This window comes from Rousettus aegyptiacus, unplaced genomic scaffold, assembly GCF_014176215.1.
Source record: "Rousettus aegyptiacus isolate mRouAeg1 unplaced genomic scaffold, mRouAeg1.p scaffold_m13_p_12, whole genome shotgun sequence".
NCBI classification, from domain to species: Eukaryota; Metazoa; Chordata; class Mammalia; order Chiroptera; family Pteropodidae; genus Rousettus; species Rousettus aegyptiacus.
In genome coordinates this window covers 1,876,225-2,156,809 of record NW_023416287.1, presented here as the reverse complement: position 1 = coordinate 2,156,809, position 280,585 = coordinate 1,876,225, and the positions used below count along the sequence as shown (strand labels likewise).

The 280,585-nt window shown below is 55.8% G+C and overlaps 4 protein-coding genes and 1 pseudogene across 9 annotated transcripts; 3 read left to right on the top strand and 2 right to left on the bottom strand.

The window, feature by feature from the left end:
* The first annotated feature begins 50,168 nt into the window (after nt 1-50,168).
* PHACTR3 (phosphatase and actin regulator 3) lies at nt 50,169-162,990 on the top strand. The gene is made up of 19 exons (XM_036229221.1): nt 50,169-50,656; nt 104,833-104,994; nt 106,187-106,264; nt 111,947-112,129; nt 118,184-118,396; nt 120,032-120,191; nt 120,858-121,069; nt 128,661-128,814; nt 136,587-136,642; nt 140,266-140,327; nt 141,172-141,312; nt 142,694-142,770; nt 144,660-145,899; nt 146,501-147,826; nt 148,174-148,345; nt 148,807-148,874; nt 161,578-161,753; nt 162,425-162,603; nt 162,698-162,990. The coding sequence occupies exons 1-13, from the start codon at nt 50,539-50,541 to the stop codon at nt 144,673-144,675; spliced, it is 1,632 nt and encodes a 543-aa protein (XP_036085114.1). The 5' UTR covers nt 50,169-50,538; the 3' UTR covers nt 144,676-145,899; nt 146,501-147,826; nt 148,174-148,345; nt 148,807-148,874; nt 161,578-161,753; nt 162,425-162,603; nt 162,698-162,990.
* On the bottom strand, nt 150,958-203,576 carry SYCP2 (synaptonemal complex protein 2). 3 transcript variants are annotated; one of them, XM_016131687.2, is made up of 43 exons: nt 203,476-203,576; nt 198,964-199,021; nt 197,069-197,212; nt 196,195-196,323; nt 195,330-195,434; nt 195,036-195,060; nt 192,997-193,082; nt 192,310-192,395; nt 192,013-192,047; nt 191,043-191,185; nt 190,910-190,962; nt 190,093-190,138; nt 189,487-189,582; nt 186,104-186,164; nt 182,624-182,772; nt 181,429-181,503; nt 180,839-180,982; nt 178,190-178,289; nt 177,186-177,340; nt 175,059-175,128; nt 174,681-174,735; nt 174,071-174,204; nt 173,192-173,625; nt 168,829-168,956; nt 168,020-168,056; nt 165,783-165,853; nt 165,633-165,690; nt 165,038-165,093; nt 164,251-164,308; nt 163,594-163,762; nt 161,849-161,886; nt 160,872-161,042; nt 158,914-159,115; nt 157,845-158,050; nt 155,102-155,192; nt 154,680-154,835; nt 154,044-154,168; nt 153,014-153,108; nt 152,830-152,929; nt 152,520-152,578; nt 152,325-152,403; nt 152,175-152,231; nt 150,958-151,582 (listed from the first exon to the last, which is right to left on the bottom strand). In XM_016131687.2, the coding sequence occupies exons 2-43, from the start codon at nt 198,985-198,987 to the stop codon at nt 151,505-151,507; spliced, it is 4,383 nt and encodes a 1,460-aa protein (XP_015987173.2). In that variant the 5' UTR covers nt 198,988-199,021; nt 203,476-203,576; the 3' UTR covers nt 150,958-151,504. The 3 variants fall into 3 exon arrangements, with proteins under 3 accessions (XP_015987173.2, XP_036085112.1, XP_036085113.1); XM_036229219.1 differs by lacking the exon at nt 203,476-203,576 and adding an exon at nt 200,505-201,117 and having other exon boundaries at nt 157,845-158,059; XM_036229220.1 differs by lacking the exons at nt 195,330-195,434; nt 197,069-197,212; nt 198,964-199,021; nt 203,476-203,576 and having other exon boundaries at nt 157,845-158,059; nt 195,491-196,303.
* Nucleotides 203,577-204,708: 1,132 nt separating this feature from the next.
* PPP1R3D (protein phosphatase 1 regulatory subunit 3D) lies at nt 204,709-208,066 on the bottom strand. The gene has a single exon (XM_016131693.2). It carries the CDS (start codon nt 207,756-207,758, stop codon nt 206,859-206,861), a length of 900 nt encoding a protein of 299 aa, XP_015987179.2. The 5' UTR covers nt 207,759-208,066; the 3' UTR covers nt 204,709-206,858.
* Nucleotides 208,067-208,216: 150 nt separating this feature from the next.
* On the top strand, nt 208,217-215,950 carry FAM217B (family with sequence similarity 217 member B). 4 transcript variants are annotated; one of them, XM_036229224.1, is made up of 4 exons: nt 208,217-208,352; nt 210,248-210,359; nt 210,466-210,547; nt 211,905-215,950. In XM_036229224.1, exon 4 carries the CDS (start codon nt 211,909-211,911, stop codon nt 213,031-213,033), a length of 1,125 nt encoding a protein of 374 aa, XP_036085117.1. In that variant the 5' UTR covers nt 208,217-208,352; nt 210,248-210,359; nt 210,466-210,547; nt 211,905-211,908; the 3' UTR covers nt 213,034-215,950. The 4 variants fall into 4 exon arrangements, with proteins under 4 accessions (XP_036085117.1, XP_036085116.1, XP_015987177.2 ...); XM_036229223.1 differs by having other exon boundaries at nt 208,223-208,352; nt 210,462-210,547; XM_016131691.2 differs by lacking the exon at nt 208,217-208,352 and adding an exon at nt 208,949-209,112 and having other exon boundaries at nt 210,462-210,547.
* A 44,297-nt stretch (nt 215,951-260,247) lies between these two features.
* LOC118610523 lies at nt 260,248-260,366 on the top strand (annotated as a pseudogene).
* The last annotated feature ends 20,219 nt before the right edge of the window (nt 260,367-280,585 follow it).

The following is a 280,585-nucleotide window of genomic DNA, read 5'->3' as shown; positions in this document are numbered from 1 at the left end:
CCCTGGGATACATGTGTGCTGCGTGCAGAGCCTTTCAGATGTCTTTTTTCTTATTAAAACAATAATAGCTGTACTGCAAAGCTATTAATCTGGCAGTAAATTCTCGCAGGAAATTTATTGCTTTGGTCGTGTTTCAGGAATTGACTACCATCCCAGAAGGAGCTGCAATTAAACATTTAGGAGTAAAAGTCACACAGGATTTAGATGGAGCCTCTTGTCTGAAGGTTTCAAAGGCTGCCTATCTTTTTTACTTTTTTATTTATTTAGTTTTTATCGAATGCTCCACAGATGGTTGTCAAGGCTGAGAAATGGCAGAGCGAAGGCCAAGGTCAGCCACGAACTCATCTGCTGAACCAGCTCTTCTCGCTGCCCCCGGCGACTCCTGCGGCTCTCGGCCTTGTTTTCTTGGAAGGGGCTTGTCCCACTGGGTGGCCCTGAGCCCCGCTGCACCGGGACTCCTAACGGTGCTCCGACCTTGACCTGTGGCTTCCATGAGGGTCAAGAAAGAAGCTCCGGGTTCGCTTTTCTCCCTCCGCCCGCCCAGCACTTATGTGTGTGGTGCGGTCTTCGTGGGGTAGAGCCCCCCGTCTCGCTGTCCCTGCACGGCAGCAGCTCTTACGTGTCACCCAGCAGCAATGTCCAGTCTCATTTACTGTCCCTCATTGGGCCAGTGGCTGCCGCAGCCACCGCACGAGGTGGATGCTGTTGGCATTCCTGTTTACAGAGCTGCAGCGAGTAACTTGCCCACAGCCAGCCAGCGTCACAGGGAGGAGCCAAACCCAGTTGCCCCGCAGACCGGCACCCCCTCGCCCCCCACCGGAGTGTTCTCGGCTCTGAGGTCTGTGCCCGAGCCCTCCCCTTCGCCCCACGAGCAGCCAGGAAGTCCACGGGAAAACAGCCCCTCTGTCTGCCCTAGCCCTGGGTTTCTAAAGAAGATGTTTTTTGCTTTGCTTTCTTTGAATGTAACGGAAAGCATGTGAAATGGTGCTCGGCAGAGCCCGGGCCGCACAGCTGGCCGGGCCCCTAAGGAATCCAAAACGGAGGAGAAACGATGGGAAATTATTACAAAAATATTTTCTCCAAATTGAGGAGGGGGGATAGGGAGAAAAAGGCATTTACTGGCGGCTGGGGAAAGGGCAGAACTCGCTCTAATAACTTCTTGCTGGAAAGCTAACGACGTGTCTTGGACCCATCGCAGAGCCTCATGCGTTCCCAGGACCCCACCCACGGAATCAGCGGAGGAATCCGGATCCTCTCAGCATATGGCCTGGCAGGAGCCAGCAAGCCCACACCCGAAAGCAGAGCGGATGGGGCTCTGAGGGGGAAAGAGCTGCTTCTTACCTTACGTTTCAGAGGTTTTGTAGGGTAATGATAACAACATCTTCCCTTCCGCTTTTCCCAATGCGCCCCGTCTTTGTAAATAGGTCAGCACCACGTGGATCCTCAGCCCCCACTTCCTGGACGGGAAACTCCCCGAGGCTGAGGCACTGGCCCTGGGGGCCAGAGGTGGGTCGAGGGCAGAGCCAGGGGCGTCTGAGTTCCCGACAGCCAGGCCGTCCTGTGCCTTTCATGCAGCAATTCCTTGTCCCTATTCTCTGGAGATTAGAAACTGGGGCCATATCCGTTCCATGGCACGCCAGGTGTCAGAGCCGGCTAACCTGTTTGATTATGTGGAGGGTCTTTAAAAAAACAAAACAAAACATTAATGGAAATCTAAGCGCCTATCACTAGAAGACCGGCTACATCAAAGATAGTGCATATGATGGGATTCTAATCAGTAGTTAAAATGAATGCACTACAGCTCAGTTGAGATATATTTAAACACACGCACACCATAATACTATATAACAGGACTTGGCAAAGAACCACCCACCACCTGTTTTTGTAAATAAAGTTTTATTGGCACACACCTACACCCATTTGTTGGCATGGTGCCTGTACCCCCTTCTGCACCGAAATGGCCAGGCTGGGGAGCTGCGAAGGAGGCCGGGTGGCCCCTCCAGCCGGGTGTGTGTAGCAGCAGGCCGTTAACAGGGAGAGTTTGCTCTCCCCGGCTCTCCATTATTTGGGGAGAGAGAGAAATATAAATACATATCTCAGCTAGTTCATGTATAGATACTTGGTTGGTACTTAGCAAGTCCATGGCAGGGTTTTTCTGAGTATAAGTCCAAAGATAAGGAATGGGCAGCCTAAAATTTTCCCGATCCCCAAATTCCATTTCTTTAGTTAAAAAAATATATATATATTTGGAGCAATATGAAAAAATATCAACAGCTGTCGAGTGTCAGTTGAGAGCCCACAGGTGTTCGTCTTATCAGTCTTTGAGTTTATCTGTATTTAAAGTGCTTTAATTAAAAATTATCTCATAAAAGAACAAAATAGTTTTAAAAATGGAATAATTACACCTACATTCTAAAACTCTTAAGAGTGACATTATAATTATATGTTTAAAACAATCAATCTATCATGGCTCTCTTCTTAAATAATCAATGTATTAGCCTCAGCTTCAGGCTAAATTATTTGGGAAGAAAGGATTTCGGTTTTGGGTTTTCTTAAACTTGTGTATTTTACGAGTTCCTTTCTTTGTCTCTAGAAACCATTTCTAGGCCCAAAATCCACTCAGTTCAGGCACCAATTTTCCCCTCGGGGTCCTGTCTCATTTTCCCTCAACACAGGAGCGATGTATAGACGCATCCAAGAGTAACTGCCCAATTATGCAGTCAGCCCCTTCCAACATGTAAATAACCCGAGGAGGAATCCGGGGGGAGTCGCCAGGCCGGGGCCTCGTCCCACTTACTCAAATCACACGGACGATTTACGTCTGTGAGTTGGAATTTCGATTTGATCTCAGGGTTTACATGTCGGGGCCAAGGCACATTATAGGGGGGAGAGGGAGGGGGGCTGGTGGCGTTGAGAAGAACTGGAATTAAAGTCATGGAAAACAGATGCGGGGCTCTGGTGGAGGCTGAGCGCAGAGTGCTGGCTCTGGGCAGGTGTGGGGGGAGGCGCGGCGTGGGTCCGGCTCCTGGGGAGCCCGTGGGCAAGTCGAGGGGCAAGGCATGGGCAGCGGGACTGGGGTGCTCCGTTTCTAGCTCTTTCCCACTCAAGTCGTGGAGCACGGGGTCTGGGAATCTCGGCAGAATCCGCCCTCTCCCGTACCTGAATGAGGGATTATTCACAAATGATGGGCAGCCAAGTGGGCGTCTTTTGAAAATAGACTGCTGGAATTTCCCAGACTCCTTGCAAATAATCCGCAGCACTTTGTCAGGGTGGAAAAACCTGAATTTCTTCCTCCTCCGTCTGGAATATGTACAGTCAAGTCTTTGTGACTTGGCAGGGCGTGCCTGGCCGGGGGGACCTCAACTCTTGGCTGGGCTGTGCAGAGTGAACTCGGTGACCCTGAGGATATCAGGCGCCTCCGGGGCCCCCGCCTGCTGGGCCATGGGGCCAGGGGCTGGCGGAGGGCCGGTGGGGCCCAGGCTTTGTCCTTAGATTTCCCGAAAGTCAGATGACCTTGGCCGTGGTGTGTGACGCTGATTGCTGCAGATGTGGCAGGTGGGCCGGGTGGGCTGCCAGCCGCGGCCGAGCCTGGACGGAGAGCAAGGGGCTCGAGGCGGGGCGGGAAGGGGCCCTCCCTCAGGGGAGCGTGGCCTCCAGTCCGTGGGCCTCCAGGACAGCCTCTGCCAAGACCGCAGCGCACAGAGCCAGGGTCTCATGGCCATCTGGCCTGGCTGCAAAGGGGGTGCTGTCGGACCCACTCTCCTCACAGCCCAGCGTGTCCATGCCCAGCTCCAACCTGTCTGCGGGCTCCCAGAACCCCGCTTCCCACACTTGCTGGCTCAGCAACCTCGAAAGGGACTCAACCTCTGTGAGGCCTGGGCTCCTCGTGTGGAAAACGGGGGTGATCGCCCTGCCGCCCCACCCTCCGGGCTGCAGTCCCCGTTTCCCCAAGGGCCCCTGCCGCGGCGAGGCCCTGTCCTGCAGGGTGGCGTCAGCTCACCGCAGGGTCCTGGGCTGGGAACCTGCTCAGACATGTCCTCACAGTGGGTCCCCATGCCCTGCACAGACTCTCCCCACCAGCACGGGGAGGGCCCTCTCCACACCAGGCACCATCCTCACCCTGCGGACATGGCCTTGACCAAGGAGATAAGAACTTCATGGAGTGATGTGTCGGGGGGCTGGGGTGGGGGTGGAGGGGGATGGGGAGAAGGGGGAGACGATGGGAGAACTTAAAAGAAAGCAAGAGCAGTGACCAGGGCCTCCACCGACCCGCGCAGGACACTGTGAGGGGGTGCTGTCTGCCGGGAGGAGGTGGCTTTGCCACGGAGACCTGGCTGACCAGAGCGCGGTGAGCAGCCGGGAGAGCAGGAGCCGCGATTGGGGCGGGAACAGCCGGTGCGAAGGCCCCGGGGCCGGAGGCAGCGTGGCCACCTGAGCCGGCCTGAGCGGCCGCTGGTCGGAAGCGGAGAAAGGAGGCTCAGGAGCCGGGAGGCGGCCGGGGTCAAACCCACGCACGCCGCGCTCCCTTCGGGCAAGCTCGGCCGCCGGCGGGCGGCGCGCGGACCGTGGGGGCCGCGGGAGACGCCATGAGTCCTTCTTCCACCTCTGCTGCCCCTTGCTGGGGAGAACTTGCTAATTTAAGCTCCAGCTGAATGAAACTAATTTAGCTTCACGGAACCTAAGAATTAATGGACGGCCCGATGAGCCCAGCGCGGCTGACATGGGAGGGAGTCACGGCCCTCTGCGTAGAGGGGAGAACGGAAAAGGCCGGGGGCTTCCGACCCGCTCGGCCACAGCTGGGTTTTAATAAAATCAACACATGTGGGAACTCCGTTGTCCTTCTCTTTCGCAAAACACCCGCCGAAGAAATGGGGCGTACCACCCCGGTGCCCATGGCAGAGCGCGCCTTCTCCCGGGGCCGTTCTCAAGACCCGATCCGCATTATCGGGGTTTCTCATGAATTCGTCCCCAAGCAAAGCCACAGCTCTTGATGGGAGGTTGACCTTAATTCGATTATTGAGAGTTACTTGAAGATTCATATTTTCCCTCGTATTACTGAAAAGCAATCATCGCAGTAATGAAGACCGCCTGTGTTCTGGGTCTAATTATCAAATCATCATACTGTTTTATAATTCCTATTAGCTGCTTCGGCTAAAGGGTCGCGTAAAAAAAAAATGGCGGAAGCTCTGTTTGGCTTTGATATTTTAGTTTTCCATCCATACGGTTTGCTCCAGTCTGGGGACGGGAAGAGCGGGGACCGAGCTGGTTTGACTGGAGACCTGGGGGCCTTCGCGGGCTGCTGGGGTCCTGGAGGACATAGACAGGCTGGGTCCCCAGAAACGCAGGTGACCAGGGTCTGGGCACCTCGTCTAACTGGTCCTTTCTGCTTCCGGGTCTCAGGATCCGATCCACCTCTGAGACCCCTTGGACCTTCCCCGCAGGCCCGCCTGCCTTCCCCAAAGTCCCCAGACGGCAAAAACAGCCCGGAAGTGGGCGCCACCTGCTCGCTCAGGTACCCGAAGGCCAAACCGCTTGAATGGGGCAGCCTAAGGCACTTTCCTTGTAAGGAAGTTTGAGTCATCAGAATAAAACGGGCAACACTGAGGCTTTAAAATGCAGAATAAAACGTCTCCGGAAACAGGAAGGGCGAATGAAGGTTATTTGTGACGTTTCTGTGAGTAAGACTCCAAATAATTGGAAAAGCCAGATTATCAGAAGTTTTCTGAAAATGCGTGTTGTAGAAGCCTCGTGGGAGGCAGTGGCTTTTTCTGGGTGGCGGGGGGTGGGGGGGTGGGGGAGCCCCCTGCAGCCGGCCCGGAGCCCTGGGCTCACAACCGTCGCTCTGGGACCCTTCGCCAGATGGACCCTGGCAGAGTCTGAGTGTTTCCTCAGACCCAGCATGTCGTCGGCTCAGACAGAGGGACCGTCGCTCGGTGGCGGCCCCCTTAGCACTGATGAAGGCCGCCGCGGAGCCCACTAGCTGTGGCGGGGTCCGTTCCGGAAAGGAGCAGGGGAGGCCCCCCGCGTGGTGCCAAGGGACACTGCCACCCGGCCCCCCGTTTTTTGTAATTACAAGGTGACCCCGGGTCCATTTCTCAGGAATCCTTTGAATGGCGAAAGCGTGAGCCGTGACGAAATGCCGAAGAAACTTAACATCGTTGGCCACCTCTGTTCTACCCCTCTGGCAAGCCCCTCCCGGCGGGGTCCTCCAGCCCCCGTCCTCCCTCCGCGGGGACCCTGGCCCAGGCCACGGTGGGGAGGGCCCCTCCCGGTCAGAGTGGAAACGCCTGAGCCCGGGCGCCGGCCGGCCCGCGCCTCCCTTCGCGCGCTCAGGTATTGACGGAGCAACGACCCATGTCCTTTACAGTGGCGGGAGCTGGCTGGACGTGGACCCGGCTGCCTGGCGGGGGTCGTCACGGAGGCGAGGCCCCCGCAGGAGTGCTGGCAGGACCGGCCGCTCCGGGCATGGCGGGAGGACGTCTCCCCGCAGAAGGAGGCGGTTCCCGAGGCGAGGGGCCCCGCAGACCTGCCCCTCTGCAAAGGCCAAGAAGAAGGTCCACAGTCGCTCCCAGGAAGATTCTGGAGACACTTAGGGGACAGCTGGAAGCTGGGTCCCCGTTTCTCAGAGCCAGAAGCACCTGCGGGCCGCGGCCGACGCGCCGGAAGCCAGGCCCGGGTCCGGGGCAGGAGGCGACTCCCCGCGGCCTGCCCGCCCCCGCCTCAGCAGGGACAGGAACCCGCAGGTCCTCGCAAGCCAGGAACGGCTCGGTAAGTAGGTTAATTTACATTTAATAGGGGCACAAATTGCATCAATGACTAACCATGGCAACAAGTAATTATATTAGGGTGAAATTAAAAATGGAAGGGAAGGAGGAGCACCTGAGGAAGCCAGCAGCCCCTCGTCGGCCGTGAGGGCGGGTCGCGGCAGGGTCGGCACTCAGGGGAGCCCACGCTTGCTTCAATGCTGGGCTGTCGCCATCTTGAAATTCCTGACACCTGTGCACAAGGAGGTTTTCATTGCACTGGGCCTCACGAATGGTGCTGCCGGACCCGATTACAGAATCGGGGTGCCATTCCTGGCCCGTCCCTCCACGTCTCCTTTTAAATAATCTTCTCTCCCTCAGACACAATATATCCCACTCCTGTTTCTCAGGCAGCTAGGTGATTTTGTGGCTGAATTTCCTCTTTTTCTCTTAATTCTTATTTATCTGGCTTTTTAAATTAAGGTATAATATTTGAACAGCAAAGCTCAGAAACCTTAAGCCATGATTTCTCTTTTTTAATGTATGGATGAATCTTTGTGAGGTAGTCAACATTTCCAACCGCCTAGAACATTCTCGGGTGCAGCTGCCTCGTCAGTCACCACCCAGGCGTCCACCCCCCGATTCTTGGCACTACGGGCATGTTTCTAGCAGTATTTTATCTCAGAAAAATGTTATTTACTTTCCCAACTTTTCTTGGACATTATTCAGGTCTTTGAGAATCTAGAAAATGTTAAAAGAAGAAATAACAGAGAGAACTATTTTAAAGAACTGTGGCTATGGTAAAAACACCCCAAATTGAAAGAATATCAGCCCTTCGAATAATGGAACACCTGATTCTGGCCAGACGGTTCATTTCTGCAAAGGGATCCTTGGGTCTTTTGCAAGATGATTTTAGGGATCCAGGATCATGTATTTTTGAAATGACATATTATCTTACATTATCTTAATTGTTTCATTAGTGTGAACTTGATATAAAGTAGCCTCTCGAAGCGCAGACGGAAGGTAAGAGATTCATGACCTAATCAAGCATTGGAAACAAGTGACGTGCCCCGCGAAAAGGGCACTCTGAAATTGTCATTTAAAAATGTAATTATATTGATTAGAAAGACATATTCCTTTTGTTTCAGGGAACAGATCCTATCGCCGGAGAGCATTTAGCTGAATTGATGGGAATATATTTAAAATGCGATCTTCTTAATTGTGTAAAATGCAATTTCCAGGCTTTTGCCGCAGGGAGAGTTGGGTTTCTGGAGCCTTCGGTTGTTCTAATGTTGACTTAGGCGTGACGGGCGGTTTCCCGGGGTCGGGACAGCAAAGCGAAAGAGGTCGCAGGGGGCCGGAGCCGCCTTCTCCCGACGCCATCTTTCCTGTTGAGAACAGTTGTTAAAATCTTCTTCGTAGTGTCGTATTTACGTTTTTTTATTTATTTTGGTTTTTTGTTTGTTTATTTTTTGTGTGGGAGAGCTGAATTTTTTGAAACAAGTCAATAGAGCTAAGACAACTTAGTAATAAGCTAGGCTGATGGTGCTCTGAGATAAAATTCTGGACATTGGCATAAGACCCCAAAGTTCCGAGGCTGACTTTGTCGTGTGTGTGCGTGTGTGTGTCCGAGCCCTCCTTCTCCTGGTGATTTATCCAAAGGAAAGAATACCTAAGCAGGAAAAAAGTCTGCGTGTGTGAAGTTTGAGCTCACTGAGAGTCATAGCTGAGTGAATAAGCGAGCGAATCGGAGGCATCCGGAATGCCTCTGACCGGGTCGGTAAGAGCTTCCGTGGCCGGGCCGCCCCGCGTGGGCGCCACACATACTTGTCTGAGCGTACAGAAGCATCTAGGAGGCCACGCGTGGAAAACCCACGACCCTGAAATTGTAAGCGCCGCTCTAGTTGGCAAAAGGGAAGAAAAAGGAAACTGTGGTGTCAGGTTTGTGGGCTGCTGAGGGAAGGGCTCCGCCTCTTGTTTTGTCTTAAAACTGCGTCTTCATGAGAAATAAAAGCGTGAAGAACAAGGAAGAGGCGCGAACGGAGCCCAGGCGGGCCCCGCCGCCGCACGGGCCCGCGGGAGAACGGCAGGCGTGCGCCGCCCCGGGCTGTGCGGGCATGTCCCGCGGTGGCCGCGACCGGGCCGAATCCGGAGCGCCCCCGCCCACCGCCCGGCCCGCGGGTTGCGACGAGCCTTCCAGGGGGGTTTATGATGAACGCGAGAACCTCCGCCATGTGCGTTTTGAGCGATTAAGCCGACAAACCGTTAGAGAGGAATATCCTTGCTCACGCACACGACCAGTCCAGACGCACCTGGGTATGGTTCCTTTCTGTCTGAAAACTCGGCGTGAACCCGTTTTCCTAAGAACTGCGCTGTTCGCATAAATGCAAGGCGCACGCTCTGCTCTGTCCCCTTTCTCTCCCGGCACCTGTGAGACCCGTGCGTAAACACCGCTTCCGAGCCGGGCGGTGATCTGTTTCGTGGGTCACGCCTCTGTCAGATGCCAGTAGCGGCAGATGATAAACTGTCTTCTGCGATGCCACACCTTCCTCGCCGACAGGCCATTGAGCTGTCCGGAACAGAGTCCTCGCCGATTAAACAGGAAATGCCAGCCGCCGAGTCCGGTAGCCGTCCACGGGCCGAGAACGGAGCCCAGACGAAGGAGAATGAAAAGCCTTTCACTGGCTCGAACTGTTCCGTGGCTCAAGCTCTCACGTGGACGAGTGTTCAACAGGGAGTCATACCGGGCCGGAGAGAGCGGATAGGAGTGCGGCCTCCACGTGGGGTGGTGGAGGGATTTGCCCGGGTATGTGCCGTCTGCCGAGCGGGGTCCCCCCTCTCCGCACCCAGTACCCTTCTCCCCCCAAACCAGAACTTGGACGGATTTGCTCAGGTACGAGAAATTTCCGTGAGCCGTCTTCTCCTTCCTATGGTCGTCGAACAGCCGCTGGTGAGCGAAGGGGGGGCCCGGCCCCCCGACCCCTGGCCCCCCTGGTCCCCCGGACCCCCGACCCCCCGGACCCCTGGCCCCCGGCCTGGCTGGGTGCCCCAAGGCTCCTGTCTACCCCAGGCTGTCAGTGTTTCGTTGCTACCTTGGTGTTGCCAATGAGTCTCATGGAGCCAGAAGGTCTTCATTAAACAGATAATTGGTCCTGAGAGCAGCAATGTAAACAGAGGCACAACAGACGAGCTTTGCTGTGTGCGGCCTCTGTCAGCTCCAAGGGACTACCCGAACGGAATGGGAGGTTTATTTCCTTGGCGTTTCAGCCGTCTTTAGTGCAGGGCTTCTCCACTGGGGCAATTTTGCCCTCGCGCTCAGCCCCGGGACCTTGGCGACGTCTGGAGATGCTCTTGGTTGTCACCGCCAGGGGGAGGGGTGCCGCCGGTCCGGTGGGCTGGGGCCGGAGGTCCTGCTGAGTGGCGGCCGGGGCCGGCCCCTCCACAAAGTGTTGCCCTGTGGCTTTAAGCCGGCCTCGATTTTCCACCCGGCCGTACCTCGTAAGTCATAACAAATGGAGTAATGGGCTAGGAACAGCGGCGGAGGGAGGCCCAGCACCCCAGGCTGGGTGTGGACTTGCTGGTCCCGAAGCCGCGTCGAGGCCGCCGCAGCCCCCCTTCGCCAGAGGGTGGGGACTCCTGCTGGGGTTCATTGGTTCGTGGCTTCCAGCTCAGCTTTGGGGCTACCAAACAACCAATTTATTTTTTTTACTGGAAGTTTAAACCCTAACCTTGGGCAATCGGTATTGAAACACGGATCGGGGGTGAGCAGGCCCCAGCCCGTCCCTCTCTGGACTCCGCTGGCCGCCGGGCAAGGGGCGCCGGCCTTCCCCGCGCAGATAGTTCCGTTCCCGTCGACGGTTCTTACCGAGCGAAGGCACCGTGAGCTGCCGCGGGGCCACCGGTGGCCCGGGGACTGTCGGGGCAGAGGCTCAGGCAAAGTGCGACGTGGGGGTCAGGAGGAGACAGGGAGTCGGAGTGGGCGGGGCTCAAGGGTCAGGGCCAGGAGGGAGGAAGCAGGGCGAGCCTGGCTCGGGAAATTCTCCATGGAGCCAGAAACCCCGCGGACGCCGGGCTTCTCCGCGGTGTGTGGTTGGCCCGATGCCCCAGAGAGTTCTCCGCGGGCCCGTGGGTTCCGCACAGCAGCGGAACTCAGACACGTGTGTGTTTGGTTCCCCTCCCGCGACCCCTTCCTCCTCCCACCGGCTGCCAGGAACGCTGGCCCCAAAACGAAAACTAAACGCTAGGTGCCCGCGCGCCCTAGAGCTCGGGTTTCCAGCTTCCGAATCGGAGAACCAGCAGCAGCCGCGCCGCCTCCCGCCTCCTGCGTAGACGCGCCCACGCCAGCGGGCCGTCGGCAGATGCGGCAGCAGTGGAATCAGCGGTGGGCCCCGAGACCCGCCTCACTGGCCCCAGCCCCCGAGGAGGACGGCGTAGGGTGGCTCTCGCGGAGTTCGTCGTGCGAGCTTGGCGCCAGACGGAGGAGGAAGATGGGGTTCCGCAGGGAGAGGGACCGGAACACACCCGGTCGCCGCCGCCGCGGCCTGTCCCGGGGACTTCGCTCCCGGCGGTGGAGGCCTTGGTTTAAGAGCCAGGACCACACTGAGGACTGGAGGTTCATCTGAACAGTGGGCCTTGTCAAGTGCACGCGGAGGGGCCGAGCTGTCCCTCTGCGGGCAGGTTTTCCAGCGACGGTGACTGTCGGGTGCACCCCAGCAGCCAGCCTGGAGCTGGGGGGCCCGGGACGGGAAGGCGACCGGCGTCTCAGGCCTCCGCCACCGGGGCCCCGAGCTGACGCAGGGCCCAGCCTTCCTCCCCTGTTCCGGTCCCCTTCCGAGGTCGGCCTCCTGCGCCCGTCACGCTGGGAGAGAAGCGTCTGAACGGGCCGGCGTGGGGCTCTCACGGTGTCTTGCCTCCGAGAGAGGAGAAGTCTGTACCCACTGACACCGTCTCTCCCGCGACGCCCCAGTGACCCCGTTCTCAGCGACACCCCCACCCCGGTTTCCACCCCCGCCTCCAGTCCCCGGTGGCCCCGCCCGATGCCTCGGTCCTGATCCTAGCTGGCCAGCCGGGTCCTTTTCGCGTCCAGGCCTGGAAAGTGTCTCTGTCTCCAGTTTTCCAAGCCCCGAGCACAGTAATCAATCACTTTGCTCCAAACTCGCTGGCGAGGTTTCCAGCCACCAGTGTGTGTGCTGCCCAGAGCCAGGAGGCGGCTATCGGAGAGGGGCTGCGGCGGGGGCCTCCTGGCCCGGCCCGGCCGCCGAGAACGGGGTGTGCGCACTCTCCCCCGGCCGAGGCGCCCGCTTCGCGACAGGCCACTTGCTTGGTCAGTGTCCCCTGCACGTGGCAATGGTCCTGGGCGCGGTGGAAAACACGGGGGGTCCCGTCTCGCGAACGTTCGCGGAGATGCCCGCAAACCACACGCGCGTCGTCGTGGCGGGGTGCGCCCTGGTCACCAGCGGGGTCCCAGCCGAACGCATCCCCACGTCAGGCCCTTCTTCAGTGTGGCGAGAGCCCCCTCAGTGGAGTGAGGGGGAGACGCACCCCAGAAGTGGGCGTGGGTCCCCAGGCCAGCCCGGGCCGTTCCCTCCCAGCCCCGTGGGGCGGAGGGCAGAGCACGGGCGGGGGGTGCGTTCCCGCTTCCACCCCAGGGCGACAAACCTCACGCGGCCTCATCCGGGTGCCCCCCGGACCCTGTCGTCCCCGCCGGAAGCTGGCCGTGCCTCGAGGAACTGGGTGCAAGGAGTCCACGGGGGAGGCGACCCCAGGAGCCGCGGGCTGGCGGGCCGGGTCCTGCCGGGCGCACCTGGCGTCTGCCCCCGAGCGACCGGGAGACGGCGTGGAGCACCCGCCCGGGCCTCAGCCCCGAGAGGGAAGGCGCCAGCCGGGGCACCCGCCCGCGGAGGCTCTGCCGGCGCCGGCGGCGCCTGGCCCGGGGCGGCGGCCTCCGTGTGGCGGGAGCGGCGGTCGCTCCGGCCTGCGTGCGGGCGCCTGACCCCGTCGGTGTGCAGGGCGGCCCACAGGGCCCGCACAGAGGTGTCCTCCTGCGCCGCTCGCCCTCGACGGTCAACAGGGCGGCTTCGAAGGGCCACCGCGCCCCTCGGTCCCCCGCCCGTTCGCCCCGCCGTGGCCCGGGTCCCCCGCAGCCCCCTGAGCGTCGTGGCTTCACACGCAGCTCAGTTTGGGGCGAAGCGCCGGGAGGTGGGGTGAGGGTCGTGGAGCTGACAGAGTGCGGCTTCCCGCCAACGTCTAAAATGCACATTTTATTTTAAACAAAGCATCACCGAACACTGTTTTTTTGTCTTACACCTGGAAAACGCCGATGTCCAGGTGTGTCTGCATGCGTGTGCATGTGTGTGAGTGTGTGTGAGCCTGTGTGTGGTGACACTTTCCAGTCCCGGGGACCCCCGTACATCACAGGGTAAGGAGTGATTTTCTGCTGCTTTCGGGACGCGCACGTGGCCATCCATCCATCTTTCCTCCCACTGGAAGGACCGTGCTGTGGAAGCCGGGGGACCCTTCCTTAACCTTCCAGCCAGATTTACAGGCCAACGAGAGTTAGGAATGAATTAGCCGCCTCACGAAATGCAAGCCGGCGCAGGAGCCGTGACCGGGACGGGAGCAAAGGTCACGGAAAGGCGCCCCGAGTCACACGCCCTTCCGTCTCGCTCCGAGGCCTTGCAAGGCGCGGGCGCCCCTCGGCCCCGTGTTTCCTGAGAGCACCCCCTCCGCCGGCCTCTCCTCGCCCACACACACACGTGTACCCCTGCGACACAAGCCCACTTCACCGTCGGCAAGGGCCCATCCGCGGGGGACCCCCTCTGTGGGGCCTCGCCACTGCCTCCCTGATGCAGGCGGGACGACTTTGCTGTTAGCTCCAGCATCTGAGAAGGTAAATACATCTGCGCCTTGTGAAGGCGGCTATGCGTTTTGTCTCCAAGGTCCCTCCGTTTGGCTTGGCAGTAACTTCACAAGTGCCATCAGAACCGTCCCTGGAAACTACTCAGGGAAATTTAAAAACAAAACAAAACAAGAATTTGACAACAACCTGCTTTTCACGGTCAGTCTCCCTGTGAACTGACCCGGCTTAGGGTGCCTTGATTTCGGGGAGGAAAAAGAGAAAAAAGGAAGAGACCCCTCAACTCTCACTTTTCCAGCATCTGACTTGAAAGGTACGTGATAGGAAAAAGTTAAAAAATATATATATAAAAAAAACATTTCCAAGACACACACAGAGGAAAATTGGTCCTCAGGCGTTCCCACGTTAAACCGTGTTTTTCCAGGCGAACGAATGCCAGAGAAGGACGCTGGGGCCCGCGGCGAGGTCAGGGCAGCGCTGCGGGCTTCGCCCCTTTGCCGGGAAAGTTCGAGCTGAGCCGTGACGACCACGACAGAGAATTCCTGGAGCCACAACTTATCTCACATATTGAATCCAGATTTCGCAAACCACAAAAATGTCCTCCCGAAGAGCATATGCAGAAACGTGTTTTCTTCAGAACTTCTGAAGTGGAGTCAAATATACGATGAGGGCAATCAGACGAAATTTGGAAGAAGCCGAACCCAGGAGGCCTGGGGCGGCTTCGGGCTGGGGCCAGTTCTGGGAGGGGACCTGGGAGGCGATCCGAGGCGGGGGCGTTGGGGCGGGTGTGGGGGGTGCGGGCGAGGGGCGCGCGCTGCCCAGGGGAGCGGCCGGACTCGGGCTGTCATCTGCGGGGTTTTGGCTGTCATCTGCGGGGCTGCAAGGCTGCTTGTGGTTCCCTTTTCTCTCTGACCTTGATAAACCCACACGGGAGGGCGCGGCCTCTGCCCCGGGCTTCGCCGCCAGGCAGAGCTCTGTCCTGAGGAAAGCTTGCGGCCACAGGAAGCGGGAGGGGGGTCTTTCGGAGCTTGGCCGGGCCCGGGGGAGCCGTGGCCAGCGGTCGGCGGTCTGGCTGGGGGGGCCTCGCTCGCTCCTCTGCTCGCTGTGATTTGGGGGGGCCTTGCTCGCTCCTCTGCTCGCTGTGGTTTTGGGGGGCCTCGCTCGCCCTCTGCTCGCTGCAGCTGCATTGTCTCCTGGCTTCGACCTGCTTTTGCCGACGGCCGGAGGCGATGCCGGCCTCTCAGCAGAGAAGCCCCGCGACGTATGTTAGGAAACGGGTTTCCTCAGCCATGACCGAGGGTTCCAACAGTCTGTCGCCATCATGCTCCAGAAGCTGCTCGAACTGTCACAAGGCAGGGCCCCTGTCACCTTGAAGTCGCGGATGGAAGAGCCAAGCCACACAGCAGTTTGAAGGCCACGTCTCTGGGAGGAGATTCGCGCCCACGCGGTCTGGCCCCCGAGTCCCTGGGACGACCCTGCCCTGTTGTTGACCCCTGTTCTGCCCCTGTGGTGGCCACCAGCCGGGGTGACCACTCAAACACAAATTAACTAAAACTCGGTCAGACCTGCCACATCTCAAGCCCTCGACAGCCACACGTGGGCACCACATCGGCGGCCCACGCAGAGAATTCCACCGGAAGGCACCGACGAGTCCTCCCATCTCTGTCTCGACTCAGGGGCCGACGGCTTGTAAAACACAGCGTAACTTGGCGATGTTTATTCGCACGTGAAAAAAACAACTGTGGGCTCCCCAAATGATCCCGTTAACGGGGGGACTGAGGTGCCTGTTCACCCATCGTTAAGGCCCTGACAGGTGAGGCCCTGTGGGGAGGACTGGGGCTTAGGGACCGTCCCCAGGGTGGGAGGTGCCTTCTCCCGAGCAGCGAGGAGCGAGCCAGATCAAGGCTTCGAGTGGGGGCCACCAGGGCGGCAGGTCCCGAAGCCCCCACTAAAACTTGGTCAGAGGGGGCTGCTGGTAACCTGGCCTCCAAGCCTCCACGATGACGTGGCCGTGACGGCCCCACCTGAGGACAGTGCTGCGTGGCCTGTGACAGAGCCCGGACAGCGCCGCCGATGGCGGTGACAGTGCTGGAAGTCCTGAAGTGAGGGCGCTTCGTCCCGGGGGCCGTGTCTTTCACATGTATCTTCCGGAACCTTCTCGTCACAGGGGCGTTGCTCCTTCGGCTTCTGGCCTTACCCTGGGGGCAGAGCCCTCTGCAAAGCCGTAGGTGGGAAGACCCCACTTGGGAACTGGGCTTGTTGCATCCCCTACCTTGGGAAAGTTTTGGGGTGACTTGGGGGCCGACCCAGCTTTCTTCATGGAAACGCAGCCCACGCCCCGGAGCTGGGCAGCCGAGGGCAACATGGACACCCGGAGGGCTGGCGTGGCCTTTTCCGGAAGGCCGGGAGGCTAAGCACATAGGCGCAGGTCAGTCGGTGACCCCGGACCTCAGAATTCTTGGACTCTGATCCTCCTGCTGATAAGATGTAAACGGTCGTTTAAAAAAAAAGAAAGAAAGAAAGAAAAGAAAAAGGAAAAACATGTTCCTGGAAATGAGAGTTGGAGAGGGTTCCCACGCCGAGCGCTCTCCCCCAGATGCAGGACTTGGAAGGCGCGACAGCCTTGACTCTTCCCTTCCCCTAGTTGAGCGTCTTCCATCGTTGGACCGGTTTCTACCGCGCTTCTCCGCGCACACATGTCCGTCTGGGTTTAATCAGCCTGCGAAGCCCGTGACTCGCTGCGTTCTTGGCAAACGAAGGCAGAAGGAGCCACGTCCGCCCCGGCGCCCGGGGCTCCCAGCTCGCCGTGTCCCGGGGCGCCGAGGCCCGTGGGGGCTGGCCTTAAAAGAGCACAGTGGACGGGGTAGGGGGCCAGCGGGAAGAGGGGGGCCCCTCTTACAAGAGCGTCGGCATGGCGACTCTGGTCAATCACAGTTTACTGCACACCTGGGACGTGCCAAGAGAGTGGATCCGAAGGGTTTGCACCACGAAACACGAAACACGTAAAACAGAAAAGGAAATGGGCCAGGCGGTGGGCAGGGCAGGTCGCCGCGCCCCCCAGGGCCCCCGCACTCGCCTGCGGACGGCCTCTCAGCAGAGCGGGGGGGAGAGATAAGAGCTTCCGCCCCCACTCCGGGAGGCACGGCCCGCGCTTCCGTCCCGCCAGGCCGTGTAATTCTCTTGCGAGAAGGAACAGGCCATTGAGAGCGCGTCCAGACACCTGTCTGATGGCCCAAGCGACTGCCTTCAGCCACGCGCGTCCTCGGCTCGGCCGTCTTGCCGAAATGCGGCATAATGAGCATTCGTCTCCTAGCGTGAGTGAAATATTTCAAGGCTGCTCTAATTTGGAGAACGCAATTGATGACCAGCTTTTCGACTTAGCCAGGCGTGGGATGCTGGTGTGACTAAGCAGAGGTCGGCAGGCCACAGCGCCATGGAGAGCTGACCCAGAGTCTGGTCTGACGGAGAGGAGGTGCCATTAGCGTTTCTAAATATAGGAAGATAACACTGGGAAGACAGGCTTGTTTAAATCACCATTTTCCCAACCAGATCTTTCTCTCCTCTTGGAGTTAGAAAGTTTTTAGGGGACTCTGAAGTTAATCAAGGCGTAATGTTAGAGTAATACGGTTTACGGGAAAGGGGCCCTCTTGGAGCGTGGGGGGAAGGTCACCTTGGAGCTTGTTTGTTCTCATGCCCTTCTCCGGAGCGGACCTAACAGGTTTCACACCCCTCCTGTGAGTAGATGGCCCTGTGCATCTGAGTGAGGCCGTGGTCGCGTCTGGCCTTGGGATTCTGGGGTGTGTCTACTGGGGCACCGCCCTCCCAGGGGGGACGGCTCATGGCGAAGCCATTCTGGGACTCAGAGTGAAAGCTGTTTAGAGGCGCGATGCTTCCAGCATGAAAGAGTTCCCAGACAGCAAGGTGCGACCCAGGTATCAAGCTGGCCCTTGTCCGACAAGCTCCCGTAGCGTTCGGAAAGGGCAAAGCCGTAGGGACCAGGGCGCCGTTTTGAACGTATCTGAATCAGAAGAAGAGCCGGCCTGACCGAGATAAGAGTCCTTTTGTCCCTTTGACACCAGACAAACTGTGGCTAGGTCCGCGGGATGGGTTTCTCCTCCTCCTTCCCCCTCCCTCCTTACTTCCTTCACTTTTTCTCTCTTTCCTTCATCCTTGGCTGGAACATTCCAGCTCGGTTGTTTCCATAGCTGAACCCGGCGGGCTAATTACCAGTTCTCCCCGTCGGCTTTGTCATGCCCAGTGTCTCCCGTGAGCGAAATGCTTACTCACGCAGATAACAAGGAAGACAGAGAGCCACAGGAGCACTGGGAAGGCCCACAGGTCACGAAACCGCCTGTCCGACTCACATCCCAAACCGCTTCCGGGAAGTTCTGCGTCCTCCACGCACCCGGCCGCCGCCCACCTCCTGAAATTTCTAGCACGACGTGCGAAATGTGGGTGTTCGCAAGGTCAGGTCCCTACGGCTCGAGTACTTTCCTCCTCCAAAGGGAAGAGGGTGGAGAAAGGCCCCGAGATTTTTCTGTGGACATTTTAGTTAGGCACCAAAAGGCAAATGCACCTCTCAGGTTTTCCGAAAGCCAGGATGGAGTTGCTCACCCAGAACACCCGCCGCTAAGAAAGCGCGCCCGGGTGAGCGCGCGGGCCTTGCACGCGAATGCGGAGAGACGTGCTTGGCACTAGCCTGCGGCCGTGGCATGCCATCGCGCACGGGCCGAAAACACCTTCGGAAGGTCTCTGTAGCCCAACGGGAAGGAAAGTGTGTTATTTTCACGTCGTGTTAATGTGTTTCCCACCCCCTGCCCCCCACCACTAATTATGCTATTTCGAGAAAATAATTGGAATCGGCTCGGAGAAATCAAGAATAGAAACTTGCAAATCATGTAACCTAATGAGGTCGAGTCTTGGCGATGGACGTAGTCGCCACGGCGCCCGCGTCGCCGGAGCCCGCGCCGAACGGCGGGCCTCTCCCCGCTCCTCCGATTCTTGATAATTCATAATTAAGTCTGGCCCAGAAGCGATAGTCTCCATGGCGATATTGATTTATTTGCGTTTTCGTGTCTCTGCCAAACGTCGGGGACGACAGAATTCCGAGTCACGGAAAGCGAGTGCCACCGACAAGGATAACGGCGAGCAGTAGCCTAAGCCCCGTCTTAACTTCTAAGAAGGACGAGATGGGAAATGGACCGTGTGGCTGCGGACGCACCCACCAGGCGTCGGCGTGAGGCAGAGGGCCGGGTTCTGGTCTTGATCCTGGGAAAACGGGGGCCCGTTATCATGGGCCCGCGACAGCGGAGCAACGGCCTCCGGCAGCTGCGGAAGACGCCGGCCCTGGGTCACCCCATCGCCCGCTGACTTCCTGCCTGAAAGACCATCAAGGTCTGGACGTATGGAGAAAACGAGTCAAACGGGGACAAATTCAAAAAAATGCCCTGTTTGGTCGTCGGCACCTCCTCCCGGGTCCCTTTAATTAAAGACACTGTAGACTCGAGAATGTGCGCTACTAACATGGGCTCGGAAAACCCCCAGTTGTGATCACCCGGTTTGCCTGCTCCTCATAAAGACGTCGTTCCACCTCTGCTGGGACCCGTTGCCTGAACCCTGAGCTCAGACGCTGAGGGCGATGACGTCGCCGAGAACGCACAGGTCACAGCGCAGAGCACGGAGCAGCGGGCCCGGTGGCACTTAGAATAACAGCCACAGGCCCGGCTCGAGTCTGCCCTGGCGATGTGAGCAGGCGTCGGACCGCAGATAAGCATCGCGTTTTAAAAGTCCCGTTGAGAGTCCGCCTCAGAAGAAAGGGGGGTCGGAAATAGAAACTCAGGGCAGTGTCCCCGCATGGCGAAATGCTGCGTCCCCAAATCAGGCATTTTCATTAACTTTGAGGATGTCGTGTTTGCGATTCGCTGTGCTTTTGCCTTTAATCATTTCCAGCCAGTTGGGCGACAAGGTTTTACCGAATCGGGAGTCCAATGCGTGTTGAGTCGCGTACCGGAGGCTTTCCAGATGGCTTCGAATCGTCCGGGACCAGCACCGTTTTCCAGCCGACGTGGCCGAAGCTCCGCGCGTGCAGAAGGCGGTCACGTCAGAGCCGCTCGCACCCGCGAACGCACCGCATCCTGCGGCGGGACTGCGGCGAAGGGGCCGACGGCCGCGGGCTGAGTCCAGCTCTGCCGCTCGCCAGCAGCCTGACGCCGGCCTCCGGTCTTCGGCTGTCAGGCGCGGTGGCCCTCGCTGCTCTGCCCGCCTTCTGGGGGGCGGAGGAATTTGAAGGGTGCCAAGGGCGAGGCGAGAAGGGTTGCAGGGGAAAACTCCCGCCCTCCCCGGGCCGCCGGGTGACCGGCAGCGAGTGGCTGGACCTCTCTGAGCCTCCGGCGCCTCGTTCATCAGATGCAGATCACAGTAATGCCGGCCTCGTAGGACTGCGAGTGTTAAGTGCATGATATAAAACGCTTCTCATTACTGCCGTTAGTGCTTTGTTGAAAAGGAAGGTGGAAAACAGCTCGCCCTGTCCTTCCCGAGAGGGACTTACGTCTTTAACGTCGTAGGACATTTGCAGCACTTCCGGGGCACCCCTGAAATAGGTCCTGATGGGCAATGAGGCCGTTGAAAACTGGGCCCAAGGTGTAATTTCCAGAACAACCTGGAATCCCCGTGAAAATAGAAACAAACGAGATTTTACTCTCCGATGAACGATGGCCCTTGCACGGGTCTGTCTGCGCAGGTTCTCACGGTGAAGACACAAGCAGAAAACGCTCGTTCGTTCGCCTGGACGTCAGCGCGTGCTGGGCTCCTCGCTAAACGCCGGGCGGGGACGCCTGTGAGAGCTCAGAGCTCGCGCCTTATCGGGGAGGGGGAGTGGCGGCGGAGGGGGGTGCTGCATGTGTCAGGAGAGGGGCGGGAAGGGCCGGGAGCCCAGAGGAGCGGGCGACGGGCTTCCTGGGCGCAGGGGAGCGGGGGACGGAGAGGCTCCGAGCTGGAGGGGTGTCTTGACATGGTGGGGTCAGTGTGTTCTGAGCAGAGCACTGGGGGTGAGTGACTGGCTCCTGTGAGCAGAGAGACCGGCGGGTCCAGGCAAACTCACGAGAGCCTGGGTGACCAGGCCAAGGACGCTGGGGGTCCCCCCGAGGCAGGGGACAGTCGGCGGAGGCTCAGAACTGAGCAGGCGGCCGGCTCATCTCCACTGTCGCGTGCTCCCTTGGGTGGTGTGAAGTTTGGACCAGGATGGGGAGAGACTGAGCGGGCGTGAGGGGCTTTGGCAGGAGAACACTGGGGCGGCTGCCCTTGACCCAGATGCAACTCCCGCATCCCCGTCCTCGCGTGGGAGAATGCTGGGGGCATCGGGAGGGGGGTCTCCCCCGGGTCAGCGCTCCCGGACCGTGTGCTGGGCAGCCCACAGCCAAGGCCGGAGGTGGAGGTGTGCAGGACCAGGCTTATTTGGGTGGGAGGCACGCACAACCCCGAGGGTCTGGAGCGCCTCCCTCCCCGCCTCGGGGCTCGACTTTCTGGACGTGAGGAGCGGGTGGAGCAGCCTTGGGGTGACTCCCCCGGGATTTTCACCTCTTGCGGGACTGGCCTTGATGGTCCTAGGAAAACCGTCTCCATCCCCTAGAAAGTGTGTCTGCCCGGAACGAACGTGCTGCTCGGTCCATGCGGAATACGTGAGTCGGCAGCCGAGCACGCGGAGGCGCGTGCAAAGTCCCCGTCCCGACATGCCACTGAGAATCAGGGGCCGATGAGGGGGAGGACCGTGGCGCCCCCGGGCTGGTCGCCAGCCGCAGACCGCCCGCAGGTAGCCTCAGCGAGTGCCGCCGCCTCCTCCTCCTCCTCCTTTTTCTGCTTTAATGCGCAAACCTGCTGAAAGCCGGCTCGAAGACCCGTGTTTCTGTTCAAACGGCTTTCTCCAAGTTCGGAAAAGAGGAAAACATTGCCCTGGGTGTAGAGAACACACGTTTCCAGAGTGGGTCACCGGCAGAGGGAGGTTAAGAAGCTGGCTGTTGGCAACGCGGTGGCCGGGCACACGAGTTTGGCTATCGACATTCTTACAACCCAGCACCAGGCAAGCGTTTCTTCCGCCAGTGCTCCGGGGGCCTCTTCGCTGGGTCTGCGATGCACTCACGGCCCTCACGGCTGCCTCAGGCCTGCTCGGCTCAAGCTCCGATTTTGTTCTCCTCTCTCTGACTCTCTGTCTCTCTCTCTGTCTGTCTCTCTTTCTCTCTTTCTGTCTCTCTCTCTCTGTCTCTCTCTCTGTCTCTCTGTCTCTGTCTCTCTCTCTCTCTGTCTCTCTGTCTCTCCGTCTCTCTCTCTGTCTGTCTCTCTTTCTCTCTTTCTGTCTCTCTCTCTCTCTGTCTCTCTCTCTGTCTCTCTCTCTCTGTCTTTGTCTGTCTCTCTGTCTCTCTCTCTCTGTCTCTCTCTCTCTGTCTCTCTCCCTCTCTCCCTCCTTCTCCTTCTCTCTCTTCTTCTTGCTGAACAAGCGAAGTTTAAACACGTGGTTGTCATTTGTCCCCGGAAACAGCTAAGAAGCAACGTGTCCACAATGGCTGGAGTACAGCAAAGCCCGCGGCATCCGAGGGACCCACCCCGCCGCGGCCGCCCAGCTCAGCGCGCCCCTCCGGCCTGCCTGCGTGGGATGCTGACACATTCCATCACGGCCGGGGGCCCCGAGGAGGGCGCTTGGCTGCGCAGTGGTCCCCAGGGCCAGAGGAGGGACTGATATGTAGACGTGGAGCGTTGTTCAGCGTCCATGAGAAATGATGATCGCTCCTGGCGGGGAGACACTTGGATCCGCTTTCTCTCCCGAGGACAGAGCTCTGCTCGCACGGAGTTAGCACGAACAGCCAGCTGGCGAGGCATGGGATGGGTTTATGACTTTACCTCACACGAGATGCGATACGTTTGCACACAGGCAGTTAGCGCTGGACGCCTCAAGTGGGTGTGGAGACTCAGCCTCTGGCTGTCAGAGAACTTTCCAGAGGCGGCTGGATGTGGAGCCAGAAGCCTCGGGGGGAAGGGCTGCACATCTGCTGGCGTTATTGTTCAGGGGGCCTCGGTTTCCCCACTTGTAACGTGGGTGAACAGTGCTTGCATGGGGTGTCAGGACCCTGTGGGAGTGGTGGGGGCAAAGACCTGCCTGTCCCCAGCCCCTCCTTCATCCGCCCACCCACCCATCCATCATCCACCCACCCATCCATCCGTCCACCCACCCACCCATCCCACGTCCAGCTTTGCAAATGGTCTCCATCGGTTTTATTTGCAGAAACCCAGCGTGGCCCCGAGCAGTAGACTAGGTCGGTTTCCGTGGGCGCCGAGCCTGCTCCTGCTTCTCCACACCTGGGCGTGGGCGGGGCCGGCTTCCATCTCTCTCTCTCTCTCTCTAAATGCACAGATGTGAAAAGACAATACGCATTTCTTTACCTTCCCTGGCCTGACTTGTGGGCTTGGACCCTGCTGCTCGCTGGCCCAGCGGACACCGGACGCCGGGGGCCCGGGCCTTGGCTGGCTTTTGAGCTTTGCAATGGGAACCAGGTGGCCTGAGCAAGATTTTCTCACTCACGTCCTTCCTTTCCCCCAAAATGGGGAAAGGGTCCCTCGTAGGTCATAAAAAAACGTGGCTGAGAAACAGAACATCTGGCCGGGGCCGGAGCTGACTGTGGGATGGAAATTTCTCCATGCGGCCCCGGGAGGATGGGGCCCAGCGGCCGGGCGGGGGCGGCGGGGCTCGCCTGGACCCGGCTCCCCGAGCCGGCCCGTGCCGCCCCCGCAGTTGGACCCGTGCGGGTGGTGGGGACCGCCACCGGCCCCGGCGGGCACAGCGGCCGGCTCAGAGCATCGGTGCCGGAGCCATGCACACCCAGGGCCCGATCCCGGCCCCGTCGCCCACCAGATGCCCGTGGCCCTTGGCAAGTGACAGGCCACGCCGGTCACTGCGAGCAGCGCGGGGACGAGCAGCTGCACCCCGCTGGGGCGGCCGTGCGGGTTCGGGGGACGCTTGTGAGGCGTTCAGCACAGGCGGAGCCTGACACGTCATGGCGCTCAGGGACACTGGGCCGCTCCGGGGCCCCGTGGCGCCCCCCTCCCAGCATCCCCCTCCCCTGCCCCAGGGGCCTCCCGGGGAGAGTGGGCACCAGCCGGAGAAAGGCCAGGGACACGGGAGGACCCCGCTCCTGAGCTGTCTGCACCTGGGAACTGCTCCAGGTCTCAGCCCTGCAAAAGTTTTTGAATTTTTTTTTTTTGTCAGCAGCTCATTTGTGAGGCAACAGCACCCTCTTGTGTCGGAAAACAGTATTTCCGCTAGGGCTTGTTCTGGGGTTTCAGAGGTCTGGACCCAGGGTAAGAGGGCAGGATTCGCCCAGGGGAATCAAGGCGGCCTCGGTGTCCCCCTCCTGTTTGTGGGGTCTTCCAGCTCGGGCACCGCGCATTCCTTCTGAACGTCTGGTGTTGGGGACCCCGGGGACGGAAGTGTTCCCCCACCTGGAGGCGCCCACCTTCCGCCCCACAGGCCCCCCCTCAGCCCCAGCCCCGTCCCCTGGGGCCAGCGCTCGGCTGCCTCGATCTGCTGTGTCCAGGGGCTGACTGCACCCCGGGGCACGGGAGCCTCCCCAGCACAGTCCCCGGCCGTGGGCATCCGTGTGCTGCTTGGTCTGGAACATCCCGTGAGCCGCGTTCTCCCGAGTGTCTGTTCACTTGTCAAGGACTCGCTGGGCAGTGGCTAAAGAAACCGAAGGCTGAGTTCTCCCCGTTGGAGCCCCCCCAGGCCCCCACCACCCCCGGAGCCCGAGGACAGTGGTCAGTGTCCTGGATGGTCACCAAAGGGGGCAGCAGGGTGGGGTCACGTGGTCTCCATTCGAATCCGGCCCTGCGATCTCAGGCAGGCCGCGTCACCCCTGGGCCCTGTCCCATGCCCATGGGGCTTGGGGGTGCGAGGCGGTGAGGACAGCCTCATGTGTCTGCCTTCTTCCACCCTGCAGAACTATTTTTTGGGGATCCGTTCTCGTTTTCAGCACATCTGCTGTTGGCTCTGCCGTCGCGGAGCAGGGTTCTTCCTGTTGCGATCAGGACCGCGCGTCCACCTGTGGAGGACAGTGGGCAGTTTCCGGCGGGGCCGTGATGGAGAAAGTTGCCGCGTCTTCTTGTTGACTTACGCTTTCGTTTTTCTTAGGCGAACCCTTAAATTAGACCTCATCAGTGCTAAAAAGGATTGTTTTTTAATTCTTGGTATGGACCTATCAGAGCCATGTTTTTCCTATCAGATCAAAGATCTCTGCTAAGTGGCAAAGATTGTGTCCTTTGTTTCTTTCGGGCGCTTGGTGATGCTGGTTTTTATACTGAGACTGGGATCAGGTTGGAGTTACCTTTTGTGGGGATCGTGCCGTAAGGGTCGAGGGTTTGCCCTGGTCCTCAGCCCTATGGATATTTGGTTTATCCAGCTCCAAGTTTTGAAAAGACTATCCCTGTGGAATTCCCTTCGCACCTATGGAAAATCGCGTGAACGTCCACGCGGGCCCGTTCCTAACCTGGCTCTTCTATTCTGTCTTAATGCAGGGCTCGCTGTCTCGATCATTGCTCATAAAAAGTCACAGTCAGGCAGTATAAGTTCGCCAACTTTGTTTTTCTGTTTCAAAGTCATTAGGGCTATTCTAAGTCTTTGCTTTTCCATATAAATATTAGAATCAGCTTGTTACATTTACCAAAAAAAAAAAAAAAAAAAGCCTGATGAGATTATGATCGAGGTTGCTTTGAATCTATAAATAAATACACACCAAGTCTTCGAATCTATAACCATGTTGCGTGTATTTACTGAGGTTCTTTTAAGCTTCTCTTCGCAAGGCTTGTAGTTTTCAGCATGTAGATCTTGAATCCATAGCATTAAATTCATCACTCAGTATATCCTGTTATTTTATGCTTTTTTAAAATGTGTTTTTCTCATCGTTCGCTGGTGTGTAGAAATACGATTGGTTTTGTGTATTGATGCAGAGCAATCTCGGTCCAAATTTTAACAGACTTTAAAAGTTAGCAAATATGATAAGCCCCCTTGTTAGTTTCTACAGTGAATATGGCATGCAACAGCTCGGGATAACCGCGGTGGCTCGTTCCGCGGTTTTGTTGACCGTCTCGAAAACGAGGGGGAAATGTTAACAGGGCAGATTAGCCTCAGACACGCGTCGCGTTAGCTGCTGTCCCGTTGTGAACAGCACGGACGCTTTGGGGAAGTCGGCCCTCAGCATCTGAAGGCTGCCGTCTGCTCCGGCAGGGAGGGTCCCCGCGTGGCCAACCCCGACGGAAACTCGGACACGAGTCTTGGTTCCCGCACTGTCGTGCGGCTGGTTAACATCAGTGAAAACATCGAGCAGAGTCTGGGTCGAAACTGTGATCGTTCGTCAGCGCTGGAGCCAACTGCCGAACCGGACCTCGGCCTCGCGCTCATTCGCAGCCCGCTAAGGAGACTCTGGTCGGTGGCAGGGTTTTAGAGGCTGACAACGGATGTTGCAAGAAATACGGGTTACTCCGGAGTTCCCGCCGCAGAGAATTTGCAGAGCGCGGCCGCTGGTTACGCGTGGGCTGCGTGCCGCCCGCCCTGTGCCGGTGGAGCTTACCGCACACGCCGCGTCGCCGGTGCGCGCGGGCACAGGGTTGGGCCCTGGCCAGCACCTTCCTGCCGCTGCCCGTCCCCAGCTCGTGGGCGGCGTCCGCCTCCGGTGGCTCAGAGACACGCGGGAGAAAACAGGGCACAGCACGGCCTGAGACGCCCGGCCGCCCCCTCCCCCCGTGCCTCCCGATCCTGAGCACCTGGCACCCCGAGGAGGGCAGTTCCCAAGGGCGGCCCGAGCCGTCTGGGGGCCGCAGAGCGACTCCCGAGTCGGAAGCTTGGGCCGCAGCGTGTTTCCGGAGCCAGAGGTTTGTGACGCTCTTAGGAAGACCCGCCGTTCCATTCCTTGGGGCTCACTGTTCCCGCCAGAACACCCACCTGCCCCCCAGGTGCCGGGATGGGCCCCGAAGCAGGAGCCCCGCGGTCCCCGCGGCAGGTGGCACCGCCCTCAGCCTGGTCGTCTCTGCCGCTGTTTCTGCACCTGCCTGTGGCGCCCACGAGCCCCGGGGAGGACGGCGGCTGCTTCCGACGCAGGTGCGAGGAGCCGAAGGTCGCTGGGCCGAGGGCGACCGGCTTCTCCCGGCGTGCCCGGGCTTTCCCGGTGTTAGCTGAACGTGCCACGGCCCGTGAGACAGTACCCCGCCGCCGCCGTCACAGTGACGAGCTTCGTGACTTAACACAACACACGCGGGGCCCCTGCCGTTTCGGGGTCGGGATTCTCCCTGGGCGAGAATCAGAGTGTTGGTTCCAGAGCTCCGTCTTGTGGCCTTTCCCCCCCAGTTCAGACCCCCTGCCCCCCGCTTAGGGAGCTGTTGCGATCCCCCTGGGCCTTCCTGAGTAACCCAGGGTAGTCCCCGCCTCTCAAGATCGTCACCTCGATCGTATCTGCAAAGGTGACGGATTCACAGGTTCTGGAGATGAGGGTGCAGACCTCTTGGGGACCCCTATTCACACCCAGGAAGCCCCCCCAGTCGTGGACACCTCGGCATAGTCAGACACTAGTCTCTTTTCGCTGCGCCTCCTCTACACCTGAGCCATGGGGGCCTGTGTCGAGCAGCATCCGGGACCTGGGGCGGGAAAGGCGAGTGGACGGGAACCGGTCTGCGTGGCGGGGGAGGGGCCCTGGCTCTGGCCGGCGTGTGCTCTGCCCGCCTGGCCACTGCTCTCTCGGCTCCCACGCTGTGGCCCAGAGCCCGGCCCCGCCCAGGGCACCCCGGGGGACCGCGCGAAGTCACGGGGTGACAGGACATAACACCGGGACGTGTTTACCGCGGCCGCACGCGGCCCCAGGTCTCACGCTGTGCCCTCTGCTGCCTTCCCCCAGCCCGCCTTCAGGACAAGCCTGTGTGCGGGGTTTTACAGGTGCGGGTAAGGAGGGGCCCCGAGCACCCCAGATGCAGAGGGGTTAACCGGGCAGGGCTGCGCGTCCCGCCCGTTTACTGAAGCACACGGAAAACATACTTTCAACGTTAAAGTAAATGCAGTTTATCGTTTGATGGGCCGTGAATGTTAAGGCATTTTTATGAAAAATTGTGAATGCCCCCTTGAGAGAAAGCAAGAAACCCAGGAAAGCTAAGCCCTGGAGGGTCCCCCACTTCCCTCGGGGGGCTCTGCAGTCTCCTAACCTGTAGTAAAACCTCAGGGGACGTGTCTGAGAGGCTCGAAGTAATTCTAACTTTGAACCTTAAATATTTACACTATAAAGTAGTCTTCGATTTGTGGATTTTCGCTGCAGTGGAGGAAAAATATGTTTTGAGAAACTTCCGGCCTTGCCCTTGTCAGCGGTCGCTAAGGAGGGGTCCCCCGCCCCGCGGGCTGGCTCCCCGCCTCCGAGCGTCGCTCTAAGCCACCCAGTCACCTTTCAGACTTGCGGGGGCCCCTGTCTGCACTCGCGCCTCGTCTGGCCCGACCAGAAGTCACGGCGCAAACGCGTGGGCGTGCGCTTTCTGTCTGCTCAGCGCCCTTTCTGGCCTCCGTGGCCGCTGCCAGGCCCTGTCGGGGACAGCGCCACTCTGCCAGCCGGCGGCTGCACCCCCTGGTGGCCTGAGCCGCGCTTTCCCGCGGCCGTGTCCCCATTATTTTGTTTCGAGGCTGTGACTGCACACGCGGACGTAGTTACATGTCCCTTTTGCATGCCTCTTTTGACATCTGTGTTTCTTGGCAGAAGGTTCTAGAAGTGTGAGCTATAGGTCCGAGGGTAAACGCACTTGGATCCCTGCTACCTCTGCCACCTCCCCATTCCTGGGGCCTCACGTGGCCATCGGCCGCGTGGGAGTGTCTGTTTCCTCACAGCGGTAGCAACGGGCCGTGCCCAAACCTCTTCCGCTTTGCCGAGGGACGACATCTCAGTGCAATTTCTGTTCGTATTTCTCATAAACGAGGCTGAGTATCTTTTCGTATGAGTACGGACTGCTGGCATTTTCTCCCTGCGAATTTTCTGTGTACATCTTTACGTGGTTTCTTAAACTTCAGGTTTTGCTTGAATTCTCTTAGATTTTAGGACTGCTCTATGCATTAGAGACAGGAGCTTTTCGAGGTTCGTTCGCGTTCGTGCACGAACTGGTATTTTGTTCATTTTTATGGCCGAGTTCGCCTGGATGTGCCACGATTTGTGCATCCATTCCCCAGCTGCTAGAGATTCGGGTGTCTGTCCATTCGGGGCTATTGTGAATCATCCCGAACGTGAGCGATACGCCTGCTCTTTTTGGTGTGTACGGATGTTTTCGCTTTTCTTGGATAAACCTAGGAGCGGAATAGCCGAGTCTGTGACCAATGTGCTTCTAACCCCATGAGGTGCTGACCCCGTTTTCCCAAGTGGCCACACCATTTCCATTCTCCCTAGTCGTCTGTTGGTCTATTAGCTTTCCTTTAAAAATTAATGCTCAAATATTTTTAAACCATAAATTTGTATGTTAAATACCGTACATCCCTCTCTCTCAGTCTACTCTGTTGGAGCCAAAGCTCTTTGGGGCCCTCGGTACTTTTTAAGAATACACAGGGCTCCCGCGGCCAACACGTTTGAGAGCTGTGCCGTAGGGGAAAATCGAGCGAAGGCCATGTGTGTTTTCCAGCGGCCCCCAGGGGGCGCCCTCATCTCTAACGTCCGTGTTTCTCCACCTTGAGCCACGTTGAGGTTAAAAGAGACAAACTCTCCAAGTCCCCGAGACCGTGCCTGAGAACAGGAGGTTGAAAAGCATCGCTCTGAGAACACAGAACCAGCACCCCGAAAACCTCTTTCCACGGCGCACTAGAACTGCGGCGGCGGGTCGCGTCGTGAGGCTGATAAAAACGCCTTTGTTCTTACTGTCGTTGTCTTATGTTTTTTGTCGCAAAAGATACCCTGCAATCTGTGACTTTCTTGAGAAGTTCCCTGCGCCCTCGGCCCCCTATCTCCACCGGGTCTGCACATGTGAATTTGAGGAAGACGGAACTCTGTCGTTCACAACCATGGGACAGGCAGCCCAAGCGACCAGGCCGTGAGGACGAAGGTGTCCCCCTTCCCTCTACCTTCGAGGCTCCTTGCAACAATGGCGGATCATACCTCTCCTCCCCCGGGGACTCGGAAGCGGGTCACCGAGCCGCAGGCCGCGCCCCCGCAAGCCCCAAGCAGACACGCAAGGACGATCCCAGGTAACCTGAAGGTCTGCTGGTCCCCTCACCCCCAGGTGGGTGGGCCCCGGGGCAGACCGCAAGCTGTGTGGCCAGGTGACCTCCCCGTGCACCTGTGCCCTCTCAGAAGTGGGGAGCGAGGCCCCATTGGGGGCGGCGGTGACATTGGTGACAATCGGAGGTGGGTGTGGTGCACAGCCCGCAGGGTCCTGAGTGCACGTGAGGCCGGCAGGAAACGGAACGGGACCGACGGGCCCCCACACGCCCGCTGCCGGGCGCCTTCCTTCTGCGAGGTTCTGACTCGGGGTCCCAGAAACCCGCTGCAGTCTTTCCCGCGGCCTCGGATCCCCAGCAGGAGGGGCCAGCAGGACGAACGTCGCTGTTTATTCTGAGCTGGATCAGCGTCAGGCAGCGCAGCAGACATGACCGATTTTCTCTCGACGAACAAGAATTACGTGCTAAGGGGACCGGCCGGTGTCTGCTAAAACCACAGTGCGGCGCGGCTCAACAGGCGGCCTGCTGCCCCCTGGCCACCTTCACAGACGACCCCCGAGCTCTTCCCCGGGCGAGGTCCCCTGTGCTCTGAGAGCCCATGCGAAGTTGGCAGAGGAGGCTCAGCTCTGTTTTCGTGTTTAGGGGACGTGCAGCCCCAGTGCTATGTGCGCAGTGACGGCAGCGAGACGTCAGTGACGGAGGCGGTGTGTCCGTCCGTCCGTCCGTTGCCTGCCCTTCCCCCAGTCCCCGCCTTGTCTGCCGCTGCCACAGCCCACGACCTCCACGGGAGCGAGACGGAGTCGATGTTGGAAACAAAACAAAAACATTACGACCTCGTCCCAGACCGCAGTGCTGCCGGCTCCTGAGTCCCCCTGGGGAGTCTCTGCCCCTCCGTGGTCACGCTCCAGGGCCAGGAAGAGAGAGGAGGCCCCAGGAAAGAGATCCGTTCTCAGAGACTTTAAAAACAGATGGGCGCGCCAGTCTGCCGGGCTGCAGGAAGGTCACGCGCGAGACCACGACGGGCTCGGTAACGCCGCGGAGAAGTCCGGGCCTTTCCATCCGGTCTCGGTCGCTGCATGTCGTCATCTCCAATCGCTGCTGAAAGTCACCGCGACGTTGGTGGCTTCCGACGACACACGCCTGTCCTCATCCGGTCCCGCAGCCTGCGAGTCCGACCCGGGTCTCCCGGGCCACGGTCGAGGCCCCTCTGGAGCTCTGTCCCCTGAGACCCAGGCTCTGTGAGCAAGCTGCCCCTGAGGGGCGCAGGGCGCCCCGGACCAGCTTCGCCCCAGGCCGGGGCAGATGACGGTCACGGGATCCGAGATGCTTAATCTCCACGCTCATCCCATGCGACACTTGGGACAGTCTCACCCTGAAAAATTACTTGTTTCACGTTTCTCTGAGCGCACTGAGCGACCCTGCACGATGAAGACCTCTCCGCTCGCTGGAGAAGGGGCGTGAGTCAGCGCCAAGAGTGTGCCCCCGAAAGACCCTGGTGCCACATGGGTCACAAGGACCGTCTCATCCAAACGAAACAACAAAACCCCACAGTGTTCTATATAGGAGCAAGCATGGTTCTATGCTGGATTAATATGTGGAATTAACACTTATGTGATAAAGCAAGTTTTTAGAAACACACTTATTGCACCCCTGAGTTTTATGTCCCAGGATCTGCAGGTCACAAAATTTCCTCTTTGGAAAAAAAAAATAAAAAAAATTGCCACTCTGCTGCAATGCCGCCCATGGCCACCAGAGGGCAACCTGACACGGTTCTCAGCTTCTCCACCATAAGAAGACCCTCTGGGGCAAAGCACGGGTGACAGATGCTGTTGTTTTCTGTTGTTTCTCCGGTTTCTAGGAATGTTATTGGGTCTCGCCTCCTCCAGCGTCTCCAGGGGTTCAAGCCCCCCGCTTCTCACCCGCTGCCCAGGCCGCCCTGCAGACCACGGGGAGTCAAGGCCGCCGGGCGAACCTGAGCGCCGGGAGGCAGGGGCGCTAAGCCCTTTCCCTCTCCTCCCCCAGAGGGCCCTCGGAGGGCGCCGTGGATGCAGCGAGGCCCCGCGGCCCAGTGTGCCCCGGCGGGCCCCAGGCTCCCCCGTCACCTCGGTGTCCTTAGGCGGCGACCCTGAGGCTCTCGCAGGTGTCCAGTCTGTGGGAGAAACGATCTGCTCGCTGTCCTTGGCCTGTAGGGGTGTGACGGTCACAGCCGTGCCTCCCTCCTCCTTCTCCCCTTCCCTCCGCTCTGCTTCCGGGGGTGGGGGGGACAGCTGGAGCCCTCGGGGGAGCCAGGGAGGGGAGCACCCCCCACGTCTGAGCCCTGGACACCCACAGCGCAGTAGCACAGAGGCCCGGCTGCTGGGGCTGTCTCGGGAGGGGACGTCTAGGGGACGAGGAGGAACGAGTCGTGGGTGTTTTTGGGGGCACTCCGGGCAGCGGGGAGTATGGGGGACATCGCTGAATTCCGAGTTTAAGAGAAAGCCTGCAAAGGCTGCTCCCCATTCCTGCTGCTCACCCGAACGCCAGGCTGGGGTGTCCCCCTGTTGGTGGAGAAGCAACTCTGAGAGGAGGCGGCCCAGGTAAGCCGGGGGCGGGGACGCCCGGAGGCCAGGGAGACGCCTTCCACCTGGGGCACGTGGCCTGGAGAGGGGCCCCTGACCGCGTGGGCCGCAGGGAAGAGGGGTGCGGCTGGGGGGCTGGAGAAAGCTGGGGAGACCAGAGGAGAGCGTCGGAGACCGCCCTTCCCGCTGTGGGGACGGCCCCGCGCCCCGCGTGGCTCTCGGTGGCCGCGGCCTCCGCCTGGGCCGCGTTCCCCTTGCGGTCAGTGCCCGCCGCTCGGCCGGGCTGCGTTTCGCTCGTCCGCTCGTCCGGGGATGCGTCTGCGCTGTTTCCACTTTTTGGCTAGGTGGCTGGCGCTGCCGTAAGCGGCCACCGCTCGCCTCTCTGGGGATGCAGACCCCGCTCCTGCGCGTGCGCCTGAGGCCCCCTGAGGTTGCAGAAGGCCCGGGCTCACGCCCACGGCGGAGGACGGAGGGAAGTGGGGCGCTGGCTGCGGACGCACAGAAATTCGGACCTGCCAGCGGGGCGACTCTTAGAGGACCTTGAGGGATCCGGCGCCTGCCTGCCAGCCCCGCGGTCAACCTGAGGTGCGCGTCGAGGGGCGCCTTCAGGAACTGGGGAACCCGGCACACCCCGGCTGCCCTCTTCCTCCTAGTGGCCAACAGAGGGCGCGCGGGCCACTCGCTGGTCTCAGATCCCGGAGATGCGGTTTCTGAGTTTTTCAGAATGATTCCAGCAGAGCTGATCCGCAGTGCTCACCCCAAAACGCCCCAAGGGGACCACGGCAGGCACAGACTCTTCTCCCAAATCAGCACATGGGTGAGAGAGAGAGCAGTGGAGAATCCGTCATCTGGAGGCAAAGCTCACCCCAGAGCCCTTGGTGACCTTGAATCTGCGTTTGCCTCTATAAGATGCCGAGAAGTGGGGGCATGAGGGGTACACGAGGGAGGGCATAGGGCCAGCACACAGTAGGCGCCCCGGAAACGGCCGCCATCACTGTCTGTGTTTGCGGTTTGACTCAGAGAGGGTTTGGGGCCATGCGGAGTGGTTCACAGAACCCGGCAGCAGCAGGCGCGAGTCCGGGCGCGCGCTCGAGTCGACTGGCGAGCCGAGGCCGGCGCAAAGAGCAGGAACACGAGAGTGTGGGCGCCCGCGACGGGCGGGAGGGCGGGAGGCTCAGGGTGCTCTCGGGGGAGTCGCCTCCAGGTGGGTGCAGCCCAGGGACTGCGGGGGGCTGAGTGCCAGCCCTCGGGCACCGGCTTCACCGGCAGACTCGGAAGGGGAAGTTATGTGTGCGCAGAGTGCAGAAGTCTCCGGGATTCTTCATAAACAAAAAAAAGACGCATCGCTTCGGCCCCGGGCGCTGCGGGCTCCTTCCGCCTTCTCCTGACCTGGGCGTGGGCACTGGAGGCCGGTCCTAACTCCCTAGAGGGAAAAAGGGTTTCCTGCGCGATTTCTATTCACACACTCACACCCAGACACACTCACACACTCACACTCAGACACACTCAGACACACATTCAGACACACATTCAGACACACATACAGAGACATACACACAGACACACGCATAGACACGCACTCAGACACACACAGACACAATCACACACATTCAGACACACTCGCACAGATACACTCACACACACTTGCACACACTCACACGAAGACATACACAGACACACATACACATTCACACACATATTCATACAACACACACACACTCAACAGATACACTCACACACTCACACTGACGCACATTCACATACTCACAGATATACACACAGACACACACACTCACACCTACTCACACACTCACTCACACAGACACAGTCACACACAATTGTTCAGTGTGACTTCTTCAGATTTCATTTTGTTAATCATCCCAGCCCATCTGAGGAACTTTTTTAAAAGAGAGAGATTGCTTTTCGTTTTTTGAAAAAGTTCCTCGAGGTGAAATTTACATCATATAAAATGAGACATTTTTAAAGTGAACAATTCAGTAGCATTTCTACCTAGTTTCAAAACATGGTCACTGCTCCAAAGTTAAACTCCTTATCCGTGTGGTAACTTGTTAAGCTCTGTTTATCGATTATTTATTGACTGCCTACAAGGAGCCCAAATCTGTACAGTACTGAAGATATTTAACAGCCTCCATGGACCGGCCTTCCCAAACCAGTCACGAGGACGTTGGTGTGGACAGTGCTGACCCATCAGACTGAGCCCCCCCTCCCCCCGCCGGGGCGAGGGCTTGGCTCCTCCAGCATTGGGGGCAGCAGACAGGAAGTGGAACTTTGGTTGCCAGCAAGTAGGCACAGAGGCTGCAAACAGATGTCCGGTGATCGCGAGTGGCCTGGGAAGGCAGTGACCAGGGCCGAGGCCTGTCCCCTGCATCCTGGCCCTGTGCGGCAGGGGCAGGCGGGCACAGGACCGCGCTGGGACGTGGTGCTCGCAGGGCAGGAGGTGTGTGCAGTGCTGGGGGCTTGGACAGGGAGAAGCAACATGGGCAGGAGAAGCAGGGAGGCGGAAGGAAAGGCTTCAGGACGGAGGTGACCTTGAGCGGGGTCGTGGGGTCCCCCAAGATATGGCCCATGGGCCGATCGGAGACCTCACAGTGACTGGGGTTTGAATCCTGCCCTTCCCTCCCTAACTTCCTCCAGCAGGTGACCTCATCAGTTTCCTCCTCTATAAAGTGGGGGATGGTCGTAATGACCCCCCCACGACAGTGACAGATGAGGAAATAGGATGAAGCTGAGATGACGCGGTGCGCGTGACAGTCCCCGCTCTCCCGCGGGGCGTGTTCCTCATCTGCGAAGTGGGTGAGGGCGCCCCCCTCGCGCCAGAAGGGTCGAGTGACTGCCTGCTCAGCACAGCGCCACCTCCGGTGGCTGTTGGCAACTGTCGCTACTGTTGGTACAAAGTTCTGGAGATGGGGAGCTAGAGGTCTGCGAGGCGCCGGTCGCGGGCGCGGTGCACCCCAGGGAGGATGTAGGCGGTAGGGGGCCCGGCCACATCCAAGGGCCAGCTCTGCACTCAGCTGCCACGTGGCGGGGGACAACGCCTTCCTCTTTGCCACCTCTGCTTCTTCAGCTGTCAACGGGCAATGACAGATGAGTTGCTGGGGCCTGAACGGGAGGACCACGCGCTGGAGCAGAGCTGCCCCTGGAAAGAGCATGAGGCTGGCGGGAGGGCGCCGCCCCCGGGGGCGCTGGGGGCCAGGGTCCGTTACACGGAGCCGGTCGGGCTGACGGTTGCCTGGACCTCTCTCTCTCCAGGCGACCCTGGTGCAGGCCGGAGACCCTGCCTCGAAGTCACCAGAGGCCGCGGAGCCCTCTGCGAACGGAAGACACCCTCCCGGTTGTCCCCGCAGGCGCTCGTGGGTGGATTGGGGGGAGCGCCCCCCGGACTCGGGGCGCGGGCACACAGACCTAGTTCTGGAGCCGGTCGGTGGCCGCAGGGCTCCCACGCACGGTGCTCGTCAGCTGAACGTTTCCGTTTTGTTTCCTTTTAAAGAAGGTAGGAGCGTCGCCGCCGGCCGACGGGCACGGGGAGGCAGCGCGCGCGGACGGCGGGTCCCCGCGCGGTCCCGGGCTCCGTCATCCCGTTCCCGCCCCCCCCCCCGCCCATTTCACACCCGGGGACACGCGGGCTCGCAGAGGTCAAGCGGCTCGCCGAGGGTCCCGCAGCGGCTCCAACTCGGCAGCCTCTGTACAACGTGACTAGGCGGCGCGTCCCCTCCCGCCCCGCTGTCCCTTTAACATTTCAGGGCGTCCTTGGCACTGAGGTCCCGCGTTCGCGGTCGCGGCGCGCGGGCCCGGGCCCGGGGAGACCAAGGTCACGGCGGCGCCCCCCGGCGCCCCCGCGCGGCGCAGGGGCGGGCCTCGCGCGGGGCCCCGCCCCCGGCCCCCGCCGGCCCCGCCCCCGGCCGCGCCTCCCGCGGCCCCCGGCTCTGCGCGGCGCAGGCGGCGGCCGGACGCGGCCCCCAGCGGCCCTGCGGCGCCATGCGCGGCCGCGGCGGGGGGCGCGCCCTCTGGCCCGCGCTGCTGCGCGCCTTCGGGGCCCGGGGCGCCGCGGCCGCCGATCGGGGCGCTGCTCAAGGTAAGCGGCGCCGCAGGGACGCGGCGCGGGGCTGGGGGCGGGCCCGCCGGGAGCCGCGTCCTGCCCTTGGCCGCGTCGAGCGCGGCCGGACGCGCGCCGGGCCCCCAGCACCGAGGTCCCCTGGGGGGGCTGGCCCCGAAGCCAGGCGGGCGACTCTGGCCCCCCGGCCGGGGCAGCGCGCGCAGTGGTCCGCAGTGACGCGCGCAGGGCGCTTGGCCTCGCCGAGCCTGGGTTTCCGCGTCTGTAAGTGGGGGCGGTATCCTCCTTGGGTCGTGGGGCAGCAGTTGGGGTCACGTCAGCCGCGCTCGCCACCCGGCGACAGTGCCACGTGTGTCCCGTCGAGCGTCGAACGGGTCTCCACCTGTGCAAGGCAGGAGCGGCCAGGGCCCCTGCAGGCAGACACCTGGCCCTGGAGCTGGTCCAGCTGCAGTTAAAGGGGCAGGATCTCGGGAGAGGGCGGAGGAAACTGGAAAGCGGTGAGGACCGTACCTGGCCCTGGGAGGGGGACCTGCGAGGGGAGGGGTCTTAGGTCTGGTGAGGAAGCCAGAGCGTCGGCCTTGAGCAGCAGCGTTGGTACCGTTGGTGACCAGCAGGCTGACCCCTGGTGGGGCGGTGCGGGAGTTAGGCAGAATCTCTAGGGGGCACTTACTCTATCAGCTTTGGGGGGGAGCCAACCGGACCCCTCCTCAATCTCCTGCATCTGCGTTTTAACCAGTGCCCCAGGTAATTCTGGGGTCAGGCTGGAACCTGGTCGAGATGGTGGTTCTAACCTGTGGCTCTCAACTGGGGTGATTCTGCTCCCCATTTTTGGTTGTTACCACACCCCATTTATGACTGGCATCCCGTGGGGGGAGCCAGGGATACTGCTTCCCCCTGAACACTGGGGCTCAGAGAGGCCATATCCCAGGACAGCCCACCGCCCCCCGAAAAAGAAAAAGAAAGGATGGCGGTATCTGGGAGTGAGGCGCAGGGCCTGGGAGGCTGAGACGCGGGGGCCGCGGGGCAGAGTGGGGAAGGACGCTGGGTGTCTGGGGACCCGCAGGTGCCAGGCCCTGGGCGGCTCCCAGAGGGCGGAATCTGGTGGTGAAGCTTTGGGGCACTTATCAGTGGACATGGGGGCACCCGAGGCCCCGGCACAGAGGACGGGCGGCCCTTCGTTGCCCCCAAAATGCGTGAGACCTTGTGCTGAGCTCCGGGGTACAGTGGTGACCCAGAGGGAGCTGCACCGTCCCCCGGGCCCGCCCCCAGTGGGTGTGCAGGAGGGTGGCTTCCTGCTCTCAGCCACACGTGGGTACCACGTCGACAGCCAGGTGTACTGGGCTGGATTTTGAGAGAGGGCGTGTCACACGCTGACCTTGGGCAGCTGGGCAGTGCGTTCAGAGCCGCCTCAGGTGTGATCTGCCCGTGGACACCATACTCAATGCTCTCATTTCATTGTTGGGCGTTTTAAAAATAGTTCTGTGGCTTCTGTCTCGGCCATGAAGGGTGGAGGGCTCAGCTGCGGCTAATCTACCTTTGCCCGGGGGAAAGCCGACCGCGTGGGCTCTGGGTCAGCAGGTGTTCGCCATTCACTGGAAGTGGTGCGGGCGTGGACCTCGATGCCGGGTGCTGCTGGGAAACGGGCGCAGCTGTTGGCCCTCAGGGGGCTTTTATTCTAGTGAGAGGAGAGGGCCGCAGATGCAGAAGGCAATCATCAGGCGGAACAGCAAGATCACTGCAGAGGCGTGCTGGGAAGGTCAGGACGGAGGGGCAGGGACCGAGCCGGGGTGGCGGGCGGGCCCTGCGAAGAGGGACCTTTGGCTGCAGACCTGGGTGGGGAGAAGCGGGGCGCTGTGTGAGGATGGGGGGAGAGGGTTCCCGGCACGAGGAAGAGCAGGGCGGCGGCCCCTAGGTGGGAACTGGGGAGCAGACGAGGGTCGTGAGGCCGGAGACGGGTGAGCAAGGGAAGATGCGGGCCCCTGGTGGCTGTCCCATGGCAGCAGGTTCTAAGGGGGCAGGGGAGACACCTGCTGCCCGGAGGGCAGAGACGGGACAGTGGGCAGCGCGGGGACGTGGAGGCGGCCGAGCTGACAGCACCTTGGGGGCCGGAAGCTGGGGTCTGCAGAGGTCTGTGTCCCCGTACCCGGCGGTGCCATTGCGGAGGGCGTGGAGGGGGCGTCCGTGCCCATCTGGGGAGCCCTCCCGACGTCCTGTGGGTGGCCGTCGCACAGCGGAGTCTGGGGCTCGGGACAGTGGTCAGCCTCGAGCCCCCGGTCTGGGCTTCGTCAGGATGGGGCTGAGTGTCCGGGTGAGCCGTGTTTCAATGTGGCGTCAGACAGCAAATTTCAGATTTCGGTTTGGGGCAAGGGTCCAGGTACCCAGCCAGGGCGGCGTGGGCTGTGTGCCCGCCGCTCTGGACGTCCAGCCACTGGCCCTTGGGGAGCCTCCCCGACCTCTCCGTCTGTGCCCGGGAGGGTTTGTCCAGCTCCCACCTGAGGCTCAGCTGCCTTGATTGAGGCCACTTCCTGGAGCGCGACTGGGCAGGTCCCGGTCTCCGGCCTGTGCAGGGCGCGTCGCGTCTCTGCGGCCAGAGCCGCTTTAATTTAGAAACAAATGAGCCGGCCGTTCTTCCAGACTCTTCCACGTCCAATTCGGAAGCGCTGACTCGTACGAGCATATTTCTGCTCCAGATGAGTTCTTCTTCACACAGAAATTTTTCGGAGGGAGAGGCGTGATCGATGACATCGTGACAGCGGGTGCTCGTTAAGAATTGAGGCTTTCGGGGCTGCGGGCGGCAGTCGGGGGGTGACGTGTGTGTCTCCGGGTCAGCTCGGGACCAGGCTGGGCTCCTGAGGGCAGTGGTTCTGAAGACGAACATTGGGTCTCGGCTGCCCGGTTCTTCCAGAATCGCAATGACCGCCCGCTGGACTTGGCAGGCTTTTCCAGTAGCAAGTGACTGGACCTTCAGAAGCAGACGGAGCATTCGTCAGCCCAGAGAACTGGACGTCCAAAGCCGGGTGGGCTGGGTAGCTCCAGCCAGTGTCCCCTGTCTGTCCCAGGCTTGGCTGGGCCCTTGAACCCATGACCATGGCCTCGGAATGGGGAGAGCTGGACACCCAAGGCCCAGGTTATGGGCCACGTCACAGGCCTCCCAGGCCAGGGCTGGAGCCCGTGTCCCGCAGCAGCCAGGCCTGAGGCCCCCAGAAGAAAACCGGGGTGGGGTGCCAGCTGAGCAAAGCGTGGATGCGGACACCAGCCCTGCCTGCTGCGTCCCCGCACTGCGGGGACCCACGATCGTGCTCGCCTGTGGGTTTGGGGTCATCTTGGCCTCAGTCTCGTCCCCTGACGGGTATGTGCTCGGAGGCAGAGGGCGCGGCGGGGGACATCCAGGCGGCAGTAGAAGGTCCCCGAGGGGCATTCGAAAGACCTCGTCCCCCTCCTCCACCTGTCCAGATGCCGGGGCATTTCTCCCCCCACCTGTCCCTCACCCACGTGTCTCTGCCGCCCCATGACCTTAAGGACGGCCGTCTGCTGCTGAGCTTGGCTGATGGCTAAGTTGACAGGGCCATCTCTGTTTTAAGGGAGGTGAGTGTTCCGCCGGCTCGGACCAGGACTGACCGGCAGTCGGCTCTGTGTACACGCTGGTCGGGCGAGAGCGTGATGTGTCTGCCGCTCAGGCAACAGGTGTCTTTGGGGCTGTGGGGGGCGGAACTGCGCTGTTCCCTCCATCCCTTCTCCGAGTGAGAGGCGAAAACGTGACCGACGAGGCTAAAGCCTTCTCGGAACCCCGCTCCCTTCTTCCTCCCCCGGGATGACCGGGTACTGCTCCGTCCTCCAGACCATCCGCCCGGACGCCCGTGCGCGTGGCTCTCGGCGGGAAGTGTGCGTGGGGCCGACTCCTGGAAGGATTGTAAAGAAACGGCACGTCTTGTTCTGAAACTTGTTTTCATTCAGCAGCGCGTCTTGGAGATTTATCCGGGTTAATAGATTCTTTCTCATCGCTATAGGACATGCCACCGTCGTTTCAGCCTCTCAGTGGCTGGTGGCCGAGCAGGTCATTCTCAGACCTGCCTCCCGAGGGCGGCGAGGAGCCGGCAGCTGTGTGCGCCTCTCGGGGGTCGTGGGCATGCGGCGCTCAGTGAGCACGGTCTGAGAGGTGGGCTTCCCGGGCCCGCGAGCTGGCGACCACCTTGACGGTTTTACCCGCTGTTGCCGAGTCGTCTGCCACGCCCGACAGCCGCGTCCGAGGTGTCCGTGTCTCCAGCTGCCTGGGCATGTCCATGTTCTTGCATTTTGCGGGTCCTGCAGAGGGAGGGTGGAACTCGCGTGGACTCATTTGCCTGCCCTCGACGGCTCGGAGGGAGGGTTTTCCCTAGCTGCCTGGCCGGGTGGATTTCACACTCTCGTTTCCGCCACCTTTGCGTCCCGTGGTTAGTCTTTCTCCGATCGGGCCCTAAGAGCTGTTTGTGGGCTCTGGTCTCACTCTCTGTTTTCGCTCTCTGCGGCTCGTCTTCTAGCTTGGTGTATAGGATCTTCGGTTGAGTGGAAGTCGTTTCTTTCCCGTAGAACTGATGTGGAGCGTTATGTGGGTTTCAGGGGTGCAGCGTGATGGCCTGATGATGTCTGTATATGTCGCAGAAGGTCACCACAGTGAGTGGCGAGCATCCCTCACCTCAGATTGTTACGGGTTGTTTCTCGTGTGATGAGAACTCTCTCAGCAACTCTCAGATATACAGGACGGTCCGGTCGCCATGCTGTTTGTTACATCCCTAAGTTTTTAGTTTTGATGGGGTAAAACTTATCAAACTTTCTCTTTACATATTTGTTTTTAGTGTCTTTTTAAAGAAACCTTTTCCGACCTCGAGTTCAGAGTGAACACCTTGCCCCAGTGCCCTGAGATGGTCCGGCTTTAGCCCTGGGCGCCTTTCCCGGGGACCCCTGTGTCCCCGCGGGGCAGGCGGCTGGCGCCGAGCCTCCCTGGTGTCCCCCCTCAGTGCGCGCGCAGCTCTTCCCACGTCCGCTCTGATCCGCTGCAGCTTACCCTCGCGGACACCGAGTAGGGTTTTAATGGGGTCCTGGCCCGTGAGGTACGCTGACACCTCTCCTCCTGGGGTCTGGTATCGGGGCGCGCGCCGGGCGGAGGGTGCCCAAGGGAGCAGCTCCCCGTGCAGACCCTGGGCGCCGCGTCTCGAGCAAGCTTGCCCGGGAGGTGACGTTTCACGTGTCGTCACGACTGGCTGCTGGAGGGGTCAAGTGGGTCCTGCGCGCCTCCCCCGGGAGAGGATTCCGGAAGCTCAGGCCTGGCTTATTCCAGACTCTGCCCCGTGCACCTTCGTTGAATGCCAGTGATGCTCTGTGTCCATCACTGTCCTAAGTCATAGCTGTGAGTGCGACTGTGTCCAAGTCCTCGGAGTCCTCCCAGTGAGTCCCCAAACCCCGGGGCGGCCTCGGGGCCACTGCACTATAGTCCTTTGTTTACTCCCGCCCGTGATCTGCCCTCCCCACCAGATCCCCAGGGCCGTGGCGACTGGCTCAGTTTTTGTGTGCACAGCATGTCGCCCAGTGCCTGGCACATAGTAGGTGCTTTGTAAATCCTGCGGCCTTACTGAGAGCATGAGCAAGAGGGTGGTGGGGGGCGTGCCCCTCCCCCTGGGGGGGACCCCCGAGGCTCGTAGGCGTCTCTTCCTTGGGCTGTGTCTTCTAACATGGGGCCTCTGGCTTCTCCCCAAAGGAGAGCCTTTCACCGGAAGGCCCCCCAAATCCGGCAGCACGTCCTCTCGCGAGCCGCAGGGGAGGACTTGTGGCCTCTTCTCTGGGTCTCGCAGAAAGCGTCCACGTTATCCTGAAAGCACATCCCACTTCTGGACTGTCTTGAGTTACTTGCACACCGTTTCTGCAAGTGCACCTTGAAGTGGGTGTGTATGGCGGGGGTGGGGGGAGCCCACCCGGCCCCCATACGACCCCGTGCGCTTCGTCCCCGGTAGGCGCCCTGGGCAGTCACCGTCATCTTAAAGCATCTCACCTTCTCCCCCATCCTTGGTCTCGTCCTCCACCGTCGGGGCCTCCCAGGAGGCGGCAGGTGCCCTGCTGCCGTGGTAATGGGTGTTACAGTGTGGGCGGTAGGCTGCCCGGGGAGGAAGTGAAGAGACTGCACTGGGCGAGGTTCCCAACACGCAGGGACCGCGCCCTGTACGGGCCGAGCGTTGTCCGTCCATGCCCAGCGCTCGTCAGCACCGCCACCCACGTGCGCTCGGGCAAGGCCGCCCGCACCCGCGAAGCTCGCTGCGCATTCCAACTGCGATCTTTGTTTGCACGGCTTTGCCGTCTCTGCTTTTTCCCGTAATCCGCGAAAATTCGTGATAAATTAACTTTGTTGTGTGTGTGTGTTTTTCTTTTTTTACCTCTTGGTAAAACATCAGGATAATAAAAAAATAAGAGAAGGTAATCCTCTTGTTTATAGATTAGAGTGGTTGCCAATTTGGAGACTTAAGTCGCAGGTGAAACAATTGTCCTCACAGTGTGGGACCGGAGAAGGACCGCCTGAGGTTCCTCCGCGAGGACTGGCAGTCACGCCAGCCAGTGCTGGACACGGGGGAGCCCTGTCCCGGGGCCTGCTTGTGCCCTGCACACGGCATGCTTGGTGCATGCCCAGCGGGCGCATCAGGAGAGCCCAGGCTTGGCGGGTGGGAGGGACTTGCCCAAGGCCACCCAGCCTCGGGGGCCGGGTTTGAACCTGAGCCGTCTGCTCTGGTGGACTCTGCAATCTCAGCCGTCCGGCTCGCCTGCCTGTCGTAAACCGTAATCGCATTCTCTACCTTTAGTTCTGGGAGGAAGCGCTGGTTCTTTGTGCCTGATTCGGGGACCCTAATGAATGCCTTTAACTCGGGGACACTTGGAGGTGCCTGCTTGGGGAACAGGGAGGTGGACGCCGTGCACCCCGCGGGTGGCACGCCGTGGCCGTCCTCCCCACCTGTCCTCCTCCTCCGTGGTTGGTTCCGCTCATTTGAGTCTTGGGCTGGCCCTGGTCATGAGCATAACCCTCTCCCGCGTGTCCTCTGTGCAGGGCGTGGGGTGGGGGCAGTGGGGGGCCGTGCAGAGGCAGGCGAACCCTCGGAGTCGGGCCGATGGCCGAGTCCTGGCCCCCTCCCTGGGGCGCCGAGCTGGTGGAGGGTGCACCAGACCCACGTCCTCGGCCACGTTGAGAATCAAGGGGCGGTCATGTGCACCCATTTCTGATGGCCCCGAAACGGACGGCCACAGACGTGGCCACCGAGAGCGGTACCGTCGACTCCCACACACCTCTGAGCCCAGAGGCCCGGTGGGCTCAGCGGGTCCCCCAGGCCAGAGCGAGGTGCCTGCAGGTCCGCCCTCCTTGCCAGAGCCCTGGGAGAGCAGCGTCTCGGTACCCGCGGGTGATGCCACTCTGCTGAGCCCCTGGCAGCAGCCGCGTGTGTTTGCGAAAAGCTGTGTGTGCGTGCGTGTGTGTGTATGTGCACACGCGTGCATGTGTGGGGGGCAGGGTGTGTGCGTGTGTGTGAATGTATGCACGTGTGAATGTGGGGGGTAGGGTGTGCACGCGCGCGTGTGAATGTGAGTGACATCTGTGTCCCGCATCCGGGAATCCTGATGTTAAAACAGAAACCTGCCTCTAACTTGCGGAGCGCGTAACCCGTCGGCGACTGTCTGAATTTTAACCGTGACCGAGCGCCGGGGGCTCCCCTTGGGACAGTCCGGCTGCCGGGCCCCTGAGAGGAAGGACGTGCCGAGGGCGGTGACAGTGTGTCTGGGTTCCGCCCGCTGCCCTGTGTCCGCACCACCCACCCCGGGCCAGGGCGCTCCATGTCTCCAGCCAGTCTGCTCCCAGAACCTTCCAAGGGAGAATGTGAATCTGCTCTCCCCACCCCCCCGGGCTGGAGCCCCTCTGGGGTCTTCCCTTCCTCACAGGATAAAGCCTGTGCTCATCCCCCCAGCTCAGGAGGCCCTTTGGGCTCTGGGGCCTGCCCCCCGCCCTCGCAAATACCGCCCCGCCCCTGCGGCGCTGCGGCCGGGGCGCCCTCCCCTGCCGCACAGCACCCGGCGCACATGCTGCACCCAGCAAACGCTCGGCGAGTGACCGGGCGCACGAATCCGTGAGTGAGCGAACCCGGCAATCGGACCCCAGACGGGGCCTTCTGCTCTCTGGGACGTTTCCCGTGGGTCAAGCCCGCGGGGTTGGCGTGGCCTTGGGGCCTGTGGCTTTTCCATCCTGCGTGTCGGGGTCCCTGTGGAGCCGGAAGCAACCCCACTCCAGATTCTGCGCCTCCTCGCCCTGCCGACAGCCCCCGCGGGGCCTCCTACCTCACAGCGTGGTGGACACGTGGGTCCCCAAGCAGCCCATGAAGACAGCCAGGAGGAAGGGAGGTCCCAGACAGCAGCATGACGGGCCAGGAGCGATCCCTGCTGCACCCCAAGTTGCTGGACTGAAGCGGCCTCTGCTAAACACAGATGTGAAGGCTGCTCCCCCTGCCCCCCACCCTGTAGGCAACAGAAACCCCTGGCTCCATTACGATGTACAGAACGGAGCCTGGAGAAGGCACCAGAATCAGTTGCCTGAATCATCGCTGCCCCGCAAACATGAGACCCCGGTGCACGGCCCGGTGTCACATGCACAGCGGTTTTAATGAATGCTGGACCCCGAAAGAGATCACAGCCTCCGTGAATCTACGCCGTTACTTATGGGTTTGTATAAGTGGACTCTTGGAATTATTGCTCTGGCTCTGGGGCTTATGATGTATTTTTAAAGCACTACCTCTAAACCGAGCGTTATAGATTTTCTGTAATTTATAGGCCAGGCGCGGTGCTGTGTTTGAACGGTTACACTGTAAAGCACGGAGTCTGCCGTTCCTGCAGCGGGCTCGGCGACATAAATCCAGGCTCCGCTCAGTCAATAAGCCCAGCTCCGTGGTCTCCCAAGGGAAAAGAAACGCTTCTCTAGAATATAAATCTAATAAACATATTAAAACGTACGCGTCGGGTTGGAGAAAGTGTTTGGGTGACAAAGACCGTATTCAAACATGAATTATCATCCTTTAAAAGTAAGAGAGGAAAATGGCTTGGCACTTTGGGCCACAAGCATAATTACAGGAGAGGATTAAGGGTTCGCCCTTTTATTTAGTTTTAGTGTTCGAATCACGTTAAGTGTTTCATGGCCTCCTCCTCCTGGCAAAAAGGGCGGCGTTGCTGGTGGGAGCTTGGGGGGCCCTTGTCGCCCACCTCCAGCCCTTCTCCTGGAGGCCACCACCCCGTCAGCCGAGGACAGAGCTGCCTGGAGGCCACCTGTCCGCTCCGCAGCCTGGCAGGTGCGCGGTCCGGCCCGCGGGTGTGTCTGCACGAGGGACGTGGGACTCGCTGAGTTACGCTCGCCAGGAAGCGCTGGGATCCCAGCGACGTTCGAACGCGGAGTCACGGAAACGGCCACGTGTGACGCTCCCGTGTGTGGGACGCGGGGGGTTCCCCTTTATCCGCACCTCCCCATGCCCTGGGCTTCTGCAGACCTGAGGCCGACGGACGCCTGTGCTGGGTCCCCGAGCGAGGCCTTCCCTGTCCCAGCGGAGGCAGCCAGCTGTCCCAGCCCTGCATTTGCTGGCCCCCGCAGCACACAGGACAGGCCCAGGGGGCAGCCGGGGCTCAGGAGGCATTTATTCACGCTTCCCCGTAAGCTGGAGTTGCGGGTAGAGACTCCGGCTGGCCAGGGAGGCCTCACGCAGGGGCCGGCAGCCACGGGAGAAAGCGCGTAGACGTCCTCTCCTGTCCCGTTGCGGTCACTTGTTCCATGCGGAAGCCTCCGCGAGCCACGTGCCTTCTCAGAGGCTCGGCTTCATTCTTCGCGAAGAGAAGACAATTATCCCCACTTCGCAGGACCGTTGTTCAACGCAAGGTCCCCGCTAAGCCGCACGGCTGCCGTCGTTACCACTGCCACCTCCCCCATCGTAACCATCAAGCCGGCGACTGTGAGGGGACCCAGGAGACGTGAGGCCCCTGGCATGCCACGTGGGGCGCATGTGCTGCGGTCACAGCCCGGGCTCTGGGGCGGAGGGCGGGGCTCCGGCCCTGCCTGCGCCCCCCCGGGGCGGGGACGGGAGTGCCTCACATGTCCTCGGCAGGCGGGGACATGGCCCGCCTCGTTGGTTCTGTTTAGCATGGGCTGCGTCGGTTATTGTGGAGCCATGTGTCACGGCGGAGCACACCCCGCCAGGGGCTTCCGCCACGGGCTGTTGGCTCCCTTTGCAGGAGATCTGGAGGGAGGCAGGTCCAACGTCACCACCCTCAGTTGTTGGCATTCCGTCCTTGTGAGTGTCACCGCAAGGTCATGGGGTGGCTGCTGCAGCTCCAGACCCCACGGGACATCCGGGGAGCGCCCAGGCGGGGACTGCACAGGGCGCAGTTTCTCCTGTGACCAGCAGAGGGCAGGGTTCCCCGCCGCACCTCCATGGGCCCTGTGGGGTGTGGCTCTGCTCCGTCCTCCGGTCAGACCTGCTTCCCAGCCTGGGGTTTTGCCCTCCTGCCCCTCTCAGCTGCTTCCCTAAGAGCTCGGGCAGAGACGGGGGCCTGAGCAGTTCTTTTGAAGTGACTGTGTTCGCTGGTTTAATTCTGTTCCTGTTGTTGGATGAGGAGAAAAAACAGGGACTGTGGGCCGGGGCGGGGGTGGGCCGGAGGCGGGTGAGGGGGACCTCGTCTGTCTCTCTGCCTGCTTTGAGGCAACCGCGTCGGGGTTTCCAGCAATGCCTACAGTCAGGGGACGGCTTGGGGCTTTTGGTTGGGGACCAGAAGGGTGACCCCAGGGAGCCCCCCGCAAGGACAGGGCACAGAGGGTTTAAGCATCATCCTTCTCAGCAGAGGCGAGAGGGGGCCACCCCGCACATGGAGCCTCTGTGCGCCTTGTTGTTGAGAAACCACTTCACTGCAATGACCGGCCCTACAGCTCCCCTGCTGACAGTGTGAAGTCCAGGTGTGTTTAGTGTAGTCATGCAGCTGAGAAGCCACCACTATGATCTAATTTTAGAACAGTTTACATTTCTGTCACTCCCCAAAACAAACCCGGTACTCATCAGCAGCCACTCCCCGACCCCTCCCTTATTCCCCAGCCGCTCCCCCCCCCAGCCCCAAGCAACCCCAGATCCGCCCTCGTCTCCACGGAGGTTCGTGTAAGGGGTGTCCTGCGCCGTGTGGTCTTCGCGACAGGCTCCTTTCTCCCGATGCGATGGTTTGAGGCCCATCCGTGTCACAGTCACCGCGATTTTGTTCCTTTTATGGCTGACCGGTGTCGCCCTGGGCGGGTTATTCCTCTATTTATTGGGGGATGGGCGTTTCGGCTGTTTCTGTTTGGGGGGGCCCTGCGAAGCCATGTAGGCTCCTGTAGGGCTTCCAGGCCGATCCCACCTTTGCCATGCCCTTGTTCAGGAGCGACAGCTGGTGACGTCACTCCTTGAGAGTCCGCGAGGCGGGGACCTTTCTGCAGATGGCTGCGGTCAGCACGTGCTGTGGGCCAGGTCTCCCCAGGCCTACGACGGTCCCACTCTGGGGGTGAAAACTTGCAAGGTCCAATTTACCAGGAGACTTGATTTTCTCCGGAGTCACTATTTTCTTTTAAAAGTTAAGGCTTTCTATTACAGAACGCTTCAAAGCTAGAGAAGATCATGAGCAGCCCCTGTGCGCTCAGAGCTAACCAATCACGGCACTTTGCTAAATTACACGTTTTAAGAAGTCAGCTTGGTGGCCGCTCCGGCTCCAGCCTCCTCTGTCCCCGTGGGCTCCAGCAGCCAATGCTACCTCATGCCCTTGCCTGCACATTTCGGGGAGTGGGGACTGCCCGGTACACATCGGAAGCGGCCAGCAGTTATTTTCGGTGGTGCAGGGACAACCAGGTAGGGACAGGGGCCCGCAGAAAAGCCCCCGTGTCTTCGTCCCCCCATCAGCGGGCATCTCTTCAGCGCCTGCGTGCCTGAGCTCCTCGCTGACCCTTGCTCTTCCCAAAGCAGGAGCCCACAGTGGGCCCAGCGGCTGGGACCCGGTCAGCTCCTGCTCCTTCCCTTCGGTGACAGGAAGGCCGCATTTCTGTCCTCGTCGTGGAGGTTTCCTTCAAAATGTTTTTAAGGGCAAAGAGTTGACTTAGAGGAAAATCTCCATTCCGTAGCAGCGGCCAGGCTGAGGGTGGAGGCCGAGGGGCAGACAGCTGGGAGCCACTGGTGTGACCTTTCTTTCCTCTCCTCCTGCAGATGCCCCTGAGCTACCATTCCCCCCCTCCCCGTCCACGGTGCCCCCCCCCACACCCCAGCCTCTGGTTCATCTCTGGACCTGCCGCTGCTGGGTCAGCCAGAGGTGCTCTCCCCTAGATGCGGGAGGGGCTGGCCGCGTGGTCGGGGGGTGTATTCCGAAACCTGCCCCAGGACCCCCTCGGAGCCACCGAGGGCCCCGACCCTCAGCCACATCCCAGCCCCCCCATGTCCTGGCTTGTGCCCTGGGCAAGTGCGCTCACCTCACTGGGTTGCCCTCCCCTCCAAGGCGAAGATGGAAGTACTTGCATCAGACAGGGCCCTGCACCCACTCGGCTCTGCACACGTCTTTAGTGCATGAATGAATGCTTTGTTTGGGGGCGGCTGCAGCAGGGAGCCCAGAGCTCCTGCGAGGACTGGCCCCCGGGGTTTCCCCACTTTCTGGTCCTGCGCTTGGCCCTTCACTGGGGCTTCATTCCACATTGCCAGGGTGCCCCCTGCTGCACCCCAGCCCTGCCTTACCTACCACCCCAGGGAGCTCCCAAGCCCTGCTCCGTGGTCACCATTGGGGAACCCTAGCAGGCCCCTCTGAGCCTCAGTTTTGTCATCTGCCCGGGGACTCAGAGGGGCGTCCGTCCCCCAGGGTGTTTAAGGGATTGAAACAGGGTCCAGCCCATCCGAGCTCCAGCACCTCTGCACCCAGCTGTAGCCTGCGCCCCGCCCTCCTCCTCCCCCCTCCCCAACCCGGAGCTGGAGGTGTGGGCTTCGCCCGCACCTTCCCACGCGATCTAGAAGTGTGAGAAGGGCTCATCAGCACCTTCGAGGACACCTCTCGTGCCTGGCGCCATCAGCTTCTTCAAGGGCGCTGGGGAAGCCTCCAGGGAAGACACCAGGTGCCCCTGTGCCTCTCCCCTCCAGGCCTGGGGCTGAGGGTCTGGAGGGAGGAGGCTCGGGCAGTGGGGAGGGGTCGAGGTGGGCGGGGATAAAGCCTGGGAGTGCTCTGGCATGCTGGAGCCTGGGGAGGCGGACCCACTGGCCTCCACGTTCCCAGGAGAGGACCTTGCAGGAATCCAGCTGCCTGAGCCGCCCAGGGATTGGTCCTGCCCACAAGGGAGGCGCCCTTAGAGTCGTCTCCCTTCCCAATGGGGAGGGGGAGGGAGAGGGACGCGGAAGCATTCCGGGTTCTAGACGCTACTGGGGTGGGGGCGGGGGCGGGCGGTTCGTAACCCAGGACGCAGCCCCCGCCTCCAGGGCTGCGGCGTGTAGTCCAGGTATTTGAGACCCCTCCCCATCCCCGCGCTCATTCTCACTCCCCTCCCGTGACGTCATGCTCCTCGCGCGCGGCATGATGGGAGAATCCTAATGTTTTCCAACAGATGCTCCAGGAACAGCTTTCAGATTAAAGCAATTGCAAGGGCTGAAATTCTTCTTTTTTCCTTTTTTTTCCCCGGGGGGGTGGGGGGTGGGGTGGGGGGAGGGAGCGCCCCTAGAAATTCCTGGACATCACCCCTGCCCCAAGCACGCAATAAACACTGACAAGAAAAAGTTTTTATTTCCTAGTTCAACTTTTTTTTTTTTTTTCCCCTGGAATATAGACTGAAGAATGGGAATAGATACGAGTAAATAGCAGCGCGAGGCCGCGCGCGCCGGGATGCGCCTCGCCGCCGCCGGGCTATTGTCTCCCCGCCCCGAAGCGGCCCCGGCGTCGTCCTCCGGCTCCGCGCATTTCCTTGGCCTTTTTGATTTTCCTTTTTAAAAAGACGCCCCCTCCAGCCCCCTCGCCAGTGACCTTGGCCGTCTCGGATGCTGTGAGTCCGCGCGGCTCCCTCGGCTCGCCCCGCGCCGGCTGGGCCCATGGCCGCGTCCGAGGACCGGAGCGGCTGCCTTGTGTCGCGGGGCCGCTCGCAGAGTGACCCCAGCGTCCTCACCGAGTCCTCCGCCGCCGCCTCCGCGGAAGCCAGGGAGAACCCAGGTAACGAGGCCGGGCGGGGGCGGCCGGGCGGGGGCAGGCGGCGCGGGGCACACTCCCAGGCGCTGCTCCGCGCCCCCGCCTGCGTTTGGGGAGCCCCTTCCGGGCCGGGCGCTCGGGCTCCGCCGTTCACGTCCCCAGAAACGCGGCCGCGGCGCCGTGGAGCCCTTTGTCCGGAGAGGAACCGGTTTCCCCGGGTAGAGCCAGGCGCTGGGCATCAGCCGGGCTGGTGGGCAGCGCTGTCCCCTCCGAGGGACCGCCCTTCCTTGGGTGCTGACCAGCCCGGGGAAGAGTGTCAGACCTGCGGTGGCCTGGAGCTCTGCCTCCCTCCCCTGGGCCCCCAGCTCAGGTGGCCCGGTGTCCCCGCCCTGGCGGGGCAGCGCCCCTGGGGCCACCGCCCGGAGTGGCTTTCTCTGGGCGCCCACCTCAGGCGCAGCCCGACGCACCTGGGCGCGCCGCCCACCTGCCGGGACAGGTGAGGTGTGTTCGCAGCCCAGCCGCCAGCAGGGAGGCGGAGGGAGAGCACCAGGACCCAGCCCGGTGTCCTCCACTCCCCCACCTCAGGGCAGCCTCGATCGCTTAGGTGATAAATCCGGTCACAAAGGCGGCTATGTGTCTTGATTGATTACTTTCCAGAGAGGAAGAAAGGCCTAATAAAGCAGGAGGGGGGTGGGCTGTGCGCGCCCTGTCGCCATGGAGACGCAGGAAGCAAAGTGATCATTAAAACCTCTCTCCACCAGAAGGCAATTTTCACTTCACAGGGAGAAGTCTGAGCTTCTGAAATGCAGGGATCAAAAAACGAATCAAAGCTGGTGTTTTGGTATCAAGCCACGGGACTCGGTGCCCGGTCTTAGGGAGGCACCGGCCCTTCACCGGTTCTGTTTGGACAATAGTCGCCGTCACCTTCCTTTGAAGACGCCTTCTCTCTAAATGCATGGCACGGACCCCAAATGGGGACCCGGCCACAATACGTGGTGGGCATCAAAGTCCAGATGGTCCCGGGCGAACGTGGCTTTGTGAGAGGCGATTTCTCCACTCGCTGGCACAGTGGGTCTTTCCTGCCTTAGCTGCAAAGAAAGACCCGTTAAAGGCAGCTCTGTGGGCACCGGGGCCCTATTTGAAATTTTAAACAATAAACCCATGCAAGGCTCGCGAGCTTTCTTTGTTAGGGCTGTTGACACTGTATCATTCAGTCAAACTAAGGTACCAGTCCAAGGAATCCTGGCTTTTTCGCTGTCGGGGAGGGCGAGTTCGTTTTCTGGAGTTTTGAGCAGAGGCTTCCCTGAGCAGACCCCTAAGGCTTTCATTCATCTTTCTATTAGGAATCGGGGATTACGCCCTCGGCGCTCCATGTTGGAGCGGTTTTCCCTGTGCTCGAGACGTACTTCCATGATGTTCCAATTATGGAAGTTGAGTGCCTCGTCACGAGAGAATCCTTCCCAGCTCCTTTTGTCTCCCTGGCAGTAAAAGGAAGCAAACTTGAAACGGAAATGATGGAGAATTTAGCTTTTTGGCTGTCTGCGAGTTGATGGCTTTGTGGGTGGGAGCAGCGGGCTCAGCAGGTGGCCAATGCCGGTGCAGCAGGGAGGGGGGCGGGGGGGCTCGGATGCCCGGGATTAAGTGATGCCAGGGAGGACAAGCACCGGAGTTAGTCTCTGGTTCGAGGGGTCGAAGTGGGGCCCAGCGAGCAGATGGTGGAGGTGGAAAGTCTAGTGTGTACGGGTCTGTGCGTGGTGGAGCCTTACTTAGTGAAGAGCCTTGGGTGCCGGAGCGTTTGTGGGCGGTGTCGAGTGGACACATTCTGGCAGAAAGAGTGTCAGAATCTCCAGGTTGGCAGTGACCTGGGAGCTTGAAGCAGGAAGGAGTGGACAGGGGGCGGCGGGGGAGCATTTCCACAGCTGCTATTCCCGGTTGGCTTGGCCCGTTCTTGCATACCTTTTCTGACGGGGGACTCACTTCCTCTGATGCTTCTCTTTGCGTGGAACTATTGGACATTTGCTTTCGAATGGCTTATACGACTGCTCCCCGACAGTCCTGACGGCATCGTCTCGGGCACTCTCAGAGAGGCTGGCGTGCCAGGTCACTTAGCCCACCAACCTGAGTCATTTTTCACTCGGCTGAAAAGTCCCAGTCCCCTCTGGCTGTCCCTTTGAGATGTCTTTACCTGTCCACCTGCTGCTGAAAACCGAAGCCCGTGCATCAGCCGTCAAGTGACTCGGCACGGAGTCCAGGGGAAGGGCGGCCCGCTTCCTCTCAGGGTCTCTACTCTTATAAAACAGCCCAAGGCGGCATTGACCCTTGACCCCTCAGTCCGTTTTTAACGCGTCCATATTGTCTCGGTAAAAGCTGAGAGCGTGTTCGGAGGGTCCTCGGCGACGCCCCTGTCTCCTGCTCTCCAGCGGTCGTCTCTGCCTCCTCTGCCCCTTTGCCCGCCTGTTTATACTGACACGTTCTCGAGAAAAGGCGTTTGGGAAGACACGCGAGCCAGTGCGCCTCGCGGAAGCGTCGGGGATCGGTGTCGGAGGGCCCGCCACAGGGCCCGCCACTGCCCCCCCCCCCCTCGCTGGATGCAGCCGTGCGAGGGATACATTTTCACCGTTTAGCTGTCAGATGCTTGTGATGTTTCCAGTGCTAGCCACGGTGGCGATTGCTCGGGCGGAGCCTCCTCGGGCTCACCTGCGAAGGTCCTCCAGGGCGTGGCCCGGCGCGCAGGCTGTCTGGGTCCCAGGGAGCACATTTTTCATTCCCACGATACCCTCCTGGAAAAATGTACCAGCTGACGCTCCTTCCGAGAGTGCCCTTTCTCGAAGCCTTGCCGGCACCTGAGCTCGTCGGTCAGGTTTTCTGTGGCGTGGGGTGTGACAGATGGTGTCTCGTTGTGTTAATTGGTGGCTCCTTGGTGGCTGGCGAGCAGGAGCGTCTTCTCGTGGCCTCATCAGTGCATTGAACCTCTCAGTGGCCACGGCGGTGACCGTGGGCCGTGTGGCGGGGATGAAGGGTTTTCCCCCGGGGCCCGCCCATCCGTGCATCACGGCCGCACTGACGATTCCGTCTGCGTTCGGACAAGGTTTTTCCCTGTAAGTCCTCACTCTGTTCCCACAGGCAGGAGACCCCCAGTTCAGGTCTTCTCTCCACATTAACGTTTTGAACGGTAAGGCGGCACCCCGCTGGCCTTGCCTCTTTTCGAAGAAGTCAAACTCACCGGGAGTTTTGTGTCCCGGACCCTGTTTGTTCCCGGGCTGCGGGAGGGCGTCTGTCCCTCCAGGCCCCCGGGGCCTGCCCTGGCCTTGATCCCCCATGGAGAGGGCGCTCTGTGACCTCCTCCTGCCAGCCCCGCGCCAGCGCCTCGGCCTCCTCAGGCTTGTCCCCTCCCTGGCCCGGCCCCCGGCTCCGGTGCCCTGCTCTGCGGCCGTGCTTCTCCCCGCTCCCCCGTCCACACCCCGGGGTTCCCGCAGTGCTGTCTTCGCTGCCGGCTCGCTCTCCGGGGCGTCTCCCTGGTTCCCAGAGGCCAGGAGCAGAGGCTGGGCCCAGGGTCCCCTGAGATGTCTTTTAAAAAAGTTCCTCTGTGGCCTTGTGGTTTGCCTTTGTAAAGATTCTGCTCAGGAGAGTGCGATGCCCAAGCAGGCGTGGGACCTTGATCCAGCGCGGGCCGCGTCCTTCCCTGCCGTGGGGCCGTCCTGAGCAGCATCCTTGGCATCTGTCCACGAGATGACGGTTGCACCCCAGCCCCTAGTGGTGACAACCAAAAATGTCATCAGGCTTTGCCAAGTGCCCCCCCGAGGGCACATCCCCCTGGAGTGCTGCTCATCTAGGTTGTCCAGCCCCAAACCCGGGTGTGCGTGGGTATCCCCTGCCCGCTTGTTATCCCCACCCCCAGGGTCGCCGACTCAGCATATCCGTGGGGGGCCCCGATAAGGTGTGTTTCCAGCAGCTACCAGGCGATGCTGATGGCGCTGGCCAGGTGACCACACCTGGGGAACCACTGTGCCCAGCCCTTGGCCATGGTCCTGGTCCCTGTGTCTCTGTGTCCATGTGGGCTCTGCGGTGACCCACCTGGTCTCTGAGCTCCAGGCCTCTGTGTCCTGCTGGCCCTTTCCCTCAGGTTTCCAGAAGGCCAGTGTCGCCTCAGAAGGTGCTCCCTTTCGTCCTCTCTATTCAGTTAACGTGGCCGCCCCGCCCCAGCCAGCCCCAGTACCCCCACCCCCGTCCTGACTGGCTCTCGGTGCTCAGCTCTGCCTGGGGTTGGGTCCCTTGCACTGTCCCCTCTGGCCCTGGACCCTGGCACAGACCACGTGCAGGAGGCTTCGGTGGGCCTTTGGGGAGCCAGTGGGTGCGAGCCCCAGACACCATGTCCAGCTGACGAGGTGGGGGCTGGCCAGGCAGCTGGGTCCTCCTGCCCGCGGGTCGGGGCCTCTGTGGACAAGCATCTCCGTTACAGCCAGAGAGGGTGGCTGGGTGGCGAGCGTGGACAAGCCGCTGTCACACGACCCACCTCGGCCTTGCTGCCTGAGAGGGAGGCGCCTTTCGCAGTGTCCACTCCCCACTGACCCGCAGGTGGGCACACGGACACGCCACACCCCAAACCGCAGGTGGGCATGTTGGTCCAGCCAGCACGAGGTCTTCACGCCGCCCTGGCCGCGTCCCCTGGCCGAGGGGGTCCACCCACCCCTCCCTCCCTCCGGACGGTCTCGGCCCCAGTCACAGGGGACTTTTCTTCCTCCTGCCCCTCCCCCCGCAGCCCAGGAAGTTTCCCGAAGTGTTAATCCTGGCCAGCCCCTCCTTGGCCTCCGCCCGCGGCTGGTGCCCCTGCCCGGTGGGTGAGGCGGAGGCCTCGCGCCTTTTGCAGTCCTGTGTGCTGGGGGTCTCCGCTGGCCCCGTGCACGGCTAAATTAGCAATAGGACTATGCAGCAATGACCTTGTCAGCTTCTTCGGGGTTATTAAAAATAAAAGCTGGTTGCTTTGAAACAACATGGAGCCAAGAAACCTAGAGCTCGTTCTGAAGACGGAAGCACCGCGCATGCATTATAGAAAGTGATTAGGTGCTTTGGGGATTTCCGTTCCCATCCTGACAGGACACAGGCGGCGTTGTCGAGGGTCGGCTTTGTCCCTGGGACCCTCTCAAGTGCCAGGCGTGGCTCTCTAGCAGGAGGCGGGCGGCCAGCGCGGAGCCCCAGGGCCGCCGCCTCCCCACGGCCCTCTCGGCCATGTCGGCCAGTTTCCTCTCCTCGCTCGTCACTCTGAAGCGACTTCACCCGTTATTTGACTGACTAGCTTAGTATCTCTCTGCCGGAGGCACTGTCCAGTCCAGTCGCCATTAGCTGCCTGTGGCAGTTTAAATCCACGTTAAATAAACTAAAACGTCCTCTCCTCGGTCGCACGGGCCACGTTTCGAAGGCTCAGGAGCCACGTGGGGCAGGCGGCTGCCATATTGGACGGGTCGGCACGAGGACGTTCCGTCCCGGCAGGCGGCTGCCCGGCAGCCCTGCTCCGGCCGGGAGCCCCGGGCAGGGCCTCGTGCCATCCTGGGCGGCGCTGCGCTTGGCCGTTCCCCGCCGAGTGGTGTGGCGCGGGCGGGTGAGCCGGGTGCGATGGGTGGGCGCCGAGCGCGGGCCCAGGCTGGGGAGACCCTCGGCCGCCCCCGGGCTGACCGCCCCATGCGCTTGCGGGGGACGCGGGGACAGAGACCACCGCTCGTCCACACAGGATTAATTCGTTTCAATTCCGGGAGCTGCCCCAGGGATCCTGACTCACGCCCTTCCTGGCCCGGCGGGCGGGTCCCCCTGCTTAAGACACAGGGACACCCAAAGAGACCCCGTGCCCGGGGCTGGGCGGGCGGGTCGCAGGCCTCGCTCTGCCGCGCGCTGCGTGACGACGGGCAGGTCACCTCCGTTTCCGTGTGTAACATGGCGGTAAGTCGCTGTCCCTAAAACCCACAGATGAGGACTATGGAGTTTTTGTCTGTAACGGAGTAAATCTGGGACGCGGTTGTTGGTCGGCAGCTCGGAGGAGGCAGGCGTCTCCTCAGACACCTTGTCATCACCTTGAGATGCGTCCATCTTCCGTTAACTACGTCGGGAGGCAGCGGACGCTGTGATGGACAGGGTGGGTGGCCGCAGAGGGACGGTCCCACCCCTGCCCCCGACGCCCGTGCGTCAGGGCTGAGCCGGGGCCCCTCTGCGTGTCATTTCCTCAGGGCAGGTATTGGGGGACCCCGCTGCTCAGCATCTCAAAGGCCGCCAGCCTCAGGGTCTGCACCCCCGGGAACGGCGATGAGAGGGACAGGGAGGAGGCTTCCGGCCCGGCTCGGATTCCGGCCGCCAGGTACAGCAGCCTCTGGCGCCCGACTTCAGAACCGCCATCTTCCTAGGGCTGCTCCATCCCCTGCCTCGGAGGCTGCTCCCCGGCACCCTCCCCGGCCCCCTCTCCAGGCTGCAGTCCCCCGGGGCACCCCACCTTCTCCAAACTCAATAGGGTTCGAACTGGCTCGAGCTGGCTTGGGGCGCTCTTTTGGGGACGGGCGCCGTCGCGAAGGGCGCAGGCGGGCTGCTGCGGCGCCGGCCTGAGGGGGGCAGCGCCAGCGGCCCCGGCCCGGCGTGGGGGGCCGAGGCACAAGGTCATAGAAACAGGCCAAGGAAGAGCGCAGACAGAACTGCCGTGCAGCAGGGCCCGGGGCTCGCGGCCCGGAGTCTGAGAGCCGGATCGACTGCGTGCACCAGACACGGGGTCCCCGCCCCGTGTCCACGGGGCCCGCGCGCTCGCAGCGGGTGGGCCAGGGAACGTCCCTGCTTGCATCGGGACTGTGGGCCCAGGTGGCCAGAGGATCCTATTTTCAGAGAGATGCTGGGAATTTTTATGTGAAATGGTATTTTTAAATGTTGGCCAGTTTGTCAGTCAGGGATCGGTTTGGCTTCCGGTGACGGAAAGCCTCAATGACAGTGGCGAGAGCGCGACAGACGTCTTCCTCTCCCCGGAAGCGCAGACGGCACACCGGCGTCCGGGCCGCGGGGTCAGGCTCCGAGCTTCCTCCTCGCTCCTGGTTAGGAGATGGCGGCTGCACCTTTGGAGGCAAGCGCGCTTTCTGGGCAGGAAGAGGGGGTGCCGACAGGTCGGGGGGTGTCCTCCCACCCAGTCAGGACCACGCTTTCCTGGGAGCCCACCCAGCGACATGCACCTTTGGCCAGAGGGTGACAAGTGGCCACTCCCAGCTGTAGGGGGCTAGGAAATAGAGGGTTCTGTTTGTTTGTTTTGGGGTTCAGATGCCTGCGTGCTGGCCCCTAACAAGGGCAGGCACAAAAGAAGGGGGGAGAGAGAGAGTGACTGCTGGGTAGTCAGCTGCAGCCTCCGTCTCTTCACAAACAAGCTGAGCACGGGACCCCAGCCAACACACCCGGGCCGCGTGTGGCCTGCAGGCCGCTGGTCGGAATCGAGAATCTCGGGGAGGCGAAAGCACTTTTTGTTTCACAAAATTTGTCACGAAGAAATTGAAGGTCGGACTAAGACATGTGGTCCAGGCCCAAACGCGGCGTCTCTCTCAGTTTTATGTAATAATGTGTGTCAGGGAAATAGGACCCCGACGAGGGCACCGGTCCACACGGAGCCGGCGGCCTGGTGGAAATGTGCGTGTCGGTGCTGGGGCCGTGATGCTTCTTTCCATCCGATCTTCCTCTAAGCCCTTGAGGCGGCGTCGGAGTGTCGGGGGGCCAGGGCGTCTGGGTAACCCGGCCGCGGGTTACTCCCCGCATGTACGAAGAGGTGGCTTGAAGAGCAATTCGAGTCTAGGGGAGTTTGACGCCCCGCCGGCCCTGCCCGCCCCACTCACTCTCCCAGCATGCACCCTGTCTCCCCGTGGCTCTCCGTCCCACCCACCCACCTGCGGTCTCAGGCATCTTACAGGAAGGCCGCCTGGTCTTCGGATGGAGCAGGTTCGTGCCTTTCACCCCATTCCTGGGTCAAGCAACCCATCCCCTAGACACACACTTGTCTGTGGTCCCATAAACGCACAGACACAGATGCACACGGCCATTCCCCAGTTCATTTAACTAGAATGGCCACTAGAACAAGATTTATTTACTGAGAGCCAGGCAAGGTGACGGCAGAGACTCAGCCATCAGCGGAGTCCTTCAAGGTCCCGCCTTTAGCAGTCTGGGGCCGCTGTCCCTGTTTGCTAAAGCGAGTCCCTTGGATGGGTAGCTTGGCAGCGCCCCTTACCGAATGAGCCCAGCAACAAATGTGGACGGGCCGTAGATTCGTCGGCAGATGCCGCGAGAAGCATCTGCCAAGAAAGGAGCAGAGGGTGGGAGCCGTGGCTGCGATGTAAAGATACATTTAGCACACATTGTTACGCAGCTGTCGCCAGTGCAACAAAGTCGCAGCTGGGCTCGGGGCCTCACTGCGGCTGCTGCTGCGTTGTTATTACTTTAGCTTTGGGTTCCTGCTTCTTGCAAGTTTGGACCCACGTGCGGGCACACTTTTTGCCTTGTCTTAGTCATTAGCTCGGGGGATTTAAATAAAGTTGGGAAGACGTGCCAGAAATTGTCTTCCCACTCTCCTTTGGCAGGAAAGCCCTGTCTCAGGCAGCGTCCTTTCTGGGCTGACTGTCATTTCTGCAGTCACATGAGTCAAGTCGTTGCTGACCTTGGCACATCCGTCAGCCGGGGCCTCTGTGCAAAGCTCTGGAGCGCGCGCCAGCCCCGGGACGGACCGTCTGGCACGTGGGTGCTGCCCTGCGGGGGTCCGCCCGGCGCCTTCTTCATCGTCCCGTCATCCTCGCGTGCGGCAGGGACGCAGGTCCCGCACAGAGCGTGGCCGTGTGGGGACGATTTACATACAGAAGAAGGCGGCCTTAAAACATTCACGCCGTGCCGGCGGCAGCGCGCGGAGCACCGAGGTGGCCGGGGTGTCGGGGGGCGGGGGGGCGCGCCGCCGCCTTCGGTCGCACTGGCCTCGCGAGCCTGCGGCGACGATCCGTTTCTGCCGGCACCCGGTGCAGGCAGCGCGGTGTGGGCCGATGTAGGATCGCTGCCCGCCCCGAAGCTCACGGTCTGGCGAGGGCCGTGAAACGACGGGGGCCACATGCAGCACGTCGCCCGTGCCCTCAGGCTTGTCCCCGTCTCTGTGGTATCCAGTTCGTTCCCTCCCAGGTGTCTCAGGCGGCTGCAGAGGCGACCTCCGGACCTCAGGTCTGCAGCAGCAGCGAGCGCCCGCGCCTCGGTGGCTGCAGGCTGGCGCGGTCGGTGATGCGGGCGGAGCCGGGCTTGTCCCCACGTGCACCTCATCCTCCTGGGGCCAGTGCTGGACACGCACGGAGCCTCTGAGGGCCCAGGGCCTTCACTTCTGCCGAATTCCATTAACGTGCACGTGGGCCGGTTCAAGGTCAAGGCGAGAAATACACGCCTCCCCTTGGTGGGAGGAAGGCCGGTCACCCGCAGGTAGCGGAGGGGTGGAGAGCCGGGGCCGTGGTGCGGGCCAAAGCAGGCGCATTGCCCCTGGCAGACCGGAAGTCCCCAGGGACGGGGCTCGGTCAGGCTCTGGCGTGCCGGGGCCTCGTGAGACGTCGGAGGCCAGCAGGCAAGGTCTGGAGGGGACGCTCCGACGTCAGACCGTGTGACCCGCGCTGACCCACCGGGCGTCTCGGAGCCTCGGGCGCCCCACCTGCAAGATGAGGGGTACTCGCAGCAGTGCCTGCCTAGGGCGTTGGTGAGGATCGGATGAGATGGGCCGATTCTCGTAAAGCCTTGAGCACGGCGCCTGGAATGCAGAGCGAGCCCAGGAACCTCCAGCTGGAGTCAGGGCCTCCCACCATTACGGAGAAGCCGGCACCCGAGGCCGGCGGAGGCCCCTGGAAGCAGCTCCGAGGCTGCCCGATGCCCACGTCTCCTGCCCTCACGATGCTGGCCAGAGGTCACCACCGCTGGGCGGAATAGGGCCTTCCCACCCCTCCTGCAGCCCGGCCCGGAGCTGGTTCACGGGGTCACTGCTGTGCCGCGGGGTCTCCTCTCCAGCCTCTCTGCCCGTCTTCCTCGTTGGGAAGCTTGGCTAGGGGACCAGAATGCGGGGCTGCGTAACAGGCACAGGTCAAAGGTCAAGGCTGAAGGCCGAGTCGGCCCCAGCTGGGACACAGGCTGAGGCTGTGTCGAGCTGCCCGCACAGGTCCCGGGGCCCCTTGAGGGCAGCTCGGGACCCGGGGGTGCGTGTGCGGGTGGCCGACGGCCTCCTGTCCTGCCGTGTTCTTTCTCTGCGCCCCCCCGCCCCGCCCCCCGGCCACTGGCCCTTGCAAGTAGCTGGTTCTGCTTTAATGCAAAATGCCTGAAGACTTAGGGACACTGTATTATTTCGTGTGTTGGAAGGGCGGGTGACAGGGGACGTTTGGCAGCGAGGCACGTCGCCCCGAGCTCCCGCAGGCCTGGGTGGCCCCCGAGTGGGGCTGGGGACGCCCCGCTCGCCTCCCCGGACCCGAATGACGTCCGTCCCTGCCTTAGGGCCGGTGCTGCAAATGCCGCCGACGTTTCGGGGCGATCGCTTCTCCTCGATGTGTCTCCGACTCTTCCCCACCCTCTGGGGGACGGGTGTGTGCCTTTGTGTGTAAGGGTCTGCGTCGCCTGCCGTCCTCGGCTCGGGACGGGGCCTGGGCCGTGGGAGGTGCTCGGTGGGCGACACTTTTCTCTCGAGCACCCGGCGGTAACGCCCAGCAGCCCCTTCTCGTTCCTAGTCCCACCCGCTCATACGGAAAAGTGAAACTGAGCGAAAAGTTCCCCCGGACAACGGCAGCAAAGCACGGTGACGTCGGGTGGTGACGTCGGGTGGTGACTTCGGGCGGTGGCTTCAGGCGGACGGGCCGTCCCCTGCTGGACACTCGCTGGACCCTCCTGAACGGCCGTGAGAAGGGCCGGAGCTCCGAGCACGGCGTACCAGCAACCCCGCAGATGAGCGGACAGATTTGTTCGCAGTCGGCCCCTGAGCGGCTCTTAAGTGAGCTGAGAACGGCTCGTTCCGGGAGGACGTCAGCGTGGGCCGCTGTCCTCTCACGGGACAAGCTCCGTCCCGCCGCCTTGTATCTTTCTGTTTCCTGTTTGTGACCCAGGATGGAGCCGACGCTCGCCTCTGGCTCCGGCCAGGAGGCCGTGAGGCCGTTTCTCCCGTTAGCGCCCGGGGGTGCGGGCGGCGACGTTCCAGGAGCCAGTGCTAGTGGGGGAGGGGATGCAGAGTGGGGAGGAGCAAAGGAGTCACACCAGGGGTGACATGCATGTCGCTCGTTGCAAGTGCGGTTCCTCCTCCCCCCTCCCCGCCCCCTCCACCTAGCAAACCGAGTGTCCTCTGCTGGGCCCCGAGCGAAGCCAGGCAGGGGCACAGCACGGAGAGCAGAGGAACGGCCCCGTCCCCACGGAGCAGTCTGGGGACGGGCTCGGGTCATTTTATCCTGCAGGCGATGCCCGGTCGCACCAGGCGAGGGCTTCCTGCCGGCCGCGAAGGGGTCGTGGCGGGGCTCAGGGAAGGTGTCCAGTGGCAGTATCACCTGAGTGGAGAGCTGAAAGGTGGCTGGGGTGAACCAGCCTGAGAGGGAAGGGAACGGCGGGCCGGGCAGGGGGGCCGGGCCGGGCAGAGGCCGGTGTCAGGAGGGGCCGTGCCGGGGTCCCCTTCCCAGACGTGGGTTCACCTCCGGCGCCCCCTCTTTCCCCCTCCTCCTCAGTGCTCCTCCCCCCCTCCTTCCCCCGCAGAGGCGGCGGCTCATGGGGCAGGCACAGCCTCCAGGACTCGCCGGCAGCTCTCGTGAGGTCAGCTTCGCCGTCTGTCTCTCGGGCGGTGACCTTCATCGCAGCTCTCTGTGCTTATTTTTGTCACAAGTCCTCATCGAGCACACGCGCGCATGCATGCGTGTGCGTGCACGTGCATGTGCCCTGCTGTAACTCCCGCCTTTTATAAGAGCCACATCCGTCCCGCACACGGGGGGTCCCCGGGGGCTGGCGCTGCCTCGTGCGCCTGGCTGACTCCCGAGCCCCTTTGTCAGATGGGGCCTTGGGCCTTCTCCGTAGAGTGGGGGCAGTGATGGGTCCGAAGCCTGGGGTGGTTGTCACAGTCGGGCGAGGCCGTGGCCTTGGCCCAGCGCCTACGGCTCGATGCACGCCGGCCGGGACCAGCCTCCGGGTGCAGGGCCCGTGCATGTCGGCATGCGGAGCAGAAATCATGGCCCCTGGGACAGCGCCCTTCTCCCGCTTGGCACCGGGCGCGGAGGCACCCCAACTTGGAGGGCAACCCCAAAGGTCGCACACAGAAAGGCCCGGCGTGTTTCCCGCCTCTCCGGCTCCAGGACGAGCAGGGGTCAGGCATGTCTCGTGAGCTGCGCCGGGCGCTGGTCCCGTGAGGAAGGGGGTTGCCCACACAACCGCAGCCATCCCTGGCCGGGCGTCCAGCTGAGCGCGGCTGCGGGGGTGAGCCCAGCCCTCGCCGCGTGGAGCGGATGAGCCTTGCCCCAGGTTCTGGCCACGGCAAGCGACCGGAGACGTGGCTGTTACATGACGGGGCTGCTTGTCACGCAGCGGTCGGGAACCGATGCATTCTCTCACCAGTCCCTTTGAGCAGCCTGGGGCTGTTTCCCATCCCGAGTGACACTGCGGTCCTTTGCTCGGGGCTGCTGGGCAGGTACTGGCTTTGAAGTAAGGTTTTTCCATTTGTTCCTGGCAGTGGGGTGGGGTGGACATCCCAGCCTCCCGGCGACTCTTAGAGCTCCCGTACACCCGCCCTGCCCCCACTGCCTGCAGCGGTGACCTTGAGAGGGTGCCCGAGCCGTTGTTCCTGCCTCTCTCCTGCCAAATAATCTGCCTGAGCTGGTAGGAGAAATCTAAGACCGGGGAGGGGCCAGGAGAGGTGAGAAGCGGCCACCGTCTGTGTATCGTGAAGGCGGGGGTTTGCCGAAGGATCGGGGGTGTGTGTGTGTGTGTGTGTGTGCGCGTGCGCGCGTGTGTGTGAGGGCGCATGACGGTCCCTTCAGTTGTGACAGGTTCTGATCTGGAGGCCCATCCCATACCGAGAGGAGACGGTGTGTGGGGTTAGGGGCAGGTGTATGTTGGTATCTGGGGTGAGCAGCGTGGCCAGTCACGGGCTCCGCCTGGCGTCTGCAGTGCAGCTGCACCTCCTGTTCGGGAAGCGCCGTTTCCTCCCTCCGTTCCTCCCTCCCTCCCTGCCTGCCTCTTTCCTTCCTCTCCATGTTTTATTTATCTAATCTGTCATTTATTTACATCTACCTGGCGTAACTTCCATGGTGTCGTATTGGCATTGGCACGTGCCGTTGTACCCTGCAGTACCGTAAACAATCTTAGACACGTATCGACTGTCGATACACACGTCAGTCCCCTAACCACTTTTTATGTTTTAAAATTTTGAAATTCAAGTGTGCCCGCCATAGCATAAAATAGACTAGATTCTAAAAAAAAAAGAAAAAATCTGTCATCTATCTACTGTCTATCAATCCTGTCTGTCTCTACCATTCTATCGTCCATTCTTTCTGTCCTTTCTATTTTTTCTTTCATCTACCTACCTACCAACCTGCCTATCGTCCATCTGTCTGTCTGTCATGCCGCATCTATCCATCCGCCACGTGCTTCCTTCTCGCCTTCTCAGCATTCCTCCCAGTGAGTCTCGCCCCTGTTCAAATGCCTCCCGTGACAGGGAAGTCCCTTCCTCTTAAGGATTCTGCTTGGAAGTTTTCAGTTCACGTGACCACTCTGGCCGCCGTTGTCTGGGAACTGTGCCTCTCTCTCGTTTCCTCCCCCAGCATCTGTTTACGCTCCCCACTTGCCAGGGGAGACGCACTTGGGAGCTCGGGGGGCTGTGTTCCCTGGCAGGGCCACCCGGCCGCGTGCAGGGGAAGAATGGGGCCAGTCACGGCGGGAGACGCCCCTCCCAGCTGCAGCCTCCCTCCGGCAAAGGCAGCTTTGTGCTCCCCAAGGACAAGGCCGGCCATTGAGGCAGGCCCGGGACACCGGGCGAGCGAACGGCGGCTGGAAACGGAAGGGCGGCATCCCGGAGAGCCAGCCGGGCGCGCGGGCCCCGTGTGCGCGTGAGCAGCAGAGGTGCCCCGGCCAGTGTCCGGCGAGGCGCTCTCGCCGCGGGGGGCAGCGGCGAGCCCTGGTCTCTCCGCCGGGAACGAAACCACAGAACCGAAGTGGCCAGAGGGGTGGTTCCCTGTCCCCCGGCTCCTCCCGGGCCTCCGCACCTGCCTGTGGTGAGCGTGTGTTCTGGAAGGTTCCCCAGCACGGAGCGCATGCGGCCACGGGGAGGCTGGCCGTGCAGGAGACAGGAGGGCGAGTTAACCAGACGGAGCCACCGGCAGGTGAGCAGAGGACGCGAGGCCTCGGTTTTCACGCGTTTGCACATTTTCTAAACTTTTTATTTTTAAATAATCTTAAATTATTTAAAATTATTAAATATTGTTAAATAATTTTAAACTCACGTGGAGGTTGCAAAAAACAAAATTGTTCTGAGAGCTCCCCCAGCTCCCCTCAGTGAGAGTCCCTGACCCCAGCTGGTACGTGGACGCCCACGAGGGACCTGGCCGCCCCGCAGCTGAGCTGGCAGCAGGAGCAATGTCACCAGTTGTGTGTGTGTGTGCTGTGCATTGTAGATCCACGTGGATTATAGATCCACGGCCTGGCCTCGCGGGTGGGCGGATGGGTGATGGATGGATGGATGGACGAGTGTGTTGGCGGGTGGGAGGTCGGCCAGGGCGCCCTCAAAGCTGGGTACCAGTCACAGGGAAGCTTCTCCCAGACGTGCGGAAGTCCAGACGGGAGCGGCACAGCTCGGGCCTCCGTCCGACTCGACCGTCTCAGCGCGAGGCCCGTCCCCTTACCCCAGCCCCCCTCCTGTCCTGGGCCTCTCTCGGGACAGTCGATGGCAGCGAGGACGTGAACGCCGGCTTCGAAAGGTCTTTGGAGGTAGCCACGAAGTATCGGCGTTAGACTCGGGTTCGAGCCCGGCTCCAGCACTCCCTCGGCGTGGGGCTCGGGGCAGGCGCTTTACTTCTCTGCACCTCGCTCCCCACGGCTCTGTCAAGGGAAGGGGCGTGCCGTGCGCGCGGAGAGAAGCCAGCGCGGAGCGCCCCGCGCCCCGAGGTCCCGTCTCACCTTCCGCCGCCCTCCCTCTGTCTCTCGTGTCTCGGGCGCTAAGACTCCTGATGGAGGTGCGCTGCGCTGGGGTTCCATGTCTCCTTCCTCTTCCACAGTCTCCCCGAGCACGCAAAAGAGAAAAAAACCGCCTTGGCAAGGCACAGGCCAGCCGCGAGGCCTGCCGGGCTGCCGGAGGCTTCTTGGGCTCCAGCTCTGGCTCCGTGGGAGGGAGCCCTGTGGGGGTGGGGGCATCCGTGATCCTGCACCGGTGGGCTCGAGCCTGTGGGGTCTGCAGCGGGGGGGGGGGGCACAGAGGACAGGATGGCGGAGCAGGTCAGCCACTCGCCAGGCGGGAGAGGCGTTAGCCTCGGTGGGCGGCCAGCCATGGAGAGCGGGCAGGAGTGTGTGCAGTAAGTGCGGGACAGGCTCGGCGCCTCATAAGGACTCAGCACAGGCCTGCCCCGGAGAGCCTGGGGTGGACGCGCAGAGGAGACGCCCCGGGGCCAGGCAGGCAGCGGCCGGCTGCGGAGAGGCACAGCCGCCAGCCCGGCTTCGGGGCGTACGCTGGGGCCCTGCCCTGCCCCACGGGACGCCGCCATGGCGCCTCCCGGTTGTGACCATGGGGGAACGTGGGCTCCTGGCTGCCAGCTCTTCGGTTTTTACAAGAACGCGAAAGTCTAGATTTTCACGTAAAATTTCTTGACTCTGTAGAAACGTTCGCTTCGGACTTGTGTTTCTAAAACACGTGACGCACGCCACAGGGCGCATTTCTTGACCTAGTGGTGTAGGAGGGGGAGGTGGGCAGAGATGGCAAGTCAGGCGGCGGAGGGGGCGGGGGCGGTGGGGGGGGGGCGTGAGTGGCCGCAGCCGCGAGAGCGTCCAGCGCGGGGAGGCGAGGTCGTCGGGGACGCGCGGGAGCGGCAGACTTACCGTGCGTCTCGCAGAGGTGCCGTGTGTGTTTGGCCGGGGGAGGCCGCAGTGCGACACACCGCAGGGTGAGAGCCGTCACGCACACCTGCCGTTGCCGAAGGCTCCCAGACGCGCCTGTGGATTAAGCGGTAGATAGATGGACGGACAGGCGTGCGTGCCTAGGTGCGTATGTAGTGTCTACAGATACGTGTGTACGTATGTGTAAAATACGTGATTACTGTGTCACGAGGGCTCACGGCCTGGCCTCCAGGGAGCGAGTCCCTGGCCGGGCGGTTTGCAGTTTCTCTTCATGTGCAAATAAATGATGCGGCCCTAGTCCTGTTTCCTAATTACTCCTCGATGAGTCCGTTTAAAGTCAATTAAACGTCACGGAGCCCCAGTTTCTCTCAAGAAAGTCAGGCCGCTGTCACTCAGGACATCTGAGCAGGTGACCGATGGCTATTGCGCTTGTCGGGGAGACTGTAGACAGTGGCCCTTGTGACAGAGTCGCTGGGTCGCTGGGCAGTTTTGCTGGCAGTGGGTGTGGGCCTGCCGGCGGCTGGACCTAGCAAGGCTGCGCTCAGCAGATTAGACTCTGGAAAGAAGTCAGAATAGAGGCGGTAGGGCTCAGCCTCGGGCAGGCCGGCCACCCCGCGTCCTCCTCCCTCGGGCTTCCTGGATTTGGGGGCTTCCAGTTATCTTGATAATTATTTGCTTGTCTCCTTTCCATTCTTGACTTTTTCTGAGTAGAAAGAAAATGAATATTCATTATTGAAAATTCAGAAAACACAGAAATACTGGGAAAGAAAGGAAAATCGTGCACCAGCTCCCCACCCTCACCCGGAGATGGCGCCTGAGGCCCTTTCCTGTTTCCCGCCGGCCGTTTCGCGGTGTAAATTGTTTCACCGTCTCGGAATCATCCCGTCCGTCCTCCGTTTAGTGCACCGTCCTGTGCATTTCTTCCGTCTCTCGGGCCGCGTGAAACCGTGGTGTGTGATGCTTTGATAACGTCCTGGAATGTGAATGCCGTTTCATCGGAAACTTAGTCTGGCTCCAGGCTTTTGTTTGTTTGTTTTTGTTTTTGTTTTGTTTTTTTGCTGTCATAAAACATTTGTGGCGGACTTGGGCTATACACCGTTCGGGGTGCATCTCTGATTATGTCCGTAGGCTGAGCCCCTGGAGGCGGGAGCCCCGAGTCCAAGGGAATGACTACTGGATGCGTTCCAGTGTGCCGAGCCGCCTGTCCTCCTGCCGAGGGGCGGGGGGGCGTGGCCATGGGGAGAGAGCTCTCTGGTGAACCAAGTAGCCTCAAGCCACTTACTTCTACCTCTGAAAGCTGGGGGTCTGAGTGCGGCCAGAGAGTATCTAGCACAGCACCCCGAAACTTAGTGTATTTCTTTTCTTCATTTGTGGCCATTTTTCTCATCTGCGAGAACTGAGTTTGCACCTGATTTTTTCGTTTCTTTAAATTGGCTTCAACCGCAAAGCCTTGCGGGAAAAGTAACCTGTACACACAGAGCGATCCGTTCTTCTTGTTATTTTAAGCCTCTTGACTTTTTAATGTGATCCCCCATTTTGCTAAGTTTTGTCCGTGTTTGGACTCGTTCTGCACGAAACTGCGTCCTCGCTCCGGGAGGAGAGCAGGCGTTTGCCTCGCTCTTCGCGGGGTAATTAGACTCTAAAATTAGAAGGCAGTAGTGCGTGTTACGATGCATCTAAATACAGCCCCGGCGGGGACTGTCTTTCCTGGTGGTGCAGGCGGACTTGAACTTGGGCGCAGGCTCGGGGAGCAGCGCGAAGCCGGGGGGCGATGGGGCTGGGCGCTCGGAGCAGATGCCGCCAACACCGCCTCTTCCCCGGGTCCAAGAGTTCTCGGCTCTGAGTGGGGTGGCGGAGGGCGGGAAGCACCTGGTTCTGTCTTGGGGGGTCACAGTCTGCGGGTGGGGGAGGGCGGCCCTCAGGAGGACCCCGCCCCGACGTGATCCCGGTCTGGGAGCCGGGCGGAAGGGGGAGGCCGACCGGACGGTTCCGGGCCCGAGCGGCCGTCCTGCACGCACTCGGCTGTGTGGGCCGCCGGGAGCGGCCACCTCCGCCCGCCCGGCCGCCCCGCAGGTGGCATGCACCGTGCCGAAGGTCACGGACGCGGTGCGGACACGCAGTCCGGGGGTGCGGAGGCTGCTCGAGGGAGTCGGAGCTCAGGGGGCGTCTCCCGGTGCAGGGAGTGTATGGGGCAGGGGGGCCCGATGCCCGCCTCACGGAGCGGGCCATCGACGGGGAAGGCGGCGCTGACCGGTCCCCCACCCCGAGTCTGCGGGCAGGAAGGGAGCCAGGCGGCCTGCGTGCCTGGAGAAGTGGCTCGCGTTGCGTTTGGAGGTGAAAACAGCTTCAAGTTCACTCCCGTCCGTGTGACAGAAAACGGAACGGTTAACGCAGAATGATGACTGTGACCTCGCCGTCCAGTTCCCACGCCGTCTTCTCGTCTCTCGGTCTCTGCCGCACCCCACCTCGCACACGTTAAACTAGAAACCCGAAACGGGGGCTTCATCCTCTCTGTCCCCAGCCGGGTCCCCAGTGTCCCGCCCAGGCTGGCGCTCGGGGGCTGCCGGGTGCGCTGGGTGGGCGGGCGCCTGGCTCAGCTTGACCCGGGCTCCAGCGTGGCCCCAGCATCTGGGGCTGCGGCCGTAGGGCAGAGGTGAGGTTGTCCCAGGGTCCCCGGAGCCGATCGCAGGCCAGGCCACCGCCCCATGGCTCCGGGGGACTCTCTGTGCTCTCCCAGCCGGGCCGTCCCCCGCCCTGCCTCCCGCCTGCACCTCCCATCACGCACGCCCTGCCCCCCCCCTGCCGCTCGTCGCCGGTCGGTCTCCTTCCCAGGGCCGAGCTACCGTCTGCATGCCAGGTAACAGGTAACAGGTGCTCAGCGTTCTCAGATCCAACGTCAGCCCTGTCGTAGACTCGGGGGGAGGGGGGAGGGGGGAGGAGGGGGAGGAGGAGGGGGGCGGGGAGACCTCCGCAGCTCCTTCCCTCAGACCCCTCGGCACTCACGGCTCGCCTCCAGGGCCCTCCCCGGGCACCATCTGTCCCCTGCCACGCCTCCCCTGCCTTTCCAGACCCCGCCTTATGCCCGTCCCAGCACACTTAGCGCCGCCCAGAACCACGCCCTTCATGCACAATTGGAAACTGCTTATGTTAATTATATATGGAAAACAAATATCTGTATAATGATATGCATGCGTGTGTGCACATGCGTGTGTGCGCATGTGTGTGTGCATATGCACGTGTGTGCCCGTCTGCACCACCAGAACACACTTCAAACGCAGAGCCCCCCTGAGCACCCAGCCCCGGGCCTGGCACACAGCGAAGGCTTAACTATTTCTCGAGTTAACGAGTGAGTTTCTCCCCCCCCCCCACTTTCCTGTCTTTCCCATGAGGCCGTGGGGCGTAGGACCCCAGCCCACTGGCAACCACCAGTAACGCTCGGGGCCACCCAGCAGGACCCACGGTCTGGAGCGAGGGCTGGCGAGGGTGGAAGGCTCTTCAGACTCCTGCAGGCGATTCCGGGGTCCCGGCACCCCTGATTTCCCGAGACCGCCCCTGGGCGTGGCCCCAGCGGACGCCCTGAGCCGGCGTCGGGCCCCGGTCGGCGCCTTCGTCTTTTCGTTCCTTCCTTCCCGCCCCACCGGCTCCCCGTGTCCCGTGGCAGCCGAGCTCCACGTTCCCGGCGCGTGGGAATAAGGTTCAGGGACCCGAGTCCAGGCCCCGGGGCCACCGCTGTTGCGCGCGTGACCCTCGGTGGCCTGTCTCGGCTCCGTTTCCTCGTCTGCGGAATCTGGGGTTTCGATCCTTTCCTTTCTCCGGGTCCTTCCGGCTTTGACACGTGCTGTGATTCGGGATCGCGTAGACCTTTGGCAGGTGACGCGCCCTTCTGGCTAGTTTCTGGGTTGTGTGGCCTGGGGGCCCTGCCTTCAGGAGCTTCTCCGTCGCATCAGGCAAGATGCGTCGAGTCGCATGCGACTCCAGGCGCGTGGCGCCCGGAGGACCCTGTTCCGCCACCTGCATTCGCTCCCCTCCGCCTCGGCCCGGTCGTCTTAGGCCAGCGCTTCCTTCTCCCGGGGCCTCGTAGGCTGGACCTGCTGAGCCTCCTAAGAGGCCAGAACGGCTTTTCCTAGTAGTTCAAAAACAAAACAAAACAAAACCAAACAAAGCTCTAGGACTGAGCGGGCCACGCCTGGACCACGCGCCGAGGAAGCCCGGGAGCTGCAAACGGAGAAGATCGAATGGCTGCCGAGTCGGGGGGAAGCCCATCTCGGGTCTTCAGGACGGTCGTCAGCATTTCCTCGGGACTCCTCACCCAGCAGGAGGACGCCTTGGGCCCACTCCTCCTGGACGGGGCGGGGGGCGGGGAGCTGGGAGACTTGACCTCCTGGGGCAGACGACACCATTCGTTCTCGCCCTCGGTAACAGGCTTACGTTAACCTCGGTGCTGGACGCGGGGTCCGTCCTTCCTCGGCTCAGCAGCGCCCGTCACTGGGACTAAGCCACGTCCTCCAGACACTGATTAAACAGGACACCTTTGGATGAGCACAGTGACTCAACGTGCGGGTGGAGAGAGAGGGAGGCTCGCTCTCGGAGAAGCGGCAGACGCCTGCCTCCCCGCGCAGGGGCTCGGGGCGACGCGGTCCCCACCTCTGCCCGGACACTCGCCGACGGCAGGGAGACCCCATCTTCCTCCGGAAGCACCTGTGTGGAAGCCACGCCACCCGAAGTGGGGACGTTGAAACTTCAGTTTCCCAGCTCGACATCGTCGACTTACGAGCATGATAGAGCATCAAACGATTTGTTTTCCCTCGAGTTGATCTGCTGGGTAATTGTTTACTTAGTCGAGTTAATTTCTGAGTTTTATTTCTATGACTTGTCCTCTCATTTTTAAAAAGGCTAATGAGACTGGGATTTTTTTATGGTAAGCGCGTCGAGAAGCAAATAGCAAATAACCCATCTATGAAATTGTTAAAAGAAAAGTTATTATGGTAATGGTGAGAACAAAACAACTCTATTTAATGCTTGGTGGTTATAGAGATTCCAGCCAAGATATAGAAATGCGTTTTTCTCAAAAGGTTTTTTCGGGGCGCGTGTTTTAACGTGTTCCCTACCATGCAGGGTCACATGAATTCATGAAGTAAATTCAACCACGGGTTGGCCACGTGCAGTCGTCACATGCCTTCTTTCTCTAACTACAGTGCAGCAGGTCCTCGGATGACGTCATTTTGTTTAACGTCATTTGGTTGATGAGGAAAGAAAAAGGCAATGGCCGGCCGGGAGTGTGCGTTTCTCCCCGTGTCTGGGACGTGCATGCGAGGCGGCTGGGCGTGTCCGAGTGTCCCGGTCTGAGCGAGTGTGGGCGCGTGCCCTGATATGGGAGGGTGTCCTGGCAGGGTGGGTCCCACCTTGCGCCCCGAGCTGATGTGACGGGCTCCGGCCACTGGCGACCCTCACCGGGATTCAGAGGGCTGGAGAATAAGGGTCTGACTTGTCTTTATGAATCTTTCTTAAGCGGATGCATAGCTCACGTCAACGTCAGTGTTTACTATTAGGAGTGTCTGGGGTCTTTATTTAGAAGTTCGGAGATGTTTTTGTGCGCATAAATTTGCGTAGGAACTCGACTCCTCTCGCCCCTATCAATTAGCCTCCGGCAAAATCGGTTTTGTTCACGTCGTTTAGCTTAAAGATGCGGTTTCCAAGAACCTATCGAGGATGTTAAGTGGGAACTTGCTTTTTATACTCCATGTTGTAAATTAGGGGCTAAAATATGCATGATGGAGTTTGTGGTAATATAACGGACAGTCGGGGGTTTGTTGAGTTTCTGTTTCTTTCTATTTGGGTTTAAAGAACTTTCCTGCACCTCAACCCGTTAAAAAGCACGGTCCTGTTAGAATCACCCTTAGACATGCCTGTTCCTGTCAAGAGCGCAGAGGCAGTGCGCGCCGATTAGTCCGAAGGCTTTTTACCAGTTCACGACTCGGGAACATGCAGCGGCGTGGTGTTCCCTGCAGGGCGCACGGCAGAGCAGTTACCGCGCCTTTGTGTGAGACGCAAACCGTCCCACGAGCACCTCATCAGTGTTTACCTTCACGTGTTAAAAATCAGAAACAAAAACCTCGTGATGTGGTTTTCTAAACTATCTTTGTTTGCAGCGAGACTGTGCTTCTAAAAATTAGCTTTTATTTGATTTACTTGAGTTATTTGAGAGGCTTTTTTTTTATTGCATGCTTGCTAACTGGTAGGTTTCCAACATTTCCAGTGTTGAAAGTCAAGTGGTATTTTCTTGTATACTGTTTTTTCCCTGAAGGTCAAAAGGGAAATTTGGCATATCTGTCAAAATATAGATGAATAATTTGTAGATGTGCACATATTTTATTTTTATGGGTATAGAAATAGATAAAAAGGGACCCAGGAAGCATTTCTGTTTGGCAAATGAGCATACAAAAATCAGACTATAAAGAATGACATACTAGGCTCTGAGTACAGAATAATATTTATAATACAAATCGTAGGGAGATTTTTGGGGTCATATTTTCTAAGATAGTGTTCTTAAAATCTGTCTGCCGTGAAACACAGGAAACAAAGAAACACTTAACCAACAAGAGAACCATTAATTCACAAACAAACCAGGGGGAATTGCAAACGGATCTGCATTGTGCTTGCATTCTTTTCTAAAATTAATAAGGTGTTTGTCTTATGTATTAGCGCGTGTCTAAGATTTACATTAAGGGTTGCAGAAATAAAGATGCTAAATTCTTAGGGCTGAGAATAAATATATAAAGCTGTTCTCTGTTTTTTGCATTATGTCGATTGTTCCCTTGGGGTACAAATTAATTTTTAAAAAGCCAATTGAAAGCAAATTTTCCCATTAAAGAAAGATACTGTTTTAAAATGGTATCTCATTCCATGCAAATTAAAACTAGATGCAATTTCCCCCTATCGGAGTGGTAAAAGTAAAAACATAACAGTGGCTAGGGCTGGCGAAAATTGGACAAACAACTTTCATGCACTGCTGATGTTAGCGCATATGGATGTGACCACTTCGGAGAGCCTGTGGCATAGCAACTTGAGTTCAAAACACCCAGCAAGGCCTGTCCAGAACGTTGCCCTGGAGAAAATTACATTCAGGAGTCATTAGCAGGAGAGAAATCCGGGGATGTTTATCACAGCAGTACTTTGATAGCACGTGGGTGCCCACCCACACACGCACGCACGCACGCACGCACACACAAAAAAAGATGGGAAGGGCCATACCAAGATGGGAAATTGCAGGCAGGGTTTCCACACTTCCGTCACTGTGGGGCGGCGGGGCTCCTGGCATTACCGGAGGGGCATAAACTCCACCTGTGACATTCGTGTCTTCTAATAAAAAGAGCGGCCCTCTTAAGCTACGATGTCTAGATGTCAGTGTCTGCTACTGGACACATGCGTGTTTATTTTTGTGCAAATGTATTTTTCGAAAGATAATGGCTTATTCAGGTTGCATTTTTTAAAAAAGTAGTGGATTTTCTTAACATCATAAACTGGAATAAATCAGGCCGCTGAAGTATGTAGTAAATTATAAATTATCGCCTCAAGGGTTGGTTGCTGAAATATGCTGACAGTATGTATTAATAAAACACATAAAAATAGGAATTTAAAAAATTAAAACACTTTGTTATATTGTCATCACAGACTAGCCATATAACCCTTACGGAAGGAAATTTGGTTTTATTTAGTAAAATTACATATGCAGTTACCCTTTGAACCAGTAATCCCACTTCCAGGAAATTACCCCAAAATGTCTTGGCAAAATCTAAAATAGCACATATGCGAGGCTATTCATTTTGTCATTAGGTGGGAGACAACCCATACATTCACGGATAGTAGACCAGTTGGATAAATGATGGTATACGCACACAAAGGAGTATAGAGAGAAATGGGGTGCTCCCTGTAGTGCTGGGGAGTGACCCCCCAGAACGTGTCACTGAGTGAGGTCAAGACTTTGCACAGTGTTTATAGTACACTACCTTTTTGTGTAAGAAGGAGGGAGGAGAGGTGTGTTTTTGTGTGTGTGTGTGTGTGTGTGTGTGTGTGTGTGTGTGAGTGAGATACTTAGATTGTCCAGAAGAAATGCTGGAAGCATAAAACAAAACTAAGAAAAACGGGTGTGTGCAGGGGAGGGAACCCACGGGGTGGAGGACAGACATATTAGAGCTCTACGAGGACACTTTGGTATATGGTTTTGAGTTTTGAAATGTGTATATATTTTACATATTTAAAAAGTTGAATTAAAAAAGGAAAAAAATGGAAACATATAACAATTGAACCTAACTATAAACAAGTTGGTATAACCTCAGAGAAAGTAATTCCTCCAAGTGACTAAATCTCAGTACTTTTATTGTGGGATGGACAATTAAATACGTAAATACAGTAGTGCATGGCTTAAATACAGGGAAATCACAAACTATATTCATCAGTGGTACTAGCTTTGTCGTGGTTGCTGTTTGCGTAACATACGCTTTTCCATCCTTTTACGTTCGACCTGTTTGTGCCTTCGAATCTAGAGCGCGTCTCTGACAGACAGTGTATAGTTGGGCCGGAGTTCTTACTCGGTCCGACAACCTCTGCCTTCTGTTAGATTGGATGATACGTTCACGATGGACGTTATCGAAATGGTTGGCTTCGCATCTGTCATTGTAATCACTCGAGCGAGCGTTCTTTGTGTAGATTTGAATTACCGCCTGCTGTTACTTGCTTTCAGCCTGAAAAACTTCCCTAGCGTTTCTTAGACGGCAGGTCTGCTAGCAGTGAATTCTCTGGACGTGTCTTTAATTTATCTGGGAATGTCTTTAGTTCAGCTTCGCTTTGGGAGATCCTTCTGCTGGGTGTGAGATTCTCGGTTGACGGCCTTTTCTCTCATCAGTTCGAATGTGTCACCTTCCTCCCTTCTCGCCTCGATTGTCCCTCAGGCGAAGCCAGCTGTCAGACTTCTTGGGTCTCCCTCGCATGTGGCTGTCACATCCTCTCACTAGGTTCAAGATTTTCTCCCTGTCCTTGTCCCTCAACATTTGTGTCCGGGTCGACGTCACTTTAGGAGATGTAGCCTCGGGAGTCCTCGCAGTCACTCTGGGACGGCTGTGGTGTTAGCTGATCTCTCCTTGACAGTCTCTCTTCCTAATTTCTCTGTTAATCTGTTTCCCTCCCTTGGTATCACGCCACGCTGTTAGGTGCCACTGGGCTCTCAGCAATGCCCAGAGGCTTAGATTCCTGTACAGCCTAATTCAATTAAATTTGGGCTCCTTTGCGGAGTCATTTTTCGAGGCCCATCTTTGACCAAGAGGAGTATCCTTAGCTGCCGCCTCCTCCGATAAAGCAGCAAACCCGCTGTCCGGCTCGTTGCTGTCACGGGCCTACCGGCCTGCGGCACGTCCCTGCAAGGTCACCGGTCGTTCCCATGCCCTGCCCACTCTGCCGTGAAGCCCGCCCGACGCAGCCCCCGTCTCTGAGGTGGCGCTCTTCCCTGCAGTGTGTCCGCTTGGAGCGTTGTCGTGTTGTCTGTGTGTTTCGGTCCCCGTCGCTTCGGACACGTTGTCCACCTTTCACGCACGATTCTTCAGAATTTTTATTATAGTTACTTGAAAGTCCCTACCCGCTCACTTTAGTAGTGAGGCTATTTCGGGGTTTTCTCATCCTCTCTTGATCATAGATCAAATTTTCTTGCCTTTTCGCACATCTGTTTTTTTTTACTACATATCAGAATTTTGCATCAAATAACAGTATTTCCTCTTCTTTCAGGTTATCGGAGTTGGAGCACTGAGTCGATCTCGTCTGTCATTGAGCTGAGTCTAGGCTTTTTTTTTTTTTTTTTTTTTGCTCTCACAGTTTTACAGGTTTGCTTTGATTCCGTTCACTATCGACTCCAAGTGCTTCGAAGGGAGGGGCAGGATCCTCCCTCCGCGTGGCTGGGGCTCTGAGCACCAAGGGGCCCCCTCATGTCTGCGTGGTAGGTGCCCGCTTTCCGAACCTCGAGAGCTCCTCCTCCGTGCTCTAGCCCAGCTCACCGATGTAGGGGGCACAGACAGTCCCGCCGGAGGGCCCCCCCTCCACCCTGCTGCTCCGCTCCCAGGCTTTGGAGGGCAGCTTTCTCCTGCCCGGTGAGGGGCGAGGCTTGCGGGCTCAGGGGGGCTTCATCCAGCTCTCCCCTGAGCCCCCCAGACTTCCGTAGCTGAAACCCTGGAGTCTCCAGGATGGATTCGTCTCGCGTTTCCCCCTCGGCCCCCCGCTTTCAGAGGGCTGCTCCTCCCACTCGGGCACTGTGTGTCTCAAGGGGCCTTTTAGTTTTGTCACTTGGCCTGTGGGAAAGAGGAGCCAGTGGGTGGCAGACGACTCTCTCTGTGGCTGGGGCTGCTGCTCATTCTTGTCTGTCACCCGGCCATCAGAAATTAGTGAAAACTCCAGCGTCTTTTCCATGCCTGTCCTCTCCCCGCTCTGTCAGGGGCGAGAGCAGTCAGCTGGCAAACTCCTTAAATAACATTTTCTATCGCTCCATTTCCACACGCTGGATTCGTGCAACCGTTAGTCATGGGTAAACACTGCCTATCCCCGGTGAGGACATCGTTCTCTTGGAGAGCCAGAAAGTGAGTTGTTTTATGAAACATCTATAATTAAGTCAATTTAAAAAAAAAAAAAAGCAGGGAAGCTCTACAACAGCAGTCGCGTTCGCCTATGAAAGGTGCAGAGAAGGGGGGTCCTCAGATCGCTGCCTCGCCCCCGGAAACGCGTCCCGTTTGCCTTTTCTTATGCCTTTTCCTTTTCCAGAAGTTCGACGGACAGTTTTGAGTGGCTTGAGTGTCTGTCTGAACGGGTCTTTTTACGCCGTGGCTCTCATTCCCCTGACGGCGCAGGGGACCCTGGACTCAGCTGAGAGTGTCGGCGGCAGAAGGTGCCGCGGCTTTGCTCCGAGCTAAGGAAGTGCGAGCCAGAGAACGCGGTCATTTCCAGCTGGACTTTTCTTCCATCGGTGTGGCTAGGTGTGCGGCTCCAAAGTTATTCCCTGTGTCAGGACCAGGCCAAGTGGTCATTTCTGTCAGAATCCTCCCTGGGCAGGTCCCAGGTTTCCTATTTTAGGGCTTCGTTCTTTGGCCCCCGTGGCTGCAAAGCGGTCAGCAAATGTGTCTGTCCAGATCTTCTTAGCCACGTTGGAAACCTGTCCAGCTTGGCCTTCCATGGGGCGCTCTCACCGTGGCCAGAGAAGCCACTACGTGCTGTTTCCTACACACTCGTGGCCTCGGCTCCCTCTGGCTTCGGGCTGACCGTGGAGTGGCAGACCTGCCTCTCACTGGGGGTTTTCGGGATGTCTAATCAGATGGAAACCTAACGTGTGTGCACGGCCGGCTTTGGCACTTAGACGGTGCCCAGAACCCAGTCTGCCCTGGCTCCCCACGCCCACTAAATGACCACCGGCCACGGTCCTGCTCGCTTGGGGCCTGTCGTCCCCTGGCTGGACCGCTCTGAGTCAAATCGGTTTCCCTTGACCCCCGCCAAGGGGAGCCGTGGCCGTGTATTGTGCTCAGGGCCACAAGGACGCCATTCAGAGGCATCGACCTTGCGCCTCAGGGGCTCTCTGGGTCTGTCCACAGGACACTCATTCATTCATTCTCTCACCTGTTCTGTCGTGCACCTACTGTGTGCCAGGTGTCGGGCACGCGCTGGGGTTTCGGGGGTAACAGGCGACAGTCCCTCCTGCGGAGACCTGCAGCGCGGAGTGAGAGGCAGACAGTGGGCGAGAAGCGCCTCGGGAGACTCGGCCGGCTCGGCGGCGGCAGGTGGCCGGGGGGGCCTGGCGGGCCGGGCTCCGAGCGCTGGCCTGCTCTCCCGGCTGCCCGCCGTGTGGCCCTAGGTGGCCTCGGAGCGTCTCGGAGTTGAGGGGGCCTCCTTCGTGCCGTGGTGGTGTAAACGGTTAGGCGCGGGGCCTGGAAAGAAGCACATCGCGTCTGTTTTTGTCCGTTCGGTTTGGGTCGTTCGCTTCGAGTGGAGGGACCGGAAGCCCGGCGGCCCCGCGGCGGCCCCGCACGGCCGTGCCCCGCGCCCTCGCGTCACCGAGATGCGCGGCCTCCACGAGGAAACGCGGCAGCAGCTCCCGCGCGCCCTGGCCCTGGCCCTCCCCCCGTCTGGTGGCCTTGCCTGGCACAGCGTCCTCCCCGACCTGGCCCGGGTCCCAGGTCGCCGCGTGGCCTCGCCCTGCAGCCCCGGTCCCAGCCCCCGCCGGCCCCGCCGCCCCGCCCCTTTCCCCAGCCGGGCTCACCCGTCCGTCCGTCATCCTGTAGGAGGAGGAGCTGAGAGCCCGTCAAGGCCTTGGTCCGAGGGTCACCTCCGTCACTCGCCGGAGGCCGCACTCACCCGCCAAGCAGCCGGCCGCCGCCATCTCCCCCTGGCCAGCTCCCGAGGGCGCCCTCCCCCGGAGGCCCCCGCCCGCCCGCCCTCGTCGAGCGTCCCGCGGCTGCTGCAGCCAGCGCGGTGTCCCGGCCGCCCCCGCGCCCTCGGCCCGGCTCGCTCTCGCCGCCTACCCCGAGAGGGTAGCACACTCACTCTGCACCTGGCTCGCTTGGCCTTATGTCATAATCAGATAAAATGATTTACTTCAAGTAGCATAAATTGAAGCTCTGTTTCCAAAATCGCAGGCGTGAGCAGAACACCCGCTTCAGCAGAATTCGCCTCGCCGGCCCCCCGTCTGTCGGATATCTTCAAGGCCCCGGAGTTTTCGGTGCAATGACTGATGAAGCCGCATGGCGTGTGTGGCGTTCCCTGCGTTCAGGATTCTTTCTTCACCGCGGAGCCTGAGGCAGGAATACAGGAAGTGTCGTGTCCCCCGCCTCTTGAAAAACGGTGCAGAATGGCCGTTCCGAAGGGTCGCGCTGATTGACGGTGCTCCCGGCCACACCCCCCTCCCCCCCACGAGGACTAGAAAATAGGGCCGAGATTCAGTCGGGGGTGGGGAGGGGCCCGGGGCGAGCTCGCCCCCGCTGCGGTCAGGTGACATGGGTCCCCCACGGAGCACGGCGCTGCTCCGGCCACGTGAGAGCCGCCCGCGTGGGGGCGGGAAGCGGCCGAGTGGCCGGGGCAAGGAGGTGGAGGCGGGTGGGCGTCCGGGGCGCGACTCAGTCCGGCGCCGGATGGGCACGCGGACGTGGGGACCCAGGCCGAGCTGGAACACGACAGCTGGGGGGAGCCGAGAGCCCGCGGGGACGGGCGCGTGGCGGACATGAGACTGAGGCCTCTGGTTTTCGATCGGGCGCCGCTGGCCGCTCACCCGTCTGAGCCTCAGTTTCCCGTCTCACACGGGATGATGATCGCGGCCGCCTCTCGCAGGCGTGGCCGCGCACGGAGCCGTGCTCAGCCGTGGGGAGCGCGGTGCTCGCTCTCGGGCCCGCTGGCTGTGGGCCAGGACGTCGGCTCTGCACGGCCACGCTCTGCCACGTCGCTGGCCCTCGCCGAGCCTCAGTGTCCTCGCCTGGACGTCGGGGAGGAGGACAGCGTGTCCTTCCGGGATGTGAGGAGCAGCCGGGACGTTGGCCAGACCCGGCACGTGGCACGTGGAGGCGCGTGGGGGCAGGTCCCGGGAGCCGCGCCACCCTGCCCGCCCTCCCTGGGGGCCCGGCTCTGCTCCCCACACCTGTGCGCCCCTCCTCCCAGCCTGCCCCCCCCACCTGCTCCGGGAGGCCCTGGGGAGCGCGCCGTGTCTCGTCTGTGGCGGAGGCACCAGATCGGTCCCGTTCGTGGGTGTAGATGAACACGGAGCCCTCAGTGTCTCTCCGGGGCGGACCTGACTCACCTGTCCTCGTCTCGCGAGCTGCGTGTCGGCCTGGCAGGAGCACCGTGGACCTGGGTCCAGGTCTCCGAGCTGGGGCAGAGACTCAAGGCTCCCCGATGTTTGTGCCTCTGGCCCCGTGGGGTCAGACGCGGGCGGTGGCCGGCCCGCCCCCACCTGGCATCGGCCGCGGGGCCTCGGGCGGCTCTCTGTGGCTGTCTCTGCACCGGACAGAGCGAGTGTAGAAGTGACAGCACTGAGTGGGGACGAGGCAGGCGAAGCCCCCGGCCTCTGCGTGGCTCCAGCTGGCAGCCTCGCGGCACCGCCGCATCGGGGCGGGGAGGGAAGGTGAGCTGCGGATCGCCATCCTCTGCCCCCTGCGGAGGTCCCGGTCCTTCCTCTCCTTACCCCGAAAGGGGCAGAAATCGGCCATCAGCACGGGTGGCCCCTGGGGAGGGCTGTCCCCACCCCTCGCCCGGGCCAGAGCACAGGGGTGTCCTCAGGGTGCGAGGCCGCTTTTCTAAAAGGCAGAAGCAACCCGTCAGTGCCTGCTGGAACTCGAGGTTTCCAGAGAGACCACGAGTGTGGAATGAGTCCCCCCAAATGTGCAGAATGGCGCGCTTACCCCAGGATTGTCCTGAGCTGGCCCGCCCTCCTCCGAGGCCCGTCCTTGGGATCCCCTGCCCCGCCCTTGCCACCCCCTCCTCATCTCCCCCTCCTCCCCGCCCTCCTGGTTACTGAGCATTCGCTGTGGGGCGAGCACTTTGCACACTCATCTTGGCTCAGTTCACATGGGCCGGGAGAGGGTGCCCTGTCATGCAGCCTGGTGGACGGAGCGCAGGGCGGCCACACCCCCGAGTTCCTCACCGTGGCAGAAGGGTCGGGCGCCGCTGGGTGCACAGCGAGACGGACTCGTCGTAGCGAGAGCTTCGTGCACCAGTCCCCGGCCCTGGGCTGAGCTCTTTGCGGCCATGTCCCCCCTTTGCAGACGAGGACACTGAGCCTCAGACAGGCCGAGCCCCCTGCCCGGGTTTGCATGGTCAGGACGTGGCGGGGGCGTAGCTCAGACCCAGGTGGCCTTTCTCCAGAGCGGAGCGTCTCAGCCCGGGGCCGTTCTGCCCCCAGGGGACAGCTGCGCAGTCTGGAGACACCGGCTGTCCCGGCTGTGGGGGGGCCTCTGGCCCTCGTGGGGAGAGGCGAGGGATGCCGCCCGCCGTGTGGCAGTGCGCAGGACAGGCCCGTGACGGAGAAGGACGCGGCCGGGACGTCATGGCGCGGAGGCCGAGAACCCTGCCCTGGCGCCCCCTCCGCGAGCGGTCACCAGGTGACCGCGTCCTCCCGCCCTGCAGCCAGCAGCAGAGGCACCTGCCGTTGGTGTGTCTTGGATAGACGGTGGGGCTCCAGGTGAGCCCGTGGGCCTGACCCCGGGTCCGTCTCTGCCGGGCCCGGGCCTGGGATAAACGAGGCAGCGAGGGGACCTCAGCGTCCTTTGTCCCAACGTGGGGCCAGAAGCCCGTTCTGCGGCTGTGGCCCCTGGGGCTTGCCGCAGGCCACCTCCCGCGTCTACGCCTGCAGCCGCCGCCTCCCGACTGTGTACAGCCAAGGTGCCCTGTCCCCAAGGTCAGAGGCGGCCAGCGGTCGAGCAGGGAGAGCACCCCATAGTTGACGGACCTCGCCTAAGGCCCCGAGAGGCTGCTGGCCCAGCGGCTGTTGTATGTGGGCTTTGGGGCTTTGATCCTGGCGATTTCGGCCAGGCCCCGGCCAGCCGCGGGCCTGGCCAGTGTCCTAACGGCCCGACGAGCCCCGGGCACCGAGCAGAGTGTGCGGCTGGGTCCCCTGGGCGGCTCTCCTCGCCCCGGCCCCCACCTCCACTCCGCTCGCCTGCAACGTCTATATTTAAAAATGTTTACAGATAATAACGGTGTTTAGCCCCGAAAGGCAGACAGGAGCTTCCTGACAATTGCAGTGCTGTGTTGGGTTGGAGGCTTTCCGGGAGCTCGGCGAGTCCCGGGCGCTGGGGCTCTCTGCCAGGCGTCTGGCAGGGCGCTGTGGGGTGACCGCGGCCGGGAGCCCCAGGACACACTCTCCTGGGAGGATGAGCACCTTCGTGCAGAGCCCTTGCTTGACCACGAGGTAAGCGGGGTCCCCCAGACACCTCCAGGAGGCAGGGGGTGGTGGGCATCTTTTTGGGGAGCGTCTTAAAGGCAAAGGCTTTGCAAATGTTAGAAGTAGTCGGGCCAGCAGTAGGGGAATGGCTTCCTGCCTCCCCCAAATCGTGTGGCCACGTGCTGGAGTCCGGGGTGAGGGCCAGGGGCCCTCTCCCCACCGAGGGGTCATTTTTCTGCATCGGGGACTCGGGCCCTGATGTCACAGCTGCCCTGCACCGCAGCCGGGGGCCCAGAAAGTCTTTGGTTTCCACATGAATGTTATTTTAACCTATTGCTTCTGGGCTAAAAATAAAAATTCCACCTGGATGCCTTTTCATCCGCAGCTTGTAAGATAATTTCCAGGAAATAATAGATTGTCGTCGTGGTGCATTTTCACTGCACGGGGTCCTGTCCTACAGCCCGGCTCTATAAAAATTCGAAGCGGAGAGGTTTCCGACGGCCTGAAGCTCTGCTGAGCGTCTGGAAGGGCTGTTTCCGGCAGGAGCCCTGATCCCCTGGGAATCTCCACCAGGGACTCTCGGCTTGGGGGGTGGGGGTGGGGAGGAGCCTGCGTCCCGCCTTTCTGTGACTTTCCGCATTCAGGCTCCTTTGTGGATTTTGGTTCCGAGAAGTGGTTGGCAGGTGAGGTCGGGTGTCTGGGGTCGGAGCTGGGGAGGGAGACGGGGAAGCTACTTCCTCGCGTTAGTACAAGGTCCTTTGAGCTCCTCGAAAGGGAGACTGGCTTTGAGAAGGACAGTGCCCGGCCGCGTTTCCGAGCTGCAAGTTTTTGGGCCCAGAAGTGAATGGCGATTCTGGATCGTGGGGAATTGGGGAGGGGGCAGTTGTCGCGATGCCAGACCCCTTCCCCCGGAATGCTTGCTTGCTTCTTAGTGGGGGGAGAAAGATGGTGACTTCGCAGTCCTCCTGCGGCGTGTCCCTGGCATGCTGATTTGCCAGGTCGAATGACGGCATGATGCACGCACACCATGATGATAACCGCTCGCAACATCTATGCATAACAAATCATTAAAAAAAAAAAACCCACCAAGCTCGACGTCCATTCGGAAACCATCAAGGGCACAGCGTTTCCTTAGGGAGAGACGCACAGAGCGTTGTCCGGAAGCCGTGACTCCAGCAGAAACAAACAGTCCCAGGAAGACAGTCTGCAAATGCACCGCTGCCGAACTTCACAGCTTTTGCCGGGCAAGCGGAAGTGAGAGGCTCGCGTGGAAACGCGCCGTCTCTGCCCCGCGAACGCTGCTGCTCCGCCAGCCGCACCCGCCGCGAGCGGGCAGCGCCGGTGCCCCGTCTGCGGGGACGAGATGGAGATCCTTCTGGCTGTATTGTAAAAAATCGTTGTTGTTAACTCCTCGGTTGCCAGCCAGCTGAGCCCTGAGTCAATCTCATCAACCCGCAGCCTGTGACTTGGGGGACTTTTAATGCCACCATCGTTACGTAATGCAATAGCTTAGCCCGTGGGGTGACTGTTCATATCATGCGTGCTCGGAACATTCTATTTTTAACCTATAAAATGTCATTGTCAGGAGCGACCTTGCTCCCGCCTTCCCCGGAGCGCCATGCCGTACACGCGTGAGGCTGTGGCTGTGAGGGCTCGCGACATCCGGACGGGCCAGAGCCTCCCGCCCGGGCCTCCGGGGAGCGGGGTGCGGCCACGGGCAGTTTCCCTCTCGTCCTGGAGCTGGCGGGTCCCAGCCCTGGGCGCTCAGCTGTGCGCGGCCGTTCTTAGCTCCCCGTCCGTCTGCGTCGGTCGCATCCCGACATAACGTGACACGTCGCGGCTGCGTCCCGTCTACTCGCAGAGGCCGCGGCGTTTTGCAGTGTCCCTCGCAGGGCAGAAGCAGCCCTTGCGGGGCACGTCAGGTCCCCGCGCAGGCGGAAGCCAGGACGTTCCCAGCTCACTCCGGAGGGCGCGTGCGGGGCGAAACCTCCCCCTTTCTTTCATTTCCACGTTCGTTTCCACGCGGGTTTCCCCGGCCGACTGCACCTGGAAGGGAGGGACAGTCCCCCGGCCGTGGGCCCGGAGGGCGGGCAGCTGCGCTTCTCAGGGTGAGAGCCGCCTCGGGGCCTCCTGACACCCGAGCTCGCGGGCCGCACCCCGAGTGCCTGCCCTGCAGCCCCGGGTGGGCGTGAGAACGTGCACCCCCATGCGCCCCCCCAGGGGCTGGTCCCCACCACTTTCAGAATCACTGACAGCGCGCGGCGGAGGGGGGGACGTCGGGGGACGGAAGACGAGCGGGCGGTTTTCTGGGGGTCGCGTGGCTCGTCCACGTGGCTGGTGATGACCTTGATTAGAAAAGGAAGTTTAAACACAAACTCTAATAACGGGGCCTGGGCGTCGGGTGTCGAGGGAGCTGTTCTTGGTGGTGTCGGCTGCGCTCGGGCTGTTTTGGGGGGCCGGAGGCTGAGGCGCGTTTAGAGGGGAAGCGTCTGGACGACGTGCTTGGAGACGGCCCGGGGCGGCCGCGGTGCCTCGAGGGGTCCGCGGGTGCGAACGCCTGAAGCGCGGACAGCAGAAGGCGCCGGTCGCCCAGCGGGGCGCCCGCCGCACGACGCGTCACCCTGTTCTGCCGGCTCAGAGGTGACGCCCGCGTGCCGCACGCAGGGACCGGGCCGGGGCCAGCGGTGGGGACGCCGAGGCTCCGTGTGTTCGGAGCGGGCCGCCCTGGGCCATCGCGCTCACAGATGTCCGTCCCCCGAGAATGCCCCGCGTGTCGTCTGGCCGCGTGCGTCAAGGACGAAGTTTTAGTTTGTGGCTGGTGTGTCTTTGACCCCAGACGCTGGCCGACCTGCCTGGGCTGGCGAGCGGAGAACAGCCTCCGGCGGGCGCCGTCCGAGACACTACGTCTCCCGGAGGAAAGTGACCCTGGCCCGTCCCCACCGCGTCGGCTTCGTGGCCACTTCGGCATCGCTGGGGACGTAAAGCGGGGCCATAAGCATTTTTAATAGATGAATTTACTCAGGTGCAAAACGTCAGTTAACTTAAAATGTGAGTTATCGTGCAGCTGACCGTGCATATGGGACCAAAGTCATGACAGTGGTACAGAGATTCGTGACAGACGTGCGCGGGACTCTGGCGTGAGGGAGGGTGAGGGAGGTGTGGGGGTGGGTGCCATGGAGGCGTGGGGTCCTTCGGGGCCGTGTGAGCGCCTCCCTCTGCTCCCGGGTGGGCCAGCTTTAAGGACGTGCTTCTCTCCACCCCAAACCTCTGCTTCGTGAGAAGCCGCAGGAAGATGCTCTTCTTCGTCCCGGAGAAGCCTGGTTCGCGCTCTCCTTTGGATTCTGAGAGTGTCATGACTGATTGTGTTTCCCTTTTCGCCGGGGCTGCTAGGAAGCCCAGTACCCAGCTTCCGTTCATACTTCCAGTCTGCACAGACCCCGTAGGGCGCGTCGGGCACGTTTAAGCTGTGGAATTGCGTGTTTCTTTCCTTCGCTTATTTTCTCTCTGGCCGTCCCTTGGTTTTAGCCTTTTATTTTTCTAAGTGTCGCAGGCCTTTATTTTTGTACGCTACCTTACCGTACCCTTTTGGGAACATGGCGGGGGTCGTGAACAAATGCCGAATAAATAAATAAATAATGGCGCGTAAGTCATCGTCCTCACACTGCGAGATCGGGGGCAGCTTCGTTTCCGGGATCTTTGTGGTCGGGGACCAGGAGACAAGCAGAGCGCCCTGTGGGACGCGGGCCTTTGTTCTCGGAGCCTCGGGCTGGGTGATGTCACGGCCGTTCTGAGCGCTAATTTCTGTTATTTGGTGGCGTTCGTATCACAGGCCTTTATTTAAGGTACAACAAGGCAGAGATTTGCATTCCGTGTGGGCTGAGGTGCCTGGCTTCATCCTCTCTGTATACACCCACACCATCCCGGGGGTATTTTTAAACGCACGTCTGAAGAGCCAGCTTTTTTTTTTTTTTGCAGGCTGCAGCCGGGAGCGTCGCCATGCGGGTTGAGGAGGCTGAGGGTGAAGGTGTCGGCACCCCACGGGCCCTGCTCTCATGGCAGCCGTGGCAGCGGTGCCGCGGGCCAGTCCCCCAGGACCCGGGCCCCGTGGCTGTCGCCTTGCTGGGCTGGCGAGGAGGCCAGATGGCCTGGGGGGCAGGCGCGAGGCCAGGCGGGGAGGGTGGTTCGGCCGGGAGCAAGACGGGGACCGCAGAGGTCGGCGGAACTGCGGAGTCTGCTGTTTTTGTCCCCACACTTGTCTGGGGATCTTTCAGGGTTTCGTGGGGGGCCCCAGAGGCCCGCCCGGCGTCCAGGGCCCTGCCAGGCTCTCCGGGCCGCCTGTCCCGTCCCCCACGCCCTCCCGTCTGGTCCGTCTGGGCACCAGGACGCTGTGCGGCTCGGTTTGGAGTCCAGACGTGGCAGACAAGGTGGAAGACGAGGCAGCAGTCCGTCCCCACCCCCCACCCCCAGTCGACCGCAGGGGACACTGAGGCTGAGAAGGGCATTGAGCGCGCTCCCTCGGCCTCTTGCGGGTTCCCGGGTGATGGCCCCACTTCGCACCTGGGTGCCGGAGCCAGGAGCCGGGAGTCAGCCCGCAGCCATGTCCCCCTCGTCCTGCAGCCCGCGCCCTCAGGGCCTCCCCATCCGGCGCCTCTCGCCACCTGCGCCGCCTCCGCTGGGGCCCAGGCCTCCTGCTCCGGTCCCTCGGGGAGGACGCGGCCACATCCTGCCCCACCCCGGCTTCCTCTGCCAGGAGCATCTAACTGGGTTTCTGTTGGATAATGGGACTGATCTTTTTAAACCTCAAATCTCGTTACGGCAGGACCCTCTGTCCAGTGCCTCCCATGTTCCCATCTTGCTTAAAATTCCGAAGGGGCTGCCCATGACTCGTGAGATTAAAAATGGCCCAGCCCCACGTCGGGTCTGCCTGCCCTGGCCCCGCCCCGGCCCGCTGGCCTCGTGGCCGCACAGCCGTCTCCCCAGCCTCAGGACCTTGTCACGTCCTGTAACCATCGCTCGGCTCTACTATGTGAACTCGGCCCCTCCCACCACCCGCCGCCTGCACCGTGTGAACGCAGGTGCCCGCCCGCCGGCTCCGCCCGCCCTCCCATCCTAGCCCGGTACCACATCCTCGCCAGGCCCCGGCAGGTCGGCCTGGTCCCTTGGGCCCTCCAGAGCTGACTCTCTCCTCCTTGGGGTTCCGTCTGTCTCGCGCCCAGGGCGCCGTCTGCTCCGTGAAAGCCAGGCTTGCCCGTCCTGTGCCCCTGTGTCGTCCGGGTGGGCGCATGGGGCCGTAGGTGCTGTGGGAAGACCGTGTGCCGCACACAGCGCTGGCCTCGTGTTTTGAGGTCAAGGCAGGAAATGGCTTTTCCCCCTCACTGTCCCGCTGGGAAACCCTTTTTCCTCGTTGGTCACTGAAGCGTCACACTGTGGAGGTGGCTTCAGATTTGGGGTCCCCGAGAAAGAGAACCAACTATAGCTCACCATCCCCAGGGTCTCTTGCCTTTTGTATCCTAAAAGGGATCTCTCCTAAATGCTTTAAATCGGTATTTAACTAGGTATTTGCTACCCGCCGTACAGGCAAAGTCCAGCCATCAAAGGCCACCAGCGACACTCCCGCAGCCAGATAGAATCCAGCTGAGCGAGCGAGATGCCGCCCAGGAGGGCAGAGGACCCGGGGCCTGGGCAGCGGCCCCACAAGGATGGCCGGGAGGGGCTCCTTACGGGTTCAGGGCACGAAATGGATGATTCTAGAAGGAACTAAAGAAGCGAGGGCCAGGGATGCGTTGGATAGGGTCAGGAAGGGGACCTCCCCCTCCGAGGCGGCTCCGCGGGCTGTTCGGGAGGGGTCAGGATGTCACCGGTAAGCAGCGGGTTCGCTCCCATGCACGGTCATGCGTAGCTTCACGTGGCCACGTGTGTGTCCCGCCGGAACCCGCCTCCGCGCGTCTCCAGGGCTGATCGTCACTTCGCTCACTTTTCTGTCGTTTTTTTTTCTCTTCTACTCCTGCACACTCACGTCTGAGGGGTTCCAGCTCCTTCCCCGAGACGGGAGTTGCGAATGATTTTTCTGGGTTTCATGCTGGTCTTTTCAGCTTTGCTTACATAGTGATGTTTATCACACAGAAGTTTTCATTTAAATGTAGGTGAATTTATCAAGAGTTTTCTTTTTACGGCTTCTGGGTTTCATATCGTGGCTAGGAGGAACTTCGCCGCTCCAAGATTATTTTTTAAATGTCTTTTCTTACTTTTTTTTTTTTATGGCTTCATCTCTTCTAGATCCAAAGCTCTGATAATCTGGACTTTATTTTGTTGGAAGCTGCAAGGGACAGACACGATCTGCTTTCGTCCCCTTTGCCACCGATTGTCCTAACTCCATTTACGGAGCGATCCTGCTTTCCTCTGATTCCCATTGCCTTCCTTATAAAAACATTCACTTTCGCATGATTTGAGGTCTATGTTTGGATTTTTCACTGTGTCCTATTGAAATCTGTCTCTTCTTGCAAGGAGCCCACGTGTTTAAAGACTGATCACTGTTCTCTGTGTTTTAATGGCAAAGAGGTCGGTTCCCCTCATCTCTTATTCCTCTTCCATTGTTTTTCTGGTTCTTTATTATTATTATTATTATTATTATTAATTATTATCATCATTTAAATGAGTGGATTTACATCTGGAAGGGCATGTGGCGAGCCTCCTGTCCAACTCTCTCATTTTCTAGTGAGCGTAGAGATTTTATCAGCTACCCTGTGAGTTCCCGGTGCCGGTAAACCGGGAACTCCCCACATTCCTGCTTCTCCCGCCGAATCCCTACTCTCTGAAGCTGGTCTTCACCCTGCCACCGAGGCACTTAATCAAGTCAACACATGACCTCGGGCATGCCCTATGATTTAACTTCAATCTTTTGAGTCAAAACACCTTCTTCCGCAGTGCTGACTTTAGAGGAAAGGACGGAGCAGAGGAATTCAACCTGGATTTGCATTTCGCTGTTGGCTCTCTGAGTACAGCCACGACGTCGCCAACACTGCTTCTTTGTTTCGATGTTGGAAGAAAGTTCTATCAGAAGGGCTGGCTCCATTGAATCCGCGGGCAAAATCTCACAAGTACCCAGGGCACGGTGCTCGGCAAGGAAGCCAGCACTGCGAACTGCAGCCAGGGGAACAGAGGCCTCACTAGCGTTTCCGCTGCGGGGCCACGGGACTGGAATTGTGATAAACAGACCCGGGTGAGGATCCAGCAGGTCACACGTGGTTCGGCTCCAGAGGCGTCCTGCTCGCGCTCGCTCTGAGTTCGCATCGGCTGCTCATGGCATCTGGCCGGCTGCCCAGTGATGATCCTGGCCGCGCCTTGCCGGAGGCCTGGCCCCGGTGGCTCGCCCGTCTGTCCTGGGCCTCCGTGACCTCCAGGAGGAGGAAGGCGCGTCACGATGGGTGCTGCTGATGTTGGCAGCTCACGTTTTTGGAAAACGAGCCCGATGCCATTCTCCGCGCGCTCTGTGGATTAACCCCTCGGTCTCCCAACGACCCTTTCCAGTAGGCGCTATTTTCCTCTCCATTTTGCAGATGAGGAAACTGAGCTCCAGGGAGGGGATGGTGGAGCCCCCGGTTGCCCATGGCTCCCCTCCCGGATGCAGGGGCGTGAGCCCGGCGTCTGGAGACAGCGCCGCCGGCCGCCTGGTCAAACCCGGCGCGGTCTTTTCTCCCGTGCGTGTGCGTGAATGTTGATTCTGTGGGCAGAGTCGGGGCCGGGCCGTTTACGCCACATCCTGTGTTTTTAACCTGATGCTCTTTTATGAAAATCTTACTGACTGTGCATTTTTGGTCTGGCATTTTGAACTCTTTTTTTTTTTTAACCTAGAAAATGGGAGTGATACCCACACCCGCCTCCCAGAGGGTGTGTGCTTTGCTTTGCTTTGAGGAGGGTTAAATGAGCTAATGGGCCGAGCCCCGCCCTGCAGCCAGCACCCCTGAACTCTCTGAGTGAGCCTATCTGGGAAGAGGGTGCAGCGCGCGAGGTTATCTGCAAGGTCGTATGTAGAGAGAGATGCTTCCGACGCTTCGATGCCAGCACAAAACACAATTAAAGGGCGGTCGAAGCAGGGAGGATCACGGAGCCCTGAGGCGCTCAGACCACAGCCACCGGCCGCGAGTTACGGAATGGCCCAGTGGTGCGTGCAGTGGACGGCCACCGCAAGGGGCCCGAGCGCGCGACGGCCGTGCGTCCTTCCCCGGCGGCCCCAGGCGGCGGTCCGAAGCGATGCACTGAATTCCTAAGACGGAAAGGCAAATCGCAAGACGACATGTCCAGTGCGATGTCACGTTCGTAAACCTAAACCCCCTGTAAGTTACCATCCTGCGGCTCGAGTAAGTGCGGCGTGAGGGAGAGTGTGTGTGCGCACGCTCACGAGGGACAGGGCGCGAGCGCTTTGCGCATCGGACTGAAGAGGCCGCGCACCAACCCACGCGCCCTGCGCCTCCCGGGCGAGCCGGGCGGAGCGGCAGGATTCCGCCGGGATCGGCAACGCTTCGCCGCGTGTGTCTTATACGTCGTCGGATACACAGGTGCACGCCAAGCCACGGCTTAACAGCTGCCGCTTCCGTGTGCTTAGTGTGTTATTCCCTGTGCTTTCAATTTAAAAAGGTGTTCAGAGACATTAGAGGAACGCTTCTAAGAGGGAGGGCATTGTTGGAGGAGAAGCAGAGAGGCGAGGGGAAGGGTTGGCTAGCTGGAGATTCGGACTGTCAGTGCGAGGTGCGATCCACCTCGCCTCCTAGAGAACGTGCTAGTAATTACCCGGCTCGTGCAGGGTCCACGGAGCTGTCTCTGGTGCTGGTTCCTTAACCCCTAGGCACACGACTAAATCCTCTAATCAAGCTAGTTCGTCTTGGGTGATTTTCCCCCCTTCTCCATTTAGAAGTCACATTGTCACACTCTGGCCCATCAGACCCCCGGGATGTTGAGAGCAGGTCTGCAGTGCCTGGGGAGTGGGGTGGGGGGCTTCAGAAACCCCACTCTGCCCGCACACTGCGGTTTCTGCTTCTCCCGCATTCCTGAGGCCAAAATAATTCAAACCGTCTCTTCTGAGCTACAGAAACGTCATCGAATGACTGGAGTGTTGACCACAGAGTGACGCCCCTTCTTATTTTTTGTGGGCCCAGAGGTCGATACGAGCAGAGGAGCCTCTCAGACCAGGTGAGGCAGAGCAGCCGAGCCCGGCCCACCGGCTGCCGCGGCTGCCTGCTTCCCCGCCCTGGGGTTCGGGGTGGGCTTGGCAGGGAGGAGCAGAGCTTCCGTAGCCTTTCAAGTCTCGGGCCAGGGCCAGTGCGGCGTCCTGTAGATTCTCTGCAGGAAACACGGCCCGGACCAGCAACTTCAAATCCAGAAGTCACTGATTCTCAAGAATCACGCCGGTCCCTCAGTCGCCCTTGGCGACCTATAAACACCTGGCGTCCGTTCTCGTGGGACTTAAAGAAAGGCGCCCGGTTCTGCTGGCTCCGGTGTCCTGCCCTGCGGCTCCTTTCATAGCCCCGTGGCGCCGGCTGTTAAAGTCTCTCTTTTTCCCGCCCCTTTCCTCCTCACACGCACTTAAACATATATTTTAACAGATAAAACGTGTGTGTGGCACACAAAGCTAAGCGGCGTGGAAGAGTGCCCATTGCTGCTGTTGCTGTCATCGGCGCCTTGATGAGTCGGAGAAAAGAGCCCCCCCATTCTTGTCCTCCGGCCGCCCACGTCTCTGCCCCCCGGGCGACTTCGTCGCGAGCTGCTTCTCTGGGGCTCTTCGCGGAGAGGTTCAGTCCCTCCGTCGTCCGTCTGGGGAGGCGCGTCTGTAGGTCGTTGCTTTTTCACACTGACGATGGCGCGTCAGGCATGTTGCTGGCACCTTTTCTGTCTTGCCAAGATCCCATTCCAGGGCAGAACCTGTCAGCCTTCCTCGGAATGTCGCTCTGCAGAGACCTCTCGGTGGAGACAGGTCTGCAAACGTGTGGAGGGAATCGCCTCTACCACGGACAAGCTCTTCCTGGTGTGGCCGTCGTTATTCTCAAGTTCAGGTGTATTTGAAACACATGATTCTAAACGCTTCGTCAAATAACGAGTGCATTTTAAGTTCGAATAGATGCGAAAAATCGACGTGGAAATATGTTGTGTCAGTTTATTATCACACAGAAATTCGTGCGGACACCGTTTCTTGACTCCTCACCAGTCCGGGTCATTGGGAAGTCTCAAAGATGTGGGAACAAGAGCAGCGCTGAAAAAACAGGAGTCGTTTCTGTCTTAAGCCGCGCTTGAAACCAGAGCGGTGCGATGCCCCGCATTCGCCTCAGACGGCTGCAGCGGGGTGCGGGGAAGCTCAGTGCGTGCGAAAAGGCCTCGGCCGTGCTCCGGGGTCACAGAGGCTGAGCGACGGGCCCACAGCCCTTCAGGTTTTCATGCTCTGGTCTTTTTCAAGTGTTGCATTTCTCCACCCTTTTTAGAACAGACATTTCCAGGTCAGACGTGAAACGGTTTCACCACCTGGCACGGGCGGTAGGAATCGGGACGATAGATTACAACCTGTTTTCATTTCTCCGCCCGCATGTAGTCGAAGCGCTCCGTGCGGCGGGCAGGCAGGGGCTGAGCGTGACCACCTCACTCCTTGAAGATGCCCTATGAGGTTGAGGGGTGATGATTTTATTTCTGTTTTACAGATGGAAAAAACAGAGGTTCCGAAAGGTTGAGTAGGTAGTGGGCCAGGGGCCCCTGGTGTCCTGCTGAGCAGGGCTGGCCAACCCTTCGTCTGGCGGCCGCGCACCGAATGCCACCTGTCTGCCAGGCTCTGGCCGCCCGGAGGGTCTAGGTGGTACACGGGATCCAGTGGCATGAGAAAGACCAGGACAGACACAAAAGGCTCCTAAAGGTGAAATCCGTTTTATTTTAGAGCGGTTTTTGGTTTACAGACAGATCATACGGAAAGCAGTGTCCCCGTGGTTAGGTCTTCCATGTAAATATTGCTGCACTCAGAACATCGCCCAGCTGCGCCCCTGGCCCGAGGCCCGAACGGCCTGGCCTCTGCTGCCCTCACGCCCCTGTGCGGCTTCAGCTCCACGTCCCCTGCCTCCCCCTCGGGGCCGCTCCGGGTCCCCCATTCAGCACCTTCGCGGTCATCCCCTCCGTCCAGAGAGCGCTAGCCCGAGTCGTCCCACTGCCCGGGTCTCCGCTCAGATGACACCTCCTCCGAGAAGCCCCCCCTGACCCCTTGCCGACAGGATCCGCGCCGCCCCATAATCTTCCTCTGTGAACTCCTGTTTCGACTTCCTCGACTGCGTTTTTCACTTCGCGAAATCGTCCCGTCTGCTCGCTGTCCGTCTCCCCACAGAGGGACAGGCCGCAGCTGGCTCACCCCGGCCACATCCTGCAGCCCTACAGCAGCGCCCGGCGCACGGCGCCGAGCCTGGCAGGACTCCCGTGGGAGGAAGGGACGGATGACGTGGCAGTCACGCCGAGCACTCTGGCGTGCCTCGCCTCTGCTCCGGTCACCTCCGGCCCGTAGGAGGGAGACGCGAGCCGTGTCTCGGGCAGCCCGGAGGGGCCACGACCGGTCCCCTCTGCTAGCGGTCGGTCCCCGTCCGCCTCCCTCGGCCCAGAGGGGGCTGAGCCCTCCGCGCAGCGTGTGCCAAACAGACGTAGCGCAGGATCAGCTTCAGACGGACCCTCCGTGGACGTCCCCGCCCCCCGCCCTCCCCGTGAGGTTCAGGCTCCGACAGGCGCCAGCGTCGCTCCCGCCGGCTGTGTCCCCGGGGTGCAGGCGAGCACCGTGAACACGCGCGCTCCGAACAGGTCTTGCAATCTGCTGACATGGCCACCGTTTTCTTGTCAGCACTTACAAGGGCCCCGTTTTGTTTCTTTCTTTCTTCTGTGGCGAGTTATCTTCTGCAGTCGGAGCTGGTTCGTTCGGAGGTATTTTTATGATGATGTTTAGTCATTGGGGATCACTCGTTTCTGAGTCATGCGTTTATTTTAAGTCCAAATCTTTGGAAAGGTCATTTAGATTTTTCAAATATAGTAGGTGGATCATTGTCTCATAGTCTTTCTTCTCGCTTGCTCTTGCTTTTAGCCAAAAAAAAAAAAAAAAAAAAAAAAATTCAGGGAAAGAGGGTTTAGATGCTGTACACTAGCTAGGGAGGATGTAGAGTCTCACACACACACACACACACACACACACACCCCGCCAGGTGCCGCTTTCCACGGGGAGGGGCCGTGCCCCAGGTAGGAAGCGGTGAGAGATGTCGCCCCAGTCACACCTCCAGTTATGAAATCAGGACATGTGTACGATGGGGACATTGTCAGACAAGTGTAAGAAGGAGGCGACCCCGCACCCACAGCGCCTTAAATTTCGTTAGCTTTTCGGTGTATTTCCTTTGTGTGTGTGTGTGCGCACGCGTGTGTGTGTGAGTGTTCATGAGTGTGTGAGAGGGTGTGAGTGTGAGTGTGCGTGAGTGTGCATGAATAGGTGAGTATGAGAGTGTGTGGGTGTGTGAGTGCGTATGAGTGTGGTGAGTGAGTGTGAGTGTGCATGAGTGTGTAAGGTGAATGGGCATAAGTGAGTGAGTGTGCATAAGTGTGTGTGAGTGTGCGTGTGTGAGTGTGTGTAAGTACATGAATGTTTGCGAGTGTGCATGTGAGTGTGAGTGGATATGAGTGTGCAAGTGCATAACTGCGTGTGTGTGTGCATAAGTGCATGAGTGCATGTGTGAGAGCGTGTGTGAATGTGCGTGGGTGCGCATGAGTGTGTGTGTGAGTGTGTGTTAGTGCGTGCGTGTGAGTGTGTGAGTGCATGTGCATGAGTGTGCACGTGTGTGTGAGTGAATGTGTGTTAGTGCATGTGTGTGAGTGCATAACTGTGTGTGAGTGCGTGTGTGTGCGTGCGTGTGAGTGTGTGTGTGAGTGTGAGTGAATGTGAAGGTGTGTGCGTGAGTGCGTTGCGTGAGTGTGCGCATGTGTGTGTGAGTGCTTGTGAGTGTGTGGGGACCCCATGGGCCCGCAGGCTCCGAGCGGGCCGCCCCCTCGTCTCTCCCGTCCGGTCCCTAGAGCGTTTTCCCCGGGGAAGGCGCCCAGAGCCGCTTCACCGCACGGATGAAAGTTGTGTCCCTACGTGTCACATCGTTCAGAACGAAATGTAGATCGTTCTCTGTATTGAGTTTTGCATCCGGCTTTTTTTTCTTCATTTAAATTCCTGCTTTTTCCACTAAAGCGTTTCTTCGAAAACATCATTTTAACAGCAGAATGCCGTTTCGTCACCCGCGGAGCCGCCCCGGGAGCCCCGCGCCCCGGGACCCGCGAGGCCGTCTCCCTCCGTTTCCTCCTCATCGGTCTCTCGAAGTGGGATCCGTGAGTAGACGCCTGAATGTGTTTAAGGTTTCACACATTTTTGCTAAACATTTCCCAGAGAGAAGGTGCCACGCTGCACTCTCGTCGGGAAAGAATGAAGTGGCCCGTGTGCCCATGTCCCCCAAAGGGCAGCAGCGGGGAGGCTGCGCTGGTGCCCGCCGGTCGTGTGTGTAAACATGTTCCCTCTACGGAGCAGCATTCCGTTTCGTGTTCCTTTAAATGGCGTGTCTTCGTGTTCAGATGTTTTAAAAATCGTCTTCTCCGAGGCTTTGTTAATTGCGCGTATTCTTAGAAGGTTGTCCCCGTCACCGAGTCAGATAAATAGCTGCTCATTATCTCCTGCTGCTGCTTTTCCCGGTTCCCTTTCTTCGCGTTTGTCCCTCGGCTCACGGGAGATGCATTCGACTGTGAGCCGAGGTGTCCTGACCTTCCGAGTTGTGTCAGAGACTCGGTTGCATTCCTCGGATGGTGCGTTTTGACGCTAATGTGAAATGCATGCTTCGTAACATACCCACTTTTCTTCTTTGTGTTAAGTTTTCCTTCTGGACTTTCAACTTTCTTTTATTTACCTTGATCTATTCTTTTAATAACTGCAGTTCTATTATATATTTTAACATCCAGCCTTCTCATTACACATTTATGTATTAATTATAATTCTATATTAATGAAAAATACATTCAGCGTACATTTTATGATAAAGCCTACCTCATTATATTTTTTTCAGATTTTTTTGGCCATTCTATCGAAAGGATTCTACGAGGAGAATATTATGATTTATACCACGTTAGGCGATAATACATGGTTAGAACGGCATGAGGGTAAGAAAACCATTTAGAAGAATCAATGTCTTTACCAAAGTGCGTCCGTCCATCCAGGAACCTGGTACATTGCTTCATGATTTGAGATTTTTTTAAAAAATCGGTGTAATTCTCAGTTTAAATTTCAGCATTTCCTCCCAGGGAGGAAACGTATGAATTCTACTTCCGTGTGCTTGATGCTTTGCATTTGTTATTGAAATTGTCTGCGTTATGGTTGCTAACGTATTAGGGGGGGAAAATGCCGTTTTGGGTTCTCTCGTCTCGTGGCGAGTTACCTTAGAAACTCTCCTAGCCTTCAAAGCGTTTTCCCGGTTGGTTGTCTTGAGTTCGTTGAGTGTGGTTTGGCCGACCAGCCCCTCCTGTCAGAGTGACAGCTCCATCGAATGTCCGCGTAGTGCCCAACCCAGCCAAGGTGGCCCTCGTTTCGGAGGGTCCCGCTCCAGGGCTCCCGCCGCCTCCTGGGTGCTGTCATCTGTGGAGAAGGACCCGCTGACCAGCTCTAAACTTTCTCTAGGCAGTAAGCCCAGAATAGGTAAACGAAGGTACACAGCTCACCTGTGGTGAGCAGTTGCTTAGCAAGTAGCCACGCGGGGCTGGAACCCAGCCTCCCGATGGCCAGGCCCGTCCCACTGCCCCGTCCCCAGCCCAGCTCCCCGGGGCCCAGGCGCCTGGCCCTGCCAGAGTCAGCCCGGGAGGCGCCGGGCCTGGGCTTGCGAGCCCCTCGGCCGCTCCTGGTCGTTGTGGGCCTTTCCCTCGCTGCTTCTCTCGAAGCGCCGTGCCGTCCCCGAAGACCGCGGAGTCGGTGCGCGTTTAGTGACAGGTGCAGGGGAAGGAGAGTGTGACTCGGAGTGGCGTCAGTGAAAAGGGCGTCGACGGGCTCGCAGAACCGAAGCATCCAGGGTGCCGCTCGGGCAGCTGCGTCCGGGGCTGCAGGCCGTCCGGCTCGGCAGGGGCCGCCCCGTGGGTCCGTCCCACGTCCATCTGGTGTGGCTCCGGCTCCCGGCTGACTCTCCCATGAGGTAGCAAATGGCTATTTAGAGCCGCAGGTTCGTTTTCTCCAAGTTTAACAATCCTTACATGAGAGAAATGCTAATCCCAGCCGTTCCTAACAAGTCCTGGAAGAGACTATCGCGGCCCAGCCCAGTCGCCCGTCCACCCCTGAGCCAGGCACTGTGTCTGGTGAGCGGCGACTCTGGCTCTGTGCGGCCTGGGTCCTGTGTCTGCACAGGGAGTGAGGTCGCGAGCTGTGGGTGGGCAGGAGAGTTGGCTGAGGCGGTGGGGGGGACACTGGTCGGGATCAGCCAGACTCACGCTGCCGTGACAACCCGAACATTTGAGGGGCTCGCCACCCCGACGTTCGTCCTTCTCTGAGTCCACGAGTCGGTCACGGGACAGCAGAGGGACTCTGCTTATAGTCCCCGGGTGTCCAGCTTGACCGAAGCTCCACCTCAGTGTGCGGCTCTGTGGCCACAGAGGCAGGTGATGGACGTGGAGAGCTGTGCCGTGGCTCGTGAGGTGTCCGCGCAGAGAGGCACGTGTCCCTGTGACTCATTCATTTGGTCGAAGCAAGTCGCACGGGCGGGCCTGAGTGCAGCGAGGGGCGGGTGTGCGCCTCCGCCCCGGGAGAGGCCCTGAACACCCGCGAACGACAGTCGGCGACAGTCGGGCCCCCCGATACTCAGATCCTGCCCCTCCCTAAGGGAGACGAGGCCAGAGCCAGGCGGTCCGTCCCCGAGCACCGCGTCCAGGACCTCTGTGTGGCCACGATGCATCTCCACATCGGGCTCGGACGGGGCTCTCGTGGTTCAGAGACATGACAGCCCGTGAGAGCCTTGAGTTTCCGGAGTCCCATCCATTGCTGCGGGACGGGGCCGCCGCGGGGGGTCTCCCGCGAGCGCTGGCCAGGACGGGGCAAGGAGACCCGTGTGCTGCCGTCATCCGGGCCCCGGGATCAAGATGCTGCCCGCTGCCCGCCGCCCGGCACGTCGCCCGGTCCCGTCGGGGAGGAGGGATGTGTCCGGCTGAGCTCCGGCCGGCCCCGCCTGCCCGGCCGTGTGCCGGCCCCTCCCCGCGCGCGTGAGTCCCGTGGAGAGCAATGGACGGGGTGTGCCGCTCAGACGTGAGGGCGCGGGGAGATCGCGCCCCCGGACCCTGACCACACCCCTGCCTGTCTCTATTCTGCGCCCGAAGAAGATCGCGGTTTTCTAACTCGCACCGGGTCGGTCGCATGCAGCTGCCGTTTCTGTACGTCGGCCACAGCTGAGCATTGGCAGCTTCGAACCGTTCGAGCTAATACTACGCGCCGAGTGAACCCTTCAGGACCGCGTGAGGTGACGCTCTGCGCGGCTCTGTGTTTGCAGAAAGGCCGTCGACGTGTGTCAGCCGTGTTCCGTCATGTGTTGTGAGCGGCTGTCCGAGGTTAAGTCAGTGTGGCTGGCCCACGTGTGGCCTGTCGTCACCGGAAATCCTTGTCCCCTCCAAGGCAGGGACCTCATAGCGAGCCCGTCCACCATTTGCGCAGGAACCCATCGGAGCTCATGAAAGTTTAATGCGTCGACGTGCGCAGGGTGTTTTATTTTAGATAAATCGGTTTTTAGCCCTCGGTAATGCCAGGTGAATAAATTAATAACGGGCCTGTCCCAGGGGCTGTCTGGCTGACAGGTGGCCTGCCGGGGCGAAATGCTGTTCCTTCTTATTTGTAGCTTATTCTCGAAGGGAATTTGCTGCCTCCGGGTTGTCTTCCTGCGGTGGCTTCTTGTTTGCCAGATTCCGTGGGGTTTCGGCGGGACTCCGTGCACTTGGCCTGACGCATGCAGATATACGTGTCCTCAGCCTGCCGCGCCCTGGGGAGAGGTCGAGGCCAGCGCGTGGCCCCCAGCCAGCCTCGGCCTGGTAAGCAGGCTCTGGGCATGTGACTTGGTGGCCGGTTCCTCGGCCCGTGTCGTGGGAGTGGCTGATGGTGACAGTAGCGTTGTCACAGGTCATGCGGTGAAGGACCCCTGAGCGACCGGGAGAGGCCTGCGACCTGCCTGTGGTCACGGGGCCAGTGCGAAGTGGGGTCCGTGGTGTGGGACCCCAGGCCCCTCCAAGTCGTGGGTGGGACTGGAGGCCCCGGGGCGCGGGGCCCCGTGCGTGCGGCGTGTCTCGGAGTGCCCGCGGCCCTCGGCTGTCCTGGAGGTGCGTGCCCTGAGGGCTGGGGCGGGCGTCTTGCCGCGTCACCTACAGAGGGCGCCGTGTGAGGTCGGCACCGTTTCTCTCAGGAGGCCGACACTTGCGGCCTGAAAGGTCACCATTTCCTCGCGTGGCCCACGCCGCTCATAGCGGCCTGCTGGCCCCGGGAGGCCCATGGCGTTGTCACACGCAGGCATCTGCAAACGTTAAAAGCACCCACGCGCGGCCGCGGGCTCCCGCGAGACCGAGACGGACGGAGGCTGCGGCCTCTCGTGTCTCCCAGTTCCTGTGCCCTTGGCTGGCTGGGGGACCCCCGTCGAGGGTGGCCCGGGGGCGCTGTCTCTTGCCGGACCCACCAAGGCTGCGCAGCTGATGGTGCCCGCCGAGCGCGCCCCGTGCGTGAGCCCCTTCTCTGCCTGCATGTCGGGTTCTCCCCCGGCTCGGCCCCCGCCCCCCGCGGCAGGAGTGTCCGCCGCACACAGCGCCCGCGGCTGCTGTGCCCTGGGGACCCGGCTCCTCCCCAAGTCTCGCTGGGTTTTGCTTTCCAGGTCTTTGGAAACTCTCGTGTTTCTTCCAAATACCTTAATGTTCCGGCCGTAGTGGGCAGTTCCGAAAGCGTCCGACCTGGTCCTCGCCGATTGCAGGAGGAACCTGGATTCTTTTTTCTTCATTTGTCTTTGGTGGTTTGGTTCTAAAAGGGAATGTCCACTCTGCTGCACATCAAAGACCCGCGGGGGCTGTTTGCTCTGTGTGTGTGTGTGTGTGTGTGTGATTCCCTTGAGAGCCACACGGTTTTCCCCAGGATCTCTATAGTGTCTTCGCTCATTCAGCAAATACTGCGTGGCCTACTGTGCGCCAGAGGCTGAAAGGCCAGCCACGGAGCCGGGAAGAACCAATGACGAAGGTGACGACGGTGGCCACCGTTTGCTTAGTACACGGCGCTGTGTGCCAGACGCCACGCCCAGCCTTCCTAGTGCATGGAAGCGTTTGATACTCATGAGAGTCGTTTGCAGTAAGTACGAGAGTCGACCGACCCATTTCTCAGGCGCCAGGAGCCCGAAGCTCAGAGAGGGCACGGCACTCGTCCCCGTCGTAACGGTCGGCAGAGGCTCGCGCGCACACCCAAGCCTGGCAGTGAACACCGGCGGCCACCGCTCTCTCGAGAGGCCCTCCCTGGGGCCAGCTCGGTTTGCGATTCTTCCCCGATCGGTGCGGCAGGCGAGACGCACCTTCTCACTACCTCGATGGAGACGTTCCAGCGAGAGCTCCCGTGCTACAATAATCCGGTCCTCCGGGTGAGGCCACACCCGCCCAGCGGCCGTGTGTGGACGGTTCCCGTTTTCCGCACTTGTGACTGACACACTTTGTCACACGCACATTGATGTACACAGCAGATGCCCCGTGAGCATGCCCTCCACCCCCCCCCCCGTGGGTGCTGTGAGGACGGGGTGCCTCCGGGGACGGCTCGCTCCCACACCCCACCGGGAACCAGGGAGGAGGCGCAGAGTTGGGAGGGGGTGACGCTGGCCTAGACCCCTGCGTAGAAGTGAGGCTCAGGGTGAGGGAGCAGGGTCGGGGCCGGTCCTGCTCCCTCTCTGTCCCCTTGGAGCCTCCACCAGGACCTGCACCCTGAAGACTTTTTCGAAGCGAAGCACTCAGAGTGGGAGGTGGCAGACTGCGGGCCGCGGACCAAACCCACCTGCCACCACTTTTTGTAAATAAAGTCGCGCCGAAATGCAGCCCTGCTCGGCAAGTGGCATGTCACCACAGTCACCTGCATGCTCTAGCGACAGAGCCGTCACGATGGAGACTGTGGGGCCCACGACGTCCAAGGCTTTACTGTCTGGCCCTTTCTGGAAAATGTTTGTCTATTTCTGACCTAAGCAAAGCGAGTGTGGGATGCATTTTCAAAATACAAATCTGGTGGCTCAGAATCTTCCCGCTTTTAAAATGTGTTTAATTTCTCTGGGGGAAAAAAAATGCTCAAGTATGCATAGTTTTTAAATTAACATTTGTCTGTCCTTAATCTTCGAGTGACGTTATGTAAACCTTACACTTCAGCTTTATAAAGCCCAGAACGGGCTCCGAAGAAGATGGGCCGTATTATTTGTCTAAGTTTGTGCTACCATGATGCAATCTCCTGATGCGTTATTCTCCCGTTTTTTCCTCTCTGAAACACTCATTTAAACCCTCTCTGTCAAGTAGGATCTTTAGGAGAATGTCTCTAAAAGCAGCTCTTAGTCTTTGCAACGTCTTCGGGCTTCTTGCAAACGCGTCGGCACGAGAGTCCGCCCATGCGCACACACGGAGCGTTCTGCTAAGCCCAGGAGCAAGGAAGGACGGGACAACGGCGGAGACGAGGCCGGGTGCCCAGACCGCACCTTCCTCCTTCCCCGGCCCCCCGCCTCCCCCACCCCTGTCTGTGTGGTGACTCCTGGCTTCACTCTCCCTGCAGCATTTTCAGACCCACTCGATGTACAGATCGGAGCTGATTTTCGCTCGGAGAACTGGCCATGTGTCTGGCAGCCACCGGCGGCCGTGGGCAGAGTCGTGGGGCTGATGCTGAGCAGATGGGCCTTCCCGTTCGATGTGCTGATTTCTCCACCCTGCACACGAGGGGAAGGAAACTGCTTGAATCACGCCTCGAATTTTCCGCTGGTGCCGGAGGCAGGAAGGACGCCCGTGTGTCTCGTCCCGACCTCTGCGCCCTTGCGTGTAGCTGGAAGAGGCTTAGAGACTTGGGACGTTTTGCGGTCCAGCCTCTGTGAGGACCTTAGAGAATCCTGTTATCTTCGAAATGCAGATATTGGGGAAGAGACTTCTATATTCCAAAAATGCGTGGCCGCCGACAGTGCTGAGCAGGAGCGCGCTCGCGCGGCCCGAGCTCAGGTTTATTTTCCACCTCCATCGGGCAGCTTTGGCGCCGCTGCTGCGGTCGGAAAACCAACATGTAAACAGGGTCACCTGGTCCATCGGGCTGGGAACAGCTGGCCGAACAGCCGGCCAGGACTGCTCACGGCAGGACTTCTCAGAGCCTTTACTGGGGTCCTGCGTAGGGGACGCTCCCAGGGGGCTTTAGCGTAGACGGTGTTTTCTGGGCTGTCTTCACCCACAAGGCCAGGGTTCCACGGAACACACTTTGGGAAACCCCGGCGCCAGGCCCAGACAGTGAGCTGTGGATCCGAGAGCCTGGGCGCCAGGGCCAGACTCGCCGCTTACTGGCCGTGTGACCCTGAACCCGGGCTCCGCGCCCTCACCCCCTCCTTCCTGCACCTGAGGGTGTGGCCCCTGCCGCCTCGGGCCGTGTGCCTGCAGTGGACACGCTGAAGGACCGGCGGCCGCGGCCGGGACGGGCCCCGCGTCTAGGCGGGGTGGGATGCGCAGTGCTCCGGGGCCCGCCGTTCCTTCCGCCGCCGCCGCCAGGCTCCCGAGCGCCCTTCTCGGTGTTCCTTAGCACCTCACTAATGAGCAGGGGCGGGGAGGGGGGTGCCATCTGCGCCGAGGGCTGCCGGGGGGGCAGCCGGGGGGGCGCGAGCCCTGGCGGTCGCGCGCTCAGGCACTGCGGTGACCCCGCCGGCACGGGGCACAGAGGCCGCCCCGAGCCCGTGCCAGCAGCCGGGGACCTGCGTTCCGACTCCGCGTCGGGGTTCGGACCCCCAGGCTCAGTCTTCCACGCGTTCGCGGATTCGCTCTCGCTCCTCCGCTGCAGTGCCAGGCGCCGCGCGGGGTGCCAGCAAAGGGGGGGGCGGCCAGCTGTCGAGGGCCTGATTCCTCGGGCTCGGGAAAGCAGCCGTTTTCCCGTGACGGGGGGCTGTAATCGATCGCGCCTTGACGGGTGCCTCGTGGGGCTGCAGGGAAAAGCCTGCTGGGGTTCCGGGCTCGGGGCCCAGGGCCTCAGCTCTCCCCCACCCCCCTTTCAAAGACGCCCTGTGCACCCTGGGGTGACGTGCATGCCGTCCTCCCTCCGGCCCCCCCACAGCCGTGCTCCCCCGTCCTGGGGGCCCCACGTGCTTTCTCCGCGTTCGCCAGCAGGTGCGTGGTCCCCCCTCTCGCCCGCCGCTGGCCCGCGCTGCGCGTTTTGGGTGCTGGATGTTCTGACCTCGCGATGTCAGGCCGGCCGTCTGCACCCCACCTGCCGCGCTCCTTCCCGCCTGTCGGGACGCGGTCGCCGAGGGGAAAGATGGCGACCGAGCCCGGGCCCTGCCGGTCTCTCGCGTGACACACAGCGGGGCCGTGCGTGTCCTCGGACCTCATATATTTGCGCCCCACACGAAATGGCCTCGTCCTCCGAACGGGGAAGGGACCCGGCGCTGCTTTGCTCTGTCCGTCCAAGGCTCAGTCGTCCTGCGGCTGTTCACGGCAGAGCCCACGCCGTGCCAGGGGCCATGGCCGCTCCTCGGCGTGCAGGCCAGGGGCTTCAGGAGCAGAGGCCCCGGGGCAGCGGGGAGAGACTTCCTGGGGAGGGGGCCGGAGTTAGCCGAGCAGCTGACGCGTGCGGGGTGGAGACGGCGCTGACCAGGGGAGCAGCTCCGGAGGCCGCACGGGGCAAGCACAGGTCCTGGGGTAGGGGGCGGGGGGCGGGGGGCCTTCGCCGGGAAGCCGATGGTTCTGCAAGTCGCCGTGGCCGCAGGCAGAGTCGAGCTAGGGCTCCCCGCGGGCTGGGAGAGGGGGACCAGGGAAGAGAAATGGGGCACATGCTCAGGAGCTGGCACGAGCCACCGTGCGTCACCGGTGGGAACGGGCCCCAGGGGCGCCCCCGCTCTGAGGGCCCCGCCCAGCCCCGGCACTGGAGGGTCACTGCCGGCTCCCGGGGCGGGGCGTCACCCCGCGTCCCCGGAGTCGCGTGGGGTGGGCAGTCACCGGAGCCCTCCGGTTTCGTCTTGCAGATGAGATGGACCCCGCCCCCCCAGCGCGCTCTGAATATCTGGTCTCAGGGACTCGAACCCCCCCGGTGAGGAGGAACAGCAAGCTGGCCACCCTGGGCCGGATCTTCAAACCCTGGAAATGGAGGAAAAAGAAAAACGAGAAGCTGAAGCAGACGACGTCCGGTGAGCACCGGGCCGGGCCCTGCGTCGCCGTCACCGAGCTCCCCGGCCGCACGCGACGCGCTCGGGGGCCACTCGGCCTCGCCCGGGCCGCGCCCCTCCCCTGGCCTCCGGGCCTCAGCCTGCCGGAGCAGGGCGGCACCAGGCAGGGCCGCGCCTGTCTCGCGCCTCTGTGCCCGCACACAGTAGGCGCTTTAATGGCTTCTCGCAGCCTGCTCCCCCACTAGAGCCCACGTTCCCCGAAGGGGGGCCGAGTTGGTTCTGCTCCCCAGCGACCACCACCAGCACATACTCAGCACTTAGCACATAGTAGGTGCTCAGTAAATAACTCTGAACAAATTAAGTAACTTTATTGTCACTGCCTGCTGGTCGTCTGCCACGACTTTAAGCTCCGACAGGCGGGCCGGCTGCTTTGTCCCCACTACAGCCCGCACGGGCAGAGTGCAGGCACCCACAGGTGACGCATGGGCCCTCGTGGGCCAGGCTTAGCAGCCGACACTCTGTCCACGTCTCAGAGGAAGGGTCTGAGGGTTACGTAGGTTTGTATTTGGAAAGTGGGCTCCGCTGTAGGCACAGCGTTTTCTGGGCGGTTCAAGGAGATTGTCACAGAGCAAGCGCCCCCACCCCCAGGGGAGGAGGGGGGAGGGGGCGTGAGAGGCGGGGAGAACGTGGGTGGGTTGCGGCGTGTTTTGCTCTGGGGTGGGGAGGCTGGAAGGGCATGTCGGGGTCGGCGGAAGGGGATGGGGGCCCGGCTTCCTGTGTCCCCGTCCGCCTTCTCTGAGAGCCTTAACCTGGGGCCGGTAGATGGGACAGCCTCGTGGCCACCGGGCTACGAACAGACGTAAGGAATGGTCAGGATGTTCGGCAAACGGTAACGGGAACCGCAGGAAAACGCCCTTGGGACTCAGGAGCACACGGCGGGGGTACAGATGGCGGCGGGAGCCGGCCCAGAGGGGGTGTCATGCGAGGCGCTGCCTTTCACAGGAATCACGGGAACGGTCGTTTTAAAAGTGAGCTCAGCGAGCTTCCGGCGGCCACGCCAGGTGTGCGGCCCGGGGCGGGCGGCTCCGTGGGAAAGCCGGGGGCCCCCTCCCCGTGGGCCGGGGGCCCCTAGCCCTGCCGCACCTGCTGCCTCGCTGTGTCCTCTGCCAGCGGGCCCCCTGCCTGCCTGACGCCCCTGTCTGTGTGTGTGCAGCTCTGGAGAAGAAGATGGCCAGCCGGCAGGGTCGTGAGGAGCTCATCAAGAAGGGTCTGCTGGAGATGATGGAGCAGGGTGAGTGCGAGGGCCGCCCCGGGGGGGCGGGGTGCCGGGCCCGGGGACGCAGAGCCGGGCGTCTCGTGGACCCAGGGGCCTCGCCAGGACGGAATGGAAGTCGGGAGGCTGGCATCCCTCGGAGGCCGGGCCCGCGGGGGGCCTCCACGGCTGGGGAAGTCCCCGAGTCCTGACCTATGGGCTGGGCCCCGGGGCCTCAGAGCCCAGCGGTGAGCGCAAGGCCACCCCCGCCCCATGGGGCGCAGAGCTGAGCCTCACTTCCCTGGGGAGTCTCTAATTGCCTCCCGCTGAGCTGGTGGTTAGTCCCGGTTGCTCTGAAGTGGTGGCTTTTAGTTAATTCCCTCTTCGCATTTTAATTCTCGATTTGGCCACTTTATTTTCACTGCCATCGTTCCCTAACCATCGATGGCAGTCTGGGCGCCGTGCTGGTTGGTACCCGCCTTAGCCCCTCCGTCCCCCCTGCATCCTCGGCCCGGGGCGCAGCCTTCCCCCCGGTTTGCAGGCAGGGAGTGTGGGGTCCGGCAGGCAGCTGCCCTGGCCACAGCGGGGAAGCCGAGACCCTGTCCAGCTCTGGCCTGAGGTCTTCTCGGTGGCATCTGAGTGGCCACCTTTGCCGGCGCCTTTGAGAAACACCGGTTACTGCCTCCGTCAGGGACAGCGTGAGGCCTGAGGCCAGCACGTGGGTCCCCCGTGCTTCCCGGTTCGCTGACACGCCTCGGCTTGGTGAGGGGCTTCGGGAAACCTCACTGCAGCTGACGGGTCTCTGGACCACGCTGTCCCTCGTGCTGGGAGGAGCCTGGCCTCGGGGGGCCCTGACGAGAGAGCGGAAAACTCCGAGTCCCCACCCGCTTCCAGCCTTAAACCGCGGGCAGCGGCTCTGTAACCCCCCCCCCCCCCCCGCCACGTGTCAGGACTGGGAGGGCACGCGGGGCGAGTCCCGCTCCGGAAAGCGCCCTGATGCGGGACGGCCGTCTGGGCGCTCACAGGCCAACGCACCGGGCGGCCTCCGTCGCCGTCCCGCGGATTCAGGGCGCGAGGTGTTCTGAGGTCGCCATGTTCAGGGGACACCCACGAAGAGGGGGGCCCGGTTCTCACAGTCACACTCCGCAGGGCAGAGAAAGGCGTGGTGCTGAGGCCCGCAGTGCCCGACGCCGGCCGCTCTCGGCCAACGCTCCCGATTAGGGGGCGTCGTTGCTGAGACGGCGGTCTGGGCTGTTTTGACCCAGATGGGACCAAAAAGTTCCACACTCAGGCATTCTGACTCTGTCGCCCACGGACCTCGCTTTGGATCTTGGGGAAGGGGAAATAATGCCAGGGTTGAGTCCCGTTTCTATAAAAAACGTGGCTGCCGGTGGACGGAGGGTGGAGATGTGGATCCCGTTCCTGTCCGGGATAAGGGGGAGGGGGCGGGCGGAGCCGAGGGGAGGACCCCGTGAGCGGGGAGGGCAGTTTGCAGCCCCGTGGTGCTGGGTCTTGGTCAGAGGGTTTCGTCCCAGGGACTCAGACCTGGGACGGCCGTGCGGCAGCAGCCGCGCCGTCAGGGTGACCTCGGGGCCGTGCTGCCGCGGGGCCTGCTGCCCCGGCCTCCACGCGTGTGACGGAGCCGTCCCACAGCAGCCAGGCGCTTGGGAGCCTCTGCCGGAAAGGGTCAGGGGTAGGCGTTTGAGCTTCAGGGGCCCCGTCCTGCCATTGAGAGGCCAGAGCCGGCAATGCGTGGCCAGGTGGGGGGGTCCGCGCCTCCGGAAAATTTCATCTGTACATTGAAATTTGGATTGCGTAAATTTTCGTGGGTGGTGAGTTATGTTGATTTTTTTCAACCATCTAGAGGTGAGGACTCCAGTAGCTCGGGGGATAGGCCACTGGAGGTGGGCTGGGTCTGGCCCGGGGCAGGGCGGGCGGCGGGGACCCCTGCAGGACGCTCTTTCTTGCTGAGTGACCGTGGACCAGGAACTAGACGGGCCTGAGACTCAGTCTCTTGCCTCGAGTTGAAAGCGCACTTTTTAATTGGCGCATTTCGTTGACCACCTGCTGCGGGCAGGGCCTGCTTTAGCCACTGAGGCCTGGTCAGGGGGTCGGCCATGACGTTGGCAGAGGCTCTGAAGGCTGGATCTCGGTTTGCCACATGCAGGGGTCACCTGGGCAGCAATTAACGCACGCGCTCGGGGTGGGGCCTGGGCGGGTTGGCTTCGTAAACCTCCTGGCTTCTTCCGGCTTCGCTGCAGCCCAGGTTGAGGAGCCAAAAGGCCCCGGGCAGCAGGGGGCGTCTTCGGCCTGGAGAAGCCGCCTTGGCAGGGCCCTGTGGTGAAAGGAAGCGGGGTGCCCCCTGAGGAACCCGAGGAAGTGGGTGGGAGCAGGGAGGTTAGAAAGGGGGGAGGGAGGGGAGCCCGGTACCGACGGTGCCTGTGTCTCCCCTGACCCTTCTCTCCAACATGGAGTCAAGGCAGGGTCCTCAGGAAGCGGCCAGGTGACAGAGGCACCCCCCAGGGGCCATGGGAGCCGAGGGCAGCCGAGGGCAGGCAAGCGGGTGGCCTGCGAGGAGCCTGCCCAGGGCGACGCTGGAGGGGCCTGTCAGCAGCGGTCCTGGGGTCCCCGGGGGAGGGGCCCGGGGCTGGGGGCAGGAGGGGAGGCCGTGCGCCCACCGTTGGCTCGTGCTGCGTGGTTGAGTTCTCCACTGTGTCACCTCCCACGAGCCAGGACCACGCCGTGACACGGGACGTGTAGAGCGGCTGGTGGCTCCGGGGTGGACTCTTCCTCGCACGGCTGTCTCCGGGGCGCCCTTGCTCGGAAAACGTCTTTCCCTGGGGGCGAGCGGAGCTCTGGGGCAGGCCCTGTGTGCCCTGGTTTGCCCTCGTGTTGGGGTCACGGGTCCTGCCTGGTCGATGGGGCCCCCCAGCATGGCCCGGGGCCCAGGAGGGGCGGGAGCGAGCATGGAGGCTCCCTCCGGGGGACTGCCACACCTGCTCGCTCCGCGGGTGCAGCTGCCCGGGAGGCCTCCCGGGGGCAGGGGACGAAGGGGCAGCTGCGGCTTCCTGGGCGTGGGCTAAGGACGCTTCCTCGGCCGCCGGCACCTGCTCCCGCCCCGGGGCTCCCTGCAGCCAAGAGCACCCCCTGTGGCCGGCTGCCCCCACGCTGGGCCCGTGGCTGCCCAGTCACCAGGACTCCACAGGGCCGGTGCCTGGGAGGCTGAGGGGGTGACAGGGAGGGGCCGGGAGGCCCCCACGGGCTCGGGCCACAGATGCCCCCGGAGCTGCCCGAGTGCTTGGTGGCCCCAAGAACTTGCAGGCGAGGGCCCCTGGCCAGGCAGACCCTGGGCGGGGCTCCTTCCTGTGCACTCACGGGGCACACCCGCGTCCGTGCCCGGGCGTGCACCGTGAATGCCGGGGGCCGCATGCGCACGTGCGTGTGTGCTTGTGTATGTCTGTGTGTGTGAGCGCACATACGTGTGCATCCACGAGCGTCTGCGTGTGTCTGCGTATGTGTGTCCACATGCGTGTGCATCCCCGTGTGTCTGCGTACATGTGTATGTGTGTGCATGCATGTGTCTGCATGTGTGTCCACATGTGCGCATCCATGTGTGTCTGTGCATGTCTGTGTGTGCATGCATCCGCTTGCATGAGCCCACATGTGTGTGTTTGCACGTGTGTGTCTGTGTACATGTGTCTGTATGTGTGCGTGCATGTATGTGTCCACATGCGTGTGCATCCCCGTGTGTCTAGTGCGTGTGCATCCGCACACGTGTGCGCTGCCGGCGTGTGTGCACGCACTCTTTCCGTGTGTGCACAGCCGCGTGTGTGCATGCATCGCTGAAGCTGCTCCGCGTGTGACGCGGGCTTGGCTGCGTGCCCCGCTGGCCTGAGGGGAAGGGCATCGGTGGGAAACGGGCAGGACCAGCGCCCACGGCTCCCCGCCCCAACCCGCGTTTCCTAGCAACGGCCCTGCCACCGGGGCTATTTTGGGAACTGTAACTTTTCATTGAACAAGATTACGAGCTGGTGCGCCGGGCAGAGCCCGGAGAAGTCCAGGCGCGGGGGCCGCTGGCCTGCAGAAGCGGGGTGGGGTGGGGCCTGGGGCCAGCGCTAGGGGCCGAGACCTCTTCGCGGTCAGTGTTCCCACCAGCTCGTCTTCGTTGTGACGACGATGGGCGGGCCATGGGTGTCAGCGGTGACGTCACAGCCACGGCCAGCACCGTCTAAGGGCACCCAGAGGGGGCAGAAGCAGCCTCCCCCAAACGCCCCGAAGTCCGGCCGGGGCGGGCCGGGCCACCCGTGCCGCACGCGCGCCCTCCGCCGGCTGCCATCGCCGCTCTCTGCCACCGCGGGCCTAGCAAGCCGGCGCAGAGACCGTCACGGCCGCGTGTCAAGGACGAGCAAATCAGCTATGAGAGGGTCCGGGAACACCGTCGGCTTGAACTCGGCGGCATCTAGTTTTGTCCCCTGGGCGAGTCCTCTGGGCTTGCGTCTGCGTCCTTTCCTGGGTCAGGGGTCAATTGGCAAACTGTAGCTCTGGAACCCGAGCCAGGCCGGCGTCCTCACACGCTGCCCCCTGGCCTTGTGAGCGTGTGAGGTCACGCCCCCTCTCTGTGCTGTGCCGGCCTCCAGGGACCAGCCGTGGACCAGCTGTGGGGCCTCGGGGGCCGGGCCGGGGCCGGTGACCTGCGTCTCAGGAGGGGGCCTTTCTACCGGCTGCCGAGCCTCCTAGCCCGGACCCGCCGCCGCCTTGTGGCTGTGTGGCCTGGGTCAGTCGTGAGCTCCCGAGCACTGGGCCCTCATTAGTAAGATGGGACCCCGGGGGTGACATCAGGCAAGGTCCAGACCCTTAAAGGCTCCGGCAGCTGCAGAGGGAAAGCAGGTCATTCTCTCGGCCCTGCTGGGAGCCCGGTGCCACCCTTCCGGGGTGGCCGCCTGTCTACATGCCAGTCCTCGGGGGTGTCCTGGGCTCCTGAGCCTCCCTGTGGACCTCTGTGGGCAAGGGCGGTGTGTCATTGTGCCCAGCCTTCCCAGGCTCGTGTCGTGCCGGGCGCATGGTGGGTAATCAAGACACCTGTGCGTGACGGGGACCCAGGGTGGGCGTGGGGTGGGCGCGGGGCGGGCGCGGGGTGGGGGCAGGAGATGGGTGCGGGGTGGGCGCGGGGTGGGCGCAGGAGATGGGTGCGGGGTGGGCGCGGGGCGGGCGCAGCCACCTGTAGCCACGGCGATGTCGCGCAGCAGCGCAGCCCGTCTGGGTCCCCTGCTGTCCCCGGCCCGGTCGACCTCGGCTCCGCTGCGTGCACCTCGTCCCCGAGGCCTGTGGCGGGGCGTGTCTCCGGGGCGCGGCCCAGGGTACCCAGGAGGGACAGGCGGGGCTGTGGGAACACTTCCGGAGCTGCCGCTGCTGCATCCAACCTGCCGACGTCCCGCTGGCCGAAGCCGGCCGCAGGGCGGCGTCCAGGGTTAGGGCGGGGCCATCGTCTGGCGTCCGCAGGTGTGGAGTGCAGGCTCATGGGCGGGCCGTGGCGGGGGTGGGGGGGCCGGGCGGAGGCCCAGGGCCACCTCGGGCTGGTGCTGCTGCGGGAGGATGTGCGGAGAGGGACTCCGGGGTGGGGGAGGGGTGCAGGGCGCCACGCCCGGGCCGGCCCAGCGCTTGGTGCGGATGAAAGCATGTCGGAGGGGACGGGCTCGGCCGACAGCTGGGGTTCTTTTGCAGATTCTGAAAGCAAAGTCTGCAACCCTGACGGAGGCCCCCGAGCCACACGCAGCGACCCGTCCACCCCCGAGCAGGAGGCGCTGACCCTGGAGGAGGCCCGGCCGGGAAGCCCCCTGGCCACTGGGACGGACCAGGATCCCCCGGAGAGGCCACTGTCCTCGGATGCCCATCCGGACGATGCAGGTATTGGCTGGAGACTCTGTGGGGTCAAGCTGCTCCCAGGATGGCCATCAGCCTGGTGGGCAACTGGGGTCCCCGGCCAGGGCCCGGGCAGTAGCTCCAGCAGAAGACTGTCCTCGGAGGCCTGGCCAGACCCCAGGCATGCGCTGTGCCGCCCCTGGCCGCGTGGTGGGGCCTAAGCACATGCCGGAGCGTTTTCCTCCTCCATCCCAGCCGGTGACTGTCACGGCCGGTGAACGCAGGTGCTTAGAGACAGACGCTCACAGGTGGCCCGGTGAACGCAGGTGCACAGAGATGCTCACAGGTGGCCTGGTGGATGCAGGTGCACAGAGGCGTTCACAGGTGGCCTGGTGGATGCAGGTGCACAGAGATGCTCACAGGTGGCCTCGTATCCCTTCTTCCCTGATTCCTTTGCTTGTTCACTGGGAGCTTCTGAGCAGAAAACTCTCTCTCAAGGAGCCAGTGTCCCCAGGGAGCGTCTAAGCGGCCCCAAGGCCGTGGGTCAGGTGGAGGCGGAGGGACCTCTGAGGGCCTGAGCCCCAGCCGCGGCCTGGCCTCCCCCCGGGCCGCACGCGCCGGGCGTGGTGGGCCCCGCGCCTGTGTGACGAGCGGCTACGTGCTTCGCGTGCTGCTCCGAGCCTCACTCGTCCCCTGCGTTAACCGGGACCGGCAGCGGGGCCCGCGTCAGGTCGTTTGCGGGGCGGGAGGACTTGGCACAGCGTCTGCCACACGGATCGCTGGCGTCGGGCGGCGGGCCCTGGCGGTGGCCGCTACCCTAACTGCACAGGGCGGGACCGTTGCCGGCCGAGGGGGGGTGGAGGGGAAAGGCGGGCGGAGGGGAAGCCAAGTGTGAATCCCGCCAAGGAGCCTGGGCGGGGCCACCGCGCGCTCCGACCTCCCAGCAGCGCTCTGGGAGACCTCCCGGGGGACCGCGCCGTCGGGCTGAAAGCCTGTCCCCTAGCGACACTGTGGCTGTGAGGGGGCCAGGCACGGCGGGGCGGGAACCATGTCCCCTCCGGCGTGGGGGGTCGGAAGTCCAGGCCGCGAGGTCAGGGCCACTGTGGCCACCGTAGCCAGCAGGACGGTCTGCGTCACGGCCGGAGGGTGTGCGTCTGTCCTCTGCTGCCCCTCCGGCCACACAGGGCCCACCCGTGCTTCTCACAGGCCGCCCCGTCCACGCGCCCTCCAGCCACCGGAGGCTCCTGCCGAGGGGGCGTGGCTGTGCTTCTCCGGTTTCCCCCTGACTTGGGGACACAATAGGAGTTTGGGCTCTGAGGAGCTGTGGCCCCTGGGACAGTCCCGTCCCCTCCCGCAGAGGCCCCTGGGCCCGCCCGTGGCCCGCCATCCCCAGGCATCGGACTTGTCAGGGCGTGATTCTCGTGGCCTCGCGAAGCGTGGCCTTCCACATGTGGTCCTCATGGCCCAGCGCTGCCCTCGGCTGCTGAGCCGGCCGCTCTGCCAGGCGGGGGCGCCCCGCCTCCCGCTGGCACTGGGCGCTTCTCCTCGGTGGCTCCCCTCTGCTTGCTCAGCTCTGCGGAGCCAGCCGGCTCTCGCCAGCACCCAGGCGGGCTCTATCCAGACGGTCGGGGCTGCATTCGCCAGCACAGGTCTGTGGGAAGGGCCGTCCTGTGGGTGGGGTGTGCTGCCGGGTCTGGGGGCCGCAGTGGAGACTCTGGTCCTGTCCCTCCCCCCCCACCCCGGAGGGATGGGAGCCCGGCCCGGGAACTTCTGTCCTCCGCCGCACCAGGCCCTGCGGTTGGTCGCCTGACCGGAGCCTCTGTGGAGCCGTCAGTGGGTGAGAAGCGACCTCTGCTGGCGAGGACAGGGGACAGCCCCGAGGCCTGGATCCCGACGGCCTGGAGCTCGCAAAGCCGAGTCTCCTCTGCTCTTTCTTCTCTGAGGCAACTCCTGAGGCTGTAACAGACGTTAACCCGTCGGTTTCTACGAGATCCCAAACCGACGTCTGCACCCTCTCGTGAGATGCAGAGGGAGATGCAGGCTTACGGAGATGTTGCAAGCCAGCGAGCATCCCAGCCCGCAGACCCCTCAGGCGGGTCGGGGACTCGAGGGGGTCACGGTGTGACGAGCACAGGCGAGCTTTGCGGAGTCACTTTGGAGGGTTTTGGTGACGTGCTGGTGCGTCGAGTCCCGGGGCCTTGCGCGGGGCGCCCCCAATCCGGCTCGGGCTGGTGGTCTGGGGGCATCACCATGGGCACCAGACGCTTGCCCGGTGATCGCTCCGGGGGAGGGGCTCAGGCTGTGACCACTGGCTCGCCCCAGAAATCCAGAGCTGGCTGGTCCGCCCAGGAGGCGCGGGCCGCATGGCGATTTAAATGAGTTAAAACAAAGTCAGGTGCACGTTCGGCTCCCCGGTCACACTGGCTGGCGGCTACTCTGAGGGACAGGGAAGGGTTCCATCCTCTTACCTCAGGCCTCCGGGCAGCACTACGGGGCACAGGCGTCTGACGTCCACTTTGCCTTGCACGAGGGAAGGTTTCGCCCATGGGGTTGGCCGGCGGCGATTTCGGTGCCTGCAGAGAGCCTGTGACCCGCTGAGCCGAGGCCCTGTGCAGGAAGCGTCTGCCCACCTCTGGTTTGGAGAATGGATTTAGGGCGGGGCGGGCGGTAAGGGGTGGAGCCCGGAGGCCGTCCGGAGGTGGAGGCCAAGGCTGCGGACGCTGGGAGGACATGTGGACATTTCTGAGAAAGGCTGAGGAAGCAGGTGCATGGCGTCCATGCATGAACTGGACCTAAGGGTCGGAGGGCAAGGCGGAGGGGCCGAGAGGGGCCGAGGGTTGGGTCCGGTCTGGCTGGGCAGCGGCGGCAGGCGGGCCGTGCGGTAAGCCTGGGGATGGAGGGGCTCTGTCCTGGTCAGCGCCATGCCCACGGCGACTAGGAGGGTGCCGGCTCCGTGACTGTTCTCGGACACTTTCGACGTGGATGGATAGACGGGTGAGGGAAGCAGACGTGGCTGCTCGCGGGAGGGCAAGGGGTGGGTAGGGACGCCTTGCCTCCCTGACCTCCAGGTGGGGATGCAATGTGGCCGGTTGTGAGTGGCACCGGAGCTTTGAGGACAGGTCGAGGGTCAACAGAGATGGGATTGACGCTGAAGCCAGAGGCCTGGCAGGGGCCGCCCAGGGAGAGCGAGGCGGAGGAGAGGACCGCGAGCAGGTCCCGGGTCCCGGCGGCCCAGGCGGGGCCCGCGAGAGGCTCTGCAGGTGTGGCCGGAGGGGCCTGGGCAGAACCAGGAGAGCATGTGTCTGGAGACAGACCGAAGGACTGCGGGACAGAGCTACGGGCACGTGCCCTGGCCGGCCCCGGGGTGGGTCTGTGGCCCTGGCTGGTGTGTCCCTGCTAGCCCTTCCCTCGGCGACACTCCCCTGGGGACCGTGGGACCCCGCTGGAACACCGCCCGCCTCGCCCAGAGCCCGGGGTCCCTGGGAGGAGGCGAGGCCCAGAGAGGGGAGTCACAGCCGTGGGTCTCGCCCTGAGCCTTGTCCCCAAGGAGACATCAGGGTGTCCCTCCAGAAGTCTAGTCTGTGCCTCAAGCAGCAGTTCTCAGCCATGGGCACGCTGCCCGCTAGGGGACATCGGGCAGAGTTGGAGACATCTTTGGCTGTCGCAGCTGGCAACGGCGACTGGCGGCTTGCGGAGAGAGGCCAGGGACCCTGGCGAACACTGCACAGCGTGGCCCCTGGCGAGGGAAAGCTGAGGCCCCAGCGTCAGCGGTGCCGAGTCGAGAGCCCCTGACCTAGAATGAGAGGGGACCCCGTGTTCCGAGACAACACTTGCCTCTGGCGGGGCGGCCCCCAGGTGTCCGCAGTCGGACGGACCCGCAGTGCCCCAACGGACGCTTCCTTCCGACCCGCGGGAGCTGGCTCGGGTCTGCGCCCAGGTGTTCGTACAGAGGGGGCAGCTGAGGCTCAGGCGGAGACCGAGGCCCCGGGTCTGGAACGAGTCACGCACGGCGGGGGAAGGGGGAGGCTGGTCATGGGACGGAGCCAGGCGAGCCGCTCCCGTGCCGTCCGCCTCTCCCACGGCCACGGCCTCGCAGACACGCCGGGTGCCCAGGGCACAGACGCCGAGCCTGGGCGGGGAACGCGGGCTCACGCCAGCCAGCCCTGCGCCAGCTGCATCCGGCTGCAGGCGTGGCCGCCGAGGGCCTGGGCTCTGGACCAGGGCGTCCCAGAGACCAGTGTCCACCGTCCTGCGTTGTTCCCATGAGACAGGAAGCCCGAGTCGGGGCCAGTGCCCGCGTGGAGGAGGACGTTTCCGTGCTCGCCCGGAACCACACCAGTTCCCACCTGCAAGGCACAAGACGTTTATTGTAATGTCGTTGTCGGTACGAAACTTAGGACAATCAGAATCGCAGTCTCCTCGAAGTTACAAGTTACAGTTGATAGGATGAAACGCTAGTCTCGAAGTCCGGGAGCCTCGTGGAAACTGTTAACAAAGGACGCGCTGGAGGACGGTTTCGTAAGAAGTGGTAAATGATCATGACTTAGAACAGCCGTGCCACGGGGCCCCCATGCAGGACGGGACGAGCAGCGCCGTGGGGGGGCCCGCGGGTGGCCCCCCGTTCAGACGCCGCCGTGCAGAGCCGAGTCTGCCTTCCGCAGCGCGTGGGGGAGGGGCGATTGCTGTCTCATTGGGCGGGAGTTGGGGGAGCCCGCCCTCCCAAGACAGAGCACGAGTCCACGAACTTCACGGGCGAAAGCTCCTGGCTGAGGGGTGTTCAGCTCCCATAACGGGGTGGGATGCAGTGTTCGCAGCCCGGGAAGGAAGGGCACCCGCGGCCGGTCAGCACCGCGGACAGCGCCCCGCCCACGGCCTTCCAGGCCGGTTTCTGCAGGATGCAGGAGCCCCACGCGGCCGCTTAGGCCGGTCCAGTCCCCTGGGGATGTCCTCCTCCTCGAGTGGTCAGGAAGACCAGTGAACGGGGGCCTCACAGGCATGGTGCCCCGGGGTGCGCACTGAGGGGCAGGGGTACTGGGGCTCCGAGCGGGGGCGGGGAGGCTGCCCCTCGTGTCAGGGAAGTAGATTTGGGTTTGAGTCACAAGTCGGAGGTGAGCGCCTGGCCAGAGCCTCCCCGACAGGTGAGAACTGACAGGTGAGAACCGGATGATGAGCCAGGGAGGTTTGGGGCGTGACTGCGGGGCGGAGGTGGAGGCGGAGCCGGGGGCCCCAGAGGCTGGAGTCAGAGGGCCCGGGGCTTCTCTGACACCCTTTTTCTTCAGCCCTCGGCAGAGGCGGGAGCGGGTGGCTGGAGGCCTCACCTAGGGGTGGGCTTCGGAGAGGGTTAGCTGGAAAGGTGGTGAGGCAGAGGGCGGGAATCGAGCTGGATGAAGGAGTGGGGGAGGAGCGGCCGACGGCTGGGGGGGCAGCGGGGAGCCGGACGGTCTGGGGGCGCCTGGGCGCCCTAGGGGCCGGGGGCACGGGGCGGGCCGCGATTCCTCACAGCCGGCCTCCCCGTTCGGCCGGCGCGCCAGGGCGCGGGGCTGCTGGACGTCGGAGTCGCCAGCCCCGGGCTGGAGGGCCTGCGAGGTGGACGTCGGAGTCGCCAGCCCCGGGCTGGAGGGCCTGCGAGGCGGGTCTCCGCGTCACCTGTCTAGACCCCACACCCGTCCCCTGAGGGACTCACGTTATTAGCCCGTCACGCGTGGTGGGTACACGGAGACAGAGAGGCTTCTTAGCCGAGGTCACAGCAGGTGCAGGGGCCGTCCGGGGCCCGGGGTGTCTGACTCCAAAGCCCGCGATCGTGACCGCCACCCCAGCCCCACAGCCCGCCCGCCCCAGGCCCCGGGGCGCTGTGGTGCCACCTGAGAGAGGAAAGGACCAACCACTCGGGCTCTTGATCGTTTCCCTCCCGCCCGGCACCCCTGGCATCCGCCCGTCCCTTGCTGGTTGAAGTCGCGGGAAGTCGCCTGTGTGTGAAGTGACCCGTCTGCGTTCTGCGTGGCGCCTCCCAGGGCCACCCAGCCAAAGCCCCCCTCTCCCCCCACTGGCACCCAAGCAGGGGCCGTGGTTTGCGAACACTCTGTTTTGCCTTTGCACCAGCCAAGATGCCGTCGGCCCCCAGAGGTGAAGACGCAGACGCCCCCGGCAGCCTTCTGCCCGCCGCGGACAAGTCCCCGCAAGCCTTAGCTGGGTCTGATGCCCCGGACGGTCCTCCCGGGACTCTGGAGAGAGCCGCGGGCCAGCTCCCCAGCCCCCCGCTGCTGCCCACCCCACTGCCCAAGGCCGTCCCCAAAGCCACGAAGAATGTCACAGGTGGGTCTGCGAGCGTCCCCCCGCCTCCCTCCCCCCCAGTCATCCGGTCTGACTGGGCTTCCGCTCTGGCCTGGTCCTCGCCCTTTGCTTCCGCGATTGTGGCTCTGGACAGGCCCAGGGGACCAGGAGGTGGTAGGGCTGTTCTTAGCGAGGACCTCGGTCATCCGGAGCAGACCACTCCGGTCCCTCAAGCACATGGGGCCGTCTCAGCCAGCCACGCTCTGCGTCACCGTCAGAGCCCCGTGCCGGGCGGTCAGCGGGCGTGGGTGACCGCGATCGCGGGCCTCCGGCCTCTCTGCACCTCTGGGAATGAGTCCGAGTCTGAGTGACTCAGACACAGATTAGGCATCTTGAGGCACAGCGACACTGTCCGGCAGCTTGTGGGTGTCCTGGTGTGGCCCCCTTGGCCGTCCGCCGAGACCCGGGACGGCCGGGTCTCCGCGTGGTCAGGCACGGCGAGCCGTGCCACGTTCGGGCTGGCGTGTGACTCGTTGCGGGGCCTCGGTGGCTCGATGGCCCAGGGGCGTCTGCCTCCGAGGGCTCGGGGAGGCCACGCCCCAGCCTGGAGATTCACCTCGGGGTTCCCACACCCCAGTCCTGAGTCCCTGGGGGCCCCCCATCGGCTCCTCTGATTTCCACCTGCCCCTCGGGGGGCGGAGCTTCGGAGTGCTGCTCAGACGCCTCACCCACTCACCTGGATCAGGCGCACGGGGGGCGGGCGTGCGGCCGGCGCCCCTTGGGCTTCGGCTCAGCTGAGGCGGCGCCTGGGCATTCGCTTCCTCCCTGACCCTCTTTCCTCTTCGCAAAGTGAAGGCCGGTGGCAGCAGAGGCGGATACAGCCCCTTCCGCTGGGCTCGCCTGGGCCGCAAGGGGTTAGCGCACACGCCGAGTCCCCACTGGGGGCTGTGCGGCCCCAGCCACGGGCTCCCTCACCCCGCCTTTGAGCCACCTGCCGCCCCCCCCCCCACACACACACACAGACCGGCTTTGCTGGGTCTGCATGGGGCTAATATTCTTTCAAAATGGGTTGCCAACATGGCAAACACGTTAAAGTATGTTCAAGTTGGAGCTACTAAATATGTAAAAACACAGGAAAACATTGCCCTTCAGTCCAGATTTCTGGGTTTTCTCAAAAAGTCTCTGCATCCGGCAGCCCCCCGAGTTACCATGTCGGCTGGGATGGGGCGCTGTGGCCCCGTGTGCCATAGTCCCCGCCCTCCTCCCCTCCGCGGCAGGGGCCCCAGACGCCCCGGCTCCCCGCGCTCCGCCCGCCTGGACCCTGGAGAGGTGCGAGTCACCCTGCCCGGCCCAGCGGGGCGACAGCTTTCTGAGTGGGGGTCCCGCGTCCTCCGCCCTCCGCACCTGGATGCAGCCCCTGCCCCCGTCGCCTCCTGGAGTTGGCTTCTGAACCTCAGTCCCCTCATCTCAGAGAAGGGGGTGGTGATGCGTGGTGGGCTGGTCGGCAGCATGCTCAGTGGAGTGGGCTCTCCGCTGTGCGTGCGGCCGACAGCGGCAGGCAGGCCCGGGGGCCGAGCGGGCGCCGGCGGGCGGTGGGGGCCAGAGGCCACACCCTCCGCTCCCGCATCCGGGCAGCCCCTGCAGGCTGATGCTGGCGCGGTCCCTCCCTCCCCCCAGGCCAGGCCGCAGCCGGGAAGAGCCCAGACCCGCCCCTGCGAGGACAGCTGGCCACGCCCACGGGGTCCCCCCACCTCACCACCGTCCACCGGCCGCTGCCCCCCAGCCGCGTCATCGAGGAGCTGCACAGGGCGCTGGCCACCAAGCACCGCCAGGACAGGTGAGGCGCCTGCGGGAGGCCTGGTGCCCGAGCCCCCGGCGGGCCGGCCCCGGGGGTGCGCGGCGCGGCCAGCGGCCGGGCTCAACGCCGTGAGCCGCCGGCCTGAACGCCGAACCACCGCGGAGCGAGGAGCCCAGGCGAGCGTGCATCTCACGTCGGGCTCGGCAGCCGGGCTGCAGCTGAGCTTGGTGGCCGCGTCCTGCGAGGGGTCGGGCGGGTGGCATGGGACCCCCATGCTCCCCCAGAGGGGCCCGGTGCAGGGCGGGCACATCACGGGAGAGGCGGCCTCGGGTTTCCGTCGGCCTGGGCCACCGGCTCGCTCCGGCCCCCTGACCTCCCGGGCGTCGTGGAGCGAGGGGGAAGCCGGGTGCGGGCGGCGGAGCGGGCGGAAGGTCGCGGGCCGGACCCCGTCCTCACACCTCGCGCCGAGCGCGGTTTGGCCGGTCCTGCCACACGCGTCTCCGCCGTTCCCAGTGGCGCGGTCTCAGCGGCCACGGGCCTCGGACTCGAGGCCGCGCGGGCCTTAGGCGCTTCTCGTCCCAGAGTTCGCCCTCCGTGTCCCGTCCCGGGGGCATCTCCACCACACCCGCCCCCTGCGGCTCTGCCGGGTGTCCAGGGGTGTCCAGGAGACGGGAACGGGGCGTAACCCGCCACCTTCCCGCTCAGCTTCCCAGGCAGGGACAGCAAAGGGTCCCCGAGGAAGCGGGGGGACGTCCGCCTGTCGAGGACGTCCAGCGTGGAGCGGGCCTGGACCTTCGACGGGGCCGCGGCGAAGGAGTCGGAGGAGAACAAGGAGAACCTGCGTGTGAGCTCCGACCCGGACGGCGACCTGCTCCTGTGCCAGGACGAGGAGGCGCTGAACGACTCCGTCATCTCCGGTGAGCGCGGCCCGGGGCGGGCGGGGCGGGGGGCCTGCACCCGGGGCTGGCCGGCCGGGGTCGTGCGGCAGGCGCAGGGCGCGCAGCAGGAGACACCGAGCGGGCGTGTTTTGTCGTTTTCACGTGCGTTTGGAAGTCACGCGGCTCAGCGAGGATCTCGGCGGTGCCGCTGCTCAGCGTGACGTGGCGAGAAGCAGGGCGGGGGCCCTCGGGGGTCCCGTCCGTGTTTGGAAGCGTGGCAGGACCGCGTGGTGAGGCGGAAGCGTGACGGAGCATGCTGTCCCATGGGACGGTGTGGGGCCAGGCGTCCACAAACGCTGGGAGGCCCAGCTCCCTGTCGGTCCTCACGGCATGTTCCCAGGCACGGCATCTTGGCACGCCCTGGAGGGGGGAAGTGGGGCGCAGGCCAGGGCCGGGGGACGCAGACGGGGTTCGCTGGGCCCCACAGGCCGCTCGGCAGGGCCCCGGCGGACGAGGCTGGAGGCCTTCCGGGCAGGGCCCCTCTAACTGAGTGTGGGGTTCTTCTTCCTGGAAGCATCTCATGTGACCGTCGCCGCCAGGGGCCGGGCGCGGGGCCCTCTGCAGCGGGTCCTGCCGTAGGACGGGGCCGTGGGCGGGCCCCGTGTCTCTCCGCCTCCCTCGCCGATCGGATCACACACACCCATCCTCGTGGCTTAGACACGGTTGCCATTTCCACGAATTATTGTCATTATCTGACCATCGTCTGCCTCCCCGCTAACCCATCCGCTGTCCAGCTGTCTAATTCATGCATTTGGCTGTTGTCTGCACCAGGGACAGCGCCATGGTCCCCTTCGGCCACCTGGGCCGGGTTCTAAGTTCATTCAGGAAGCAGCCGCTGGCCGGCCGGCTGTGGGCGCTGCCTGCCAGGCTGCAGCCCCGTCCACTCCTCCGCCCGCGACCCCCGAGTGCCAGGAGTCCCTCCGTTGACTGGGCACCTGAGGCCTCATGGGTGTGGCTGACCAGGGGTCTTCAGGTGCGAGCTCTGCGCCTCCAGCCCCGGACTGTGCCCCGTTCCTGTAACCGGTGCCTCTGACCACCCCGCAGCCCGGAGACTCCCCGGCGCCCCGACTTCGCCGTCAGGCACAGGGGTGTTCCAGGCCGCGGGGCCTGCAGGCCGCGGGAGGCGCCGGCCCAGGGCGTCCTGTCTTAGCCCGGCCGTCCCCAGGCAGATTTAAGTGTGTCTTGCCCTCTGTGGATTCTCCCGGGGTCCGGGTCAAACCTGTCACGTGACTCTTGAAACTGGGTGTCCTAAGCTGGCCGTGGAGTTTGACTTGGTGACGCAAAAGCAAGAGTTGACCTCACTCGAGGAACCGAGCCGCCACTAACAGTAACCGCATTCCGACCAAATACTTAACTTAAATCCAAACATTTAGTTAAAATTTAACAGTTTAAGTAAGTGTTGCTTATATTTCGTTGAGCATTTTCTCATCCATGTTCATGAGAGAGAGATTTCTGTAGTTTTCTTGGAATATCTTTGTCTGGTTTGGGCATTAGGGTCCTGTTGGCCTCAGAGAATGAGTTCGCATTCTCTCCTCTGTGAGAGATTATAGGGAACTGGTATAATTTTTTCCTTAAAAGTTTGGTAGAATTTACCAGTGACTTTCTCTCGGCCTGGTGCTTTCTGTTTGGAAAGTTAATAATTATTGATTAAATTTTCAAATAAATATAATTCTGTTTAGGTCATCTGTTTCTTCTTGAGTGATCTTTGAAAGATTGTCTTTCACGGAATTTCATCTAAATCATCCAATTCGTGGGTAGAGAGCTGTTTATGGTATTTATTATTCTTTTAATGTCCGCAGGACTGATAGGAATGCCCCCTCTTTCATTTTTGCTATTAGTAGTAGTTTGCGTCCTCTTTTTTCTTAGCCTGGCGAATCGGCTTCTCTATCTTATTGATCTTTGCAAAGAGCCAGCTTTTGGTTTCATCATTTTTTCTGTTAGTTTCCTGAATCGAATATCGCTGCATTTCTGCTTTTTTTTTTCCTTCTGTTTCCTTTGGCGTGAATTTGCTCTTCTTCTAGTTTTCTGAATTGGCGCCTTAAGCGATCGATTTTAGATCTTCCATTCTGATAAACGCATCGATGCCGTGAACGTCCCTGAAACCCTCCCTTCGCTGCGCCCCACACATTCTGATAAGTCGTGTTTCCACTTTGATTTAGTTCAGAATACTTTTAAATTTCCCTCGAGATTTCTTCTTTGACCCATATGAGGCGCGGGTCTGAATCTCCGTACGCACTGGGACTTTTCACCCAAAGGACATGCTTTCTATTCTTTTAGGCGTGTGAGCACGTGTTCGATGCTCCAGAATGTGGTTTCAGGGCTGTCCTAGGAGAGCGTGAGGAGAACGCGCCTTCTGCTCTCGTGGACGAAGTCGTCCGTCAATGTCAGCGGTCTCCGGACGACCGGGGGTGGCTCCGAGTTCAGCTGTGTCCCGGCCGCCCTGCCTGCGGCTCCGTGCGGTTCCGACGGAGGGTATGGGAGCCTCCGCCTCTGCTAGGGGCTTCCTCCCTCCCTCACTGCAGTTCTAGCCATTGTTGTCACACGGTTTGACACTCTGCTGTTCGGTGCGCACTTGTCCAGAATCGGGTCTTCTTGAAGAACTGAGCCCTTTACTGTCATGCAATGCCCTTCGTTGTCCTTGAAAAGTTTTCTCGCTTTGAAGTCCGCTTCGTCTGAAACTAGTTTAGCGGCTCCTGCTTCCTTTTGATTAGTGTTAACGTGCTGTATTTTTCTCCACAGTAACCTATATGTGTCTTTATACTTGAGGTAGGTTTCTTGATCTACTGAGAGATCTGATCTACTCTGAGAATTTCTGCCTTTTAGTTAGTGTATTTAGACCATTGATATTCGAAGTGACTATTAACGTGGTCGGATTGGTGGCTACCACATTAACTAGCTTTTTTTAAATTTATAGCTCTTATTCTTCCACTCTTTTTCTTCCTTCGTGGTTTTAATTGCGCATTTTACATGATTCTATTTTCTTTTCTTAGCATAGCTGTTACGCTTTTTTTAAGTGCCTGCTGTAGAGTTTATATGTTTACATCCAAGTCCAGTTTCAAATAACGCTGTACCACTTCACAGGTAGTGTGAGCACCTAATAATGACAAAATAATCCTCATTCCTTTCTTACCTGTCCTGGTCATGGGATGCAGCTACTTGCTGCCTGTGCTTGACGCTGGGGCTCTGGGGTTGAAATTACCTGGAAACCCAGCCATTTCCCCCGACGGACACTAGGTGGCGCTGTCGACAGCCGCTGGGATGCAGGACGGTCCGAGGCGCGCAGCCCCTGTGGGACAACCTGGCGGGCTGTTCCTGGTGGAGCCTGTGGGAGTTTGGGTGTTTCCCGCCGCGCACCGAGCATCAGCGCTGCGGGGTGGGACCCGCGGGCCGGGGAATCTGCCACAACAGAGCTGCTCTTTTGAGCCACCATTGCGTGCCAGGCACCTCGCTGGGTGCTTCTCGTGGATTCTATCACCCTGTGCCCAAGAGAGCAGGACGAGGCAGCTGAGGAAACCAAGGCAGAGAGAGGGGAAGGAACGTGGCCGCCTTGAACCCGGGTCTCTTAGCTCTGCAGCCAGGGGCGCGACCCCGTCATGCGTCCAGGCTCTCGGGCGCCTCTCAGGTGCCGTGAACACAGCGGTGCCAGCCTGGTCGCCGCTGGCAATCGGCCTGCAGCAGGTGGGGGCGCCCTCGCACAGGGGCGCAGAAACACAGAATGAGGGCGTTCTCCGCGGCTTCGGGTAAAAGAACACAGACGAGCAGCACACACGTCCGTTCGGCGTGGGCTGGGACAACGGGACGGGGCGGTGTGTGGTCCGTGCTGGGGAAAGGTCACCGTGTGGAAGGGCGGAGCTGGGCCGGTTCGACCTGGTTTGGACCCACAGCCAGCCACGTGAGCGAGACCGTGCTGTGTGCGGGGGAGCGGGGGCACCCGCGCGTGTGTGTGAGACGTGGCAAAGTGGGGGCCGCGGCGTCGTTTGTGCGGCCCTGGGGCCTGGAGCAGGTGCGCAGGGTGTTAGTGGCAGAGGGGAGATGGGGGGCAGGGGGGCCGTCCCCTCCTAACTCTGCCATCAGGCTGAAGTCTGGAGTCGTTCGCAGTCTTCGTCGCTGGCCGAGACCGCCTCTGAGCTCGCCGCCGGCTCTCCACTGTGACCGGGCAGCTCGTGCCTCCGTGAGCTCCACGGTCACTGTCATCCGCTCATCCATGATGGGGGCCTGGCGGGCCCCTTCCCACTCTGTCAGGGCCAGGACCCCGGAGGTGGAAAGGTGGGCCATCGAGGCGGTCATACGGTTTTTCTCCTTCTAAGTTTGTTAATTGGGTGAATCACGCTGATTGCTTTTCCGAATGAGGAACCACCTTGCACGCCAGTTGGTCACGGTATATTGTCACTTTTATTAATTGTCAAATTCGATTTGCTAGAATTCCACATCGGCCTTCATGAGGCCTGTGAGTCTTGAGTTCCCTTTAAATGTCTTCGGTTTTCGATGGCACAGGAAGCGCTGGCCTCGTGGCAGGAGTGTCGAGGTGTTCCCTTTCCGCCCATTTTCGGTGATAGTTTGTACAGAGGCGGCGTTTGCCGTGTGTTCCATAGAACTCATGAGTGCGTCCATCTGGGCCTGCAGAGGCTTTCTGTGTGTGGAAGGAGGTTTTTAACTGGGAGTTATATTTTCTTGATGGGTAGCCGCCTGGGCCGGTTGTGCGTTTCTTCCCGAGCGAGCCCCGGCGGTCTGTAGAGGATCAGGCGGACGTAGCGCCTCCCTGATTCCCGGTCGGTCGCGGTGATTCACTCTCTTCCTCTCGTGCCCTGTCCCCCGATTGGTCTGGCTAGAGTTTTATCAACTTTATTGCTCTTAAAAACCAGCTTTCTGTTTCCATTGTTTTCTTTATTGTTTTTCCATTTTTTATTTTATTGGTCTCCGCTCTAATGTTTGTTTTTTCTACTTCTTTGGTCCTAATTTGCTCCTCTTTTTCCAGTTTAAGGTAGAAGCTGAGGGCGACGCTTTGAGACCTCTTTTCTAATAGAGGCGTTTAGTGCTGTAAGCCCCCCGCCCCCTATGCCCTTCGGATAGCTTATGTTTTTATTTACTTCGAAATGCTTTCTACTCTCCCTTTCAATTTCTTCTTGGAACTATGAGTTTTCAGAAGTTTTCAGTTTAGTTTTCAGAAGTTTCCAAAGGCCCGAGTCGTTTCGGAAAGCTCTTTTCGTGACTGACTTCCAGCGTCATGCCGCGTGGATCAGCGAGCACGCTCCGTGCGAGCCGAGCACTTATAAACGTACTGGTGGCCGCCACATGGGGTCCCCTGGTAGACGACGCACGTGGCCTGGGAAGGAGCGTGTGCCGCGGGGTCGTGGGCCAGGAGCGTTTTCATAAATGGGGATCAAACCGGATTTCCTCGGAATGGGGCTCACCTCCGTCTCCTCCGTACACGCTTCCGTCTGCTGATTCCATCCGTTACTTGGAGCTTTTGAAATCGCTGGCAGTGGCCAGAAGTACCTCTTGGGCTCTCAGCCCCGTCAGCTTGGGCTTTATGCATTTGAACCTGTCAGGAGGTTCGTAAACACTGAGGATCGTTCTGTCCTGAGGAAGCCGTCCCCTTGTCACTGTGAAGGAATGCTGTTTGTTCCTGACGAGGCTGGCTGCCCTGAGGTCCACCACGTCTGATTTCAATGGGCCCCTTCAGCCTCCGTGTGAATGGTACATCTTCTTCCCTGTGCTCTTTTGAGCTGTTTGTGTCTTTGAGGTGTGTGCTCCGTAGGCGGCGTGTAGCCTGGCCTTGCTTTTCCACTCGTTCTGAGAGTGTTGCCTTTAGTCGGGGTTCCCAGGCAGGCTACGCTCCGCGTGGCCACGTTTCGAGGTGCAGACCTACCTCCCGCCCCTGCACGCAGGGCTCCCCTGCACAGCCGCCCCCTCTCCAGCCCCTGCGCCTCAGACGCTGGCCGCCTCCGACCCCCGGGCCTCTCGGCTTCGGCTTCATCTTGTCCCAGGTCTCTCCCTGGCCCTCGGCCCAGAAACTTCTCAGAGGCCGTAAGCTGGGCCACCGTGGGGCTCACGTGGTTTGACTCTCATCTCTCAGAGATCACGGCCCTTTTCAGTGCCTCGAGACCCGTTGTTTCATCCATTTTGACTGCTTTTGTTTTTGGGTGGGAAGGAAAATTCAGTCCGTGTCTCTCCAACTTGGTCAGAGGCAGAAGTTCATGTCCCCTTGTCACTGTGCAGCCCTGGGCGAGGGCTCACGCCCGTCCCTCTGCGCCGCGGGGCTGGGCTGTGACGGGGTGGACTGAGGGCAGGGAGCCCGCCTCATGGGGGCAGCTCAGAGGCCGCTTCCCGCAAGGGCCCCCCTCGACCTTGACCCCACGCTCCCCGGCCGGCAGAACAAATTCGGGCCCTTGCCTGAATGGTTCGTGGTCATTATTTTTCTCTTTTCTCTATAAAACCCACAAGGAACAAGTTGGCATTCGCGGTTCACGCCTCAGTTCAGCCAGTGTTGAGTGTCCGACTGTATCCTGAACTCTGGTCAGCTAGCATGTCGACAGACTTATTTCTTGCTTTGTACTTCCTTCTCCTGCCCTGGGGGTTCACTCTGTTTTGTGGAGCCATTTTTCTTGATCTGTGGCTATGACAACTGATGGTTCGGGCCCCGGGATTTAAATCTATGTCCTTGAGAAACTGCAGGGCCGCACCCTGCACACCCGCAGTCCGCACCCCGCCTGCAGCTGCTTGCCAGTCGTCAGCATCTGCCAGGGGCAGGTGGGGCCCGGCTCGCTGAGGCGGCTCGGTTAACCGGGACACCCGCATTTCCTAGCACCCCAGTGCATGACCCTCTGCCTGTGGATGCAGCCAGACCCCGTTTCTGCTCCCCACGTCCTCAGCCTCGTGGACCCTGATCAGCCCCCACACTACCACCTCCCCTCCCCCCCCCAACACGGCATTCGCTGATAACCTGCTCGGTCAGGACCCTGGAGAGCAGACAGTCAGAATGGACGAGAAGGAGACTGGATAAGGGGGGGTCACAGGGTGGAGAGATGGTGGTCGGAGGCCCTTTGGGGTCTCTTGGCGGGGATGGTTCAGGGCCAGCCCGGCCGGTCCAGGCAGAGCTGGCCGGTAAGGGGGGGACAGCCTGGGGCACAGACCAAGGCGGGATGTTCTAGGGCCTGAAGGGCAGGCCACGTGGCCGGGGTAGCGAGCTGTGGGGACCGTGGGCCGCGTGGCGGGGGTGGGGGTTGCCGTGGATAAAGAAACTAAGTCGTGAGCCAAACGTGGGGACCTTTGAAAAGACGTGGCGCTCTTGCGAATCACGCTGGGGCAGCAGGTGTCCCCCAGGACTGCGCCCGGAGACCCAGGAGGAATGACCGCCCTGCCCGTGGCCTGTGTGCGTGTGTGGGGCCCACGCGTGGGGTTCAGGGAAGGAAGACGGCGTGGTCCGCGTCTCCCCGCGCGGCCCAGTGCGCCCCCCGGCGGGCACCCCGCGCAGGGCGCCCTCCCGTAGAGTCCCCGGCCCTCCTCCCTCCGGCAGGTGGGGGGCCTCGCGGTGCCAGCCGGCTGACCCCCGTCGCCTCCCCGCTCTCAGGAACGCTGCCGCGGAAATGCAAGAAGGAGCTGCTGGCGGTGAAGCTGAGGAACCGGCCGAGCAAGCAGGAGCTGGAGGAGCGCAACATCTTCCCCAGGAGGACGGACGCCGAGCGGCAGGAGATCCGGCTGCAGATCGAGATGAAGCTGTCCAAGTGAGCGGCCGCTGGGGGGCGGGGGGTCGTGCGTGCCCCCCCCCCAGGCTGCGCCACCCCGGGCCCCCCATGGGCGCCCGCGGCAGGGGTCCCCTGTCACCACTATCCGCACTGGGGACCAGAGGGTTTGGGGGCGCCCCGCGCTCCGTTCGATGCTTACTTGGGAGCGTCCTGAATCTCTACATGGTACAGCCCCAGCGACGACCCGAATCGTCTGGGACATTGTCCCATGGAGAGTCCCTGGGTGTAGGGGGGGGACAAAGATGGTGGGTGCGCCTCGGGGGCAGGCGGGGGCGGGCGGGGGAGGCCGCTTCCCGCGCGCGCTGTCCTGGTTTGCGTTTCTGCCGGCGCATCCCGACGGCTCCGGCTCCGGCTCTGGCTCTGGGCACCCGGCCCTCGGGCGCCCTGCGGCCGCGTGAGGTTCCCCTGCCGCCTTCTCCTCTTTCTGGGGAGACGGGACTTTTTCTCAGTGTTTTTTGGCGTTTAGGATTCTTGCCGCGTACCTCACGTGCAGTTCTCTGTACCTCAGCGGTTTCAGGCGTTTCCGTTGAAATCCTGGCTTGTGATCTTCTCTCAGTTTTGCGGGTTGCTGGGCCCTTCTCCCTGCGTAGAGCTCGTGTTTTCATTCGGTTCCCCGTTTCTTCGAGGTGCAGCTGTTTTTCGTGGTGTAAGTCGTCACAGCCAGTCACAGGCAACAGGCTCCCTGCAAAGGGCCGGCTCGTGAACGCTGTCAGCCCGTACACCCACGCCCCGGGCAACTGCACGGCTCTGCTGTAGCCCAAACCCAGCCGCAGCCAGTGCGACATGAATGGGAGGCGGCCAATTCACAAATAAAACTTTATCTATTAACTCGATGGCAGCCCCGGGGCAAGGCGGGGTGCCAGGGAGCCACGCCCCAGGCCTCCACCGCCTGCTGGCTCAGTGGCCGATTTTAGCCCCTGGACGGGAATGGAGTGGTGAGCAGGTCCTTGGACGTTCATCACTGGGCTGAAAAGCGGAAAGGCGAACCCGGCAGGAGTCGCAGGGCCCCGGCGGGGAGGTCGCGTCCCGCAGGCCGGAGCCGTGTTCCTGGCCGGCGCACCCCGTTTCCCCTGCAGGGACCTGAGTGGGACCCCTTCGTCTTCGTTTTGCCTCCCCTCGGAGATCCTTCTGCCATCACGTGCTGAATGGGTCAGGCTCTGGTTGCCATGGCAACGTGCCAGCCGCGTTATCCCGAAGGCAGTTGGGGTTTTTGTCGTGAGATTTCCAGACTCTTAAAATTCAGTCTTTCAGGTACTCCCGGGGTTTTTTCTGGATGGAGCTGTCCCTGACGCTTCCTTCCTCCCATAACACACCCAGTGTGCTGGTGGAGGGCGGGGGGCGGAGCGGAGGCGGGGCCTGCTTCAGCCCTGATGATGAGTCCCACCCCCTTCCTGTCCCAGAGCCCAGCTTACCTGAGCACAGGTGTCAGGAAAGTGCAGCGTTAAGGAGCCGTGCCCCGCGCAGCTGCCAGGGGCTACAAGCCCCCCGCCGTGAGGGGAGCTGGCCTCCACTGACCCCGTGAGTGTGAGGTCAGCCTCGCTCACTTTCCCGTGTTGAATCTCATCCTTTCGAGAGCCTGCTACACCATCTCCATTCTACAGATGAGAAAAACGAGGCCTCGGGGAGGGACTTGCCCAGCGCCCCACAGCAGGGGGAGGCAGGGCACGAGCCGGGGGTCCCCCAGTCACCGTGCGCGGCCCCAGGTGTCCCGTTCCAGAAGGGTCCGCGCGGCCCAGCCCCGTGCGTTTATCTCAGCCCCAGCGTTGCCTTTCCTCCCACCGGCTCGGCCTCCGCCAACACGCTGGGCCTCCGCGCGCAAAGTGCTTCATCATGTTAGGGCGGGGGGTGGCGGGAGGCGACGGGAACGTCCCCCGACATGGGACGGTGGGGAGCAGGCGGACTGTCCAGGGAGAGGCACGGCCGAGCTCGGGCTCCGGGGCCCGCGGACAGGCGGGGTCTGTCCCGCGCCCCTGCCGCCGCCATGTGGGTTTGGGGCGACACCTCCACCTCCGAACGCCGTCCTGGTTTGTCACATGTGGTCACTCCCCTGGGCCCGTCGTTGCCTGTGTGGGGGAGGAGGCCCCCGGGAGGCCTCGGCGAGTTTGACGTGAGCTCTGCCGTGTTCGAACAGCTCCTGGGGTGCCAGGAAGCCGGCAGGCTGGAGGTCGCATCCTGTGGTGGCTCTCGGTGCGAGGGTCACGTGATTTGCCTGCAGGCGGGGCCGGGCAGGCCCTGTCTGCGAGGCCAGAGCCTGCAGGTCGCCCCTCCCCAGGGGGCTCATGGGCTCCGGGACCGGCCGCGGGGCGGGGGGCTGATTGGTGCTCAGTGGCGTCCCTCAGGAGTGGGCACTTAGCATGGCGAAGCGGGCGTTAAATGCTCCTCGGGCTCGGCCCCTGGTACATCTTGTTCTGCTGCACCCCGCACAGGCTGCACCCCAGGGCCCCACGAACACACGTTCCCTGGGGGAAAAAGTGTCGTGTGCCGCCTGCCGTCCCCCCTCCCCCTCCACGGGCCTTGAAATCCGCAGCGTTTTGAGGAGGAGGCTTGCGGCATCTCAGGGCGGGCGTGAGCTCGGCTCGGTTTCATCGCAGGACGGCCAGACCCGCAAGCGCGAGCCTTGGCCTCTTCTTTCTGCTGAAGCTTAGAGGACAGCCAGGGCACAGAGCAGGCTCTCAGTTCAGTGGACAGCCTCGAAAATCAGAAATCTTTCTTTTCTGGACTTACAAAAAAAGTAGCTTTTAATCGGCAGAAACAAAGCCGTGGCCTTGGGACGTGGCAACGCCTCATTGCCAGGGTCGGGGGACTGGATGCGAACAGTGGCCATTGATGAACATTCGCCAGTTTCCCTCTCCCGACCCGTGCTGGGTCCGTGTGTGCAGGAGTCAGACACCCCGGCTGGCCAGGCCCGCGGTGTGCTGGGCCCCTGCGGCTGCTAGGTCAGGTCACTGACCCCAGCAATCCCGAGAGGGGGCGAGCTCATCGCCCTTTTGTGGGAGGGAAAACTAAGGGTCAGCGCGAGTGAGCGCGGGCCCGGGCACGGAGCCCCAGGGCGGCAAGTCCAGGAAGGACGGCCTTGCGTGATTTGGGACAAGACGTGGGCTCCCTCCCTCTGTGACACCCGCTGGGCACCAAAGCCCTGCTCCAGGCAAGGAGGAGTCGGCCTGGAGCCCTCAGGAGCCTGAGTCTGCAAAAGGAGGCAGGAATGCTCGCACAGGTGGACAGTGTCACCTGGCAGAGGAACAGGCAGTGGCCCGTGGCCCTCCCGACACCTGAGGGGCTGCCCCCCCCCCACCACTATGTAAACCCTACTGGGCAGGTAAGGAAGGTGAGGGTCTGAGGGGCCAAGGGGCTTGTCTGGAGTCACACAGTGAGAGACACGGGGTGGTCCTGGCAGAGGGGGGCGGGCCCCCCTACCGGCACAGGGCCCTGGGGGCAGAGCCGACGTCATGGCCAGCCCCCCTACCCCGCCCCAGCGGTGCAGCCTGCGGGCTGGGCGCAGTGACAGCCCCCAGATCTCAGCGGCTTCTCCCAGGGCAGAGGCCGCCGTGTGTCTGGTGGCTCTCCAGGTGGCTGTCCTCCTGCCTCGGCTGGGCCTGGCTGCCGCCTTTCGAGGCTCTGCCATGTTGCACAAGGACCCCAGTTGCCACGGAGGGGACAGGAGCACATAAGAGTCCCACCTGCTTTCCTCGGGCTCAGCCCAGAAGCGACATCTCTGCTCCCAGCCATCAGTCAGAGCCAGCGGCGGCGCAGCCCTGCCCAGCTGCGAGGGGCGGGGCGGGGCCCGCGCGCCTGGCGAGCAGTGGGCGTTTCCGGGCACCGCGACCCTGCGGAGCAGGGGGACTCGGAAGCCCCCTGGGGTCAGTGGCTGGTTTCCGTGGCCCTGGTGAGCCCCGCCCACAGGTGCCACGCCCCCACCTGGCCCTCTCCCAGGTGTGCTGCATCTTTTCCTCCCGTCCAGGTCCCTAGGGCCTGCGCGCACTTCGCTGGTGCCGCGGCCTCCGCCTCCCCACCGCTCCTGCGTGCACAGGCGGGGACCAGACGCGCAGACGGGCGGGCGCGTCTCCATCCGGGCATTTCTCTCCGCGTCACTCCCACCCCGCAAGGCGCAGTGATGAGCCGCCGCTCAGGCTCCCCCAGTGAGGCGGGTCGGAGATAGACCGGCTTCCCCAGGCGCAGTGGCACCTGCACGTCACCCGCCACCCGCCACCCACGGCTGAGCTGTTTTCTGACTCAGGAGTTGGGGTGGCGGCGGAGCCCGGAATCCCCGGAGAGCTGGGCCCCGCGCCCCTTGCTGGAGGCCGCAGCTCCCGCAGCCCGGCCACTGGGCTGTGTGTCTGCAGGTCCTGGAGCCCTGGGGTGGGGCCGTGGGGGCCACAGCGGCGAGGACGCCCAGGCGGCACCCCCTCCCGGCCACGTGCCTCACAGTGGGGAGAGGGGTGGAGCCCACAGGCTCCCATCTGCTGCCGCCTTCCCGCCCGCGCCTGCCCGTGCCGGGCTCTGGGGTCTGAGGGCAGTGGTCACACCACCTCTGAGCTTGGGGGGCCTCGTCTGCAGCCACGTCGTCTGCAGGACGTGATATGAGGGCTGCTGTCACTCTTGCTTTTGGAAGAGCTCCCCACCCCCCACCCCCACCCCCCATCACCCCTGCCCACCCAGCCCCAGGCCTGGAGAGTTGAGCTGAGTTTCAGGCAGCAAATGGATTAAATATGCATTTGATGTATATTTAATCTAACATATTAATTTGGGGTTTGCAGTATTCTTAGGTTAGAAGTAGTAACGCCCCTCAATATTTCAGGGGGCCCTTGACCTCTCTCTTTCCTTTCTGATGGGGGTCCTGGCCCTGGGGCAGGTCCGAGTCTCCTGGGGGCAGGTCCGCCCTGTCTTTCCCTGGGCAGCAATCCAGGGAGTCCTGAGAACCTCCCAACCGCTCACCCAGTGCTGATGCTGACACACTCCCAGCCCCGTCCGCTGCTGACCGCGCCCTGCTCCGCGCCCACCTCGCCCCGTCTGCCCAGCCCTCCCGCTCCCTGCTCTGCACCCTCCTCCTTTCGGTCCAGGTGGCCCGTGCAGGCTTCCTCTGCCCACGCTCTCCCCACTGTCTACGGAGCTCCTCCCTCCCATCCTGGGGTCATGGTCCCCACTTTCCCTTTAGGTCTCGACTCAAGCGTCACCCCCAGGTCCTTCCACCTGCCCAGGCTGCTGCGGTGCGGCTGGGTTCTTCCTCCCAGCACGGTCGCCCCCCTGACGCAGCGGTTTGTGTGACAGCAGAGTGAATGTCTGTCCCCCACTAAAAGCAGGGCTGGCTCTGACATTTTGCCGCCCCGTCCCCAGGCCCAGACATGCCAACGGTGCTCACTAGATGTCTGATGAAGGTCAGGCTCACTCAAGACAGATGCTCACGGCATCACGTGGTGGGGGCCCGGCCAGGTGGGCTTCCGGCCTCGGGGTATCGAGAGAGGAGCTTAGTGCGGACCCCCAACCCCCACCCCGGGGACCCAGGGTCCTCGCTGCTGGAAGGGGCCACACAGGGAGAGCTCTGGGGCCTCTCGCTTGGCTCCAGGCTCCCTCTTGGCATCGGGCAGGTTAGTGACCGCCCAGCAGGCTGCCCTTGGCTCTGATCACTGCCGTGGGCCTACCTGGCTGCCCCTCCTAGCTCATTTAGCGGTGCCCTGGGCTCTCAGCCTGGCCATGTCCAGGAGGGGCCCGGCCCGCCTCCCCCTCGGGCCAGTGGCCTAGGTCTCAGTGGCCAGACGTCCGCACTTCTCCGAAGTGTTTGATCGGGATGCAGTGCCCCTCCAGGCTCCTGGTCTGTGAATGCCGGCACCTCGTAGGCTCGGTTTTCTCGAGCCTGAGAAGTGAGCGAACCCCAGACGGTGTCACTGCGTGTGTGTGCGTGTGTGCGCGCGTGTGCGTGCGTGTGTGCGGCTCTCACCCCTCTGGGAAGAGCTATCGTTGGTCCCCGTTTGGGGAGAGAAGACGAGTCTCCAGCAAGAAAAAGCCTCTTTAGGGGCCATGTCAGTGGAGGTTTGGGGTGCTCTCCAGCTTTGAGGAACCACAAGGCCTCCCTCCTCGGGTGTCCCTGCGGACACCCCACCTGCTCAGCTGGCCTCTAGACAGCAGGCTCTGCCGCTTATGGATTCTCTACACCTCTGGCAAAGCCACCGCCTCCATGAAGCCTTCTCTGGTCGCCCCCGCCCCATGTCCTCAAGCCCAGCAGGTGAGCAGTTGGGACACTGTCTGAGAGGCATGTTCTTCCTGCCGCCTCCTCCCTCCGCGGGGTCCCAGCGGGGCCACATGGCCCCTGAGCATCCCTGCCCCTGCCATCCCCGACCCCCGTTTACCCCCTCCACCGCTGGCGGGATTGGTCTTGTTCCTTTGTCTGCTGCTTGGCCGCCTTCTTCTTCGGACCATGAGCTTCCCACGGCGAGCCGAACTTCTCTTGGTCACTACTGTGTCCTGGACTTGGCTCAGTGCCTGGCCCAGGGTCCTTTACCGCGTGAGCGAGTCAGTGGCATTTGGGCCTTTGGGCCAGGCGGAGCAGCCCCGCCCGGAGCTGGGTTCTGTGTGCCTTGCTGGGGACAGATCGGCAGCCTCTGAGTTCCAGCCTGGAGTTCCCCTGGGGGGCAGGTTCTCATCCCTGGCCCCATCCAGACAGGATGTTGAAGAAGCCACCCACGGAGCCACAGACAACAGCCCGTGGGGGCCCAGGGAGCAGACTGTCCTGCGCCAGCCCCGGGGACGCCCTGCACTTTGTGCTGGGACCCGGGCTATAAATAGGAGACACATTTCTGGCCGCCTCTTTGGGGCGAAGCGCCACGCCCCCACCCCGCCGGGACCGCGCACCCTGCCCTACAGAGCGGTGGCTGAAAGGCCGGCCCGGGGAAGGCCCGGCGCTAATTACGGCTAATCATGCCGCTCTCCTGACAAGCCCGTTTGTTTACGCGTCTGGGGGGCCGCATCCGGCAGCGCCCTCAGCGAGGAGCCTGCGAGAGGAAATAATAATTCGTCTGGGCTGGCAGCAGGGACGGGACGGGGTCTGGGCTGGCCGGGGAGGGGCTTCGGGGCCGCGACCTCGCCCCCTCGCTCCGCCTCCCTCCTCTGTCCCTCCCCCCTCCCCATCCCCCCGACTCCCTCCCTCCCTCCCCCCTCCGCCCACCTCACCCCTTCCTCCCCCTCCCCTCCCTCCGCCCCTCCCCTTCTCCATCCCTCCTCCCCCCTCTCTGCCCCTCCCCCATCTCTCCCCCTCCCTCCCCCCTCGGTCCCCCCGGGCTGCGGCTCGCGGAGGAGGCGGGGCGCCCCAGTCACGCCAGCGAGCGGCTGGCTGGGTGTCAGGAGTAGCAGCGCGGGGCAGGTGCAGGTGTCCGTGACCGTGACCGAGGCGGGTCCGGCAGCCCCTGGCGCACGAGCCCAGGCCGGGCGCCCCTCCTCCGCGGGCGGCGTGTCCAGCGCCGACCTCCGCGCTGCCGGGGCGCGCGCCCCGAGGACCCCCCCAGGACCCTCCTGCTGGGCGCCGACCTGGCCATGAGGAGCCGCCGGTGGAGACGGGGCACGCTTGCTGCCCCCGCAGCCCCGTGACAGCAGGGACCCCCTCGCGCGGGCAGGGGGTCTGACTCGACCTGCCAGCAAGAGGCGCCCGGCAGAGGTCCCCTCCGCTTCGGGGGGAGCAATCCGGAGGGTGCTCCCGCCACCCCGACCTCGCAGCCCCCGGCGGCCACCATGGTGCACAATGTGATTCTCGTGTTCTTCCGCAGACGGCTAAGCCAGAGACCCGCGGTGGAGGAGCTGGAGAGAAGGAACATCCTGAAACGTGAGTAGCCGTCCCCGGGGAGCCCCGCACGTGTGCGGGGTGTGCCTGGCTGTGGCCGGGCGCGCCCCAGTGAGCCGGGCAGCCCCGCACGCGAGCCCGCGAGGAAAGCTGCTGCTCCCAGAAAGTCCTCTCTAAAAATATGGGGGGCCGGGGGGGGGGGGGGGGGGGAGGGGGCGGTGCTCCCCTCCTGGTGCAGTGAGAGGTGTTCCTGTGCCCACTCTTCAGTCAGCCGGGTGGCCCCGAGGGCCAGGGGTCAATGGGCTTCTCCCCGCAGGGCTCCGAGCAGGTGTCCCTGGCCGTCTGGGTTCCGACAGTATCATAAATCCTGCCACACAGGATCATGAGTCTCCGTTGTCACACCCGGGGGGAGTAAGGCCGGGAGCTCAAGGGGACAGGGAGACGTGGATTCAGCCCCCTCACGCCCCGTGTCCTGCGAGGCGTGTGCGGCTAGGTGTGCTCTGGACCCTGGTGCCCGCGGTGGGGCGGCCTCCGCAGCAGAGAGCAGGGTCCCGCCCGAGGAAGTCCTCGCGGATGCGGGCGGTGCGGCCCTCTGGCGAGCGTTTCTCCGCCGGTCTCAGGCAAACTGGTCCATGGACGACAGTTTTCAGAACAGTTTCTGCAAAGCGTGTCTTCCGAGGGCCTGGGCGTTTCAAGTGCTCTCGGTTCTTTTCCTCTGTACGTGAGGAACGCGCTGTCGACATTCTCTGACTTTGTTTTTTTCTGCCCCGTGAACGTCTTTTTACAAAGCTGCGGAGCTGGCTGCCTGCCAGCGGGCAGAGGCGGGGCCCCTCGCCCTGGGTCCCTGGGTGCCGTCCTGATCCCCCCCCCCATGGCCTCAGTGGCGTCCTCAGCTCCCGCCTCCATGGGCTGCTGGGAACTTTTCACCCTGAGATGGAGACGTCTTCGTTGTGCTTCTGAAACTTAAGAACAATTCCGCCGCGGCGTGCCGACGGGCGTGCCTGAGGACTCACAGGAACGCTCTCCGCGGATGCCACGCCGTCGAGTGGGCGGATGGACAAGGCCGGGCTATGTCACCGCGTGTTAGAATTTTAGAGAGCAGAGTCGCTAGTGTATAAAGATTCGAAGTTGCAGGTGTCCTCAAAAAACTAGTCCAAGGCTTGAATGGGGAAAGTTCTAGAACCCGGACAGTGCCTCCCTCGGAGAGGTCTGTCCTCCGACGGCGGGCAGGGGCCTTTCTCCCGGGAACTGTGCCAGGCGGGTCCTCCCACCAGCGACGGCTTCCGATCGTGTTGGGCTTTGCAAATAAACGCGGAAGCCGTAAAAATAGACCCGCGCTTAGTGAGTCGAGATGGCAGGGGTAACTAGTGACCGCACACTGCCTCAGCGCACAGCAGGGACACGTGGGCTTCCTCCGCGTGGCCGTGGCAACCCCTCCGTCACCACGGAAGCAGCCGACGTGCTCCCTGCTCGGAAGCCTCCTGGGCGCCCCGAGTGGGAGAGCCTGCGAATTTCAGGGCTGGCGCGTGGTGGGCCCGCGCCTCCTTCAGTGGGGGCGAGAGCTGGGGGCCGTTCATAGACCAGAATAGACGCCGGGTCACAGGCCCTGGCGCCGGCTCCCAACGCTCCTGCGTCCCTGCCCATAACCAGCCCCGAGGAGCCCCGCACCTCGCGTGGGGAGCTCGTGGCTTGCTGCAGTCAGGGCTGAGGCCCCGGCCCGTGCAGCCTTGGGCATGAGAGCGAGCGTGAGACACTGTGGCCCGTTTTATGGGACGGCTCTGCACCAGGCACTGTCCTCAGCTCGCTGATGACCCCTTGCCTCATCCCTGTGGAGTCACGAGCTGTGCTCTGCTGCCCTTGTTTCTAGAGACAGGAACCAGGACTCGGCCAGGTCCCAGGCTTTTCGAGGTGAATCTTGGCGAGGGAACGGCCGAAGTTCACGCCCAGGTCGCCCGGCCCATCACGCATGTCCTGGCCAGTGCGTTAGGAGCAGTAACACGTCCCCGCTGACTCACGTGTGACTGGCCAAGCACCTGGCACCCTTTCCAGGACTCGTGGGACCACAGGCTCTGGCCAGAGCTCCTGGGCGTGAAACGGCACAGGGTTTCCTGGGTCCGGAATAAGAAGTCCGCAAACCCACGGCTAAGTGGAGGTCGAGGACAGGCCCGTGGCGGAGGCCCCGAGGAAGGGCTCGGTGCCCAGGAGAGCGCCCGGGGCCTGGCCCTGGCCGCGCTGTCAGGCCCGCTGACCTGCTGCGCTCCCGCGACCTCGCGATGACGCGGGTGCTGTTGCCGTTTGGAAAAACGTCGGCTTTTCAGTGTTTTTACGTGGAGGCCGCGCCCGCTCCCTGGCCCGTTTCTCAGAAATCCGAGAAGGTAGCTTTGTGTCATTTACACCCCTCGCATTGGCCTTACGGGGTACATTCACGTTTTTTTTTTTTAGTTGTGTGATCAGCTCTCTGATTGGAGCCACTGACTGGTTTCTTCTAGTGTATCACTTGGATTGCAAACCGAGAACACATAATAGGATTTTGTTTCCTTTTCTGAGACATCCAATTGCGAGCTGAATCTGCCTGTTTTTGTTTTTTTTTTTTAAAGAAAAAATTACTGAAAGAGCAATGGCGGATGTATTAAACACCCCGTACGCCCAGGCCCCAAACGCACGGATGCTGGAGTCGTTTTAAATCGAGGCAGATGATGTGAGATCACGTTACACACACAGACCGCGGGATTCCCCTCCCAGAGGCCTGGCAGCGCTTCCCGGCGTGCGGGCGGAGGGGGGGGGGCTCTTTCCCAGGGGTGCATGTCTGTTTAGGCCGAGGAGCTCGGGCTTTATTTAGCACCAGAGAGAGCCAGAAATAGGACGTCATTATCTCGCACCCCAGGGCCGGGCACGGATTTTACTCCACATTGCGGCTTTCTGTGCTATTTTTAGCTCCCGGGTGTAGGTGTGAGCCCAGCCCGAGTGCTCGTAGTCACAGCTCGGCAGGCAGAGCCCATCCGGGCGAGAGCCTCGGGCTCCGGGGAGAGGCGAGTCGCGCGAGGTCCTGCTTCTGCCGTAGGGAGCCGGCCGGCTCCCGGCGGTGCTGGCACCGGAAGCGCACCCTGAGATCCTCGGTTCCAGGCGAGCGTGTGTCGCCCACCATCTGAAGAGGGTGTTTTAATCGTATGCGTGGGTCGGTCAGACGTCCGCGGGCCATCAAGCAGGGGAGCGCGAGCGAGCAGGGACGGTCCCAGTCCTCGTTCACGCGCAGATCCGGGAACATGCGTGTGCGCGCGCGTAACTGATCCTACCGCGGCTGCTTGTTTGTCTGTGTCCCGCATCACACGCGCATAGCGAGATGAGGTATTTGGCGACAGGGAGAGTCGGCTCCCTGACTCTCCTGCAAGTGACTGCGCAGCAGCAAGAAGCGGGGTCATTTCGGGCCCGCAGCAGGGCCCGGGAGCCGGGATGGTGGCCGGGCGTCCCACACAGGGGTTCTGGGTACCCCGCGGCCACACTCTCCCGAGCGGCGACTGGCAAAGGGGGGGGGAGGTGTCACCCGCCAGGTGGCCTGGATCCTTCACAGTCAGCCCCAGGAAACATGGACGCGGCGAGGACGCTGCCCGCTCGGGCGAGGAGGGGCTCACCTGCTGTTCCTTTTCCCTCTGCTTTTCCCCTCACAGAAAGGAACGACCAGACCGAGCAGGAGGAGAGGAGAGAAATCAAGCAGAGACTCACGAGGAAGGTGCTGTGTGGTCCGAGCGCCTCGTTTCCTGACTCCTAAGGGGGCGGAGGCGGCAGAGAGAAAAGCCGGCCGTGTAGCAGGGGTCGGGGCGTGCAGGGGTCGCTCCGTGACCCTCTCGACAGCTTCCTGGGCGACGCCGAGTTCACGCCCCGAACACTCAAGAGCCGGGGCCACTCGCCACGACGGGGGCCGCTTGGCGCGGCAGGGGCATGCGGATGGCATTTTATTTCCGGGAGGCCGGGTGTTGACAGGGCGTTTTCTCTGTGAATTGGGGGTCTTCACGTGACATCCGAGAAAGCCACCTGGAAGCCAGTCTTATGGTCCCCGCCAGACTCTCTGGTCCCCTTCCTTTTGGGTAGGAAGCTCCTGATGGCAGAAAACCGTCCTCGCCTGAGGGTTTGTGTGGGGGGCTAAAGTTCGCTGTGGCCCCTCGGGGGGCGGCTGGAAGCTCCAGCCTGCTGACGCCCGACCGGATGCACCGGCTCAGGTTTCCCGGTCGCTGCGCGTCCCCTGAATAAGCCTCCGTGCGTAGTCAGCATTTTACGTTCATCGGTCACTCTTCAAAGAAGCTTCCTAGTGATGCTGGGGAAGGAGCAGCCGCTGCCCTGGGCTTTAGCCCAAGTTAATTTCTGGAACTTTCCTCGGGCCTGCGCGGCGTGTCCGGGGCGAGGGCCGTGACCCGAGCATGTCACCCAGGCACCTTCGCGTCAGAGACCAGTTGCCTTGGGGTCGTATTTCGCAGTTTCGGAGTTTCCTATTTACGGTTCGAAATGCACTGTTTATAGGGGACCGTAAGGAAGCTGGTTCGGCATGTGACAGCTAACGAGGCGACCTTGTATTTCAGCTGAATCAGAGACCCACGGTCGACGAGCTCAGAGACAGGAAGATTCTGATACGGTTCAGCGACTACGTGGAAGTGGCGAAGGCGCAGGACTACGACCGCCGCGCGGACAAGCCCTGGACGCGGCTGTCGGCCGCAGACAAGGTACGGCCGGGCCGGGGCCGCAGGCGAGGCGGACAGCAGGCCACGTCGCCACAGCGAGTTTGTCACGCTGGGCGCCGTCGGCTGTTGGGTCTGAGCCTAGGCCTCGACCGGGGCTTGGTTCCACAAAAAAATAATCCAGGGTCAGGGTCGTTTTCAACTGGGGGACAGTTCTGCCCCCGAGGGACGGTGGGCAGTGTCTGGGGGCAGTTTTGGTTGTCACAAGTCGGGGGCACTACCAGTGTAGGTGGGAGGAGGCCTGGGGGGCCGCCAGACACTTCGCAGTGCGCGGGGCGGCCCCCCGCAGGGGACGATCCAGCCCAGCGTGTCGGGAACGTGGACGTCGCGACATGCAGCCTGGAGACGAGTCACAGGCAGGGCAGAGGCCGGGGGACGCGGGTTTAAACCGAACGAGCTCCCGCGGGCACAGGGGGCGGAGGACGTGTGGGGAGCACAGGAAGGGCCCCCACGGCAGCTCTGCAGGCCGACCCCATGCCCGCCCCGCGAGGCATCTCCGGGAACCTCACAGGTGGTCCAGACGGGATGGCCGGGGCCAAGAGCATGGAGCAGCGGGCCCCGGAGGCCAAGGGCGAGCAGGGGCCCTGGGGTTCCCCGAGCCCCACTCCGCCCGTCAGCCCCCTGCTCCTTATCCCATTTAACCCTCGCGGTGATCCCTGTGGGGGAGGTTCTGACCCCGGTGGACAGCGGATGCCTGGGAAGGCCTCAGAGGGGGTCGTCCTCGCCCGTGGTCAGACACGGTGTGGCGGGACTCGGACCGGTGTCTGCAGCCCGTCCGTCAGGCCCTGCGGCCCCTTCTGATTCTCAGGACTCGTAGTCTTCGGGAAGAGGCCCAGACACGTCCAGCCAGTGAGTTTGCTGGCGCTGCCGACTAGCTCGCCCTGTCCGTGCGGAGCGTGGGTCTGAGGGGCTCCACGGGCATGCACGTGGGCATCGCGTCGGCCGGAGAGACGGGGACGCGTGACCCTGGTCGCCCGTGGGTGGGGGTGACGAGGACCACGGTCGTAAAGGGGGAGGAGCGAGTGTCTCCGGCAGCAGGCCACGCAGCTCCCGAAACCCTCCGCTCTGAGCCGGTCCCCGTCCCAGAGGTGGCGTCCGGCGTTTTCGTCCTCGCTGAGCACACGTCCCTGACCTGGCCACACACAGCGTGGTGGCTGCGAAGCCACCTGAGGGTCTCGATGCCGGACAAAGAGGCGTTTCTCCTTTTTTCATTGTTTTTGTTTTTTGCTTGTTTTTGTTTTTGGAAATACGTCGCAACTGTAGCAGAGGGCAGCAGGTGTCCGGAACGGGCGCCAGCCTTCCCGTGGCACTGACCTCCCGAGGCCCCTGCCGACGCCCCATGAGACAATGCGCTTTCTCCTTTCAGGCAGCGATTCGCAAAGAACTGAACGAGTACAAAAGTAACGAGATGGAGGTGCACGCGTCCAGCAAGCATCTGACAAGGTCAGGTTTCTGCACGTGTGGAGTTTAGGGGACTCGTAACGCGGCGTTTGTTAGAGAGAGAGGTATGGACGACGCGCGTGTCCAGGTGAACACACGCAGCGTTCCCGTGGAGGACCGAGCCGAGTGAGCGGGAAATGCTGCCCGACTGACTCCCACGGCGTCTCGGGGGGCTCGGTGACAGGCGGCCGTGCCGGACGGCATCGCACAGGCTGTGAGCTTTTTGAAGTAGTTAGTGTACGTTGAAGAAAGTTAGTCTCAAAGCAATGAAAGTAACCGAGGCGTTTGCCTGTATACTGAACGCCCACTACAATTCACCCCTCCCCCAGGGCGGAGGACTCCGGGGTCCCCCCCGGGGGGCGTGCCGGGTGCTCGCTCCCCACGCCCTGTCGACGTTTCCTGTCTTGTTCATAGTCACACCTTTCACACTCGTGAGAGCGCTCGAGGAGCGTTCGTTCCCCCCGCAAACATCCGAGGACCTACTACGTGCCGGGCGCCGTCCGCGGTGCCGAGGGAGCATCCGCGGAGTGAGGCGAAGGCGGGCCCCGCTGTCGGGGCGTGCGGCCCGGCGGCAGTGTGTCGGCCGGTCCTTCTAGAACCAGGACTTTCCTCCTCAAGGCGGGTCTGCCCTCCGCCCACATGGGGGTCCCAGTGACGCTGACAGTGGCCGGGCGGGCTGGGCTCTCTGCGTGCCCCCCCCCCCCCGGCCCGTGGCCGTGGCCAGTAATACCCATCTGAAGTTCCCGTGCGCCTTCCCCCGCGGGGACGGCCTGGGCGCGACACACGCCTACGGTACCGGCCGCTTTGTCTAAAGACGCTCAAGCCCGAATTCAAAGAGGAAGGAGGTCCCGCCTTCGAGCGAAAGGTCGGGTTCCTCTCCCTTTCCGTTCCTCGCGATGTGGCCACAGCCGCTGCTGGTTAAAAGATTTACTCTGAGCTCGAGGTAGCTGCGGGCCAGGGACCAGGGAGGCGACGTCCGTCCTACGGCGGGGCGAGGGCGAACTCGTGAGCGTGAGCGGGGAAGAGGCGGCGGGAAGCGCGGGAGGAAGTGGCGCCAGCTCGCTGGGCTCCGCGCGTAACACCCGCCCCCCCCCCCCGGCCCAACGCCCCCCCACCCCCGCCCCGCGACGGGCGTCCCTTCGGGAAGGAGTGGGTCATCTAATGTTCGATTGCTCAGGACCACTCCAAAACGTTGGGGAAATACACGTCCGGTAAACGTTCAGAGACGTCTTTAACGTTCACTCTGTGCTAAAGGCGGAATCGCTGCGCAGTCTGCGTGTGCCAGGGTCAAAATATTTACCGCGCTGTCCCCTTATACGGTCAGGGGATGTTCACTGAAGCTATGAATTTTCTCTAAGTCTCGATAGCTCTCTTAGGCGACAGAATTTTAAGAGCGAGCCCCAAACTTGGGCACCGGCAAGCAATTGTACGATTTTTATACCACCCCATTTTAGCACGTACTGTCAAATTTTTACAAGTCAGAACAATATTTTTAGTCATGTGCGGTTGTCTTAAGTGTGTTAAATGTTACCACACATTACCAACTCGACAAAAACAAACGAAACGGTGACGTTGCTGTAATTTCCAGCAGTTCGTTTTATCGGTCCATTACGTCTGCTGGTTAAGCGAGGCCCCGGCCTTCCTGGGTGCTTCAAGGGCTCAGCTAGCGGCTTCCAAACAAGGTTTTCGGTGTCTTTAGGCATTCGGGTTATCCTTCCTTCTCGGGCACCTTGGGAACTCCCCGAGGCTCTGCACTCCAGCTAAGTGGGTTCTACGTGGCGGACCTCTGAGAGGCTTTCAGAAGCAACAGCTTTATTTGTAAAAGGTTTGGTCATTTTAATTTAGAAATGTATAACCTTAAATTATTTATCTCTCTTAAAAATAATTTCTAGATTCCACAGGCCATAGAGATTTTCTTCTGAGAAGAATTTGCGTTTAATTTTTGATACCAACACTGAACATTCACCAGGGAACTTTCCTGAAGTTTTCAGCTCGAGACTCCCCGCTGCGTGTGTGTGAGGAGAGGGTCACGTACACAGGCGGACCCCTGGCCACACTTAGCCGTCAGAGGGGAGACCAGAGGACACGCCTCACTCTTGGGTGTCTGAGGAGTGAACTGTTGGGGTCAGTTAAGACCCAAGGAACTCAACCGGAAGAAAACTGTCGTTTGCCTTTCACGCTTGTTGTATGGTTCTGCAGTGTGACGGAGGCGCTCACCACGCCGAGGCCCCCGACTGGAGGGTCGTGGGACGCAGTGTCAGTCAGTGTTACGTTGAAAAGACACTTTTATTCCGATCATGATTACTTTGAGGACTCTTTAAGTTCATGCTCTACAAAATGATTTACTGTATTATACGTTCCTTTTTTTTATATAATGTCTAACAAAAATACAGCTGCAACATTTTGATTCCTGTTAATTTTGTTCTTTAATTAAATGACTACTTATTGCAGGAAATTAACCTGGGCTTTATATTTTCTTGGGGATGGGATAAGAGATTTGTTAGAAGAGGGTTCTAGGAAACAAGTCAAATTTCATTACTTTTGAGCATCAGAATCCAAACGTGAGAGAATTCAAATTTTTTGTGTGTTTTGTAAATTTTGTTAGTGTGTATGGTTTGTGCCTTGAAAAATCAAACAATCTTTTTCAGGTTAATTTAGATTTATGTATCATTGAGTAATGAACCCAGAAATAAGTACTAGCTTGTTGAAAATTCTACCAAGGTGAAAATTATACATTCTTTAAAAGTATTTTTAGGTTCCCATTTACAAACATTATTAGCAACCATTATAAGAGACAAAGGTTTTAGATGGCGTGAAGATCAGAGGAAATTTACTTGGCACAAAGGTTAAAAAGTCACCTTGGCACAAAGGAGGAAAATAAGTGAAATAAAAATACCTGGTCCCCGAAAGGTCTTTTTATGTGGACTTTGAATAACGGCCTCCCACAGCGACCCCGCGCCACCCCCACACCCCCACAGCGTGGTGGGGACGCCGCGGCTCAGAGCTGGCCTTCCGGAGCTGTGCGGCGGCCTCAGACCCCAGACCGGCCTGTTCAGTGAGGTGTCTCCTCTCTCCGTGGGAAGATGCCCCCGTCGGTCGACACCGCCGCGGTTTCTAAAGGGGACGAAGGAGGTGAGGCCGCGCCGCGCCCCGGGTGTCCCCCGTAAACGTCAGCGCTGGGAGGGGCGCGGCCTCGCGGGGCCTGGAGCCACTAACTGGGCGTCCTCTGCGGCTTCCTCCCCCGCGTGTGCCCTCCCGGCCTTCCCCGTGTCCCTTTCTCAAGACCCCAGTGGGTCAGGTGCCCACGGCAACGGTTCAGCCTTATAGGGGCTTCGATGCCTCATGGCTGCTGGAATTAGAGGCTTTAATAAGAAATCCCTGTGATGGGGGGAAGCCCCAGCTCGCTCTCTCGCTGTGTAACCTACTGTGAATCATGTGACTTCTCTGAGCTTCAGTTTCTTCATCTGTGAAATGACATGTCCAAACCCTATCTAACTGGAAGGCAGTTTTTTAATTTTATAAACATCTGTGCACGTATATATAGTATATATTTAATATGTATCTATATGTGTAGGCTCTTTTATTTATAACCCATTATTTGTGGTCAACCTCTAAAAAACTTTTTTTTCTATTTTAAGCTACGTGTTAGCAGCTCTCTATTTCATGTTACTCGGTTTAAAATATTAATCGGAGCCCACATTATGTAACACTAAGATTTCCATCTCCCTCGCAGAGAGAGATCCACGTACTGACGAAGGAGGAGGAGAAGGGCGCTCTGCGCTGGCCCCCGTCCTGGCCCCCAACGCAAAGACCGGTACCGCCTCGACAGGAACCGAACCGTGCTTGTGCTTGGAGGGGACCCGGCAGAACGTCTGCGTTAAGGTCTTTTGTCCAGTGAAGTCCCATGATTAATGGACAAGTGAAATTAAGATCAAGTCCAGGATAAAGACCCAAAGGAGGGTTTGGCTTGGTCCAGACTCGAGGGATCTGAGATACCACAGCACCAGAGGCTGCTGTCACGGTCATCGAGTTCTTAGCAGTAGGATCCAGCTCCTCCCACCGCACTCGTCAGTCATAAATGATCACTCTAAATTGTTTGCATATTTCGTGTGCTTATCAAGTATCACCGAGGCTGAGGGAGAAACTCAAACCGTTAGGTGATTGCGCTCAGCACACAACCCTGAGCTACGCCAGCGCACAATGGGCATCTCAATCTCTCGTCCTAGTTGGAGAAACAAAATTCACAAACAATTCATAAGTCACACGTACCTGTGAGATTCATGCATAGTATGCAAATTTACTTGTATAAATCTGAAGAAGAAGTTTTGCATTAAGAGTCTGAAGACTTAGGAAAAACAATTCCTGCCGCTGCATCCGGCGACAACCCGGCGCAGTGTCTGAATTACAAGCATCCTTCAGGGCCAGTAGTGGTCCTTAGTGAGGTGTTTGGGCATTGACTTGACAACTCATTCATTCTTATTTTCACAAAATAAAGTTAACTATTAAAAGAATGATGAATATTAAGCCATTAAAGAAATCCTGTTTTTAAGGAATTTAAAAATTTAAGAAAACTTAATGGGTAATTTTATGAAACCAGTCTTTTCTAGAGGCATTCATTAAGTTGTAAGCCAATCTGACAGAGGAAAGAGTAGATCATATGACTTTATAAAAAGTACATTTAAAAAAGTTAAAGGTACTTTGAAACGTGTGAGCAATTTTTGGACAATTAAAATGGGTTAAAAAAACCCCTAATATCAAGAGGTCCACCTTGTGGAAATACATAGTAATTACAAGTCTAAATTTATTCCATCGTATGTGGAGGTGAACAAGTTTTTAGCTAGGCCGCCACAGTTCTTCAACAGCAAATTCGAGTCCAGAAAGAGAACATTCCAGTCGTTCTGCTCAACTCGTCGGCCCCATGTGCTTCGCTACCCCTGCCCCCTTCACCCAGGTCTTTCCTAAGGATTTTTTTTTTTTCAGTTTTCCATGCGAGATGCTTCTGGAGGTGCTCAAGCAACTGACCGCACCGTCAACCTGAACTACGGAAATATTTTAAACAGTAAATATAAGTTGTTTTACTGCAAATTTATTGATAATGATGATATTAGGAATATACCACCAGTTCATATTTAGACAATGTCTTGCTAGAACGACAGTGGAAAAGGTCTCATAGCTTCATGAAACAGAATATTTTATATTTAGAGTAATAAAAAATAACTTTTAAGTCTTTAACATCAACTATAAATATCTTTAATGTAAACAGGGAAATTCTTAAAAATCGCATTTTCTTGACAAGCGACAGTAGAGGAATATGGATATGGCACACATGCTAATAAGCTTTGCAGTTGAAAACGTGCTCTTCGGTGCCACCTGAGCATCATTTTCTAGATTGTTCTCCCTTTTCAGACGTAGATGTACTGAAAATGTCACTACAACACTCCGAGCCTGCCGCACGCCTCCCAGTCCGCTCCCTGCCTTCTACCCAGTGTGGTGGCCCCCGGTGTGGCACAAAGCACAGTGTCAGGACCCACAGAACATCTCACCCCGACTTCGACATTTCAAGTTAGATTTGTCGCCGGTACGTTATTTTGCTCCGTTAGTTGTTTATTCGTAGCATTTACGATTCCTTCCATTCTTACTTCAGCTTTTAACTTGGTAGGTTAAGGGACATAGAAATAAGTACGGATTCATGTCCAGTAACTACTGTGACTAGTTAGCTGCTCAGAGGTGGTGGTGACAGTGGCTACGAGAGACACCTCGAGCAGCTGTGCAGCTTCCCACTGGGCCCCGAGCTCAGAGTTGGCAGAGTTCATCGCCGTAGACTGTCAGCCACAGTCTCCAGCCAATCAGAGGGCCCCTGGGCATTCTCGGTGCCGGGACTTGGTGGCGTGTAGGTCTCTGCGGTAATGCCTGAGAGGCTGGTATTGAAGTTTCTGCCTGGCTGTACTAATAATGCAAAATTTTTTCTCTTCCACTGCCTGGCTGTACTAATAATGCAAACTTTTTTCTCTTCCATGTCCTTGTGTTCTTCTGGAAAAGTTTACAACTCGATTTGGTTGAGGAAATGCGGTAAACCTGCAGCCACGTGGTGTTAAATTGTGATCCAGGTAAGAAATAGAAATTGTTAGCTACAGGATCATTATTTTTAATATGTTTGACATAGAAAAAACTTTTAGCTATATTAGTTGATTAATAATCTTTAGCCCCTGCTAAGGCAAAATTGATTTAGATCACTATTTGTGTTAAATAGTAAGATAAATTGAGGGATTCAGTTGTCTTGCAAACTACAGCTCAGACCAAATCTGATCCACCTTTTTTTTAATGGCCTGCAAGCTGGGAATGGTCTTGCATTTTTAAATGGCCATATTTGCCATGTTTATACAAGTACTCGCATGATACCTTTTGACACAAAAGCCTTAAGCGTTTACTGTATGGCCACTTTGCCCACTTCTGCTCTAAAATTTTTTAAGTTTAAATGTATAATAGAAAATGTTAAAAATGAATCACACAGAACTCACAGCTAAATTTTGCCTATAAATAAGCTTTAAAAAATTTAAATCAGATCTGCTCTGAATTTCAACACTTAAAAAAAATCTGCGGCTGTGAATTCGCCCTGAGCACTGCTTTCGCTGGATCGCCGGTTTCCGTGTGTCGCGTTTCCGTTCGTCCCGAAGCATTTCCCAGTTTCCCTAGCATTTCCCAGCTCTCCGAGCTAGTGGGTAAAGCCGGAGAGAGGAGGTTTCTTCTTTGACCCATTGGTTGTTTAGGAGTTATCACTGGAGAGTTTTGAGTAAGGGCGTGGCACGGTACGATTTGTGATCTGGCAAGAACAGACTGGCTAAGCTGTGGAAAGGCGCGTGTGATGCTGGAGGCCGCTGCAGCATCATGAGAAATGCTGCTGACCCTGCCAGCGGCGGTGACGGTGGGAGGGATGGAAAGGTACAGGTGGGACGTGTTTTGGTAGTAAAATCTGCAGGGCTTGTTGATCAAGTACCTGGCCAAAGGAAAGAGAAATTAGGAATTGCTTCCGGGTTTTGGCCTGAGAGATTGGGTGAGTTAATTGGCATTTCCTGAGAAGGAAGGACAGGTTCAGTATTTCTTTGGCGATGAGAAAGGATGCTGAGGGAGGGCAATGGAGGTCATTCTGGGAGGCGAGCGGCTCATCAGCGCCATCAGTGGAACAGTGACGTCCAAGGCCAGAGCTTTGCTGTTTGGAGTCGCCAACGTAAAGACGGTGATGCTGTAAAACCAAACAATCACGCGAGGAGAAGGTGACCGACTCGGGGCGAGCCCTGTATCGAGGTGGGAGGGAAGCCAGGAAAGAGACGCAGCCCGGCGAGGTCGGAGGGCGCCGAGAAGCCGCGTAAGGAGAGGGAGGTGAGTTTAGGTGACGTTGGCGAAAGCGGTCTTGGGGAACTCGCAGAGACAGATGCGGGACTGCGGGGGGCGGGCGGCGGCCGCAGAGGTTCAGTGTGGAGGAGCGTGGGCCGAGCGCGCCGGGGCAGAGGGGTCAGACACAGGAGGGCCCAGGGCACTCGGAGGCCGACTGTCCTGAGACAGAGGCGCCCCTGCCAGGGGGACGCGTGAGAAATCACAATGCGGGATCGATGCGGGTGGCGTGTTGGATTTCAGGGAGAAGAGACGAGGCAGGGAGGAGGCGACGCCATCGGCTGACGGGTATCGCCATCCAGGGCTCTGGAACTGGCGCCGCTGAGCCAGGCCGAGCGGCTGTTTGGAAGGTCAAGCTTGACGACATTTCTCCGGTGGCGTTCGGGGCGCGGAATGAGGCGTCCGAGCTAGGGGGTAAAGCTGGAGAGAGGATCTTATTCTGGACTGAGTATTGGAGAGGGGCCGGGCGGCGTGCTGGGGGAGGCCGCTCGAGACCGCGCCAGGAAGCCCGCTGGCCAGGGGGGGCGGGGCGACCAGAACGCTGGCGACGGAGGTTCAGAGCGGATGACGACGCCGTGGGAGGAAGGTCTGGGAGAGCGGGGAGCGTTCCAGAAGTCTCGCAGGGCAACACGGAGTTGCGACTTCTGAGAGGTAGCTGAGATCAGCGCTGTCACTGGAGAAACAGAACTTGTAGTGACGAGGCCACGGGCAGGGCTCAGAGCGCTGTCGCCGTCGGGCAGGCGAGCTGCCTCCCGGTCCACTTCGGATGGCTGATGAACCCCAGGTTCAAAAACAGGAAGATGACGTAGACAATTTTCTATTTATTCAAGTGACAGCATTTATGTTAGCTTCAATATAACACAAATATATTTTTATCAATTAATCTAGCAAATTATTACAACACATAGGAGCTTAATACTCAGTAACTCAAAACCGCCTGCTACGAGTTGAGACCTACTACCTCAGGCCACATGTGCCCTCTGATACTGGAGCCATAATTGAATAAATATACTCTCCAATTAATAACTCAGGTAAACATTTTAAAGCAGACTTCTAAGTGAGGCTAAACTTTTCTGGTAGATATTCTAAACTAGTACACAATTTTTAATACTTCTTTAAACTATATTCATTTAAAACTTTTTATATGATAAAGTTTAGTTTGATAAACTACTTTTGTAAGTATAGTTAACACAGTAATATTTGTCGCAAATATCGCTACAAAACTTGGATCCCGAAACAATCTCAAAAACGAGTGGCGTGGCGCAGACAGCGTGTTTGGGCGTCACGTCCCCAGGGCAAAGAGACTTTCCCAGCTGCAGAGGGGTCGGATGAAACTCGGTAACTCGAGTCACATGCTAACGTTCGTTTCGTGAGCCATGAAGAGTGACAGCAGCCCTCTGCGCACGGTAAGCAGCTCTTCTTCTTGCTATGGCCAAGAAAAGTGTTAAATTATTGTAAAAGCATCAAATGAAATAGAAAAAAGTTAATAGGGATTCACTTTAAAACCGCCCTCCCCCAAAGACATGGTGTATCGGCACGCATGCTAAGCCCATGGGGTGGTCTAGACAGAAGACCCTCAGTCTTTTAAACCCGGAATCAATGAAATTTTGATTTAAAGGAAGAAAGTGAACTGCAGTCTAGAAGAGTCTCAGCAAGGCTCGGCCTCGCGTGCTCGTCTGCCGCTCACCCCGCATACTCCGCTGCTTCAGCACACGGGGGCGCTGAGCCCACAGCGGTACAAGGACACGCCCCACCGCCAACCGGAAAGCACCCCCAACCGGAAAGTCCAACTTGATCTCCAAGTCCCTGACTCCCTTTCTGGAGAAGGTGCAGCGCAGGGCGACCATTCTGCTAGCTCCTTTTTAAATTTGCAAATTGATTTTTTTCTCTAGGAGGGACTCATTTAAACCACTATTTTACTATCAATTGAAATAAATGAAAGTCACTGGGTGAAAACTGCCCCTTCTCAGTCCAAGGAGAAGAAAACCCTGGGAAGGGGTTTCCCGTGCCGGACTCACCATCTCCTTGAGCAGCCTGGCTTGCAGCATGTTCATCTTTTCCTTCATGAAACACATCTGTAAGAAAATTTCCCCCGTGACCTTCACTATCAGAGATAGCTTAGACTAACCAATGTTGAGAAATTCAATTGAAAAATATGAAATTCATACCTCAGATGTACAAATACTTTCTTCATGATCAGGGTTAAAGAAGACATTTTTGTCCAATGAAGCTTTCAAGACGCGAAGCCTAACAAAATTAAGTTACCTTTGTGTTTATCAGGAATTCAAATTAAATGGCTAAAATATATATGAAAAAATTTTAACATCTTAATCTATAGATCCTAGTTATTATGTTATACTAACCTTTCCCGTTCATTCTTTTGATAAACAATGAACTTCTGAAATAGCTTCTCCCAAAAGTCCTAAATTTTAAAATACAAAAACTAGTCATACTGTAAAAATTCAAACAACAGAATTTACATTTTTATTATTTCTAAATAAATAACTTGGCTATGTACTAAAAATATTCCAGATGTCACATACTCTTTCAGGTAAAAATATTGGAAATAGAACCTCTCAAAGGTATTCATCAGTAAGTCTAATTTGTTTACATGACACTGACTAAAAATCTTTGAGGTTTTAAAATTATTTTTAAATTCTTAAAAACACAAACCGCAAATTCCTTCTCCAATTCTTTTAAAGACTGTGAATCTTTTTCCAATTTCTCCAGCTCCTCTATGATGCTGTCGTGGAATTTATCGAGTTTTTTGAGCCTATTAAAGAAACAATATAGTTGTTGCTGTTGTTTTAATACAGCATGTAGAACAGAGCGCGCAGAAGAGATTTTTGTTACACACCTGTATTCGTGAATCTTATGGTTCATTGCTTTCAGGTGGTGTTGAGCCGTCTTCCAGGAGTGATTATTAAAATACTCAATCAATTTTTGGCGGAGCTGAAAAAAATTTATTATTTACAAAATAATAATCTACCCAAGACTATATTAGAAACAAAGCCTTTTCCATGAAATGCAAATGACTAAGAACAGAGAAGTAAAGAGTTAAGACTCGGTGCAGCGTGAAGAGTCAGAGCAGTGGCCCCGACGAGGGGCTGAGCCGGTAACTGGTTTCGGCAGGACGCCACACGCTGCAGTGTTTTTTAAAGATGCCAGTGATTGTAATTCTCTCTGGGAACACAGCCTAAGTGATACTCAGAATTCTTTATCATCATTTTTCACAAAACATACATTCGCATAACCAAATGAGGGCTTCTCTGTTTAGCCTAGGTCAACCGTGGATAAAACATGCAGAATCGTAAACACTCTCAGATATTACCTCTGAACAGAAGAAGGAGGCAGGGAAGAGACAGGGCTGGTAACCGGTGCAGAAAAATGTTTAACAGGCGGGCAAAAAGAACCAGTGTAAAGCCAGGCACGCGAGGGGAGGGACGGGTGGAGAAAACTTTCAGGAAGTGCTCTCGCGAACGGAACCCGAACAGAACCACGTCGGAGCCGCAATGACGAAGGGCATGTCAGTGCGGAGCCGGTCCGGAAACGGCCTTCGCTGGGGCCCTCGTGAGCAGTCGGCTCCAGGAGATGGAAAAAGAGGCATGAAAAGAAAATGGTTCACACATAAAAAAAAATTAGAAAAATTAATAAGGAAAATAGGACGAAGAGCCCGTAGAAAAATAGAGATAATGCACAGAGTTGAGTAGAAAACCTTGCTCATGAGTGAGGCCTCACCCAGTGATCATTCCAGGTTTTCACCGGCACATGAGGAAAGTCAGGTACATGGCCGGGGGTTTTGTTGCCAAAGGATTAAAGAAGCTGACAGTTTGGTAGAAAGTGTGGCGTATTATCAGGTATGAGTCATAATTTAAAGAAAAACTCACATTGACTTTCCTTTTAAATTCCGTATTGAACTGCTCGTACACATCTACACCCGAAATGCCAGTTTCCTGGTTCTTTCCAGGAATAAAGTCGTCATTTGTTGATAATGGCGAGGTACTTTCAGACACTAAAAAAATGAAGACAAAGTTAAAATATGCATTATTACAGATTTAGCCTTGTCATGAGGCTGAAAACAAAGTCCTATTTTCATATTCTTTGTATAATCTAAGGACTATGGAATCAAAGACAGACCTCATCGTTTTTAATTTAAAAGTATTTTGATTTATGAAAAGCCCTGTGGCCTGGGTATTAAGGCAGTAGTAGTAACATTAAAGTGAAACATTTCTGGGTTAATTTTTACTGGGTTTTAGCTACCTCCACGTTATTAACCCAGGTATTAAGCTCATACTCCTGCAAAACTCATACAAGGCCATCAGCAATAGGATGAGGGACGTCTGTGGTGAAGGAGACTGCACCGCGGTAATGCACATGGCGCACTTTGCAACGAGGCATCATCCTTTGTGCACTTAACCAAAGCTGTCATTACAAAGGCGCTTGTTTTGAGTATGGAGTCATTCGAGACCTAAGAAACTGCCTTCCAAAATAACTGCACTTGGACACACGCAGGATGTCCCCACCTTTGTCCGTGTGGTCGTTTGCACCTTCGATTTTAGACTGCTTTCTGGCGAGCAAGGTCGCTCTCTTTTTCGCTTCCTTTTCCAATTCTGCTTCGTAGGCATCACTGACGTCATCGTCCATGTACATCCGTTTGCGATTCAGATGGAGCGTAGGGCCTGAGGGACAGATGAAAAACAGGGCTGTGGTCTGGATTTAAATTACCTCATATGCCCTTGCTTTTATGAACAAAGCCCTTGTTTCAGCTGTTTACATCGTTTTAGGCAACCATGCATTAATTCTATCTAGTTCCATATTTTCGTGAGGACATTAGGCAAATGGACTACTGGGATGACTTAAAATACCCGAATCGCCTTTAGGTGAAATTTAACAGCAGTATTTCAGCAATTAATTTCTGTTTTGAAGCAAGGTTCTGACCACACACCTGATATGTGAGCGGAGTCCCGGGGTGCGCCGTGCCACACTCTCTCTCTTCCTTCACTGGACATGGACAGTGGGGATGCTGAACGACTTTCCTAAATTGCACATCAGAAATCGGAAAAGAACACCTAAGCACTCTTAGATTCACTGTATCATCTTTCTCTAACCCTCAGGCCAGTAAACTGCAAATGCTGTCCATGCTTTTTTCAGATTTTTCTATCCCTTCCTTTTCACCTCTGACACTACTGTGCATTAATCTAAATTCTTAGGTTAACATCAATCTTAAATTGTAGCGATACTTTTGAGCTGGACTTTGAATACTCCTGCTCTTTAATTCTTCCTTATTAAGATTCTGATTTGAGTCAGAAAATGGGAAATAAAACCGTAGTAAATAAAAGTCTAATCTCTTCTTTCAAGCTATATCTTTAAGACATTTTTTCCAACTTTTTTTTTTTTTTTTTTTACTGTTTTGAAACACAGGTTTCTTTCTTCCCTTTTCATGAAAATGCATGTCCACTTCCAGCTCCCGGAGATCCCTGTCCTTTCCCCACTTAGTCTGTGCGCGCCCACCCTCCCACTTAGGTCAAGGTCGAATCCCCACCCGCTCCAAGGTGTAAAGTTTTGTCTTGACTTTCTGTACTTTAAGGATTAAAATATTTTTGTGGATGGACTTTTATAGTGGTAAAAAGCTCAACCGAATTCCTAGATAACCATGAAACCAGAAAGGTCTAGTTATAAACATACGAGTCAGGAGTTTAGCAGCTAAAGCCTCATCATTTAAGATGTTAATATTTCTGATTTTAAAATTTAAACTTTTTCTATGATCAAATCATCCCACACATTTCAAACAGCAGATGTGCTGGTAATAACAGTTGAAAAATATTAAAGTATTATAATCATTATTAAAGGCCAGTAATCAATTATCGACCATATTTAAGGAAAGTCTGAAGGCTTTACTATCATATAACTAACTCCCTTTGTTATGATTTTCATTAATATTTGAGGTTCAGTTTCCATAAACTGCTTTTCAGAACTGTAACTGCATACATTTGAATAAGCTGTTGCAATTTCGTGTTTGTGTAAGTACCCCAGAATTTACATTTTTTTCCATTCATAATAGCATTCTTAATTGGAATATGCCTGAACAAGACATAAAGAAACCCAAAGAAAGTAAAAAGTTATTTAAAAGCAAAAAATTAAACCAAGAAAACAAATTTTTTCCAACACAGCACAAAGGAAATCCATCAAACACTTGGGAATTGATCTAATGAACATAAGTTTCTCTGTGGAAGATCTGGCACAACTTTGTTGGAAATAAGACTAAAAAGTAGAGAAAAACGAAGTATGTGGATGAGAAAGCTCAGTATCGATGTTGGGAAACCATAATTCTTCCCTCGCACGAACTAGTTCTAAAACTAATATGGACAATCAAGGCCAAGAGGACGCCACAAAGAGACAGGGTCCAGGGGACTAAGGGTGCGGGAGCAACTCTGACGGAGGGCCGTGGGCTCACAGTCCAGCGGGAAACCGCCCTGCACACTGCAGTCTGCGGAGACGGAGGGGCCTGCGAAGGTGCCTCGGGGACTCGCGGGGAGAGGCTGGGCAGGCGACGGTTTAGGTCGCCTCGCTGCTTTAAACAGCCTGGTTCCACTTTATCTGTTTCGCACATTGGAGATTTCGCCTAAGAATTTGTTTGAAAAATGTGGTCTGTGAAGACTACTGGTCAAACAGAATAAAAGGACCTTAGAGCCCAGAAGCGACAAGTGCGAAGCGGCAGGCTGGAGGGCTGGTTTTACCAGAGGTTTCTGGATCCTGGAGACAGGGGCTCTGCGCCGTCATTAAGTCCATCTGTGTGCAGGGGTAGCACACATCAAGAGATAATATGTTTGAGCATTTACTATGTATCAGATAGCATGCTTTACATATCAGCCTAATTTTTCACAGCCCCATTTTACAGATGAGAAAACTGAGGTGCAGAGAGTCATTAACTTGTGAAATGTTCCATAGCAAACAGTGCGGCCAAGATTTAAATGCAGTTCTGCCTGACTCGGAACGTGGAACTATACCTAGTTATTGGGAACTACGTTATCTTGGCAATCTGTTCTGTAACTTTATTACTATTTCGAAATTCTCCATCAGTACAACCCAACCTGGAAAAAACGGCGGGGGCGGGGGGGGGGGGTTGTTAAACTGGTACCAAAGTATCCACAGCTTAAAAAAATATATATAAAACTACTCCTTGTAGACATTACAGGTATCTCTCTCACTTTGCTCCATAATCTAGTTCTATCTCTAATGTCTTTTTTTAAAGATTTTTGAGCGTATCTACATATTTTATTAATACTAGATAGAATTCATAAAAGAGGAATTTTTAAATATATCAAACTTGTTAATACACTATTTACTGGTTTTAGAGTTCCTCACAGAACTCTAAAGCAAATGCTATCGTCATACTTTTGGTAACTCCATTTTTGTCAGTTTGCTTTGTCAGCTTGTGATTTAGTAGCTAAAAGCTTTGAGTTATGGTAAAATCGGAAGGTGCCTGAGCCGCAGGAAGAAGCCTGTCCACGTGCAGACACGTGCGCAGGGCCGCCTCCACGGGCTCTTTTACCTGTCGGGTTCCTCTTGTCCTCAGGACCAAAGACAAAACCTTAAGCTAAGCAGACCATGTAGACTTGATTAAGATTTGATGCAAATGATTTAGCCTCTTCGACTATATCTGATTAAGGAAAAATATGTAAGCTTACCAAAACGAATGACTGTGGAATTGGCGAGAAACTTTCTCTTGCACGTAGTAAATTTCTCTCGCTGTTTTTGGTTGACTCTCGTGGACCTCCGACTTCATAGTCACTGTTCAAGGATTCAGGCGATGAAGTGTTTGGGTAAGGCGATACAGATTTTGTCACGCAGTCATAATCCTGAGTAAAATCCCCTTCTGTTATTTTCTCTATACCTATATTGCCTCATGAGACAAAAAGGAGACGGCAGGTGTTATTGCTGACGTCTGCTTTAGCAGTGGTATGATTAATTTCAATTCTAAGAATCTAATAATTTATCAAACCTGCAAATCTTAGCTATATTTAAAAAGAATAAACTTTTGATAAACCAAGACCAAATTGTTTTCAATATTTTATAAGACTGAAAAATATTAACGGCTCAATTTAAAATGCAATCGCAACCGCGCGAACTTTCAAAGCAATTTCAAATGGAGCCGCCTAGCGTGCGAGCCGCGCGGGAGCGACCAGCCTGTCGTGGCTTGGACCAGCAGCGCCGTGTTGCCCAGCAGGCAGGGCCGGAAAGGGCCTGGAAAGCCGTTCGCCCTGAACCTTCTTCACGTGTAACTGAGGACATCCACGGCTGATCTCAGTTTTAGTATAAACGAATTCTTAAGAGTTTTTAGATCAATTCAGGGCATGAGCATCTGTCTCCTGAGCACGTGGTTATGAGATGACAGTGGTCCCAAGCATTATGAAAATACTCTAGACAAGAACGAAATAGCTGCTTGAGACTATATATGTTAACCAATTTAAGTCTCGAATTTTAACTGAATTATAGACACTCAGAAAGGCTTTAAAATAGCCTTAAAAAGAACTGAAAGACATAAAACGCGCAAACACGAAAAACTAGCGTCACAGTAACACTGCTCCCAAGTCCGCTCAGCAAAGATTAAGTTCAGAGCATCAACGAGTTTAAAAGAAACTCTGGCTCCCCATACCCTTAATCGCTCCCCTAAAATTTAGTCTTTAAATTACATTTTCACATGATTAGTTATAATAGGACACTATTAAATATTCAACTAGAGAAAAAGATACTGACATCTCATGACTTCTATGGATGAGGAACTCCCAGCCAAAGACACGGGAGAGAAGTCCAGGCTGTCACCTCGTCTGGTGTCTTTCGGGAGGGGCGAGAGGGTCCATTCTTTGGACGCAGCCTCTTTCTGCAGGTTGGCGGAGACGGCGTTCGGCTCTTTCCTCGACAGCTTCCTGGTTTTGCTTCTGGGTTGGATATTCTCCTCCTAAACATATTGATAACTTACACAGTACACCAGAATACAAGGAACTCACGCTTGGGCATGTGAAGCAATTTAAATTACATTGAAATATTTATGAAATGTCACATTACTACGTACAAGCATAGCGGGAGCCACAGAACAGTGGAAGGCTTTCCAACGTACTAACAGATGTGACAGATCCCTAGGGGGACATCAAACGTGCATGAGACATGACTGAGACACTCCGAGGGTTCAAAGGAGATGCTGCTCGGCGCGGGGAGGCCGGAGGCCTCCTGGGTTTCACGGCTCAGGGCTGCGAAGGCGGCATGAGGAGGCGTGCCGAGTGCGTGCAGGACTGCTGACGCGGACACGGGTCCCGTCCGGGAGCACAGGTTATTCTGTGACAGCTCTGGGGACATTCTGGGGAGAGGGGAAACAAGCTCGGAATGCGTCCTGAGGCCTCGAGTGTCCAAGTAAATGGAGACAGTCAGGGCGGTGAGGGGGACGGCCTGGGGAGGCTCGGCTGCCTGCACAGAGCAGGTTCAAGGAGGGTGCGGGACACGGACGTAAGCGACGAAGGCCCCGCCATCCTCCCAGAAGAGGTGCAGGGTCCAAACGGGAGGTGGAGCGTGATGGCGTCGAAGCAGCAGTAACAGGCGGAGACCTACCTTCGGGGCCAGACTTTTGGGGCCAGACTTTCAGGGCTGACACCTTTGCTTTACCATTTCCTGGCTCTGTGACTTGGGCAAGTTCCTTCATCTCTCTGAGCCTCAATTTTCTCATTTAGAAAATGAGGTGTCAATGGTAGTAACAGTCAGCTATAGCACTTATGAGATTTTAAGAAGTTAAATCTTTCAAGTATAGATGCTCCTCGCTTTACAGTGGGGTTATATCCCGATAAACACATTGTAAACTGAAATATTGTTAAGTCTGAGATGCATTTGTTACATCTAACCTATCAAACATCATAGCTCAGTCTGACTGCCTTAAATGTGCTTAGAGCTCAATATCCAAAAACAAACAAACAAACAAACCAAACGGCAGCGCGGTACACTGCAGGGTACTGACTGCTGGCCCTGGTGACCGCGTGAGAATGGGGAGCAGTGGCCACGGGCCTGCATCGCGAGCACAGCCCATCGCGTACTGCTAACCTGGGAAGAGATCAAAACTCGAAATTTGAAGTACACTTTTTACTGAATGTGTACTGGTTTTGCACCATCATAAAGGAAAAAAATTCTAAGTTGAACCCACCGTAAATCAAGGACTGTCTGCACCAAGAAGAGCACCTGGCGCGTTATAAACGCGATGTATTTTTTAACTTTGCTGAAAAAGCTTTCAAGTGCGGGTGGGTAGGGACGTGTGCGTAACATTACAGGACTGAAGGAAGAAGCTGGGGACGGACCGAGATGGAGCAGTGCATGGGAAGACCCCAGACCCTCTATTTCGGCTTTCAATCGAGAGAGATCCAGTTTCCCAGCAGTCTGTATTTCCTGAAGCATAATTTTGGAAAGATCAAGTACTTCTCTAATTCCACGATATTATCTTAAAGTTATAATTTTACTAGAATCAAACATCTGTTTTGTAACATTACTGCCAACTTATTACATATTTTAACATTATATTGCCTAAGGATTAATTTTTAGAATTATATGTTTTCTCATGCAGAAGGGTAAGTCTTTGTAAAAAGTGGCAAAATAAATGACATTTTTACAAAAATATTTTCCATACTTAGTATTTAAGAGGCTTTTAGAAATTAGTACTCTGAATTATTTCTATTTACCTTTTCTAGCAATTTCTCTTTCAATGAATATGAAACTTCTTGTTCACTTTCTGATTCCGAATTTGAGAGATCTTTGTAATTTTTTTTGGTGTTTGCCGCTCTTCGTGGAAGTCTGGTCCTCCCGTCTGGGACTGTCTCATCTGCTTTTTTGGTAGTGTTTTTACCGGGTGTCTTTAGAAGAAGAAAAATTCCTGAATATTATTAAGTCAGTATGTCATACCAGAAATGCAAGCTATTTGCTCTAAAATGTGAACTGTGATAAGACCTAGATAAAATAATTGTAGAACCAAAAAGATTCCTAATATTTAAAAATGACTGGAGAGAGAGGAAAAAAAGACTGAAATATAATGGAATATTACTTAACCATAAAAAGAATGCACTCTTGACATTTGTGACAACATGGTTGGACCTAGAGAGTATTATCTTAGGTGAAATAAGTTTGACAGAGAAAGACAAAAACCATGTGATTTGGATTATATGTGGAACCTCAAAAACAAAACTAAAGAACAAACAAAATGAAACAAACAAACTCAGATACAGAAAACGAACTGCTGGCTGCCAGAGGGGAGGTAGGTGAGGACCAGGGCAGAAAAGAAGATGGAGATTAAGAAGCATGAGAGTCTAGTTATATATTTTTAAAAAGACTAGATTTTATCTTTTCATTCCAAATATCTTTTCTATCACCTTTTAATCCCTATCTTTAAAGCTCTGAGAGGCCTGCTGTATATTACCTAACTTCAGTCAAAGAGAGAAAGAGGACAAGAGATATCAAAAATATGTCAACACAGAACAAAATGGACCTAAAAGAGGCTAACACATTCTAAAAGGCAGAAGGGAGGAGTAAGTGTGCAAAACTGGAACAATTACAGGAACGAGTAACTGGTAAGGATAAAATTATGAGATGACAATTTTTTTTTTCATGACAAGGAGAAAAGTAATTTTAAAGGGATGTTTGAACATAAATCCTCTGGTTTTACCATTTTAGACCTTGGTTGTCCCCTTTCCAAAGGTGGTCCTGCAATTCAAGAAAATAAGGTTAAAATTTTCAAATAGATAAGAAATGGCATTAAAATTTATTTAAATGTTTCTGCATGTAAGTTAAAATTATTAAAATTGTATCTTTAAAGTCACGGATAATTTAAAATTCAAGACGACTTGAGGCTAAATTGACATAACTTTTACAGCATAGTGTTTGTATGTTCTCGATTACTAATTCCCCTTCTCATGTTATATTACAAAAATTTTTAAACATACAAGAGAACATGTAACATAAGGTATGAAGTTAACACTGAGTCTCTACCACCACATTAAGAACTAGATTGTGTATAATGTCGAATCTACTTATATGTACTCTAATGTCTCCTGCTGAAAGGTAATCACCGTCCTGAAATCTGTTTCTCATTCACTTGATGTTAAAAAACTTTATAAAATACAATCATGTCATATGTAATATCCTATGATTTGCATTTTCACCCATAGTTCGTTATGTTTCTAAGATTTACCCATATTACTGAGAGTAGCTTTAATCCTTATTCCCTTTTTTGCCTTTCAAGCACAAATCCAAATTCCTAAATATTCTCTGAGGTCTAAGAAGTGGGATGATCCAAACGAAGGAAGCAATGATACTCTGGAGGGCCGGTCTCTCAGTCCTGGCAATCAGGTGGCTAAGACATATTGATTTGTTGTCATTCAGCCATTTAAACAAAACAATTCACTCAGTTCAATTTTCAAGGTATTTATTGATTATAGTGTTTGTTCTAACTTCTCGTGCCCTCCCGAGATCTCTTATCTTCTACTTTAAGTTATGAATGTCTTTATTTGTACAGCTCCCTAGCAGACTATAAGCCTCCTGAGAGCATGTGAATCTCGTTTCAACTTCGCTTCTAAAGCATGGCCTCGAAGGCCGCCACGACTAGATGCAGCTGCATCTTCCAGCACTTCCCGCGGTCCGATCTACGTGCTGACCCCAGCGAGGCCGCACTCCACAGGGCACTACTAGTTATTTTTATCCTGAAATAAAAGTTGGTTCTCTTAAATATAAATCTAACAGCTCAGGATTACATTAGGTCTTCTTTTAAAAATTAAATGTATAGAATCTTCGCATTTTAGTAAACATGAAATTGAGGTTAAGCGATGAAAGGGGCCACTCCGTCTCGCCAGACACTCGTACTTCGAAGTAACATCCAACGACTTCGAGAGATTCGCTAAAGAGAAACCATGTGCTGGGGAAACGTAAGATTTAGGCAAAAGTATTTCTGCAAGAAAACTGTTTTCGATATATTTTTATTTCATCTATATGAATTCCTAAAAAGTGTATCTGTTGGGTGTGGCAGAGAATGGGATGTCGTCTAAGCTTTGATTCTGTTTTGAGTGTGGAGCTCATGAGTACTTATTCACAATAAATGCCTAGTAACTAAATGATAGCCATGAATCGCCAAATGAGAGCAGATCACGAACCAAAGATTATGATAAATCATATTGTGTCCTAAGATCCTGTTTTAAGAAACCAATCGAAATATAACCCTGTTACCAAAAATAAAGCAAAAAGCCAAACCACCATAGTGTTTTTGTGTACTTGCTTTTTTACTCTTTTCTGTTCCTAAGGGTATATAATGAAAATTACTATCTAGATACAAAAATATACTTATTAACCGACAAAGCATTTTATGTAATTAAAATGGTAAAATCATTTGCAACATTTCTCTGCATAGTGATTTCTTACTTGATTTCCCACGTCTCTGTTTCTTCGCAGTTTTATTTCTGCTGTAGTCTAGTAGCTGTGGTTTTGATTTTGGTTCTCTTAGCCAGCTAATATCGGTCTTGCTGTCATCAAATCTGTATTCTGTGTCAGTATCACTAAAGAGATTTTTCTTTCTATGATCTGTAACAGTCTATTAAAAAAAGAATCCTTGTAATAGATGAAGAAATGTAACTTATGCAAGGTAAGTTAAGCCAAAAAAAAATTAAAAACCCTACCCCTCAAAAACCAGAAAAAAACAGAAAAACGAAGTTCTTCTTTCTTTAGCACACTACTCTACCTGGCATTAAGGACTTATCCAAGAAGGTCACCTGGAAATCCCGATCAGAGATCAAGATTTGTTGTCAGTATTGTTCATTTAAAAAGTGAAATCAAAACAGCTTACTTCCTTAGAGACATAACCTAATTCCATCAAAGAACGTGACTAAAGTTGTCACATCTATTACTGAATGATTACAAATAGCTCAGAGACCATAAGAAAAGTCATAACGGGAACCTGGATAATCTGAGGGGAAAAATGATCCAGTCATTTTTGTCTTCCAGTTGTGATAACCTTTGGCATTAAAAAATTATTAAAAGAAATACTGGTTTTAATAGGCACATCAGGATATTATAACTTACTCTTTTATCTTTTGTTTTGAGAGGAGTTTCAAGTTCATCCTGAGTCTTTAAACCTACCCTTAAACAAAAATATGCATTAATTGTAATTAATTTTAAGTCCTTGTTTTCTTAAGGGCTTAGTGGCAGCATGGACTGAACAGCCAGACCCAGGTTTTCAGCCTTTTACTCTTGTGCTCATTCACTGTGTAATTCTGGCCAAATGACTTATCGTCCGACCTCAGTTAATTATGAAATAACAAGGTTAGATGAAAGTGCTGCTAAGGCCTTTCGGCTTTATCATCTTAGATGCGCAACCAATAATAGCAGCGCACAGAATATGCATTTTGGTTTTAGAAGGACAGTTGACCTTTGAACAGTATGAGTTAGAACTGCACAGGTCCACCTATACGTGGATTAATTTTGATAAATATTGTCAATGTATTTTCTCTTATGATTTTCTTAAAGTAAGCTAGAGGGAAAAAATGTTATTAAGTATATATAATATATGTGACATATAAAATATGTTAATCAACTGTTATCAGTAAGACTTCCAGGTAAACAGTAGGCCACTGGTAATTAAGTTTGGGGGAATCAAAAGTTATATACAAATTTTCAACTCCACAGGTGGTCAGCGCCCCTAACCTCCACAATGTTCAAAAGTCAACTACGAAGGCTGAAATAGTAAAATCATAATGGAAATAATCATGACAGTAGCATTTTTAGTCATTCTTCCCATATGTTAAAAACTCTCAAACTGGGAGGAAATATTTAAGAAAAAGATCCCTCTAATTATAATAAAAACACCTACAGTTTTATTGAATTACCCACGGAGGCTTCTCTAGCTGTAGCTTGAAATTCTTGGATCTATATTGTAAAGAAACATTAGAAATGTTTTTTCTTAGTGCCATAATGGTAAACAGAAACAAGAAATAAACAAAACCAAATTTCTACCACCTCACGTAGTCATAAGAAAACTAGCACTGTAAAATATACTAAAATAAGTGTTTAAAATGTTTAAAGCAATTTTTAAAAATTTTTAATTGTTGCATCAATAAGGAAAGTGATTTTTCTTTACTTCAGTCCAAAGTATCTGAAAGGAAACTAAATATACTTAGGTATATTTAGTACCAAATAAACTTTAAAATATTTAAAAATATATGGAAGGAGTCTAGACTTTGGGCGGTGAGCACACAAGGGAGAATAAAGATGCATTACAAAGCTGTACGCCTGAAATTTATGTTAACCAATGTTACCTCACTAAATGTAATAAAAGATAGTATATTTTAAAATACTTTAAAGCATACCTAGAAGCAGATAGAAATTTAAAAAACTCTACTAACTACAGGGTAAATACGAAATAAAAACTAAATAACTAAATACAGAATAACTGATTTCTAGCTTACCCCAAGTTTTATAATAGGTTCATCAGCGCCATTCAAATTAAAATTGTAGACATCATTCCTATAAAAAAAAAGAGAAATATTAACTCCGATTATACAATCAATTTTCTTCAAATATGAAGACAATTATAAGATTCATGAAAAAGCACTTACAATGGGCATTCAGAAGTAACATTAACAAAAGTGGTCTTCAGTTGTCTATAACTTTTTTTCTGAACTTTTTCCTAAATACAAAAGAAGTTTACAGAAAACTATTCAAACTTGTACATATTACTATTTTGGCAAACGAATAACATGCAATTAAATTTTCCTGTATTTTCTAGTTGTTTCCACTAATACAAATTTTATATTTAGGTTTCCTTAACGTACGCTGAATAAAAATATTAAACATCCATGCTTTTAAAAATATTGAACACTTAAGTATTAACTAAAAACAATAGAAAATATTAAAAATCAAATATAAAATATAAGATCCTATCCTTAATATTTACTAACATTGTACACAGGTAAGTGGCCTTCTCACGGGTATTCTACAAGCTGACCTTTAATGATTCTAGAATCGCGCACACACACACACACACCAAAAATAGCATTTTTTCAGAACTCATTTGCTTTAAATTCTTAAAACAAAACAAAACGTTGGCTAATAAGGTTTATGTAAAATCTCACCTGAAAGACTCAAAATTGTTATCAACTAGGACTGTTAGAGAAAGCTATGTGTAAGATGATTCCTATAGCCTGCTGCTCAAAATATATTTGACTGGATCAAAAGGTGAGGAAGGAGTTGCTAAATAAAATTTTAATAAATGTTTTATTAAAATAATTTAACTATAATTAAGTACACGAATAGTGTCGCTACACAATTACTAATTAGAAATAACCAAGAGTCTAGTTTAAAATCCGGTAAGTTAGAAATATTAAAACTATTTTTAGTTGTGATTCATCTTTAATTTTATTATTTCTTTGGAGTACTTTTTTATAGAATTATTTCCATTACTCCAGAAAACTTATCCCTCAGTATTATTCCCCCGATGTCTTTTCTGACTTATCCTTTCCAATGATTTTTACCAGTGTTCAGAGACAACTGTTCAATTCATCTTTTGCACACCAGTTTGTGCTAGCCATTTCAGAAGATATAAAAAAGAGGATACAAAAGTGAGCAAAGATGTTCAGGGTACAAAGATGCTTCTAAAGCAGGAGGTGGGAGGCTGGCAAGCGAGCAAAGCTTCCTCTGTATTTGCAGCTGCTCCCCGGCGCCAGCATCACCGCCTCAGCTCCGCCTCACATCATTAGGCATAAGATTCTCATAGGATCACTGGTCTCTGGTGCCACAAAGTTTGGAGCCTGCTGCTCTAAAGAGATATACTCTAGCCAAAGACAGAAGTGAGAAAAAACTGGAATAGTGAAAAAATATTTTGAAAGAATACAAAGAAATCAATGTGCAGATTCAGAAATCTTGCCCAACTGGATCTGAGTCAGGGCACCTGAGAAAAGTTTTCATAAAGAAGGTGGACTCTGCAGTAAGTTTTATAGGGAGGAAGAAAGTGTTGGCCATCGGAAAAGGTGAGAGCCTGCTGAGTCAGTTCGAAGTTCTTTCCAAACATGGAAAAAAAAAAGGATGAACACTTCGGGAAATCTCAGGTTATGATGTTTCAGCTAAACAAGACATGCCTAAGAAACTAATATTAAGAAACAAGACTGACTAGGGAGCCAGACCAAGTCTCCACTTAATAAACGACAGGGATCAAAGAAAGGTTTGAACAAGAGAATGGCGGGACTGAAGCTGTGCGCTTTAGAAAGGAAACGGCTGGTATTGGATGCAATAAATGGATTGACACAGAGAAATGCTAGCTGCAGAAAGACTTACATTAAGGCTATTGCAATAATCCAGGGTTTAGAAATTAAACTAGAAAAACAGGAGTTGGCATAGGCAGGAGACAGAAGAGTCAAGAGGAATTTACAGAAGGTGAACCTCAAAACCTGAAATTAAATAGATAGAAAGTAATTGTGAGGAATAAATAAAGATAAGTGATATGTTAAGCCTAGATGAATAGTACTCTTTTTTTAAAAAAACAAAAAATGGGACTTAAGAAGGATCTTATTATCAGGAGAGATGAGATTGGCTAGGGAAAAAATGGAGATAAAGATACGCTGAACCATGAACCAAAAGGTAAAACTATCACAGTCATATGTAAAAGAAGCATTTTCTTTGAAAAGCAGATTCAGGGCTTCTTTGAGGACTTGCCACTATACTTGTCAGTTGTTTTATCCACTTGTCAGTATGCCGAAAACATGATATCTAATTCCGTCCACCCGCTATTTTAGTGTTTACAGTAAAATATCATAGTTTGACTATATATGTTTGGCGTAGTTAAATAAATGAAACCTACCTTACTGAGCTGTAGATCAGATTTGTTTGAAAAACCACTATAAAAAAAGGTTTTGTTAAAATTTAAAAAACAAATATCAGCGGAATGAGTTTCATAAAAACCACTTTATGTAAGGTAAAACATATTGGGGTCACTAAGTCTACATTTGATATGTTATAAATAGCTAAAATGTGACAGCACTGGTCTGATTTTTGCAACTTCACACATAGTAAACAGCAACAATATTTAATTCTAAGCTGAATCGTTCATGCGGCAGGAGGTGCCAAGCAAATTAAAATGAATGGTTCTGTCTTGAGAATAATTTTCATGCCATATGATAAGACCAGAATTAACTTAAATGTGAATTAACCAACTGGTAGCCTCTAAAGAGACATTTTGTAATCAGAAATAACCTTCAGAAAGACTAGAAACCAGGAATACATATTTACTATATAAAAGCAACTCGCTTCAGCTCATTTAAATTTCACATTTCATTGAGCAATATATTTAAATATATTTCACTTTACTTATCGCTAGGGTCAATAAATAAAATCTTAAAATGTCTATATCCTAAAGGTTTATTTCTAAAATGGTAAGCTGTATCAATATGGTATTTCTGAGACTCTATAAAATGTAATCAAATAGTAGAATGTCGAATAGTAGGATGTCTAATTTCAAATTTGGTTCCCTTCCTGTGTAATTTAAACAGCTAACATTTATACTTGAAAGTTACATTATTTGAACATGTTTAAAACTAAACTTTAAACAGTATAAAATAATTTAATTGTATCTGTCAGAAAAATATTCAAGTCTAGAATTTAAGAACATACCCGTCAATCGCAGATTCCTTTACTTTTCTTGTAGACTTTACATTGTCCTTTGGTTTATATCTCTTATTAATCTGATTTATCAAGGATTCCGCTGCATCGGTAAATCCTTTCCCTTTTGACTTTTCTCTCTGAAACAATTTATAAGTTACTTAAAAACTCTACCGGTTAACATTTAAAGGTAAATAAAGGCTGAAAAAAATTTTAAGAAAAATCTGGTTCTATATATTATCACAAAGAGAAATAAAGGGGGTCAGAAATTATTTAATTAATAAGTGTGGACCTCATTAGGCGTTAAAACAAGTCAGGATAAGTCTTTTAATATATAAAACTATTCAGAGTGCTCCATTAATATTTACTTTTTAAAGTTTCTACCCATGCAAAACCAAAAAAGTCAAATAAAATCCTAAAGGAAACTAAACGCTGATTCTTGAAAAGATCAATAAAATTGATCAGCCTCTAGCCAGGTTTACTAAGAAAAAAAGGAAAAAGACAGAAATTACCAATATCAAAAATGAAAGAGAGGCTATTACTACTGATCACATGGACATGAAAAGGATGATAAATGAACATTATGAGCAATCTATGCCCACAAATTTGATAACCTAGAGTAAATAGAACAATTCCTTGAAATTCTACCAAAATTCACAGAGGTATCATCTAAATAGGCTACGTCTATTAAAGAAATTGAATCAATAGTTAATACATTCCAAATCATCAGGCCCAAATTGGTTTAGTGGTGATTTCTATCAAGCATAAGATAGAAGCATAGGCAATACTTTCAAATTCGTTCTGTAAAGTCAATAGCACCTAATAACAAAGTCGAAGACATCACGAGAAAGGAAAACTATAGACCAATACCTCCCATGAATACAGATGCAAAACTCCTCAACAAAACATTAGCAAATCAAGTCCAATAATGTATAAGAATGATGTACCACAACCAAGTAGAATTTATTCCAGGTAAGCAAAGCTGATTCAACATTTGAAGATAAATTAATGTAATCTATCAAATTAATAGGCTAAATAAGAAAAATCATATAATCATATCAATTGATGCACAGAAACCATTTGACAAAATCCAATATCCATTCATGACAACTCTCGGAAAACTAGAAATAGAGGGCAATGTCTTCTACTTGATAATGACCATCTACAAAGAGAAATTATAGCAAACATCATCCTTGATGAAGAGAAACTAGATGTTTTCCCACTAAGATCAGAAACAAGCTAGGTGAGCTTGGGTTTGGCAATGCCTTAGGTACAACATCGAAAACACGGCCCATCAAAGAAAACAACTGATAAGAAGGACTTCATTAAAACTACAGGCCTCTGCTCTGCAAAAGACATTGTTTAGAGAATGAAAAACCACAGTGTGGGGAAAAATAACTGTAAAATACATATCTAATAAAGAACTTGTATCTAAATTATACAAAGAACAGTTAAAACTCAACTATAAGAAAACAAAGAACCCAACTAAAAAGTGGGCAAAAGATCTGAATAGACAACTCACCAAAGAAGATATATAGACGGCAAATAAAAATATGAAAAGATGCTCATTATGTGTCACGAGAGAACTGTCAATGAAAACGAGATACCTAAGCACCCGTAACGGTGGCTAAGATCCAGGACCCCGAGAACACCTGCCGCCAGCGAGGGTGCAGATCAGCGGGGAGGGCCCCTCACCCAGCGCTGCTGGAGTGCACGATGCGACAGCGACTTTTTCCACTTTGCGAAGCTAGACGGTTTCTTGCCAAACTGAACATGCTATTACTACGTTGTCCAGCAACTGTGGTCCTTGCTATTTTCTCAAATGAGTTGAAAGCTTCTGCCCACACAGAACCTGCTTTGCTCATAACTGTCGAAACATGGAAGCGAACGAGATGACCAACGTGTGAATGGATAGACAAACCTTGGTGTATATACACAATGGAACATTACTCAGCAGTTAAAAAGAAAGGTCGACCCACGAAAAGACATGGAGGAGCTTTCAATGTATATTGCTAAGTGAAAGAAGTCGTATACTGTATGATTCCAATTATATAGCATTCTGGAAAAGGCAAAACTATGGAGACAGTAAAAAAATTAATGGCCGCAGGAATTTGGAGGGAAGAAAAGGAAGGAGGGGTGGAAAACCAGGGCATATGAAATGGGCGGTGAAGCTGCCAGGGCTTCCCCTGGCCTCTCCCCCTCCTCCTCCCCCTCCCTGACCTCCACCAGCCTTTGATTCTTGCAGTGGGGCCGGAGGAGGGGCCCTGCCCACCCGCTGTCCCCATGCTCTGCCCGCCCTTCTGGTTGCTCTCGTGTGATCACAGTTCCGCTGGAGTCCCCGTGGGCCTCCATGTATGATACCAGCGGTGGGCACATGTTGCTGTAGTGAAAAGACACATAACAATACAAAGTGAGCTCTAACGTAAGCTATGGACTTTGGTTAAGGATGTAGTGATGCTGGCTCATCACTTTGACAAATGTACCACGTTCGTGTAAGATATTAATGAGAGGAGAAACGGCTTGGGGTGAATGGGTGTACGGGAACTCCCTGTATACCAGTACACCTCCAATTTCTGTAAGAAACTGTATTATTTTTTTTTAAATGGAAGAACTACAAAGAATCATTATCTGCATAATTTTAAATAATTTGGTTAACAGAAAATTCTAGTAATACTCTTAAAGATATATTCTCCTGATTTTATTTTCACTTTTTTCTGGAGATCAGGCATATGGATTTTTTAAATTATAATAAAATATAACAAATATAAAATTTACTATTTTAACTATTTTTAAGTTCACAGGTTTTTCTATGTAGTAGATAATAAGTTATCTTACGATTACCATAATGAAGACAAGGTTTGCCTGGCCAGATAAAAATGCAGCAAACACGGGCCTCCCCTACAGGACTGAAGAGCTTCTGGTATACCCGGAGCCAGCTTAGGAAATCTGTACCCTTGAACTAGGGAGGTCCTGTTGCTCTGGCTTTATCCAACAAACAGAAAGACAGGATCAGACAGCCGGTTACCTTAGAGTAGAGTGATCCGCGCGTGGCAGGAAATCCTGCATGACAGGGGAAAGGCACCACGAGGGACTGACAAGACCTGAACACAGGGCGCTGACTTTCAAAAAGCATAACTGAGAAGAGATGGCCAAGGTCCTGAGCTCCCAGGGAAAAGGCACGACTAGCTCGGGGAAATTCTGTGGAATGATTCTAAATTCCAAAGAAAACCATTTAAAGTTAAAATTGAAGAACCGATCAGCATTCAGAGAAAACAAAACCAACGCCTTCCTTTCCGCTGGGTCTGAAAGAAACTAAACTGCAGCTGAGACTGGAAAGAGGAAAGGACAGCACACTAAGAACCAAGGGAAAGCCACCCAAAAGCCTCTAGTGAAAGAAGGAAGTAGCCAAATTAGGCACAGAAAGTGAGCTGCAGGTTGAGAGTCTGGTCAAGACAAGTGAAATAATGTCTAATTACTTGCAATAACTGCAGATTCTCTCTTAAATATTTCATCTGCACACTGAGATGCTTCAAAATGTGAACATTTTAGAAATTTAGAAATTAGAAATCAGGCTACCAGGTATTAATACTACTCTGGAAGATAACTGAAAATGAAGGCCTAAGTAACCTGGATGCTCTAAGGAATACGAAAAGCGAGTTGCATCGTTGGCGGTAGAAATGTATTATGATTTAAAAGTTTTCTTAACCTGCATGTGACTCGCCACCCTCGCCCACCATCCCCCAAGAGAGATTCTGCTACAGAAAGTAAACTGTGGTCTCCAAGCATGGAGCAGAAGAGCTGACGCTGTCCTCAGATGGTCTACGGATGAGTGATCTAAGGGAACGAAGCTCCAGAGGCGACGGGCAACAGTGACAGAAGACGGAGTCCTCCGCCCGCTTCCATCCGTCCCCGAAGAAACACTTTAGATGCTACACTGTGCAAAGCTGTGCCGGGCCACGCAGGAAAACGAGTGAACAGAACAGTCTTTACACTCAGTTAAAAATGGAAAACGCACACGAAAATAAGCACTTATTAAAAAGAAAGGCAAGCGCCATTCGAGAGGCACTGGACTCTACACGCATGCTCCACAGAATCTGAGGGACAGAGAGGGAGAGGCCCAAGGCGAGGGGAGGGGCGGGGAGGCGCATCCATGCCTGCCCTGCCTGCGCACCCTGCCCTGCCGGGTCGCGGCAGAGTCAGCGTCGGGAGCGGTAGGAAAGTGGTCCGAGAGGCGCGTGCCCTGGAGTGAGCACGAAGTAAAGAACAAAGTATTACAAGTGCTAAATCTGCAGCGATCGACCCAGCTTCTTCCCCTTTCTTCTGCTATCAAGTGGGCATTTTACGGTGTGCGAAACAAAACACACTAACGCCTCACCATTTTTTTTGGTTTCAAATCCGAGGAATTCAGTTCAGACGTTAATCTCTTCCCTGATTTTCTACGGCTCTTGGCACCTTTTCTAGGAGAAGGGCTTTTATCGCGAACGGCAGAGGTCACGTCTTTTGACAGTATGTATTTCTTTCTATAGATCAGAGACTCTTCCACTCTCTTATTCAGGAGGACCGATTTAAAAGTGGTTTCGGATTCAATGCGCCAGTCGCTCTGCTTGGTGTTGTCGATGTTTTCCTGCTCCGGGTGTTGGTAATCCGGTGGCTGGTTGTTTCTTTTGCAGACTGCTACTTCTGCTCTGCCCGTTTTGTGACGCTGCATTACTTCTTTCTTGTATTCCACCTTTCCTGCTTCTTCAGAATCATCATCAGATATTGAAGAGGATGATTTTTGTTTAGTAAGTTTTTTGTTGGTAACAATATCTAGCGGGAAAATGAGAAATGAGACCTTATTAAATAAACTGATAATATATCAAATTTGTAAAACCCAAAGATATTTGTTAGACATTTCGAGAAATGGATATTTTCTGGAACTACTATTATATATGGAAGACTACAGTTGACCTTTGAACCACGTAGAGGTTGGGGGTGTCAACCCTCCCAGAGTCAGAAATCCATGTGTAACTTTTGACTCCCCGAAATTGAACTATTAGCCTACCGCTGAGAGGATGCCTTACCCATGACAGAAATAGCTAACACATATTTGGTATGTCATATGTGGTATATACTGCATCCCTATGACGAAGCTAAATGATGTGAAGACAATCATAAGAAAATACATTTACAGTACTTGTTGAAAAAAATCTGCGTAAGCGGACCCATGCAGCTCAAACTTGTGCTGTTGAAAGGTCGGCCGTATATGTGACACCTTGATTAGATGTGTCCCCTGACGAAGCGCTTGCTCTTTGGTTATCACACAGCTTGATATTCGTGACAGGCATCCAACACGCCCACTTAGACTGCATTTTGTTTCCACTGGTGTTGTCTACGACGCTGGGCAACCTGGAAAACAAATTCATTTGCTTAACATATTTTAAAACATTAGCTAAGACTCTGACAGAAGACCTTGAGTTTTTAAACAATGTTTATTGATAGCAATTTGTTAACAGGCAAGTATAAAAATATTTTCATGAGTCATGATGAAAGTTAAAAGGTACTATACAAATGATCAGAGATTATTAAAAAGTTCCATTTTTGCTACTCTTTTGATATCTACTTAAATATATTTCACATCTTACATATTCTGCTGTGTATTTAAACTAGGTTAAATTTCCTTACATTCATGCTTTATTATTTAAAAAATCTCATTCGTTTTAAGTCCATTTGAAAGGAGTTATGTTGGTTGACATGGAAAAAACATACTATAATTGATACTACATTCTAAGACTATAAAAACCTTTTCCTTTAAATTTGTTACATTCATTTAAAAGTAATAATATGCGCTAAAAATGATTTGATGGGTTTTTCTCCATACTTACGCAGGTTTATCAATTTTTCCCACTGCCTGCAAATCAGGAATATCTTGGAGCTCATCTAAAATAAAACAAAAATTGTGTTATTTTCATTTTGCATGCAGTTGCCAGGGTAAACTGGGACTTGGTATGAATTTGATCAAGGCTTGCATACTGAGATGGCGAGATTGACTGATCTTGTCTTCCCCCATTCAAACCCAAACTTCTTGAGAACAGAAACTATATTTCCTTGTAACCTCTAAATTCCTTGCATAAAGCTGAATACACTTATTATAAATCTTTCTTTTTCAAAGCAATGAAAGCCAGTGGAACTGAAGAGAAATATAGAGAGAAGTATATACATTTTTTGAAAGAGCAACTGAAATGAAACCAAAAAGTACTTACTAAAAGTTTGGTTTGGGAAGTCGGTGCCCTTATTTTCTGTCTTTTCTGCAACTTTGGCCATTTTGGTATACTGTAAACACAGACACATACTAAAGTAAATTTGATTAAGGCAGTATAAGAAAACAACTTTTAAGAGTATTAAAGATTAAAACCTAAAATAAATTTGCCTTGTTATTACAAGTTGGATAGTATTCCTATTTACAGTTGACCCTAGGACAACTTGGGAGTTAGGGGGGACTGACCCCCTCCCACCTTTCAAAAATTTGCATATAACCTTTGACTCCCGCAAAACTTTGTTAGCAGCCTATTACTGACCAGAGCCTTACCAATAAAAGTTGATTAACACAAATTCTGAAAGTTATATGTATCATATACTATATTCTTAAAATAAAGCTTAAGAAAGTGTTAAAAAAAAAAACCATGAGAGAAAATACATTCACAGTATTTATTAAAAAGTATCCCCATATAAATGGACCCACGACGTTCAGAGTTGTGTTGTTCAAATGTTAACTGCATTTCATAAAGGTTATGCCCAGTCTAGAATGGTACCTATCCTTAAAACGCAAGAAAACCACTTGTGGTGCAGACACAGGCAGGTGACCCTGCCAGCGCCCCGCCCTCACCCACGGCTAGCGCAGTTGAGTTTTCCTCTGTGACTGAGTTTCCAGAGCCCCCGTGGCGCGCCTCCTGTTGCCGTTGATCTCTTAACCTGCATCTAGTCTGTCTTTTCACTTACGTAAAGGAGTTGGAAATTACGAAACGTACCATGAGGGTGTACAGTTCTGGCCATTGTTCAGATAACTCCTTACCTACAGCAAGCTTCCCCCTTTCCATAGCCAGAGACACTCACCCAGGTCAAATAAAAACCTGACACCACCGTCAGACGAGTACACCCCCAGGCTACTTCTCCCGACTTCCTCGGGTCCTCTCCAATGGGAGAGGAGCAGTGTGAGCGCGTGCAGGTGTGGGCGTCACCATGACAGATGGGTCCTCCTGACAATAAGAGCAGGCCTAGGATGCTTATTGCCCGACGACACTCGGGACCGTGCCACAAAACTGAGCGGCGGCGTTCCGATGAAGAACCCCTAGCTAGACGACTGGAGCCGTCAGTCTGACTGCTTTTCTAATCTCTGCGACTCTTGCACCTTTTATCTCTCTGCCACATAACCATTAAGTTTATTCTGAAGTCCACCATCTATTCTTTCCTACGACACCAAGGCTACTAAGCTTTATTTGAAAGAACATCACACCTGTTTCTGAACCAGTGCCATGATAAGATTCAGTCTTACACTTACACTGGCCTTCCACAGGGCCGAGCACTGCTCATCAGCCCTTCTCGTTACCTCTCGGTAGCTTTCCAAACCTTGACATGTCCCTGAGCCCCGTGTCAGCACATCCCCAAGGGAGATGCGCCATCTTCACACTTCAGAGAAAACAAAAGCTGGTAGGTGTTCCTCATCTACAAACTTACCTGTATCTCTCATTACCTCCTAGTTCTCCAGAAACAGCTTTATCCATTCCCCGCCGCATCCCTTCAGCTCCCTGCAGTGAATGGCCTTCTCCTCAATGTCCGTTTGAATAACCTTTATTGGTCCTTCAAAAATCAACTCACTCTCCCTCTCTTTAAAGAGCGTATCCTGATCTCGACCTCCCCGCCAGCTCAGGGCTTAGGCACCAGCCCCTTCGCTAGCTTCCCACTGCCTCCTACATGCACATCTGAGAACAGTTACACTATTACAACAAACTTATTCATTTGTCCAGTTCCTATGCTAGACTTTGAGATACTTAAGGACAGAGTCCACTTGTATCTTATGTTTCTGTAGCAGAAACTTCCTCATAGGAGATGCTAATTTGTATAATAGAATAATTGTGAGCCCATTCTCCTACCAAATGCATAATCAGAGTTATGATGAATGAACATTCATATAAATATTATTGTCAGCACAGTCATAGATGAGAATGAGTTGTATGTGAGAATGACCTTATTTATGTTCAAGGACAATAAATGATACCTAAAAAAAAAAGGCAATGTCTTAAAGTGAGACACTCACTGCTTGCAAAAGAACTTAGCTCAATATGTATTTCTACGATAACTTGCTAAAATTTTTAAAATGCTTTCAAAGTTACTTTGTCTGTATCATCTCCTCGATTTCTTCCTTTAGACGGTCTAGGTTTAAGTGATGCAGCATTATCCACTTCATTTTCCGACGTTTTAGAAACCCCAGGTTTTTCTGCAGAACTCATCATTTGCAGTGGTGATTTAATTCTTCTTCGTGGTGTTACTAAAAAGGAAGACAAAAGACTAGTTTATTTGTGGGGTTTTAAAAATTCCTTATTGTTTCATTGAGATACTTTTTAGATGAGGAAGGTAAAAGAGAGAGGTTCTAGGACGGGCCCCAGCCTTCTGGTTTAGATGGATAAGTGGATATGGATGCCATTTGCCAAGGTAAGGAGTGGGGAACAAATTGGTAGGAGAGTGGGGTGGGAGAGGGTGGAAAGATGAATTCATTTCGGATCTGTTAAATTTGGGGAGCCTGTTGGACATTAGCCAACTGACCAGCAGGGAACTGGATTTTAGGAAGAGGTCATTAAATTGTCAAAAGTAGTAAATAAGATTGTGTTTGTAGCAACTAGGATATAGTATCAGATGATTAATTTTTATTTAGCTCTTAGTATGTGCCGGTTGCTGTCTAAATGTTTCCCAATACTCCCTGCCATTTGAAGGAATGATTCTTACTTAATCCTCTAAATAACTCATGAGATGGACACACTTTAGTCCCATTTCACAGAAGGGAAACTGGTTCTAAACGTAGCTAGAGGATAATCTGTACAAAGCACAGCCCTGACAGTGGAAAACAAGCCCAAGTGCCTGATTCTTCTAGCCACCATGTTATGCTGCTCCTGCTTAAATTACAATACATTACGAATGCTGGGTATTACTGTTTTGAATAATGTTTATATGTCTACACCCATTAAACCTTTCTGAAACATCTGTGGTTCTTGGCTTTCAATTTTTATATCCCCAACTTATCCTATAGGTAAACTATACCCAGAATATCTCTGAATTAAAAAATGCCTGCTTTAAAGCATAAGAACCCTTCTTGGAAATCTTTTGAGACTATAAAACTTACATGTGTTGGTCAGAAGGATTGGACTTCTCACGGTGTACCTGTCTGCGCCAGGAACGATCATTGATGCTTCAGACATTTTCCTTTTGCTGGGAGTGATTACCTTCGACCGTGAGAAACAGCCACAGTAAACACACATTACCTTTTGAAATTAGGTATCCTACAGTTTTATTCATAACATATTACCTTGATGTCACACAAAGATATGTGGCATTTTATAGACATGATATCCAGAAATCTCTTTGTTTTAGGTTGACTTTTCACCAAACAAGGGTTTACTCCTAATGTTTGGCACTGAACGGGTAGCTGAAACAGGTAAGGAGTACTGTTCTGAAGAATGTTTATAGACTATCTAGACACGCGAGACAAAGTGCCTCTGTAGACCAGCTGAGACGTTTTTTGCTGCCACTGGTTCGCCTAGTTAACCAGCGGCTCAGTGTCCTGTCCTGCGTCACGTAGATGGTGTCTGGATACATGTTCACGTGAACTCGTTTGTGAACGCTTCCGTGATGTTGAGCATCATCTGAAACTTTCTCACATTTAAAAAGTTATATTAATGTTCTGTGAAGACGAAACTCTCTTTGGAGTAAAAAGTAGCTACAGGAAATCGGAGACTGATACACAAGCTAGTAGCTCCAATAAAGACTTGCATTTTAAACTTCATCCTTGAGCAACTGTAAGGGCAAGCGAAGCAGAGGCAGGGGCTACGGGGGACAGGAGTGCCATAGGGTCCCACACAGGGCAGGTGAGGGCAGACTGTGAAGAGGCGGAGGAGAGCCTCCTTAAACAGGCACCTACCTACCCTGAGACAGAGGGGAAAAACATTGGAGTTTTGGGTAGATGTGTATATGAGACCCGGATGAAAGGTGAGGAGGACAGCAGAAAAGGAAATTCTACGATTAAACAGAAAACAAGCCAGAACCAGCAGATTCTTCTTTTAAAAAGGCAGCGCCTAGTGGGATAGCGAACGGGACCTGCACAGCTAATCCTTGATGGAAACACAGTGGCTATTTAACGATGGTACAGTGGTTCCAAACTTGGGTGTCCATTAAGGTCTTTCCCAGAGTTTATAATTCAGTAGGTAGAGGTGGGGGGGAGGGAGGGTCTAAGAATCTGCATTTTTAATAAGTACTCAAATTATGATTCTGATTGCAGACAAAATAGCTTTCATGATCTAATCATCTAAGCAAATATTAAGACGACCTTTTAAATTTAACGAAGGACATAAGACTAAATGGAAAAAGTTGTAAGAAACATACCAAACATACGGAAAGCCTGTGAAAGCTGTAGTTGCCTAAAGGTGAGAAATTAGTAAAAACTCAAATAATCAGAAAAAGCTCCATGAAGAAAGTGAAAATGAACCAAGACTAGCAAAGTAAGTTCACTTCAGATGAGCGAAGGTGGAAAGGAAGAGACGCCGTGCAGGACGCTGCGGAGGCGAGGACCGGCGCGGCGCGACCGTCAAGTGACCGGCCTCGCTGAGGCGAAAGGTATTCTGAAAGAGTAAAATTGTAGTCTCAGAACAGAGTCGAAATTCAGACTGAGCGCAATAAACACAGATCGCAAAGCTTTCTGAGCGGGAAAGTGCTACAAAAATACTAACGTGAAGAAAAGCCAGTGGGATACCACATAGGATAGCTCACGGGATGAAGCGAGCTGTCGAAGACCCATTAAGGGGTGACTCTGTTGACCCAGGCATGCTGCAGTGAGTCCTGGTAAAGGGAATGAGGAGCGGCGGGTGCGAGAGACATTATGATAAAACGATCACTAGCACCTTGGTACGGGGGGCGGGGGAGGCCGGAATGGAGCGTTAGCAGAACAATCGACAGCAGCACTGTTGGAGTATGAGGCAGATACAAATGTGAGGCAAAACATAATTTGCGGTTAGACTTTAAAAAAGGGCTTGGAGAGACAGAAGGAAATATCAGAAGAGGACATGGAGAAGCAGCTGTCGAACTTTGCAGAGAAGGCTGGTGCATTTCAAGAGCTTAAATCATGCATGTGAAGGAAGCTCGCAAGGGGAGAAGGCGCACGCGTGTCCAGAAGGCGGGGGATCCGGCTCCCAGAGCAGAGCTGCTTCCAGGGGCTGGGGAGAGAGCGTTTCTGGCCCAGCAACAGAAGTAAGGAGAGAATTAAAATGCTAACATGAGTCTAAGAGGAGGAGGACCTCAAAGAAGAGAGGGCTGATAGTGATGTCAAGTGTCACAGCAAGGCACAAAGAAGGCCGAGACGTTCTACTGGATGTGGCCTGGGGAGACTCGGTGGAAGGAGCGGCGGCGGCAGAAGAACCACCTAATACTTGGCTTTCTTTCCCCATGCGAATAAACACATTGATACAAACATTATAAAGTTGTACTCTACATCTAAATGTATAATTAGAACAACGGTTATATTAAAAAGTGATCATTACTTTCCTATGTACCACTAATTTGGAATTTACAAGTGTATAGTATACCTTGTCCTAACCCTCTCTTATACATAAACACAATTTGCTAAGACACTATCTTTTGTTTATAGTTGCAAGAGACAGGGAAAATACTTTGAAATGTTACTGAGAGGCAATTAACAAATTTCTAGATGCTTTTTTTCTGTGATTATATATAGCAATGATTTTATGTTTGTTATGAGCAACAATTTTGACAACATATTTACCTCCAGCTGACTACTTTTTCTGTTCCCTTGAGTACTGTTTTTGATATGTTTTGGAGGTTTAGCAAATTCCTTTTGAGAGTTAGGTTTTTCTTTCAAATTAATGGGTTCTTCTAGAGGTGAGGCTTGACTTTCTGGCACTAGAATCTGTTGGGGAATGTGGGAAAAGATTTAAAACTACAAACCGCAGGACGTTCCTACAAAACAGTGGATGTCTGAAGAAAGCACCCGCTCATCTGACACTTACACAGGTCAATTCTTTCATCTTCTACGTACCACTATAATTTTTAGTCTTACAACTAAAAGCATCCACTTTTTCAAATATTAATAGACCTATGACAAGCTTTCGCACTAGCGGAAGGACATATACTTCTCATTTTAAAGTTACCTGAACTGATATTGATTAGTAACTATCTACCTTCTGTACTAAAATAAATTATAACTGACAACATGTTTAAAAGTCATATGTCTCTTATTAGGGCACTATGTTGAGACAATTTATTTTTAAGATATTCAACATGAACTTTACTACTGTGCTGTTATTTGGGTTAAACTGCGCCCGAGGGTTAAAATCGAGTAAGTCAGACACATACCTGTGATCCACTTGCATCGAAAAGCACATGCACAGATGTTTTGGCAACTGAAATGCTCTGTTTTCTGGCAAATTCCTAAAATTCAAAGTGATATCATTTTCTTCCAGTTCATCCCATTTTAATGTAATTATTTCCTACCTCTTTCCTTCCAAAATTGCCAAATGATCTCATCGGCATTTTGTACACATAAACGCCCTCTCGGAGTATGTCAGTGACTGCCCATGAGTCTTCTCGGCTTGCCGTTTGGGTCAGGGTTCCTCACAAACATTCTCTGCTACTCTTCGTCACAAACGTTTTGCACTGCTATAGATTAACAGTGTCCCCTCCGAAATTCATGTTGAAATACAATCTCAAGGTGATGGGACTAGGAGGTGGGGCCATTGGGAAGTGATCAGGTCGTGAAGGTAAAGCCCTCATGAATGGGATTAGTGTCCTCATAAGAGGCTCCAGGAGCTCCCTCACCCCTTCCGCCAGGTGAGGGCACAGAGAGAGGACGGCCACTGTGAAGCAGGAAGCATGCCCACACCAGACACCAGATCTGCTGGTACCTTGACCTTGGACTTCCGGCCTCCAGAACGGAGTTATGACTGTCTGTTGTTTAAGCCATCTAATCTGTTGCAGTTTTGTTACAGCAGCATGAACAGATTAAGACACACACTATCCAAACCTGTCAACAGAGTATCTCCCCCAAACATAAAGGGAATTGTCACTTTAGATTCCAAGTTAAACAACATCCAACTCTATCCAATTACCAATGTCTTCCAGCCCTGGAAAGATGTTATCTAAATCTCACCCAACTCCGGAGGCCATTTCAAGGCCATCTCCATAGCCTTTCTTCCGAATGTGAGTCTTAACGAGCACTCTCTCTCCTCGACTTCTGTACCTCATTTTCCCTATGAACCATGTTTAATGTCTTGAAAATAGGGCTTTGTCTCATTTCACTTTTTACCTACCTGGCAGGAATTCATAAAATGTTTTCATAAACTACTGCTTATTTTGTTATCTGAGATTCTTTCCAATAGATAGAGGGTATGGCTAACAATGCTAATGGCTAGTCCCCAATATAAATTTAAAGAACTAAAAAATCTATATAACATTTTAAGAGTTAAAAAAAAAAAATCAATGAAACTTAGCTCCGAGTAACTATAAATTTCTGGAGTATGAAAATAATATTAAAAACAGTTTAAACACTTACCCTATATTTATTTGTGCCAAAAATTTTTTGTGTCACATTAGTGATTTCTAATGATGCATCAAAATACAAAAGCAATTCTTTCCCTTCTCTTTTACTAAATTTTACTGTATTTTTCATAATTACTGTCAGTAGTTTCTTTGATTCTCTCACTGCACACAAAGAAATCACGCTGATTAGTTTATATTCACTTCTATGATACCACTCTATAGGTAGACTATAAATAACAAAAGCATGCAAAATAGTAAAATGAATTGAAATAAAATTAAGATATAACAGTATTTAAATTGATTCTGGTATTATGTATGTAACAAATTAAGTTGATTTATTTACAAAAATCTTTAAGTCAATTTTTCAGAAATCTGTTTCTTGACCTATAAGTTACAGAGTAATATAATAATAAGCTAAAGCCCTGAATACATTCTGGACACTAACAGCTTCTTAATAAATATTCCTTAAAAACATGTGAGAAAACGACTTTCTTAAAAGAGACAAAGAAAATAATTAATTCCATAAACAACTACATTTCTATGCATAAGCATCTTTTCAAACATTTCTATTAAATCCACAAATAAAATGTGTTGACAGGCAGAGATACTGACTGATCTCCAGGGTCTGCCCTCTATCTTCCATGAGTGCCATTCACATAAAACTCGGATCCTGCCTGCTCCACACAGGCAGACTGGACCACCGCTTTATTACAAAGGACGTTAAAGGATACGAACCAACGGCCAGCTGAAGAGATACACAGAGCAACGTCAGGAACGGTCCTGAGCACAGGAGCGCCTGTCCCTGGGACCTGGCGTGTGCCACCCTCCTGGCACATAGTTGCATTCTTGTTCACCAATCCGAAAGCTCCTCAAACTTTTAATCCATACATAAAGAACTTAATTTTTTATAAAAGCATCCTCATAAAATTAGGATGAGTCATGTATTAGAAAGTAGATCTTAAAAATCAACTTTAGGTGATGCCATTAAAACAAGAAAATCACTTTTTGCCCAATAACATGCAACTACATTTGGCAAGGTGCCAAATAAGTAGGCCGTGATGGCAGTGACTGACGTGAGAAGTGATGGGGGATGAAGGGGGGAGGACAAAGTCAAGAGACAGACAGACCCTGGAAAATGACTGAGGAGGGGGAACGATCAGGAACGGCGTCCGCATCTGGGAGACCTGGAAGATCATCGTGCCCTTTGTCAAGACAGGACGTAAAAGAGGTAGTATTGGGTACAAGTTTAGTTGCGGACACGTGTTTTCGATAATAGATATTTGTGAAAATATCCAAATGGAATAGTTTATCACTTATATCTACATGTAGACCTCAGTTAAGAAATTAGGAAAAAAGATTCAAAACTGAAAGTGTGGTTAACAGTGTCAAGTGTGGGGGAAGGAAGTGTGCATACTAATATTAATAGTGAATTATTTTGACAACTGGAATTTCAGTGAAAACTTCACTGGAGTCAGATATAAAACAGAATGTGGTAGGGTCAGGCGTGAATAGCAGGAGGAAAGATCTAGTACAAACGATTCGTTAAAAATTGGCTATGAATGGAAAAAGAATGAGACCGCTGGAGGAATACACAAGACCCAAGCAGGTGTTTTGTTTTAAAAAGCAGTGACAAATGTACCACAAAAATAAGATGTAAAAAATATGCGAGGACATTATGCTAAGTGAAATCAGCCAGACGCACACTGTGTGGTTCCACTTAGTCACATTCGCACAAATAGCAGAATGGTGCTTGCTAGGGCTGGCGGAGGGGTGGTGACAGGGAAGTAGTGTCACGGGTGTAGAGTTTCAATTTTACAAGATAAAAAGTTCCGAAGATTTCTTTAACAAGGTGAATATACTCAACACTACTGAACTAGCACTTAAAAATGGTTAAGATGGTAAGTTTTATGTCATGCACTTTTTTCTTCACCACACACATAAAAGAAAAACTGGGTGAGGAAACTTTCTATACTAATTTGTCAAATTTTCTGTATTCTAAAACTACTCTAAAATTAAAAGAATCTTTTAAAAAGATCCAAATCCAACTTCCAGAGATGAATCATATAATGCCTGAGATAAACATGACTAGGACAGGATGAGAAGCAGATTAGACACTGAAGAAAATATTAACGAGCATGATATATAAAACTCTTCAAAAGAAAAAAGAGAAGGGGAAAAAGTCTAAGGTGGAACCAGAGAGCCCGGAGAAGCACTGAGCTTTGGGAACCTTTGAGTTTGGTATTTGTGTAATCAGAGTCTCCAGAGTGAAGCAGAAAAAGGGAGCAGAAAATTGAAGAAAAATTAATGAAAAGTTTAAATTTTATTTTAAAAAACTATGGACCTGCTCACAGAAGCAAGATGCTCAATGAATCCTATGAACAAACAACATCAAGAACATTACGCCAAAGCACTACCGTCAGATTGTTTAAGAGTAGTGATGAAGAGAGAATCTTAAAAGCAGCTGGGGAAAAACACTTCAAATAAAATGAAACGAAGATGAGAATGATGGCGGGTCTCTCATCAGAAACGACACAAGCCTGGAGACGTAGAGGAACATTTTAAAAGCAAACCGAAAGAAAAAGAGGCAATGTAGACCTGCGTCTGCATCGAAATACCTCTGAAATAAAAGTAAATATTTTTGGTCTATAAAAGCTGAAAGAGCTTATCACCAGCACATCTGCACTCAAGAAATATTAGAGAAGTCACTCAGACGGAGGAAATAACCAGATGGAAACCCGAGTCTATACAAAGGAAACTGAACACTGTAAACAGAACATGTGTTGGGAAGTACAAAACACTTTTAATCCACTTTTTAAATCTCTTTCAAAGATAATTAGCTTCCTAAAGCAAAAAAATCATAACACCATATTATGAGGTTTCTGACCATGTAAAGCAATTGACACAAAGGCCAGGAAAACAAAAATAAAAGTATATTGTTATTATACAAGGTGATTATACTACACATAAACGGGTGCATTATTACTTAAACGTACACACTATTAAGTTAAAGATATATAAGGTAAACTTGCCCCAATAAACCACTAAAACAAGAATAAAGCTAACAAAAAAAATGGACAAAATCAGCTGAACGTGTTGAGGTTCCAGACTGCCAAGCCACGAGCATCCGGCAGTGCTACACAGTGCTGGTTACACACGGGGACAAATTAAATGTTTAGATCTAATCGTACCAACAGGATGGAAGGACAAAAAGCTTGAACCTGTCAATGAGAAGGTGACTGTTCATGGGTTTTAGTCCAGACAGCAAAGGAGTAAGTACAGGCGGGAGCTGGGAGGTTGTGTGTGTGTGGTGGGGGGGCGGGGGGGGGTGCAGGGTTAGAGAATTTGCTGATATTGAACTAGCAAATTTATAAATGTGAACATAGGAAATGTTGGTTTTGCTTTCATTAGTCTGTTTTGTTTTTCCAGCGAGCATGCGACTTCAATTCCATTAGATAAAAATCAAGAAGAGAATTATGGAAAATGAGATTCATACCTTCAATGCTGTATATTTGTACTTTTTCCTCAGGCACAGTGACCGCTTCCCACTGATGATCCTTAAAATTTAAAACGGATTTTGACCATAAATGATTCCTGCTTTAAAGCTTCTTTAAAAAGAATCTTTAAGTTGTACTACCAATGAAGGCTATTTAACACCAAGTACCACTGAGTAACCAGCTGATATAATACATTTCTTGCTCCATCAATTGACTGCATAATACATTCTACATGTCACATTTAATCTATTTGTTTGCTTTTAAAAGGAAATAATGGTATTAATTTTATGGTTTCCCATTCTTGACCAAAAAAAGGAATGACTATCCATGAATAGACATTTTTTAAAAAAATGTAACCAAATTCTGTCATTTCTTCCTTTGAAATGTTTTGTGAAATCACACACATTCCTCAATTCACACATATTGATTGTCCTTCGATTCAAACATTGAATGCATGTTAACAACCTAAAATGTTTTCTCCTTCAAGGATTTTAATTGAAAATTTGTATAACTGAATAAATACGGAGTTCACTGAAAAGGCCATAGTAAACAGTGGATACCGTTGCTAAAAGATGGGGCCCTAACGCCTTCCAGGAGTCTCCCGAGGAAGCCGGTTCCAGTTCTCGAGGACAATTCACTCTACGGACACTCCCCAGACCCTCGGTCTCCTCACCACCCCTCCGCTCCCTGCTGCAACTGAAGCCAGCCCGCACGCTCCCGGCACCACGACCGGCAGGGCCCTCTTCAGGGAAGGCGCGGACTCGCCCAGACCTCCGCAGCTCAGGCAGGAGGAAAGGGCTGGCACCGCGTCTCCCCAGCGGGCTGAGCAGCTTCATACCTCTCTGCGGGAAACTTGCCCCTTCGAGGATGTCACCACTGACTAACTCCGAAATGACTCTTCCTCAGATGCGGAGGCGCTGCCTTCCTTTAAAATTTATTTTCTATCGTTCTGTCATCCATGCAGCCATTAAATCCCATGATTTTATTTATCATTAATACAGATAGCTTCTAAATCTGTTATGGCTCAGTGCTCTGACCTGAACTTCAGACCAATATACATATCCAACTGCCTACCAGATATCTCCAGCAGAATATCCCGGAAGTATCTCCAAATCAAAACCCTCAAAGCTGAACTCATCGTCTTTCCCGTACGAAACTTACCCTCTGTGACAGCATCCCCAACCATCCAGTTACCCAAGTTTTATTAATCCTCTTTTTACTACAAACAAATCGGCACCAAGTCTACTCAGTTATACTTCCTCCTCAAATTTTTCTGGGATCCATCCATTCCCATCCACCCCTGCTGTAATTTTCCACAACCATGCCATGAGTTCTCACCTGGATTACTGCAAAAGTCTCCAAACAGCCTCTGGTCTCCTCCCTTTTTAACCCATTCTCCCTGCCAGAAGGACCTTTTACATGAATGCGGTCCTCAGTGCCTAGCATAGATCTGGCACGTAGTAAGTTCCTAATACTCACTGAACTGATGCTACCTCCCACTTATAATCCTCCTTTGGCTCTGCACTGTCTTATTTCTTTCCAATTTTCTTTGCATTAACCACACTATTTATGTACCTTTCAGTTCTTTGAACAGTCTATTCATTCATTCTTGTAATAAATATGGATAGCTACAAATGAGAAAGACAGGTCCCTGATTTTATGACTCTCCCCTTGTGGGGGAGGAGCAGACAACATAGGACAAGTAAGAATGATTTTACTATAATTTGCGATAGTAATTCCTTTAATTTCTATAAAGGAACTAAAGCAGGACAGTGTGTTATCGTGCGGCTGGGAGGCTACTTTAGCTTGAGTCATCAAAGACCTCCTCCGCAGGGACGTGGTGTTTGTGCTAAAATCTCAATGGGAGGGAACGAAGTTACAAAGATCTGGAGGCGGTTTCTAGGCAGAAGCAGCAGCAAGTGGAAAGATCAGAAATGGGCCTGACCTGCATCAGGGGAACAGAAAAAACAACAATGTGGCTGGAACGTAGTGAGCATGAAGAACGGTCTGAGATGTCAGAGAAAGAGCCAGGGGCCAGATCGTGAAGACTCTCCTGGGCCATCGCTAAGAGACAAAAGAAGGGTTTTAAGCAGCCACTCTATGCAGAAGGGCTTCCAGGAGAGCAAGAGTACAGGGCTAATACATTGCTGCTGTAGAAATCCAGAGGAGAGTGGATTCTAAATATGTTTTTGGGAAGAAGAACCTCCCAGCATGTCTAGATCACTGTCTGCAACATAACAGGCATTAAAGCCTTAATGCATTTTATCCTATCCCTATCACGCGTAATACTATACAGCTTAGTTTCTGGTCTGAATCATCCACTAGACCAGGCTGAATGGAGGCAGGAGCTACACATCAATCTAGTCTACTCTCTCCTCTCAAAATGGAAGGCCAGCTTCTGAAGAAAACCCACTGAAAAATACTCCTACAGACGCCGCAGGAATAACCACACTAATGCAAAAGTGTCAGTGCCCCTGAGAAGCCGTGCTAGTGTTTGGAACTTAACAGTCTAAAGAGGTTCTCTAAAATACAAAGAAACAAAGGGGTGTGGGAAGCCCAAGAGACGTCTGGTTAACGTTCATCTATAAAGAGCCTAGAGTCTACCTGGAACAAAAAGCAGGACTTCATAAGAGGCAGACCAAAGAGACTCACGCTCCACTAGAATCCCGGCAGCCACACCGCACTGGGACGTGCAGATCGACTCCCGCTCAGATTGTGGCCAACGCGATAGACCGGTGGCGCCAGGAGCACCCCACGCACCAGACGGTTAAGTGGCAGCAATTTGGAAACGGAATTTCCTCAGGTTAAAAAGCGTAGTGTCTGGTCTGAATCGTCCACTAGACAAGGCTGAATGGAGGCAGGAACTACAGTAGAAAACAAAACACCTGGCTGGAGGCTTTAAACGCAGGACGCAGCACAGACGGTAAAAACTAAAATTCACCTTCGAATCCTACCTGAGAATCAATTCCTCACTATTTTCAAACAGATTATATGACTAAGACCACTTGTCATTATCTGTTAATGTTATTTTTAACTGAGTGCCTTTGTATTTGAGTCACTTTTTTTCTAGATTCAATTCACTTTATTCATGTGAATGAAGTTTTATTTGACATTAACATGTAACTTATTTCTGAAAAGCTTATCTTAAAAAAACTAGCATTAAAATTTAGCATCATTTTTTTTGCAATAAACATCAAACAGTTTTCATTTCTAATTGGCTTGATAGGTTATCATGCTAATCAAAATTTCTGAGATAACACTGAAATATGTTAAAAAAGCTAGAATAAATATACAAAGAAAAAGATATTCTTAAATTGAATTAAGACATTCTAAGTGCACATATAACACACATATAAAATGGTATAGAGGGAATAAGACTCACATCGCTATCTCCAGCAATGTAGAATGAGAGAGTCTGGCTCCCAAGATTAAAGTCTATCCAAAATTCCTCCAGTTTTTCATCTGATGGTATTTGCAGCTAATAAAATAAACATATTAAACTAATATATCCTATGCTTTTAAAAGTGACAGCAGAGAATTGCAGTCATGTAATCTCATGGTTGCACTTTTATTTTTTTTGATAAGAGTATAGCTAGAAGGTGAGAGGAAAGGAGATAGTACACCATTTAAATCAATTTAGAAACAATCTGCTTAGTGTTATACGCAGAAATCAGCCCGCTCCAAGAAATTACAAATGCAAATAAAGGTTAAAATATTCATTTGTATATATTCATGAATAATAAATCAATAATGGGCTTGATTAGGAAAAGAAAATTTGAAGTAAAGCCTTTATATTTCATTTATCCTTAGTTACAAATACACCAGGTCATAAAATGTCTTAGATATAAAATACAAGACCAGCTCTATTTGAGATCTAATTATGACAAGAACATTTTAAATGTTCTTTTCAATTGGTAACCTGTAATTCACTTGTCCCTTAGCATCAAAATTCATCAAATAACTGAAACATGATAAATCTAAAACTTACCTCATATTTATCAAAAAATGCTGATAAACAAGGAAATGTAAAGACCCTGAAATAAAAAGCAGCTTGAGTTAAACAAAAAATTTATTAATTTTTCACAGAATAAGCTTCACTGGCCACAGAAAGCATGTCTAGGGCCAAAAGAAAATCAGGCAGTGGTCATAACAACTTATGCAAAATCCTATCTCCTCCTTTATTAGTTTTTAGAGTAAAAGCTTAATGTAAATTTATTCCTGCAGAGAAAGCCTCTTACTCAGGATCCTAAACCTGCCACTTTGACATGATGGTACCATCCCATGTTCCGTGCTTTGACCATGAGCAGAGCCTCATTTTAGCTCATACTGTTAATACAATGGGAGTTCTCATAGGACTCAGATGGAAAAGAAGAGTAAAAGCGAATAATACTCCTAAGAAAAATGGCTGAATTCATTGACTACTTCCTTGGTCAGATAGAAGTACTTAGCATATAATTATCTCATTTAATCTTCATAACAAATATGTGAAGTAGGTATTAGTATTCTTATTTCACAGCTAAGGAAACTGAGGCAAGCACGGTTAAATAACTTGCCCAATGTTAAAATAGGGAGACAGAAACCTATGATTCGAATCCAAGGTATGACTCCTTGCACTTGACCTCGTCCTCTTTCACTCCCTAAGTAAAGTAAACATGAACTCAATCGTCCAATGTGTCCCGCATACCTACAAGGTACCAGGCGCAGCGCCGTGAATACTGTTCTGCCATTACCAAAAGTGTTAAAGATTTATGTTACCTATCCTTCCACGCCCATTTCTGAGATTAAATAACCTGCATTAAGTTTACCTTCTCTTGTCTCCAAGCATGCCATTTACAAGGTTGAGAAAAATCCTGCAATCCTAATAAATAAAAAAAGACTTTGAAAATGGGCAGTAATTTTTAAAAACTATTGTTAATTTGTTATTTTTGTACGACTTACTGTTTCAAATTCAGAGTCTTTAATTCCTTTAAATGCATTAGCAATGAAATCCATGGAAAACCAATGACACGCGAGTTCGCGTCTTTGTTTTTCTGTAGTCATCCTGCATAAAGCTTCTACGATACCTACTTGTAAGTCGTAATCTTTTAAAAAAAAATTACTGTATTATTTGACGTTATGAAAATTAAGAGTTTATAAAAGTCAATATATTTTATAAGGTATCAGAACAAGAGACATACAGAAAATATTAGGGTAATTTACTCATCTTTTGTCATTTTCTTCACATGAATTAGAACTAGCTCATCATTACAGGAACGCATAGAGCCCAAATAACAAGTTCCCTAACAGAAGGGTGAATTTTTTTTTTTAAAGAATATTTTCAAAAGACACTCCTATATATTCAAAGACTATGAAATATTGCATTATTAGAGCTGTGAATTGTAAAATAAGTCATACAATGGTCTATAAAAATCATAGAACCTCTGTGTCCCTTTTGTGTAATGAGATTTACAGTTATTCTGAAGTACTTTAAAGCAGTGGTTTCTTCTATATGTAAATCACTAAGTCAAAATTTTCTCATTTGAAACTTAGGAAAGAAAGTTTGAGTTTTAACACATTGTTAAACACATTGTTTAACAAGAAATCTATCAATCCTAAGAATAAACTTTCTAACTTCATAAAATACCATTTAAGGAATTTCTTAGCAAAAGTAATTCAAACCTATTGAAAAATTAAGTTATAATCCAGAAATCTGTTAGGTACAAATTACATTTAACAAGTCCTACTGTAATGCTTAATTATTATTTCAGTTCCACAAATATTTATCTTTTAATTACTTATTACAGTAATTAATAATTACTTGATTAGTTAATAATTCCCTCATAGTTCACTACATTAATATAGTTTGACTGAAAAACATTTTCTAGGAAATTTGAAATATTTCCAAATATAAACCTTTTGAAAAACTTACCTCCGGCATCTAAAATCCTCTCTCCCATATTACTCCTGTGAATCAAAACAACAGATTATGTACTAAACTAGTATCAATTAAACAGAAAGTCAATATATTTGGGGGGAAATATTTCACTAAAATTTATAATTGGCTGGTATCATAGACTGTTGCAGAAAGTATATCCATAAAATATATTAGAAACCTACAACAGTTTATCAATTTCAATTAATGAAATGCATGGTTGTCTTATTGCCTTATAAACATCCTTTAAATTCCTGACTTGAACTACTAAAGAAATATAATACAAATTATTACATGAGAATTAACATTTCTTGGTTAGACAGTATTTTCCTGGCATCTGGAGGCATTTTGTCGAGCATAGCATTCATTTTTTTTATAGTCTAGAAAAGAAAAAAAGAGATAATCCATTAATTTTTATATTCAGTGAAATATTTAAGTATTTAGGAAAACATTCCAGGTAAACTTAGAAGTCTATTTTTTTTTCTTAATTATAAGATTTTATGCAGGGAATGGAGAATACAGGAAAGAATGTAAATATAAAATAGTGAACACAAAAACATAAAACTTAGAATATCAAAAATAGAATATACCATGATTTCTATATACTTAAAGCAGTTACTATTTTTGCAATGACACGTTATCACTTTATTATAAGAACTAGGAAAGTAAAAAAATGTTACATTAATATTTGTTCTTATGGTTATACACATGTACAGACATCTATACACTATTATGAGTTATTTCTAGCATTTAAATACTTAAGAATTGCTAAGATCTAGATGGTATATTTGTGTATGAGCAATAGGCCTACATAAACACATATGGTTAACGTAAATGCATGTTAGGCAATGAATTAACAACAAAAATATACTACATGATCATTTAATGCCAACCCTAAATATTCAATTTGATAATTGCTACCAAATTTTCTTCATATTCTCATTTTTAGGTTTGAAAAGAAAAGCTAACAAATGACTTTACCTCCTGATGAATACAAATATTCACCCTTGAGTCAATAATTAGGGCACAAATTCGAGGGACGAAACTTTCCACTACTTGCCTTTTACCTGAAAGTATTAAATTATTGATAAGTGTTAATTTAAATACTTTTAAACGACAGACTTGACTTATATGAGTTAATGGAAAGAAAGTACCAATTCAGTTCACAAGGCCCACTTGACTGGCCTGGGCGTCAGGAAGCATGAGATTCAGGGCTGGTTCTGCCACTAACTAGCTATGTGGCTTTGGGGAAAAAAAATACATTCAACGGATGGGACGGATCTTACTTCTGGCAGAGAGATCCAAATTCAGCTTCTCCTTTTGTGCACACAAGGCAGCAATACTTTTTTGGATGAAATGAATATAAAAGTAGAAACTTCCATCTTGAGGTTTTGAGAAAACTGGCCTCATTATAGTCATACCTCAAAAACATCATAATAGTCATCACCTCTCAACAACATGAAGATCTTAATATCTTGAGCTATTTCTAAATGTTAATCCTATTCTCAAAAGACAAGTCTTTATCAATATTAAATATATTCAAAGGAATTTTCCACATGCTATTTTATAATGTAAATTTTAAAAATAATTTTATGGTGATACCACAACAAAAATATCCAACCTTCCAAAGTGACTACATTGAAAGAAAAAAAAATCAATTAGGTAAAAAGGTGTAATTTAAAAAACCTGTTGGATCACCGTATCACTGGTAGTTTAGGCCTATTCTCCCCTGAAAATGTAGGAATTTAGACCTGACACCGCCAATGATCTTTTAAAATGTTCTGGCATTAAAGGTAGCAAATAGTGACTATTCCTTTATTTATAAATAATTCACCAGCCTCAGAAACCTCAGGCAACACAGATAAACTGGGACTGACTGCTCACCGACTAGCCACAAGGGAAAAAAGACAAAACTCATTCTCAGTGTACTATTGAAAATTTTGTTCCATTAGCTCGAGGGTTAGCAGACTACAGCCTATGAACCAAATCCACCCCACCGACCATTTCTGTATTATTCACCAGCAGGTACTCTGTGCAAATATTTGAATCTATCATGTTTAATTGAACCAGTGGTGTCCAGGTGAATTTCAGGCACTTTCATGAACTTGGCCATCATCACATATCATTGAATGATTTCGGTAAATAGCTCTGGCTCTACCCCAAATTACAATGTGAAATCATGGGATATGAGAACTTACACGTCAGTAAAATCGTTTCAATGAAACTAAGGTTATCTGGTTCACAATTAATGCCAAGGTGCTTTCTATATTTCCTGGGCTGTCAAAAGTTAAACCAAAAGTGATATCCATTCCCATGCAAATTTATAGGGGACATATATTTTTTCAAGTTTCCACACTGATATAAGTGCAGAGGGAAATTCCGTATGTGCGAATTCATTTAATTACGCAACCGAGGAGCTTCCATCTACTCTTTGACTGAAAGTCGTTAATCTGCAATGCAATGCCATTCTAAAATGCAAATACTAAGAATCTAAATTCTATAAACGCTTTCCAAGTGATGAATATGCTCAATTAAAATCATGCTCATTAATATTAGTATTTGTCATTATCTGCATGACATTTTCTAATGCAGTATACATTAAATCTCATTACAGATAAGCATAAGCAAATGATCATTTGCAATCAGTTTCAACAATAGCAAAAACTAACTTTGAACCTTAAGTGAAATGTCATCCCTTCAAGAAATAGTGCTATTCTCCTTATTAGTTTACCTGTATCACAAAAATATTGTACTCAATTATTATATTTTGAATTGCATCAATAAAACGTGTGGAAATTTGTTTCTTCCTTGTTGTATGAATACCTACATAATATCCTCGTTTTTTCTTGAACCACAAAGCCTAAAATATTTACTATCTGACCCTTTACAGAAAAGGTTTGTTGATTGATCCCAGAATCAGATAATGAATTCCTAATATTAGGGCAATAGTATGAGAATTGCAAAATTATACCAAAACTCTAACTGCAAATTGTTCCATAGAAATAAAATTTTTATTATACCTTCATCATTGATGTCATATATGACCTGAAAAGAAAGTGAATAATATTTAATTTATAACTATCTTATAAACTATTACAGATAGTATTAAAACAGGTTACATCCAAATTCACCACATGATTATTTAACATTTATGTATTAACTATTTAATCAGGATAAATGTTTAATACCATCTGAATAGACTAACCCAACTGCATCACAAACCAATCTATTAGTGACTTTTAGGCAGAGGGTATATAGAACACAAATTGTTTTTAATTAAACACATGCTTTATACCATCAAAGTGATTTTTTACCATCAAAAGATCAAATAAGTCTTCTATCATGTTTATAACACCTTCATCTTTTGAATTTCCTCGACTCAGAATAATCTCCTTGGATTTTTCAAACCAGACAACCATGTAAAAAAAGAAATATATATTAGTTACTTTAAATTCAACTTTGAGAATGTACATACCTTTATATAAATAGTAAACCTAGGAATAAAGAAACATTAGAACTCAAATACCAATATCATATCAAAACAAGCTTATGCTTTTAAAATCTTCGTTGTTTGGGGGTTTTGGTAACTCATTATATTTTCCATTGTTTGGGTGGGAATGGCTGAAGTTAACCCGAATTCCAGGTAGAAGACCTTAATTTTTTCCTTCACATTCCTAATTTGGGTACATTCATATAATTGATAAGAATAAATTATCACCAGTTAGATTTGGGCATTGTTGCTGTTTGAAAAGTTTTGATTTCACTTTTAATTCAGATATGAGTATAGACTACATCCCAAGTTCTGTTCTTGGCACTGGGTAGATAGCAGTGAACAAGAGAGACAAAAATCAATATCCTACATTCTAGCATGGCAGATGTACAGTAAATATTAAAAAAATAAAGTTAGACTGTGATTAATTTGAGCTAAAAAGAAAATAAAGCGAGGAAAGGTCTTAGGGGTCTTGTGACCTTAAATTCGCATGATTTGAGGTGCCTGTGTATAGTTTCCTTGTGATCTTTATCTTTGCAACAAATACCACAGGTTATAAAAATATTTGTTTTATCTCTAAGTTTTATATAAAGTCTCCATACTTATTTTTCAACAGTTTGAACCATTTATTGGAAAGCATACCTTTAATCATCTTTCCCTCACATGAATGTTACATATTCTATACTTATCTTTTGGACCAGTCCTTGTTTCATTAAAGTTTGAAGTCCGGCTTGCCCCAATATACTGATATTTTTGCCACATCTTCCAAAAGAAATCAAAATGGTTGAAACAGTTTGAATATCCTTTGTATTAAGTTCCTGAAATGAGAAGTATGCATTTAAACATCTATTGACACAAAATAGTGTGAAACTGGCATTTTGCTTTATAATAGGAGCTTTATAATCCTCACAAATCCTGGAAGTTAGCCATTATCACAATCTCCAAGGACAAAAGACAGAAGTGTGGTTTAAAAAAAGCAACCTGCCTAGAGCCATTGAACGACAAACTTAGTACGAAAATGCAGAGCTGTATAAATCCAAGAAACTTTAGACTGATACAAAGAATCAGTTACCTTCTATTCTAAAAAGCTCCTGAGTATCTAAGGGATACAAGAATTGTTTACTCAATCTTTGAGTCAAAGCAAGTCTCAGATACTGGATGAGACTGCCAATAATCACAATTTTACATATAAAACTGCCTTACACATGATAAATCAAGTCAAAGGTTTTGGATCATTTTTATTTTTGCAACCACCAGGCATTGTCCTTATAACATGAAGAATATGCTGACAGGTTTTTTAAAAAATAGATCGTTGTTTAAACCCCAAACAGGTTTAGGTAACTCTGTAAGCACAGTTTTTTGTATATTTTATTTAGAAAATAGGCCAATATGTCATTTGGAACTCTTCAAAAAAGTAAGCAAGTGGTGAAATAAACATTTATTTATATCATTATAAACAAGCTTTCCAAAACCTTTTTATTCATTTCTTCTAATAGAGTGCTTCTTCCTGGAAAGGAGATAGCGAACTGATGATTCTAACGATCATTCAACAGGAATATTTACCCTGCATATAAGGTCATCCAACTTGTGCAAGAACTGTTTGCTGCATTTAATCTTCACATCGTCACAAATGTCAATTTGTAAAAGTGTTTTCAAAGGTTTGAAATCATTTTTTCTTAAAGCATCATCGATGCATTTTTCCAACTGCTAGAGAAACATAGTTAATGGCACATATTGAATCAATGTCAAAATTAAGTCACGTTATGCAATCTAGCAATTTGATCATTGTTTTCACATCAAAATTCTCAGAAGAGCTTATACAATATCAACTCATTTAAAAAAACACATTCACTATTAAATTTGGAGTAACAGAGATTAACTTTTTTGGATAAGAGTCTACATAGGAAAAATATACTTTACTAATTTTCCACTTCCTATCTTAAATTGTAAAGTCATTGTTATGTTGAACTCAAAAAATTAATGAAAGAAAATAAACTTTATAGTAATATGTAATACCATGGATAAAACCTTCTCTCTCTCATTAACTTCTTAATGAGGTTTAAATAGTAAAAAAAAAAAGCACACAGGCAAAAGCACTATTTAGAAATTATGTCGACCAATATGATAAGCATTACACACATATTTATGATATTACACATTTACGGTCATGCTGCATAACAATGTTGTGGTCGACGACAGACCTCAAATAGGATGGTGGCTCCATAGGATTATAATGGAGCTGGAAACTTCCTATTGCCTCGTGACATCATAGCCACGGCAACCTATCACCGCACTCACGTGTTTGTGGCGAAGCTTGTGTAGACAAAACTACTCTGCTGCAGGTCGTATGAAGGTATAGCACATACAATTATGTACGGCACAGAAGCTAATGATAATAACAAATGACTGTTACTGGTTCACGCATTTACTTTGCTAAACTTTCTACTGTTATTTTAGAGCGCACTCTTTCTACTTAAAAGACAGACGTGCTGTAAGACAGTAGGCTGTCTTAGGTCGCCGGTAGCCTCCTATTTCATGCGTACTGCATCTCAATTGCATCATTTCCTCTTGTGTTCGATTTACTCTCGTGTTGGTTTATGAATTCAATGTGGCCTAAGTGTCCGGTGTTTACAAAGTCGACAGTAGTACAGTGGTGACCCAGGCTTTCACAGTCACCACCACTCAGTCATTCGCCCAGAGCAACAATTCCTGCAAGCTCCATTCGTAGTAAGTGCTGTACCATTTTCATCTTTTATACCATATTTGTCCTTACCTTTCCTATGTTTAGATACATACACGCCGCTGCTATAAGTGCCCACAGTGCTCAGTACAGGAACACGCTACACAAGCCTCGGAGCGCCAGGCCACGCCACACAGCATCGGTGTGTAGCAGGCCGCACCGCCCAGGCTAGTGTAAGCGTACCGTGATGTCCACACAACACAACTGCCCAACGGCGCATTTCACGGAAAGCACCCCCGTCATTTAAGCAGGGTGTGACTGTGTAAACTATAAAATCTGCCATCCCTGGTTTTAATGTAAATATCATTAATAAGGAAATTTCATACTACAATCTGATCACCAGACTTGGTGGTGAATTGCATACGAGTTAAATGTATTAAAACTTACTCTTTACCTAAATGGAACTACCTTATGAGCTTAAACCTTGTTATAAAATACCAGAAGTTATACATGAATCAGTGAACAATTCTTTTAAAAGATATATATACATACATATATATAATTAGCATCTACAATACTTTATTCTTAATACGGCATTAAAAACAAATCTATTGGAAAAAACAAATGGATAACATTTTAATTTATTCTACTCTCAACCATTTCATGAAAACAAGTAAGCTTTGTCTTTCCTAAAAATATAGCACTTAATACCTGTAAACAAACAAAGTGATTTTAGGAACTAAAATAAAACACTTGCTTTTGTTCTAGGACTACTTACCTGGAGATCTGGTCTTATTGGCATTTTGACTTAATTTTAAAATCACCAGACAAGACACCTGTAAAAAAACAAAAACACATACTGTCAGCATCTGTTCTATATATTTACAGTTTAAAAATCTTAACACACTCAAATAAGCATTGCTGTTTATAACAAAGGCAATACATACTATTTCTTTGAGTTCCTCACTGTTTAAGAAATTACTCATTTGAATCTGGCCAAAGAAGTTTTTAGAAAAAGCCTGAAAATCATTTATTCGCGCTTTCTCTTTTTATAAATTACTTAAACATCAAGAGCCCTGCTAGAATGTCACAAAACTAGTGAAAGACGATAACCTGGATCTCCTTCATCTGAGATTCCTGTTACATATATTCAGAAAAAAGATCTCAAACAACCTGACTTTACACCTCGAGGAACTAGAAAAATGAGAAAAAGAACTAAGCCCAATGTTAGCAGAAGGAAGGAAATAACAAAGATCAGAGTAGAAATAAATCACATACAAACTAAAAAGACAAAAGGTCCATGAAACTAAGAGCTGAGTTTTTGAGAAGATAAAACAAAAAAATAAACATTTAGTCACCAAGGGGGGGAGGGGAAGGACTGAAATAAATTTACAAATGAAAGAGGAAACATTACAACTTACATCACAGAAATACCTAGGACCAGAAGAGACTACATGAACAATTATAGGCCAATAAATTGGATCACCTGGAAGAAATGGCAGCTATAAGAAACATCCAAAGTATCAAGACTAACTCAGAAAATCTGAATAGATCAATTCCTAGTAAAGAGATTGAATCAGTAATAAAGAAAACTCTCAACAAAGAAAAGTCCAGGACTAGATGGCTTCATTGATAAATTCTACCAAACATTTAAAGACCACCAGTCCTTCTCAAACTCTTCAAAAAACAAAACACACACACACACACACACACACACACACGCACAAAAACAGAAAAAGAAGAAACATTTCTAAATTCATTTTAAGAACCAGTATTGCCCCAATACCAAAGCCAGACAAAGATGCTATAAGAAATTACAAAGTGCTGAAAGAAAAACTGAAAAACTAGAATTCCATAGGTAGCAAAAATGCTATTCCAAAATAAAAAGAATCATCCTATTTATATTAAAACATATCACAACGTCACAATTACTAAAAGACAATATTAACAGGAAATAGACAAATGGATCAATAAAACAAAACAGAATCCAAATCCTAACACCCAAGCATATACTGGAAGTTCACATGAGTAAGGTGGTTTTGCAAATCAGATGGAGAAAGGACAACTTGTCAAATTGTATGAAGAAATTAATTCACTATATAGAAAAATAAAATTGGTCTTCTATCTCCTGCCACTCACAAAAATAAGCTCTAGGTGAATTAACCACTTAACGTAAAATGTAAATGTCTAAAAACTATCACAAGGAAATATAGGATAGTTCTCGGTCTTTGCACTACGTGGAGATTTAAGACAGAAAAATCACAAAGCATGAAAAGTGACAGATATCATGTTTTTGTACATCATTGTCTTCTTACTCACACACACATTTCTCTTACGAAGCACACAGGAATCTCTCTTCACTCAGAAGCCAGTACTCAGTACTGGCCCAGCAAGTCCTATAACCACAAACGGCTCCACGCTAACTCCCACTCTTCAGGCCCCAAAAAACACCTCCCTCGCCCATGCCTGTGAAAAAAGGGGACTACGGTTAATTACGCTGTTGTTTATTTTGTGTATGTTAGAAATCTTCCCTAATAACAAGTTTAAAGGATTCTGGGGTGGAGAGGAGAGGCCCAAACAATGCAGAGAAGGTTGTAGGCAGTGCTGATCCTTGCATTTCATTTTACTTCAGAGTTTAAGTAGAATTTGAGCAACCTAAGTGCTCAGGTCAGAGAAAAGACATTAATTATCAAATCCTTCCTCTGATGGAGTTTACAGTTGATCCTAGATTAATGAAGAGCTGCTTCTTAATAAAGCCAAATGTCCATTGTCTTGCTTCTCTTTTTATTCCAACTTGTAGCTCTGGACAGTGTTTGCAACAGTTGCACAGTGACTAAGGAAACTTTAGTAGCTCTAAGAATTCACAGTATTCTTTAATTTGTATATACGTAAATCTAGACATAACTGCATGAACATGATGTGAACTTTTTATAATGGCAGTTAGATGGCAAGCAAACACTAGAATAGTGACTAAGTTTATTTTTATAAAAATATTAAGATTTACCTATTCAAAAATAATTTATTAAAACAATTTTCAGATTAATATTCATTAATAATTTGTTTACCTTATTTTTAAGAATTACTATTTCAGAAAGTTTTAAAGAATATTTTGTTGTTTTCGTGTTTTGATGAAAATACACGCAAATTGGTATATTTTGAATAATTATGTTTATGCAGTTATCTTTGATATTTTCCCAACACTCAGTTATAAAACTAGCTTTACACGTTTTTCTATTTTGTTGCAATGATGGTATTTTGGTAAAATTGAAAACTAGAACATTTTATTTCACAATTTGAAAACTTGATTGAAAAGTTTAAATACTTGAAATATATGGTGGGGGCCTCCGTTTGTACCTTTTTCTTCGGCCAGCTACTGTTGGGGCAGGCCCTCATGGCTGGAACAATTGAATTTAAATGTAATTTTCGAAGTACTGAGAAAAAAATTATGGAACAGAAAAATTACTTATGGCCAACAGGCACATAAAGCCAAAAAGTCCGATTCATTTCTAGTCTACTTTTGTGCAAAAAGTCAGTCGAGGAAAGGAAAATTACTCAGTATCTACGCAGATTTTTTTAAAAGGAAACCATCCAGTGGCTCCTCCCTCCCGAGGCTGAATCCAATAGAGCCGAAAATTTAGTGCTGCCCATTAAACAAATCGATGATTAGCAACTGAAAGTGAAGGCTAATTCTAGAAAGAAACAAAAGTGATACATTTATCTTCCCACCATTATGAGTAAAGTTTAGAATAGCTTCGTGAAATACTATGTAACAGAACAAGGAATAACAGAAAGACACAGGAAACCAGCCTAGAATAATTTTTACAGGTTTTTTTTTGTTTGTTTTTGGTCAACCAAGCAGGCTTTGAGCCCTGGTCTACTTACAGGCAAAATAGAGGCCCAGTGACCAGATGACTGTATTCACAGGCAGAAAAGAGATTACAGTTAAAAAAAAACAAACAAAAAGACCCCAAGACGGATAGGGGAGGCACCTATTTTTTCCCTAATGCTGATCGCATGCAAGCAACAATAGATCAATGCGACGTCCTCTCTACCATCTTATAGACATGCGACCTTCTCAAAAGTGAAAGAGACCAACCAAAGGGGGGGGGACTCTGTCTCCGCTCATCGTGACTAAAATGCTAACGAAGTTCTTTAATAACATTTCCAACAGCACCGCCCGCCCCGCAGCCCAGCACACAGACCCCCGGGTACGGCGGACACCCAGGACAGAGCGGGACGCGGCGCCGCAGCAGGTGCGGGCACTTAGCTCTCCCGCCGCCGCCCGAGCGCGCGGCGCCGAGGCGCACCTGCGGCAGGTGCACTGTTGCGGGGCGCTCCCCCCACCCCGACTCCCGGGGCGGGTCCCCCCGACCCAACGCGGGGCCCCGCCCTGGAACGGCGCGGGCCGCAGCGGCGCAGGCTGCCCCGCGTTCCGACCCGCGCGAACCGGGCCAGGCCGGACACGGTCCTGGGGAGGGCTCGCGTCCCGGGTGCCGCCCCGAACCCCGCACTTCCCGGCCCGCGCGCGTCCCCGTGGCCCCCGCCCCGGACGCCGGCCAGGGCGAGCGCGGCGCGGGCGGCCCGAGGCCCCGCGGCCCTCCCGACGCCCGCCCGGGGTCCCCGCGCCGGCCGTTTCCACAGCGGGCGCGCCTCAACCGTCGGGGCCGGCCGGCCCGCAGCCCGCCCGCGCCCCCGCGCGCCCCGCCGTCGGGGAAGGCCGCCGAGGCGCGGGGCTCACCGCCGAGTCGGAGCCCGCCGCGCGGAGCCGCGAGGGCCGAGACCGTTGCCGCCGCCCGCCGTCGCGTCTCCGCGCCTCAGCGTGCGCCGCGCTATTTACAGGCGGCCGACGGGAGGCGGGAACGGCCCGTCCAATCGGCGCCGCGAGCGGTCGGCGCCGCGTCCAATCAGCGCCGCCGCCCGGCCAGGCCCCGCCCCTCGCGCCCGTTGCCGGCGCCCGTTGCCTGCGCGCGAGCCGCTCCGGGCCGGAGCCGGGCTTGGCTTCTGGCCTCGAGGGAGCGGGCTGCAGCGTCCCCGTCCCCGACCCCGTCCCCGTCCCCGACCCCGCAGCGGCCCCGCCGCGAAAGCCGCACCCCGCGGACGCGCCGCGCGCGGAGGCGCCAGCGCCCCCTCCCTTCTCCGCTCCGCTCCCGTGGTGCGGACGCGCCCGAGCACCCCGGCCTGCCAGCCAGAGGGGCCGGAGGGAGACGGCAGGCCCCAGGAGACCCCAGGGATCCCCACAACCGCCCGAGAGGGCTGGACAGGACGGCGGAGACCGGGGCACCTGCCGAACCTGCGAGGACGCGAGGGTCCCCCTCCCTTACAGAGTCCCACACCGCGGGCCGGCAGAGGGCAGCAGAGCCAAGCCCGGGCATGTCCCCTCCAACCACCGAGCCCGACCGCCCCGCCCCCTGCCACGACACGCCCACGTCACGCTCCCTCCCTGCCGACCGCGCCCGACTGTCACGTCTCGGTGGCTTCGCCCCGCCTGGCTGCCACACCCCTCGGCTGTCCCGGCCCGTGGGTCTCAGGCCTGGGTTTCCTCATTAGCTAGAACCCCAGACCGCTGGGTCCCATTAGTCTGAGGTCATCCAGGTGTGGTACTGAGCATAATCGTCAACAATATATTCCAGGCTTTTTAGAATGTTTCCATTTAAAGTATCAGTTTAAATGATAAAAGCAATGATGCCTACAGTGTAAAATATACAAGCAATTCAGAAATGGATACAGCAGACACGTACTCCAAAAATTAAAAGTAGTGGTTTCTTGCCACATTTTAGTAGAGAAAAATGAGCCCTTTTTATTGTTTCATGTGTTCAAAAAACATGGACATTGTAAACAGTTAACAACCATAAAGAAGGAAGAAGTCCTATCACTTTAATCTTGTTTGTTTTTAAATAGGTTTTTAGATTATAGTGCTATAGAAAATTGCATCATCAAAATTGGGCTTTCAATTAAACAAGCACTTATTGGGAACATCACCTGGCAGAACACGTGGATTCTGGTGTTGGTTTGAATGCCAACTTTGATGTTTAACATCTGTGGGACTTTAGGTGAATTACTTGGACCTCTGTGAGCTTCTCTCTCTTCAGCAGAGGAAATGGGAATATTATCTACTAGGTAGTGTAATTTTTCAGAATTAAATGATATCAACTATAGCACCTAGCAATAAAGTTAGTTTCCTTCTTGCGTGTGCAAGGCTTTGTACTGGGGGGAGGGTCACAATCCAAGGGAGGCAGATACACACACGGGACTCAACAAGCAGTGTGAGAGTACAATAACTAGCTCATCCCTTATATTCCTCTAGAGCTTTCTTCATGTGTGACCTGGCTAAGAGATTGCATTTCAGTTATTCAAAGACATAGACAACCGTACTACTGAAGCTGAGTTATCAGCATACGATTTTTTTTTTTTTTGGCAAGGCACTAAATTTGACCTTTTTTGGAAGACATGTGAAATGATTTAAACAATCATGAAGTTTCTAAAACCGTGTTTCTATTAGATCACAAGAAAAACACATTCCAGCTAACAGCTTGTGCACATATACTTTAATATTTAGATGGGTGACATCATCTTAAATGACAGACATTAAAATATGTGTGAGGCGACAACCCAACAATTGCACAATCCACAGATTTTTAACATCTAAACAATATATTCATGTTTTAGGGTCTGAAAGTTCTCCTTAAGCTGAACTTTATCAACCAGGCAAGTATATTTAAGTTTTTAAATTTAAAAAATGTTGGTATTTCTTAAAAGGCACGTTGAGGTTCTCTTAACATCAAAGACGTAACATTTGGTTTATATTCCATGATAGAACCTTTACACACCACCACCTTTGGCCATTCTGACCCTTAAATATGAGAACTCTAGACAATTGTCTTGCACTCTGGCCCAGGGCCAAGGGCATAGCAGCCAAGGCCCTCACAGCCTTGCCGACCTAATTGGACAGTTAAACAACAGGAAATGCAACCAGGCGTCTCTCCCCCTGGCATGTCAATGTCCTATGCAGCGCTAATCACCAAAAGTTGTTCAATTTAATCACAATATTTTAAATCAAAATTCAGTGTCATTAGAAGGTACTCCCTCTAGATCAGAAAGCCTCCCTCCCTCTTCTTGGAATTTTAGAAACATAAAAGTTGCCATTGGAAAAAACCAATGAGTTAAAAGGCAAAAATTCATCTTTTATGTGTTGATTTGACACGTCAACAAGTATTCAAAAATTTAGAGTGAATTCACTGGTGACAGCTGTCACAAAATTAACCACAACTTGTTTCAACTGTATCATAATTAAATTTCGCATACTGGAGGCCTCATCCACCTCAGCTGGGTTTCCACACCTCACCACTGACACCCGCTGTCAGAGTGACTACCACTGGGCACCAAAAGAAATCACCAGCCCCTCACTGGGAGTTTTAAGTCATTGTGGCACTCTGCAAGGGACGAGGGCCTGGACTTCTTGGGTGGAGAGTAAATAAAAAGAAAAGCATTTAACATTCTACAGCGGAAAAGCAGGGCCAGACAATGTTAGAAAGCCTATCTGAAGGCACAGGTCACTGGCAGGTAACTAATAAAACCAGGCGTCCAGAAGTACAATTTAGAACAATTAAAAAGCATAAATATTTGTGAATTATTTTTCCTCCAGTGCTCTGGCTATGACTGAAAAAAAAAAACGCTGGCATTTTCTGATGCTTAAGAAGACAGAGTCATCTCAATGACCAAAAAGGTAATTGAAAAGGTCATTGTCGCCTGAAATTCTATAGAGTTGCCTGAAAATTGAAATAACTTAAGGCAGGATTTCTTAAAATGTTTAGGCAGTTTCGAACCTAAACAACGTCGTGATAACATGCAGATAGATATACATAATGACCAAACGTGTCCGAGTGAAGTGTGTGAAGTGGGAAGAGAAACTGCAGAGGGCTGTTTTGCTGTTTTAAAAGCTTAAAGCTGTCCCTCTTTCTCAGCTGTGACGTAGGAGACACAGGGCCTAACCAGGGCAGCCTGAACTCCCGGGATGGCTGTGTGATGACTGAAGAGGCATAAATTTCTTGCCTATTAATAGTTTCCCGTGAGAAGCCCAGAGGCTGGCAAGCAGACGTGGTCTCAGGTTTTCCTCGAGAATGCCTCAAGGGAGCGCCAGGGGGTCACATCGTATATCCTGTTCACAGTGGGCACAAATACACAACACTGAATTTGTATTTTTAGCGTATTAGATCCAGAATGTTCCTGAGAAGGCATTCGCTAAGGGTAAACGATCCCAGCATCACAATGATAATAAATTACACCTATGTTTACAGAGACCCAATCAAGACACATGCAGAAGTCACTCGCTTTCTTAGCAAGAGAACGCAGGTCTTCCCCGCGAAAGACCCCGCCTGGGCTCGGTCCAGAGGGCCCCGCCCTCCGTGCGTCTACCCACCCGGCACCCTCCCCCAGCACGTGACACACTCAGCCTTCTGGCCACCTGAGGCTACTTTTTCACCAAGTGACACACGCATTCAAGTATATGTCCGGATGGCCTCTGCCAGGGGACCTTGCCGTGGGACATGAGATCAGACCACTTAGGTTTGGGGGTGCGGTGCGGGGAAGAGCAGCTACCTATGCTGCGAGAGCCCTGCAAGGAAGCGACGGCGGGCGCGGCTCGGTGCACGGGCGCCAGGTCCCTGGGCCTGCGGCTCAGATGAAGTGGATCCAGCTCCCCTCGCACTCTCCGCGGGGCATGTGCAGCGCGTGCTTGCGGCACGTGAGGCTGTAGTCGCGGCCGCCGTTGTTGTCCCAGTACTCGGAGCCGGCCACCCGGTAGCGCAGCGCGAAGTGCACGCGGGAGCCGAGTGCCAGCAGGAAGGGCGGCACCGGGAAGCCAAAGGCGAAGACGTCTTCGGAGCCCCCGGAACCTGCCGGTCCCCGCCACCTCGCCACTGCCTCGTGGGCGCTGCGCCACTCGGAGAGAGTGTAGCGCACAGCCACCTGCTTCTCGAAGGCCACGTTGCGCACGCGCACCGTGCCGCTGACGCCCAGGTCGGAGCAGGTGACGCGCTCCAGGCACACGAGCTGCCGCCCCAGGCGCTCGCCGAAGTCGGCGGCCTGGATGGGCGGCGGGAAGTCGGGCACCAGGCACTGCAGGGTGAATTCCAGGTCCGGGCTGCTGCAGCAGAGGTCCGAGTTGATGGCCAGGCGCGACAGCACGTGCAGGGGCACCGACGGGTCGTCGCCCGCGTTGAACACTTTGACCTGCGCCAGCTCCAGGCCCAGCGCGTCGGCGAAGCGCACGCGGTGCTGCCGGCGGCAACCCGGCCGGCACGCGGCGCCCGGCGCCCCGGCGGCCTCCTGGCGTCGCTCGGGCGAGCTGGGCAGCGAGCGCGCGCGCCGCAGGATGATGGGCCTCAGGTGGGGGTCGCAGCCTGCCGGCGCGGGCGGCGGCGGCGGCGCGCGGCCCGGGCTCCTGGGGGGCCGGTAGGGCCGAGGCTCCGGGGCCGAGCCGCGGTCCAGGTCCGAGAGGCAACTGAGGCTCCGTGGGGCCGGCTTCCGGGACCCTGGGGCGGGGTGCAGGGTCGCGGAGCCCGAGACGCCGGACATGGCACAGCCGGCCGTCGGGCGATGGGGACGGCGGGACCTAGCGGCAGCCCTGCGACCCCGCGTCTGCTACCCCGGCGTCCCCGGCGGCGATCGGAAGCCCCGGGTGTCCGCTGCAACTGCGGCCTGCGGGGAACCCTGGGGACCCGCTGCGCCCTCCGCTCGTCGGTCACCTCTCCCCTGGAGTCCTCACCCGGGTCTTCCGCTTCCTGCAGCGAAAGAAGAGCTGGTTTCCCGAGAGATGAGCGCTGCCTCCAGGGCAAGCTTCCCGGGCCCACCCGGGGACGCACGGCGCCGCCTCCTTTTGCTTCCTCGGAGCTTCTTGCGGGGCAGGCTGCGTTCGCGGAGCGGCCCCTCCCACCTCCCCGGGGCGCCGCGTTACTTACATGGCTGCAACTTGTCGGTGCAACTTCCCGGCGAGCCTCCGCCCCGCCCCTCGTGACGCGGCCCGCGCGAGGGCTCCCGCCGGCCGGAGCGCAGCCCCGGAGCTCCCCTCCCGCGCCCCGGCCGCAGCGCGCCGCAGTCCGGCCTCCCAGCCCCGGCGCGGGTCAGGAAGGCCGGCGGCCTCGTCACGTGTCCTCCGCGATCGCGAACCAGGTCTGATCAATTTCTGTCTGCGTCTGCCAGGCCCCTGCGCCTATCGATCGTAGATCTGCGTCTGCACAAATGGAGGACCGGGAAAATGCATGCTGCCGGTCCTTGGATTTCTGGGCTACGGCGGGCAGCTGGGGAGGTGGCGGGGGCAAAAACTGGCCTTTGCAACAGTTGATCCCCAGGCTCATTTTAAGCCTCTAGGTTGGCCGGCTCTCTGGACCTATGCATTGCAACTTGGACCCTCGGCCGGACCCGGGGAGCTGCGCTGCGTCTGGAGGAGAAGCGGCTGGTCCACATTTCCCACAGTGCTTTGCGGCCCGGGACCGCCAGCCAATTCCCGGGGGTTGGGGAGCGGCGGTGCTGCATCTGTCAGTCCCTCGGCGCCACGCCAGAGAGGGAGATGTGGGAACGCGAGTTGATACCCAGTGATGAATTATGCATATGCAGCTGCCCTCAATCCGCCTCTGGCGCTTGGGAAGCATTTTTGTAGCTCGAATCTCAGACTTTCAGCCCTGCCGCGGTGCACGCCTGGACCATCAGGGAACGCGCGCTTGTTTTCTGCATCCTCAGGGCCCTGCTGGCTGCTTGCCTCATTTCACTCAGTAGCTGTGCTCAGGAAATGCCAGAGCCTACGGTGAAATGAAGTGAAAAGAGGGAACTTCACTTTCTAGGGGGCAGTTGGGGGCCAAGCATTCTAGAGGGTTCCTTTTTACTGTCCAGACGGACAGAGCAGAAAGAAAAACAAACGAATGAAAGAGGCTTGGTAAAGAACATTCTCTGTATCTAAAATGAGTCAAGCCGGCGGATTGTGGTGTGATTCATTAACTGTGAGAGCCCATATGGGATTCTTATTACCGTCACATGTAAACCGACCAGAAAGGCATGCATGCTTACTGTGAAAAGTAATACGGCTATGCTTCAGGAAGAAAATAAGAATCCGTAATCCCTCCCCTCTCATTTTGTAGAGGGAGGGGTTATCACCAAGAAAGAAGCGCTCACTCTGGAATCTGGCACTTTCAGTGGGCCACTCAGGGCAAGAGGGCGTAGCAGCAGAGTCAACACAATGTCACAAAGAGAGGAGATGACATATGTGTTAATACCCGGAGAATCTTTGAGTGGATTGATGTGCTAACGAAGTCAGGAGAATTGAAAGCTTGCCTAATGGAGCACCTGACCTTAATTAGCCTCACACATTTCTTCACCGTGTTGTTTCCAAGGAGATTGCGAGGGGAGGGGCATATGAATCCATTTGGAGCGTGCATTCTAGTGTATCTTGCATCTAATATCCACTATGAAAAACAAGCAAGCAAAAAAATTTTTTTTAAGTAAACATAAGGCAGTATCTCCCATCCTACCAATATTTTAATACTATGCGAATATTTAAAAACAAACAAGGGGAAACCAGCCCACGGCTGGATGTAGCAGTCAATGCTCACTGACAGTGCTGGTGCTGGCACCACATACACTGAAATTGGACCCATACAGAGAAGATTAGCATGGTCCTGGGCACGAATCACAGGCAAATCTGCAAATGTGCGGAGCAATCCGTATTTTTAGAAACAAACTCATAGATACAGAAAACAAACCGATGGTTGCCAGATGGGAGGGAGGTGGGGGAATGGGTAAAAGAGGTGAAAGAGATTAAGAAGTACAAGTTGCCAGTTATAAAATTAGTCACAGGGATGTAAAGTGCAGCATAGGGAATTCGGTCAACAATACTGTAATGACCGTGTGAGGTGACAGATGGCTGCTAGACTTATCACGGTGATCGCTTCGGAAGGTTCATGAAAGTCCAATCGCTATGTCGTACACCTGAAGCTAATATAATATTGTATGTCAGCTATACTTAAAAAGCGAATCAAAAAAAAAATACTTACTGACAGGCCTGTTGCTTCTAGTTCCGGTGGTGAGAAGTCCTTTCCAAATATAAGAGGAATAAAGAAGCCACTTCCCCAGCTGTCATCATCCCCCGACAGATTGAGCAAGAATATTTCAAGCACTACAGAAAAGGTGATGTGAACTTGGACGGGGAATCTTAGTTGCATGTGCTGTTTCGTTAGTTTGTTTCTCGTGTGTGTTCACGGTATTTATTACTGCATGTCTGTTTTTTAGACAGTCCATCATACCATAGATGATGATCAGCCATGTGAGTTTTTCAAGAAGGGGAATAGGGTGAATGAATCTCATCATAAAAGCAGGTAGTTTTCATATAATTTCTTTGTCTTGTAAAATTATGTTTTCTCAGTCTTCCACAGTGAATCTGTGTGGTTGGAAAAATATAATATCTGTGAATAACAAATTCGTACTATTTTTTTTATCTAGCAGAAATGAGTGGGCAAGTGGTTTTAAACATTTCTAGTTGGTAAAAGTTCCAGAGGTCATAATTCTGACACTATTAGCAGAATCTATAATTTTGGGTCAGCTCCTTACTCACCTTTTTATTAGTTTCCTTTTATATAAAAAGGATACTGATAATAATTTCTATGGATGCACACTAGAAGTGAACAAAAGTTATACATTCTAAATAAAGACAATTTCTTCATCCATTTCTTCATTTATTAGATATTTATTGATCACGTTATGCTATTGGCAATGATTTAATATCCTCCATATTTATGAATTAAGAGGTAACAAATTTTCAAGTAATTGCTTAGTGTGGCAGAAACCTCCGGACCAATGAACCTCGGAGGTTTCTAAAAAGCGTGTTTACCACCCATTTCTTCTACCCCATCTGATTTACATTACTGAGAAGTATTATAATCTTAGTAACATGCTGTGTCCTTGACAAATAAACCAAAAAGAAAATATCTTCAACTCAGGTATGAGATCCTGCCTCAGAATAAATCAGGTGCTAGATGCGCATGGTTTTTGGTATTTCTGGTTACCTGCCACTCTCGAGATGAACCGTTTCTTCTCTCCCACTGTCATAAGACCCCGTATGGGTCTCTCCTTTGGAACACAGCGTCCTGAGAGTGTTTCCTATCTGAACACACTTTAACGAGCTTCTGGTTTAAGGCAGAGGTTGTACACACTACACCTTTTCATATTGAGATGTTAGTTGGTTCACACCACGAGTTAGTGATTAAGTTCCATAAAACTTGCATTTTACATCTTGTTTACATCTGATTTAAAACAGGCATCCCAAAGAAAGCACCAGGTTTTACTCCCCGGTGCCGTCCAACACGGCTCTGGGCAGCAGAGCAGATGGAGGGTTCTCTGGCCGTTTCTTTCCCAACTAACGGTTATCAAAGTACACACAGTAGGCCTAATGTGATAGCGTAGGCACTTTAAGAAAAGTCGATGTTTTTATTAAGTGCTGATATTTGATATAAAGTAGAATCCATGCATTACAAAATGTTTCTTAGAGCATTGCGCGGAAGATGGTTCTGGAAGCTGTCCTTAGATCCGCTTGCGCTGTGAGGAGTTTGGAGGCCTTAGATATCTAAGGCCTAGGAGTAGATGAAACGTGCCCGGTTGTTTTTGTCCTTTTGTTTAATCGCAAACGGACCCGTTTTTTGTCGTTGGTACTAAGACTCGCAGTTTTATTTCTCACAGCGGCATGATTGCGGGTCCGTCTTGGAATAAAGCGCAACGTTTGAAGAATTCTTCGGGAAAAAGACAGAGCAAACCCCAAGAACGGCACGTTTCTTCCCAGCCGACAGGCAGCCCCGCAGGTGTGCCCCAGGCGGCGGGGGGCGAGCGTGAAGGACGCATGGCCCCGGAAGGACCGGCCGAGAGGAGTCCCCTGGGTCCCGCGTGTCAGGGGGCCTCGGGGAACGAGCTGTTCCTCGCCTTTCAGTCCCTGAGGATTATTAAAGAGGACGCCGACGAGGACAGCGCCAGCGACCTCTCTGACTCCGAACGCGTCCCCATGTCGCCTTCCCCGCTCAGCCCTCCGGACCTCCGGCTCCGAGCGGAAGAAATCGACCCGGTTCACTTCGACGCGCCGCCGGGCCGGGGCCACGCGCGGCCCGAGGCGTCCTACCCCGACTTCCTCCCCGCGCCGTTCAGCTCCTGGGACCTGCGCGACATGGCGCTGCTGCTGCACGCGGAGCAGCGGCCGGCGGCCGTGCCGCGCGCGGGCGGGCCGCTGGGGCGCTTCGTGGACAGGCTGGTTCAGCTCGAGTGGCTGCAGATGCGCACCGTGCAGGGCGAGCGCGCCAAGGCGGCCAAGGCGGCCAAGGCCAAGGCGCCCGCGGCGGCCGCCAAGAGCCCCGGGAGGGGCCAGCCCGTGGCTGGGGCGGCGTCCCGGGCCCCCCAGGGCGCCGCACCCAAGCCGGGCCCTGCTCGGAAGAGAGGCTGTCCCCGCGAGGACGGCCGCGCGCCCGGGCCCGCCTTCCAGACGCCGCCCGGGCCCCTGCACGTGCTGAGCTCTCAGAAGCAAACCCTGGACCCCAGGGCAGAGGATAAGAAAAAGAAAGCCGCCAGCGGGGGTGGCCGGCCGCGCGGGGACCCGAGTGACGCCGACGCCGGCCCCCAGATCGAGAGCAGCGGGAACATCCGCGCCCTCAAGCACTCGGCGATGATTCTGGACGCCGTGGACTCCCGCAAGGCCCCCAAAACCCAAGCACACGCAAATCTTAAGAAAAAGGGAAATGCGAGTAACTGTGGCCACTCCCCCCTCTCCAGCGAGAAAAAACTCAGAACAAACGGAGGCAAGCAGAGCGCACGTAAATTCAAATGACATCCGAAATGACGGATCGCGGTGACCTGCAGATGCCTAGATATCAGAGGTCCTTCGAAAGTGACCGCCCCGGGAATTTTAAGGGACCGTGTGACGACTGCCATCCGAGCAGTTGGTCGGGTCTTCGGTCTGCCCCTCCCCCGTGCGGGTGTTCAGAACAAGGCGTCTTACAGCAAGCCTTTCCCCGTATGGACAGGCTTGAGCAGAGGTCAGGCCTTTGGATAACAACCACGTCCCTGCCGTATAAGGGCAGGAAATGACAACGCCCAGGGAGGAGTCGCCCAAGCTGCGACGCGGGCCGTGGGGACCAGGCTTGTCCCCACGTTCACCGTTCACAACTGGACAGAACAGTGTGCGCTGCTGCAGACGGCGGGATGAGCCCCAACGTCGGCTGCAGTCGGGGCCCTGGGCGTCTGTGCCGTGAACGGCTCAGCCGGGAGGCTGCGGCGCGCGCCCCTCGGGGAAGCCTGTGCTGGTCTTCAAGGCAGGGGCACTCGATTGAGCCAAGTCATTTATCAGAAGCTGCTTCCTCTTTAGAGACCACAGAATCTAGAACTTTCACACAGTTCCTCTGACATGAGTTTTCTTAAAAAGCATCTTACATTTAGAGCTGGTGATAAAGCGCCTTTTAGAGTTTCTAGGTGAGGGGTCTATAAGGCACAGACTGGGGAGCCACCGAGTATACCCGTCACGATGTCCCTGGTGTGGGACCTGGATCCTGCTGTGTGGAGTCGAAATGATGGTTCAGTGGGCAAGAGCAGGCATGTGCGTCTGACCGGGCAGCGGGGAGAGGACACAGCTCAGCAGGCAGGTTCTCTGCAGGATGTCTCCTCTGCATCCGGCCCTGCCCCCTGGGCTCCTGGTTCCAGAAACGCTTCCCATTCCCCTGCCCTTAAGTGACACCTAAGTCCTCCTGTGCTTGTGCCCTGAGGTTGCTCTGGATGTCACCGAATATCTCCAAAACCTTCGTTTGACCACTTCTTGCTATATAGTAAGTTTTAACGGCTGGCTAATTTTATCCCTTTAAACTTTTTTTTTTTTTTTTTACATACACATTTCTATTTTGGGACAAATGAAAAACTTGGCACTTTTCATTTGAAAATGTGTAATAGCTTGCAGACTTTTCACTCAGCAGCCGAGGTCATCCAAGGCACTCGCTGGGTTAACAGCCTAAGGATACCTTTCTAATTAAAGTTACGGCCAAAGTTTTATAAATATTAGGATCCCATTTTAAAATCTGATTTTAACCATATTAAACAACATGTAAAGTGTTTGATGATGGTCTCTTTCTTCCGAGACTGTATTTCCAGATTTTACAGACTCGCGCTCACATGCTCCGCCTCTCGCCCACTGGAGAGCGCATGCTCTCACAGGGAGGCCTTACCCCGTCTCCTTCGGGCGGAGGTGTGGCTCTGCTGGGCACCGCCTCCACAGTGCTAATCACGCCGTACCTTTTGTATTGAGTGTCTGCATTATGTTTTGAAAACATAGTGTCACTCTTACTTTTCCTTCCTGAGCGTCCCGAGCGCCCCCGTGTGTCCCCCGCCCCGGCCCTGCGCCTGGTGAGCGCTGGTGGGTTATTCCTTTACCCAGGACTGGCACCTCACTCATGATTCTCTCTCTGCCAGGCTTCGATGCAGCTCGTTAGACGGTTCAGGGCCACAGATCTCGGTAAGCACCTTACACGCACGTGTGTCCTGACAGTCACACAGAAGGGTCACGCCGAGGCGCTGCCGCCCCCAGCGATGCCGCCGTGCGGGCATCCCCGAGGCCCGGCAGAGCAAGGCTGGCATGGATCTCATCCTGGTGGGTCTGAGACAGCATGTTAGAAACATAGTGAAGCCTCAGGGGTAATGTTTGTTCCTTGCTCTGTGAATCGAAGCCGGTTGCCTAATTTGAGGGATAGTCATAATGTCACATGATTGGGATTTTAAAAGCCTGGAAAAGCGACTTTACTTGCTTCCTTTTTTTGCCTCAGGTCGATGGTTTGTTTTAACCAGTATTATTGCGATAGGATCAGAGCTTCTAACGAATAGCGTAGGTTCATTGCAGAAGATAAGCACAATTTCCATTTCATGACTTCTGATAATGTATGTAACACATCTTAGTGCACTAAATGCCGTAGATACAAATCTTGCCATTTTCCAGTAGATGACATTGCAAGGCTGAGTCACGAACTCATTCGGTTCATCAAGGCTAAGCCACTGAGTGTCCTGCCGATCAAGTGCCAAGAGTCATTGTGTTTCTAAGAAGTGCCTCTCAATTCTGGGGAGCCGTTTATATACACGTTGCAGTTAAACCAATTCGAACAACCCAAAGTAAAAAAAAAAAAAGAAAAAAAAAAGCTTAGAGAATGTTAGAAGAAACTACTTCAGACTTAGAATTGGTGGGTGGGAAAAGTTTAAAAATGTACAAAAACGAACTACGAAAATACATCAATATTATCTACAATTGTTTAGGTTTAGACTATTTCTCAAAACTTTCATTGACTAAACTGACCGAAGTTTTGTAACTAACCTGAATGGGGTGGGACCGATGGCCTGGAGCCACCAAAAGATGGGGGAGAAGCTTTCCTTGGCCTTGTGACAGCCAATGCCTGGAAGGAAGATGGTTTGTAGTGGCCCTTAGCCCTGTTAATTTCCAGAAAGCTAAGATTTTCTATCTTACTTGTTGTAAACATGGCCTATTTCCTCTTCCTTTGTGTTCATTTACTTGAGTCGTTACACAAAATGATAAAGCTCTTGCAGCACTGTATTTCAAGGTAACAGAGAAGCAGTATTCGTTACTTATTCACGTACGTGTACAGAGCACGGTTCAGAATGGCCCGAAAACATTCGGCATGCTCATTTGCTGTTACAATAATTAGTGTATGCTGGTTTTGTACATAATAAAACACATACATGCGAGTCTTTGCGAATCTGGATTTCTCCTTCTTTGAGATCAGTTCAACACTGGACAAATACTGCCTGGGTTTTTCTGGTGTGGTTCAGCTTTGCGTTTTATGCAGTTCTCTCCCAGGGTCTGTCTTCTTTCTCCCTGGTTATTTCAAAGAACAGCCGAGGAGGAAATCCTGTTCCAACTCCTCCCTTAAGACGAAGCATCACTCATGACAGCATTTCTGGAGAAGCGTTGCCGGATGTACGTTTCTTGGGTCCGTCTTTCTTTCATTCCCCCCTTGGGATGTTGAGTGGTTAGGGAAGCAGGATGGAAATTCAATAAAATTTAAAAACGTGACATAAGTAACTCACCCGAACTGGAAGTGGGTACCATCTTTTCCCACGAAGCCACCCGGCTGGGATGTGGCAGTGTGAGCGGCTACGCCTTCAAACGTTCTGAAAGACCCTTTGCTTCTCTTTCTAACTTTGCTTCTGACAATGAGGCACCTTCTTCTGAGCCTACCAAATAGTGACAGCAGAAAAATTTTGGGAGTGTTAAACAAAATTTAACCGAGTATGTATTAAAGGGCTTTTTGGCTCTCATTCAGTGATTGTGAATCAGGTGGCATCCCAATCAGATGGGGGCAGGACAAGGACCGTACACTGGAAAAAGCGGGTTGATTGCTGCTAGGTCAGTTTCCCCTGCGGGAGGGCAGGGGCCAATCGGGCAGGTGACCTCGCTAGGTGACCTGGCCACTCTTGACTAACTGGTGTAAGACTGCATTTCTCAGGGAGCAGAAACTGTAAGTCTTGGTTTGGTTGTGGGGCTTAGCCTAGGTGACTCTATTTTGGGCCTGTTGTCATGTTTTTAACTGGGTTTTAAAAATAATATCCTGGTAGTCTGAAAATTAACCGCGTTGGAGGTATTCAATCATTGGTTTGTATAGAAAGAGGGAGATTGTTTTTGGATGTTGCTGTTTGATTATTCGGGGGGTGGTGGCTAAGCTCTTTCAGATAGTGCTGAATTTGTGCCGTAGGTACCGTCTAGTCGAAGGACAAAGCTTGCAGTGGCATCAAAAAGAAATGGGAGAGAAAGAGGCCGCCTTCAGATACGAAGCGAGCTCTTTACTTTGCGTCACTCCACCTTCGGAGAATTAAACGGTTTGTCCAACGCCGAGAGGTCCTTCGCGGTCTCCTCTTCCATTCACCAATCACCCCCGTATCGTTGTTAAAAGTGAGACAGAAGCATATTAAACATTTTAAGTTTCTTTGAGCAAAAATTGATTCAGATTGGGCAGCACCTAACCAAAAGTGGTTAGGAGCGTTCTTTAGACAGGAGCTAGCGTGAGGATTTTCCAGAGGAGACGCAGAAGCAAGGAAACCATCTGTTTGGCCACAACTTGGTGGCTGTCAGTGCCGGCCACTAAGTGGGGCCAGGTCAGCTGAATGGCCTCCTAGCTCGATCACTGTGACGTCATAAAACGCCACATCCGCACAGAACAGTGCTCAACAGAGCAATACAAATCATTAGTTTATAAAAATACAGAGACCTTGCTTAGAAGAGTACGATTCGAATATTCCCGTCCTCGGCAATGTGCTATTTAAGGAATTAACCGTCATCACACTGGAAAAGGCACACGACATTTTTAAAATGTGGGACGGTCAGGAATAAAACCGTCCTCATTCGAATGGTATTTTGCAGGAAACGAATGCTGGTGTGTACCTTCAGACTGTATTCAGCTTGCACAGTTCTACGTCGTGCCACGCAAAGTGGGAGCCGACCGAAGCCCCACACACCTGCCGACGGAGAAGGGGTTCGGGACGTGCCCCCCAAACACGTCACTCAGGCACAGCGCCTATTTCGAGTTGAAGACACTCGAAACATAGCAAACCCAGGAAAATCGCTCTTACCTTTCTTCTTTTCCTTGAAAGCAGATGAAATTCCTATCTATACGACAGGCGCCCTCCCCGCACCAGGAAGAAAGGGCCATTCTCATCATCCGGGCCGAGACGCGGAGACCAAGGGGACTCTCCCCGCATCTCGTCTGTTGGAACAGTCCTCGCCTTGCTCCGGCCTCTGCACGGTCGCCTCTTCGCTCACCCTGCTCACGAGAGCCGGCGAGTGCCACCGTTCCGTCCGGGCTTCATCCCGTGCCAAAGCTCCGCTGTCACGCCGAGCTTGTCGTTGATCTATCGCCGTGCTCTGCATCTGTCTACCCGTCTGACGTCACCCTAGTTCTCAGGTCCAGCCAAGCAGAACCCTAGGAAGGTGAAGGGGAGCGGAGTGTGCCCACTCCCAAATATGCCTCTTCGGCCTGAGGATTCTTCTAGGCTGATTATTTTTAAGAAACAAAACACAGGAGAAGCTCTGACAACCGAGTGAAAGTCACGCTTTTGCCAGAGGCATTTCCGTTTGCGAGGGGCTCCCCGTCCCTGCACCCGGAGGGGGTGCCGGGTCCCTGGAAACTCTTCCCGACTCTGACGCCCCGGGCGTGGACTCGGATCTGCGGAGGAGCACCCTCCCTTACCGCTCCCCTCTGGGCCCCTCCCACGACTGGCCCCGCAGCCCACCATCTCCCCTTGTCCTCCGCTGAGATGGTGTTGGAGGCGGTGGCTCGGGCCATTTCGGGAAGTCACAGTTTTCCTAGGTCTCTCCCACGTACACAGGAAGCACACCTGTTTATTAAAGGTCTGTTTGTTCTCCTGTTCCTGTCTTTTATTACGGGGGTCAGGGGCTCAGGGGGACTCAGCCAAGAACCTAGACGAGTAGAAGGGAAATGACTTTTTCTCTCCTATGAGGGTAAAGGGAAAAGCTTGGCAACCCTGCAGAACCGAAGTCCGCCTCTTCACCAGATCCTCGGTGGCTAAAATTTGAGAACCCGGCTTTTCAGCACTTACATGTCTGCACCTTCGAACGGACCGCTCCGACCGCCCTGGTCTCCCCACTGACAAACATCTCTGCCTCATCACCGTGTTCTCTCCAGGGCTGAATGGCGTCTGGCCGGGGACCACACCCTTAGCTTCCAGAACCAGTGGCTCCGATGGGCAGTTCTGGCCTCTGAGAGTCTGTGCTACGGTGGACGCTGGGAGTCCGGGTTTGTGAGGACGTGTTTACCCGTGAACTGCTCTTCCATTCACACTCTTTAATTTGAAATTCCAGGTGTCGGAAGCTCAGTGTGCCTTCAGGAGGCCCTTTCACCCACTTTGGTATTTGGACCAGGATCAGAGGGGTCACCGCTACCTGTCACCAAGCTTTCCCTCTAAACCCATCTCTCTCAAGCTGTCCGGCTTAATAAAGTCAGGAGAGAGAAAAGGAAGCTTTGCGGTTTTCCTCTGTTGTGAATGTTCTAAATGTTGGAATGAAATACTTTTTTCCCATAGGCATCAATGAGCAGAGTCAGGAGGTTTTGGTTAGAAATAAATGGCCAAGTTTACGCAAGGGTCCTGAGCTCTGCCGGTGAGAACACACTGCCAGGTGATGCCCAGGGCGTCTAAAGAAAAGAGAAAGTTGAGCATCCTCAGAGCACAAATGACACTCTCCTGAGGACTCAGCCTGGGTTCATAGCCTCGGGAGCCTCCCAGCCGGTGGCCTTCCAGGTGCTGAAGTCTCAGGGCGCCTGGACAGGCGGACACCTCCCCCCAAGCTCATCCTCCTTTCTTAAGTCCTTCAAAGGGTTAGTTATCTGTAGGGATTTTATGTCTCCAGGTACTGACTCACAACTGAAAAATTCGAGTTTACATTTCCAGGCTAAAGCAAAATAAAACCATTTCCCAGCGTGGCCCTGCACTTCAGGTCAGCTTGGCTGTACGAGAAATCGCGGTCGCTTGGGCGCCCGCTTACACCCAAGGGGAGGAGGCTGAGTTTAGATAATGAGCTGCAGTTCCTGCCTTCCTTGTAATCAAGTAACTTTTATCTCACAAGCTTATCACATTTCTTCATTCATGAGCTTCCACTGAGCTGGCCGCTGCCACCTGGTGGCCTCAAGGCATTACTGCACTTCTGAGGACACAGGGACACTGGTCTATTATCCCTGGAATCCCAGATCCTTAGAGCAGAACAGGGAACCCTGACGTCCTCTAGTTCAGACTCACCTAAGACGGGAGGCGGGTGGGGCCCAGAGTCGCCAGCTGAGTGACTCGCAGCCTCACTGAGGAGGACACTGGCTTCTTGCTCCGTTACTTTTAAATGTCTGAGGGTGTTGAAAGTTTGGCTGTTTTTGTTTTTTTTAAAATAAAGATGGCAAATATCGTAAAATGCCAGTTTCCACCATATCACAGCAAACGTGAAAGTGGGACCCGTATGTTCCCAGCCTCCCCCGAACCCCGGATCTCTGGGACCCAGTCCGCCGCACCTCCCGCTCGACACTGTCGCCCCGGCACCGCGGCAGCACTGGGGGGGTTCGCGTGACGTCCGCTCCCCCCCAGACATCCAGACAGTTCAGCTCACCCGATCTACAAACTCTGAATTAGTGACTCCAGCTTAAAGTTTTCAGTAGACTACGGTGGAATAAAAAGTATCCACTTTGAAAACAAGCACAAAGTTACAAACTCAGTAATTATTATTCTGTTTCTCTGTGCACAGAAAATAACTGAAGACCTTAAAATCGCATTTCTTACTCTTTTTGGTAATGAGCTGTTCATTGGGACTAAGACAGTGAACTATTCAAATGACAGTCTTCAGCAGCATCTCGCGGAGCTGCGGACTAAGACAGGAACTGCCCCTTCATTTCATCCGCTAAAGGCCTATTGACTGTTTTCAGCAAGGTATTGTGATACGAGGTTATCTGTCAAGGTCATCAGGGTGAACAGGTCTCAGGTGTTGTTTTAAACTTGACCTTGCAGAATCCCGACTGGTCCTTTTTTTTTCGGAATTCTAACACAGAGTTGGTTCAGACGCTGCCCTCCCCTCCCCCACAGGAAGTCTCTGCCTCATCTCTCCTCCTTCCTACTTTCATCCCAAACACGAAAGACACACTCGCCTAAGCTTAAAAGGGATTTTGGCCGAGAAAGTCTGTAAACCCCAGAGCCCGAAGACAGCTCTGGGGAGTGTGAGTGTGCCCGACGCAAGCTGTGTGAGTGTGCCCGACGCCGCCCGGCTGTGTCCTTGAAAATGACGAGGACGCGAAGTCATTATGTGTCTTTCACCATGATTAAAACATGGAAGGACCATAAGGAGGCTGTATCAGAAAGTCTACACACCTGAAGGCTTCTTGAAAATCAGAAGATCTGAGCACACGGAGCCTACGCCCTCACGGGGGACAGTCGGATGGGGCTCGGGTCACCCGGAATGCCACGGCCCCCGCCAGGCTCATCGTCTCCCGCACTCCGGGGCCGCCGTCACCTCCAGCTCTGAGGACGGTGCTGGGAACGGGGCCCCACGGTCTCTGTTACCTTCCTAACCTTGGTGGACCCTGAGCTGCGTGTTGAGTGACTAAGTCCCCTACAGCACTGACCTTCTACGATTCCTAGAAAAAAACATTTTAAAATAATTCATATTTTTGCAATGTTTATAAAAATAGTGTATGCCTACTATTAAAAAAAAAAACCTACAGGGAGTTTCAAGATGCAGCAGTTCAGAGTGTAAATGCCCAAGAGTCCGGGGGACCCTGCGGGTTCGTGTTCCAGACGCGCCCCACCCTTCCTGTGTCGGGGACCCTTTCTGCTTCCCCGTCGGTGGGGCCAGCGACGTGCCTGCATCTCAGGGTTGCTGTATAGACTGAGTGGGTTGGGGGAGGTAAGGCACACGCTGGCTGGCTCGCCCCAGGCTCTTTCCAAACGTTAGCCGCATGGCTGTCACCCCGCTGCCCCCGGGTGGGTGACCGAGCCCGACAGGCCGGCCAGTACGTGTTCTTCCGGGTACTTCTCTGCATGCTCCAGCAGGTCGGGCTCGCAGCCCACGCGGACTGCAGGCCGCCCTCCCCGCCGCGCCCGTCTCCGTGGTGGTCTGCGCGGCCCCTGAAAGCTGCCGAGGCCCCTCGTGTGTGAGCGGGGCCCCGGCTCACGATTCCTCCCTCGCGGACGGGCCTTCGCGCGGCTCCGATGTTTCGCTGTGAGAAGCCGGCTTGCCCTGCGTTCCTCGCGCCGGCATCTTTGTACATCCGCCCGTTTCCTCAGGACAAACCCTCAGCTGAGCAGCGCTGGGGTCGGTTCTTTAAAAACGCCCTGGAGTCTTCGCCTCGACGTTTTGTGCACACGGTGGTTTATGCTCTTCCCTTTTTTTCCCATTACTTCTCCTTCCAGCTCTTCGACAATGTGCCTGATATCACGTTGCTAGTGTATTTCGTCAGAGGGCCTCGTGTGGACAAACCCAGAGGCCGGTTTGCTCTCTAGAGAAGGTTGTGAGGGCGGAAAAATATACATTCACTGTCCTGTTGATGGAGAGGAAACACCATCTTTTATGGCCCCTAAAATCTGATCTATTCTGAGCAGGGATTCGCTGTGAAGCTCCAGCAGGAACAGCGTCTTGTGAGCATGGTTTGAGCCGTCCGTGTGGCAGGTTCTGGGAGGTCGATGCTGTGCACCGTGCCGAGCGAGAAGTGTGCCCGGAGTGCAGAGGTTAATTTCATAATCTTCTTTCAGAGACGGGCTTGGGCTCTGTGATGATTTCCTCCGTCTACGTGAAGTGCTGCGCACTCTCCTGCCCACCTCCAGGGCCCCGGCATGACCAGGGCATCTGATGGCACTTGGGGACCGAGCCATGGGACGTTTATCGAATGGGCTGGTCCGGCTTTCCTTGAGTCACAGAGGAAAGCCACGGAGGGCGGGGGTGTATGCAGACCCCAACTCCCCCAGGACAACTTCTAAGAGCGATGAGACCCCATCTTAGTCACCGCCGCGACCTCGGGGTCCAGAACGGGGCTCGTCGTGGCTGAGCGAGCGCGTGAGCAGAGCAGAGTGCAGTCTCCGCCCTCTGGGGTGCCGTGGGTTGAGTGGGTTCCGGTCCACACCCCTGGTGCCTGTGCACGTGACCTTACATGGACGCAGGGTCTCTGCGGGTGTGATCAGGTTGAGACGTGTTATATTGGGTCAGGGTGAGTCCGAATCCAGGGACCTGTGTCCTCATCAAGGGGGCACTTCGGACACAGAGAAAGGCACCGTGAAGCCGGGCACAGGGACTGATGTGTCTCTAGCCCAGGGGCGCCGAGGGCTGCTGGGAGCCGCCACGGCCTGCGAGGGCGGCCTGGGGCTGACCGTCGCTCAGAGCCCCGCGGAGGAGCCAGCCTGCTGACCTCTTGCTTTCGGTCCTGCCCCCCAGACTGTGAAAGAGCATCCCCTCTGTGGTAAGCCGCCCGGTCCGCAGCGCCTCGTTCGGCAGTAGCAGAAACTGTGTGAGGAAGACGCGACTCAGGCTGAGGAGGACGGTGGCCCTGACAGGTGGGCCCGGCACGGTGCCGCAGGGACAAACCGAGCCTCCGAGTTTCGCCATCTGCTGTGAGAACACGGCCCTCATCATTGGTTTCCAGCTGTCCGTAAAGACCGGATGCCATCGAAAATTAAGTTAACTTAATGTCATGCCAGAAAAGACATTTCTAGTGTCATTGCTTTACTCGAGGGTGGTGGAGTCACCAGAACCAGCTGAAACACTTAAAAGCTCTGTCTGCAAGGTGGTGGTGGGGGGGGGGTCAGGGCTGGGGGAGACCACCTTCTAGTTAATTCCGTAAACCTACGAGAAGCCGTGAGAACAGTTGAGAACTGAAGATTTAGGACGGAGTTGGAAAGGGAAAAGGTCTTTTTTCTCTGTGAGAATCTCATCTACTTATATCAAAAACATGCTCGATTCGCAGGGTGCAAATACACTCAAGGAAATCCACCGTTTCATAGCCCTCGAAATAATTTTATTGTCGGTCTTTCTCGCCACACAGCCGTCTCTGCCCGCGTGCAGCACGGAAGTGAGGCGGTGCCGTGTGCGGCATTTGCTTCCGTGTGATCGTTTGGGTCTATGGTTACGGATCTTGCCCGTGCAACGTCAAACGGCCCCGTGCCAATCCATCACGTCGGCTCACTACGGCTTGTTCACCCCAGGACAGAAATCTTAACGCAAAGCTAAAACCCTTTCCACGGCAGAAAAGGCTCACGCCGGTTCCTTTCTCAGTGCGGTGCTGAGTCCCCAGTCTGAATGTCCTGCCAAAGAGGAGCCCGTGGGCCTGTTGGGCACGTTCCAGAGCCAAAGGTCTCAGACGCAGCATTTAAGATAATAAATGGAGTGCGAGATAACAGACATAAGACAAACGCGCAGTCTCCGTTTTTAAGGGCGAGGCGCGCAGCTGGCAGAGTAGCCGAGCCGGAACCAGGGTGACGGGGAGCCCCGCGGCGCCGGCGCACTCGGAAGGCTGGCGGCCTGTGCGGCAATGGTGTGCGAGGAAGCCGATTCGCTCGCAGAAACATTTAAAAGTGTATGTTAGTGTCGCCGGGGCAGCCAGTCAGCAGCAGCATCCTTGTCCTGCAGGAAGAGAGGAGACCGCGGAGCCGGGGTGGCCTCAGGGCCCCGGCCAGCATCTCGGGGGCCCCGGCCAGCATCTCGGGACGCCCGCCGTGCAGGATGCAGCCGGTTTGCAGGGACAGAGGCCCCAGGGGGCGTGCACGGCGAGGTGCGGGCGCGGAGGACAGGGGTGGAGACAGGCCGCCTGGAGCTGTCCGGGTCCCGGATCGCCGCGGGGGGAGGCCGCCTGCTGTGGGCGGTGTGGCCGCGCAGGCGAGCGCGTGGGCGCTGGACGGACTGGCCGACAGTGTGGTCGAGTCCGCACCCGGCTGCGCGCGAGCCCGGCCGCTCTGCCTCTGGGAGCCGGACAGCCGCGGAGCCTCTCGGCGGCGCTTTACGAGCCGGTGCTTTACGAGCGGGGACTTTAAAACGTCAATGGGCTTTACTCTTCAGAGCCATTTCAGGTTCACGGAAAGCGCAGTGGGACGGACGGCGGCGCCCGACGCCCCTCACCCCCCCCCACCCCACCCCCCCCCCCCCCGGTCGTGAGCGTCTTGCGTTCGCGCGGTCCGTCTGCGCCGGCGACGAGCCGATGCCAGGCGTGGTGGACGGTGTGTTGGGGTCACTCCTGGTGCGTGTGACGACAGGGACCCGCCTCGTCGCGTCGCACGGAGCGGCCCGCCGCCCCGAAGCCCCACGCCGCCCCCTCCGCCGAGCCCTTGGCGGCCGCGGGTCCTTCTCGCCGTCCCCACCCACGCTCCCGCCCTCCGGGTCGCCCTGCGGCCGGAACCACGCGGCCGGCGCCGCCCGGACCGGCTTCGCCCACGCGGCCGCGCGCACCGACGTCTCCTGCGGTCTGTTCGCCGCCGAGCGCCGCCCGTCGTGGAAGGCGCGGTGCACGGTTTGTCCACCGCCTGCCGAAGGACATCTTGGGTGGTCGTCGTGTGTTGGACCAGGGGTGGAGCTACCTTGAACGCGCTTCCTCCTCGACCGTCGGGCCCGACTCGCGATGTCGCACCGACGCGGACGCCGAGACCGGGGGCGGCTGGAGAAGCCGCGCTCACGCCGGTCAGCGTCCTCGCCTTCCACGCCGCTGGCCTTCGGGATGGAAAGGTCTTTATCGTGGGGGGCGGGAGGCCACCCAGCATCTCGCGGGATGCTGAGCGGCAGCCCTGACCCCTCCCCGGCGGATGCCAGCGGTGCCCCTGTTGGGACGGCCACGAACGTCTGCAGATATCGTCGCGTGGCCCTTGGGGGCAGTGAGGCCCCCGGGTGGGAAGTCTGGTCCTGAGCTTTTCCCCGCCCCGTTCAGGCCTCTGGGACAGGGACGATGAGCAGGTGGGCTCTGGCCTGGCCCCTCTGAGTCGCCTGATTTACCTCTCGGGGTTCCACGCAGGATTTCAACGCTAGGAGACCCCCGGGCTTGGAGGAGGCGTGGAGACTCACTGCTCCAGATCAGTCTGGACGTGCTGCACCGTAAGACACGCAGGGCCGCTGAGAGGGAAAATCGAAGACACTCGGGCTCTGGTTCCTTTTTTTTTTTTTTTTTACTTATGTTTCTTAAAGGAAAATGCCCACTGTGTTTGTGTTTCCCTGTCCCCCTCCCCCACACACCCCACAAGGAACACACACCCCCTCGCACACACTCACACACTCACACACCCACTTACACACACACTCACACACCCACGTACACACACACTCACACACTCATCGGTTCCCAGGGGCGGGGAGGGAGTTTCATCTTTCTCATTCACAGCCCCTAAAACAGAATCTGGCACATAAACAAATGCTATAAATAATTTTAAAAGGTGTCATTTAAATTTTACTTAACATTGTATAAACCGAAGTCGAAATGTTTTCGGTGAAAGCGCCTCATTAAAACAGTACAGAATAGCTGAAAAGCCCTGTGTGCGATGTTCGAGCTCCGGTTTCCACGCCCGCCCCGGCTTGGTGAAAGGCTGTGCTCTCAAGAGCCAGGCTGGAGAAAAAAAGCCCTGGTGTTTGGACGCGCTCATCTGGAGAGGTGATCTTGTCACCAAAAGTATTAAATAGCGATCTAGTTTAAAGACCCGTGTGTGTCGGGAAAACGATCACCTTAATCTAAGCAGCCCTGAGAGCTCTATTTTAGGAGAAGAGCTCGGGTGTCCAGGCAGCGCCCGGTAGCCTCCGTGCTGTTATTTTTAAAATTCTTAGAAAAACAGGGCATCGCGTGCGGCCGAAGAGCACTCTTTAAGCCACTGGGCCGTGGGCTCCGGCCGCGCAGAGGGGGCGAGGGGCTTGCTGCCGCCACTGCTCCTGCTGCTGGGCCCGGCAGAGGCTCGCGCCCCTTGCGATCGGGCTCAACGGCTTCATGCTGCCTGTCTCCCTCCCTGGGAGACGATGGCCGCCTCCCTCAGGGTGGAAGTCAGGGGCCCTCCCCAAGGCCTCGGCGCGGGGCGCGGGCTGCGTCTCCTGGTCCCAGACGGTGACCGGCCGTTCCCCGCGGCGTGGGGAGCACAGTTCACCGTCTCCGGCGGCGACGACAAGGGGCGTTTTCACGTTCTGATTGACCCTGAGGCCCCTGAAGAGGCTGTAAATGTCCCGAAGGAACAGCCGCAGGACGGGAGCCCCGGCTGGGTGACGGCGGCGCACACGCGGGGTCAGAGTGCGCGGGGTCAGAGTGCCTGGGGCGCCCGCGAGCGGGCAGCTGCGTCACGGCTCCCCCCGCCAAAGTCACACCGACGTTAAACATCGTTTCCGATACGACTTTAAATACTTCGACGTTTAACGTGTTTGGACAAAAAACAGATGTGCATCAACCCTCGACTGTTTTCTTCTGATGCGATAAAATGTTTAAAACATTTTCTCCAACCCGAAGAGTCCATTCTTCTCCCCCTGAATCTAGAACAGATCAGAACAGTCGTGCGGGCCTGTGCCCAGCGGGGAGCAGGCCCTGTGCGGGGCTGGGTCCTGCGTTCTCGCCTGGGCGGCCTGACCGGCTCCGGGGACCCTGGAGTGACCGGCGCCTCTGGCACAGTGCCGGGAGCCAACGGGGGGATCCGGTTCCAAGGCAGGCCTGAGCCAGGGGGTCGGCGGTGGGGCCCGAGCTCCTGCCTGCCAGCGTGACAGATTCCCCCAGACCACGATGGTCCCCGCCAAGCGTGAGCTGCAAGGCTCGGGGGACGCGCCACACCAGGCGCCCGTGGCCGAGTTTCCCACCCAGCCCTGCCTGCCGGCCCTTTCAAGCCGCTGACCGCGCCGCACCCCGAGCGGCTACAATCATTAATATGCATATTTCCTTCGGGTCCCTTGATTTTTCTTTTTTTCTTTTTTTTTTTTTGCGGCAGGTTGTCACATTAATGTTTCATTAGATTATGGTTTTTGTTGCATTTTTCATTACCCTTTGATGGATGGTGGCTCTTTTTAACCAGGAGAGGGAGCAGAAAGAAAAAAAAACTATAAATGACTGGAAAATGAGCCGACGACCGTCTCTTGATCATTATCAAAGACAACGTAAATAATAAATGAGGTGCAGGAGCCTCGAGCTGCTGAGCCGCCTCTGCCTGGGGGCTGCGGGGGCCATGAGGCTCCCCGGGGCCGCGGCCTGCGGGTTAAGGGACCGCGGGGCTCCAAGTCCGCACCGCGGAAAAGAAGGGTCGCCCTCCCGCGGGGGAGGGGGGGCGGCCTCGGAAGCCCCAGACCGAGCCTGCCGGTAGCCAAGGCCAAGGACCCGCCGGCCGCGCGTCACCAGCGAAGTCGATGGCGCCGGAACTCGGGCGGGAATTCCTAAGGCTACGGATCCAGACGGAAAAGCCGGCCGGATGCAGAGAGAGGAGAGGGACCTGGCAGGCTTTCCCTGCCGCTCGGGCGTGACAGCCCCGGCCACGCCCCCCCCCATTCCTGTCTCCGTGAAGGGCTCTGGCATCCATATGGGCACTGCCTTGTTCTGTTCGGGGGCCTGGACGCCCCCTGATCAAGATGGCCTGCGAGATCATGTCGCTGCTTCCCGCCTCCGTGGGGAACCGGGGAGCTCTTAGAAGACGAATCCAGCCTCCCCACGTCTGAGCCCCACAGCGAGCACCTGCTGAGCGACGGGTGGGTGAGTTGGTGCACACAGCCCGGCCCAACCACCACGACCCTGAGGACGTCACCGCGACCTCAGAGACAGCGGCGGCCTGTAGGACTACGAGGCTGTCCCTTGACCACAAGCAACGAGAAACTCCCCGCCGGTCACCACGAAAGCGCCCCTCCCCCACAAGTCACCTCCGTTCAGAGGCCAGGGGCCTTTCCCGGAGCCCGGGCGGAGTCGGGGCGGCAGAGGCGCGTGCGCCTGGGGCCTGCCCACCCCTGCTCGCTGCTCTGTTTCTGGCGTCGCAAATGCTCCTCTTCCCGCGTCCCGCGGGGGTCGGGTGTCGGGCGCGGGTCAGGGCGCCCGCCCTCCCTGGGACCGCAGTCGGCTAGCGACGGCTCAGCAGGTTCTCACAGAACCCGGTTCCCCCTGGGTCGGGTGATGGCTCGGACTTCCAAGAGCACCCTCCAGGAGGTGTGGGAAGGCAAAAGGCCTGGTCCATCCTTCAAAATTGAAGACATAATCTAACCCGCACGTATTATGTGAGTAAAAGCATTTAGTAGCCTTTAATGACTAAATTCCAATTAGAGTTTACCTTTAAACAAAACCACCAGCTTTAATTAATGTCTTACTTGTCCACTTACTGCTAGTATACAATCTTTTTAAAATCTTGAAAAATTTTAAATAGCAGGGCACGTGCCCTGTAAATAGTCAGTTTTTTTGTCCGAGTAATAGGAAAGAGGCTGGCAAAGCAAAATTTTAACTGCTTTCAGGGCACTTTGATGTATATATTGGAGATCTAAAAGTCTACGGCCAAATTCTAAAAACTTCATATGATTAATGAGCGTAATTTTCTGTGTGTGCCCTCTGGCGCCCGAGGATAAACCAATGAAGTATTATATTAAATGACACTTTAGCTGACTCAGGGTTCAAACCTTTCCTTTCTTTATGAAGAAGCCGAGAAAATATTTACTGGAAAGAGCCCTCAGGCATTTGTCCGTAGTTACTTCACTCATCATCGAGTGCTCTGGGCCGCTGGGAAAGGACCGCCGCCACCTCCCGAGGCCTGGGACGTCCGTCTGTCTGACTCGTGCGCGTGCGGAACGGCTCTCCCAAGGCCAGGATGCTTCCGACAGAAGCCTGGGACATTTTCTGGGTAATTCGGGATAAAAGTCATTGTTTAAAAAGCATACTTTTTTGAATCTAAATTGTCGGCAGAAATTAGGAGGTGGTCTTTAGACATTCCTGGACCCGAGGCAGGCCACGGTGGCAGGTCTGGCCCGCCATCTGTTGTTGTAAATAAAGCTTTATTGGCACGTGGCCATGCTCGTGTATTTTTTATGCGCCATCTACGACGGCTCTGGGCTGCCGCTGCAGAGTTGAGTAGTCATGACAGAGACCATATGTTCCCACAAAGCCGAACACGCTTCCTTTCTGGCTCTTTACAGAAAAAATAGAGTGCCGTTCCTCGTTTAAGGTGCTCTTATGAGAAACTCCCCATTGTAGCAAACGTATCGATGCATCCATGCCCCGCATTAAAAACAAATATTTTGCCATTCGGCTTTGGAAAAGCTTCGAGTCTGTTTGCTTTTGGCTGTGGGTAGCTCATTTCTTGCCCGGCCAGTTGTGGAGTCTGGGTGGCCGTGCGTTTTTGTGAATTCTCGCATTACGAGACTTTCTCCAATGAATTGCTTTCAAAAGTACTGGATGAAAAAGAATGCCAAACTGATTAACGAGGAGAACGAAATGTTACGTTTCGCAGATACTTAATTAGGGTCTTATTAATTTTGACGTCGCTGTGTGTTTTGGAGCCGAGGGGCACGGTCCTTGGGGTGACGCCTCCTGCTGGCGGGTTTGTGACGCGCACCTGGCGCGAGATCCGGCAGCCTGCCCCTCCGGGTGCCTGTCTCGATGACCTGCGATCACCTTCCCCAACTGACAGCTGCAGGGAACCTCGTGGTGTGGCTGGTTCTCCCTACAAGTGCGTCCCCAAGTCCATCTACACGCCGAAGAAGAATTCCGTTAGAAACGCCAGCGCCGGGATGCTCTGGCGAACACGTAGCCTCCAGTGGAACTTACTCATGAACTGAACCCGGTCTGGCTACGGCACGGAAAAGGGCGCCGAAACCGAAATAGTAAATGTTTTCAGGAAACCGTGACTTTATTAAGAGCACGAGCCTCTGAATGCCTGAGCGGCCGCCAGGCGGCCGCAGCCTCGTGAGTTAAAGGAACTTCGTGTTGCGGCGACGTTGGTCTCCATTTGCGTCAGCGACCCCGTTGGCTTGGCGGAGCGTTTCGCCGGAGGCCTCCGTTTTGCTTGCTTTCACGGTTTACTGACCGCGGAGGCTGCGCGCGGTTATCGGTTTCCCATGAAACGCTAACCGGGGAACCTCGTTTTGCATGCCGCGGAGCAGGCGAAGCAGGCCCCTCGAAGATGATGCGCGGGCCGAAGACCCCAAACCGCATCCAGCCCGCGACTCCGACACGTGTGCGTCAGAGGCCGCGAACCACGCCTGACGTGGAGAGGAAGGAGGGGCACGAGGAACCCGGGCGGCCCGTAAACGGCGAAGACGGCCTTTACCCTTCCCAGCACGGGGATTCCGGTGCAGAAACGCGACGTGAGCTGGAGGCCGTGGCGCCTGCGAGCTGTCTCGGGACCTGTTACTTCTCCTTTCTCAACAAAAGACCCGGATTCCCGGCCATCCAGACACAAGCGATGCCTCCCCTCCTCCCTTGCAGCCAGGTGTGGCCACGTGACCACCTTACGGCCGATGGGAGGCGACTTCCAGGAAGCGTCCTTGACGGGTGGGGATGTGGCCGTCTCACACCCCTCTTCTTCTGCCAGCCGGGGTGACACTGTGGTGCCCGGTGACAGGACGGCCAGCCCGGGCGTCGCCATCGAGCCGATGCGCCGTTTGGCAACAGGGAGGCGGGGGGGCGGGTAGGTGTGTGGCACATGCAGTGACTCTGGACAATCCCCGGACTGCCTTTCTCTGGACTCGAAACGAGGGAGAATTATGTGCGCCTTGTTCAAGCCGCTGCTGTTCTGGATTTGCTGTCACTTGTGGCCGAATCTAATCTGAACTGATGTAAGAACGCGGGACCAGGGCAAGCGAGCCTCGAGGAGCAGAACAGAACCATGCGGCGCTGGCTTGATGGATGAGGTGGCGGGCGCGAGGACCGCGGGTGCGAGGACCGGCAACCCTGGCCCAGGGACGGAGCGTTCAATGACAAGGGTCCCCTGCCGTGTTTTGAAAAACAGCTCAGATTCTGAACAAGGATGGAAGCAGGAAAAAATCGTACTGGAGAAATGCATTATGGCTTCTCGCTGCTTTCGGCAAAGTCCTGGAGGAGAGAGACGGGTCTGGGCGAGCGCGGGCCGGTGTGGGAGCGGGGACCGGAGGGCACGTGGCTGGGCCCACGCAGACCCCCCGCCCGCGCGCCACGGCCCAACCCACCCGAGCCTCGCGGGCTCGAGAGAAGCAGCTGCTGAGACTCCCAAACAACACCGGTTTGGGGTGGTTTTGTGCAGAGCAGCATGCTCAGGAGAAAATCCAGCGAGTGCCCCGTCCGACCACTGTGTGGCTCTGGGGGCCAAGCCGTTTTAAGAGTGTTACTCAGCTGCGTTGCATCAGGCAGACCGGGAACCGGACGCTTATTATTTGGTCTGTGGGTTGTCAGACCACGGCGCAGGGCCGGACCGGGCCTGTCGGCATAAGCGGGGCTCAGCAATGTGGGGGACATCCGTAGAACTCTGCCACCGGCGGGGAGACAGACGACAAACCCTGAGGTGACAGCGAGCTTCGGGACAGCGGGGGCGGGGCGGGGGGCGGCGACTCCGCGGGCCTCCCCGCCAGGTCCCCGATCACAGCTCACAGCGGCCGCTCCCGGGCCACGAGTCCCCTCGCGGTCTCGCGCCTGGCTCTGGGCTCTGCGAACACTACGGGTTCCGCAAGGCTTCCTGCTAACCATGGCGTCGGGCCCCACCGGCTCGTTCTGCTGGCTTCTGTCTCCCCCAGGTTCCCTCCGATGAAGGGCGGGCGGCTCCCGTCTCATCGTCTACAGCCCGTTTTCAGCCCCCGCAGGCAGAGGCGTGACCCAGAGCGAGCGGCCGGCGGCAGCCCTGGTCAGAGGCGGCCCCCCAGACCGGATCCACCCCGCTGCCTCCCAGCACGTCCTGCTGCCCGTCTCAGAGAGCGCGGTTTGAAAGCCGAGGCCGTGAGCGTCTCGCCATCGGAACAGTATTCCGGAGCGGGCCTGTAGCACGGTGGCTCCGCCTCGGCACGGTGATGTTCTGGCCTGGGCCATTCTCTGTGCTGGGTCCCTCCTGTGCCCTGTGGGACGCTGAGCGGCACCCCTGGCCCTGCACGCACCCCATGCCAGGGGCACCCCGCCCCCAGCCGGAACAACCAAACACGCCTCCTACTTGGCCAGTGTCCCTAGCGAAGAAATCACCCTTCATGGCACCACTGGCCGATGAAATGAGGCCTTAAAATAGAGCCCTCGGCTTCCGGTTCATTAAACTGGACTGGTCCAGCCCTGAGCAGGATCCCATGGTTCAAGAACATTCTCAAGCCTCGCCCTTGAAATCTCGGCTCTTGGCCTTGGAGCTAGCTACCATGGAGAGCGGCTAAAAATACTTTGGTTGAGGGCCAAGGACTTTGCTGCAGGGAACTGCTTTCCAGAGGTGGCCTGGGGAGAGCCACCCGGCACGTGGCCCCAGGCAGGCCGCCTGGCCGCAAAGGTCAGCCAGCCCGTGTGCTCACAGACCTGGGCTCCGGCCAGAGCAGCCTCCACGCTCGGGCACAAGTGAAAAGCCAAATCCGGCTCCTCTGCTTCGGAGGTTTCGGGGCGGTGCAGCCGACGCCGTCCCCTAGGTCATCGTCCGAACGGCGGGTCTGTGCTGGGGCGGCTGGCGACTGAACGGCATGACGGCGAGAGGCCCCCACAGTCTTCAGAAGTGGCCCCCACCGTCTCCGGGCCAGCCCCGCTTTGCGCCTCCGCGAGTCACGAGCAGAGCTCAAAGGAACTTCGTGTCGGCACCATGCTTTTTATCCCAGGTGTGAGCGGGAGACGGATCGCTTCTGTGGGGGAGGGAGCTGTGGGCAGAATCTTCCTTCTCGCCAGCCCGGAGGTGAGGGGCGGATCAGTGCCCAGACCAAGAGCAAGGACAGCCGGACTCAAGACACGCAGGTCTGCCGGCGAGCACTTCACGGGCACGGGTCGCGTCTCTTCGTGACCAAATGCCTCTACATTACCGCTCACGGCAGCGACCTCCTGGGCGCCCGGTCGGTGCCGGGCACCGTGTGCAGTGCGCCCCTGTGCACCGTCGCGGGTAACCCCACTGCCGAGAGCAGCCGGCAGGGCCGTGGCTGCCCCCGCCGGGACCCTGACGCTCGGGGGCACAGGGGCGGCTGATGCTCACGCACCTGGTCAGGACAGTGGGGACCTGGCCCCGGGCTCTGGGGACTCTGCTGACCTGCGTGGGGTGATCTCCCGGGCCGGCAGGGGGCAGCCCTTGCTCACGGACTGGGCGATCCCATGGCGCCAAGCTCTGGGCCGGGCTTCGAAGGCCGGGTCACGATCCCAGGCTCGGCTATTTTTAGGGCAGGACCTGGCCAGCGTCCTGAGGCTGGAGCGGAAGCTGCACCTGTGGTCACCAGTGGTCCCCACGGCGCACCGTGGTCCCGATCGGCAGCTCCTGACTCGCCAGCGAGAGCAGGTTCTCGAAGCAGCGAGCACAGTCGGGCCACACCGGCATCAGCCGGGAAGTTGCTAGGGGCCCATCCTCGGGCCCACCCCCGATCTGCAGAATGGGGAGCTGCAAGCGGGGCCCAGCAAGCCCTCCTGAGGGTTCTGATGCCCGTGGCCCAGAGGTGACAGGCCCAAGGCTTCCATTCCCAGGGCCCCTGAGAACAGTCAGGGTGCGGAGGGTTCCAGCCGAGGGACACCAGAGGGCGAGGTGTCACCCGCGGGAAGGGCTGGGCGGGGGGCTCGTCTCAGGCCCGGAACATGGGACCAAGCTAGGTGCCACGACGCACCTAGAGAACACTGGTCGACCACTCCTTCCCTCCCGTCAGGCCCTTCCGAGTGACCGGAGGCCCTCCGTTCTCTGGGACGGGCTGGCTTTTCGTGACCCCAACAGGGCAGTGATGGGCTTTTCCGACGCTCGCTACACCTGCCTGGCTGTCCTGCCTCTGGGAAGGCCAGGCGGGCGACTCCTCTGCCGTGAGATCTGAGAACCAGAGACCGCTGCCCACCGCCCCCCGACAGTCCTCTCCGGCCTGGCACTGGCGCCGGGAACGCTGCCAGTGTCCTTGTCTTCACGAGAATCGTTAATATTTTAGTCTGAAATAAATTTTTTTTTTCAAAACTATTTATAAGTTACGGTTGCTGGGAGTAAATGTTGACGGGGTGGCAAGTCGGAGGGAAGGCTGGTTGGGGCCCTGGCCACGGCGGTGGGGGCTCGGGACGGGGGGCGCCAGTGACCACGAGGAGGCGCGATAAGGACGTGATCAGAGCTTGAACAGTCAACGCGCAAGCTGTACAGAGTCGGCCTCCTCCCGCCCGGGGCCTCGGTGCCCCATCCGCCCGCCCGGGGCCTCGGTCCCTCGTCCTCCCGCCCAGAGGCGATCGTGGTCCGCAGTGTCCCCTGCAGAGGTGTGCACGTCACTTTTTAATTTTAGCAGAAACGTACAAACTGCACCAAACCTTGAGTGGTTCACCTAACAGTCCGCCTCCGCGATCGTAGCCTATCAACACGTGGATAGTTACCTAAGTTTTTAGAGGTTTCATATCATTCTTTGTATGTTTATGTCATAATCTACTCATGAAATTCCCTGCTGAGAATATTCCTCACGTTTCTTGCACATGTGTACGAACGTATCATCCAGATAAAATCCTCAAAGTGAAGTTCCTACACCTACGGAAACACAGTTTTAATTTTAAAACCTATTGGCAGCTTGTCCCCCCAAACTCCCACCAATAGTGTTTATTACCAATTTTTAAATCCTTACCCGTCTGAGTAAAACATTTTTTCGAAGGGCGTGTAACTATAGTGTTCATTTCCATGACTTTCATTATTAACGAAGGGAGCTGGGTGCAGGAAAATGCGTTTCTGAGCCATTTCTTTCCCTGGGAACCGCCCGTTCCCCTCCGCGTCCGGTTCTCTGGTGAGTCGGCGGTCCTTTCCCTGTATTCGTAAGAGCTCCTTACATGTGAGGACGTTTTCTCTGTCCGTCACGTGTGTGACAAACACCTTTCCCAGCCATTCGCTTGTTTTTTGATATCTTTTTCTGTGTGAAGTTAAACTATCGTGTATCGTGTACATGAATTAGGGCAAAGATAGTTTAATACACGATCCTTTGTGGCTTGAAGAAGACGTTGACTTCTAAGTCGGGGTGATGGCGGGAAAGTGTCACGGGTTGTGACCCCGTATGGGGGTCTGGACAGCCCGCGCGGCGATGCCGGGGCCGAGTGTGAGCGTGAGCGGTGCCCGGGAGGGAGGAAGCGCCCTCGGCAGAGGGAGGAGGGCAGGAGCGGGCGTGGCGCCCTCCATGGGCCCCGAGAGCCGGGGAGCCGGCCGACGACATCCACGGCCTTCCTGCCTCCCTGCGCTTCAGAGCAGGGGTCCCCAACCCCAGGGCCGGGGACCAGTACTGGTCTGTGGCCTGTTAGGAACCGGGCCGCACAGCAGGAGGCGAGTGAAGCTCCATCTGCGCCCGCAGCTGCCCCGGCACCAGCATCGCCGCCTCAGCTCCGCCTCCGATGACCGGGCGTTAGATTCTCCTGGGGGCACCGGTCCCTGGTGCCAGAAAGGTTGGGGACCGCCGCGTCAGAGGATTCGAGGCTGAACCAGGCCCCCCGTGAAGACAGGAAGGGAGGTCGTGTCCCCCAGTAGGGCACGTGACAAAAGCGGCACACCGTTCCCCCGGGAACCAAGGCAATTTGCCGTCAAGCGAACGGACAGAGAAAGTGGCAGCCGGGGCGCCCCGGGGCAGCGGGCGGTGTCGGCCCTGCCGAGTTTCGGCGGTGGGGGGTCCCGATGAAGGGTGCCGGCTCCTGGCTGCTGCCAGTGTGCTTCTCCCCAACAGGACCCCTACCGCAGGCGGCTCCGAGGCTCCCCACAGGGTACAGGGGGGTCAGAGCCCACGGGCCTCTCTCGTGCCTTGGGCGGCTTCTTAACAATGCGCAGGGAGGTCTAAGCTCAAGGCCGAATGTTCGCCTCTGCTTGGGTTTCGTTTCAACAGCGAAGATGGATAGTCGAAATAATGTTCATTTCAGCTCGGGGTGAAACACCCAGTGATTCAGGATCCACGTTTGTTTGCGAAGTTTACTTGCGCAATAAATCATTGCTTTGCTAGATGCCATTAGCTAATAATTCAAGGCCGGTGATCTTCAATCACCCATGATTAAAGAACTTTCGCTGGGTGGCAGAGAGATGCCGCGTCTTCGTGAACGCCAGCAGCGAGCTCTGCGCACACCATCCATCTTCGCTGTGATAAACTGCCCTTACCTAATAATTCCAGATGGAAGGATTTTAAATTAAGCACGGGGCTTGGCAGGATCAGGGCAAGCTCTCAATAACGGTGAAGACTATTTTATTGCAAACTGTCTTCGGAAGGACAATATTCATTTAGGTTCTAAAGGGCGGGCGATCGTCCGAGGTGCTGAACCGGACGTGGGCGGTTCACGCCCCTGGCCTGAGAGTTCAAGTGCGAGGCGTGGGTTTCGCCCGTCGGGTCTGGGAGCCCAGTTCCCGGGCCTGCCCTGCGGCCTGTCTCTCCCACGCTCTGCCTGGAACCGAGTGACCCGGCCACGCTGAGGTGTTTCTGGCTTTCTCCCTCTTCCCTGCCGGCACCAGGTCAGGATGCTCCCCAACCCCAGAGCGCCTCACAAGGCCCCCTGGGGAAGGGCGCCTCCTCCCGGCTTGTCTGCCTTCCCCTCCCGCTGCAGGCTGGGCCTCTGGGGCACGACCTGTGACCCGTGTCTCACACTCTCCTTGTCCCTTTCTGTGGTCTCCACACTCACACAGCGCCTGGCATGAGGCAGACACTTCTTCAGTCGTGTAGAAGCCACAGGTGAGTGGACACGAAGCCCCTTGCCAATCTCCAGGCGGCTGGTTCTTATCGGGGCCGAGCCTGGGATGGGGCACAGGCCCGACTTCGTTCCCGAGGCACACTGTCTGTGGCCACTGGAAGCAGACTTTGTGGGGAGAGAGGGGACCATGACTTTGTGGGTGAACCCATGCTCCTCCCCCTCCAGGGCGGGCCAAGCTTATCGAGTCGAATCCCAAGAACTACTGTCTTTGAGCTCTCTCTCCCTGAGGTGGTGATCTGGTGAATTTTGAGGCTCTGACATGAATTAGGGCAAAGACCAACAGCTCACCCAGACACCCAGCCGCACTGCCCTGGGCCAAAAGCATGATACACGCAACTGAGTTCTATCTCTCCTCTGGGGACACACTTCAAAGTCATGGTTGAATGGCAGAAGAGAAAGGAAACAAAGCACCTCATCTCCTGGTTTCTGGGGAGGCCCAGCAAACCACAGCCCACTAGACGCCAAGAGGACGTGGTTTTCAAATGCAGCTCGTTTTGATCAACGGCCAAGAAGTTCCATCTAGCAGATGACAGATTTGTGACCGAGATCAAGGGGATTAGCAGCTTCTCGGGCAGCCTCCCAGAAAAAGGCCAGCCCGAGGCCATCGGAACTGCTCCCGACCTCACGGGCTCCTGGAGGCGGGGGTGGCCCAGGAGAAGGGCTTGTTTGAAACTGCGCATGGTGCGCGCGGCTGCCTTGGGTTGGGGAAGGGAAGCCTGTCACCCGACTAAACGGCTGCTCCAACAAGACATTGTCACCAGAGGCAAAGTGCAGGGCGTTGCCTGGGAGGGGGACGTTTTGGCAAAAAAACCCCAAAATATTCTGCATGAGAAGGTGAGTGTGAGTCTGGCCCACTGCGGAACGGTTTTCTGTCTCTGGGATGGAGACGCCCCCCACTGTAGCTCACACTTCTCGGTCCCCAGCAGTGGCTCCTGAACACAGTTCTTCGGGGGTAGGCCCCGGAAAGAGAAGGTGAATGGCAGATGCCACCTGACAGCCGGCCAGCCACCCGCGTGGGCGTGAGCCGGGCTATTCCTGGGAGCGTGTGTGTGCACGCGCGCGCGTGGGGGGGCTCCATGGGTTCATCCATGACTGTCCTAGCCCAGTCCCTGATGTCTGCAAAGCTGAAGCGGCCAGGTTCGATATCCCTTTACCGTTCTCATCAATAAAATGGGGATAAAACTACCCACCTGGAAGGATTATGATAAGGATTAAATCGAAGGGTGGAGAAGTATTTCAAAACACTTATTGTTCATTCGGGGAACCTCCCTCCTCCTCCCCCCATGTTTCTGGGGGGACTGTTAAGCTGGTGGCCCCAGCCTGGCTGATCAGCGTCCCGTTGTTCCATGGCCCGGGGATTGGCCCAGGGCTGAGCACGTGACCGGAACAAGCCAGTGAGAGTCCTTTGCGAGGGCTGGTAAGGGTGCTGGGTTTGTCTCCTTCCCCGGGTCCCTGGGCCGTGGGCGATGGCGTGGCGTGGATGGCCTGGCCTGGCCCCAGGGGTGCCGGGCGGCGATGCAGAGACCGGCGGAGAGAAGACGGAGGGAGGCCGGGCCCCGGCAGGCCGTTCACACCCACGCGTCCGGCTTCGCTGGGAGCCCAGACGGCTCTCGCTTTCTCCACTTCGCGAGTCGATCCCTCTGATGCTCGTCGACCCAGTTGATCCGGTTTTTGTCACCTCCCATCCGAAGGGGCCTGGCTAGGCCTTTATGGTCCTCTTTCTCTCCCTCGACCCTTCCTCCCCCTTCCCGCGCCCTCCCTCCACCCTCCTCCTACGCTGCCCCTTTCCCGCGGTTCCCAGCCTGGGGCCCAGTTTTGTCTTTACATTTCTGTCCATTCATCGCTTCAATGATGTCCTCGTATAACCGAGACCCTGACTCCTGGACACTCGAAAATTATAGCGACACGCTTCTTTCGAGAGCCGCAGCGCTCTCAGGAGCGCGCGGGGCAGAGGCGCTGACCGTTCGGATCGGGGGTGGCGACCCCCCAGCTGCGGGCGAGTCGGGCCCCTGTCCAGGTGTGATTTGATGGCTGTCTCCAGCCCCTGCTTGTGGGCTGCAGGGCTCAACTGGCCGGGGGTGAGCCAGTCGGATGAGACCCGCCACCTGAGAATTAACATAGCCTGCCGTCCCATCTTGGGGGGCTGGCGCTCCGGGGTTCCACTGAACAATCACGGGCAAAGGATGTCGTTTGTCTCCCGGGGTCTCTTGAACAGTGGGCGGCCTCGCCTGCCAGTGGGAGTTTTCGGCTATTGGTAGGGTTGAAATATTGTTCCTCAGAGCAGCGGGGTGACTCAGCCCACTGCTTTCCCGCGGTCTGAACCCCGAGGAGCCTCCGGCGGCGGCACAGGGGGCGCGTTCTGTGCTGGAGGAGCCCCCGGCGGAGCGTGGGATGACGCCCCTCAGCGGGGGTTGTTCTGAAGCTTCGGTGGGGAGCGGCAATTAATCACAGGGCACAGAGCACGGGTCCCCCATGTCGTTATCTCCGCTGCCCTCGGAGCCTGTCTCTCTTCCAAACAGTGGGGGCTGAAGTGGGTCGGCACACGGCGGCCCCCGGGCGAGCACGGGCCAGCTCACGGGGGCCACTACCGCCCGTAACGACAGCTCCGGGTCACAGGTCACGGCTCACTTCCTAGGCCCCCGCTCATTACAGCCATCGTCTCCGGCCTCCCCACCTTCCGAACTTCAAATGTCGCCGTCAGGATCTCGGCCGTGTTTGTGTAATGCTGGTCCCCTTAATTACCGCATTAAGAAGACCGATTCACTCTTTCCTTTAAACGCATTTAAAAAGCAAAGCTTTCCCAACCTTTCCTGCGATGGGGCCAAACCGTAAGGAATACAATGACCGGCTAAGGATCGCCGGCCAGGCATGCAGGAAGCCGGACGGCGCCGCCCTGTCCTGACAGGTGGAGAGCTGACCGCACTGAACGATCACTGGGCAGCCTCTCTTAGATCTCCCAGGGAAGCGAGGTCGCAGGGCCAGTCACGCTCCCCCCTCCCCCAAATTAGAGAGCCCAACAGGCAAATACAGAGAATCACAACGGACTGGCTCAGAACCCCACAAGCACAGGTCTCTGTGGGAACCAGCGCCGGCGTAGAGAACCCTGAACTATAACGGCTGAGCTCCCGGAGGCTCGGGGCGGCCGAGCCTGAGAGGTGCACAAAGGGACACCCGGCTCCAGCCCCCGCTGGCTGCCCTGCCCCCGCCTGAGGGGGCAGAGACACTGAGAAACACTGGCGAGCGTCAGGCTCACGGGGCCTCTGTCCGGGGCGGTCCCGGAGCCCCCTTCCAGGTCTGACCCCGGCACACCTGCGCAGCTCCCATGACGCTCCAGGTCTGACCCCGGACACCTGCGCAGCTCCCATGGCGCCCGAGGCCCACTGCAGCCTGCACACTGCCGTCCCCCTCAGCTCGCCCCCTCCCCAGGAGCCGCCACTCCCAGCGGCCCCGGCACGACCCTGTGCAGCTGCGGCCTTGGCCCAGGGTCTGAGGAAGCCACGATCTCGGTGAATCTTCCCCAGCCACGGGCTCCACTAGATTAAACCCAAGGCACTTACGGCCCGGGAAGAGCAGGCCGACTGGACACGGCAGAAGCGCGCTGGACTCTCCAGAGTCGGCACCTGGGCTTCCGAGGACGGACGGACTGGTGACCGAGGTCAGAGGCTACGAACTTAGGCCTCTGGGGTTAAACGCAGGCTCTGCCGCTGGCGGCTGTGCGGCCTTCGGCAAGGCGCGTCGCCTTTCTGGGTCTCGGCTTCCCATCTGCGCAATGCAGACGGTGAGGACGCCCCAGCTTGTCCTGAGGGTTAAATGAAACCCTGGGCTCCACAAGGTCAGCTACGGACACGCGGCCCATCCGCGCAGCAACAGCGCTGCGTCGGGGAGCTGGCCGCCACGCCGAAGGACCCCGGACCGGGCCGTGTGTGCGCAGAGGACGGGGCTGGAAAGAGAAACGGAGTGCGGGGTGCGGGGAAGCTGGTGGCTCAAGGCCCAGAGCAGAAGCGGCGGCCGCAGCCGCCCGCCCTCCCCTCGCTCTGTTTGGTCTGCCACGCGGGGGCGCCGCCTCCCTCCGCTGTCCTCCTTAGTGAGCAAACGCCATGATCCTGACGTGGACACACACCCGCCAGCCCAGACGGGCCCTGTTCTCTGCACGCTCCGCTCCTCCGAGGACGAGGACGAGCAAGCGACCGGAAAGGGGGCCGAGACGGAAAGTGCTCCAGAAGGCGGCAGCGGGGTCGGCCCAGGGGCCCTGCGGGCCCAGGCCCTTTGCGCCTTCTTTGTCAGATTGTTCATTCATTCATTCGTTCGTTTGTTCGTTCGTTTGTTCGTTCATGTGTTTATTCATTCCTTCACCTGTCCTTTTATTGGCTCATTCATTCATTCATTCATTCATTCATTCAAATGTTTGGTTTCCTATCTCATTTGTTTCTTCCTCTCCCAGATTTTGGCTCCTCATAAAGGCTCCGGTTTCTGGTTCCAGAGCTTCATGGCCCTGTAAAGGAAGCACTCCCCCCCATGGCCTCTGGGTCCCGGGACCCCTGGCCTTGCCCGGCCTTGCAGACGCCACCTCCGATGCCGACTCGCTTCTGTCCTCCCGACTCCGCTCCCCGTCAGAGAGGCTGGGCACAGGGTTTCTCCATCGGTTTCTGGGGTGCTGACCCAGCAGGAAGGCCTGGCTTCCTGTTCACTTCCTGCAGAGTTTCCGCCAGGCTGAGCTGCCATGCCCTGGGCCTTGTGAAATCCTGGTGGGCGGTGGCACTGACTGTGCCCAGAAGTCCTCAGTGACCCCGAGTCGCCTGCACCGGGAACAAAACAATCAGAGAAAGAGCATCGCCCCAGAGGGTCAGGCCGAGCCCGGTTCCCGCCGCCCAGGGCCTGCCAGCCCCAGCCTGCTCTGCAGCCACTGGTAAACCTTCCGGACACGGAGCGAAGCCATTTAGCACCTCTAAAGAAACCGGAAATGGGTTTTTCATGTGTGGTGGTGTTGAAAATTGAGAATGATGATGGAATTATTAAAAACAGGCTTCCCGGTCTTGGGCTCTTAATTGCCTCTGGTCTGTAAAGCTGACAAATTAGCACCGTAGAATTCAAATGTGAAATGCTTCATCCTGGGAGCCCGGAAGAATGGTGCCTCATGCATTTGCTTATCTGCTGTGAGAACCACATTTTGGGCGGAGAGGAGGCCAGAGCAGCAGCTGGGATCCTGGAGGCCCCGATTCTGCTCTGGGTGGGGCCTGGGCCTCTCATCCCTCCAGGGAAGCGCTTTGAACTGCTGAGGGCAGACGGGTTCTTGGGAACGGTGGCCCTTCCTGGGCTCCGTGGTGGCTCTCTGCAGGCAGCCGGGCTGGAGGAACGCGGGGCTCGGGCCGAGCGGGTTCTTTCTTACAGGACTTCTCAGAGCCTTTAATGCAGTTATCATGACAGGCAACGTTTGCTAAGCACTTGCTCTGAGCCACCGCGGGGCCAAAAGCTTTGTATCTGACCTCATGTTGTCTTCCGCTGCGGGGCTGAGGCGAGAAGCAGGGACTCAGCGATCACAAACGCCCCCCCATCCCCCGCCCTGTTCCCAGAGCGCGTGCTGGAGGCGTCTGGGCTGTGCTGTGGGTCTGTCTGGCCCAGGAACCCACGACCTTCCAAATATCCTGTCCTGTCCGGAGACCTCCGGATGGAAGCTCGATGTCGCCCGGCCATCGCGGCGAGAAGCAGGACGCCTCCCCTCCCTCCTCCGCCGCCCCATCCCTCCCTCCCCAGAGGTCCAGTGGGGCCCCTGGGAGCGGGGGTGCACACTCACCCCAAGCAGGGTTGAGCGGCACCTGGGCTGTTTTGCACGGTGGTTGGTAGAATGTGCCCTCTGGTGCCGTTGTGCTTGGGTTCGATTTTAGGTCCCGCGGTCTGTGCTGTGCGTCTTTGGGCAACTTGCTCGGCCACTCTGTGCCTTACTGCCTTCCTCTGTAAACAGCAATGATCACTGTGCCTCACTTGAAGGTTTGGTATTGAGTGTTCATAATAGAGTTAATATATGTAAACTGCAGAAACGTCATAAGATGCCGGGCCAGGTGACTTTCCGGAGCCCGCCTTGGGTCTCGACTCTGCTCTGCAGAAGGGACGGGTGGGCCAGGCTGCTCCTCCCGAAATCAACCAAAAAGGCTGGCAATGAGCTCTTCCCAGGAGGAAACAAAGCCTGTGGGAGACGGGAAAATAAACCCCTCTTCTCCCATGCATTTTAACGAGTGGCCAGCAGGTGGCAGAAGCCAGCCAGGAACGGGAGCCTGCGCCCCGGCGGAGGGCGGCGGCCAAGTCTTTGAAACCCCGCGTCTGGTGGTTGTCTTAGGATGGCCCCTGGGAGGGCCGTCCTTCATCCCAGGCGGGGTTCTTGGCCGGCACGGAGGGCCCGGGGCTCCCACCTGCTCCCCGCGGGCAGCGAGGCCCTCCTGTCCCCACAAGCTGACCGCTGGCGGCCCGAGCACCAAGGCCGGGGATGGAAGTGGTGACAGCGTGTCCCTGTCATTAAACAGGGGATTCTTGGCAGTAAGCCCGGTTCCTGCGGGCGTGGCTGCTCTTGCAGTCATTCCGGGGGTTCTGTGCGCCTGGGCCTCCCCCAGGATCCGGGGTGCAGGGTGCAGCGCACACTGGGTCCACGGGTGCCGGGGAGCTCACCCCCCAGTGGGAGAGAACGAAACGACGGGGTTGTGCCGGGTGCAGGAGGGAAGACGCCAGAGGGGGCTGGGGAGAGGGTGACCCCCGGGGCTGGAGGGGCTGCTCTAGGGGGCATACCGGTGCAGGGAGGTGGGGCCTGATTGCGCGGGAGGCGTGGCCGAGGGGCAGCTGGGCGGGGCATCCAGGCAGAGGGAGCGGTGGGGGCGGGGGTGGGGGCGGGACAGAGGGGGGGTGCTGCAGAAGACGCGAGGGTGGGGGCCTCGGGGTCTGGCCGCTGGGCGCAGGGTCAGCGGCTGGGACTCCCGTTGTTGGGACCGAGAAAGCGCCCAGATGGCCAAACGCCGCAATGGCACGTGGTCCCGCCTGACGGCTCACGTGCCCATTGCTGAGAATTTGGCTTGTGAGCATCAGGGACCCCTCATTCCCACGCCCCCCACCTCGGCTGGGTCACGTTGCCTAGGGCGGCTGCAAACGTCCTGAGCTGAAGTCCTGACCCTGTGGGCAGCTGCACACCTGGCTCTCCCTGCCACCCGCCCGAGGCCCCATGCTGGTTCCAGGGCCCTCTCGGGACCCTCTGGCCTGGCCGAGCCACAGCAGGAGGCTTCCAGCTTCCTGGGCAGCTTGTCACCTCCCTCCCTGGGCGCTGAAAGCAGAGACGCATTCCCGACAGACATCTGAGAACACAGCTAAAGTGACAGGGCCTCAGAGCAGGCTCACTCAAGGCTGCCAAGTGGGAGGGGCCTTCTGTTCCCAGGCCTCGCCTTCAGGCACTGCCCATCCTGCCCTCCGCTGTCACCTGATGTGGGAGCGGCAAGGCCTCTGGGGAGACGGGAGCCTGCACAGTGGGAGCTGAGGCCCCGGGGAGAGTGGGTGCAGACCTGGGAGGTACCTCAGCAGGTATAAACTGAGTGGGCCCTGGAGACTGCCACGGAGCTCCTGTGTCCTGTTCACGTGGCCCTTAGCTGCAGACACGCAGAGATGTATGCGCGCACACATACACATGCACAGACACGCAACACATCTACACACATGCATGCACACACAGATGTACACATAAACACAGACACACACATGCACACACATACACACAGACATGCAATGCATCTACACACATGCATGCACACACAGAGACGTACACATACACACATAAACACATACATGCACACACAGAAACACAACATATCTACACACATGCATGCATGCACACACAGATGTACACATACACACAGACACACAACACATCTACACATGCATGCAGACGTGCACACATGTAGACACACTCATGTATGCATCCCCCTCCGCCTTTGATTAGAAAGCAGGCATCTCACACGCGTGTGTCATGCACAAATTCCTCGCGTGTTGACGTGTGAGTGCTTCGGTGGCTCGGGGGTATTTAGAAGGTTGGCTGGGGTGTTCGGGCGGCCTGGGAACGTGTTAACGTTTCTTCTGCTCTCCAAAGCATCTGCCGGAGTGGATGGTGTGTGGAGAAGGAGGGGTGCCTGCGCTTTAATGTGAACTCCTGGTGGGGGTCAATCTCTGACTGGTCAAGGTCAAACAGACTGAGAACCAGGGAGAGGACAGGGTTGGCACGATGACTCTGCCTCCTTTTGTCATTAACAAGAAAAATGACAAATGCCTCACGAACCCTGCTGATGAGCAGTTGAGGGGGCTCCTTTCTTGGGGTCCCCACGGGTTGTCAGGCGCGGCCCCATGCCGGAGGAGGGCACTCTGCAGCCAGGCCGCGGCTGGCCGTTGGTCACGCCCCAGGCCCTGCCGAGTGAAGGGCAGAGCTCCGTGCCTCACGGTGCCAGCCGCCGGGTGAGCAGGGCCCGGAATTAATTGGAGCCGCATCTGATGGATTTTCCGAGGCCGGCGCTCAGGCTGGGCGCACGGTGGGTTTGTCCTGTCCGTCCGGAGTTGGCTGCGGCCGCGGTTCTCGCGGCCTCTCCGCGGTGATCAGGACCGACGCCGCGCCCCGCCTGTCCACCGTGGCCGGGACGCGGGTCTGCGGCCCCGGCCCCGGCAGCTGCCGCCCTCCGGGTTTCGGCCAGAGTCCGCTCGCGTGCGAAGCGGCTGCGCGCTGGCGGGACTCGGTGAACAGAGGCCACTTGGCTGCGTCCTCCCTGGGCGGCGTCTGCCCTGCCGTGGGGAGACCCCGGGCGAGGCGGCACTCGGGGACAGGAAACCAGTTCAAAAACCTGCGGCCATTTCCCTAAAAGAAACCGTATTTGGGGGCCGCTCGGGAAGCTCAGGCGGCCGGGAAACCGCAAGCCTGGGCGAACCCAACCTGGTTTATTTTAGCCCCGGATTCTGTCCGGGCTGGAAGACGGGAGGGGGGATGGGCCTCTCGGCAGAATCGGGAAGCGCTGAGCAGGTGCTTGGAAGTGCTGAGCAGGCACCTGCGAGCCCGGACGCACGGCCGTCCCCAGGCCGCCGCAGCCGCCAGCTCCTGTCACCGGAAATTCATTGTCGAGGCGGCGGTGACTGGGGAGTAACTAAATCTGGAGCCATTAGTCACGCGGGGAAGTCCCCTTCCGCGTGTCTCCGGGCGCCAGGGCACCAGGGCGGGCCAGCCGAGCTGCCCGCTGGGCAACGTCGTGTGGTCTGAAAAGGCCCGCAGGTGGGGCGGGCTGAACCAGGGCGCAGAGCGCACCCCAAGTGCCTGGCCAGGTCTCCTGCGGCGGGCGAGGGCCTGCAGTTGCTATGGAAACACGTCCCGGACTGGACGCCCTGGCGTGAGCGCCCCTCCCCCGCTCCGACCCTGCGCTCCGCCTGCCCCACCCGACACCAGGAGGGCCCCGGGCACCCTGGCTTCCCCAAAACTGACGCGGACCGCCTACGGGCTCCTTCCAGAGTGCTCCCCACGTCTCCCAGTTGGACCCCCTTGTCTCCACAGCAAGCGACGCCCCGTACTAAACGCGGACCCTTTATTGTCCTTGTCTCGGGCAGCTTGTCCTGGGGCGGGGTCTCAGATGCTTGGGGGCCGTTCCCGCGGGTGCTGAAAGCTTCGGCATCCACGAAAGTGTCGGAAACCACAGGGCTGTCCTTCGGGGAGTGGCACTAGTCCAGGGCAGGTGACCCTCTGGGATAACAAAGGCTTTGCCCCTGGTTTCTGAGAGGAAGCCTCTTGACTCTTTGGATTTCCTGGGCAAAGGGAGTATTTCTCATTCGTGGGCGGTCCTGTGGAGCACACCTGGTTCACGCTAGCGAGGCGACTCGGGGCGGGGCCGGCCCTGCTGGAGAGGCCCGCCACCGGCAGGGCCGTGGGCATCTTAGACCGCGGGCTTCGCCGCTAGCACGAAGCCAGGAAGAGGCGCAGCGGGGTTTTCCAGTGAGCGAGCGTTTCAGAGCCGGGAGTGATTATAAGGCAAACTGACTGACCAGCCCTCCCCTGAAGGACTAGCCCTCGGCCTTCACCCCGACGGCTGCCGGCTGCCCCGCCCCCGTCCCACGGGAGGCAGTCACTTGCGGAGACTTTCACCATCAGCTAGCTGGGAGCGCGGCACGACGCACTCATCAAAAACACGGGGCCAGGCCGCGGACGCTCTGGCCTGCTCGGCGCGAAGGCCCTCCCGGGAGCCACTCCGGGGACCTCCCGGACGGCACGGCCGGGTCCCCGCTGTCGCCTCCGCCGCTTCACGGGGGAGGAAGGCGCGGACCGCAGACGGAAATGGAGCCCGCCCGGTGGAGATGGGGTCCAAACCCCGCCAAACCCAGCTGAGAGCCCGGACCCCGCGGTCCGCACCATTCCGGAGGCTCAGCTCTTCCCCGTTTCCGGTTTTAGGCCTCAGGTGCGAATGCCCCCGCCCCCACGACAGCAGCTGCACCTGTGTTTTGTGAGCGGTTGTTAAGGACCACGCTCCAGGATAACTTTCTGGTTATTTGCATTTCACCTTTCCCAAGAATCATGGGAAACGTGTGGATGAGAAGGCCGGATCGAACGATAAATTATTCCACAGCAGCACAGAACAGCCTGCTGCATTAAACCTAAGGCTTTGGGGCAGACAATGGGAATTCTGCCACTTTCCTCATCCCGTCTTGAGAGAGTCATGGGACCCACTCCAGGCGAAGGCATCAAGTTTAAGCCTCAAATTACTCCCTAATCGGGCAGAATGAAAACTACATCCCTTAAAAAACACCAGACAGCTACACACGATCTTTGCTTTTCGCAGTATCGTCTAAGGAATCCAGACATTACTGCAATAACTGCTCTGTAAACAAGCAGCACATCCCGCCACAGGGGCCGACTTCGGGCGTTCATGGCCCCCTCGCCCCGGGCCGGGCCTTCGCCGGCGCTCAGGGGGCACGGCAGCCCCTAGCCACTGGCAGAGGGCTGTGGGGACAACCACACGGCCGGGAGGGGGGCCAGCGCTGAATGTGACTATCAGGGGTGTGTGCAGACGTCTTAGCAGGTGAGGGCGGCTCTCGGTCCTGGGACTCAGGGTATGAAGGATGACAGGTGGTGTAACTGAAACGTGCTTAGATGCTCGACTTATCCCAGCTTCTCCAACGGAACAGAGGTGGAGGCGGCCAGCATTTACCGGGGCTCGTGCAGCCGGTCACACGGGATCCTCGTGACGGTGCCAGGCGGCGCATGGGCCGGGCCGAGGGGCGCGGAGGCGGAGTGGCTTCCTCAGACGCCTGGGCAGGGAGCCGGGACGCGGGTTCAGCTGCGTCCCGTGTTTCTCTTGGGCTCGAGCTGGACTCGCGTCTTTCAAAACTGCTGCAGGTGAACTTGTGGTGCTGCAAAACAAACTTGACTTTGAGATTCGGCAAATACATACATTTTTAACGTTCGTTCTTTCATCCGATAAATAAGAAGGCGTTCACTGTGACAACGTGCTCACCCGCCGCAAACATTTCGAACAACGCGAGGAGCACGAGGACATACCAGGGGCCGCCCCGAGCCTCCCCCCGGATGTAACGCCCTGCAGAGTGTCCCGTGGGACATGCCGCACCCCAGACTGTCCCCCGACACAGGACGCGCCAGACATGGTTGGGAAGTGTGCGTCCACACAGTCAAGGGCCCGATGAGTTCCGCAGTGAACGAGCCCGTCCCGCGCGCTCCGGCCTCACGGTTCCCAGCCCGACCTGTCCGCGGAGTGCTGGCGCGGGCCGAGGTTCGCCTCCTCCCCGAGGGCGTGCCTGGGGAGCGCTGGCCTCACAAGAGCACCCAGCAGGTATTCTGCGAGCGGAGGCCCTGGCCGGGTGCCTGCGGGCTCTGGAGGCTCCCGCGATGCCCACCCTCTGGGAAAGGCAACATGGCCAGCAAACGAGGAAACGAAGATGCGGGCCCCGCCGGACGCTCACGGCGGCCGCCGCGCGAGTCAGCGCGGCCCCCGCGCCGCCTGCTTCCAGCGAAGGCCTCCTCGAGGCGAGACGGAATTAGCCTTGGGGAGGGCTGGGGCGAAAGCCCTCTGTCGTCTACGGATACGAAGATGTCTGCGTACGATGTCATATGCCGACGCTCGCCTTGTCCATTCAATCAAAATGCCAAAGATAACGTTTCTCGTCAATAAACGTATTTCGCCATCATTTTCTAGCAACCGCAGAGCACTCAGGGCACGTGGCCCATTTTTCTTAACCAGTCATCACCCCCTGGGGGTGCTGAGGGTCTTAGTCTATTCGGGTAGGGCAGGCACTGGGCGGCTGACAAACACACGTTTAGTTCTAACAGTTCTGGTGTCTGGTGGGGGTCCCCCCACCGCCCCGGCTCAGAGGGGGCAGGGAGCACTCTGTTACCAGGGCACTCATCCAATGTATGGGGGCTCCAGCCTGTGACCCAATCACCGCCCAAAAGCCCCACCTCCTGACACCATCACAGTCGGGGAACAGGTTTCAGTATATGAATTTTGGGGGACATGAATGTTCAGTCTATAGCACAGAAGAAGTTGGTTTGTTGCGTGCATCATTTTTCTCACTTCTGAATTAGTCTCCTTAGGATAAATTGCATCTTACATTTCTATACCATGATGCAAACTGCTTCTAGAAGTAACGTACTATTCACATCCTTCCACGACTGCAGAATGCCTGACTTCCTAAATGCTTGCCGTGATGGGGTTTTCATCTGCTTTGTAATTCTTGGCCAATCAGATACACGAAGTGATATTATTATTTATTTGATAATGGGCTCGAAAGTGCCCATTTCTTTCGTATTTCTCCTTTTGTGAAATGCCCTTTCAAATGCTTTGACTTTTTTCTATTTACAGAGTGATTTGTTTTCTTATTGACTTATAAGAGCTCTTTGTATATGCCAGATATTAGCCTCTTGTGGCAAGAATCATGAAATTGTTGTCTTTTGCTTGTGTTTACAGTGTTTTAAATCATTAAGATGTAAGTTTTTATGTTGTTAAATTTACATGTCTTTTGTTTTCAATGCTCATGTTTAAAATGGCCAACCCTACTTTATGATTATATATTCTCCCATATTTTCTATTAGTATTTTTTGGTTTCTTTTAATTTTTTTCCTTTTAATTTGAACCCTTTTCCTCTTTAAAAATCCACTTTGGTAAGAAATGAGTTTGGGGTCCAGTTTTACATTTTCCAACACGGGTATTCAGCTGTTTCTTTTCTACATTCTCGCTTATTAGAAATGGCTCCCGTAGCACGCGCTGGAACGTCTACACCGGGGACTAGTCCTGTGATCTCGATTCCGGCTCCTCGGAGCCGCCTTCTGATTCCTTCGTCAAACCACACTCCTTTCCTTACCTGTCACCACGTAATACGTTTTTAATATCTGGTAAGACGGGTTCCTCGAGGCTATGTTTCAAAAGAATTTTCTTGGCTATTGTAAGATAAATACCTTACAAACCATCTCTTAAAACATTTTATAATTCTTCCAGATAAATTTTTGAATTCTTTTTTTTTTAAGTTAAAAATATATCCCACATTGGGATGATACTGAACTTAAAGACTAATTTAGGAAAAATGGCATCTTTAAGGTAACGAGTCTTCTCATCCAATAAAATAACAGACATGGCTTTCCATGTATTGAAATCCTTTAGTGATCTTCATCAGTGACTTATTTTTTGCTTCACATGTGGCTGTACATTGATTTTTAAATTTATGGCTAGGTGTTTAAGGACTTCGGTTCTATTGCAAATGATTTTCTAACTTGTTTTAATTTACATATGAGAGTATAAATTGTTATATATTATAACTGATCATACTACTGTATTTTTATTATTTTAATAATTTTTCTATTACTTTGTTTTTTTTCAGGAGTACAACCTTATAATCTACAAATCATGATTGTTTTACCTCTTCTGATGGTTGTGACTTTTATATTCCTGCCTAATTGCTTAGTCGAGCACCTCCAAAACAAGGCTAAGCAAGAACAGTGATACAGGGCACTCGGAACTTTTCGCGACTCTAATTGTGTGCTTCTAGTATTTTTATAATTAATTATCATAAAAATTTCGGGATTGAAATGCGTATTTTTAAAAATCCTTTAAAGGAGGTATGCACCATTTCCTTTTCTAGTATCAGCAGTGGATACTACGTTTTATGAAATGTCTTTATGGTTTATAAGAAAAACGACCACAAGCTTCTTTTTCCTTCGTCCTATTAACATGGTAAAGGTGTTTTAAAAAGTTTCCTGAGCCTGAGAGTTTTCGGACTCTGTGAACCAGTCAGCCATTGTCGGGGTGTTATTGGCTTCTATTTGCCGATATGTTTACGCCTCTAACTCCCCTTTCTGTGGCGTCCTATGTCAGGCTCTGGCGTCCGGGTCATGCTGGCTTCATAAACACAGTCAAGGGACTTTCGTCTTCCTCACGGATTGGAATTGTTTAAATGCTGCGGCGCAGTCAGTTCCTGGAGGGTCTGAGAAAGTAAGGCTAGGCAAGCGGCAGTCCATACCCCGCTGCGGGGGGCGTGAAGTTTTCCAGCTGCTTTGGAAAGGAATCTGTTACGATCTAGTTTCCTCGACGACGTGTGCACCCTGTAATCCCCCAGCTCCGCTCTGATGATGCCGCTGCCCTAGGGAAGCTCCGGGCGAGCAGGGAGGTCTGCAGCAGGACGCAGTGACGGAGCAGGCGGGACACGGCCCGACGCTCTTCCGCGGGGGCCGGATGACGTAGCTCATGCCGCGGGCTAATCGCGGGTGGAACTGACTGAATTAGATCTCCCTGCATGCATTCTCCAGGAAAATTCTCAAAAGCAAAATATCGGAACGGGAAGAAGGTGAAAAAGAACATTTCGATACGATTTGTGTAAAAATGGCACAGGAAATGAGGCTCTCTGTGCTTTTTGGATGCATGCATGTTATCGAAAGCGAGAGCGGGAAGGGTATTCAGCACCTCTAAGCAGCCGGTTTCCGCGGGGCGGGGGCGGGGTGAGGGTGGGTGTGGGTGTGGGGCTGGGGCGGGTGCACAGTGAAGTGGGGGGGGCAGGGGCGGAGTGGGGCGGAGTGGGGTGGGGCGGGGTGGGGGACAGGAAGGCTGCTCCGAGTGTCTTGCTGGCATTTATTCACGAAACTGGTTCTGACTGTATCTGGTGGGTTTCCACCGGCATCTATGGCATGGGGAGGGGGGTGGTCCTTGTTCTCTAATTTCGGGGAGGCCAAGTTCACTTGTCCGTTTGTGAGTTCCTTAGGTCAGTGGTTCTCAACCTGGAGTGATTTGGTATCCTGGGGATGTCTGACGGTGTCTGGAGACATCTCCGGTTGTCATATGGGATCTGGGGGACGGGGTGAGGGTTGTGCTACTGGCACATAGTGGGGAGAGACTGGGCTGTGGCCAAACACCCTACTATGCACGGAGACGCACGCCCGCACCCCGGCAAAGACCCACCTGCTTCCCATGCAACCGGCACCGAGGCTGAGACGCCGTGTCCGGATGCGCCTCGCGCTGCCCCGCGGCCTAGCCCCGGAGCAACGACACGCCCTTCCAGTCCGCCGGGCGCCCGCCGGCGCCGCTCCAGGCTGTGCCGCGACTCCGTTCACACGCACGGCGGGTGCAACCCCCTCGCAGGCGGGGGGGCGGGCTCGAGTCTTTGCAATGTCGCCCTCTCTTGTGCGTTCACGTAAACATTTACAGAGCAGCCGCTTTGCGTCGGGAGGGGGCCAGACCGTGCTCTTCCGGTGGGGACACAAGGGCATCGGCAGAGGCACGGTCCAGGGCGGCGGTGGCTGGCGGGGAGGAGATGGCACTCAGGTCTCTGGGCAGGTGCGTGTCAGCCTCCTTGGCCGCCATGACAAAGCACTACTAGCCGCACGGCTTAAAACGCCAGGCACTTGCTTGTTCCCTCTTCCGTCTCGCAGTCTGGGGCCCAGAAATCGATACCCAGGTGTCCGCAGGGCTGCGCTCTCCCTGCAGGTGCTGCGGAGGGCCCGTCCTCGCCTCGCCCGGCTGCCGGTGACTGCGGAGGGCCTTGCCGCGCGGCCGTCTCTGCCTCCGTCCCACACGGCCGCTCCCCTGCCTCTGTGTCTCTAGAAGGACGCTCGTCATTGGATGTGGGGCCTGCCTGGGAAATCCAGGGCGATCTCATCCCAAGGTCTTTACCGGAATTACATCTGCGAAGAGCAGACCTCTTTCCGAGCGAGGCCCCGTTCCCAGGCCCTGCGGACGGGCCTCCGCGGGGCCCTGCGGCCCTGGGCAGGGGCCCGGTCTTCCCGGGAGCCCGGCTGAGTCCCTCTCTCTCTCCACACCCGTCAGTGGGAGCCGCCGGGTCAGAGCCGGCGGGTCCGCCCACCCGTGGGCAGCACACGGCGCTCAGAGCCCTAACACCACGAGGAAGGCGGTGACGGCCGCGCCACGACCAGCAGGCCCCGCCACGGTCACCGCCGCCCTCGCCCGCCTTCCAGACCCGCCAGCATCAGCCTCTGCCTGGGCTTCCGAGTTCTTATTTTTCCCAAAACGGGATCAGAAGCTTGAGCGTGCCCCAGAATCACCTGGGGGACCCGGTTTTCTGCGTCACAAGCTGCATTGCTGACAAGTCCTGGGGGGCGGGGGGACGCTGCTGCTGCTGAAATAGCCCCTCCCCCCGCCCCCTCCCCCCTCGCTTCCCCCAGGCGCTCACCTTTACCTGGAGCCTCCTGGTGGCTCCGCCCACGGGTCCCTCCTTCCTTCCTCCCCGGAGGCAGTCACCGTGGGAATCGCCCTCCATCATCGGCCACACGGAGCACGCCTCATGCCCGCAGCCAAGGACGGTGGCGCGTCTCCGCTCCCCGGCATCCTCCCGGTGGCACTCGTCGGAGGGGTGCTGAGCGAATGAGTGACCGAGACTCCTACACAGCCCCCCCACGCCGAGGAGCTCTGAGCGCTGTGAGAGGTCACGCTTCAGCAGCTCTGCCGTCCAGCCTGCCCGGTCCCGCTGGGGCTCAGCGGCGACACCGGGGTGGTGCCTGAGCTCCCCGGGCCTTCGCTTCCGCGTCTGCACGGGGACATGACACATGGCTTCCGGTGGCCGGCTCACCGCGCTTAGCACGCGGCCAGCACGCACGGCCCGTTAATGCCGCTCGGGGCTGGAGGCGGTCACCTGGGCTCCCTCTTGCCGGAACGAGGCCATCAGCTGTGCGCGCCCCGTCCCGCTGCGGCCGGGTTTGCCTGCTCCAGCTGGGGGCACCCGCCTCCACGGGCGCGGGGCTGGGGGTCGGAGGCCGAGTGAAGCTGCCAAAAGGCCTGGTGTGTGGACCCGGAGCAGGGTGTCCTCCACGGCCAGGGGTTTGGGCGTTGGGGAGCCAGTAAGGCAGGTGCGGTTCCCTTACGGAGGGGAATGAGCTCATGGGCTCTGTGGGGACACTGGCCTCCGCTTCGGGCAGGGCAGGCCAGGCCGGGCCCAGGAGGGGACAGAGGGCGGATCAGTGAGGCTGCTCTTCCAGCATTTCCATGCCCCGAGGCTGTGTTCCAAACCCGTGTGGCCCTGGAGGAAACACATTTGATGGTTCAAGGTGGTTGCTCCAGCCCTCCCCTCCCCGGCCGTCTGGAACAAGGCCAGCCAGTTCTGCGGCCCTGCCTGCCTCGTTACCGTGCCTCCCGCTGCTGCCGGCCTCCCCACGCTCCCCGAGGCCCATTCATTCGGCTTCACTAGAGTTTACAGAACAGCCCGCCCTGGAGAGCGTCTCGTCAGAGCTCGGCTCCGCCTGGCCCGTCCCTGCGTGCCGTGTGGCTCTGGGCCGCGTGTGGCGGGGACCGGAGGGCCGGCTGGCAGGACCCTGCGCCTCGGCCTCGGCCTCGCGTCTCCTGTGGCACCCTCGCCTGTCCTGACCGCGAGGACAGCTCGCCCGCCCTCGATCCTCTGTTCTCGCCTCGATGTCCATCTCTCTCTGGGAGCCCCGAGGCCCCGCACTCAGGGGTCAAAGGGCTCCCCGAAAAGCTGGTGTTGATCGTCAGCAAGTGCTCGTCTGTGCTGTATGGGCTGGCAGCTCCGACGTCACTGTCCCCCCTTTACCGCTGTGTTTGTAAAGTATTCAAATGATACGATCGAAATGACGTGAACGTTGAGACCTGCTTCTGCAGTGACGGGGACTCACCGACGTCGATGAGGGGCGTTTGGTTAGGAAGCCGTGATAGCCGGACCTTTCTCTAGGACGATCGTTTACAGACCATTTTGACTCGTTTGTCCCGTCGCGCCTCAGATCCCTTTCTGCATGTGTAGAATATAAGTGTCCAATTTACAAAATCAAAGACGGGAGAGGCCGACCCTTCCGATCTGTGAAGACTCAGCCCAGACGGTCTCCTATAACAGGGGCCCGTTCATTATGCAGTTACCTGCACACGGCCCACAGGTACAATGGGCACGTGTGACTGCACGTTGCTCCGTCCTTTAAATATCTCTTCTGATGTGTTAAAATTAGCCTCTTCCTAAACCGCAAAAAGAGAAAGGAGTGTCCTCTCTAAGCAAATGTGCAGAGAAAGCGCCCGTTGTCTGGTTCGGTTAAAAGTGGTCCTGTCTGTAGGCAAGGGTGGACACTGGGTGACCTTGCAAGGCGGCATCCAGACGTGAGATGTTAGAACTCTTCTTGACACTTCGGAGCGGCTGCAGCCCAACGGGGCCCGGAGAGAGGGAAGGGCCGGGAGGGGGGAGGGGAGAGGGGCTGGCCGCTGGCCTAGGCTTGGGGTTAGGCTGTGGGAATGGGGGCGTGTATAAAGGGACTGTCGTTATACACAAGAAAGACACGATTTGACTAAATGCAACTCCCCAGGGCAGGATCACGGGTGCTGGCCTCTGCTGACGGGCCTCGTGCAGGAGGCTCCCCTGGGCCGCTCACACGCCCCCCAGCCCCGTCCCCACTCCACGGCGGAGGGAGCCGGGGTGTGGGAGGGCATGCAGCCGCCCGGTCACGCAGGGCGAAAAGGGGGAGCAGACACATGCCTCCAAAGCCCAGGCTCATTACACCAGACTGGTTTTGAGGTCCAGGGAGAATCCATCTTGCTCGTTTTCCTTCCCAAATCAAAGTCCCCACAGACCTAGAGAGCACATTTGAGGCTGTGAAAATAAATTAAAATTAAGTCCTTTGCGAATGTGCCTGGTCTTGAACGTCACCAGGGGCTCCTGGCGCTGGAAGAGCCCACGGCTGCCGCCCGCAGACAGCAGGACCGCCCTGAGCTCTGGCCGAGAGGCTGCAGGTGGCCGTGGCCTCCGGCACAGGGGTGGCAGGGCGTGTGGGGAGGGGCGGGCCACCGTCCTGAGCGTGCTCGGGTGGAACCGGGTGCCGAGAAGGGCCGCAAAGAGCATGCGTGGGCACATGGCTGGGTTGAGCGTTCTCAGACGTCCTCCGCCCACTACGCACGACCTTGGCCTTGCTAAGCCGGTAGGGGGACGATGGAGAGCTTCGGCCTCACTTCTCCTGTGACCCGGTGCCTCGCGTGCTCCCGGCTGGCACAGCACACCTGGCGGTGTGTGCGGCCCTCGGTCTTTGTCCTGCCGACGGGCGCAGTGCTGCCGGGCCCATGCTAGGCACAGAGCCGCCGGACCGGCTCGTGCTGACGGGGACCCATCCACGCGCGCGCCTGCGGAGAGGCGCCGCTGGGTCAAACAACATGAGTGTGTAATTTTGACGGACGTCGCCAGCTTGCCCCCCCAAGGGGGTTACAGATGTTTTTCTAAAAGTGTCGCACTGATCACAGACGTACGGAGAAGGCGCAAGCAGACGGCAGTTCCGGTGACGTGCTCTCCCCGGGACGCCCCAGCGTGGCTGCATCTGGCCGGCAGTGGCAGAATTTCCCAGCTGCGGGACTAACGAGGGTGGGGGGCTGTGGGTGCTGTGTCCTGCTCCTCGCAGTGGGGCCCTGGCGCGAAGGGTCCCAGGTGCCGAGGCGGGAGTGGCCCAATCCCAGGAGACTCCTGTCCCCTGCCTGTCCCGCCGCAGTCTGGCCATTCCGTTTTTCCTGGATCCTGTACGATCCCTTTGAATTGGCCCCTCGGGGGCCACTCCGTGGGGCTTCTTTCCCTCTAACTCGCTGCACCCAGACACCTGCCGCACCTGTCCAGGTGGAAGCAACCTGATTAGCTGACGTTACAAATTCCTGTCACGTCCCCTTCTGGTCACATCTGAAAAATTAAAACCCTAAGTTTGTCTTTGTTCCCTTTTTGGAAAGAAACCAGCGTGGCAAAGTTTTTGCTTTTTGTGACCAATTTTGAGACCAGCTCCTAACGGGGAATATTAAGAATATCTTCGTGTAGTCAAAGGGGCGAAAGGAAGTTTTCACTTAAAAATCACAAAACAGATGCATGTGGGAAACGGTGAGAGCTTTGTGGGGGCCCCGTGGAGCCCGTGGGAAGCAGAAGGAGCGGTCTCTTCTATCTGGCCAGACGTAGGAGCGAGGAGCCGGCCGCTGGCCTCAGGGAGGGGAAGGGCCTTCTCTTCACGCTGGGGATTTGTTTTCAATGAGAGATTCAGAATGCCTTTTTCTTTTTTCTTTCTTTTAATAAAGGAAGGATCTAGTCAGTTGACCAGGGATTAGCCAGGATTAAGGGCCGGTTGACTCTGCGATATTTCTACCTGCCTGCTGTGCAGATACTAGAATTAACAATGGCAAATAATCAAAAGGGTATTAAATGTGAGTGGGGCCGCAGAGGGACAGCCCCGGCCTACCTGTCTGCTGCGCGGGCTCCGGAGCCTCACCTTGCCTTGCTCGAAAGCTGCGTGGTTCTGAATTCATAATTTCAGATTGCCCATGCGCATTGCAAACGGCCATGATTGGGGGTGATTTTCTTTAATGGCAGAGTCGATTAAGAACCCAGGTTTTGTTATTGCTGGGCTCGTTTATCCCCAGTGGCACCGTTAATGGCAGAGACACACTGGAACGGCACAAAGCGCATAAGAGCGGGGGGTCAGGGCCAGGAAGGCGGCCAGCGCCTGGCCGTGGCCATCATGGCCGCTTGACAAGAGCTGGAACCCACAGGGAACGATTCTGGCCACAGACGTGCTGTTCGCCTGCTTAGTGAAACCGAACTCAAACGCCGGGAAGGACCATTTGATGAATTCTGTATCTCAGAGAACGTTGGAAATCGGAGCGCCCAGAAGATCAAGGCTTCGGAAATTCTCCTGGGGAAAAGACACCAGCCGGAGGCACCAGGAACACCTCCTTCTCTGTTTGTCGGAGGAAGGCGTAATTGTGCCGCTTCCTCCTTGAAGAAGTTTACAAACATTTGCAAGTTGTCAGAAATAATTAGTCTAGGACCGTTTCATAAACCATGGAGTGAAACAGCACGTGCCTTGTTGAGATCAAAGGGCTTCTCCCACCTTCTTGTAAATCCAAATTTAATTCTTTTGAAAGCAAACTCTGGGAATTATGGTGGTTTCCACTGAGCGCTGACAGCAGGGGGAGGGGAGCAGAAGCCTCACACAGAAAGTCGGCGGGGAAGGAGTGGGGGGGCCACGCCCCAGCACCGGACAGAGACCTGGGCGTGGAGACCTGGGTGCGGAGATGCTCCGTGCTGTGGACCAGGCCTTTCCTGCTGGAAGCTCAGGCCCTGACTTGCTTCCTGGGTTGAGTTGGCGATGCCGCACCCGTGACCTTGACCTCGTAAGGTGGGAGCGAGTGTGTACACCCGAAGTTCTGCAAATAACACAGCTGGGGCTGGAGAGCAGGGCCGACCGCGTTCCCGACCCGGCGCTGCCATCCGCCGTAGCCCGCGGACGAGCCGCTCATCCGTGCACTGCGGGTCGGAGCCGTCCCTCCCTCCCTGGCAGGTAAGGGCCCCGCTGCACAGAGGGCTCGGCTTAGTGCCCGGCCAGCACTGCGTTCAGGGTAATGGCGGCTCCAGAACATCATTAGTGACAGCAGCTAGCAGACCTTGACGGAGGGCTTTGTGGGTGCTGTGCTCAGGAGCACAGAAGGAGGCGCGGCTCCTCCCCTCACACGGGCAGCCCGGTAACTCCAGTGACAGCGCGCACGCACGCGCACACGCGCACACACATAACACCCGCTTTGGGTGATCTGCCTAGCTTTTTTGGCGATGGTGGTTTGTTGCTATGTCGATCAGAGTTTGACGTCTGAAGGCGCGGCCCTCCCGCTCCCTGGAGTCACTTCCCCGCTTGTCGCCGGTTCCCGCCGGCCCGTCTGGATTCCTCCTGGCGCAGCTGTCAGAAGAGCAGTGGGGACCATGGCCACGCGCTTCCTCCCAGCCCCCCTCGCTCCGCGCCCGCCCTCGGGTCCCCTCGCTGGAGGGGCAGGCAGCGCGTGACACAAGGACAGCCGCCCGGATCGAGCCGCGGCCTGTGCAGCCAGGCGAGGACAGCGCATGTGGGTGCCGTCTAATCCCTTTGGGGGTCCCCCAAACTCAGGCGCAGGGGTTCCTGCTGTAACGTTACATATAGTGTCCTAAAACCTTGTGTTATGTGAAATCACGCACTAACGCACAAAATGAGAATTCAAAACAGAACAGGGCTATGGGCGAAAAAGGGTCGGGCAGACGGCTCAAGCCCTGCAGACCTTCGTAAGCAGGGCCGTCCCAGGAAAAGCGCAGCTGCAGTAAGAACACTCGCCCCGTTCAATTGAGCATCGTGGCCACGGGCTCCCTCAGGCCTAACTGCAGCCTGTGCTGTCTCGTTAAGAGATGTAGTCCCTGGAGAGCAGTCACTGTGAAGAGATGATTTTAAAAGTGAGAATTAAAAGCGAAGGCAGGGCCTTCGTGCATCCATCCAGCGCTTTAAAGTGGGGAGAGTCGGCGGCCGTGGCACCCTGAACAAGCCCGGTCCCGGCTGATCTTGGAAGCTCAGCAGGGCCGGGCCTGGTTAGTACTTGGATGGGAGACCACCTGGGAAGACCAGGTGCTGTAGGCGTAAAAAATAAAAAAAAATACGGGATTGTAAATTGACAAGGTCCTTGCAATCCGTGAGGTCCACCAAGGGTTGCCTCATGTAAAAAAAATAAAATAAAAAAAGCCAGGGCGATGGCCGCGGCCTCTTGTGCACGCGCAGAGTCTAGGTGGCCTGACAGGAAGGGCATGCAGTGGCTCCTGAAGCCGCTAATGCAGCCACTACTTGCCCTAAAGGACGTCATTTCTATAGACTTTAAGCTCTTAAAAAGATGGACGAGGCTCACTTTCAACGGCCCCGGCTGCTCCAGGCAGTAGACACGCAGACACGCCTGGGGAAGCCCCGTGCGTGAGCCACGTGGATCCGCATTACGCCCTCGTCACGCCTCCGCCCGACCATCGGGGTGAGTTCGCTCTCGCCTGGCACCCCGCGGGGCTGCGGGCCGCACCGCTGGCTGACCGGGCAGCGAGCTGGGAGCCGCGCGCCGCGTGCCGCGGGGGTCGCCTGAGCTGCTGCGCGGGGCCCTGCGCGGGGCCACACACTGCGCAGGCGCGAGAGCCGCGGTGCCTCCAGGACGACGGCGGACCCTGTGGCCCCGCCCGACCCTGTGGCCCCGCCCGGGGGAGGCGGGCTCTGCAGCTGACCCCGCCCCCATCCGTGGGGGCGGGCGGGGAGCCCGCTGGCGGGGTTGTTCGGCACCTGTCTCGCCACGCTTCAAACGGGGTGTCGGAGGGTGTGTAGGGGGCCTGAAGGGCTTGCCACCGCTTCCTCTGGCACCGAGTTGACAGTGCGTGAGTAAGCAATGGGACAGTGCAAAGGACTGGACAGCTTCGAGGACAGCAGGGGAGGCGGGGGGAGGGGCCGGGACAGGCCGGCCGGGCCGCTGCCGGACTGGGCGGGTTCCACCAGCCCACGCTGCACAGGGACCGCTTCGCCAGCCCCCGCCTGCAGAGTGCCAACTCCCCACCCTCTCAGCCCCCCACACCCCCCAGCCTGCACAGCGCCCCTCCCAGCTCTCCACACCCCCAGCCTGCAGAGCGCCCCTCCCAGCCCCCCACACCCCCAGCCTGCACAGCGCCCCTCCCAGCCCCCCACACCCCCAGCCTGCACAGCGCCCCTCCCAGCCCCCGCCGGCTTTGCCAGGCCCCTCGTAGGGACTGTCCCCAGACCGGGCTGTCCCCCTGCCACCCAACAGCACCACTGCAGCCGGAGGTGCCCCTGGTGGTGCAAACAGCAGGCTGGGTCCTGGCCGGATCCACCTGGCAGCTTTACATTTTCTTCACGGGAAATGCGCAGCGTCCGGCAGTCTGTAAGGCCCGACCTGCTGTGCGGCCCCCCAGCTCTTCCCCCTCCACCTCCTACCCCATGCTCAGACCCACTGGAGCCCTGCGGCTCCTCCAGTCCCACCCCCGTTCCTGCTCGGGGCCTCCGCACGCGCCTCCCTGGCAGCTCTCATGCTGGGTCAAGGGTCGCCGGAAACCTCACACCTTCCAGAGGCCTCCGTGGCCGCGACAGCTGCATCCGCCTCGCGCATGTGGCCACGCGCCCCGCATCTCTCTCCTCCCCAGGCTCCCGAGGACAGGCCGTGACCCGCTCGTTCCGTGCCGATTCCTCGGGCCTTGGACCACACCAGCTGCACAGTAAACACCTCTTCACTGAGAACCTAGGGCTGGAGAGCCGAGGGCGGTAGGGGCGCCCCCCCCTCCCCCCGTGTCTCACAGACATTCAGTTCTCAGCGATCAGGCACGCGTAGAACGTGGCATGGTGACCCCGTGAAAGCGAGCAAGGAGGGCGGTACCCCAACTCACCGGTGGCTCCTGAGACAGGAAGTCAGCCTCTCCCGGCCTGCTGGCCGCAGCAGCGAGTGGGAATCCCCGGGGCCCGGATGGCCACCACACGCATCCTCGAACGTTCTGGAACCAGCCCTCGCCCAGGGAGAACCTGGATGAGAAGCGGCTGGTTAGGAGAGGCAGGTACGGGTCTCCAAAGTGCTTACTTAATCCCAGTGTCACAAAGTTACTAATGGCCGAAGAGCTCAAGACAAATGATGCACTTTGGAATTTAAAATGCCTTTGCCTTTTTTTTCCCCTGTGTGAAAGCAATACATCCTCATTAGATTTCTGCAGCATTTGCATTTTTATATGTTCTCTGAAAGTCAAAGCCCCTCCATTTAATTCCCCCGAATTTCGAGCAACTTTTTGTTCTTTAGATATATGCTAGCATCTTACTGTTAACTTATTTTACAAAATCGAGAGCAAACTAAAACATTCTCGTTGAGCTTGCTTTTTTAGCAAGAAGCTGTGGCTACCTTTCCGGGGAAGGGCTTTCTTTCCAGCTTTTCTCTGCTGTTTCTAATGATGAAACGGCCATTGTTTATTTAACCGGTCCTGTGCTGATGGAAATTTGGTTGTTTCTGATTTTTCACTATTACAAACCATGCTGCAAAGAACATTAAAAAATTTATGCCCCTGCATAATTGGGTGAGGGTTTCTGCAGGATAAATTCCTTCCTAGAAGTAGAACTCATGGGGCGAACGGCTGAACATTTTAGATATTAATTGACATCACCAAATTGCCATCCACGGAAAGGTTGTGGAAAATGTGTACTCTGAACGATCCGTGAGAACGTACACCGGAGGGGACGCTTTTGGCTGGAAGCGACAGAAAACCCAACTCGAAATGGTTTGCACGAGACTGTATCGGGCAGTGTGATGGGGCGTTGGCCACGCGGCTGCCCGGGCACCGTCTGCTCCCGGCTCAGCTCTGCTGCCCACAGCGTGCTCGCCTAAGTGTCAGCGGCCTCTCCTCATGGTCACAAGAAGGCTGCCAGAGCACCTGGACTACGTGGCCCGCGGCCCACACCGGGAGGGCAGAGCATGCCGGAGCAAGCCTCGCGAATCGTGCTGACAGAGTGCCCGCTCCGACGTGGGTCACAGGCTCACCTCTGAACCAAGCAGGGTGGCCAGGGCCATGCGACACAGGAACTGGTTCTAGTCTTAGGGCAGGATGTGGCGTCTGCTCACACCCAGTGGAGGAGACTGGGAGTCAGGTCAGGCTTTGTGGGGTGTAGCCTGGGCCTGCCCCCCGTGCTCAGAAGGGCCCCGTGCTCGCTTGGTTTCATGCTCTGCTGTTGCCATCTGCGAAGTCTGAATAATTGTTGAACGAGGGGCAACACACTTACATTTTGCACGGGGACCCGTAAATCACGTAGCCAGTCGCAGATGGAAATGGGGGCCGCTGCTGGATAAAGGGGAAACGCAGCCGAGTCGCCGCCACGATGGTCTCTGTTAACCAGTATGATCCAGACCGAATTTCTCCCTGAGTAGTTTTCTCAATTGCCAACTCTCATCCTTTGTCTCATGCGTAAAATTTTCGCCGGGGCTGGGCTAGATGGCCTTCGAGCACGAGCCAGCCGCGCCGTCCCCAGCGGTGACGTCTGCTGCCCTAGGAACATTAGCCTTCACCTGTCCCAGCTACGGGCGCGGCGCTGCTCGTAAACGGAAGTGGCCTCAGTTGCATTGGTGTTAAAAAGTGGCCGTGGATTAAAAGGAAAAACAAAACCCAAAAACCCTCAGTTACAAGAACGAGAAAATTGAGTGGATGAGCCCAGCTTTATTCGGCTCTTAGCAACCACCAGTGTGACGGGAAATTTCCAATAAGAAAATCCTACGGTTTAGGGCAACGCTTTTTGAAGATTCTTATAAACTGATAACGGCTTCATGCAGCGGATTCACGAGTAACACAATTATTTTCCTCTGAGGAGCAGAGCAGACGCTGACAGGGCGTCCGAGTACTTCTGACATGCTTTCTCCCTCTGCGCCCTCGTAGATGGTCCCGGCCATACATTTCGGTGGAAACTATGTTAAGTGGTCCGCCTGCCAACGCGGCGTCTAAGGCTTCACTCGGCTGCCGGCTGGCGGACGGACTCCCGTGAGCCCCCAGCAGCGCCCGCGAGGGCAAGTCCTCTCCGCCCGCCCGCCTCCTCCTTCCTGCCACTCACTCTCAGCCCCCGCCCCTTCTCAGAGGGAGCCAGGGAGCCCCGGTCTCACTTCTGACTCCTTCTAGAGCATTCTATGCATTCAGTTATCTATGTTCCTTCCACCTACCTATAGATACATATAGATGACCGAAGAAGTTATCTAATTTTTTTTTTGTTTTGAAATAAAAGACATCATCACGTATATCTACTTTGACCATTTTTTTAAAACTCAGCCTTGTTTTCCACGTGATCACATGCAGTTTCACCTCATGCTTTTTAGCTGCAAGAGAGTTTGTGCTGTAGAAGGGTTCCACATTTGTATAGCCTCCATGAGCCTTTAGGTTAATTTGTGATTTTTACTATTTCACAAAAAATGCTGCCATGAACAGCCTTGCATATGCCACTGAGACTGTCGTATTTGTCTGGCGTGGAGCACAGGGTATGGAGGTTTGGGGGTCTCCACAGAGTGGATTCCGAGATGGTTGACTGGGGGCCGTTTCAGGACCCACACATCTGGGGAGCAGAGGCAGTGAGGTGGGGCAGAGGGGGCCTCGGGCTATGACGAAGCTGCCCCAAGGATGGGGGTCGCTCTGGGCTGGGCGTTTGCACCCCACTTCAATCCATCACTGTATGTGGGCTGCCCTGGGGTGAGGCTTTGACCTTGCTGTCTTTGGCAATCCGTGGGGTAGGGAAGGCAGGGGCGTGGTGGGCTTGGCTGTGGCCATCAGCCACGAACACTTGAGGTGGCCTGCGGACTGGAGGAGAGCAGTGGGCAGAGCCCCCACAGGCCCAGGCGTCCTCATAGTTAGAGCAGTGTGAGACTGGTTTAACGGGCATAGACTCGTAGGGTGGGTGTGGGTTGGAGGGGTGGATCACTCCACTTCAGGGGCAAAAGACGTTGCCAGGTCACCCAAGGCAAGTTCTGTGGCATCCAGGACAAGTGCCACCAGCCTGCATTTTTGTAGCCATTCCCCCAGACAGCCTTAGTTGCATCTGCTTCGAGGACTGCGTTGCACGGCCCACACCAAGGCGACCTCACCACATCCCACCGCCAGGCGCATGGCTTCAGCAGTGACCGTGCGCAGGCGCCCTGGCCGGCGCCTCTTTTAGAGCCCCAGACGCCGCATGGAAATCGCCTCCCCTTCGCACCTGCTGCTCTTGGTGGCCCCAGCAACTGGAAAAACTCAAATAGATCGGGGTTTAATAACTTTATTTTTACACAGTAAATTTTATTAAACATAAGGAATCATTAGCCGAAACACTTAATTAGAATCGTGGCCCAATTAGAAAAATGCTTAGGAGAGGTCTCTAAATTTATTGCCCAGTGATCTATGGGCTTACTCAGTAATACACTCCCAGAAACCTCCTTAATGAAGCTATTAAGTGCGTAAATATCATATGTGCCAAATGGTAAAATTTAGTGATCTAACCCATTTTGCTTGCTAAGTAAATAAGCCCTGTTGAAAAAAGCCACTGATTTATGCTGATGAAAACCACAGGACGAAACCCCACCTGCCTGAGAGCAGACCTGTTACAGGCGGCAGCTCGTCCCTGGAGGCTGGGGATCAGGGGCTGCTTGACCCCAGCAATCTGGCGGCTTTTGACCTCGCCTGGTCGTGCTTCTCGAGCTTTCCTTCTTGCAAATGCAGAGCGTGAGCCACGGGCCTCAGATGCGCCCCGGCTTTACTATGCCCGGCTGACTGACGACCAACGTGGGGGCCGGTAAAAGTGCCTCCTCTGCTCACAGACGGCGCTGAGCGCTTGGCTCACTCAGCCCCTGGACGGGCTGTGGTTTGGGAGGGCTGCCGGCGTGTGCACTCAGCAGGCGTGTGCACTCAGCAGGCGTGTGCAAAGGCGTGTGCACTCAGCAGGTGTGCGCTTTGCAGGTATGTGTACTCTGCAGGTGTGGCCTCGAAGGCACCCAGGTCCCCATCAGCTCCCGCCTTTGAACCCGGCTCATCTGAGCGGTCAAACTGTCCTTGCCAGCGGATGGGCACCCCTCACGCTCCCAGGGAGCCTGGAATTGTTGAGCTTAAACACAGAACAGCCAGTTATTTTACCAGTGAAATGAGTTTATTTGGGAATAGGAGAGAATTGCGACTTGGGACAAAATGATCATCAGTAGATAACAAGTGATAATTAAGAAAAATGGCTTTGTATGGTGTGTCGATGAGCATTTTAATATTCACAAAATTTCTTCCTTGCAGTTGTTAGCCAGGATGAGTACTTTTGAAGCCATATGATGAAAATCCAAGATTCTGACCCAAATCACGTAGTCTTCACTATCAAGCATATTTTATCTTTAAAAAAAAAACACCTACTTTTACACAAAAAAGAGGTTTTTGTTGATCTACATTTTTATTTCCAATAAATTTGGGGAGATTGGGCTGCGGGACCAGCGGCCTGGGTTGGGATCATGACCCTCTGTGACTATATCCTTGTCCTGTTCTCATTTATAGCCATGGAGGCATAAAAGCATATTTTCATAAAACCAACCATTCTCTATGAAAGCAGATTTATCATTCAAATCCATCATTAATTTCCCAATGACATTCTCACGGCCCATAAAGAAGACTTAGAGCTCTTTATGGAAATTTTATTCCAGGGAAAATGGCCTCAGAACACGGTCTGCACGGCCTCGTTTAACCTCTGGCGGCCCGTGATGCTGTTATGAAGCTGTGAAGCCTCCCTGCCAGCCTCGCCCTCCCGCTCTGCTCCTGGAAGCAAGCCACGCCTGGTGGAGCAGAAGACAAGCCGACGCGGCCACCGCGTCGTGCGCAGGGCCGGTCCCCATGGGCCCGCTCGGATGGCAGTCTCCCATCACCTTTTACGAGTACATCAACTTATTTGCAATTAAGTTTAGATTGTCTAATAAAACCTGGTGACATTTTAGCTTACAGTTTATGTCCTAGTAAAAGGCTCCCAATGTTATTGCTGTAGAACCCGTGTGACAAGGCAACATAAACCCTTTATTTTGGGCCGGACAGCTGACTGTTTAGAGAAGGGAGATGGAGGGACCAGGGCTCATGGCTTCTGAGCACCCCTGAGGGCGTCACTGCCACCGTCAGGTCTCCCTTCGGAAACTTGGAGCAGCTCGGCTCGCCCTTCCTCCCTCGCTGATCGTGTGAGCGCAGGACCCTGACGTCGGCCCTTGTGACCGCGTTTTCAGCGCACGGTCCAGGTCGCACGCTGACCTCTGGGACATGTTCATCCTGCACAACTGACAGGCGTGGCGGCCTGTTAAACGGCCGGTGCACGGTGCACGGTGCGGACAGGAGAGCTGGGAGCCAGGCTCGAGACACCGGACAGTCCCCTGCGAGAGCAGAACCCAGCCGAGAGGCCCCTCGGGTGTTACCGCGGGAAGCCCGCCGACGGCATCTGTGTTCTTCCGGCTTCCCGACCCACTCTGCCTGGGTTGCCAGCTCGCCCTTACGGGACACGTGGCGCCCCAACTGGGACACCCTGAGCCCGAGCACAGGGCCAGCGGTGACGTCCGCTAGCAATCCAGATGCTGGAGCCGAAATGCTGGCACCCGCGGCAGGCCTGGGGCGACCCGCGCTCGCAGCCCCGCTGCCCGCCCGGCGCCGTCCGCCACCTTCTGCCAGCTGGATGAGACGCTGCTGTCGGCCCCGCGCGCGCACCTGACGCGGGACGCGCCACAGCGCCGACCCCCACCGCGAGGATCCCTGTCCCCAGGCAGCGTAGGGGGGTTGGGAGTCTTTCTGACGATGCGCTCCGAAACTTGGTCTTAGATCTCAGAAGTTTCCCACTTAACTAGGAACCAGAGTCCCGGAAGCACCATGAGCAAACAGTCGCTCCCGGCGCCTTTCACAGGCCCCCCCCCCCCCCCGCATGCGTGGGTCTCAGCGAACCCCGGATACGTCGTGGGCACGGGTGACCTCGTGCGAATGCCCGACACCAAGTCAGCCCCCACGAGTGACATCTTTGGTATTCTGCCGGAGAATTCTTAGACTTCTTTCAAAAATATCTTATTCCGTATGATGACATGAAGAAATCTAGAGAAGAAAGAATAATCCAGGCATGTTGGCTAATTAAAAAAAAAAAAGCTTGCAAAACTAAGAGAAACAAACAGCCTCTGAGTTTCAGGCTTATGAAATATTTATTCAGTGGCAAAGAAGACACTGACGGCGGAAATGAACTTTGCAGAGTAATTACTTTTGATCCCAGCAAAACGCATGCGGAGGCCTTTAGGTAAACACCGTCTCTGGCGGGCACGGGGTGAACTGTAAAGCAGCTCTACGCCTTTAGAGGCAACGGGGACTGAATCAAAGCGAGCAACTCGTCCAAGGGCCTGTCGAGCAGTGTTCCTGCGTGGAAGTTTCTAGACGACACTCCTTGACAGCAGAGTGGAGATGTGAACAGCGGCTGATGAGACAGGATCGAAAGGCAATTAAGCCACAGGCAGCAGGACGGGGAGGAGCCTCCCCCTGAAAGAACCCGTAAAGGATGCGCATGCGCGTAAGCGCGGCATGCCGCCAGTTCCGATAAAGATCTTAAAATGACATTAAAATGGAAATCCACTCAAAGTAGGCATCTCCTGGGGAAATGTCACCGCTCATGTTACATTTGTTTTCCGTTTTGTTCCAGTGGTCTTGTGAGGCCGGCTTGATCATCAACGGCCCGTGAAAGGAGGGTTTCTGGGAGCGGGGAGCCTGCGGGGCTTTTAAGTGAGTTCTCTGAGGAGAGTTTCCTGTGTGTGTGTGTGTCCGCGTGCGCACGCACACGCACGCGCGTGACCGACCCAAGCTTTGCCCGTGTGTGTGTGTGTGTGTACGCGTGCGCACGCACACGCACGCGCGTGACCGACCCAAGCTTTGCCCAGGGCTGAGCCTGCCTGGGCGCCGTGTCCAGGGCCGTGTGTTTACCTGCCGTCTTTTACCTTCAGATTTTAAGCCTCTGTCCGAGCAGGGCAGGGGCCATGCCCAGGCTTACTAAGTGGCAGGTACCACGACTGACCACAGAGCCCTGAAGAAAGTGACCCTGGTTCCAAGCTAATACACGGCTCGCACCACGTGAGGGGAGCTGTCAAAGACTCGGGAAGAACCTTGACCTTCCCCCTGTGTAGAACTGCGAGCGGGAGGGCCTGCTCGCGGAGGGCCCCGCAGACCCCGCGGTTCAGGGCGAACGCGTGCGCGGCAGACAGGGAGGAGCCTGGCACGGCCCGTGCGACCAGAGTCCTCCCCGCACCCCGCAGCTAAAGATGCAGGTGCAGGCAGGCGCCTCTGGGAACTCGAGGCCGTGCCAGGGTACAGTCGCAGGAATGAAAGCGCACAGAGTGAGACGGAGCTGGGCCCCGTGCAGCAGGTGAAGGGGCGCGAGGGTGCAGGGGGCGCGGTGGGTGCTGCACACCACCCCGCAGAGCGCGACAGCTGCCCGCCAGCAAGGGCGCCTGCCCTCGAGGCCCCGGCCCGGCTGACCGCACCTCTCCCGGACCAGCCGCCGAGGCCGCAGGGCGGGAGTCGTGGGCCAGAAGGCACTAAACTCGCCAGTGTGCGGACTGGCAGCCCCCTCCCCTGCATCCCAGCCCCTTCCCACTCCGGCTGATGCCCTCGCAGGCGCTCTGCGGGAGCCCCTTTCGGCTAAACCAGATGAAAGGGACTCGCCTGCGCGGCTCCCTGCTTCGCCCGCTCCCTGGAACCCGCCTGCTGGGTTTGATGCCGTCCTCTCCTCCACACGCTCAAAGGCCCCTTCCTCCCCAGCAGCTGTGGCGGTTCTGCTAAGTGACAGTGAGAAGTAATTAGCACCCCGAGTCCCACCGCCTGCCACCTGTCTGCAGCAGTCCCCGCGTTCCTGTCAGCGGCTCCGAGCCCACGGCTGATTCACGGCCGCGGGGGCTGCTCCTGGGACAGCCGGCGACCGGGGCGGGGGCTTCCTGCTGGAGCAGGGGTTTCACACGCACGACTGGCAGACGACCGGCTCCACCCGGCTCTTTGGAATACAAGACCTCCCATCAGCCCAAAGCAGAACCCTGAGGAGGGCTAAGATGGTTTGGGGGTCCCTTACTCCCCCGTAAGTGCTCGGCTTCTATCTTTTGAGGATTCATTCATTCACCCAGCGCGTCTTCGTGGAGCCCCAGTGACTGAATGCATGAATCTGGGCGTCTGTCCCTGTCGTCAGCAAGGACAGCAGATCGCTGACGGCTTCCTGCGTTCTTGGGATACGGCGGGGGGCGGCGGGGGGGGGTGCAGATTCCAGGAGACAGAACGTAAGGGGGCATGAGTGTGCGCGGCGTGTGTATGTGCCTGCACAAGGGGCTGAAGTGGCCTCACCGCTGGCTGCCATGTCCACACCTAGACATCTCACTGGGATGACGACATGCTCCCCGGGTGGCTCATTCCCCTCGCCTCGCCTTCCCCCAGCTCCCCAGAGACGCGGCGTCTCTGAGGCTTCCCCGCCGCTGTGCCCGGCCTGGCCGCTCCCTGCACCGCCCCTGGGAGCCCGGGTGCTCGCTCTGACGCCCCCTCTTCAGCCACAGAGACGCCAGGTCACGGCGCCTTGCCCCCCAGGTCATTCCCGCCCCCCTTCGCATTGCTGCTGCTTCCGGCCCAGGTCAGGACCTTGTTCTTGATTTTAATCCCTTCGTGCTCTCACTCTGGTTTTTGACAGAAGTGTAATAGGCATACAGAAAACTAAATCATAAACGTACAGCTTGATGAGTTTGCACAAAGCGAGTACACCCGCGTGATCACACCCAGGTCGGGACACAGACACTGCCGTCCCCCGATGCCCCTTCCCGGCCACCAGACCCCTCCTCCCCGAAGGTCGCTTCCATCTGACACGGAACACCCCAGATTCGTTCTGCTTGTTTCTGAACGTTCTAGAGGGACCCGCACAACAAGTGCGGCTTCGTGTGTGGCTCCTGTTGCTCCGCACTGTGTCTGAGACCTGCCCCTGCTGCTCACAGCAGAGTTGCTTCCTTTTCACTGCTGCGTAGTACTCCACTGTGTGCACACACCAGACCGACACGTGCATTTTACCACTGATGGGCATTTGGACGTTTCCAGATTTGCGCCATTTTGAATTACACTCCCATGTATGATTATCCTCAGAACCCCCTTTCGGTGGGTGTCCGCGGGCGTTTCTGTTGGGCACAGACAGGACTCTGAGCTCCCTCACGCTTCTTCGCATTCCGGCAGCAGCCTGGGATTGGGTTCGCCTTGACCTAGCCCGGCCGCACTCCTCACGCACAGCTGCAGGGAGCCCCGCCCGGCTCGACTCAGCGACTGTCCCAGGCCCAGTGGGCAGCACCGTGTCGTTCACCCCCTGGGCCGTTTAGCGCCCGACGGCACCGCACCCCACACATTCTTCCCACGTGGAGTCGCGGCTCTGCGACGTGACGCTGAGACCCTTCCCATGTATGCAGCCGCTCGACTCTGGGCTGGCCTCCCGGCTGGTTCTGACCAGCAAGGGGGAGGAAGCGACTCTGAACTGAGGGCTTAGGAGACCCTGCTGCTCCCCTTTTCACTGCCCAGGGCCCTGAAACCAACTGACGTGCTGTGCAGGAACCCAGGGAGAAAGGCAGAGGTGTCCCTGCCAAACCCGGCCCCCACCGAGCCACGACCAGGGGAGACAGGAGGCTGTCACAGCGTTTGGTTCCCACGTGGCCCGTCCTGCAGCAAGAGGGTAGCTGGTACCCCCAGGCCCGTGCCTTTGGTGCTCACGGTCCAGGGCTGTTTGCAGAACTCCTAGGGAAACGGTGGCGTTCTGCAGACCAGCAGAGGGGTGGGACTAAAGTCAACCCGGGCCACGTGCGGCGGGGGTGGCAGGCGGAGCCGGCGCGGTGCCAGACCTGCGCGCGTCCCCATCGGCGTCTCCACTGTGCGGGATGGCCGATTTGCCCACACGTGGGTCTGTCTTGTTTCCTGAGTCACGCGGCCCCATCTCCCCGCGCGCTGAGTGTGTCTGTCCGTTGGTCTGGATGCCGGGATCTAGTTCCAGGAACAATGCCGGCTGTTGGTTGCTGGTTCAGAACGGCGCCTGCAGCGTGCGGGGGAGAGGGTCAGGCGGGGTGCGGGGCGACCTTGGACACGTGGAGAAAGGGCGCCGGCCGTGGGCGGGAGGCAGCGCGGGGCCTCGGAGTGGAGGCGGGCCCTGCCGCTGCGACAGGGCGAGTGGGGGTGCTGCCGCCTCCGGCGCCTGTTTGTTATTCATAGCAGAAAGCAAAATTTTGCAGAAATAAGATAAATGTTCCATGCAATTGCACAAGTTTTCTTGTCAAATTAAAAACATGAACGGCATAGCGGCAGCTTAAATATTTTCTGCTTTTTTGTGCCACCTCCAGCAAAAAGGAGGAGGAGGAGGAGGCCGAACACACCGGGAGAAGATGGAAAGGGGGATAAAAATCCCAGCACCGGTGGGGCTGGGCTTGCTGGCTTCACAAGTCAACAGACCGTGTTCAGACGCAGCACGGAGGCCACCAGCAAGGGTGCGAGGCAGGGCGAGGCCACTTTTGAAAGCTGTCCGCGGCGCCCGCCGAGAGCACTTCGGCTCTGCCGCTTCTGCTGGACTGCTGGAGGGCGAGGCCAGTGTGGTGGGCAGGCGAGCACCCAGCGCTGCGCCCACCAGACCCTCTGGAGTCCTGGCCTGTCCTGATGAAACGCGAACCGCGGGTCTCGCCGTGAAACAGGTGCAAGGCCACTCGCATACGCCCAGCTGCTGTTCGGCACAGGTGCCAAAGCAATTCAGTGACATCAGGACAGCCTTCCAACAGATGGTGCTGGGGGAGCTGGGGAAAAACCCGGGCCCATCCCTCACACCTAATACGAAAATTAACTCGAAATGGATGACGGACCTAACGTAAAAACTGAAACCATAAACTTACAGGAAAACAAAACAAAACAGAACAGTAAAACCTTTGACGTCTAGGGCTGGGCGAATAGTTCTCACGCTTGACACCAAAAGCATGACCCATAAAATTTGAAAAAACGATGCAATGGACCCCATCAAAATAAAAACCATTCGCTCTGTGAAAACCCGCGTGAACGCGATGCAAGGACAAGGTACAGGCTGGGCGAAGATTTAAACTCTGCATCTGATAAAGGACCAAGACTTAAGACACACAAAGTGTTCCCAAAACAGTAAAAAAAGCCCTCACACAGTCCAACTAGAAGGTAAGCCGACACCATGAAGAGGTATTTCACAGGAAGGATGTAGCAATGGCAAACGGGCACGTGAAAAGGGGCTCCGCATCACGAACCTAAAGAAAACGTAGATGAAAACCACAAGGAACTATCCCCGCACACCTAGAGCCAAACAGCGATCACTCCAAATGCCGGTGAGGCCGCGGGACGGCCGCTCGCTCGCGCTCCTGGACGGACTGCGGGGCGGCACCGACGCCCTGGAAGGCAGCCTGGCTTCTTTCTCCCGAACGAAGCCTGCAATTGCCGTGCAACCCAGCGAGTGCCCTCTTGGGCATTTATCCCAGAGAAATAAAAACCGTGTTCGCGCAGAAGTCTGCGCACGCGCACGTGCAGCCGCTGAGGCACCGCCGAGTCACCAGCGTCCGTTAGCGGGTCCGCGGCCAAGCAAAACGTCGTTCACCAAACCTTTGACGCGACACCCCGGAGCACTCAGGGGGCACCCCCTGTGGACACACACGACCTCGCGTGGGCCTCGAGGGGGTGCGGAGCCAAAGCGGCCCACGCGCAAAGGTTGCGGACTTTCGTATGTCTGACCCCGTTTACGTAACCTCCTTGCCGGAGGTTACGGAGACGGAGCGCAGGTTGGCGGCTGCCCTGGGGCGGGGGCGAGAGGGGCGCTGGGCTGTGACGGAGCCACGCCAGGCGTCCTTGGGATGGGTCTGTCCTCCATCCGGGCCCTGGAGGTGGACACGCGAACCTGCGCACGCGCCCGCGCGCGCGCACGCACAAGGACAAGCAGACCAGTGAAATCTAAATGAGTGGCTTGCAGCAGCATCAATTTTCTGGTTGTGCTATGGCAGTCTAGTTTCGCGAGATTTACCACTGGATGAAAGGGGTGTGGGTACACGCGTCTCTGCACTGTTTCTTAGGGTGACATGTACATCTACGATGATTTAAAAATAATAAGCTGTTTTTTAAAAGGTGGTAAGACAGCAAGCCTTGGGAGTGGCCCCCAAGGCTCACTTTTGCTGTAAAACAGGCACCTTGGGCAGGATGGGTACTTCCGTAGACACCTGCCTGACAGGTGGATGGATGACCGTGGCATGCTCACACCCGCCCACCCGGCTCTGCCTGAGTCAAGCTGATGGCCGATGTACTTGACCTTGCTGGCTTTGATTGGTTTGCTGAGTTTTAAATGTAAAATAATTTAAACTTAAATTATTTTGACAAAACATTATATTGACAAAGTATTAAATTATATTGACAAAACATAAAAATATTTATAAAATATTAAAGGCAAACAATGAGTTCGTATGCATGTATGAAGTTGTATAATTTCTTATCCTGCTACCTTAATTCATTACTTAATTATTGAATGCTGTATGATCATTTTATCATATTGTATGATTACCGTATGACAGTTTTATATCCTACTACCTTAAGGCATTGTTTTATTGTTTGCATTTCTTACTGGCACATTTTTTTAAACGAAAAAGAAAGCTCGTGTGAAAATAACAGTGCGGCTAGTGGGAATATGAATTTATATAGTTTTCTTGGGAAGTAACATGACAACGTAAATCATAAGAAAAACCTAGAAACAAGGAAACAAAAATCTTAGTCCAGCATCTGGCTTTTATGCCTAAGAAAATAATTGGACAAGTAAGGGAAGAGGCATGTGCAAGGTTGTTAACTAAAGCACCGTTTGTAATCGTGAGCTGATGGAAGCCAGCAAAAGGTCCAAAGCGAGCAGAGAGCTGTCAGCTAGACCAGCCGGCGGGCGCTGGGACCACGCAGACGGAGCTGGTCCCCCGGACGGCGCTGTGGTTCGGTTGGAGACCTACGGAACGGTTCCAGGTGAGGCAGCTTCTTGTCGCGGGGTTTCACACAAGTCTGGCATACGCATCCACACTTGTTTGTGCCACACCCAGGCTCTGTGTGGGATTACGTGAGCGCCCAGGCCTGGAAGGGAAGAGGCCGGGACCTGAACTGTGGGACCTGCGGGTGGGGCACTTCAGCTAATTCTGCTCTTCCAAGCTCATTATTCCTTTGGGCATTTGTAATTTTCCCCCAGGATTACATATATACATAGAAGAATAAAGTCTCCTGACTTATCCCATTATGGGAAATTTTAAATTTGTCATTTACATTTTCCATTTTTAATAAATTTATTGTATGGAAAAATGTGAATAAAAACAGCAACATCCACTTCGGATCGGATGAAGCAGCACATCCCGCAGGCGAAGGGGGCCGGCTGGGGTCTGGGGCTCCTTTGGCTGCGTCTCCCCTAGTCCTGGGCTCCTGAACTCGGGTGGGACCCTGAAGCCTGCAGAAAGCACGTGATGGGTCCAACCTCACCTGTGGTTTGGCCTTGACCTGAACTTGACTGGCGGCCTCCGGAACCTGCAGTTTTTGCTTCCTCGAGCATATTTACAACACATGGTGGACAGGGCAGGAGGGTGACCACGAACGTCGCCCAAGAGGAAATCTCATTGACTATTTAAAGTGCAGCCCAGCCCTGAGGCCCCTTCCCCTCGGGGGTCCAGGGGGGTTCGTACGTGGGGACGTCCCGGTTCGGTCACGAGGCCCTTGTGGCTCTAGCCTCCAGGGAAGGCCCCGTGAGCCACAAAGGGTCTCCCCTGCGTCCTCTCCACGTTGATCCAGCAGGAACTGTGTTCTCAGGACCCCAAAGGGGATGGCGTCCCCTGAGTTCCTTCCGGGCCCTGCCCCAAGCTAATGCCTCTTCTAGAAGCTGCTCCGCCCTTCCCGGCTTCCTCCCCCTGCTGCCACTCCGCCCCACAAAGCTACTGCCCGGGCGCCGGCCATGCAGGCAGCTGGGGCGGCTCCCGCCGCGGGGCTCGTGGCCCTGCGCGGGCCCTTGCATCACCGGGATCAGAAAAGGCTGCGCAGCTCGCGAAGACGTGGCGTGTTCTGGGTCCCACCTCAGACCTTCTGTGTCAGAAACTCGGGGGGCGGGGCTGGCCCCACCCTCTGGGGGCCAGGAACTGTGTTGGGCACGTCACGTCTGATTTCCAGGGGCCACGCCAGCAGAGCCCTGCTGCACAGACGAAGGACGGAGACTCAGAGAGACGCAGCGTAGCTGTGTCAGCACCACCAGAGGCCGGTGGCCAGAGGGCTGGCGTGCGAGGGCAGGGCCGTTAGCGGCCGTGGCGGTCAGCCCGGACAGGGAGCTGGGACGCAGGCAGTCGCAGTGCTCACGGGGGCAGACACCTCTCAGACACCTGCCTCCTGTTGGACACTGCGGAACCATGGGACCACGGCAAATGATGGAATGTCATCTCCGACCCTGGGCTCTTCCAGAATGGGTGACCCCTTTGCCATTGTCAGCCTATGCTGATGGAGCACCTCCAGTGAGTCACGTCTGTGAGGGCGACTTGCCCACATCCTTGAGGAGCTCGCAGTCCATCGGCTGTCACCTTAACGGACTTCGTGGGGACAGAGTCATGCGTACATGCCAGACACCAGCTTCGCTCTCATTACAATGATTGCCCTACACTGTTCTAGCAATTATGGCCCTCAGCGTGGGCACGCGCGCCCCGATTGGTTACGTGCACTACCTAATGCGAGGCTAATGTTAGACAGCAGTCCTAAATATTAAATAATTATACATGCCAAATTAAGGCAGCGCGGCATCACCGGTCGGAGTGCCGTGCCTTCCTGACCCCGTGCGGCGCCCCGGGGGCCCACCGGGTGGGCGGCGCGTCTGAAGGCGAGGGCCGGATTCGCCGTTGCTTCGCCTCCTGTCCGGGAGCAAACAGCCGTCCCCCGTGTCCACGAGCGCCCTCGCCACCCGACCGAGGTGTCTGCGGGCGCCTGGGCGGGAGGGAGGCCAGATGTCAGCTGAGCAGTGGCTGGTCGTGGACATAACCCTCCACGCGCCCTGGGGACAGGCGAGATGAGGGTCTGCTAAGCACCGTGCTGAGCGGGGCAGGGCGCCCGTCCTCGGGGTGCAGGCCCTGCCGGCGCACACAGCAGCGGCGACCTGAGCCAGGAGGACAGAGGCAGCGGACGCGGAGCGGAGAACACGGAGGATGGCTCCAGTCTGCGCCGCGTGGGAAGCGAGAGCTGAATGCGAGGAACGAGGTCCCCTGCACCGAGATTCCTGCGTTAGGTTTTCTGATTCGATGTGCCATGAATTTCATGAAGAAAGGAAAATGCTGGGCGTGGAAGCCGGGTGTGCCAACTCCGAGTGGCAGCGCGCGCTCCTTTAAAAGTCCACTTCGTTCAGCACCTACTGTGTGCGCGATGGGGATTCTGCGCACAGCAGGGACCAAGGCAGAGCCCTGGAATCACGGAGCCCGGAGGCTCATGGGGCGGCGAGTGCTCAGAGTTTATAATCCGTCGTGAGAAACAGCAATTTTAAACGATACAGCATGGTTAACAGAAAAACTGCTTCAGCCAACTCAAAGCTATGATTTTTAATTACAGTATTATAAAAATAAATGGAAAATAAATATTAAAATAGTTATTAAGAAAGTGAGAAATCATATTATTTTTAGTTATAAAATTAAGTGGAGGTTTTTAATATGTTTCAGCTTTTTGCAACCAAAATTATGTGAGGCGGCGAAAGCCACTAATAAAATAAAAAGAGCTGCTCTGTTCAAAACGGAGATGGGACTTTGGGGGTGCCCCTGCCAGGGGCCAGGTGCGAAGGCTCCGCAGAGCCCACCTGGAAAGGTGGGGGGCCACAGCGCGAGCGGCTCCCCATCCCAGACCTAGCCTGCACCCTGCTCGCAGGTGCGCCCCACACTCAAGACTCTTCTGGTTTTGGGGGTCTGCTTCCTAGCCACGGTGGACCCCCTGCTTGTATTCGGAGCCTCCCGGGGCCGCCCCTAGTTTAAAGACTGAACGAGCTGACGCTGCGGCCGGGCAGGGCTCTGTACGCGGGCGGGCTTCGGCTGTGGAAATCTGTGCTGTTACTTTGTTTCCCTGCAGCCTTCTGGCCCGGCAGGCGCACCCCGAGACTTCGGTTCCCTTGGAGACCGGTTTCCAGCAGAGGAGAAGGAAGAAGGAGAACGAACCCCATAGCGGCGGGCGCTGCTGGGAACACGCAGCCCCGGGACCGGTCCGTGCCCGCGCCCACCAGGAGGAGGCAGCCTTCCACCCCCACGGTCCTTGCTCTAACATACGACATGGAATAAAATACTGGAGCATCCGGAAGGGAGAGCAAATAAATCAATAAACGAAACACACGGTCTGCCAGCTCAGTGACAACACCGCCATTCTGTTGTAATTCCTTCCAGTATTTTCCCCCCAATATTATTTATTAGCTATCTGCAATCATACTCAGCGAAATTCTGAGTCGTGATTTTAACTTAACGTATCCTAAGAATTTTACCTGCAGGAGGCTGAATTTCTTCAGAAAAATCATCTTGGAGGCCACAGCACTGCAGGGTTCGTATCCGTCCACGCGAACGTCCTCTGACGTCCACTGTGTCCACTCACTCGGCAGCACAGCGTGCCGGAGACGTCGCTCCCGTGTACGCAAAGCGACTTCCGTCAGGCGAGAGTGCCACACGTCCGCCTGGCGGGCCCGACGCGACACACGTTTTTAATAGCTCCTCATGCGTGTGGACTGATTTCTCCCAAAAGCTTGTTGTTCCCATTTGCCGGTTTACCAGCTGCTTCCAGACAGACAGCGGAATGCCAACTTCATCACATCACCGCCAGCACTGAGCATTTTCACTGCGCGCGTTTCCATGCTAGTTTAATAGGCGGCCTGTGTCAACTTCCGTTGCTTTGTGCAGGAGTCAGGTGGGACGCTGCGCCCCCTGGAGAAGGCGGCAGCCTCGTGTCTCCTGGGAGACGGCTCAGAAGCGGCTGCTCTGCCCTCTGCTCCCGCATGAAGCCACCCCGGCCACCCCCTCGCGGGACAGACTTCCTGTGTCCCCTCCCCCGCAGAGCCAGGAGGGGCCCTTTCCAGGGCGTTCCCCGCGGGAACCCGGGGTGGGGAGTGTTCCTGGAGACGAAGCCCACAGAAGAGCGGGGTCCCCTGAGACCGCAGCCGGAACCGTCCCACTCTCGCTGGTACGGATTCGGCTTAGAGCCGTTTGTCAAAATGACCACGACGCGCTCCCCGGTCCGAGTCTCCTGGTGAGCGGGGCCCGGCTGCGTCCTGGCCTCGTCTGCCCTCCAGAGTTCGGGTGCACGTGGGGAAAAGGGCTCCTCCGCCCTTCCAGGGTCCGAGATTAAACCGGCGAAGGCGGGCCGCAGCGGAGAGGCGCAGGCGCCCAGCACCCCGCGGGAGCCTCACGAGGGGGCCCGAGGACGCGGAGTTAAGGGCGGAACGTTTTCGAGTGGCCGACGTCCGCTTCTGTACCCTGCCTGCTCGTCTAGCGGCTTTAGGCTTCATAAGCCGCCTCCTCTTGAAGCTCGGGGCTGACTCTGCCCCCGCGTGGTGGAGGGTCGGCCGCCGGCGGCTAATAGAGGCTCACGAGTCATCTCAATCAGCTCCGTGGGTCATAGATCTGAAGGCGCCACGGCAGCGGCAGACCCCGGGGCCGGTGCTCGCTTTGCCGCAGGGAGACGGCAGGTCGGGGGCTGAGGGGCGCGCAGTGAGCTGCGACCAGCAAGGCCGGCCGGGGTCCTCCTGCGTCCCCCGTCCTCCGCCCCGGGGGTGCGGGGCGCGGGCCTCGCACCTCGCACCGAGGCCCCGTGGCCCTGTGGCCGGTTCTGGGGAGCGGGACGGGGGGGCAGCGCGGGGCGGGGGGCCTTCCTGCTCCGGCCGTTTTCCCGGACTCCCTCAGCTTGGAATGGTCACGGGCCGCGGCGCCACGCTCTGGGAGAGCGAGTCCCGAACCCCGTGGAAACGCGGCTCTCCCACGGGCCCGGGAAAAGTCCCTGAATCTCCGTCGGCCCAGCTTTTTCTTGTCACGAGAACTGAGTGATGACCTCTAAGCCCTTCCTGTGTGAAAACTCGAAACGGGAGGCCTCCTCTTTGTAACCGCGGGGCCGGTTCCCACTTGCGGCTGTCGCTCGCCTTCAGATGACAATCTCCGTGCTGAGAGAAACTCAGCGTTTAGCATTGTCCAAGTGAACTAGAGGCTCGTGGTTTTTGCCCAGGAAACGCTGCGTCGTCAGTGAGGATGGGATTCATGTGGCTGGCACTCTGCGGGGCAGTGACAAGGGGAGTTGGGGGAACCACTC

Coding starts and splice junctions, on each gene's coding strand:
- SYCP2 (XM_036229219.1), bottom strand. CDS start 198,987: ATGCCAATAAGACCAGATCTCCAG. Junction 161,043..161,848: donor GACAACCAAGGTCTAAAATG/GTAAAACCAGAG, acceptor CTTCTTCTAAAG/ACACCCGGTAAAAACACTAC. Junction 154,836..155,101: donor GGACTCCGCTCACATATCAG/GTGTGTGGTCAG, acceptor TCTGTCCCTCAG/GCCCTACGCTCCATCTGAAT.
- PHACTR3 (XM_036229221.1), top strand. CDS start 50,539: ATGGCCGCGTCCGAGGACCGGAGCGGCTGCCTTGTGTCGCGGGGCCGC. Junction 112,130..118,183: donor TGCCCATCCGGACGATGCAG/GTATTGGCTGGA, acceptor CCTTTGCACCAG/CCAAGATGCCGTCGGCCCCC. Junction 118,397..120,031: donor AGCCACGAAGAATGTCACAG/GTGGGTCTGCGA, acceptor CCCTCCCCCCAG/GCCAGGCCGCAGCCGGGAAG.
- PPP1R3D (XM_016131693.2), bottom strand. CDS start 207,758: ATGTCCGGCGTCTCGGGCTCCGCGACCCTGCACCCCGCCCCAGGGTCC.
- FAM217B (XM_036229222.1), top strand. CDS start 210,183: ATGTCAGCTATACTTAAAAAGCGAATCAAAAAAAAAATACTTACTGAC. Junction 210,360..210,461: donor TTTCAAGCACTACAGAAAAG/GTGATGTGAACT, acceptor TCTGTTTTTTAG/ACAGTCCATCATACCATAGA. Junction 210,548..211,904: donor GAATCTCATCATAAAAGCAG/GTAGTTTTCATA, acceptor TATTTCTCACAG/CGGCATGATTGCGGGTCCGT.